This window comes from Notamacropus eugenii, chromosome 3 (assembly GCF_028372415.1).
Source record: "Notamacropus eugenii isolate mMacEug1 chromosome 3, mMacEug1.pri_v2, whole genome shotgun sequence".
NCBI lineage: Eukaryota > Metazoa > Chordata > Mammalia > Diprotodontia > Macropodidae > Notamacropus > Notamacropus eugenii.
The window spans coordinates 22,520,378-22,808,735 of record NC_092874.1 but is presented as its reverse complement, the minus strand read 5'-3'; the positions used below and the strand labels follow the sequence as shown (position 1 = coordinate 22,808,735).

At 44.5% G+C, this 288,358-nt stretch overlaps 3 protein-coding genes, 1 long non-coding RNA gene and 1 other non-coding gene across 15 annotated transcripts; 2 read left to right on the top strand and 3 right to left on the bottom strand.

Annotated features, from left to right (window-relative positions):
* Nucleotides 1-21,776: 21,776 nt before the first annotated feature.
* On the top strand, nt 21,777-82,270 carry CNOT10 (CCR4-NOT transcription complex subunit 10). 4 transcript variants are annotated; one of them, XM_072651099.1, is made up of 20 exons: nt 21,853-22,142; nt 28,331-28,431; nt 38,774-38,868; nt 39,384-39,545; nt 39,657-39,807; nt 42,157-42,302; nt 43,977-44,063; nt 44,601-44,684; nt 47,027-47,144; nt 49,712-49,861; nt 51,388-51,590; nt 53,655-53,776; nt 54,477-54,653; nt 59,576-59,653; nt 72,833-72,946; nt 76,617-76,747; nt 77,395-77,430; nt 77,639-77,766; nt 80,538-80,613; nt 82,066-82,270. In XM_072651099.1, the coding sequence occupies exons 1-20, from the start codon at nt 21,916-21,918 to the stop codon at nt 82,218-82,220; spliced, it is 2,541 nt and encodes an 846-aa protein (XP_072507200.1). In that variant the 5' UTR covers nt 21,853-21,915; the 3' UTR covers nt 82,221-82,270. The 4 variants fall into 4 exon arrangements, with proteins under 4 accessions (XP_072507201.1, XP_072507200.1, XP_072507199.1 ...); XM_072651098.1 differs by having other exon boundaries at nt 21,854-22,142; nt 59,573-59,653; XM_072651100.1 differs by lacking the exon at nt 28,331-28,431 and having other exon boundaries at nt 21,777-22,142; nt 59,573-59,653.
* Nucleotides 82,271-94,910: 12,640 nt separating this feature from the next.
* TRIM71 (tripartite motif containing 71) lies at nt 94,911-178,749 on the bottom strand. The gene is made up of 4 exons (XM_072651097.1): nt 178,560-178,749; nt 107,595-107,762; nt 100,176-100,310; nt 94,911-96,947 (listed from the first exon to the last, which is right to left on the bottom strand). Exons 2-4 carry the CDS (start codon nt 107,706-107,708, stop codon nt 95,496-95,498), a joined length of 1,701 nt encoding a protein of 566 aa, XP_072507198.1. The 5' UTR covers nt 107,709-107,762; nt 178,560-178,749; the 3' UTR covers nt 94,911-95,495.
* Nucleotides 178,750-181,988: 3,239 nt separating this feature from the next.
* On the top strand, nt 181,989-238,195 carry LOC140532536 (uncharacterized). Of its 5 annotated transcripts, XR_011976566.1 has the most exons (6): nt 182,394-183,476; nt 186,733-186,814; nt 189,548-189,770; nt 223,619-223,736; nt 229,684-229,769; nt 237,869-238,195. It is a non-coding gene; the product is annotated as an uncharacterized lncRNA (long non-coding RNA). The 5 variants fall into 5 exon arrangements; XR_011976565.1 differs by lacking the exons at nt 182,394-183,476; nt 229,684-229,769 and adding an exon at nt 181,989-182,100; XR_011976563.1 differs by lacking the exon at nt 229,684-229,769.
* LOC140497937 (U6atac minor spliceosomal RNA) lies at nt 223,321-223,444 on the bottom strand. The gene has a single exon (XR_011964938.1). It is a non-coding gene; the product is annotated as a U6atac minor spliceosomal RNA (small nuclear RNA).
* A 4,512-nt stretch (nt 238,196-242,707) lies between the features above and the next one.
* TCAIM (T cell activation inhibitor, mitochondrial) lies at nt 242,708-275,812 on the bottom strand. 4 transcript variants are annotated; one of them, XM_072651094.1, is made up of 11 exons: nt 275,668-275,812; nt 269,824-269,896; nt 267,794-267,929; nt 265,283-265,436; nt 263,062-263,314; nt 252,365-252,487; nt 248,116-248,213; nt 247,728-247,819; nt 245,883-246,115; nt 245,477-245,608; nt 242,708-244,618 (listed from the first exon to the last, which is right to left on the bottom strand). In XM_072651094.1, the coding sequence occupies exons 2-11, from the start codon at nt 269,850-269,852 to the stop codon at nt 244,393-244,395; spliced, it is 1,476 nt and encodes a 491-aa protein (XP_072507195.1). In that variant the 5' UTR covers nt 269,853-269,896; nt 275,668-275,812; the 3' UTR covers nt 242,708-244,392. The 4 variants fall into 4 exon arrangements, with proteins under 4 accessions (XP_072507195.1, XP_072507194.1, XP_072507197.1 ...); XM_072651093.1 differs by lacking the exon at nt 275,668-275,812 and adding an exon at nt 274,915-275,308; XM_072651096.1 differs by lacking the exon at nt 275,668-275,812 and adding an exon at nt 274,915-275,308 and having other exon boundaries at nt 245,477-245,602.
* Nucleotides 275,813-288,358: the final 12,546 nt, after the last annotated feature.

Here is a 288,358-nt window from a genome sequence, read left to right as displayed (position 1 = left end):
AAAAAAAAGACAAGATAGATAAATCATTAGTTAATTTAAAAAAGAAAGAAGAAAACCAAATTATCAACATTGAAAATGAAAAAAACATAAATGGCAGCCAATGATGAAGAAATAAAATAAATCATTAGTAACTATTTTACCCAATTGTGTGCCAGTAAAACTAACAATCTAAATGAAATGGATGAATATTTATGAAAATATAAAATGCCAGATCAACAGAACAAGAAATGGAGGGCTTAAATAACACAGTCTTAGAAAAATAAAAGCAACAGTTAAAAATGGAGCTGATAATTAGGCAGAGGTTGGAGGTGGAAGGCAGGGCAAGGAAGAGCAGGAATAGGGTCAAGCCTATAATGAGGGACAAGGGATGGATTCTCTTGGCTTTACTTCTGTGTGACCTGAGGTCACTTAGACTCTCTGGGTCTCTGAGGTCATCTCTAAGATCTCTTCTAATTATAAATCTCATAATTGTCTCATCTTCTACTTCTACCATTCAGGAAGTATGTGAAACTGAGGCTGCACCCTTAGACCATCTTGATTCTCTTAGAGATCACTAACAGTGCCAAAGTCAGATCTCTGTTTTGTTTTCAGTGCAGTGTTAACAACTGAGACATGTCCTGATCTGGTCATATCACTTTCAAGCTTACAAGCAATCTGACCATTATTTCTCATAACTTCTCACACAGCTTCTACCAACCCTCAGCCCCGAGCTGCTATCTGAACTGGAAATGATACAGATGTCATGAGTGACTCTGATGATATGTAATTGTATTAATAGCAAAGAGCATCTGTCACATGGGAAAGGAGTCATTTTTAAAGTGCAGGAGATGATTTTCAAAGTTGCAATTCAAGAAGCATTAAAAAGAGCTTACTGTGTGCCAGGCTCCAGGAGATAGAAGACAAAATGAATCAGTCTCTGCCCCCCCAGAATAATACATTCTATTGGGATGTAACTATTTGTTAATAATGAAAACTGACATTTATTTAATAGTTCACATGCATTATTTGTTGGGAGGCTCACAATTCACAATTGATTTGAGCTAAGTTACATTTATAATCACTCTTTAAGCCTCACACAACACTTTCCTTGTAAGAGTACTTTGGGGAAGGGAGTAAAAATAAAACGTCTCTCCTACAATATTTGATCCCTTAGAATATAATAATTGCTTAATAAGGCTGATTGTCTTGCTTGAGTTTCCAGTTCCATCACTGAGAACAAAATTAACCATGACAATTGGGTTTCTCCATGGAAACCATAGAGCTAAGATGTTCTATGTTCCAAAAAAGATGAAACTCATGGTCTCCTGTTGTTTGTTGCCTGGCAACAGTACTCACTGTTGCAACTCTCTGGGAAACTAAATTGAGACTCAGAATCAGTGCAACTTTGTACATGGGAATACAAGAATAAGAGTGGTTTTCCCAGTGGTTACAAGTTAGTAGAACAGCTCCATGCTTGACCATGTCACATGGAAACACCCTGGTGGGTAGCCCAAAGGGGAGAGTGACATTGAGCCGTACAAAGATGAAACAAAATCAGAGATTTCTCTCGCTTACAGTACCAGTGAGGATTCTATAGAGTGAAGTTTCTGAAACAGTTTTATCTGCCGGGGTGGGGAGGGAGGGGTCACCCTGGTTTTATATGGCTCATTTATTCAATGAACTATTTTTGGAGTGAATTTTTCTATTTTAACCACCATTCCAGTTGATTCCTAGGAAATATTATCAATTTTGTCAATGCTTGATCTAGGCAATCAGGGACATGAGGATATGGGATCTGATACCTGGAAGGGACCTAAGATTCATGGCAATCAGTCACCTTGCTTTACAGATGAAAAGAGTGAGACTGTCATGGATCCTTTATCAGAATATGCATTGCTGAACTTCTCTTGGGATTTCTATTTATTTGGAATAAAGTCACAGATAGCCACCTGTTTGCATGTTCTTAACTATACTGAGAATCAAAGTGCACTTCCCCTTAAGAAAAAACAATACATTGTTCATCCATTCAGGAAAGCAATTTGGAACTATTCCCAAAATGTTATTAAACTGTGCATGCCCTTTGGCATGCAGTGAAACCATTGCTAGGCTGATGGCCCAAAGAGGTCGAAGAAAATTGGAAAGGTCTCACACGTACAAAAAATACTTAGAGCAACTTTTTTTATTTTCATTCTAAACTAGACACTAGGGGCTGTCTGTCTGTTGGGGAATGGCTAAACAAATTACAGCACATGAATGTAATGGACTGTTACTGTGCCATAAGAAATAATGAAATGGACCATTTCAGAGAAAACTGGGCAGATCTCTATGAACTGATGCAGAGTGAAGTGAGCAGAACTAGAGGAAAAAATTTACACAATGACAACAGCATTATGGAGAAAAATCTTTCACAGTCTTTAGAATTCTGACCAATTGGATGATAAACCACAAGTCCTCAGGACTGAAAATGAAAAATACCACCCACTCCTGCCAAAGACATAGATGATGGTCCTACCATGCAGAATGAGATACATTTTTGGACATGGTCAATGTGGGAAATTGCTTTGCTGGACTATAATTTGTTATGGTTTTATTTTTTTCATTTGAATGAATGCTCATATAAATAAGTAAAACTACAAATCATGGTTCATTTATTCATTCAATGGGAACAAGAGGCAGTGGGGCGAAAGTGGAGAGGAAGAGGGCCTCAGAGTCAGGAAAACCTGAGTTCAAGTCAGTGGGGTGCTGGTAAATATTGAACAGCTGACTCTCCAGGGGAAAAATGTACACAGGACATACTTAAAAGCATTATTGGCATTTTCTGCATCACTTTCTTAAGCCTGGATAATCAACAAAACAACCAAGCCCTGATTTTCCCCATTTCCCCATTTCCTAGGTAAAAATGCTCACACTGGAACTTTAATAATCAGCCCTTACAAATAAGTAGGACCTGGTTCCAGCACACCACATGTTCAAATCCAGCGTCTGACTTACATTGGCTGTGTGATCCTGAACAAGTTACAACCTCTCAGTGCTCCCAGGCAAATCTCTCATTTTTAGAGCATCTGTGTTGCTAGAAGGATTTCCCAGACCAGGAGTTTTGGACACCAATTAAGTCACAAATCTGGTCCTCCCCTTCTTCCAAAAAAGAAAAAAGAAAAGAAAACCCAGGTGTTGTTTTATTAATGGATTTTTCTTTAAAAAAAAAAACAAATGTAAAACATATCCATCACTTCCTGATAACTGACCCTGCCCTAATAGAAGCTCTCCTTTGTAAGAAATAATTCTAGTCATGTGCTTTTTATCTTTCCCATAGTACCTTCCATTATGTTTTATATTTAGGTATACATACATTTTATGTATAAATATATTTTAATGTAATATATTCTATATTTTATATAGAAATATAATAATTATACCCTTATGTGTAAATACATTGTTATATAAGTATATTATAAAATATATTTGTGTGATGCATAAATACATAAACATACATGTATACTGTGACATAGAAATAAAGGCATGTAAAATATACATATAAGACACGATGCCACATTGGCTTCCCTTCTCTCTCAATGGAATATAAACCCCTTGAGGGTAGGGACTGCTTTATTTTTACCTTGGTAGTCACTGCTCCTAAGCATCTATAAATGCTTATTACATCAAGCTGAATGAACTGAATCTCTACTGATTCCTGTCTCCTTCAAATGTCCCTAGTCGGAAGCATTCTCTCCACACAATTTTCTTGAAGCACTCTGGGTATCTCTTTTGTCCCTATCCATTCTACCATGTATTGTATTCATGTATATGTCCTATCTCCACGTTTCCTGCACGTTTAAATGTTGATCTTCATTCCAGTTAAGGTATTAAGACTTGGCATCTGTCTGGTATATTTGCAGTTTTCTAGGGAATGGTCAAAGCCAGACATTTCTCAAATAATGGAATTAGAATGCTGTAATGAGCATTGTTTGCCATAGACATCTGCAGCCAAGGGACCACCTGGTACTCCACTCTCCAATCATACATGTCAATGAGCCCTTAAGTAGCTGCAAGATCTCCCTTTGGTTTCCCCTATCCCATTCTGGGGGGCTTCTGGACCATTTCTATACCCTGTTCCTGCCTATCCTACCTCCTTTCTGAACTGCCAGAGCAGTAGAGGAGGCAAGAATGGGAGGGTGAAGAAAGACCGAAGCTTTGGTTTGTTTCCTCAAAGCTGTTGGCTACATATTACTACTCACTGGGAAGGAGGAATTACCATTAATCCCTCCATTAGTCAATCCTCCCCCACCAGACTGAGTCAAGGTCACAAACAATGGATATAATTACACTGAAGCAACTGTGTGTTGTTAAAGTCTAGACACATTTAAAAATAAAGAGGTGGGGAATGGGGAATCCCCTGCCAGCTTTTTCCTCCCTGTGTGACTATGCCAAGCCTGGATGGCTCTTTGGTTATCAGCAGCTGCTCACTGTCAAAGTTTCTGGGCCTTCTTTCTTTTCCTTCTAGTAGAAGAGTCAGGGCTGGTCTACCATTTCTAAAAAGCAGAGAGACAGGACCCATCCCTGCAAGCTGAGCCTACACAGCAAATTATGCCCAAACTTCCAGGCTTACTGACAAGATGGCATGGTGACTTGGATAACTTCTGCAGCCTTAGGTAAAATCAAAGGGGTCCCTGTAGGTGAAAAGTCAGCAAAGTTGTCTTGAGCAACATGAGCCTCAATTTTTTAAAGTTCCCTTATGATTAAAAAAAAATTATTTTAAGAATTTGTAGAAATTTCAAGTGTTTTCTCCTTTGCCAAAGATGGTCCAGTGCCCTGCAAAGGAATTTCATAAAGCCTTGGATTGGGTGTTCTCAGCTTCTGATTCACTGTGACCAGTTCAGATAATGTCAAGAGAAATGTGACTGTATTTTGTGTCTCTACACCTACAAGACTGTGTAGACAAGCTGGGGCAAATTAAAAGGTAGTTTCTTATTTGAAATTGCATTCAACCAGACCCAAGCCAAATGAACATAAGTAGATATTGAAGCTTTGGCAATATTTTCTTTTTCTTCATTTTTTCCTTTTTCTTCATTCTTGTTTTATTGAGACCTTTTGTTCTTATGTCACAATCATCCCCAGATATTCCACACACACCTTGTATACCCTGGGAGCCTCCCTCATAACAAAGAAAAATATTTAAGCAAAACCAACTGATACAGCAGCCACACCCGACAATGTACACAACTTAGATTCAATGCTGGATAGCACCTTCAAGGCCCTCTAGCCCAATTCTTAATTTTTCTGCACACAAGAAAACTCTGGTCTAGGAAGGATAGATAACAAGTTTCTGGTTCCATAGAGACTAAGTGACAAGATTTGAACACAGATTTCCTGATCCAAGAGCCATGTATTTTTCCACTGTACTATACTGGCTCACCTGTACTTACATACAGTCTCCCACTTTCTCAAGGAAAGGAGGGAGATGGATTTCTTCACATTTTCTTGGGATCTTGAATGGAAGTGTGAGAAATTAATATTTTTCTCTTCTATTTAATAACTAATTATTATTAATTATTATTATTAGGACCAAGGTTTTTCCCTTTTTCTACCTTCTCATCCAGAAACCAACTAATGTGGGAAACGTATCATAGAGATTTACCTAGGCCAAGATTTAATTAGATAGTAAAAGAAATTCTAGGGTTGGGCTAATGTGTGTATTCTTGCTCTCTGTTTGCTCAGACAAGTCCTGGGAAAATGTTGATTCTGCCTATTATCAAGATAAATGATGTGGATGTTGATGACTCTTTGACCAAGATTTGAGTGACATAAGGAATGTACCCCAAGATAGCCCACCTTCCATTTGATTAGCCAATCAGAATTGATTGTCATCCTTCAGGAATACCTCCTCTTTGAAAGGCATACAAACTGTGTCCCATTAGGGGTCTTTGTTCTAAGACAGACAGCCAAATGACTATCCTTTTATTAACTACCTGCTGGCCTGATTAATAAAATGATTAAATTACCCAGAAACCATGTCTCTTGGACCCACAAAAGTCAATGTAAGCTTCATGGTAGCATAGTCCAGAGGAGGCAATACTCCCGAGTATACTGAAATGGGATTAAGATATAATTGGGGCACATTTAACAAAACAAACATAACACAACTGAACATAGACAATGTTGATATGTAGTTTTCTAGGTCAATATGCACTCAGCAGGGATCCTTATATCTGGATTTAGTGGCTTCCATTGCTAATTGAGTTTGATATCCCTGTCTTAGCCCATCTAAGCTTTGAGGCCATCCCAATTGCCACTCTCACAGAGTTCCAGGTCATAGAGCAAGACTATTTCTCTTTCAGGGTTCTGGGAGAGATAGGAATGATTTTCTGCTTTTCTCTCCTTATTTTGTATGACTCTCCTTCAAATGCTCTACTAGCTAGCCAAACTGATCTACTCCATGTTTTTGGAACAGCCATCTTCCTCTTCCCAGCATTCTCCTTTCCCCAAATCACAGATGGCCTATCACAAGTCCTATCTTCCTTCAAGGCTGAACTCAAAAGTCATCTTTAATTATCAGGTGGTCACTGTCCCTGATGCCCATGACTTTCCATGCCCCCTCCTCCTCTTACCTCCCAGCCTAGAATGGTGCCTGGCATATGGGGAGAGAACAAGGAACTCCAAAGGTGCAGAGAACTGTGGGATGAGGAAGTTCCCCCTTCACCTAGACAGGTCAGCCCTTTTTCTGCAATTCCAGTCTTAGAGAGCGGCCTAGGGTAATGAGAGGTGGAGTGACTTGGCCAGGGTCAAACAGTGACCATGTGTCAAAGGCAGGAGCTGAGCTCTGTTCATCCGGCCTACAAGACTCATCTCTACGTCCCATCTTCCCAGGTCCCAGCTCAAGTTTCACCTTCTGCGAGAAGCCTTTCCCAACCTCCCTTACTGGTACTGCTATCCTTCTGTTGATAATTTCTAATTTATGCTGTAGATATCTTGTGTGTACATGGTGAATTGCGTGTTGTCTCCCCCATCAGACTGTGGGCTCCTGGACAGCTGCCTTGTTTCTTTTGCCTCTCCTTCTATCAGGCCTTAAAAGTGCTTAGCACCCAGTAGGCACTTAATGAATGCTAGGTGACTGACTGTATCCACTTCTACACCCTGCCTCTCCTGCCCATAGAAAAGCTTCCTACTTGCTTCTTCTGGAGCTGATGCTTCGTTCTTTGCCTTCTGATACCTATGTGGGAGTGATTTTTTTTTATTCTCCACAGAACAGTGTTTACAGTAATAAAGGGCTACCATAAGAAGGCCTGCTCAAGTCTCTTGCTGGCACCAGAGTAAGAAGGCATCCCAAATCCTGGCCTGTCTTCAACCAAACATATGGATGACAATCTTACCATGCCAAACATGACCCGAGGAGGAAACCAAATCACTAGTACCATGCCAGGGCTGATGCTACTGTCACAGGTAATATGCAATCTGTCATATTCTCAGCAGTGTCCATAAACTAGACATGTTTGACTCCTAGCGGAGGTTATTTCTCAGGGTTTTACATAAGGATGCTCAATAAATGTTTGTTGTTGTGACTATTGTTAGTTCGACTAGATAATCATTTATAAAACACTTAGCTATGTGCTGGGCATGGGATGGACAGGCTCTGGGCAGGGAGAGAGAAAGGACTGATCAGCAGGGCCGCTCACTGAAGGGGGTGTAGAGCACTCCTTTGGGGCCATCTGCCCCAAATCATGGGGAGGTTTAATCCAGGGAATAAGAAAGTGTGTCACAGATGGGGGCTCAAGGAAGCTCCAGGAAGGAAGGGCAAATTTTGGTCAAGAAATGACCAAAGTTAAAAGAGGAAAGTAAAAGTGAATCAAATCTCCCAGGGTATTCTCTGGTAATGGTATCTAGTGAACAGAGATGGAGTCTACCAGCTTCCTGATATTATGGATGAGGAAACCCCTAGGCCCACACAGGTGAGAAGTCAAGACTTGCCTGAGGTCACACAGAGCTCAGGTCTGACTCCCATGGCAGGCTCTATTTCTATACTGCCTTCAGGCTTACAAAGAATTTTCTCACCACATACCTGGTGAAGCAGGTGAAGCAGGTACTATAGGCCTTTTTGTTTACATTGTACAGGCATACATGCTCCCAGAGGGAGTACTGCTGTGGCATCCCCCTGGGGTTCTAGAGCACCCTGAGGAGTAGGGAGGAGTGTTCCTTCTCTATTGCCATCAACCTGAGCCCCTGTTGGCCATGTTTCCCTTACTGCTGGGCACCCCAGTTCCACTTAACCCCTGAACATCAATGACCTTTTACCAAGAGATGTTTACTTTGGAGACAAAGTAATTGCAAAGTGCAAATATCCCCCTCAATACCCCAGGGATGGAATTGTCCCCTAACCCACTTTGGGGGCTGGGCCCAAACTCTGGACAGTGGTTCTGACAGAGTCATTTATCCCCCATCAAGTTTAGGTCCAAATGTGGCGTCTGCTGCGGGTAAGTTCTTGTTTCTGCCATGGTTGGATTGAGTTATATAGGGCACCCCTTGTTCTCTGGGTCATTGATGCTGGGCTGTATGCAAAGCCTGGCATAGAGTCTAATTCCTGGATTCCTGTGCCTTTCCCTTTTGACTTCAAGATGAATCTCTTCCCCCTAACGCAGAAAAGAATAAACCCAAAGGACGAAGATGGCACGAGGCCCCTTTCACAGGGTCACCTGGTCTCAGAGGGGAAAGGTCCCCAAGGCCTTTCTCCTTACACCCCACCAGCTACTTCACCAGGTACTGCAGTCAAGGAGGTGGGCCACCAACTGAAAGACCTCTAATCTGGCGGGTTAGAGAACCAGAGCCAGTGACAGAATGTCTCTCCCAAACACATCATTATACTTCATCATGACTCTCCTGGAAGCAGGCTCTGTAGCTTCCCCTACCTGGAGAATTTCCAATCAGTCAAGCACACTGATGCAGTCTGTCCCTGGTATGCATGTGAGGAAACAGGCTCACACAGGTAAACTGATTCTCCACCTTCAACCATTGAGCACATAAGCGTCAGAGGCAGGATTCCTAACAACTTCATTTTTTAAAAAAATTTACGAAGATCTTTTGTTTTTACATAACCTTGATTTCTAAATATTTCTTTCACCCCTCCCCTGAATCCAATAAGCCATCCCCTGTAACAAGGAAGGAGAGAAGAAAGGAGGTAGGGAGAGAAAAATAGACAGACAGAGGGGAGAAAGAGAGATACACAGACAAAGAGACAGAGAGGGAGAGAAACAAGGAAGAGAGAGTAAAAGGGCACAATTCAGCAAAACCATCCCATGGAGGAGTCTGACAGCAGACTGCATCAAACATCTTAATTGAAGCATTTAATGTTACCCAGTGAAAGATTCAGGGCCAGCAGGAAACACCAAAACTTCCACTTGAGTCTGACCTTTTATGAGGTGTCTCCCAACGGACTGGACTGAGCTGGATCTGGGAATCTCTGCCCCTGGAGCATCCATGCCTAAACCTCCCCACTCTGCCTCAGCCCAGGAGAGGTGAGGGCAGAGACCAGAGCAGGACACACCACAGTCGGGAGCTTCCTATTTTACTAAAAGTTCTTTCTAATGAGAGGCTAAGTTTTACAGTTCTATAGTTTTCCTCTGTAGAATTCCTGTACTAACTCAGAGCCCCTGGGGCCAAGTTACGTCCTACTTATAGCTCTGCCCATAAGCTTTCTTAATTTATAGATCTTTGTCATATAAGACAGGGGTGTCAAATTCAAATAGAAACAGATTCCTGTGGGTGTATATTGACTTTAAAAACCAAATATTAACATTAACTATACTGCACTGTACTTTTACTTACTTTGTTAAAGATTCCTAATTACATTTTAGTCTGGTTCTGCTGCACTTGGGTGAGGGGAGGGCTATGGAGGGAAGACCATGCGAGTCAGAGTCCAGAAAGTGTGAACGCTGCAGTATAAGGCACTGGGAATCAAGAAACACTTAGGTCTCTATCTTTGTTGAGATGAACTATTATACAAGGTGACTATTCCTTTAATTACCTTATATGAATACTGTTATCTTAGTAATGCTGGGAGGCATCAGGGTGGTGAGCAGTGGATGGAAAACTGGCTTCCCTCCTGAGCAAGAGACCTTGGACACCTCACCCCTCATCGACGGAAGTGACTCTGTAAGATTCTAAGTTACAGAGTAGGTGCAAATCTGCATTGGCAAAAAAAAAGTGAATGAAATTACAGATCCAGTCCTCCTTCCCCTACACTCCAAATATTGCTAGAATAATTATGAAATAACTTAGAGAATATTGGGAATTAATTGAGTAAAAAATAGAAAATGATGTTTAAAAAAATCCTCAACAACTCACGAATAGCAACCAACAAATATGTACTAAGCACCTACTGTGTGCAAAAAACTAAGTTGGACTGAAGGCTATACAAAGATTACTGAGCTACCAGGGGCAGCTAGGTGGTAGTGGATAGAGCACCAGGGTGGAAGTCAGGAGGACCTGAGTTCAAATCTCACCTCAGACACTTAACACTCACTAGCTGTGTGACCTTGGGCAAGTCACTTAACCCCAATTGCCTCATCCTGATGAATATCTGGTCACTGGATTCAGCTGACTCTGGAGGAGAAGTGAGGCTGGTGACCTGCACAGCCCTCCCTCACTCAAAACAAAGTCAAGCGCAAGTCATGTCATTATTTCTCTGATGTCATGGTCTTCTTTGGCAATGAAGGACAGGACAAACACACACACACACACACACACACACACACACACACACACACACACACACACACACACACACACACACACTGAGCTACCAGTCCTGCTTTCAGGGAGCTCATCATTGATGGTCAACTCTCAGCTCAGAAGAACTTGACTGAACCCAAACCATGAGGTTTCCAAATGTTAATTCAGAAGAAACCATGTGGGACTTGCCCTTAGGTATTTTGAATTTCCTGACTCTGGGAAGGCTCGGTGAGGCAGGGGACAAAGTCCCTCCAATGTGATAAAGGGACACCTCAGAGACCTATGAGTATCAACTAGTCACCGACAAACTAAGACCTGGAGACCTCAAGAGTGGTCAGATAGCAACTCCTTCTACATAACTGAGGCAGGGTGCTGGAGATGTGGAAAGAGCCCAGCCTGAGCATCCTCGAATATACTGAACTCAGAAGGAGCCCAGCTCTGTATGGGAATTACCAAGCAGTAATACCAGTGGAGACATCTAAAAAGATGCAAATACCATGAAAAGTAGCAAGCAGAAAAGAAAAACAATTCAAAATGATTACACTTTCTTTTTAGACCATCACTCTAACCTGGGTCCTTGGAGTGACTACTTTGTATTGTATCATATTGAATTAATTTGATTTTAATATGTTTAATAATATCTTATATCTTATGCCTCAATCTCCTTATCTGTAAAATGAACTAGAGATGGAAATGGCAAGCCGTTCCAGTATCTTTGCCAAGAAAACCCCCAACAGGGTCCCAGAGTTGGATGTGACTAAAAAATGACTGATTATGTTTTTTTATATCACCTGCATTTCTTAATGCATATTTTTCCTGGAGAACTATCCGTTACAACAAAAATTAAAAAGAGAATAATGTACTTCAGCAAAACTAACATATCAAAAAAGCCTGTCTTTATATCTATATATAAGATATCTTTATACCTAGAGACCCCACTTTTGCAAACAAGGTAGAGAAAATTCCTTCTTGCATCTCTTCTTTAGGGCCAGACTGAAGCATTATAATTTGCAATGTTTTTTAAAATACACCATATATTGTAAAAACAAGCATGTTCTCATAGAACCGCCTTGCCCTCCTATCCCCTTGGGGCATGCTCAGTTAGCATTCTAGGCAAACCCGTGCAAAATTGGGGTGTGCTTGCTCTCAGGCATGTGTGATAGAGGGGTTTCCCCTCACTTCAGAGTACTACAGTACATCCTGTATAGTTTCAACCTAAAACATGGAGGATTGGTGAACTTCCTTTTGTAAGGAGAGTAGAAGAGGTTGAGCCAGAACCTCAGTACCCATACAAAAGGTTCAAAGAGATTATTTCTTCTCATTTTAACTTGTAGCTTTCAGATGAGGAAGGATGCCGTGGACTGTGGATGCCAGGAGAAGTGGCAGCAAGCTGGGCAGTATTCTTCCACCCCGGCTACCACAAATCCCTGAGTGCATGGTGACCCTAGCCCTGTTCTGTTTTTTCTTTCCTTAAGTGAGTGAGCATTCTGAGAAGGGAGTACCCAGGTGACCAGTGGGACTGAGAGATTAGTCAAACCCAGCCGTAATCTCAAAGCCAGTAGCGGCATTGGCTGAATTTGGTGAAAGTCAACTTGCTTGACCCAAGCCAGCAGTGAACTGATCCACCAGTGGAGACATCATGCTCCTGAAGGAGCCAGTCCATCAAAGAAAAAGATCCCCTCACTTATCACAAATGCCAATATTCCCTAAAGTGAATATGTTGAGGACTCCTCAAGGGAGAAAAGGACTCACAAGTCCAGGAGTTGTGAGTCACTCCTTGGTCTCATGTCATCTTTATGATTCCTCATTAGCATAGTCTTTTATATTTGAGCCTACTCTCCCCAGGGACCTTGTGGATGTAAAAGGAGAGAGTGTGCCCTCTGGTTTGGGGGAAATCATTTTATAACTACTGTTATTGCCATATATTCTCAGGAATTTGGTGAAAATTACCTTTGTAGAGGGTATAGCCCCTACTGGCGGATATTAGTGAGCACACGGCATAGGGGCTCATGAGCTACAGTATTCGCAATCCCAGCTCCCTAGGCTTAGTGAACATGGATGCCTCAGGAAAGAAATATTCAAATATCCTTTGGGGGGAACCCATAATGCCAGCTCCAATGGGAGGTGAAGAGGCAGTCCAGAAGGGGTTCTACACTTACATTAACTTATACGTTTTGGTCCTTAGGATGTTTACCAATATCACATTCAACAAACAGGTAATTATTAAGTTTGTAGTGTGTGCAAGGCACTGGGCTAGGTTCTAGGCACACAAAGACAACATAATAAAACAGTCTCTGCCCCCAGGGAGTTTCCATTCCTAGATACATGCACAGATAAGTAAATGTAAAAGATAACCTAAGGAGAAAGAGACTCTGACAACCAGGAGAATCAGGAAAAGCTTCATTAGGAGTGCCTTGAGCTGAACTTTGAAAGAAGCTCAGAATCCCAAGAGGTCTCTGAGGTGAGGATGGAGCTTCATTCCAGGGATGGAGCCCATGCAAAGACAGACAGACAGAACATGGAATCTGTGTTCAGGAGCAGCAAATAGACCAATTAGACCAGAACAAAGAGTGTTGGAGAATAGAGCAACAGGAAGTAATCCTGGAATGGGAGAGTGGAGATAGATTTTGAAGGGCTGTCAATGTCAAGTGGACAAGTCTGTATTTTATCCTAAGGCAATGGGGAGCTCCCGGGGTTTTCTGAGTAGTGATTTGGGAGGGCCGTTCTGGCAGCCATGTGGAAGATGGTTGGAGTGGAGAGACTGGAATAAGACCAGAGAGGAAGCTATGGTCATCGCTGATAAGGGCTCCAAGTCATACTGGAGCCCTATGACTGCAGAGAAGGGAGAGAGTCAAGGGAAGCTTCGATGAAAGAACTGGCCAATCTTGGAAACCGATTTTGATGTGGGGGAGAAGTGTGAGAAATGAAGAAATGAGGGAGATTCTACATTTGCAAACCTGAGGGACAGAAAGGATGATGGTACCTTGGAAATGGAGAAATGTGGAGGGGAGGGAGGTTTAGGAAGCTAGATCATGAATACTCTTTTGGACATGTTGTGTTTGAGGTAACCACAGGGTACTCGGAAGGACAGTCTCTGAATCAGACTGGTGACATTTTGTATTCTCTCAGAGCCTCCCAGAGGGACTAATTACAGAGCTGCTCTTCCTTTTCCTCCCGTTGTTGTAACCAAGGGAAAAGGGATTGCTGGGCTGCTCCTCCAGCTGGCAATATGTGGGGAGACAGCACCAGGCCCCATGCCCAATCTGAGGCTAAATCTTGTCACTTCCACTTCCTTCTACCCCCTCTCCCCCTTCAACTCTCACGTCTTTCTCTTCTCCTAACCTAGTTCAGACCCTTCTCATCTCTTGCCGGAATGTCTGCAACTGTCTCCTCACTGGTCTTACTGATTTTAGCTCCTTTCCCCAATTCATCCTTTATACCAAACTCAAATAGTAACAGATCAGAAAACCACAAGTTATCTGCACTGTATTATACCTTTCTTAATTTTGTTAAACATTTCCAATTACATTTTAATCTGGCAGGGGCCCTGATTGTACTCAGGAGTGTTGTGGGCCATCTGCCTCCAGTATTAAATAGCTATGCTCTGTGTAGCTTCCAATATAATCTTTCTAAAGTCCAGAGCAGACCACATCCTTCCTCTGCCCAGCAACCTCAGTGGTTCTCCACTGCCTTCAGGATAAAAACTTGTCACCTTAGCATTTAAAGCCCCTCTAGTGCTAGTTCCTGCCTACTTTTCCACAATTATTCCACTAAATTACTTTCGTCTCCACATTCTCCATTTCAGCCAAACCCTGCTCCTTTGCTGTTTCTTGAACTAACTTAGAATTTCATCTTCCATCCCATGCCTTCCCTATACCCCAAATCAGGGGCATATAGAGAAAGGGTTTAACAAGTGGGTCACACAAAACAAAGGTCCACACAACATACTTTTAAGTTTAAACATCACTTTTTTTCTCTAGCACTTTCTTAAGTCTAGACCACCAACAAAAAGATAAATGAAGCCCTAATCTATATTGCGCACAGTTCCCAGCTGCACATGCGTACACAGAGCGTTCACAACTGGCTTCAGTGAACACCCTCCTCAGGCCTGGACTTCTTTTATTGCTCAGCTAAGGTGACTCCTCCTACAGGAAGCCCTTCCTAATACCTAGTGAGTGCCTTCTCCACCCTCAAAAATATATTGTCTGTCCGTGTTGTATCCCCCAGTAAAATGCAGCTTCTTCAGGGCAGACAGGGCCTCTTTACATTTTGTCTTTGGTTCTCTGTGCCCAGTCTGTGGTAGAGCATTCCGAGCTCGTATTGGTCTGATCAGCCACAGTCACTCTACAATGGTGACATCATTTTGGTCCTCTTTGAAGATGAAGGGCAACAACCACCAACCAACCAACTGCCCAGCACAGTTCCTCCTACCTGTAGGTACTTAATAAAGGCTGGTGATATGCTGAATGGGACTGCTGGCTATTAACACTGCTTAGCCTCACATATTCAGGGTGGGAATGGTCAGTAAAGGACTACAGTTATTCCTTTCACATCGCTGGAATTGGGGTGCAGCACCCCAGTGACATCGTTTTTGGCCCTTCATTTGTACCAGGGGAGAAGTCTGAATTTTTTTCTTTTTCTTTTATGGGAGGTTTACACACCTTATGGGGGTCTGAGGAGCAGGGGATAACTAACCAGATGATTCCTAAGGTCTCTGCCAGTTCTAAAAAACCTATGGGTCTATACTTGGATTAGTTAGGGATACAGCACCACCTAGAGACTGATGGCAATAGTTACACGCTCCTGATAAATAAGGACCAAGGAACAGCTTTGAAGGACAGCGGGCTGGGTCTTTGTGTCAGGAAACGCCTGATGAGCAGAACAGCCTCAGGGACCACAGACCTGGCCCTCCCCCCCCCCCCATATAGGTTCATTCAAGAAACAACCTCTTTATGACGTATTGAAGACAGATACTGACTATAGATGAGACATAAATCATGAAATTCTTCAGGGTAAGACAAAAATCCTGTATTGTTTGCAAATAGGACAGCCTTCATGTCACAATACGCACACAGACAAAATGATGGCTGTGGGGTCAGAGGGTCTGGGTTGGAATCCCAGTTCTCCCAGTGTGATGCTGAACAAATTACCTGACCTCTCTGGGCCTGTTTCCTCATCTATAAAATGAATCCAAATCTTTTTGGACTTGGTGATCTTCTCCTCTTCCACCTGTCAACATACGATCTTTGGATGATCTTACCTCTCATTCACATCCTCCCCAGTGTCTCACACAGCCCTGGGCTGGCCCAAGGTGGTGTCTCAGGTGGTGGGTATAGAGAGGAATCAAAAGGGGAAAGAAAAGTTATCCCTAATCCTCATATCGTTGCTGCCAGCCTCAGGATTGACTTTATCCTTGTAGCCCCTAACCTATCTCCTCCATCAACCTCTATCCTGCTCTCCATCCTGAAGCCCTCACTGAAGCAGAAGAAACGTTCTTCTGTCGTCTGTATAGATAGTTCAGATTCAATCATGTGTCCCCTGAAACTTCCTTCCACACAAGCTACACTTTGGGTCAGCATCTGCCATGCTGGTAAATGTTTAACAATGAGGTTCTCTGGGGGGAAAAGTATGAACACATCCTTTTAAGTTTAATCCTCATTATTAATAGCTTCTTAAGTCTAGACGATTAACAAAACAATAAAATTGATGGGAGTCTGACACAGAGGCCTTTAAAGGTCTATACTGGATGATTAGGCCAACAAAGAGGTCTCAGTTTTAATTTGTTTTTATGGAATTGGCTGATAAAAATACCCAAGGCCATAAAGCTTGTTTTCTGAGTGACAAGGGGCAAGGGTTATATCTAAACTAAAAAGAAACACAAGCCTAGTACCTCCTCTACAAGGGCACAAAGGATATGGTGAAATTTTATCCTTTGTCCAAGTATATACATTTCTGTCTTTATAACCATCCACAATCAAGTCTACTTTAAAACATTAGTGTAGAGGAACCTAGCCCAATTAACTCTCTTTTTCATTTCCAGCACTATTTATTAATCCCCTTCTATGTGCCAGGCATGGTATGTGCTGGGGATGGAAAGACATATATGAAGCAGACTTGCCCTCAAAGAATTTATGTTGTCCTGGGAAAGACAATCTGCCCACAGATAAGTAAATACAAGTGAAAACAAAAGAAAATGATTTAATTTCAAGATGGGGACATTAGCACCGGGGGGAACGGGATGCAAGATCATCCACGGCAACTGAGAAATGAGGATTGAAGGGGCATATTTTAATGGGAAGGTTAAAATAATTATTTCTCATCAAACACCAACAGCAGCCAAACTCTCCTTGGGAAGCTAGGCTACTAATATTTGAATTATGATACAAAGCTTAGAGGTTAAAGTGGTTTAAATACTGTACTATTTTAAAATTACAGGATACAAAATTACTGTTTTCTATGCAGCATTTTCTAATTAGACATATTTTTAGGGAGCTAATATCATCAAACCTAGTTTTAACTTAGTTCTATTTGTGCCCTCTGCTGGTAGAAAGTGCTAATAAACAGGGACATGGAGGGCCTCTCGGAAGATTCACGTAAGAACTTTTTTGGTGGTGAGAGCTCTGTGTGCTCACCTGTCTTCACATGTCAACATTACAGGTGCATGTAGAAGAACAGATATTAGGAAGAAAGGGCAGTGGTTTCTGAATCGAAGGAGCAACTGGGTGGCTTACTAACTATGTGAACCTGGGCAGGTTCTTCTCCCGGGCCTCACTTTCCTCACCTGTACCTAATCTGCTCAGCTGAAGCCATGGGGGCAGGAACCTTCATTCCTCACTGGTCCTGGGGAAGCCTGACTTCCTGGGGGTAGGGGTGGGGAAGCAGGCTCCCCATTCTCACATTTCTTGGCTCATAAGTCCCAACCATGGCTACTGCATGGAAAGGTGTCAATCAAATGAATCGTTTCAGCTCCAAGGTCTAAGAGGTTCCCAATGTGCAAACATGAAGGGATAAGGCAGGTGATTTATTCCTACTCACAAAAAAAGGAAGGTTGAATTTAAAGGAACCAAAGTATGCAGTAGCAAAAAGATTTGAGTAGAATTCACTAATTTAACTTATTTCTAGAAGCATAGTCAGCTTAATATTCAAATACGTTGGCATTGAACAGAGCTTTTTTTTTCTTTTGCCGGAATCTAGTTAGCTACATTACATTTTGTCTGGCATTTATTCCAACCAAACAACCAAGCTCGATTTTCTTTCCCAGTGGGCTCTCTCAGCCCTGCTCTCCACTTCTACTCTGGGGATGGTGCAGCCCTACAAGGAAGACCTTCTGCCCTTTGGAGACTCAGAATGTTCTTGCTTGGCCACCTGGGTACATAAGAAACACATAAGAGGAAGGAAAAGGCAGCCAGGAATCCTGACTAGGGATAAACTAGACTAGTTGAGTTGAAGTGGTGCCCCTCCATACCCATCATTACCCTCACTGGAATCACACACTGTTTATTGAAGGGCAGAGAGAGACTGTCTCTCTTTTTTTAACAGGGCTCCAGTCTGGCAGCCAAGTCGACAGCTGGAAGTCAGCGCCCCTCCCCCAACACTCACGCTGCAGGTGGGGAGGGGTCACATTACATGTGAACCTGGTAAACCTAAGATGACCTGGAACGTTCTGAATTCGAATTCAGTTCTGAATTTGAGGCTTTTATTCCCGTTTCTTTTCTCATGTGGAAACAACCCCAGCAGGGGGCTCCAGCAAGCTACTAAAAAGAAGGCTGCTCAGCATATAAAATGACAGGTGGTACCTGCTATGTAGTCAATGCAGAGGGAAGAATCCTAAGTTTCATAGAATTAAAGCTTTTTAATGCCGAGGGCTGTTTCATTGTGGTTTTTGTATTCCAAGAAAATAGCACAGTGTCCAGCACATAGCAGGAGCTTAATAAATGCTCCTGATCATAAGTTCAGTCATTTTAGTCATGTCCAACTCTTCATGGCCCCTTTGCGGGTTTTCTTAGCAAAGATCCTGGAGTGGTTTGCCATTTCTTTCTCCAGCTTATTTTACAGATGAGAAAACTGAGGCAAACAGGGTTAAGTGACTTGCCCAAGGTCACACAGCTAGGAAGTATCTGAGGCTGGATTTGAACTCAAAATTTGAACTTGGGCCTCGCTGTTATAGTTCCAACAATATAGCACTTTACATTTGTCTACCACATCATAGTAATAATGATCACTGAGGATGCAAAAAAAATTACCCCAAACATTGCAAGGGGAACCTGATAGGAGACCTTTGGAGATCTTTTTTTCTCCGAGACAAAGAGGAGCAGAGTGGAGAAGTAGAGGGCGCCCCAACTTCAGAGTCAAGAAGCCTGGAGGTCGTCACTCCTTTGGGAAGCACACTGACTCCGTGACCCTGGCCAGGCAAGCCCCTTAATTTAACAGTGTCTCGGGTCACTCTGAAGCGGGAGGGTGCTGACCTACATTGAGAAGGGATCTTTCTTCATTACCAAGCCCCCATGTGAGTCAAATCACAAATCTGGTAAGAAAACATCTCCAAGAGGGCAAAGGGTTATCAGGAGGGTAATAATGGTTAAGCATGTCCCAAAGGCTTCAGTTTTCAAAGTGCTGTGGATGTGACTTGAGTATTATTGTTGTCCTTGCTTTAATGATGGGGAAACTGAGATTTGGAGGGACGGAGTGAAGGGCCTACAGTTCTACAGTTAGAACAATGGGTAATATCAGTAGCTTGGCTTATGATGCTGCTTCCATGGGAAAATCCACCTGTGACGTACCATGGAGCTACAAAAATGGAAATTTAAAAACCAACAGAGCACTTACATTCACATGAAGTGGGGGAGTTACCTCAAGAAACTTTACATTTATTTCAGTGTCTTGACATGGCAGAGCTCGGTTGGGGATTGCAAATTCTCAGGCTTTTTCAGTTTGGAGCACAGATTGCCAAAGACAAGCTAGAGCTGATGCCACCAGGGGAAGACTGTCAGTTTCAATCTCAAGTGATTCAACGCCGGCCTCCTCGGCTTCCATGATTCTGGGAGCTTTTATCACAATTCTCACACCACTAATACATGCTATGGAAGGAGCCTGAACATCTTTGTGCTAATGTAATGAGGAAAGAGTCATAATACTAAGTAATGTTTGGATATGGCTTTAAAGTCTGCCAAACACTTCACATCTATTATCTCACCTTCTGCTCTGTGTGGCCTCATGGAAACCAAGAGCATTTGGATTCTGGTTTCTCAGATATGTGACTCTAGACAAGTCACTTCCTTTCTCATCCTCACTTTCCTCTCTTGTAAAGTGGAAGTAATAATACTTGTCACAGGATTGTTGTGAGGATCAGATGAAATCCTGCATGAAAAAATGCTACCGAAAAAGAACTTGTAATGATTAAAGTCTGCAGACCACATTTACGAGTGTACTTACAGATTTAGAGGCAGAAGGGACTATGAGGTCAGCAGGTCCAACTTGTCTCATTTGTCAAGCCCCAGAGATGAAGTGAGGTGTTCAAAATCAAAGCAAGTGACAGATGGGATTCGAACTCAGGACTGCTGAGCCAATGGTTTCTCCACAGTACCAGGCTTATCCACCTTGCAAAGTCTAATACTATATAAAAGACAAATACAGAACCTCAGTTTGCGAGTAACCTAGTTTATGTATGCTTTGCTGGACAAGGAAAAGTTTTTCGCAAAATTTGTCTTGCAGGACGAACAAAAGTTTGCAGTACGGACATCATGTTTGGACTTGAACAGCTCACAAAGGGATGGCGCTCAGCTAATGTGGTTTTGGTTTTTTTTTCCTTTAATCACTTTTTAAAAATACAATTTCAACTCAAAGCAGCTATCTTTATTCCACCGCAGCCCCCCAAAAAACAAGAAGTATCGTAAGATAGAGTCCTAGTCGGAAGCCGATCTAAAGAAAAATCAGTGAAAATTAAACGAAGGCAGTCATGGTAGCCTTACTTTCGGTGAGAGCACCTTAAGAGAGAACACTCCTCTCCTTCCAAGCAGCAGCCCTCCCTCTTCTTCCTCCCTCTCCTCCCTCTCCCAGCAGCCACCACTTCACAAAGGTAGAGGGAAGGTTCATTTACTTTATTGGCAGCGATACTGCGTGCTCATCATGGCTATCGTATTTCAAGCGCATCGGGGACAAAAAACGTACTTAAAATTGTAAATAATTCTGTGTCTAAGCATACTTCTGGGGCCATGGTACCCATCGTCCCACTTTACGGTACTTCGTACAGGAAACGGCGCTTCGCAATAGGGACAGACGGCGTGATGAACGACTGGTCAGCCGAGGGTCCGCCGCCACTGACCTGGCATCACCCCGAGAAGCCGCCGCGGGGCCCCGGCCCCCCTGGGGTCCCAGCTCTAAGGCTCGCTGCTTCTCCTCCTGCGGGCTGATCCTGCCCCCCCAGCTCAGCCCCGGACTTTGGGGTGCGCGTACGCCGGGATGCGAAGCTCTCAGAACAAACACTGATGGTCCCCGCCCCTCCTCAGGCCCTTCTCCAGAAGGATCCCCGGAGGGTCTGCACGTAGGAAGGAGTTTGGGGCGCCCAGGCCCCCCAGGGGTCTCCCGGAGGCGCTGCTTTAGCCCTCGCTCCGTGACCCAGCCAGATGGAAAGGTGGCTGGTAACGTGGACACGGCGAGGCTTCCCCGCCGAGAGGGCGCTCCCGGGGACTCTCCCGGACAGACCCGCGGCCCCCCACCCCACCGGGGTCTGACGTCCCAGGGGACCCCACTGCAGAGACTGGAAGCTCGCCCCAGTCATCCCCATCCACAGTCCGTGGAAGACACGAAAGAGCGCTTCTTAAGTGCCCGCGGGCGCGGGGGACGAGACACAGAGAGTAGGAAAGGCCTCGGCCCTCCGGGAGCGCCCTCTCCGGGCGGGGTAGGCCCCGGGAAGCCGCCAGCGAAGGCGGTCAGTCACCGTCATCAGAACGTTAAGTCCAGCCAAGCTCATCCCGCAGGGGCAGCGCCCAGAGCCACCCCCTCCTCTGTCCGAGGCGGGGCCTGGGGGACGTGGTCACGTGGTCGGGGGAGCCCGCCGTCTCTGACGTAAGCACCACGAGGCGTGGTCTCGCCCGCCGTTCCCACGCTCGCCCCGCCCCTCCCGCGACCTCTCCTCTCGCCCCGCCCCCATCTCCGCCGCGCGCGAAGCACCCGGAAGTCGCGTGTCAGGAAAGGGGGAGGGGCGGCTGCCGGCGGTGGATGGCGGGAGGTCTTCGCACAGGCGCCAACAGAAAAGCAATCATCCCGCTGCGGGAGCGGCCTAGGGCTTGTGGCCGCTGGTCCGCGCTCCCGCCAGGGCCGCGGCGAGGCCCGCGAAGGCTGGCACCGCAGCGAGTCGGCGGTCGCCCCCGCCGGAGTCCCGGCTGCGCCGCTGGCCGGGAGGCGCGTGAAGCGGGCGGGGAAGATGGCAGCGGACAAGGCCGCAGGTGAGGAGGGTTCGGCCCAGCGCTCTGGGGCGCGCGCGGCGGAGGAATATGAGTGTTCTAGCTTCGGTGCGGCGGTGACTGCGCATGCGCGAGGGAAGGACGGGATCCATGCGCGGCGAGGAAGTCGCATGCGCAGCAGTCCCGTCCTCGGGCGCGTCGCGCCCGCCGAGTCCACAGTTCCCCGCTTCTCTTCCCCGCCTGACCGGGGTTCAGCCGCCCCTCGGTGACCCCGCCGAAGGCACCGCCTCCTCTGGGCCTCAGTTCTCTCCTCCGGAGGCCCCTTGCCACTGTGACCTTGGGGGACGGAGGCCTGTGTGGCCTCCTGTCCTGGTCAATGTTGGGGAGGTGGGCGGGTCTCAGACTCCGTTTCCTCTTATGTGAAATGAGGAGGGGGCTCTCAGAAGTCCCAGCGATGCCTTCCCTGCTCGTGGCTTTGGAGCTCGATCCATCCTTCTGAAGGCTGCCTTGGCTAAGCCCCCACTGTGCGCCCGGCCGCCCCACTGGGTGCCGGCCCCCCCCCTTTTGCGCCCGGTCCCCCCACACTGTGTGCCCGGCTCCCTCCACTGGGTGCCCGGCCCCCCCCACTGTGCGCCTGGCCCCCCCACTGTGAGCCCGGCCCCCCCCCTTTTGCGCCCGGTCCCCCCACACTGTGTGCCCGGCTCCCTCCACTGGGTGCCCGGCCCCCCCCACTGGGTGCCGGCCCCCCCACTGTGCGCCCGGCCCCCCCGCACTGTGCGCCCGGCCCCCCCCACTGTGAGCCCGGCCCCCCCCCCTTTTGCGCCCGGTCCCCCCACACTGTGTGCCCAGCGCCGGGGCCCTGCTCTGGGCTAGCCCCATCCCACAGTGCTGTCGACGCTCACCCTACAGCCGTGATCAGAAGGACCTCGGTGGTCCATTGTCAGGAGTAAAGAATGAGATATACCTAGTGAGCGCCCCGCCTGTGCCAAGGCTTCGGAGCCCTGCTCTCCACTCCATCCCTAATTCAGTTCCTCCTGCCTGCCCCTTTTGGAACTGTCACCATCCAGCACCCTTGGCAAGGAAGGCCCTTTCACAGCACTTTGGGGCAGTATTCTGTATTCAAATTGGCCGTGTTGGTTCTTCTGCCCACAAGCATTTAGATGCCTGTTCCGGGCCCTGGGGCTGAGACAGCCTCTTGTTGCCAGGAGCATGCCTTCCTGTGCCTGAGATGACGGAGATGCAGGGTGCAAGCGGATGGTGGTGCCCCAGCTTTTTGCGGATTAGGAGAGGCTTGCGTCCCAAGTCTGGGGGCAGGTGACCTAGAACAGTGTTGTGGGTGAGGATGGATTGCAGGGGGGAAGAGGGAGTAAACATTCAGTGAGGCTGGAAAGATAGGTTGGGATCAGGTTGGGGACTTGGTCTTTGCCCCCACTGGAGTCTGATGGGCGATTGACACGCTCAGAACCGCATTTAAGGAAACTCACTGGGGCATAGGGGTCTCCAGTGACCTGAACTGAGCTGCAGCAATCTAGATTAAGGGGTCCGAACTCGTAGTCTGTGGCTTTTTTTTAAAGCAACTTTTTTGAAGCAGTATACAAATATATAAAAATTCAAATGCTTCTTTTATTATTGTATTTTATTTTTGGTATTTAAAAAAAATTTCTTTTCTGAGATGGGTCCATAGGTTTCACCAGATAGCCAAAGGGGTCCATGACCCAAAAAAGATGACTGGAGTTGAGGTCCTGAACTAAGGTGTTGGCTTCGAAGAGAGAGAATGGCCTACAAATAATGTGGCATTCATGGAAGTGACTGATGGGATACATGAGGTGAGGGGAGGAAGGCATTGAGGCTAATGCTGAATTTGGAAGACTGTTAAAATCAATCCGTCAAGAAGGCTGGTGTAGGGGTATCTGGAAGAGGGAGGGATGCATTGGGGGAGAGGGAGAGACATTGAATGATACCTGGGATGTCCAGTTTGAAATGTCCAGTTGGTAATATTGAATTGAACCTCATTAGGAACGGGGACTGATTTTTAGATCTGAGTTATTTGAGTAGATATGATAACTGAACCCATGTCAGTTGATAAGAAGCCTAGGACAGAACCTTGGGGCACATTCCCAGGTTGTGTGGTGTGAATGGAGAGCCAGCCAAGGAGACTGAGGAGCAGCCAGTGTCCATCCAGGAGGAGCTAATGATTGACAGTATCAGAGGTAGGTTAAGAAGCAGGATTGAAGAAAGATGCACATATTTGGTTATTAAGAGATCCTTGGTAACTAGAGAGAGAGTAGTTTGAGTACAGGCTGTAGAGGGTGAGAGAAGTGGAGATACCCAAAATGGAGCTGGGAAGAGGAACAGATATGTAGGACATTGTAGGTTCTAGTGAACGCATCTGTTTTTAAACAGATGCGTTCACTAGAACCTACAAATCCATCTGTTTTTAAACTTTGGAAGACTTGGGCATATTTGAAGTCAGTTGAAAGGAATCAGTAAAATAGGAAGAGGTTGAAGATTTGAGAAAGATGGAGGTTGTAACCTGCTGGAGGTGACAGGAGGAGAGGGCCAAGAGCATGTGCACATACAGAGCTTTCTCCTGACTCCAGGGAATCCTTGCGTGTGAGTGCTGGACACACGATGAAAAGCATTGCATTGTACTACCAAGCATGCTTTATTAACAGCCATTGAAACAGTGTTGCTGTTCAAGTGATAGAAAAGCATGTGTCTTTGTGGTGATAATGGGTAACCTTGAGTTGTTTCAAAAGTGTCTTGGTAGGAAAAATTTCTTTCTGTGAAAGTATGATCCATTTGAAGCAGGGCCTTAAAATTCTTTTTTTTTCTCTGAAATTCTTTTTTTCTTGAGCATTTTGGTTACTTAGCTATATTTTGACAAATGATTTTAACTTGTTTGGAACACTAGAGTCCAGTGGGTCTTATCCACCAATCAGATTTGAATTGTTAACTTCTGTGTTTGAGTATACCACTCTGTGTTTTCTGTTAACTGGCTTTTTCATTTGATTATACTAATGAAGATTTGGTTCCACTTTCTTTAGCGAGAGAGAATTTTGGGGGTCAACTTGACCAGCTTAAAGAATTTTGAAGATGTAATGAATTCCTTTTTCTTTTTCACGTAACTTAGGCGTAAAAGGAATTGTTTTGTCAAAGATGAAATCCATTAGCGCAAAGACTATCAAGCCTTGGGAGACCCAGAGGTCTCTATGTCTAAAGGATAAACCCTTTTTATTGGATCAAAATGGAAAGGGTGTCCAAGATATGAATAAACAGTCATTTACTATTTCAGTTGGCAGTGGTGATTTCTTTTGGAGAAATAAAGATGAATTGTGGAATTGGATGCAGACTCACTCTGGTAAGACTTTGTTAGTCTTTTAAAAACTTTTAAAAAATAATGCTATTTGGTCTTAGAGTTGAAGAAACCGAGGCAAACACTGGTTTGTGGTCATGTGAATGTTATTTCCTGAATCCATTTCTTCCAAGTGTATGTGGAAGTGGGTCTGTCTGAGCACACAGGAAAAGAGGCTACTCCTGCCAACATGGTCAGCTCTTGAGCTCATTTTACACTGAAATCTGGTTCTAAATTTTTGTGTAGTTTGGTTTCCACATAGTTACTAACCCTGCTGCTTTTCCAACTAGGAAAATGACATGTTATATTAATGAAAGGGAAATTAATAACAGTGAGGAAATTTCCAGGAGGTGAGAGGTGGGCATGGACATATGATCCCTAGAGGATTCTGATATCAACAGCCACATGAAATACCAGTGGACTCTGTTATCTTCCCCGAAAGACTTTGATCACCCACTTGGGTTTGATTTTTTTGTCCTCTTTGATTGAATAAGAGTCTTTTAAGAGGAGGTGGAGAGTTAAATTCTTCTATCCTTCCTCAGTAAATTTATTGGGACTTTTCCAGTGGAGTCCTTAGAGGTAACTGTGAGAACTGGACAGCATGAATCTCATTTAATCATGTCATCTGATTATGAGTTGATATTTATTGGAATTAACTGAGTTAACACTAATATGATCCCTGAATTCACCAAATATCTGTTGTCTCCTCTGTGCAGAGCCCCATGCTAGCTGTTGGAGGAGACAGGAAGTGGAGCTAAGGTATCTTTACCCTCCCTAGGGCAGTCCATCAGTAGGCATTTGTTAAGCATCTGCTCATATGCCAGGCACGGGTATGTAACATGTGCATGATAATTGGCATCAAGAGGCATCAAGTGCTTTCAATAGATTATTTCCTTTGATCTTCACACAAGCCTGTGAGGCTGGTGTTACTGCTATGCCTCATTTTGCAGATATAATTTTATTTTTTAGAAAAAATTTAAGAAAATCTCAATTGTATGGCAGTGATTGTCAAACATTAAAAAATAATAAAAAAAAATTTAAATTCAGTTTTGTTTTATTTTCAGTTCCACATTCTCTTCTCATCTTCATCTCCTCCACCCATGAAGAAAGCAAGAAAACAAAATCCATTGCAAATGTATATAGTCAAGCAAAACAGATTCTGGCCTTAAGCCATGTACAGAAAAAGGGTGCCTCAGTCTGCCCTCTGAGTCCGTCTCTGTTGAACTGGGCAGCATGTTTCATCTTGAGCCTGAGAAACTTGAAAAGACAAGAATGTGCATAAAACTGCATGTCGGATTGTTAAAGCTTCATTCTTAATAAATATGATGGCAAACAAATAATCAGAAACAGTGTGTGATGAAATGCTTTCTCTCTTAGAACATACCTCATATCCTTTTTTACCATGATGTAGTGGTGACCCTGGGTCCCCAGTGTTGCTAAGCGAGCACAAGTCTCTGCTGCTCTTTCTAAGTTGGAGGCTTCAAGGACTGGCCTGGGGTAGCTCAGAAGGCGTCTCTGAGGACTTCCCAGCTTTGCTAGATTTTAAGAGGCTCATCACCGAATATTGACTCGTAGGGGATTTTTTTCTTTTGTGGCCAAAATAACTTGTGAATATCTATATGCTAAGGTGTGGAAAAAGTTTTCAGTGATGAAATATAGTGTGTCTTTTGAAGTATGAAGTACATATGTTGACTACTTAGGGAGTGGAGGTTTTGATTGGGGTACATGGAGATGGCCAAGGAATCTGGAGTTAGGGTGCAGGTGTGTGTGTGACCACTGGGCAGTGGGGCATGGATGGAGGGGAAGATTCTTCACCATTTCTCTCCCAATCTTTGTCATATTAATAATGTAATAGTGAAGTTTCCTTCAATTGAAGGGACATTTAAGGGAGCTGAAGAAGCCAGGAGGCATGATACTTGCATATAAGCTGTTTTACTCAGTGTTGGACCACTTAAAGGCTAAAAGATAACAGATATTTTCCTGGGTTTTAAAAACTATTAAACTTTTCCCCATGAAGTTCCTAGGCTTTTGCAGAATCTTAAGTTGAAAGGGATCTTAGAGGCTTCCTATTCCAAATCCATTCCCTCCCCGCCAGCATTTGCTTGAAGACCTCTATCCAGCACCAGGAAAGACCCCACCTCCTGAGGCAGCCTCTTCTGCTTCTGGCTACCTGGGATTTAATCAAGCCTAAATCTGCCTCTCTGCCAATTCTGTTCGTTGTTACTGGGTGTTAGAGTCACACTGAATAAGTCTTATTCCTCTGTGACAGCCCTTAAAATGCACGGAGGCAGCTCTCAGGTTCCTCTTAAGTCTTCTCTTGTCCAGGCTCAATGTCACCAGGTCCTTAACTTGATCTCCCCAGGGATCGTCTTTCTTTGCTCAACTGTCTTTGGATGCTCTTCAGCATATCGGTGCGCTTCGTGCAATGTGGCACTTGCAACTGAGCTCAGTACTCCAGATAGGATTGGATAGAGCGTTGTACCTCAAACCTTTCAAGTCCCTCGTCCTTGACTTAGGGCTCTCTTAATGCAGCCTATAATCCTATTGGCTCCATATCATAATGGTGATTCATATTGAACTTGTAGTCCAGTAAAATTTCCAGGTCTTTTTCAGATGAACTTGTTTCTTGACATGCCTCCCCCATCTTTGGCTCTTGAAGTTGATATTTTTTAATGTAAATGTAAGACTTTATGTTTATCCCTATTAGATTTTGTCTTATTAAATTCCAATCGGTGTTTTAGCTTGTCAAGAATTATTGGGTCCTGACTATCGTCTCTGTTGGCTGTTCTTCACAACTTTGTGTCATCTGCAAATTTGATAAGCATGCCATCTATGCATTTATCCAAGTTATTAATAAAAATGTTAAATTGCACAGGGCGAAAGACAGATCCTGGGGCACTCCACTAAAGACCTCCTTCCAACATCTAGCCATTAATGACTCATTGTGTCCAGCCGCTCAGCCAGTTCCAAATCCACGTAAGTGTATTATCGTCTAACCCACATGTCTCCATCTTGTCCAGAAGAATAACATAAGAGACTTTGTCAAATTCATTGCTAAAATCTAGATAAGATATATCAATAGATCTACTAGTCAAGCAACCCTTTTCCCCAAAAAAGGCAATAAGGTTTAGTCTGACGTGACCTGTTCTTGATAAAGCTAAGTTGGGTCTTTGTGCTCACCGTTTTCTTTTCTGGTTGTTTATTAACTGTGTCTCTAAGAATACGTACTGGAATTTTGCTAAACATCAAAGTTGAGCTCATTTAATTTGCAGGTTCTGTTCCCTTTAAAAGAAATCTATACAGCATTTGTTCTTCTCCAGCCTTGTAATGCTTCTGTTCTCTATGATCTTTTATTTTCTGAGTTTTTTTTTTCTTCTGGTAAATGTATAGATTTATTGTATTTTCTGTAAAATCAGACTGGAGTTGACATAAATCTTCCCACGTTTCTCTAAATTTCTTACAGTTGCCTTTTCTTACATTGCAGTGATGTTCCCATTACATTCTCTCCTGCCTTCATTACAAACCTTTATCATCAAGCAAAATGAATTCCTGAATTGGCCACATCCAAAAAAAGACTCAGTTTATACTATGAGTCCTGTTTCTTCTCTATGGAGAAATGGGCTTCATTATGAGTTCTTTGGAATTGTAGTCAGTCACTGTATTGATCAGAAGTCCTATGTCTTTCAAAGTTTTTTTTCTTTGTAATGTAGTTGTCTTTCCTCCTTAGTTAGCATCATGCAAGTCTTCCCAGGTTTTTTTTGAAACTATCTGCTTCATTATTTCTTAGAGCACAATCGTATTGCATTATATTTATAGGCCATAATTTGTTCAGCCCTTCTCCAGTTGGTGCACACCCTCACAGTTTGCAGTTCTTACCACCACAAAAAGAACTGCTGATAATATTTTGGCACCTCCTTGGAGTCCATTTTGTTTAGAACTAATCTGTTCTTCAATCTGTTCTCCCTCTCATCGCCCCCCCCCCCCTTTTCCTCTTTTCTTCCTGTTTGCCCATTAAATAGAACCTTTCTGAACCCAGTGCTGTGTATTGTTTTCTCCTTTGACCAATTCAGATGAGAATGAGATTGAATTATCAACCACTTTTCCCACCCCTTCTCCCTTGTTTGTATAGACTTCTCTACTTTCTTATACCCATAATATGAAATAATTTTCTTCTTTTCTCCTCTCCGCCCATTGTATTCTTCTTTTCCTCCCTTTCCATTCAAGATCACCAAAATATGACAGAATACCTTCCAGAACTCTGTCCAGTTAGACTCCCTCTGTGACCACAGCGATAATAAAGTTCTTAGGAGTCACATGTATCATCTCCCTATATTAGAATGCAAAGAGTTTATCCTTGTCTTTATGTTGCTTTTGATTCCTGTGTTTGTACTTTAAAGTTATGTTATGCAGCTCTGGTCTTTTCATGAGGAATGGTTAGAAATCTTCTTTTTCATTAAAAATCCATTTTTCCTACCATAGGATTATCTCAGTATTGCTGGGGAAGTTAATATTGGTGGTAAGCCTATATCCTTTGCCTTCTAGAATATTGTATTCCAAATTCTTCGTTCTTTTGTAGTGGTGACTGCTAAATAGTGTGTGGTTCTGTAACTCCTGGTACCTGAATTCTTTCTTTCTGGGTGCTTTCAGTGTTCTTCTTCCATATGCAAGCTCAGAATTTAGCTGTAATGTTTCTGGGAGTTTTCATTTTGGGCTTTCTTCCTTGAGGAGACTGGTAGATTCTTTCTAGGCGGTTTTCTTTTATGATTTCTTAAATGTGATGTGTAGACTGTTTTGGTCATGGATTTTAGGTAATCCAACGGTTCTTAAGTGATCTCTCCTTGATGTGTTTTCCAGGGTGGTTTTTGCTATGAGAAAGCTTATGTTTTCTTTTTTTTTTTTTTTAAATTTTCTAATCTTTTGGTTTTATTTTAATATTTCTTCTTGTGTCATGGAGTCATTATCTTCTGTATGGTCCATTCTGAGTTTTAGGGAGTTTGTTGCTTAGCTAAGTTTTTCTTCTTCTAATGCTAAGCTGTTAGTTCCCTTTCCACTTCTTTCTTCCATAGCTTTTATTTCTTTTCCAATTTTTTCCTCTAGAACTATCATTTCATTTATAAAAACATTTTAAAGCTTTTTTTAAAAAATCTCTGCCTTTATCTCTTGTGGAAATTCTAGTTAAACTTGTGCCCGAGTTTGTTTTCCTTTGATGATTTGCTTGAAGTTGCTTTAGAGTCATTTTCTACTTGTGAGTTTATTTCTTGAGCGTCCCTGCCCCCATCATAATTCTTTATGGTGGGATGCAGCATGCCTCCTGACTTTGGACTCAGTGCTGGGCTGGATCCTTTCGCTGCTTTTTTCTTAGCGTCATGGGCGTTGTGTTGTTCCAGGGTCTCAGGTCTGCACCTGATGAAGACGTGGAAGTTCTTCATGATCCGGAGCGGACTCTGATTTCTGCCCTCTTCATCATAATTCTCAGGGTCCTGGTCTGAGTTTAAGTCTGAGCAGCCGGCCCCTGGGCTCGCCCTGCTTGGAGTTTGAGTAAACTGCTGCCGGACTCAGCCCCTGTCAGCCAGCTGGAGGGCTACTGCTTAAAGGGAAAGAACTGCAGGCTCCTCTTTGGGCTGAGGTCCCACCCTGATTGTTTCTCTGGGATCTGGAACCAAGACCTGGCCCTTCTTCCTGCTAGGTGATTGCTCACCCTGAGAATGCCGTCCCTCAGACATCGATCTGTGACCTGGAACGGGGTGGGGAGCAGTCAAGGCACTGGTCGGCATCTCTTCCTGCGCCTGGTCCGTGCTTGGATTGGGCTTTCTCTTTGCCCCAGTGTGCAGCCCTGCCCCAGCTCTGTCCCCCCTGTGCTAAGCTGTGCTGGAAGGACTCCTCATTGTGACTTTTTCTTGAATTTCCCCCATAGGCCTTGGTCTGGTGCATCTTCTAGATCTGTTGGAAGGAGTCATAGGGTAGATCTTGCCTCTACTTTTTCCTCTAGTGCTGCCATCTTGTCTCTACCCCATGTCCACGATCCTTCAGAAGTCAGTGAGAGCAGCTGTGTCTTCAGTTCTTTAAGTTCCTTTAGTTCTTTTATCCTGACTAGGATCAATGATCTACTCCAAAGTAACATGCAAGCCAAAAATAATGAAAACTGCTCTTCAGCAGTATTTTCTGGGGGAATTATTCTCTTAATCTTTATTAAATAAGCATTAAAAAAGAGTAGATTAGCAAAGCAAGCAGTGGGTTAAAAGGGAGCAACTTGACTTGATCTTTGCTGCTGACTAAGTGAGTTTCCAGAAACATGGTTTAACTCCTGTCCTGTATCTTTTAACTCAGACTGTCTGTAAGGGACATGATCAATCCTTTCATTTGACCCACTCATTTTACAGATGAGCAAACTGAGGCCCAGGGCAGTCCAAAGTGTCGTGCCCCTCATCGTATGGCCAGGAGTTTTCCAGGCCCTTGTTCACAGCCCCATCCTGCTTCTCTTCTGCAAAGTAGGGATGAGGCTGGAACCAAATGCTGATTTGCTAACTGAGTGGGAAAATCACTGAATCTGGAGGCTGATAATAGAAGATCATGCCTCCCTCAGAGAGTTTACTGGCCGTGGGATGGCCAGCTATTGGCTGGGCATTTCTCCACAGATGTTGTAAGTTCCTCTCAAACCTGGGACATCGCCCTCTTCCCAGCCCCCTGTCTGCTCTTCACTCAACCTCACATCAGCCAGTCAGTTGATACCTGAGTCTATTCCGTCTTTGTCATATCTGTCTGGGGTGGCCATTCCCACCTGTCCCATAGATTGGGCCTCCATCTGCCAGTCTGCCTCTCTTCTCCCTGACCAGCCCCTCATAGGGCTTCCAAAGTCATTGTTCCCTTGACATTAGTGCTTCACTGATGCATCCAGATGCATCCTGGCATTCCAAACCCTTGGCAGTCTGGCTTCTGGCACCATTTCCAGACTTCTTTTGTGAACCCTGTGTTCCAGTCAGACTAGTCTACTAGCTTGTCCCCAGACTGCATATTCTATCTGCTGCCTCTCTCCCTTTCTCCATCATCCTTCTGTCTTGGAATCCTGAACTTTTTTCAAGGAGCATGGTGGGGGATGGGCATCTTCCATAGAAAGCCTTTCCTGATATTCTCCCTCTTCCCCCATGTTAGTGATCTCTCCCTCTCTGTCCTGTATGTCTACTTAGAAAACCACAAATTAGCATTGTCATTGTTACATTCTATATTTATTTATTTTGTCAAATATTTCCCTGTTACATTTAAATCTGGGCTGGGATAAGTGTGACACCTCTGCCCTCGGAAACTCTGAGCTACTTGAAGAAGGGGACTGGTTTCATCTTTGGTTTTGTATCCCTAGAATCTAGCACTGGGGGCTTTGTTCATAGCAGGTGCTTAAAAGATATTTATTGACCTGAATTGAGATATGTGTAAAAGTCACCCAATTCATAAATGTGATGATCTTTACATAAATCACAGTGAGTGAAGTCATTCATTGCCTTTGACTTGAAATTAGTTTCTCAACTTTCTTTTAAAACAACGTTGCCAGCCTCACATAGTGGTACATATCTGCTATCCCAGCTACTAGGGAAACTGAGGCCAGTGGGACTCTGAATTGGGTGCCCCTCTCCCAGCAGTGTTGATTGGGTGTATAGTAAGGTCAGTATCCATATGACGAGGAGCCTCCAGGGATCAGAGTGGGGACCCCAGGGTGCCTAAGGTGGTGTAGACCCACCTAGATTAGAAATAGAGCATGTTGAGGTTCCCAGGTTGGGTGAAAAGTGAAGAAGCCAGGAGGCCAGATGAAGAAGTAAGCATTCCAGGCTTGGTCACGTCCTCTGGGATGTTCCCTAGGGACCCCAAACTGAGGAAGAGCTAATAACTCATAGCTTTCACTTAAGCCTCCTCCTAACCCTTTCCTATTTCTGATGGAATACCACCTTCTTCTGTTTGCCTAGATCTATGTCCTTGGAGTCATTCTTTTTTCTTTTTTTTCTTTTTTATAGTTCAATATTCACTTTTATAAGATTTTGAGTTCTAAATTTCCCTCTTCCCTCCCCTTTTCCTTTTCTAAGACGGCATGCAATCTGATATAGGCTATACATGTACAGTCATATTAAACATATTTCCATATAAATCATGTTGTGAAAGAAGAAGCAGAACCAAAGGAAAAACCCATGAGAAAGAAAAGAAGGAGAGAAAATAGTCTGCTTCGATGCGCAGTCAGACTCCATAGTTCTTTCTCTGGGTGTGAATAGCATTTTCTGTCTTGAGTCTTTTGAAGTTGTCTTGGATCATTGCATTCCTGAGAAGAGCTAAGTCTGTCAAAGTTGATCATCGCACACTGTGACTATTACTGTGTACAATGTTCTCCTGGTTCTGCTCAATTTGCTTAGCATCAGTTGATATAAATCTTTCCAGGTTTTTCTGAAGTCCGCCTGCTCATCATTTCTTATAGCACAGTAGTCTTCCATTACATTCATATACCACAACTTGTTCAGCCATTTCCAAATTGATAGGCATCCCCTCAATTTCCAGTTCTTTGCCACCACAAAAAGAGCTGCTATAAATATTTTGGTCCACATGGGTCCTTTTCCCTTGTTTATGATCTCTGTGGGATACAGACGTAGAAGTGGAACTGCTAGGTCAAAGGGTGTGCACAGTTTTATAGCCCTTTGGGCATAGTCCTTGGAGTCATTCTTGTCCCCTCACCGGCATGTCGGATCATTTGCTGAGTCCTGTTGATTCCCCGTGTGGAGCCCTTCTCCATCATCTTTCCTCCACCTTCATGGGTCCTTGTCTCCTTTCATCTGGACCATTGCTTAGTCTCCTAATTAGTCTCCTGCCTCCAGCCTCTCCCTTTTCCAAACAGCTGCCAAACTGATATTCTGAAGGTACTGCTTTCTTTAACTGCCTATTGCTAGGATGAAAATATGATCTCCGTGGTTTGGCACTGAGTGTCCTTTCAGCCTGGATCCAGTTTCTCTTTGCAAGCTGGTTGAGCATTCCTCATCTTCACACCCGGCCTGTCTCAGCTGCATTGGCTTCTATGCTGTTTTCCTGACAATTCTTTCCACCTCCTGCCTTGTTCCTTTCTGGAATGCTCTGCCTCTTGGAATTCCCTCTTCAAGGCTCAGTTCAAATGCCACCTGGCCCCCCGCAGTAGTTAGTGTTTCCTCCTGAAATTACTTTGTATTTACTTCTCTGTGTGTGTATTGTCTTCCATCCCAACCCCCTGCAGAATGTAAGGTTCTTGGAGAACTTTGTTTTTGTCTCTATGCCTCAGTGCTTCTCACTGCTTAGCACACAGTAGGTGTTTCATAAAGGCTTATTGAATTCAACTTGCAAAGTGTTATAACAGCATTTGGAAATTTATTAGTACAGGTATTACTTAGAGAAAGCCATTTTTAACCATTATGCTAATGGTTTCTCACATGCCTCATTAAGTTGCTTTTTCTTTCTAAACTGTAACAAAGAAGTTTTGGTTAAGATGTTGTTGTTCAAGTCAGCATAAATCAAATGGAGAATTTTGAGGAATTAAAGAAAATCTTAATTTGCAGAGGTAGGCAATTAATTTAAGGCAAACCGTTTTTCAAGGGGTCAGTATCATCTTTTAAAATTGATTAATCAGTTAATTTTGGTCAACAGCCTGTTTAGACCTGAGTGGTGCTCTAGTTACTGTTCTCTGTGGGAACTGACAAGACTTAGGCCATAGACCAGAAGAAGGGCCATGTTGTGAAATTGGCCAGTGACTAATAAAGTGCTTTATATAATCTTAAACTTGACTGTCTCTCCCCATGATGGGTAAAGGGAAGGCCCTTTGTACTCCTGAAGGGGGCAGGGGGTGGGACACTTGAATTAAGGAACTGGTTCTCCTTTCTGGGGAAAAGTTGTCATTCCTTACGTCTGCCAAATAAGCAGAGTTTCTCATCCACCCACAAGAGAGGTGGGAATCAGTTTTGGTCAGGTTGGGGTTGGAGGACTTGAAACTGATGGAGTTACAAGGAGAGGAATAACAGCAGTCATTGTCAGTGACCTTTCACCTAAAGCTAAGGCCAACATTCTTGTGACCTTGTAACCCCCTCCTCTCCCCCTCCCCATTATTGGAGTTAATGGGCTGGGAAACCCAGAGCTTAATGGTGTGGTCATTTTATAATAGAAGCCAGAAACTTGACCCATGCTATTATCCCTATGTTTGGAACACTGATTCTTATAGCTTAATGCATTGTTACTATGACATTAGCACATGTGGAAAAGACTAGGAAAATGTTTTGAACAGGAGTTGGGGTTTTTTATTGTTTTTTTTTAACTTATTTATAAGAAGCATTTTTTAAAAGCCTTATTTAGAAGGAGGTTTGAGCAGTAATAGTTGAAAGACAGTGGCTTTTGGGTGGCTTTGAATCTCTTGTTAGCAGCTGTAGACTCCAATTCACCAAATACTTGTTAAGCACCTGCCTTGTTGAAGATTCTGTTAGATGTCTGGAATGTCAGGAGGGTGGTGGATGGAGTGGAGGGACGGGGAAGACTGTGAACTGTACCAGCAGCTCAGGTACCCAGATGTGAATCAAGATTCTCTTTCCTCTGTCCCCTTTTCATTTTCAGTGGGGTGGGTGAGCCACAGGATAAGCAGATTCTAGGCTCCCAGCCTCAGGTTGTCTTTATCCTTTACTCCTCAAGTAAATGAAACCACTTGTTCCAGAGTGATCAGGGATCTCTTAATTGCCAAATTTGATGAGCTTTTCTCCATCTTTATCTTTTTTGACCTCATGGAAGCATTTGACTCTATATTGACCATCCTTTCTTGAATTCTGGATTACTAAAAATTATTTATAACTGACCAGAATACCCATATCTGCACATTTTAAAACTTGGAAAAAGAATTTCCTAATTTGTTTATGAATTACATTGGGTTTTGAACCAGTCTGTAAAAATATAAAAATGAAATATTTTCCAGTAAGTTTACAAAGATAAGTGGATTGATATTATGGAAGCTACATGTTTACTAGCTAAATTTCACCAAAACCCTCTGTAATCGATGGCAAAGATTGGAAAAGAAAGTGTCAGTGTTTGTAAATTTGACCAACACTGTTCTTCCATTCGAATCCATGTGTCTGGGAGGTGTCTTTTTTTTTTTTTTAAAGCACAGACAACTGTTAAAACCAAGTATTAAATTAAACTTGGACCTTCTAAATGTCAAACCAACATCTTGAAATATAGCATAACATACTCAATTATGTTGTTTTAATGACATTTTAGAGGAAAATGTATTTTGTAACATTAATAAATGAAATTTAAAAAATATTAATTTATTTCATCCTTTAATCCTATTGTTTCCTATTATATATATTCATAATTATTAGTACTGTAGCATGAAAAGATACAAAAATCAATATCAAGATTGTATGCTCAAAGATTTTGTTATTGATAGGAATCCAGATTTTAAAAATTTGAACATTCTGGTCCATGTATAAAAGAAATGGGAGGCTGCCCTCTAGTGGCTGCATTGAGAATGCACAGGAGGAACCCCTTGAGAAAGTGTAGGAACAGTAGGATGTGGATGCTTGGGGTAAAACAGAGGGAAGAAGTAAAGATGGATTCAGGTTTAAGGCTTGGAAGATGATGAAGATGATGTCTCACCTGGACAAGTTTTGGAGGGAAAACAATGAGTCTAGTTTTAGGTGCCAGCAAAGATATCCAGGTGATTGACTCTAGTAGGGAGCTCCAAGTACCAGACGGGAGCTCTAGAGAGAAGTTGGGGGTGCACATCAATATTTGTAGATGGATCATTTGTATTAATTAGGGGCAGCAATTAGTGCAGTGGATAGAGCACTGGGTCTGGAGTCAAGAGGACTCATCTTTCTGAGTTCAAATGTGGCCTCAGACACTAGCTGTGTGATCCTGGACAAGTCCCTTCGCCCTGTTTGCCTCAGTTTCCTCATCTGTAAATTGAGCTGGAGAAGGAAATGGCAAACCACTCCAGGAGCTTTGCCAAGAAAAGTCTTGACATGTTCTGACATGAGTGAACAACAGTATGCATTAATTATAAACATTTACTCTTTAACCTCAGAGATTAGACTTTTTAATATTTGTTTCTTTGCTCCCTCCTTCCTAAAACAAAACTTCTGTGTTTTGTGAAAAGAGCTAGAGAATAATCTATTTGTAAATGTCAACAGTCATGCCTTATAGGCACTAAGACTTGATTTATGGACAAAAGGGGTTTGAAGTTTATAAAAAAACTAGAAGCTTGTTGTCTCCAAAGAGTGATTTAGATTCTTATCACTCATCTAACATCAAGGCTCCAAATTCCATCGGGTTGAAAATAGGGGGAAAGGTTCCCTTAGGCCAAACAATCATTCCACCTAAATATAGGTTAGCCCAGATCTGTAAAAACCAAATGTGAACTGGGGAGTGTGCTCCGTGACTGAGTGACTGAAAAAAACAAGGCTGGAGTTCTTTGTAACAGTTTTAAAAAACGTTTTGGCATCATGTACTTTCTTGAGGAGAGCTCACGAACTTTATTCAGAGATTTTCTTTTTTGATCCTAACCTCAGGAAAAAAAGATCTTAACTTAGAAAGGAAAAAACATTGTAGTGAGATGTGTTCTTCATTCAACTCTTACTGAAAGTGGCACCATTGCTTTTCATTATGTAATCCCTAAGCAATGGAAGCTTAAGTAACTTTTTCATGGTTTCTCCTTGGGGTAAAAAGAGGAAGTTGAACTACAAGTGGTCTTCCAGGTAGGGAGGGCCCTTCTAATTCTAACATTCCCTGATTTTTTTTTCCATTTAACTTTTCTGTGCCTCTTTTTCCTCATTTCTAAAGTAAGGAGGTTCTGCCCCTAAAACTGTATAATTTGACGTAACTCAGAGTTTAGGAGCTAGCGTGGCTTTCTGTTGGTAGAGCAACAACCACAGATTGGTGATCCTTGAGGGCAGGGCCTGCTTATTATGTGTCTGATCTCTAGACTGTCTGGAGCACTTAAAGCAAGTGTTCAGAAAATGCTTGTTGGTTTGTTGATTGTAGACTTAACAGATATTTTTTATGGAGCACAATATCATTAGTACCTTTATCATGAAAAAGTTTTAGCTTCTAAAAATAAGGGATGGTGAAATTTCATTGTGTTTGACCACCGACTTCAGAAAAGGGAAGTGGTTTCGAATTTCGTTTTTATAAGTGATTTAACAGTTGTAAAGAGCATGCTGTTTGTAAAATGTAATTATGACTGTAATTAGGAAGGGAAATAAACTGAGAAGAAAAGCTTTTAATAAGAAAAATACTGAAGTGCTTTTGATTTCTAAAGAAATTTAAAATTTTATATTTATAGATCAAGGAACAGAGAAACATGAAGGAACAGTTTCTACTTCTGGGATCACTGATCAAGAGAAGGAATTATCAAGCAATGCTTTTCAAGCATTCATGGTAACAAAATGTTTCATGTTAATCTCTTAAATTTTCAAGAAACTACTTTCATATTGGAAATTTTTTGTTGCTTCTAAGAATGTTGTCTTTGAGAAGCACGAGTCTTCAAGCTCTTACGAAATTTGAACTCTTTTCAAGACCATTGAAGGGATTTGGAAGAGCATCTTTTTTGTTGTATTGCTTGCACAGAACTAAAAGAACTATTCTCTGATGTTTGTTTCCATAGGCTTTTGAACTTTTTGTTTAAATTCAGAATTGGGATTTCTTTGAATTCATTGCCTGTCATGGACCCACTGAGGATGTTGTGTACCATGCCAAAGCATTTCCCATATTAGAAGGATCAGGGGTTTTACCCTAAACTCTTGGGAGTTTAGACTCATCTGTTTTCTTGGAGCAGAAACCACAGATGTGGCTTAGTAGTATGACTTTAGATAGTGAGAGCTGGTGACCAACATCTCTCTTCATTCATCTGAGGGATTTTGTTCTGTTGATGAGTCACTGTGTGTCCTTTGCAGGCTGGGAATTATGACATGTGCCTCCAGCACCTTGCCTGCCTGCAGGACATCAACAAAGATGACTACAAGATCGTTCTGAACACGGCGGTGGCCGAGTTCTGTAAAAACGAGCAGACGACCACCGATCACTTGAGAGCAACGCTGAACCAGCTGAAGAATCAGGTACGCCTTTGCTGCTCAGTGGCCGTGCTGTTCACCTGGGGCGGTTCCGTTGGTGCCGGCTGCCCCTTGTTGTTTGTTGTAAATCAGAAGGTGAGACGGCCTGTTTTTCAGGTCCATTCAGCTGTCGAAGAGATGGATGGCTTAGATGATGTCGAAAATAGCATGCTCTACTACAACCAGGCTGTCATTCTCTACCACCTGCGCCAGCACGCGGAGGCTATATCGGCTGGAGAGAAACTCTACCAGTTCATAGAGCCTTTTGGTACGTCACTGAATGAAGCAAGTCATTTGTCACCCGTTTTCTCTGACTTATATCTAGTTCTTGAATAATTTTTACTAGGGTCTCTGATTGTCCCGCCTGTGTCTCCTGTGCAAGCTGCTTTCCTTTTTCTGACCTCTCAGCATTGATGTGCTCTTGACTCGCTTGTCTTCTTGCTGCATGCCCCGTATTTCTGGCCTTGACCTCTGCTGAGCCCCAGGTCCCCATTTCTTCCTGGGTGTCCCCAGCCTCTCAGACTCAGCGTGCCTAAAATGAGGCTGAACTCTATCTCCAAACCTTCTCATCTTTGTGACTGTCTTTTCTGTTCATGCTGCCTGATCCTCCTGTTTGAAATCTAGTTGTCTGTTACTTAGCTCTCTCACTTCCAGCATCTGTCAGTTCTGTTACTGCAGTGTTTCCTTTCTTTCCCTTCCTTTCCCGCTGCCCTCTTACAGGCCTATAGGACCACATGGCTGCACCCCTGCTGCAGGCTTTTCACTGATCTTGTAGCAGATATTCTGAGCTCTTCTTACTCTAGTCTGTCCTTCATCCTGCTGCCGTTGAATCTGTCTGTGGGTTGGGCCACGGCATTCCTCTGCAGAAAACCCTTTTGTGGCTGATTGCTTAACACCTACTGTGTGCCAGGCAGTGCACTGAGCACTGGGGAAACAAAGAAGGGCAAAAGGCAGCCCCTGTCCTCAAGGGCCTCACAGTCTAACGAAGAAGACAGCAGGAGAGCACGTGTACAAAACTCCTTCCAGTGTTCTACCTCGAGGGCGAACACATATATACAGAGCCCCTTCCAGTGTTCTCCCACATAGGCGAGCACATATATACAGAGCCCCTTCCAGTGTTCTCCCACATAGGTGAGCACATATATACAGAGCCCCTTCTCCCATGCCCTTCACACATGTGCTCTGAACTCCAGCCTGACTGGACCACTTGTCTTGCCTTATAGCTTCCACATTCTCTGCCTTTGCTTATGGCAACTTTTAATTAGAAGTAGATGCCTTTTGACTTGGATTCCTGCCCTTCCAGACCATGCAGGTACATGCCTCCATGAAGCCCTACCACACGGGAAGCAAGCTTTCACTCCTCTTCTCCCTCTCCAGACTTCTTTCTGTCCCTCATTTACTCACCGTGTTCCATTTTATATTGTATTTGGGTAAAGCATTTGGGTATATGTTCTCTTATCTCCTGCTGGTTTGCAAGAGGACAAATGTCACAACAGTTTTTACATCCCTAGCTCCTAGCACAGTGCTTTCAAAACAGCAGACTTTGAGTAGATGGCAGCTCAGTTGAAGTAAGCTGAGAATCATTGTGGTTACAGACTGTTTCCTGATGGTTAGAAAGAGTTTAAAAAAGAAGAGCTGCGAAGGCACCGCCTTCTCTCAGCACAGTTCGATGGGAAGCTCCAAAAGTTAGCTGTATTTTTCTTCCACCTTCTGAGTACAATTCTCAGAATTCTTGGAAATGGTTTGGTGGGCCATGACTGGGGAGGCTTTGACATGCAGTCTCAGCTTGTTCCTTCCTATGAGGCTTCAGGACATTGAGGGGGGAGATTCTGGGCCCTTTTGGGGCATAGAGTCCTTGTTGGGAATCTTGGACAAGGTAGGCAGGGATAAGGGAAGGAGCCTAGAATTATCTTATCTCCTAACTCCAGAGCTGCTTGCTGCATGTAAAAGCAAAGAGGTGAATGTGAGGGAATGCTGCTGTTTTCCATCTTGAAAACTAAAACAGTAGGGAATTCTGGTTTCATTTCTGTTAAGAAAATTGGTTATAATTTCATGTGAAATTGATGGTGTTGGTAATTCCATACAAAGAGTAGACTTTAAAAGTGCTGCTTTTCTGAATCCAAACGTAAAACCCACTTCTCTCGTGTCCTTATACGGTGTTCTTCCTACTTTCTGTGTGTCTTGAGCCTGGACCCTTTTATTTGCTCTCAAAATCATCTTTTTAAGTACATAAAATAAAAGCAAAGGGAAACAATTATATTGAAATTAAAGTCTAACTTTTTTTTCCCCTCCAAGTTCATAGACCTCTGAAATCTTTCCCCTAACACCTTGAGGATTAGGTTATGCCTAGGTGAAGTAACCCTGAACTCAACTTATTTCTGTTGTACAGTCCTTGCCAGGATAGGCTTGTTCTTGGACAGACACTGGCTGAGACCCTTGGAGGCTCAGTGATGTGGCCGAATTAATATCTTCAGGATCCAGTTGATGGATGTAGAGCATGGTGGCACGTTCCAGTAAAGACCTGAGGAGTTTGTATTCTGAGACTTTATTGTATTTGTCCTCGTTTGCTAGAAGTGTGCATCTCTCTTCATGTCTTTTTTTCCCTTGTGTTATATAGAAGAGAAGTTTGCGCAGGCCGTGTGCTTCTTGCTTGTGGATCTCTATATTCTAACTTACCAAGCTGAGAAAGCTCTGCACCTCCTTGCTGTTCTAGAAAAAATGATCTCCCAGGGCAATAATAACAAAAACGGGAAAAATAACGAGGTGAGTGATCTGAGGCAAACAGGGCTGATTTGGAATAAAACCGAGCACAGCTGAGGACATCTCACCCATCAGCGGTTCCTCTCAGGGTAGTACTTAGACCTATTCCTTCCCCCACTTGTAGTGGAAATTGAGTCAGTATGTCAGTAACATTTAGTAAGGCCCTACTGTGTGTCAGCCGCTGCTAAGCATTGGAAAAAAGATGAGAGTCCTGTCTCTGAAGAAGCTAATAGCCTAATAATGGGGGAGAGAGATAACAAGCAAAGAAAAGACAGCAGGATGGTGCCAGAGTGCATAGAGCACAAGAAGACCTGAGTTCCAAATGAACCTCAGACTCTTACGAGCTGTGTGACCCTGGGCAAATCACTTAAATGTTGTTTACCTTAGTCTCCTCATCTGTAAAAATAGGGATAACAGGAGCACCCTACCGTCCAGGATTGTTGTGAAGATCAGATGAGATAATAATTCCAAAGCACTTAGCATACAGTAGATGCTATATGAATATTATCTGTCGTCATCATCGTTAAATATGTACAAATAAGCTGTATCCTGGATAAATAGGACACGGTCAGCAAAGAGGAGAGGTAGAATTAAGAGATGGAGAAAAACTTCATGTAGAAGGATTTGAGCTGGGCTTTGAAGGAATCCAGGAGAAGAGGAGGGAGAGCCTTCCAGAAATGGGGAACAGCTGGTGACAAGGCCTGGAGTCTAGAGATGAGTGTGGTTTTTGAGGGACAGCCTGAGGTCCCGTGTCCCTGGATGGAAGAGTATGTGTTGGAGAGTAAGGTGTGAGAAGACTGTGGAAAGGGAAAAGGAGCTACGTTATGAAGGGCGCTCAAGGCTGGAGAGCATTTGGGGGAGTTTATGGAGTGGGAGGCCAAGAGGCTGACATGGTCAGACCTGACCTTTAGGGAAAGTCCCTCTGGTGGCTGAATGGAGGATGGATTAGAGTGGGGAAAGACTTTGTTATGGCAGGTCAATACAGTAATCCAGAGTGAGAGGAGGAGGGAGGGAGGGTCTGGCCCAGGGTGGCAGCAATGTTGGGGCGAGGGGGGGAGGAGGGCGTGTATTCGAGAGATGTTACAGAGGTAAAATTGACAGGCCTTGGCACCAGCATGGATGATGGGGTTGAGTGACAGTGATAATTGGGCTATGAGCCTGAGGGATGGGGGGGGGAGGGCGCAGAGAGAGGGTGTGGTTGATGCCCTCTACAGTAATTGGCAAGTTAACAAAGGAGAGGGCTGGGGAGGGATAGGGATGGGGAGAAGATCATGAGTTGTGTTTGGATGTGTTGAGCTGACGGTGATCCTAAGAACTGAGCCTGAAACATGGACCAGGGTGGTGGTCATACCTGGTGGGCTCGGCTCTGTTAAGGTTGCTTATCTTGTCCCTGGCTTCCCTCTCCTTTATTGGAAGATTGTGTACTAGCAGTAGGCAGGAATGAAGTGCCTATTTGTTTGTAAATAAACGTCTCACTTGAGTTCTTGACATCACCCTTTGGTACCAAAGAGGAGGTAGAAAAGTGACTTTATTTGAAGGACTTTGTGGTCAGTGAAGCAGCTTTGATTTCCTGGGACCCTCCTTATTTGTCAGCATTTATTATTATTTTTTAAAATTAAAAATTCAATTAGAACCTAATTAAATTCTGGTTTATTTTGTTCTTCAATTTTTATGCAGTCAGGAAACTCTACCAGCAAAGAGGGATCAAATCATAAAGCTGAAAGTGGAGCCGTAATAGAAGCTGCCAAGTCCAAGATTCACCAGGTGAGCTGATGTGAGAGATGGCCTCTGCATAACATGGAGTCAGCCTGGCTACTGAGACTGAGAAAGGAAGAGCATTCATCATTGGAAACAGGAAACAATCTAGAAGCATTTGTCTTTCCGCTTGCGGAGCATTACTTAATTTTGTGGTCATGGTCCTAACTCTGTTTCACTTCATGTCACTAACAAAGAGGTCTTTTTCATGGTTGTGTCCCCAAGCTGGGCAGTGGAGGGAAGTGCAGGTGGGAGTGAGCATAGGGGGTGCAGAAAAGCCTCCCACAATTATGGCAGAGAGCTGATGATGACTTTGAGTTGGAGTCCCAGCACAGCCTTCTTCATTCCTGCTTTGTTAGTATGTATGCTAACTTTGGTCTTAAGATAGGAAATATTTGAGATTATCTTCAAGTGACTTTAAACACTACCTTTGCAAGTATGATGTAGTAGCATTTTTACTCTTTACCTCATAAAGTTAAACCCTGTTTTGTGATGTTTACATTCACTGTAGTTCTTATGTGAAAACTTTTTCCTCCAACTGTACAGTATAAAGTGAGAGCCTATATCCAAATGAAGTCTCTGAAAGCTTGCAAAAGGGAAATCAAATCTGTCATGAATACAGCTGGAAACGTAAGTGTCTCCCCTGACTTTCTCTTCCTTTTTCTTTTTTTGTCTTTTCTCTCATAAGGGCATTCAGTGTATATTTGCCCTTATTTTCTCCAAGAATGCTTATTCCTTCTTTAGGAAGCTTTAAACACGTGATTGTAATGTGACCTGTTCCCATCCTCAAAAGCCAGGCCAGGGGAGGGCTAACCCTAACCCGAAATGTGCTGACCGGGAGAAATGGTCTGCTTAGCTCTTTTTTGATAGAGGTTTGAGTTTTTGTGTTTCATAGAGACCAAAAATTGAATCTCAATCACTTCTTTAAAGTACCTTTTAAAAATAGTTTATTGCACATTTAGGCTTTTTTTTTTTTCTACCCAGCAGTGTAGGGAGCTCCTTAGGAAACCCAGTCCAGAGCAGCGCCCAGTGTGCAAAGTGAGGCCAAGTGACTCACCCAAGGCCCTATAAGCAACGTGGGAGGACTTAAAACTTGAACCCAGACCTTGTGTACTCTCCAGCTGCCCTACTGGGCTGCCTCTCAGTGCCTCAGCAAGCACTTATCTTACCAAAAATCCATATCACAGACTAGTGGAGAATAAGCACATTAGTGGAAAATCAGTACAAGTCCCTTTTGTAGTAGAATCTCCTCCCCAGGCATAGCTGGGAGCTCATCTAACGGAAATGTCATTGTGCCTTGGATAGGCCAAGATTGATGTTGGTCTTTCATTCAGATTCAAAGCACTATTGCTTAAGCACCTGCTACAAGGGACCGTAATCAAGACAGCCCTGAAATGTGGCCCAATATCTAACTGGATGACTGTTGGTGGCATCCAGGAAAATGGGAAGCAGTCTGAGGCTTTGGGGTGGCTTTTAAAAACACTTGAAAGCAGAAGAGAGAAAGATGTGGGATCCTGTCCAGGTAGGGCTGGAAGCAAAAATAAGGCAGATTGAGTCGGTGGAGGAATGGTGAAGTTGAGACATACACTAGAGAGTCTGTGTGAAGTCACCCTGAGAGTATGGATCGAGGGAGGGTGGAAGTAGCTGCAGGGAGAGATCAGGTTTTGTCCAGACCTGGAGGTAGATCTGGAGCTTGGCCAGAAAAGGTTGGCTTCCTTGGTGGTCTAGAAGCTGTTAAATGAATGAGCATTTGAGGCAGAAGAGGGAACCAGAATGTGGAATGGCTACCTCCAGGTAGATGAAGATGTCTGAGCCCTAGTAACCTGTACAGCTGGGCTGGGGATTCCCTTCTTGGGTCATTTGATGGCCAGGGTTTGCTCTTACTTACAGACTGTAAGTAAGTTGGGCCCCAGCGGACAACGAGGAGGAATTAGAAGGGAGTAAAAGCCTGACTTCTTTGGGGCTGGGGCAGCAGCCAGTCCTTACCCCACATGGAAATGATGAGGCTGATTCCCTTTGTTATATCTCTCTAAAGAGAATGCACAGTTCTTGAGTTAGTTCAGGACAATTATGATTTGCCCTTCCTTTAGAGAGCCTGTCATTTTATTTAAAAAATATCTTTCTTTTACACACACACACACACACACACACACACACACACTCACTCACTCACTCACTCACTCACTCACTCACACACATACACTCTCACACACATAACACACACACACTCTGAAGTGAATCTGTGATCTCATCCGTGTGGCTCTTTCCTTCACTGGCACATGGTAACATTCATACCTTCTCCAGTGCTGTGACAGTAAACTCCCATAGTCAGGCACACCCAAAACACACATTTGGGTGTCATCTTTCCCCCTCAGATCTTCTGTTATTCAGAGTTCTCCTTTGCACTCAACACATCAACACATTCTGCTCAATTGTACTTCCTTGTATTGTGCCCCTCCCTCCATCCAGCTCAGTTACAGACTGAGTACAGGGCCTGGCTGTGAGTGTCTTTCCACAGCTTTGCACACTGTGGATGCTTAGTAAATGTGGAATAAATGAGCAGCAGTAACTTTGTCTCCACTGACTTGGAAAAGTATTTAGTTCATGTGTGTTTAGAAGTATATAAAAGATGGTCAGTCTCTGTAGTAATGATTGAAATAGCCATTATTCTCAAATCATTGATAAAAAGTGATAAAAAGATCCCCTTAATAATACATTGTAAAAACATTTACTCTTAAAATATATTTTTGATAGTTTGCTCTGTTCTTATTCATTGTTTTTTTGACATCTATTAATTCCTATAGGAACAAGAGACTTCAGAACAAACTAGATATTAAAATAACAAGCAACAGACAGTAGCTTCTCTTTACTGTGCCATAACTGTATTAATTCATTGCTAACATGTTAGTATAGTAATGCAACTCTGAACTCATGTCATACCTCTTTAAGTTATAACTTATGTTTTTTTACAGTCTGCTCCTTCTTTGTTTCTTAAAAGCAATTTTGAATATTTAAGGGGCAATTATCGAAAAGCAGTGAAATTGTTAAATAGTGCAAACATTGCTGAACATCCAGGATTCATGAAAACAGGTAAAAGAAAATCATGAAATTTGAATAGTTATGTTCTCTATCTCTTCCTCCCCTTACTATGTTCTTTGTTCGCAGACACCTGTTGAGAATGATTTCTAAGTGGATAATTCTAATGATGCCTCATAGAGGTGAATAACTTTTGAAATCTCTCCTTTGCCTTATCCAAAACTCTTGGGATTTCAGTTTATTGCATACTGATTCCTTGTCATTCAGTCATTCAGGGGTGTTCAACTCTTCACGATCCTGTGGACCAGATTGCCCATGGGATTTTCTTGGCAGAGATACTGGAATGTTTTGCCTTTTCCTTCTCTGGTGGATTAAGGCAGACAGAGGTTAAGTGACTTACCCAGGCATCTTAATAAGTGTCTGAGGCCAGATTTGAACTCAGATCTTCCTGACTCCAGGCCCAGGGTTCTATCCACTGAGCCACCCAGCTGCTTCCTCACTGATTCCTAGTAGTTGCCAAACTTGAAAAATGTTTTGTCTTTGAAAAGCCTGCCGCCTTAAATAGTGAATAATTTGAGGGTATATTTGGAATACAGAGCTGAGGGGTGAGGACAGAACTAAGCCAGATAAAAGTTCTGAAATCTAGGTCACCTGTCACATTCGAACTAGTCCAGTTGTGAATTTCTGTTCTGGGGATGTGAACCCCATTAACTTGGTCTGCTGGTGGGAGGCAAAGGGCAGTAGAGGAGAGGGGAGGAGTCACACAGAAAAAGCTTTCCGAGAAAATCTAATGAGGATTTCTTTCCTTTCATTTTTTATCCTCTTCCCTCTTGAAAATAATGTATCGATTCCATATAAAATGTATCTGGCACATTGTAATCTCAAAAAACGGTAAGAATGACTCTCTGAGTCCTTGTGTGACGAGACTTTGGTGTGTATTTTACATGGGAGTAATTAACTAACACACAGTTGTTCTTACAAACTTCCAAAACTATTGTCTTGGAAATGGGATTTTTTTAAAAAATTATTTTGAGTTTTAAAAAATAGGTTGGTGGTATTGAGTAAATGAATTATAAATATTTTCCTCCAAAAAAGGTTGAATTTCATAGATGTCACTTCTAGTCAGCTAGTAGCCATTTTTCAAAATAGTTTATTCTTGATTTTTCAGTGCTATTAGAAAAATAAGATGAATAATTCAAAACCACAAAAAAAAAATTCATTTTAGAATGCAGTCAGCATCATATTTGGGCATAAATACAAATAAATTGTCACATCTACAGATGTGTACATTTTTTTCAATACCTGCTCTGCCCCCGGCCATCTCAAAACCTGGCCAGGCGGCAGTGTGCATATGACACGTGCTGAAGGAAGAGGCTGCTCTGGGGGTGCTCACTTAGTACAGGTCACAGATGATTGGCTCGTTGGCCTCTAGCGTCTTTTAGCTTCTCAGCTAAGACATTGGTCGACATTATTACTATTTCTGTTTACTCTCACAGGCCTTTCCATTGAGAAAGACTTCTGTTCTCTCTCTCCAGAAAGGGATGGAGCATAAAAATAGTTCAGTGGGAGAAGCGAGAAATCCCTCTCCCCGCCCCCTTCTCCTCCACCACCAGGCTCATCCTTAGCATCAATCTGAAAAATAGTGTTGTTTCCTCCTCAGAGGACCTACTCCTGGGGAGCTTCTGAGTTTGTGAGTGGGGTTGGAATTGGAATAAAAAAAATTTACTATAAAATATATCTTAATTTGTGGAGCACTAATAGGAAATATATTCCTGGCCAAACATGTGTATGCATGTGCACACATGCATACATGTACTTGTGTCATCATCTTAAATGTCTATGCCCTTGGACCACTTCCTTAGCAAAAATTGTCATAGAATGATTTTACATACAGCCACAGGTTTTGTGTAGCAGAATTTTACAGGCAGACCTCCTCTAACATGCCTTAGCCCACAGAGTTCACAGTGATGTCACTAATACATCGTAATGCCCAAGCCCTCCCATGACATCATGAATCCTGCAGGGATGTGACTCTAGGCACCCATGTGACCATCCGAGGGCCTGATTGCCATCCTTTGGAGGGTTGTTTTGTCAGAATCTGTTGATGAGGATAGAAGGGTTCTCCCTGAATCTTGCCCATATCGGGGTGTTTCCTTCAGCTTCTACAATAACAGCTTGAGGATGAGCTGCCCCTCGACCTTTTGCCATGCCTTGTCATGTTATTGAAAGGGCCTTGCCCTGGAAGGCTGGGCCAGACAAGCACAAGGGGTGTAGGGGTTTGGAGGAGGGGCCTGGTGATGGTCCCTGGCTCTATCAGCTGAGGCCCAGTCAAGTACACAGTGCCTCCCATCAGGGGCTCGGTCTTTTCATAGGGAGCATCTCCTGCGTCCCCCAGAACACAGATCCTTGAAGTGGCTGCGCTTTGCCCATGGTCTGGCTGCACCCCAGAAGATAGCCTGCTCCCCACGAAAAGGGTTGCCAAGTTTCTGCTTTTCTTTGCCCACACTCTCTCTGTGAGTGCTCTATCACATAGGAGAGATGGGAGCCTGGGCAACTGATGGGGGCGCCTCCATTAGAAGGTGTTCTGGCCTCATTCCCTTTGTTGTGTTTGTTTTTCTCAGGTGAATGCTTAAGGTGCATGTTCTGGAACAATCTGGGCTGTATCCATTTTGCCATGGGCAAACACAATTTGGGAATTTTCTATTTTAAGAAGGCTCTCCAAGAAAATGACAACGTCTGTGCCCAGCTTGGAGCAGGCAGCACAGACCCAGGTAAGTCTTCTTTTAGCTGACTGTGTAGGGAGTGGGTGGGCACACTGGTAGGAGGATTTGCCAAAAAGGATCTTATCAGCATTGAGGGCCAAGGGTCAGCAGGCATCACACAGCTCACCAGGGGTATTGCTCAATTTGGTTAAATTTCAGAATAGTAAATGAAAAAAAATTGAAGTACTTTTTTAATGCACAGAAGAATTTCTGGGCAATCAGGACAGCTTTGAAGTTAGATGTTGAGTTTATTATATTCTTGAAAGGAAAAACCATATCTATGTAATAGCTGTTTCTTGTTTGCGCCTTTTTCTTTTCTACTCTCTATTTGGAAGTGCTCGTTTTATTTGGTGTTGTAAATTCAGAACAAATTTTTAAAATGAAAAAAATAAGAGAGAAAAGTATAAGCATTTCTATAGGGCCTACAAATTTTATCTCATTTGATCCTCACAACACCTCTGGGAGGCAGGTGCTGTTATTATCCCTGTTCTATAGATGAGGAGACAGATAGAGGTTAAGTCCCTTGTCCACAATCACACTAGTAAGTGTCAGCTAGTAAGTGTCCAAGGACAAATAGGACTGATACTCTATCCACTAGGCCACCTGGCTGCCTCAGATGAGGTAAATGAATGTGAAAATACATTTCCCTGGTTCATTTCCATTTCATTCAATAAACATTTACAAATTTTGACATTTAAAATTACTGTTACAATAAATATAAATCATTTTTACAAATAAAAAAATATTAATTTATATAAAGAAAAATAAAGAAAACTCACTGACAAGTTTATAAAAATCAGCCTTTGTGCCCCCTTTTCATCAAGTGAGAAGAGAAAGAGATAAAGAGAGAGAGAATGTATGTGTGTCTGTGTGTCTGTTTGTCTGTAAGTGTAAGCATAGGCATGTGCCAGACATAGGTACCATCCATGCATGATCCTCCTGGCTCCCGAGGTGTCCTGAGTCAGCAGCCTGGGACTCTGGATCTCAAGCTTCTCCGAGGGAGGAGGTGCTGAGGTTTCAGAAGCAGATGTAGAGCTAGAGAGCAGCACAGAGACATCTGAGCCAACCCCTCCATCTCGCTATGAGGGAGCGAGATGGGATCAGGCCCCAGTCATTCCTTCAGGCTGCTTTGAGTCTGGTCTGTCAGGCAAACAGAGCTTCCTGGGGATAGCCTGAGGCTAGAGGGGTGAGCTACATGGAGCTGTACGGGGTCTGTTCCCTACACTGACGCCTCCTAGCGTCTAGGTAGGAGTGGTTTCAGGAATAGAAGGTGGCAGTCCTGCCAGAGGGGAACCAGGGATGTGTCTTGACAGAGGCACCTGCCAGAACAATTAGGGTCAATGTGTGTTGGGGGGGAGGGGACAGCCACACCAGGAAAAGGAGGAAGGCAGGGTGGGCATGATGTGGAGATATCCACTCAGGATTGATTGGGGTGGACAGGTGGCTTAATTTGACAATTCTCTGTTAGTGTGTGGAGTGAGTGCGAAATATGGATTAAGCTGAAAACTTCACAATGATCCTTTTCTTATTGCCAGGGAAGAAATTCTCAGGGAGGCCCATGTGTACCCTGCTGACAAATAAGCGCTATGAGCTCCTGTACAATTGTGGCATTCAGTTGCTGCACATTGGCCGGCCTCTGGCAGCCTTCGAGTGCTTGATCGAAGCTGTCCAGGTTTATCATTCCAACGCCCGCCTTTGGCTGAGGCTGGCCGAATGCTGCATTGCTGCCAACAAGGGGGTGAGTAATGGCCCACTTCTAGGGACAGCTTTGTCCTTTGTCTTCCTCATTTCACTCATTCTATTAGGTAGCTTTTCTGTTGCTCATTTGTTAAAATTTTGTTTATTGTCTTAAAGTACACCTTATCCATTTTTTAAAAGAGTAATTGACCAAAGCGTCTACAAAGTTAGTGGGGTTAGCACAAGGCTGAAGAATGTTCCCAGCAGGGGCCTGTGTAGGTTGATGGGACACAGGGAAGTGTAGGCTTAGAGCAGGCCCCTTTTTATACTTTTTAAATATCATGGGAACCCCCTCCATCCCCCCAGCAACTTTGGTTGGGATAGTTTCTATCTAGGGCCATTTACTGTGTTAAAAATTAAAATGTCTTAGTGATAATGAAAACAACTTTGACCTTATGGGCTCCGGAAGGCCACATTGAGAGGCACTGCTTTGGGGAAATAAGCAGATGGGTAGTTTCCTCAGGCTTGGGAGTTGTTTTCCCTGTGCTTCTGAATAAGTGGGGTTAGATACATGATAGGGCTACATTTATTTCCACCAGGAAAAAATATAGGTTGGTTAGACCCCCTTCCTTCTTTTTCTCATTGCCAAAGCTGCCACTCTCAGGTCATGGCTACCATCCTGGGGTCCATGAAGGACTGTCCCAGAATGCACTTAAGTCATTGTCTCTGGCTGCACTGGCCCTGCTTCTTTTTTTTGTTTTTAAATAAAGGTTACAAGTTGGGGAATGAGTAGCTGCAGTAGTCATAGCTATAGGTGGAATATCTTGTGAGGAGCCTTGACAGCTTGAGGGTTTGTTGATCTGATCAACTCCAAGAGATGGCTTGAGTAATCTTTTAAATATCAGGTTTTAAATTCTGTAGGATGAGAAGGGGGAAAATGATTAAACACACCTGGGAATTCCCTGTTCTGTATCCTTTAGAATATCTGTTAAATTTTTGATTAATGGGGAGAGTCCTGTTCTGATGCCTCATTAGGGCAGAAAGGTGAGTCTTGGGTTCTAGAAAACTGTGCTCAAAGAGGAAACAATCAGATTTAGATCTGTAACTCTGCTCTTCTTAAACCCCCTCCTCCTACAGATTCGGAAACTAAGGCTCAGGTATTTAGCGCCTCGTTTAGGGTCCCACAGACCAGATCTTCTCTGTCAGAATTGTTTCACTGTGATGCTTCTCATTGGGACCAGCAAACATTATTTCTATAGTAAAAGAAAACATGGTACAGAGGAAGGGGCCTTGGATTTGGGAGTCAGTGAATTTGTGGTCACATTCTGCCACTTGTATAATCTGTGTGACCCTGGGAAAGTCACTTACCTTTTCTGGATATCAATGTAAATAAGGAGGTTAGATTAGTTCATATAACTAAATTGCTTTTTATTAGTTCATGCTTTAAAAAATTCTAATTATGGAAAATAGGGACTTCTAGAACAGATGAATGAGGGCAGCAGCTTGTTCTTTACAGAGAAGCTTGACCTCAGGAGGGTTGAGCTGTGCCCAGCCATGTGTGGTCCTGCTGCCCCAAGAGACAGAGCTAGAGTCAGGAACCTTCTTTTGGCACCCACCCTGGCCCCGCAGTAGGAGGCCAGGGCCTCCCAGTGTGGAGGCTCCCTCTCTGTGGGCATAGATAGTGCGTATCTGGGCAGTTCTCATTGGACAGTGCTCCACAAAACCGCCAGCCTAGGCCTTTGTCTTATACTCATGAGGCTGTAGTTGTTCATGGGCTGCCTCCTTCCATGTCACTCATTTGTCACTGCTTTTTTCTTCAGCCATGACACATTTCCATGAAGTAAAATGCTTCCTTCTGTGAATTGACAGTCTCCCCCTACCTGTTCCATGTCCTCAGTGCTACCACCAAATCTGAGAGGTTTGGGCTCGCTCCCCCACTGCTCTTTCAGTGCATATGTGTCTGCTCTTTTCCCTAGCACCAGCTGTCTCTCCTGATCGCTCCCCACCTTCTCCCAGAGACCTTCAGAAATTAAAACAAGTGTGAAGTATGGCAGTTTGTCTTTACAGTTAAGCCCTTTACTATGACCGTGAGGCTTCTTGAAAACTTCCTTTGTATATTTTATAGACCTCAGAGCAAGAGACTAAAGGTCTTCCAAGCAAAAAGGGCATTGTGCAGTCCATTGTGGGTCAAGGCTATCACCGAAAGATAGTGCTGGCATCCCAGTCCATACAGAATGCCGTGTATAAGTAAGTACTTGATACAGAGGCCAGCCCATCTTATTTGTACCTTTCTTTATTTTTGCACATGGCAGTTTTGTTCTTGTGTTGTCTTTGAAGCTAATGACTTCATTCATAGATGAGACTGTTTTGTAACCAGCATTATCATTACTTTCCAAAGTACGGACAAGTTTACTTTGGGCTAACTTGGACTTCCTTCCGTAGCCTGTTCTGGAGGATCCCTGGTCTACCCCTGTCAGCTCCAGACCTCCTCTCTGCAAGAAGGGCGTCTCCTAGGTGCCCGTCACTCAGGCTCCTTTCCCCTGAAGTAGAATTTATTTCAGTTGATAATTTGTAGTTTAAAGGGGCCCTTCAGAGACTGCTTACTGGTACATGCAGGTGTCCAAACTGGCTTGGAAATCCTTAGCTGCCAGCATGATGGTTCAGTTTATAGTCCAAGGACCAAGTTCTGTATAAATAGTCCAGCTGGATTTTTCCCTGTTTCTCAGGTGACAGCCAGCATCTAACGGCCTCAAGTAGTCTTTCGCAGGTTCTTATGGAAATAGCTGCCTGTTGGATTTTCATGTCCTGATCAAAAATAACCCATGATTTCATATCTGCTACTTGTAAAACAAGGCATTTTAAAACTATACTTAGCATCCATCTTCATAAACATTGTGTCTAAATTTTTTTATTTTTCATTTGATCCATTTAATTCTGTTCCTTTAAGTGATGGACAGTCCTCCGCCATTCCTGTAGCCAGTATGGAGTTTGCAGCCATTTGTCTCAGGAATGCCTTGCTGCTGTTACCGGAAGACCAGCAGGACCCAAAGCAAGAGAATGGGTCTAAGACCAGCCACCAGTTGGGTGGGAGTGCAGAAAATCCTGAAAGTCAGGAGACTTGCAGGTAATCCAACCCAGATCTATAATTTCATTGATAAAGGGAACTCCCAAATGAGGAAATTCCCTCTACCAGTGCAGAACGTTGGTGCCATATCTGTAACTTACAGTCTTAGAGAGTTGCCTAGATCACTGAGAAGTTAAGTGATTTGTTCAGTCAGTTTGTATCAGAATTCGAATCCAGGTCTCCTTGTCTCAAAGGCCAGTTCTTTTTTTTTTTTTTTAAGGCTGCTCAAAGTTTATTACTTTCTGTTGAATACAAAGTAAACAAGTTACTGAGGCTGCTGAAAAGCTGAAAAAAGTGGGGGAGGCGCAGCAAGGAGGGTGCTACTGCTCATGCAGAAGGCGCAGGGCTGGACTTGCTGACATGCTGCTTCCTCATGACCTCCTGAGCCAGGTCACAGGTGATTGTCCCATGAGCATCCTGCAAAGTTCTTGAGTGCTCTGGGGATTCCAATACAGTTGTCATGAATGGAGTACTCGACTTCCTGAAGAAGAAACTTGCTCATCAGTGGCCTGGGTCTGATTTGGGAAGATCAGGATGGTGGGGGATCACTTCCCCAGAGTACTCAGCACTTCCACAGGAGCTCTTGCTGAAAGTGGAACCCAGACGCCTTCAGTAATGGTCATGGATTGCTACAAGTGAACAGATGGGTGGGATTGCTGCCATGCTGCTTGTTCTTCTTGTGATGATGTAAACCTTAGTGGCAGCCCTTGAGTAACCCCCATCAGGCAGTGGGCTGTGGCAGATGATCACGGGTGACCTGGCCCAGGGGAAGGGGGTGATAGGCCACAGAGCCCATTTGTAAAGGAGATTAAGGGAGGATACTCCATGGCAACGAAAATTCAGGAGTTCTTTGGGTTTGACTTAAAAGGCCAATTCTTTATGCACTGCATCCTGACCGCCTCTGTCAAGATATAATAAGCATTTAGCAAAATTAAACTTTCATAAAATTGTGTTGTAAATCAAAAGAGCAGAATATGTTTATGATGAAATTTACTCAGGGTTCTATCACATTTCTTCATTGAGTCACTATTGTTTTATTAATTATTGAATCTCTCCTAGTATTTATATTATAAAGACTGGTAATTTAATGTAAATACATTCTTTAAAAATTTAGAATATAAAACCAAAACTATTCATTTAAAAAATCAAGTGTCTTCTATTTGTTTGGTATTGCGCAAGGAGCAGTGACCAATATAAATAAGTACATGGTCTTTGCTCTCAGGAAACCCACACTCTAGTTGAAAGAGGCAAGATATGCATAAGATAAATAGCAGAGTCTGTGAAATGAGGGGGTTGGAATGAGGGACCTGGGTTCCAGGCCTCTTTTAGGCCCTACTCTTAATTATAATAGTAGCTAGCATTACTGTAGCTCTATAAGGTTTGCAAATTATTTTACAGTATCAACAGTACAATGACTGACTCAACAGGATTCAGAGTTCCAAGGAGGGGAATGGTCGTAGTAGTGATTGGGGAAGGCATTCCAGAAGATGTAGCATATGAAGGATGATGAGTATTCAGGAAGACAGAAGAGTGGGGAGGATGTTTGAGCTGAGGGAAATAGCATACGTAAAGGCCAATGGGTGGGAATAAATTAGTCTGTGGTTTGTGTAGGGGAAGAGTGGGAGGGAATGTTGACAAGACAAATCACGGAGAGCTTGGGATGCCAGGTGTGAGTCTAGACAGCACAAGAGAGTGATTGATGTGAGAAAAACAGTATTTCAGGCAGAATGTGATCTGCTGGTAGTTGCAGGATAGATTGGTTTGGAGAGAGTTGGAGGTTGGTGGACTGGCTATGGGGCTGCCCTGGTAGTGGAGAAGTAAAGTGAACTCCTGGACTAGTGGTAACAGTGTTAGTGAGGGGAAGAGAGATCTTCATGGTAGAATTCAAAGGAAAGGGAAGGGTCCATGTGCCTCTGGTGCTCTGAGCCCAGGTGATTGGGAGGCTGGTGTTTCTGAAATAGAAGGAAGGTGACTGGCTTCAGCATTGGCTGGTGGCAGACTGGCAGCTTAAAGTGATGACATGGTAACCAATTTAAAATGAAGGATGAGGCAGGTGAGAAATTGGGGGATGATAGGGAACGAATGAACGGGTGCCAGAGACATTGGGAAGGATCAGCAATGCTTGGTAACTAGCCTTGGGGGTGAAGGAGGGGGGCCAGCTCAGTGATGATGAAAATCGGGGCCTCAGTGTCTGCAGACAGCATTGCAGTACAAGAATGGATTTGGGTTATTCAGAGGGAGGCGCTTGACACTTTGCTAATCTTGTGGTTTCAGTGAGCATGATGTAAATTTGGTTTCTTGGTTTGTTTTCCCTCATTTATAACCATTGGCATCCAGTAAGAGTGAGTCCTTCATTTCAATGGAGGAGGCTGATTTAAAGCTGAGCCTCATTTACATCAGGAGAGAAGGCTGTGCTGTCAGGGATGAAGTGACCTTTCAGCTCTTGGTTAGAAGATGAAATAGCAGATTAAAAACCAGAAAAAATAGTTTAAATGTTGGAATAAAGAAGGTGGTGGTGGTGGTGGTTGTAAATGTGTTCATTGTATTGGAGCAACATCTAGATGTGAGTTCTTACTGGGCAGCCACAAAGACCTGTCTCCGGCTGCTGAGTCAGGTGGAGTCATTCACCGAAAGAAAACCTTGGGGGAAGAGCCTGGGCACCCTGGAGTCATATGCTTCTATGTTTGGAAAAGGGTCATCAGACCAAGAGATGAGAAAGAAGCCACCCAGGAGCTGAGAGATCTGGGAAGAAAGCAGCACAGAACTGATGCTGAGAGACAGGACAGACTTGGCTCATGTGGACACCCTGAGTTATTGCTAGATACTGTCAAGGGAGGATTTAGATGGTGGGACTTTTTGCCATTGAGAATGAGCACAGAGCATACCTCCCCCACCCCCACTACAGCAAAAAAAGAAAAAAATAATTCTCTAACTAATTCTAAGTCGAATCAAAGAGTCTGAGAATTTGAGAGCTGCAGGAGAATCCTCTTCCTTTAACAAATGAGGAAATCTGGTCCCAGAGAAATGAAATCCCTTGCCTAAAGCCACCCAGCTGGTTCATGGCAGTTGCAGATGGTACCTGTCCAGTTCTAGTGGTTCTTTAACAGTTCTTTATGCCCACATTCTCCCTGGTGTAAACTTCTGTGGTGTCCAGACCTCTGGAGGCACTGGGTGGCAGTGGCTGGTATTGAGGGGAAAGCGACCCCAAACCTCACACCATGAGCCCACAGAGATGAGGTAGACAAAGTCCCAGCAATGCAGAGGTACAGAAGGATGAAGGCTAGTCAGTAAAGATGGGCAGGGAGAGAAGAGGCACGGTCCCTGTCTACCCTTCGCCCCCTACGTTCACATTCACATTTTTGAGATGTTTGGCTCGCGAGGAATGTTTAGAACCTTAGGGGAAAGAAAAGGGACAGAAGAAGGAGAATGGTGGTTTTCAGAAATGAAGGCATGCTGTGGAGTTTGGAGTATTGAGATGAGGCATATTTTTCTAGATTTCATGTAAGAAAATATTTAAACTCTGAAAATCTTTCTCATTTTGCCTGTTTCTTACTTTTCCTCTCACCACATTTAAACTCCATGATGTCTGAAGTGCTGTATTCCTTTTGTGGCTTACAAAGGACTTGGTATACATTTGGTGTTCAGCCATGTTCAACTGTGTCTGAATATTTGGGACCCCGTTCAATTTGTGGTTTTCTTGGGAGAGACACTCGAGGGGTTTGTCATTTCCTTCTCCAGTTCATTTTACTGATGAGAATCTGAGGCAAACAGGGTGAAGGGACTTGCTCAGGGTCACACAGCTAGTGTATGAGGTCAGATTTGAACTCAGGAAGATGAGACTTCCTGACTCCAAGCCTGGCACTCTCCTCACTGTAAACCCTAACTGCCCCTTGATATACATTATCTCCTTTGAACTTCCAAACAATCTGAGAGTTAAGTATCACTGGTTTTATTTTCTCTCACCTATAAAATGGAAAGCTCTGGCCCAGAGACCTCAGGTTCACATTTTCTAAAGATCTGGTTTGTAGGGTGGTGGGTTTCTGTACAAATTGGGAGAGAATGCTGTGATCCTGCAGGAGTAACTGTTAACTGGGAATGAGGTTTGCTTGTAACAGGAAAGCAACTGTGATCTCTCTCTCTCTCTCTCTCTGGTCTGTTCTTCTAGACTAGAGGGAGGCATCATTGTAGCTTCATTTCAGTGAGACAATTGATCCTAAGTGGGAGGAGTCTGGAGAGAACTGAGTTTGAATTCTACTTCTGACACAAGTTATGTGACCAAGGGCAAGCCACATAACCATTCATGGCAAGTTCTGAGACTCAGATGAGATCATGACTGTTGAGTGCTTAAGAAATTTTAAGAATTGTTTAAATTCCAGTATTTGGTTAAGAGATCTGTGGTCTTGAGAAGCACTTAACACAGTATCTGGTAGGACTATGTAAGGCTTCCTCCTTCCTTCCTTCCTTTCTTCCATCTTTCCTTCCCCCCTTTCTTTCCTTCCTCCCTTCCTTCTTTCCTTCTATCTTTCCTTCCTTCCATCTTTCTTCCCTTCTTTCCTTCCATCTTTCCTTCCTTCCTTCTTACCTTCTTCCCTGCCTTCCTTCTTTCCCTCCTTTCTCTCTCTTGCCTTTCTTCCCTCCTTTCTACTGTGTAATATATCTACCATGTAATATATCCATTTACTTACATTAAAAAATAAGGATCATTTATTGGGCAATTTTCTCATAAGTAAGAATTGATGTATGAAATAGCTGTCCGTAGTAATAATAGCAAATTAATAAACATTTATCATTTAGCATCACATGGCATTACATGGTAGGGGAATTATTAGTAGTAAGTATATAATGAGGGGTGGTGTGGAAAAAAAAATTAAGGGGCTTATTAGTTAATCTATATAAGTAATAGGCTGTTTTTATTTCAGCAGTAAAAGTCATGATGGCGACAAATTCATTCCAGCTCCACCATCTTCTCCTCTCAGAAAACAAGAATTAGAAAATTTAAGGTAAGTGCCAAAATAAAATTGTTTTTTAGTTTAGAGCAGAAATAAATGACTCAGTCTTTTCATAAGCTTGCTCAATGTTAAAAGATCTATAAGATGTAAAAAAAATTGACAAATTCCATTCAAAAATTATTAGTGCGAAATATAGTTAGTCTTATACAACACAACTGTTATGGAAGTCATTTGCAAAACTACACAGATTTGGCCTATATTGAATTGCTTGCCTTCCAAAGGGAAGGGGTGGGGAGGGAGGGAGGAAGAGCAGTTGGAACTCAAAGTGTTAGGAACAACTGTCGAGTACTGTTCTTGCCACTATAAGAAATATAGGTAAAGGGGTATAGAAAGTTATCTGGCCCTACAGGACAAAAGAGAAGATGGAGACAAGGGCAGAGAGGGATAATAGAAGAGAGAGCAGATTGGTGATAGTTGCAATTAGAATGCTTGGGTCTGGGGGGGGGGAGGGGACAAAGGGGGAGAAAATTTGGACCCTAAAATTTTGTTAAAATGAATGTTAAAAGTTAAATAAATAAATTAATTAAATAAAAAAAATTATTAGTGCAATTTATCCTTATGTAGTATTAATTTTTGAAGGGGGAAAAGGCAGTTCAGCAAAAACCATCTGAGAAAAATGGTTATTTATTACCAGTGATTTGGAAGTATCCAGAGTTCCCCCTTTTTCTGAAGTCTCCATTTCAAAGTCTCTGAAGGTTGAATTAACTTTCTTATTATTCCTGGTCAGACACTACCCAGCCTTACAAGGATTTAATCTCAGGTGGGGAAGCCCTTTGTGCTCTACTCAATTTTGGATGGGGATACATTTCTTTGATTGATCGCCCGAGGCTGAGGGTAATTTAAAGTAAATGACATAATCAGTTATATTTCCACAAACTGGTCTTCAGAATAGGTCCTCTCATTGTAATGTTCTTTCTCTCATTAATTGTTAACCAATCAGGGTTGATTTCCACCCACAGGAACACCCACTTTTTCAAGGATATATAAACTGTGAGGCCACGCTGTGATTGGTCTTTGGCACTTGAGAGTGTCATTGACAGTTTTATTAATAATGCGCAATTACCCAGAAATGATGTCTGTTGAACTTTTCAGATGTCCTCCATCCAACACATTGACTGTCAGCAGGTCCCCCACTCCTGCTTTTCTTGGAGATCATTAGACAGTGTTGAGTTCCATTGTATTTTCTTTCGATTCATGTTGTTGTGGTCACTGTTAATTGTTTTCCAAGTTTTGCTGCTTTTGCTCTGCATCAATTCATGTGAGTTCTTCTTATACTTCTCTGAGTTTTTATGTTTCATATCCTGTGACACAGTGGTAATCCATTTTACATTCACATACCATGACTATTTCTTGAGAAAATAGATTTTCTGTAGCGAGGCAGGTAGGTAACACAGTAGATATAATACCTGGCCTGGAGTCAGGATTTGGCCTCAGAGCATAATCAAGTCACTTAACCTCTTTTTATCTCAGTTTCTTTAACTGTAAAACGGGAATTATGATAGCACCTACCTTGTAGGATCGTTGTGAAGATTAAATGAGGTAAAAGTGCTTAGCACCCAACCTGGCACTGATAGGCTCTATATAAATGCTTATGTTCTTCCCTCTCCCCCTTCCACTCCCCACATACTTACTGAACAATATGACAACTTGCGATTGTATTGAAAGAAAGGAAATTCTCAAGTAGGAAGTAGCTCACATAGTAACCTATATAGAAGACCCATGTGCCAAATTTCATTGAAGTCCCTAAAATTAAAAGAAGATAAGAATTTATCCAACATGAAAGTTGACACAACCTATTTGTTGAGAATGTATCATGAGCTTTCTCTCTTACAGTCAGATATTATTTTTCATCACTGTCATTGGATGCAGTTTGGAGTAACGCTGCTTTGAAATTTACTTTCTTTTCCCCTGTAATGCCTTTGGAGATAACTGTGGTGGAGCAAATGTTCTCTTGTAATTAAAGTGTTTTTGTGTATTCAGTGTGGTGGGGTAGGGGCAGGAAAGGAAGGAGAGAAGTGTTGGCTAATGATCCCAGCAATGAGCTCTAGGCTCTCTTTAGCCCAATAACAAGAGCAGTGCTTGGGAGCACATGTTTCTTCTGCCCAGTAAAACAACACAAAGCCTGGTTATTTTACACCCTCTCTTTTGTTTTATTTATTTCTGTCAAAGCATACAGTCATTTCCCACTTCAGCTGTTAGTAATATTCTCTGAATCCTGGGTAATTACCTTCTGTGTCCTCTTGTCTTAAGGGAAGAGTTCCGCTTTGTGATTCTTTCGTTACAAGTAGGAAAGTTAAATCTGAACATCTTTCAAACCCCTGATTCTGTTAGAAGGGAGATGTTGACTTTGACTTTGCTTTTGAGTTTGACAACTGTACTTTCAGCATTAATTAAGCATGTTCTGGAATTAGGCTATCCTTGGATTCTGCATAGGGTATTACTTTAAGATAGCCCCCAAAATGCAGTCTGGAGAGGCTGAGCATCACTGAAAGTTAGAAGAAAAATAGTCTGCAGTATTCTGATATGAAATGCCTCCATCAGTGTGATAGAATCCCAAACTCTGTATGAAATTGCATTTGTTACTGTGTCAGGAGCTCCATGCAGCCCAAGGATCTGGGTTCAGAGCTGAGGGGCAAACATTGCGCTGGGCTTGTTGGTAGCCTCTACGCAGAAACTAAAGGGACATTAATTTATTTAATTTCTTTAGAGAGTGGAATTGTTTTCAAATCCAGGAACGTCAGTGAAAACTAAAGAAAGAAGGGAAATTCTGAAGGAGCATCAGGAAAACATTTGGGGGAAATGCCAACAGGCTTTAATTCACCCAAGAAAGACCTGCTTTGCTTGCCTACTGTTTACTCATGGTTTGAAATGTTATTGGTGAAGTCACTTGTTTTCATTGTGTTTGCCAGGGGAATTTTGTAATAAAAATGTTGTAATTTTCAGTAAATGGATTTATGAATAAATTGATTTGAGGGAATGAGAAAGTCAGGGCTTTTTTTGTTTGTTTGTTTGCTTGCTTTAGTAATTCCATTTTTTTTCCCATTATGAACCTGAACAGATGAACCTGAAAATTAGTGTGATTCTTTATCTCCTGAGCATGACTTTTAAGCCAAGTGCGGCAGGGAGGAGTGTTTCCTCTCTTGAATGCTTCTTCCTTTCGCGATTAGTCGGCTCTTTTTTCTGTACATCCTGAGAATGGGAATGATGAATTCTGGGATGAGAGAATGCTTCCTTTTGTCATGGAAAAAGAAGCACCTTTGGAAACGGTAGTTTACAGTTTACATGAGGGGATTCCAGGATCACTGCAATGAACTGTTAAAAATTGTTAGCTAGTATATATATATTAAGCTTTATCATGTGCAGCAGAGGGGACAAAGGGAGTGGAACAAGATGGGAGTGGGCCTTGGGGTCGATTTCCAAGAGGAGCTGCAGAGGGGGCAGTTGTGGCGGCATTGTGGAGACAAATGGGCTGCCGGGGGCTTGTGTTATCTTTCGGAACTAGAAAAGGTTGGGTGGCGGCTTGAGAGGGTGGGGCGGTGTCTGAGCTCAGACCGATGAGAGCGGTTAGTCTGTCCAGGGGAGCATTTGCATGGGCTCCATTTTGACTTGAGACTTTCTTGAAGCCTCCTCCCTTGAATTCTGCGGAAAGGGAGATGCATGTAATGAGTGTGTAGCTGAGTTTCTCTGGGCTGTTATGTTCGACCCCTTGACCTCTGTATGCCCAAAGCAGCCATCGCATAGGCCCTTTCCTATTTCTAGCATAACTAATATGCAATAACTTATCATGACTGTTCTAATGGCCATTTCTTATTACATCCTCTTGCATGTGTTCTTTTTGTGTATTTGTACATAAAATAAACATAGGACTAAGTATGTATCAACATGGGTGCGTGTATATATACAGGCATCAGATGTATATATTCAGTATACATACGCAGTCTAATTGAAGGTGTGTTTCTACAGGCAAAACGAAGCCTTTAGTATGTTATTATATTTCATATTAAAACAGGGAACCATTCTGAAAAGTTCTCTTGACTAATAAAGACAGATAGAACAAAAAATTAGAAGACTGTCTCAGATAAATTATGTAGTTGAATTGTGGGCCTGCTCTTATTTGGGCTAAAATGAAGGGCCAAGCAGGTGACTGCCAGTTCTGCCCCCCAGATCACAGCACTGTTGTAAGTATTTCTTCAACACCAGAAGTTGAGAGTCAGGCATTTTATTCTGAACACTGGAGTAAAAAAATAGTTGAGCCTTGATTTAAATGAGTGCTACAAGTAGACAAATAAGAATTGTTCAGAATTTTGAATATTCTTAAAATGTGTCTAAGGTTTTAAAGCCAGTCTTTTTTTAATTTCGTAAGTGAAAAATAATTAGAACTGGACCTTAGCTACCATTAATTGGTAAGAAACTGACTGTTTCCTTTGCCTGTCAGTTATGACACGGGGAAGAAAAGACCAACAGGAGAAAAATGGTGTTGTGTCTTAACAGAAAACCCTGCTGTTCTTTATTTTAGCCCTTAGATTTACGGTTTACATGGCAAAGACTTCAGTAAGTTGCGTGTTTAAAATTGTGTGTACTCCCACAAACTTAGGACTGGGCTCAGTCCCAGCATTTTTCGATCTATATCTTTAATAGCTTGTTAAAGCAAGTAATTTAGCAACGCAGTGAATGACTTTGGGTAGATAACTAATTTTGTTACTGTTTGCATTAAGCTTAAGTGATTTCATTGCAACAGTATTTCCATGAGGTCCTTCCTTATTTAGCCTCCTGAGTTTACCTGCATGATAAAGGAAATCCCACGGTGAAACCTAAAATCAAACCAACCCGTATTTGAGTGTGGATACTAGAATACTTTAAAGCTGGGGGTGGTGAAGAAATTCACAAGCTCACTTAGAGTCTCTAGTAACTCACTTTGTTTTCCAGTATTCCAATTTCTTTTAGCCAGCAGAGAACATGACTGACTCTACCGGAAGTCTTCCATGTTTTGTATCTGATACAGTTATCTTTTTGTTTGCTCTGAAGTTGAAACTTTAGTGGAACTCTCATTTCCCAAAACTGCCATTAAGGTTCCTGTTAGGTGTGGGGATTAAAATTTCTGAAAGGGTGAACCCTAAATTAAAGCTGGAAACGTTGCAGGAAAAGAGAATTTTTATTCATTTGTCATTTGCTACAAAAATATAGGTAGAAAAAACGTAAAAGGAAACCTCCGGTGACCTTAGCCCATTAAGTTGTCTGTTCTCTGGGCATCTTCTGTTGAACACAGGGCATTTCATTAGTTCTTTCAGGCCACAAAAGTACGTAGAGCAGATTCTTCTCCATTGAATTTAACAAATGCTCTTGTGGCTTGCTGTTAATTTTTTAAAATGATGATTTAAAGATAAATGAGCTGTCCTCTAAATAGGTTTAAAAATTATTTTTTAAAATATATTGAAAAAATTGATATTCTTGTGACTTGTGACTTGCTATTGCTGATTTAAAGTCCATGCCACTTTAGTCTGATGGATAGTTTGGTCAAGATGATGTCTGCATATTCAGCAGTAGAACTGTTCCAGCTGTAACTTTTCAGTAAAACTGACTAGCCCTGTCTCTGTACGTAGAGATACAAGTCTTTGGATCTGGCTCCCACTGGGATGAACCTTTATTGGTCCAGTTGACTATCAAGTCATGATGGAACAATTTACATTAGTGTGAGGAAAAGTCCATGCTGCCTCTGAACACAAGACCTGCCCAGATGAGACAAATGTTTTACAGATTGTAAACTCCGTGGGAGCAGGGACCCCCATGGTGACCTCCATGGTACTGTCTGTCTTGTTTCTCCTTGAGATTAGAAACCTTGGCAGAGGATAAGGCAGAGGATGACCCTAACTTACTTCATGTAATTGGAGGAGGGGAATTTAATTTAAAATTTCCTGAGGAATAAACATTTAATGGAAAGTAACAAGATGAATTTGAGAACCACTTTGACCCTTGTTTATCATCTCTGACTGTTTGTACTATTTTATCTGCTGGCAAAATGGTAGTTTGCCATGTAGTAGATGGAATGCTTATTATTTTATAGCTGGACTTGATGTAATCTGACATGTTTCTAAGAGAGGGGGAAATACCTGTCAACCCTTGTAGTTGTATAAACTGAGATGTTGAATTGGGAGTTAGGAACACCGGGGTTCTGATCCAGCCTCAGACATTCACTAGTTGTGCCCTCCTGGACAGATCACTGAACTGCCCTCTAGGCAAATGGAAGCTACCATGGGGGTGATACTACGAAACAAAACGGAGAGGCTCAGAGAGGATCATATGTGTAAGGTGGTTGGCGAACCTTAAAACTTACAGGAATTGGAGCTGTCCTCCTGGGAGCTGGTGAGTCAGCTGGAGTGGAGCTGTGAGGCCTGAGTGCTGAAGGAAGGCTGTGTCTGCTGACAGACTGAGGCATCAGTTGGCCTCTCTGACAGAGGTGTTTTTTGTTCTCCTCTCCTTTAACAGATTGGAAATAGCTGGGTTTGCCGTATTCTAGCCTCTTCTAACCTTGATTAAGTTCATCTAAATGCCTGGTTCAGTTGACTACAGGATATGTGGGGTAGCAAACCTTATATTGCAGTCTTATCCAGCAGGTTGCTTGGTGTGATTTGTGTTTTGAAGGAAGGTTTTTCTCCTTCTCTCTAGTCCAAGTTGCAAGGACACAGAGCTCCATAGGACTAGGGCTCAGAGCCTGTGGAGTTTGGTCAGATCCTCATTGCGGGGGTGGGGCAGGGGGAGGTAGCTTGTCTTTTCCCTTGTGGTCCAATTCTTCCAGTCTAATGAACTGTCAGATCTTTTGAGTGTTTGGTAAAGCAGATTGGACAGTGACTCGAAGATGGAGTTTGGGGGTGGGGGTGGATAGGAAGAACAGCGTTCTGAGCAGCAGCCATCAGAAACAGTGTTTTCTATACAGGAGTCCTAGGAAATCAGGTCTCATATGTTTGTAGTGAAAAAGATAATTACCAGATTGAACACAAACTTGGGTGAGGGGCTGTAAGTAAGATGGAGGTGAAGTCGGGGACAAAGGAGGAGGCAGCCGTAATGAATTGGGAAAGAGGAATACCACATGTTGGTTGGAGAATGCATATGGGGGAGAGATCACTGTGTAGGTGTGAATTTGAATTTTAACCAGAATCTTGACTATTTGTTACTATGTTAACATTTCAAACTGGAAAGAAAACTAATTTAACTGATTTTTTTCTGTCGGAACTTTTATCTTTGGCAATTAGATGTGACATCTTGGCATTGTAAGGCCAGGGTAGAAAACTGAGAACAGAGGTTCTTTGCCTCCTTGTTCATAATGAATGTATGGGCTTCCTGGGAAAGAGGAATAAAGGAATCCCAGGCCCTGCTACAAATTACATGACTGACTTCTGGACTCAAAGTGGGCTTGACAGTTGCCAGAAGTTTGAAGCTCGAGGAGCCCACCAGCTGTCAGAAAAGTCCAGGGCAGGCGTCCCACGGCATGCTTGACATGAGACTTGTCCAACAGCAGGAAGCCGTGTAGCAAGCATCTTAGAAAGGTTTGAGCTTTGAGGATGCAACCTCAGAAGAACTGTTTTTATGAAATGGGAAAATCTCACCAAGTACAGTGAGCGACCGATAATCTGTGTTATTAAGAGTGCTTCGTACTTTGGGGATACAAAGATAAATTAGGCTTGTTCCCTGGCCTCATGAAGAGAGCTCACATTCTGCCACAATCCTCTAGGACAGCTGTTGATGCTCACCCAGGGAGCGTCTCAGAAGAGCCCTGCCAGGCTCTCTGGGTCAGTTTCACTGGGAGCAGCTTTAGAGAAATAGTGTCCCTGGCTTTGGAGCCCAAGCCCAGGAGTGGGTGGGGTTTCCTCTTTCCCACTGTGGCTTTGGCAGCTGAGTCTTTGCCCTTCAGGGACAGGAAGCTGTTCCTGATACCTCAAAACAGCATCTTTTGTGCTGTCTGCCCCAAATTTCCTCCAATTCCATGGCCTGTAAGGGACCAAAATTCAACTCCCTTCTACCCTGGGGAGAGAAATTACAGTGTTTACACACTGATGAATTCATCACAGGATGTGACTGAAATAGCATTTGCTGTATCACATTATTGTTCTCAGTTTCTAGATTCTTTTGAATCCAGAAGTCTGAATTAGTCATTTCTACTTTTTCAGAATCTAATTGATAACATTTTCATTCAAGATATTAGTATCTTTTCACCTGATAAAAAGATTAGACATGCTATAGGGAATCCTGAAAAGATTGCAAAATGAGAGGTAACCAAGGAAACAGCTCCTTCTTTACTGCCCTAAATAAATGAGAAAAATGCTGCCAAGTGGAGCAAACACCACAATGACAGGAAGACAAATATTTAAAGAATCCAGAACAAGATGATTCTTCTAGGAAAAAAGAAATGACTGCCAAATGCCTCCCAGATCATTGCTCCTGGTACTCCTTCCCTGGCATCACTGCCCTTTTCTGTGGTTTGCAGCCACTCGGTAGCATTGGTGGCCCTGGTTTGCCTTGTGAAATTTTCAGTTTGAGGTGCTGACTTTTGGAGTTGGTCCCACTGGATGTGTTCCAGTGTCAAGGCTTGGAAGGAAGGAATGGCCCCTGGGGAGGAGTATGAAATCCAAGGGGAAAGATTGTGGAGTGAAGAGCCCAGAAATTCAGGAATGGCTGCAGGTATTTCACAATTAGAAGTAGAAATAAGCAGTTTATAGAAGTGCAAGAATGATGGAAAAGAGACCGGGATGCAAAATCTTCTTAAAGTTTCTCAACAGTTTTTCTCCAACTTCACCCTCCATTGCCACTTCCTAAAGGGTCCCCCAGCTCAGCCTTGGGACCAAAGAGAGTTAGCTACAGAGAAAAGCATAGAACCTAAGAGAATGAGAATGGGAAAGGAGGAAAACAGGTCTGTCATTCTCCCTGTAGCAGCATTTGGAGTTTTCTTGACAAAGATGCTGGAGTGATTTGCCATTTTCTTCTCCAGCTTATTTTACAGATGTGGAAACTGAGGCAAACAGTTACATGACTTGCCCAGGGTCACACAGCTAAGTAAGTGTCTGAGGCTGGATTTGCACTCATGAAGATGAGTCATCTTGATTCAAAGCCCAGTGTTCTATCCAGTGATCCACCTCACTGCTCCATCCAAGATAGAAGTACAGAAATTAAAACTCTTAAGGAAGATATAAAATTTAACAGGAGTAAAGAATTTAGAACGAAAAATAGAGACATGCTCCAAACAGAATGGAAATGCAGAAGTGAAAGGAAAATTAGAAGGTTAGATTAAAAAATATAGGAGAACTCTAAAAAATAAGAATGTAGATTATAGTCTATCAGAAAATAATGAAAAATGAAACTTGAGTACCATGCTTCAAGAAGTTCTTACGAGGAAGTTGCCAAGAATGTACAAAAACAGATGGCAAAAAAGAGAGTAAGAGAATCTCTGAAATACCAGAAAAACCCTCAAGTTTAATTTGTCCAGAAATATTGTAGTCAGATGTCATAATAACATCATAAAACAAAAGATTTTGTAGACATCCTGGAAAACACCTTTTACCAGGACAATAGGAATAACACAAAATTACTCTTTTTATAAGAAATCAAAGGAAAAATTGGAAAATAATATTCTGAAAAGGAAAGAAAAAAAACTGGCACTCAAAAATAATATATCTTGCAAAACTGAACCTAAGTAACAAAGAAAATAACTTGATGCTCAGCAAAAGGGAGGAATTTGGAATATTCCTTCTAAAGAACCAACAGGCTGACCAGCAGAGTCAGATATAAGCAAAACACGTGGCAGACTACTAAGATGAAGGGGAAAAAGATATTAGGTATGTGGATTGTGTATATTTAGTGAAAGAAAACACAAACTTAAGAATTGTAACAGTAAATATAAATAGATTACATTTCCCAACAAAAAGAAAGAAAATGAAGGAATAATTAATTTGAAAAAACCAAAAACTAAAACCCAAGAAGGTTACTACATAAATGAAACATACCTAAAAACAGAAATGGAAATGGAGTCAGTTTGACAAAATCAGTTTTTGTCCTGATTGCAGATAAGGCAACAAAAAAATCAGTAATGCTAGTAGAGATAAACAGGGAAAACTACATTATGTCTTAATGTCTGATGTGCCATCCTGTAAGCACAGGAAAAAAATTATTCTAAGGTGGGTTTTTTTTTTAAAACATACTCTGGATAAATTACATAAAGATATTGGTAATAACACCATAATAATAAAAAATAATATTTTTAGAAATCAATTAAAAATCATTAGAAAAATAAACAAGAAGGAAAGTATAGAGCTAGACAGTTTTGGAAACATTAAATTTTACTGACCTTTGGTGACTTCTACATGAGAATATCAAGGATATATTTCTTGCATCCCATGGTAGTTTTATGTGTGCAAACATAAAGGAATCATAAATATAAAATGACAGAAATAAGAAACATCCTTTATAGACCATAGCACAATAAAAACTGTAATACAGGAAATAAAAGCAAAAAAACCCAGACCTAAATAGAGTCTAAGTAATGGCACTCTGAATAATGAGTGGGTGGAAGAATAAATCAGAAACAATAAATAATTGTATAATAATGAGAAAGCACACTTTTGACGCTTTGGGGATGCAGTTAATGCAGTCCTCAGAAGAAAAATTGTGTCTAAAAAATTATGTTAACCAACTAAAAGAATCAGTGAACTAATAAGCAGAGGATGGGAAACCTGCAAATTAACAACCCTAAATAAGGACAGAAGAAATCCATAAATTTAGAGGAGAAATAGATAAACTTGTAGATTAAAAAAATGTTTAATCCATCAGCTGTTATCCAACCAGATCAAGAGAAAGAGAAAAATCAAATCATCAAGGTAAAAAATGGACAAAGTGAATTCACAATAAACAGACTAGAAATGAATTATTAGTCACTACTGTATAAAACCATGTGTCAGAAAAAACAGAATTCAAAGAAAGTAGATAAATATCTACAAAAATATAAAATACTGAAATTAACAAAACATTTCTTAACCTGATGTCAGAAAAAGAAGCCAGTAAAGGAAAATGCAAAAGGGTAAAAAGTAATCCTGGGCCAGAAGAATTTACAGGTGAATCCTAGTAGACATTTAAAGTGAAGTCAGGACCTGCACAATTTTAAAAAAAAAATGTTTTCAAAAAGATGGTATTATTCCAGTCTTATGACATAAATGTGTGAAGGTAACATTAAGAAATTGGAGACTAGGACAAGACACATTTCACCACTAGGGCTAGAGGGAGAATTCTTAACCAAATAAGGAATAGGAGACAACATACAATAACAAAAAAGACAATTTGGGTTACATAAAATTCAGAAACTTTTGCACAAATAAAGTCATTGAAATTGGAGTAAAAAGAGAACATTATGAAAAAAAACAGTTGAGTCAAATATCATTGAAAAAATCTAATATCCCAGCTATGTAGGGAGTTGACATGTATATAACACCAGACTCTAATCCCTGACAAAGTCAAGGAATAGGAACAGTTTTAAAGAGAAGAATTGCACACTACATATGACCATTTGAAAACTTGGTCTAAATCACTAGTAAGAGAAAGGCAGATTAAATTAACTGAGGTTTTACTTTGCTCTGAAAATGATCAAAGATGACGTAAAATGAGATCACTCAGTGTGGGAGGAGCTGTGGGAAGGTAGGCACACGGAGAGCAGTATGGGGGAGCAGAGAATTGTCCGGCTGTTCTGGACATCAGTAACAACAAGCACTTTTTAAGCAGCGTGTACTAGCCACTAGCTAAACGCTGGAGTAGAATATGGAGAGAAACCAAAAGAGAGTTAGCCCCTGACCACCTTACAAAGTTTGCATTTTAATAGAAAACACATCAGGGGAAGCTGAAAGGGCAAAGGTTTCAGGAGGAACTGACCACTCAGAGGAAGGGACTGCTGGGATGGGTTGATTTTTCAGGACAGGAAAGCTTTTGTGTCATGATGGAAAATAAACTTGGGAGAGTTGGAATCAGGGTCCAGTTTTGCTCCTAAATTATGAAACTTTTAATGCCTTTTTCACCCAGACATCCCACTATTAGGTAGATATCCCAAGGAGGTCAAAGACAAAAACAACGGCCTAAGATAGAAAAATATTTCCAGCAGCCCTCTTTGTGGTACCAAAGCATTCGAAACGGCAATGTACCACTCAGTTCCTCTTCACCTAGCTTCACAACTTTAGTCGTCCTCAACTTTTTACTCTCCCTTACTCATTACCAATGAATTACCAAGTCTTATTGATTATCTTTCCACATTGCTTATAGCCATCTCCCCTCCATTCATCCTCTCTATGGCCATCACCCTATTTCAGGAACTCACCATTCCCCCCCTGGATTATTACAATAGTTTAATCAGTTTCCTTGCCTCATTTTTCCCTTCTCTGATACATCCACCACACATCTGCCAGAATGATATTCCTGAGGCATGTCTGACCATGCTATTTGCCTGCTTAGTAAACCCAGTGGCTTCTGATTGCCTCTAGGATAAATGACATAGTCCCCTGTCTAACATTCAAAACCCTTCTCAGTCAGACGGCCACTTCCCTTTCTGAGGTTATGACATGCTACTCCCTTTGTACTTGGTGTCCCAATCAAATGGGCCTCCTTGCTAATCCATCTCTTGTGTTTATACAGCCTTGTCGTCATCTACCACCCTCCACGCCAGGCCTCAGATAATTCCCCTACCACAGCATGATAGTGCTTAGATGAGTTCAGACAGGGATTGGTTTTCAGCAGGCTATGCCATGGGTTTAGTTCTTAGCAAGACTGTACACCTGCACAGAAAGGAATGAGCTCTCCTTCCAAGATAATAAACTGACCGCATCAGTGGAAGCATCTTCCTCATTCCTTAGCAGGCCATGAAATAGAAAGCTTTTTTAAAACAATTTTTAATTAGGCAGCTCTTCTGTATTACATTAGGTTGAAGCCAAATAAACCTTTGTGATTTGTGAAAAATAATGTGATTTGTAAAACACATAAAGCCAAAATGTGCTTTAGAAATCAACTGTAGCCATGAGTATTCTCCCAGTAAGCCTTGGAGTTTCTTCTGTTTGTCTTATTCCCTAGAATAAGTGATCGGGGGTATATTTTGTCAATTTTTCACATTTCACAATTCTAACTAGTATCTCCCTCATTTTCTTGTTCCAGGTGCTCCATCCTCGCCTGTAGCTCTTATGTTGCTCTGGCCTTGGGTGATAACCTCATGGCTCTGAATCATGCAGACAAATTACTTCAGCAGCCTAAGTTGTCAGGATCTCTTAAGTAAGTTTGGCTTTGTTACACATGATAAAAGTTGTTTTCTTCTTCATACCCTTTCTTCAGCCAACAAAACTGAACTTGAGGAGATGTCTCTTACTAATAGACCCTTCCCCCGTGTAGTGGCCCATCCCTGTGCTGAGACTACAGAGATGGAGTCCTAGTCCTGCGTCTAGAGTCACTCAGGCTGTCTTGGTGAGGGACGTCCTTCGTCTGTGAGCTAGCAAGGCCATATAGTTACAGATCTAATGAGGAGTATCAGGTGTTGACCACTGAAAATCTGTCATTCTTGTGAATATGTATCTCTCAGCATAGGAGCACTTATGAACTAGTCCACGTTGTGCACAGCAGGATGGCTCGTCATGGTGGTTGTTCCTTCTAGAAATCAGAGATAGAGCTCAGGATGGAGCTGGAGAGGTTGGGCTCTTGGGGACAGTGAACAGGTGCAGGGGCCTGGTCCTGGGACCTCTTTGGAATCTTTAGCATCTTGCACTAGGCCGCTGCTCTCATGATTGGTGGCGGTCATAGACTGCTTTGCCCACTACAGGTAGACCATGCTTTACTTTAAACCTCCAGCTGGCTGCCCCATGTATTCCTGTTCCCTGACCCCTGCCCTCCCCCTGGCTCTTGGAATCATCAAATGAGGGACTATCATTGGATTGCTCTGTGCCTCAAGTCATCATTCCTAGGAGACCTTAGGTCATCTCTCTTCTTTTCTGCCACTCATCTTTATGAGGTTTGTCGCTCCAGAGTATAAACTCCTTAAGGGCAGGTACATTGTTCTCCCCAGCACAACGCACGGTACACCATGTGCTCTTAATAAGTGCTTTTTTCATTTTTCATTGTTATCCATTTATTCAGGGGCCTGGGTTCTAGTCTGAGCTGTCACTTACTTGGCTTTTATAACCATGAACATGTCACTGCACCTTGCTTAGCCTCTGTTTCCTCATCTGTAAAATGGAGATGATGATAATGTCTCTTCTTTCTATCTCAAATAGTTAATATGATGAGGATGAAATGAACTGATGCCTTGGCAAAGCCTGTCCCCCAACCCTGGAATGGTTTCTTTTCTCCCTTAAACCTCGTAGACTACTAAGTGACCTTCAAAACTCAGTTCAGGTACCTTTCTCTACCTAGAATCTTTCCTGATTCTCCCCAGAGTTACTTTCTGTATTCTTCTACACGTATATATTATCTCCTTAAACAGAATCTGACCTCCTTGAAGACTGCAGCCCTTCCACATTGTGGGGCACAGCACCCCCACAATCTGGAAAGTGTGCATAAAATTTTTTGTCCCCCGTTTGTACCAGAGAAGTCATTACACAATATCATACATGTATTTGGGCCTTTCTTAGTTTCTAAACTTTTTCTGTGTTGTCTACATGTATGTCATCTGCAGCTTTTACAAAACTCCTAAAAAATTCCCATTTAATTTCTTTTGCCAACCCACAATATATTGAAACTGTGATAGGAAAAGTTGCAGTGTGGACAGGATAACTGCATTCTCAGAAGCTAGTACAGTTCCTGGCCAGATGCTGGTTAGGGTCTTCCTGCTTGCTGATTGATGTATGTGAGGGATGCAGTGACCCTGTGGGTGCATCATAATGGTCAGCGCGAGGCTGAACCCTGAAAAGGAATGTCAGGTTCTGAGCCAGAGTGGCGGTGTATTTGGACTGTGCCTGAACTGGAGAGAATTCTGACTGTGCTGGCGTGGAGAGATTCTGCTGAAAGTTGCTTAATAAATCAGAGTGTAAGCATTAACTCTCTGTGCAATTGAACTGACGTCAGTTGGGGGGCTGTTATGCATTATTGATACTGAGCTTGAAAAGACCTTACAGATCATGCAGAGAGAGCACTGAGGCCCAGGCCAGACGCTTCAGGAGTAGAGCTAAGGCACACTTGGTCCTCTGACTTCTTTGTAACACACCACAGGGCTAGTATGGATCAGAAACAATTGCTGAGCTAGTCCAAATGGGAGTTTGGACTCTTCCTTTATAAAATTGGTAGCTCACATTTGTGGGGCAGCTAGGTGGTGCAGTGGATAGAGCACCAGTGAAAGAGTCAGGAAGACTTGAGTTCAAATCTCACCTCAGACACTTAACACTCACTAGCTGTGTGACCTTGGGCAAGTCACTTAACCCCAACTGCCTCATCCTGGGTCATCTCCAGTCATCCGATTGAGTATCTGGTCACTGGATTCAGATGGCTCTGGAGGAGAAGTGAGGTTGGTGACCTGCACAGCCCTCCCCCACTCAAAAGAAAATCAAGTGCAAGTCATGTCATTATTTCTCTGATGGTGTGGTCTTCTTTGGCAACGAAGGACGAACACACAGCTCACACTCCTGTTTGAGCAAGAGGCTGTCCCAAACAAGCTGTGTTTTGTGAAGATTAGTTAGGTGGCCATGTGCAGGCTGAAAGGCAGGCCACTGAGGAAGCTGCTGTTGCAGTACAGGTGTGAAGTGAGCGCAGATGGCTAGAGCGAGGCTGTTGACACTGGCAAGAGAAAGAAAGGGAGGTGGGGGGACAAAAAAATCTCTGGAAGAAGAAATAAGATCTCTACGCTGATCTAAGACAGGTTTATAATTAATATTGTTTTGTTTTTGTATTGCCTAGATTTCCTCTCCTCTTCTCAGAGAACTGTCTCTTATAACAAAGGATTTTTTTTAAGGGAAAACCAATGAGTGCATCTGCAAAGTCTGACGTTGTGTGCAGGGCTCCACAGTCTTGTCCTCCCCGCCCCCACTTCTGCCATAAAGTAAAGGGAACAGCCAGGATAGAGCATCTATAGGCTATTGCTGACATTGGTTAGAGTCACAGTTGGGGTATGAAGGAGAGAGCCCTGGCTGAGGCCTCAGAAGACCAGCCCTGCCACTAAGCAGCAGTGTGTCTTTGGACAAGGCACAAACTGTACCTGTTATATAGTAAGATACTGATAGTCCCTTTCCAGCCCTCACAGTCTTAGGTTCTTGAGTGCGCTACAAATGCATCCCAGTAAGCAGTGGGGAGACTGGCTGGGCTGCCCTCAGAATTTTATTAGCAAGTCTTTGCCTTTCTACTGAGCATCCTGTCTTATTCTGGCCTGGCTTTGGAGTGAGAAAGACTTGGGTTCAAGCCCTGCCAATTTATTGTATAACTCTGAGAAAGTCATTTAGCCTCTTTGTGACTCTAGCAACTCTCTTAAGTTTTTAAGTTACAGACAGATGGGCAGTTGTAACTGGTGGAGATAAATCTAACATGGGCTGTTCTCCCACACTGATGAAGTCACATATCTAGAACCTTTCCCTCCAAAAAAATTAGAGTATAAGAAAGATCATAGGATTGAGAGCTGGACCCAATTGTAGGCGTAATCTGGTCCACTGATTGTACTCGCCCGACAAGGGAGGAAACGCTGAAGCCCTCAGGAATTTCAGGATCCTGTCAGATCAGGGGCCTCTTCAAGTATGGTTATACTCCACCAGACTGAAAACAGCAACATATGTCACTTTAATATGATTTACTAACATTTAAGTGATGCTAGGTGACTGTGTCCACTATGTTTAAACTCTTATATTCCACCTCATTTGTTGAACTAAGATTGTAATAGGAAACCTTTAAATACAGGCCTGTCTCCTAAAGATTTTGTGGTGGAATGCTTGACCATTTGGGATTGATTTCCTTATTTTGTTTCCTACTTCAGGTTTTTGGGCCATTTATACGCAGCAGAAGCCCTCATCTCTCTTGACAGAATCTCTGATGCCATTACGCATTTGAACCCTGAAAATGTCACTGATGTGTCTTTGGGGGTCTCTTCAAATGAGCAGGACCAAGGTTAATGAAGACATATTTGATTAGACATGGGCCACATTGCTACTGCCTTTTTATTGTAATTCATGATGTATGGAAATTTTAAGACTACAGCCATTGTGAAAGCAAGTTTTACATAGCATCTTCCCTTTTAATGATGTTTCTTTTGTAGTAATTGGCTAATCCAGGCATTAGTCACTTGGTCTAATTTTGCCTTTTTAAAAGGTTGTCTGTCAGAGTGGGTTATTTTAGTCCTGACTCACTGTTTTTTCCCTCAATTTAATTCACTTAGACTGCTAGTCCCGGTGAGGTGAGTGAAGGTGATCTGACTATTAAGAACAATACAATTTAATTAAATTACAGGTTTGCTAAGTGCAGTCAGGGTGTTCTGAGGACGTGGTCTAATTCCTAGCTAGGAAAAGTCAGTTGATATTTGAGTAGATGGAATAGGGGCCCATGTGCTGGACTTTTTCCCCTCCATTTAAGCTGATCTCATGGGTTTGATGCTGCCATGCTCTGATGCTTTTAGATAAGAGAAATCATTCATTGCAAATTAAAACTCAAAGTCATAACGAGATGTTTAATGTTAGTGTTCTTGTTTCATGGAAGAGTCAGGTTTTCAGAAATGATTCCCTTCTGGCCTCAGACTGGTTTTTGTGTCTTTGCTGTAGGATCTGACAGAGGGGAAAACGAAGCGATGGAGCCCTGTAAGTAAGACGCATGTGTGGGTTCTTAGTAAGTGTCAAGTGTAGATGAGAGCGCTGGGTGCAAGGGAGCCTCAAGTGTAGATGAGAGCGCTGGGTGCGAGGGAGCCTAGGGGATCCTGGTCTCCTTCCCAGACACTGGAGGCCTCAAGCTGTCAAGTTGACTTTCAGTGGACTTGTGTTTTTAATAACATTAATATTCCTTTTTAAGCTGGCAAGCAAACACCTCAGTGCTACCCAAGCTCTGTCACTTCTGCCCGAACAATGATGCTGTTTAATCTCGGCAGTGCCTATTGTTTGCGCAGCGAATATGACAAGGCTCGCAAGTGTCTCCACCAGGTAAGCCCGTGATGTGCTTCACCACCATTTTCTCCAGGAACCCCAAATTGAGGCTCCATCCAAGTTGTTTCCCAGTTGAAGAGCCCATCTTCTCAGAATAACTGGAGGAACACAAAGGAACCAGAGCATCACTGAGGTTGTGTTTCCTGTTCAACTCAACACTTCTTCCTCCTGGTCCCAAAACTCCTGAGAAAGAGTGTTCTCCTGTCACCCTCTACAAGGACAGTGAAAATAAGACCATGACCTTGGGGGCAGGAGACCTGGGTGGGACGGTGACCTTCTCTGACTTGGACTCAGCGCTCATCTGTAATCCTCAGTTTCCAAGACGCACCTACACCTGAAAACATTGTGTACACCTGATCAGGAATACCAGGGGCTGCTTGTTGTTCTTGGCATTTTATGTTTAGAACCTGGAGAATAACAGGATATTTAGTGCCTGAATACCTAGACACACATGCTTAAGCAGAGTCACGTGTGTGATGGTGGGGCAGGCCTGATGACCCATTGATTGTATCCTCAGAACACCCTCCCTGACATCTAAAGTCAGACGGCTTGAGGACAGAGTCCAGAATGGGGCAGCGAGAGATGGCTGAGCCTCAGAGGCCTTGGGGGCAGGGTTGTTGGCGTCTTGAGTCAGGCATGGGGCAGGGCGCTGCCTTCGTTAATTGGGAAGATGGAGTAATGAATAATGAAATAATTGGACAACTGAAGGAGGATCTTGAAGAAATATTTTATTACCAATTTAATTTCTTGGAAACAAAATTATTAGGCAAATAAGGCTTAATAAGTCTAAGGCATTTGCTGTGGTTTAATTTTTCCATTTGGTGAAGTGGCCTTAATCGTGTAATTAATGAGACTCTGACTCTGTAGTCAAAGAGCCTGCATTCAAATCCTAGCTCTGACACTCACTTTCCATGTGACCTTGGACAAGTTGCGTCCCCTGGGCCTGCTTCCTCAGGGTCTGCGGACTGGCTGTGATTGGCTGTGATGTCCTCTGATGTCCCCTCCAGGGGAGGTCCCGTGGTCCTTTGCTTCTCAAGGGATGCTCTAAGAGACGGAGAATGTTGTAGGGTTAAGTTCTGGCTTGTCCAATGCCTCTTTAGCCAGAGCACCCTCAAAGAGGCAAGATGGCTAGTCAGGCATCTCACCAGCTCTCCCTTTCTGTGGCTGCAGAAAGCAGTCTCAAATTTTAACCTTATTTTCAGAGTTTACTGACATATTACAACTAACTCTTCAGTGTTCAGCAGGAGCTTGGAGCTTAGGGTAATCTCCTGGAAACGAAACTGAGTCTAGGACTGAGCTGAGATGTGGGGTCTTATTCTTAGATCTGCTACTAGGGCACTCTGACCTTGCGCCTCACCTTCTTCTGCCAGATGAGGTCACTGGATAATACTCCAGAATGTGAAATTCTGATTATGTTCTGGTGTGGATGAGGTGTGACAGTAATGTAATGAGAGTTATTCCATTCCATGTACTTGACCAGAAATGTCAAAGAACCAGATTAAAATCTAATTGGGAGATGTTCAACAAGGTAAAACTATGATGTAACGTAGAGAATGTGAATTTGTGGTTTTCTAAATTAACATGTTGGTCCTCAGGAATTGATTGCTCTTTGAGTTTGATAGCACTGTCCTAGGTAACATGCATATTTCCTCTCCTTCCCCACAAGGAAACAAGAATGATTCACAATTAATTCCCAGTCTGTTGTCCCGAGCATGGAGGCCCTGCAGTAGTAGAAACCCTCCTACAAGTAGATCACGAGAGAAATATCAGATTCCCTCCAAAAGCAGAAGAGGGACAAAGCCAGGGCAGGAGTAGCTGCAGGGAGAGTGAAAGGAGGGAAGACTAGTCTGGGAGGGCTGAGGAGAAGAGGTGTGAGAGAGAATGGCTGGCAGCAACAGAAGTGAAGGTGCTGGGGAGACATCTGGGCGCATGTGCCTTGGAGGAAATTGGAGCTTTGGAAAATGGGCAGAAATGTGATGGAATCATTGATGGTCTGGGATAGTGGATGGCCTTGTCCCTGGGCCAGACAAGGCACAGGTTGGGGAGAAACCATGAGAAGGCAGCAGGAGGGGCTCTGAAATGCTGGGCAGTGTTTTGGGTACTGTTTTATTCTGAACGTGAGTATGTGCGTGTGTGTGTAGCACCTGGCCCTAAGTTCAGAAATAACCTCAGATGCTTCCTAGCTGTGTGGCAGGCTGTTTTCCTTGGTTTCTTCACCCATAAAAAGCACTGACGAAAGAAATGGCAAACCACTACAGTGTCTTTGCCAAGAAACCCTAAGGGGACAGAACTGAAACAGCTGAGCAACTGGGCACCAGTACAGTTCTGTGCCCTTCAGCAGTCTCAGAATGTCTTTAAATGCAGAATATGAAAGACAAAGGATTACAAAGGAAAACCATCAGGTGCCTCTATGGGAAGTGGGAGGCTGATGCCTAGGGAAGCAGTCCCAGGATTTTCACACACAAGGCCCTTGACATAGAAATGATTTTCAGTCCCTTGTCTCTAGATTCTAGCAGCAAGTATGTTGAAGACTTACGAGAAAGCACAAAACCCACGGAAGTGAAGTCCTTTGTGGCTCTGTGGAATGAAGGGAAGAGCGATATGTTAGGGGAGAAGGTCAGGTGTGCGCCATGCAGCCTGACCCAGGACTCTTGGCCCAGACTCTAGCAAAGCACTGCTCCTTTGTTCTTGACAGGCTCTTGGGTTCTTGTTTCAGTTCACTATTTCTATGGGTTTGCTAACTTCTTTTTGTTTTATTTTGAGAAAAGGCGGCTTCCATGATCCATCCTAAGGAAATACCACCCGAAGCCATCCTGCTGGCTGTCTACCTCGAACTACAGAATGGTAAGGAATCAGAACTGGTGAAAGCAAATAGGTGTCCAGGTCCTTCACATCTCTGAAAATAGAAGAGCTCACGCCAAGTGTGAGTTCTCTTTTCCACTCCCCCTTTTCAGTTATACAAAAACCCACAAGGGAGAGGGACCAAGGTTTCCAAAACGAGACTTGTCTCCTCAAGATCAGTGCTCTGTCACTTCTTGGAAATTCGAGGGCCGTATGGTATCACCCTGCCTCTGACACGTCGTGGCTCATTTGGGCAAGCCCTTTTTCATCTCAGGCTTGCAGAGGAAATAGGCTCACCCAGGGTTTCCTGGACTCATGAAATCACAAATTGAATCCATTTGGCTGACCTCTTAAAAACATCAGTAAATTCCCACACTGTCTGTGAGTGAGAACTCCTTTTTGTGCAGTCTGGGCACAAGAGCAAGGAGCCTTCTGTTTGTAAAGGATAACTGACCTCCTCTTTCTGCAGACAGATTGTCATTTTCAAATGCAAATGATTGGGCAAAAAAAGTCAGATCATAGGGATTTTGAGATAAGATGACCAGAAGATCAGTTGGACAATGTCCTGCCAGGCTTTGAATGACGTGGTGCCTGATGAAGGAAGCTTTCTATGCAGCTTTCAATCTGGGCTTGACCCCAGGCCTATAGATGGAATCCAGTCCTGGTCCTGAGAGAACAGAGGCCCATGTGCCTGCTCCTCCCTTCTAGTGTTGCTTTGGGGATAATTTGCATCTGGTGCAGGCAGAGGTTGGGGAAAAGGGGGAGGGGAAGGCTTGGTTTTGTTTTTAAATAAAACTTAACTTGGGAAGGAGTAGCAGTGGAACGTGGGTTTGGTAGAAAAGAATTCCAATGGCCTAAGAGAATTGGGGGGCCCAGAAGACACAGGAGAGATTTCAGGCACCCCAAGCTTCACCTACCAGTGTGTTCTCCTAGGACACTCATTCATCCATCAGATTTTAAAAGCAAAAGACCCAGGTAGCTTGAGTGACAGAATGCTAAAGTGAGAGTCAGCAAGGAACCAGATTCTGACTCGGACACTAAGTAGATCCACAGCCTCATCTCTAAAAGGATTTAGACCAGGATTCAGATTTCTGTGCATCAGGGCCTCTGGCCAGGGCACCTGGGCAGCAGCAGCAGGGATAGTCAGACAGTTTCCTCTTTATTCTCCTAAGGGGCAAGCGATGATTTAGAAATAGAGTCCAGCCCCCTTTTTTGCACACAAAATCCCAAGGAGATTAAGAGGCTGGTCTAGAAATACAGGGAGCAGAGTTGGAGCTGGGCCCCTGCCTCCCTGGTCAGTGTGGTGAGCTGGAAGTGGGCTGACCAAGGTACTCAAGGAAGGGAGTTAGAGAAACGTTCAGGGAATGGAGGCTGCGGCCTGCAAAGGCCAGCCCACAGCTGGACTGCCTGTGCCCACCCCAGTGAGTTTTTCTTATCACAACTTTTTCCACTCAGGTAATACACAGCTGGCCTTACAGATCATCAAAAGGAACCAGCTGCTCCCTTCAGTGAAGACGCTGTCTGAAATCCGGAAGAAGCCAGTGTTCCCACCTGCTCAGCCCATCCAACCCATCCAGATGCCAGCTTTCCCTCCAGGGCAGAGAAAGTGATCCAAGGCCGAGTGTGTTTTGTAATGGCCAATAAAGGACATTGTGCCGCTGCTCTTGGTGGATCTTTGGGGGGGGGGGGGGGGGGTGGCGGCGATCACCAAGCTAAACCCCTGCCTTGCTCCACATTTCCATGCTTGAATGTCCATTTCCAGTCGATAAAAATGACCTTAAGTCATTTCACAAATGCTGGTTCACAAAGTCACACTTTAGAGCCTTCCCTTTAGCTCCCTTCCCCAGGCCAGGAAACATTTCTCAAGTGCCTGCTGTGCCCCACGCACTGTTCTGAGCCAAGGGGGCCTGAAGAGAAGGTAGGGAAGAGATAACTGGCTTTTAGAATGGGAACAAAGCAGCAGCTGTTTGAAGACTGGGAACCCAAGGGGAGTGCCAGAGGAACGACCTGCCTTGTGCTGGCATGGGGGTATGGCAGTGTGTTTAAAGCATAGCTTGTTCCATAGGGAGAAGGAAAACCCCCAGCACTGACTTGACCTGTGACTTATGTGTGTCCTTGACCAAGTTCTGGGTGTAGTTTAGCAAAACTAGCCAGATGAGAAATCGAGCCCCACGTTTGCTCTGAATCCTCCCAGGCCTGGCGCCATGTGGGGAAAAGAATGCAAACCGTCCCTCCCTGCTGGGCTGGTCCTTAGTGTGTCAGCCAAGCCTGAGGAAGCCCCTCTGCTTGGAGAGCAACAAAGGCTGCCACTTGCAGGGACCAGCTGGGCATGTTTGGTAGAGTTTTTGGAGCACCCACCCCAGGCCAGATCAGCCCCAAAGAAAGAGGCCAAGAAGCTCCTCCAGGAGAGATTATGTGGCTGAGGGGCTGGCCCTGAAATCCACTGGCAGTTGCTAATTAGCGATTTTCAAGTGAGCCATCATGACTCAAGTGCTACCCAAGCCAAAGAAGATTATAAGTAACAAAATGGGTAAGTGATGCTCCCTTGGTGCCTTTAGGGAAAAGAAATCCCTGAATATGATGGATAGGAAAGTAATGACAAGTAAGTTGCCAAGCTAGCTAAATGACAGCTTTTTTCCTAAAGGAGATTCCTTGCAGGTAGACTCATCTGTAAAGAGGGCAAGCTTGGAGTTTTTCTCTTCTTCTAACTCTTGAAGCTGCTAAATTTAGAAAAGTAATCTTAAGATGATAGTACCATTAGCCAGATTCCTAAATAAACTAAGGTTACATAAAACAAGTTAAGATTAATGGGCATTGGCTTTTGGGTGTCATTAAGGTTGTTGGATTTTATTTTTGGAGTAGGCAGAGAGGGTTGCCATAGGTATGCCTACCCAGTCCATTATATGAGTCTTTTATTCCCTAATAGCGATCTGTTTAGGGCAACCTTGTGGACTCCCATCCTTGGGTTGATTTTAATCTATTTTATTTGAATTCAGGAAAAACATCAGTTTACCTGAGGAATTGTCTCAGGTTGTCTCAGGAACTTTGTGACGTTGGGCAAGACATCTGATCTCTGTGGGCTTGGGATCCTCATCTATAAAGTGAAGAGACCCAGCTGGACAATCTGAGATCCTTCCCACTTTTGATTCTGTACAGAGAAAAGATGAAGTCTCTGGTTTCTATGAATGAAAAGGTTAGGGATGTTCACCAAGACAAAGTTCAAGATGACCCATTATATAATGGGCACTGGTGCCAGTGGCCCCAAAACCTACTGAGAGGATGAGTCACAGACATCTCGACTTGAGCCCAAGCTGGCTCTGCCCTTACAGGGAGAAGGTGGAACTTGGCAGACCTGCTGAGGTCCCCTGAGCTTAGATTGAGAGGCCTTCTCAAACTGGACAGTGTCATTCCTGTCCTTCCAATGAAGCTTAGACACTGCTGCTCTGGGGAGGGAGCAAGCAAGCCATCCTAAAGATTCCCTGAAGCCAGATTCCTCCCCACCCCCATCAGAACAGACGCTGGAATGCACCATGTGTGGGTCTTCGCTGTGTCAGCTACATAGGGAGGGATTCTTAACTGGGATGGGTTGATAGATTTGAAGGGATCCATGAACTTGGATATCAGTGTAATTGCTTTCCTTTGTAGTACTACATATATAGTTGAAAAACTTTGTTCTGAGAAACACCCACGGGTTTCGGCAGGTTGAGAATCCCTGCCCCTGATGGTTTCTCAAATCTCCCAGATGACAGGTCCTGGCAGAGCACTGGAAATCCTCAGTGTGACCATGGGCATCCTGATATGCTGAGTTCTCAGAGTTGGGAGTGGACTCGGTGATACCAGAGGGCTCTTCTAGAACATTTTAAGGGCAGCTTGGTGGAATGAGCTGGAGAAGGAACTGGCAAATGTCTTTGCCAAGAAAACCCCATGGACAGTATTGGCAGGCTGTGGTCCATGGCTTGTGAAGCATGACTGGACAACAATCCCAACCTTCGTTTTAGGGAGGTAACGGAAACCCAGATAAGTGGCCCCATGTGACTTCCAGAGCAGAGGAGGATTTTGGCCACTCCAGGCCCTTAAACTCCTCAAAAAAATCCGTTTATTGTATTTATTGTATTTACGGATGTATGATGATTGTGGTTATTTAGTGCTTCCCTCCTGCGTGCCAGGCACCGTGCTAGTCAGAGTACAAAAGACAGTCACGATGACAGTAACAGCTCCGATTTCTTCTCACTCAGCCTTCTCTGAGCCTGAGCTCCCAGGCAGCCACTGAGGCCTTCTTGTCCTCTCTCTCCCCGCAGTGCCCAGCTCAGAGAAGGGGCCTTGTTAAATGTTGATCGATTGATACCGATGGCCAGTAGCAAAAGACTTGTGCATCTCTTTGTCTCAGGTAACTCTTCCCAACCACCCCGTGATGCTGGGACCAGAAGGGAAGTGAATTATTTGTGGCACTCCACCTGCCTTTTAAAATCCAAGGGCCTAATACGTGCTATGCCCTAAGGGTACAGAGAAAAAAATAAGAAAACCAGAACATGTGTTTGTGATGGGGATGAATATGTACAGATGCAGCATGTCCCAAAAGTCTTGGTGCAGTTTTGATTGCTCCCACTGTTTTGTGTTTAGAACACCTAGCTGGAGCTGAGGAGCCAACTCATTCTGAGGCCTATATAGCCTCTTCTGTTCTGAATCTGGCCTGTCCCACCCAAAGAAACCAGGTCTGACCCAGAAGCAAAAAGCGTTTAAGGTCTGGCTTTAGAAGGGGGACAACGGGAAAGATGCAGCTGCTTAAATTGGCAGAGCCAGTCGGGGTTTGGGTGCAAGTGGACAAAGATGAAATTAATTCAATCCTGGAATCCTGGGGGAAGCATCCATTGTAGTGACCGTCTGGAAAACCTGCTTTTCTGTAAAGTTTCAGAATGCACAGGCCGTTAGGGAAATGGCTCCATTTCCTATGCATCTCGGGAGGCCCCAGAAAGCCTTCTCCCCACCTCTCTGGGAGCTCCTGTAGATAGTGAGTGTCTGTGTGGTCCTCGGCTATGAATAGCGGGCAGCCCTGGCTTCCCCTCTCATTCCTCCCCTCCCCCAAGGAATGCAGGGTTTTCACATGCACCAAATGCTAATGCCTTGTTTCAGCATTTCCCACCTCCTGATGGGTTTAGCTGGAAGGCAGCAACATCACTCAAAGCCTTTGAAAACCACTGCTGGGGCTTCTCAGCTCCCCACATATTGTCACAGCTGCATTGATTTGCATGGGAGCTGAACAGCAAGGACTTTTCTCTCAAACTCCTCCGCTCCCCAGGAGAGAGGCCCTGGACGTCCAGAGTCTAATCTATTCCGATTTTTCAGGAATACTGTTTAGGACTTCATTAATGTGCTTGGGAGATAGTCCAATGAAAATTAAATTCAGTGTCTTTCAGTGCATGATCTTAGATTCTGATGCTGTGCTAGAAGGGACTCTGTAGTCAGCTTGGTCCAACCCATTTCTGAACAGCTGCAGAAACTGAATTTGGAAGGAGAAAAGATCTTAAAGGCTTATACTTGGGTCGTAAGTACAGGATGATAATGCATAGCAGTTTGCCTGAAAAAGATCCAGGAGTCTTAGCAGGCATGTAGTATGAGGTAGAAGCTAAAACAGTTTGATGCAAGCTTGGGCTACATTTAGGAGTTTTTGAAGGGTGAAGAGGTCAAAATTAACTGCTCTGCCCAGGTCAGACCATCCCGGCACGTTGGGTTCAGTTTGGGCGACCACATCTTTAGAAAGACACCAAACTGGAGGAAGGAAGAAAGGAGATAAACCAGGATGGCAGAGGTCCAGACATGAACAATCAGCTTCTTCAGCGGTAAAACAGAAGACTGGGTGATCTCCAACGTTCCTTCTGGCAGCCTGGAGAAGCCTTGTTCAGGGATCTGAAAGGCTGGCCTATGGAGAAAGCATTAGACCTATTCGGCTTGGCCTCAGGAGACTGGAAATGAGAGGGAATGCCAGGCTTCCTCAAAGTGAACTGGACTGCTGCCTTAAAAAGGGACAGTGAGTTCCCTCTTACTGGAGGTCTTCAAGCAGAGAATGACAAGCATGTGATACTGGGGATTCCTCTTCCTTTGGCGTAAGAGGGAGGATGAGACCCTTCCAATCCGCCAGTTCTTCTCGCCAGGAAACGGAGGCCCAGCCAGAAGTGATTTGCACAAGTTAACTCTTAGTGGCCTGGCGGAGCAGGATTGGAAGCCTGGGCTTCTGAATGGCCCTTGCTTTTGAGTTTGCCCCAAAGGGAAAGTAACTTGCCCTGCAGGCCTCGGAGGAGCCACAGGGCACTGGTAACAACTGGACCTAAAAGTCTAAACAGGCAGGCCAGGAATTTCAGTCTGAAGCATGCATGAAGCATTCACCTACCTGAAAGTCTGTTCGGCAGAAAAGCTTTTTGAGGGCAGGGATGGATTTCGTGCCAGCATCTAGCATGGTCTCCTGAACACTGTAGGGCATTCAACATTGAGAGGTTAAGTTCCCATCATTCCTGGGTGGCATGGGAGCCCAGGTTCCTAGGCACACACCTGGCAGCCTTCCTCTTCTGATCTCTGCCAATTCCTCCCCCCCGCCCCAGTCAGAACCCCAGCTACTCAACAACAGTCTATCATAATCCATCTGGTGCCGTGCACCTAGTAGGTGCCCAGACAAATGCTGTTTTGGAAGGGCCAGAGAGAGGACACCAGAGAGAATGCAAACTAATCTTGACCCTTCTGTCCCATGTAATAAAAGAATGGAAGTCTGCTCAGAGACAAGAGCCCTGGGTTCAAAATTAAACAGTGTAATGGTGTAATAGATAGTGCTGGCCTTAGAGGCAGGATGACCTGGGTTTGAATCCTGCCTCAGAGACAGCTCCTTGTATTGTCCTTCATTCAAATATTATTTAAATAATATTCTCAGCCTGACTTCATGGGGCCCGCAACTCCTGCGCCCTTCAGCCCAGGTCTCTAAACCCTCTAACGGGAGAGGGGCTGGATTACATGGCCTCCACAGTCAGTTCTAAACCTGAGGGCAGCTTTGGAAGCTGGAAGCTCCCATCTGATCCCATCTTCCCTCCTGGCCTTCCACCAATCTGGAAATGTCGCCCAAAGGTCATGTTCTCTTGTTTGAGGGTACTCATTGGAGATGCTCTCCTCACAGTAGCCACTGAGGTGCAGACGAGCACTGCTCTGTTCCACCAGACCCTAGGACTTGGGCCCTGAGGGTGGATGGCCTTGGTGGCATGTGGAGGTCAGGATGACCCCCATCCCACTGACTCCCAGTGGCTTCATGGAGTGGTACCTTCACTAAAGGAGGGGCAGGCCCACTACTAGAAGCTGCCCCCCACCCCCAAGTTCACTGTTCGAAGAATCAGCTGGAAGGAGTGACTTCCAGAGGCCTTCAGGCCAACCTTCCACCCTCATACAGATGAGGAAATGAGTACCTGGAGAGGGGCAGTGACCTGCCAAATGTCAGAGGCAAAATTGAAACCCAGGGCTAGCATTTTCCTGCAACTCCATGCCAAAGCATCTTTATTTTTTTCTGTCAAGGCACAGAATGCCAGTGAAGCAAAACCAAACATCTGTCACCTCTGACAAAGCGCTCAGCCTTAAGAGGTCCAAACGGCTAAGCTGAAGGATACGTGTTGACTGAGGGAGTTTTCTCCATGGGAGCACCCTATGCCAATAACACGTTCCCGTCCTCCACCCACCTACCCCCAATTATAACAAAGTGACAGTTTAGTTATTGTGGTCATTTATGGCAAGTAGGTAACAGAACAGCAAAGGAGACACAAAATGTACACGTGGAAATGTTTACATAGGAAATCTGCATTTTAGGACTATTTAGGATACTGCCAACTAAAGTGTGTTAAGTACAAATTGAACAGGTTACCCATCAGCACTTACTTGCCCAACAAACCTGATGAGATTGGGCCAACTGATGCCAAGGGAGCTGAGGGGTTCCCTAATCCCCTCTTGAGGCCACCATCTTTGCTATCACATTTGGAGGGCTACTTGGCAAGGTCCATCCTGTCACTACAGGGCAGCAGTACGACATTTGAGGAGAAATAACTTTAAACTGCCAAATAACGAATCGGTCACTGGTCTCTGCACTAAATAACTGTCCTGAATTTGCCAAAGGACTCGGTGTGTTAAGAGCTGGAAAGGGCCTTGGACATCACCCAGTCTGGCCTCCTCATGTAATAAATGAGGCCCAAGGGGGCAGAAGACTTAGCAGTGATAGTTAAGGGATGGACACAGGGATGTGATCCCGATTTAAGGCTAGGGCATTTTCCCACCTACGTATGATGTAAGCAGAGGACTAGTAGATGGAGCTGGAAGGAAGACCAGAAGCCACAAATAAAGAAATTACCAAAAGTCATAGAAATGGGAGGCTTTGCAGCAGAAAAGGCTTTCGGGTTATATGGAAAGCATTTGGGCTCCAAACTTCAACTAATTCAGCCTTTCGACAAGGGCTTCCCCCCAGGAATAAATCACACTGACACAGCTTCGATGAAAAAAAAAACCCTCACATTTATTTGATTAAACAAAATAAAATAAACTGCATAGGAACAATTTTAATGTCCAAAGAGACACCAACTTTGTTTTAAGGCTGCTGGTAGCTGACACTGCATCTCCTTGCTACCTTCTCCAGCCTTCTCTGTGGACCACAGTGATACATTCAGAAGCCTCTGTCTACACAGGAGTTTTTGAACACCTCTGTCCATTGCCTGTCATGCCTGGCTACTTACAGGACCTGGGATTCGATGGTCAGAACTGTTTTGGAAAGCGAAAGGGCATGCCTTCCTCTTCTCCCCTCTAGGGGAGGTGGACTGAGTCTGCCAAATTAAGATGAATTAATGCCTGCTAAGTACTGAGAAGTTAAGTTTCCCTATGGAATTCCAGTCCTGCAACAGGGGAATAGTCAAAGAGAAAGTTGCCCAGCTGTTAAGGAATAAGGAAATTCTACTCTGAGCAGTGGTCTTTCCAGATCATGTCTGACCTCAGTAAATCAAAAAGCAAGGTTGAGGTCTGTCCTAAGGACACCAGGATTCCTTTCCCATCCACCTCTTGATTTTGTATTTAACACCCCACCCCCTCCAAAAAAAAGACCCAATTCTATCAGTCCCATGTTGTATACTTGGAGTAAAGTGTCTCTGCCAAGGCAAGACACAACAGCCAACAGACAGAGTAAGCCAGGTGCTCAGAAACCATGCTAACAGGCCCCTCCCACCCACCCTACTAAACCTTATAAACTAGTTTTTAATGATCCCCACCCATCCCACCCCACCACTTAACCTGTACTGATTTAAGGGGAAAAAAAAATAAAAAAAGGAAAACACCCACCCTCCACCAGAAGATAACACATAGAACCCCAGGCCCAGGATGCAGATATCCTTCAGGGGACAAAAAAAGCTAAGCAGACTAAAGAAGCAAGCTACACACAGAAAGAGGCAAAGGCCTGGCAGGCAGCGACTCCGTTCACTTGATAGACAGGTAACATTCAGTCTGGATGCTCCGTGAAAGGAGAGCCTTCACAACCAATCCTACCTGAGTTTGTAACGTTCATACAATCATTGACAGGGTCTAAGACCATGCAGGTACTCACAAAGCTTTTAGAACCAACATTGGTTAAACAATGGCGGTGGGAAACGTCCCACCTATCTGGCTTAATGTTAACCCGTAAGATCATTTTATTTCTTTATTTTAAATAGAGGCATGTCTTCTCACCATGACACAAACCCAATGCACTGAACTGGGGGGGGGGGGGGGGGGAGGGGGGTGTTCTAGATACTACCATCCCTCCCCCATCCCCAACTTTGAAGCTACCAAGAAAAACAGGAAGTGGGGGGTGTGGGAGATCAACCCTACTTTCTGGTAATGTGCTTCTCAACTTTTATTATTTAAAAAAAAAAACCAAAACCAACAACCAAAAAAACTCCCCCTCAGATTACCTTTGGTAGCAAAACAAACAAACAAAAAAACACATTCACACTCAAAGAGTTCTCCCCAAATGTGAAGAGAAGTGGGTTACCATAGGTCATGGCGGAAGACATCCCACTGGGTCAAGAAAGCAACACATACAATCACAAAGTCGAAACAATTCTCATTCCCTTCAAACATTTGGTATAGATAGCTCTGCCGTCCAAAGCATTTATAGCAATACAATCTTCTCTAACTGGATGTATTTGTAAACATCCAAACATAAAATAAAATATTTTTCTCTTGAAGAGAGAAGACCTAAAGGTCTTGAGGATGTAAGGTTGCAAATTCAAATTCCAAATAGATTTCAAATGACTAATAGTTTTTGCTTTTAATACTGAAAAAAAGTGGATTTTTAAAACACGTTTGCGTAACTCTTCATTAAAATAAAGAGTCCAATTTGTTAAGAACTATTTGGATCTGGGGAGTAAGTATTTTTTTTTTAAAGAACATTTGGTTTAAATTCAGAGTTTCTCTAACAAGGGCAACTGAACAGTCCTCCTGAAAGCCAACAAAATCCCCTGCAGGTCGATGGATGGATGTGTTCGACTCTGTAGGCATGGGAGAACTGGGTTTTTTCCTCAAATGGATTCATTTAATACTATTTCTTCAGAGACCTGTTGAGTGCTCAAGTGAGGTAGATGCTGTCTCTCTAAAAATGAGGTAGAAACAAGGCAAACAACAAAAAAACCCAACAACTTTTCAGATAAGATTAAAAAAATAAAATCGGTGTAATCGTTTGTGCATCCTGCATCATCGAGCAGGGAGCCAAGGACTCGGAGGGAGGGACTCAGGATCAGAGGCATGTTTGTCTAACGCAAGTACCAGTGTCTGATTTTTATACAGCTCCAGACTGTTGGAAACAAACTCCAAAGAGAGGTGTTTAAATAAATACCCTAGTTCCTTTTTTTTGGCACCACGTAGATTTTTTTTTTAAAGAAAACACTACAAAAACAGAAAAAAAAAAAAACCCCCACAAAACTTTGGCACAACTTTCGCTCATTTACCAAACACAGAAACTTCACAATCTTTGAAAGAAGAAAACAGACAAAACAAACACAATTCTGCTAGACCAAGCCTAAAGACTTCTCTCTTCAAATAAATTAAGCTTTGGCTTAACTAACTAAAAAAACTGATCTCAAGTTATCCCACTGGAAGCCAAACACGAAGTGCCCTAATTCTCTTTGCAACTCAGAAGTTTTTGGCCCAATGTTAGATTTTAGGTCGTCTTTATGGTCGTCTCTTCTGGGATTTCCCCCAAGTAAGTTATACTTCCAACTGGTACCCACTGAAGGGTTTTGTTCTACTTCACCTAGGGTACTTACTGCATTATACAGCGTCAGGGCTACCGCTTATGTGTTCTGTCTCACAGGCTTGGCAGCAGGATTGCCTAATGGTCACTTTAGCTGCAGGAAAGCAGTTTGTTTTAGCTGACCACACTTTTGAAAGGTCATCAGCCCCCCACCCAAAGTGGTTTTATCCACTGATTATATAAATTCCTTCAGGAGAGTGGCAGTGCACAAATCCATCTGCCTCACTCAAGTCAAGCTACAGTTGGATGGAAACTTAACTCATCTTTCTTTGGTACCTCCCAGATCTCTCACCCTCAGCACCCACTGTACTAAACCAAAGCAGAGACCTGGAAGGTTTCTCAGTCATGTCTTCATAGGAAGCAAAGTGTTCGCTTTTCTCATGTTCTCATACAGCTGATTTGCCCAAGCTCTACCTTTCCTGGATACCTAATAATGGAAAGTAAGCATGCAAAGAGAATTGGATGCTTTTTGAATAGCCACAGCCCTGGGGGTAGCAGATGCTGGCTTTTCACTGAAGACTCACCTAGTTGGAAGCTAGACTAGCATTCTTCAGGAGTGCTTAGCACTCTAGCAGGAGGACAGGAAAGGCGGTGGGGATCCACAGATGGTAATGTTTGACAAACAATGGCTTTCCCAATGTGACCCGCATTACTCTGAATGACAGCCAGGCACATTAGTGCCGTCGATCTGCTGAATTAAAAGGAGCGACACTACCAAGGAAGACAGCCAACTAATCCACTTCTGATTTCAGTCACTTAAACTCAGAGCTTGTTCCACATACAGGTCAGTGAAGGTTATCTATGATCACACATGACAAGATGGCTAGCCAAACTTCAGAGCCAAAACTACCAAGTTCTTGATACATCAGTTACTGCGATCAACAAAAGGTAACGCGTCACCCAGGTCTCAAAGTATCCCCCCCAAAATGTCTGGGGGAAACAGAACAGGAGATGATAGTATAGGCACAACAGAAAGATGTGCTGCAGTAACAAGCAAAGGGAACATTACCATTCCTGGGCAGAACACCTCAACCAACCAGAGAGGTCAGGGGTAAGAAGAAAAAAGATTCCCAGAACTGAAATGTTCAAAGCTTTTAAACCGCTTGTCTTTGGTATTTTAAGGGATGCTAGGACAGTATTTTCTCACTGATAAAATAAGACCTTCCCTAACTGTTGTCTAACCACAAAAAAAAATCCAATGAGAATTTAGAATTTAGGGACAAAAGTGGGAACAGCTAAAGAATATGGAAAAGGTTTCATAATTAGAGGCATTGCACTGGGGTAACCATTCACATGTAACTTTTCTCACCCCTTTCCCTCCTTCCCGACGGCTGGTATTCAGGTACAATGCCTTGCCTACACACTAAGGGATCTGCCAGGCTCAGCTTCCACAGAAGACAGCAGTCTGGCTTCTACTTTCAATACTTCATCTCCTGTAAGAGGCAGCGATGACACATGCGATTTTTTGGTAGATACACAGAATTTTGTGGATATAGTGTCCTCCCTTCCTTGGATGTACAAAAGGTCTTTAAGTTTAGAGAACGGAAAACCTCAAGAACATAAAAAGGGAGAGAAAGAGGGGAAAAAAACAAGGCAAGGAAAAAGACAGCAAACAGAAGACAGACCTGGAGCCATCATCCAATTCCAATGGCCCAATCAAAGACAAAGCTGCCCAAAAAAAGGTGTCTGGACAAGGGGATTTAGTGACCCACTTTGTGCTATCTTCTCCTACATATCAAAAAAGAAATAGTTCTCTCCCAAGTCAATAGATTAACTGGGCTATGACCTTTTAGAAATAATGGCTCATTCCTTCTTCCAGGATGAAAACAGAAGTTGATCCATTAAAAGCTACTGACCACTGAAAAATAGGGAGCTCCCAAACCTCACTCACCAAAAGACAAAGTGAGAAGTCACTGGCATCTCAGAATAATCAAGATAAAAGGCCAGGCTCTGCCCCTGCACACTGGGCACAACTCTGGCTAGATAAGGAGCCACTGGAAAAGGTCACGAGAAGAAACTTGTGCCCTGCTAGAAACAGCATGCCCTCCCAAGCAGCCCTAGGTCTGGACACCGGGCTCTACGGTAGACGCTCCATTTGGCTTTGGTTCTTTGGGACTGGACTGCCTGAAGCAGAGTAAGGAGCAGGGGGCCTCCTCCCTCACTTTCACCTGCCACCATCGACATCCAAAGGGGGGATATTTCAGAGGGGAAAAGATCTTTACATTCAAAAGCACTCCAAGGATTTCATGCTGACTACATCAAGTCTCCTGTGCAGCACCAGTTTTCAGCAAACGATGCAGTTAAAGTGACTTCTCAAAAGATCCAAGACATTTTTTTTTGGTTGGGGGAGGGAAGGGAACCAGGGGAAATGTTAACAAATCTGACAGTGAAAGGTTTTGTTCCCTGAACTTCCAAAGCTGTAAAAAATTGTGCTTTAAAATAAAAACTTTCTTCTTCCACCTACGACCATCTCTCCTAGGGAAAACCAAACTCCTAGCGACAGTACACAAAACAACAACATGCGGCTATATTCCAGACCCTTGACAACAATTCCGCATGTTTCTCTGCTTCTACTGATGTGTGTGTACGTGTGCACACACACACCCACATACACACACACATGCGCACACGCACGCACACACACACATACACACTCTCTCTCTCTCCAAACATTTTTTAAAAGTTTGAAATCCAAGAATTAGATGACTTCCATGGCTCCTAACCATTTTTTTTCTAACATTACACCCCCCACAAAACCATCCCCACAAAACACTGAATATTTTAATAAAAGTCATCAAAAAACTTAAGATGTGCACCATCTCCTTGGCTTTTACCATGTGGGGCAGGGATACTGCATATACTCCTCTAAAATAGAACCCCAAACTAGGAAAGGCCTGCCCTTCTGAGCTGGCACACCCCACCCACATTTTCCAGAAATTAGAAAAGGATGCTGAACAGGGAGTCAAACGTACTGAGGTGTGAAAGGGCGAGAGGAAAACGTTCTCTGTTGCAGCATTTTTAAAAGTTTTTAAAAGGCTTATTACCAAAACACACTTAACACAGGCAGAAACCCACAAACCACAGTCTAGAATCTGGAACACAGATGCTCTAACTCTCTAACTCTACTTTTTTTAATCTCATTTTTCTGTATCATTTTTTTTTAACTTAGAGAGCCTCATTCGGCTTCCTCTCTAGAAAACTTTGATCACACTCGACCAATCCAGTGACAGCATGATAACCAATCCAGTCGTCGGCTTGTGCATTCAAGAACCCGTTTTGGGGATGGAGGTAAATACAGAATCTGCACTGGGCTGAGAAGGGAGGGGGCGGGGAAAGGAACAAGGGAGGAGGGGACCCGAAGAACATGAGGTAGATAGAATCGATAACTTCCCAGGCTCAATCCCTGCAGAAGGACAAGTACATTCATCTGTAAAAAAATAAAGATGAGGTAGGTCTTCAGTAACGTTGTACTTTTTTTCGTTCTCGTAATAAAGAAAAAAAATTTCCCTGAGAGTTTCTTCTTTGAAATTCAAAATGGAAAAAAAAACACCCCCCCAAAAAATAACCAGAAAAACAGCAAAGCCAACACTTTCCATTAAAAGATGAGGATTCGATTGTTTCCGAAATCAACCACTACGATCATACCATCTGGAGTGACGGCTATGCCAGAGGGCCGGTCCATTTGGCCAAAACCACTTCCCTGAGCACCAAACTTGCATATGAAACTGCCATTGGATTCAAATATCTGCACACGATGATTCCTTGAATCAGCAACTATGATGCGTCCTTCCTGGTCCACAGCGACGCCCTGAGGGCGAAGAAACTGCCCGTTGCCTGTGCCCTCTGACCCCAGGAAGCGTGCAGACTGGCAGTCTGGGTGGATGACTAGCAGGCGGTGGTTGTTGAAGTCCGTCACCACCAGATGGCCTTCATGGTTGAAGGTCACACCGCGGGGGGAATCAAAGTGCTTCCAGAGGGCCCCTTCAAAGCCGTACTTGTTCAGGAAGGTCCCATCAGGCATGAACAGCTGGACTCGGTGGTTCCGCGTATCAGAGACGAGAATTTTGCCTTCTGAATTCACCGCCACATCCCAAGGGTAGTTGAACTGTCCGTTCTTTGTGCCCTTTTCCCCAAATTTGAGGAGGAACTGGCCTTCAAATGTGAAAATCTGGATGCGATGATTGTCCTTGTCGGCCACCACAATCTTCCGAGAGGAGTCACACGCCACGCCAGCAGGGCGGTCGAACTGGCCAGGCCTGGAGCCCAACGTACCGAACTTGTGATGGAAGGTGCCACAGGGTTTAAACACCTGGATTCGGTTGTTGCTGCGGTCAGCCACGATGATGTAGCCTTCCTTGTCCACGCTGACCCCCCAAGGGCGGCACAGCTTCCCATCGTTGTCCCCTTCACTGCCAAAGGCCAGACCGGGCAGCCCGATACCCACATAGCTACGACCGGACTTGACCAGCACCTTGAAGGGGCTATTCTTGATGTGTTGGTTGCAGATCATAACGGAGACTAGGTGCTCACCCTCCAGCTGTGGCCGGTAGCTGACCAGGTACGTGCCATTCTGCTGATCACTGACGTCGGCACCAAACAGGTTCCCGTCAGGCCCCATCACCACTGCGGTCATCAGGTCCCCCCCTGAAAGGCGTGGTTCCCCATCATGGTCATACCCGATCACCGTAAATGAGGCCACCTTGCCTTGGAGGGCGCGCTTCAGGCCTTCCCCAGTGGCCTTGGTCAAGGGGGCAAAAGCCCCACTACTGACAAAGCCCAAGGATTTAATGGCCAAGTACAGGGCCTGGTCAGGCGGGGTGAACATCACTCTGTCATCTTCCTGGGGCTTTAGGAGGCTACGGACGTTCTTCAGCTCCTGGACCTGAGCCAACATGCGGTCTCGGGCCAACAGGATGTCCATGGCACGCCCCTCCTCCAGGACCTGCTGCACAGCACTGATGGTGTTATCGAGCTTGTTAAGGTTCTGACGAAGCTTTTCCACCTGCAGGTACAGAGACTTGGCCTTGACCTGTCGGATCTTCTCCACCTACAAGCAGAAAAGGAAGAGGCCTTGTTGAAAACTATGTGAAAAGTGATGAGTGACAGTCAACTTTTCTATCTTTGGGGGCACAAAAAGCTCCCACCAGGCCTGAGAAGGAAACTGAGTCACTGGAACCTCTTAGAATCAACAGACTCTCAGGAATCCAATTTTGTTTACTGAAGGACTTTTAGGGTTTTGTATCAGCCCTTTTAAGGAAATACATCACCCAGAAAAATTGTTCCCTCCTTGTAACAAAAAAAAAGAAAAAAAGAAAAAGCCAAACCAAAATAACCAGTACTCACTGGTATCATCTGACTATGTATTTAACCATCTGCTGAGAGAGAGAAGTTACAGAGACTTTAATGATCTTTTTACAGTGTCCTTAGCTGTTGCTGAGGGGGATTTCCCTAGTGGTTCAGAGTCTGGCTTCTTTTTGGGGGTCTTTTCATTGTAATTGCTACCTGGCAAAATATTTTGGGGGAGCTTAGCAGGAATGGTCAATGGATACTGGAGATACTCAAGCTGAGGCCTGAGATCCAGAATTCTTGGAGCAACGTTTCCATGGAAATCCCTCTTCCCCCTAACAGAGGTCCCCCTAGCCTCAGCACTCCCACCAACCCACCCAACCCAGGCCAGATGTGAATTACAGTGTCTGCAAGTGGGCTGGAAGTCTCTCCATTGAAGCAGCACTACCGCTCTCTAATAGGGATTTACCAATTTCCAGCGACACCACACGTGTCCTTGACCACTGAGAAGATACGATAAATAAAATCCTTATAGTAAAAAAAAATCCACTAAAATAGTTTCAATTTAAATTGATTTAATTTCAAACAGTTCAATTATCCTGTCTCACTCAGTCTATGAAGTACCACCATGTGGAGGAGAGAGGCGGCCTTGGAATCTGAAGAATATGAGTTCAAGTCTTGCCCCTCACTTGTCCAGGGTCTCTCCACCTCTCTGTGATCTAGACAACTCCCAAAGGCTCTGAATGTCGCAAAGATGCTGACCAGCCTCAGCAGAGGAACTGGCTCATCAAGGACTCACTGAATCTCATGAAACTACCGGTCCAGGACCCGTCCCTTTCTCAAAGTTCCCATGAGGACTCTTCAACTCACAGCTGCTTCCTGTATTCCTAGTCAAGCCAAATGGATGAGCCTCCTTTCCCCAAAATACAGCCAGGCTTTCTCCTAGGCCTAGAACGCCCCACTAAGTCTCTACTTATTGAGATCTGGGCCTTCCTTCCAGGCTTAATGGCCAACGTGCAGGCTCATCCAGAACTGCAGGAGCGTTGGCTGGTCCTTCCTGAGATGAACCAGTGACAGTGGCCTCATCGGCATACATACTCCGCAACAAAGCTGACCAGGCACAGAATTCATTTAAGGAGCCCCAGAGAGACAGAAGGTAAATTGTTAAAGCACCAGTGAGCCCTCAGGATACAGACCACCATTACTGGGTCCATCACTAATAAAAATCATGGCTCTTAGCATCTGTGAGGAAAAGAGAAACAGAGAGGTGCTGCATGGAAAAGAGAGGAAGGCTTGGATGGCCCGAAGCAGGGTAGTTAATATTAACGAGGGAATGGGGAAGGTTTCCCAGAAGAAGGTTTGTGATCGAGAAGAGCAGTAGCAGTCGTGTGAGTCAAAGGACAACACTCAGTCATGGGAAATCCGAATAGCTCAGAAAATATAGAGGACAAATGTGAAAGTCTGTGGTGACAGACTTGGAGATGGACACCTGGAGAGAGAAAAGAGAGTCTGGGGAAGACAGGCATGCAGAAAGGAAGCCACTGATGGACCCCAAAGGCTGCAGGACAGGATCTGCCAGAATCTAGGGAGCCAAATACACTGAGAATATATAAGATGAGAGCCATTCGCAGAAATCAGCTGGTTTGAACAATTAAGGATTCATTAAATGCACGATGCTGACATGAACAGCAGCTGGAAAGAAAACTGAAGTGAAAACACAAAGGAATTTTCTAGGAAATAAAATCCATCATTTACAAGAAACACAAGACCGGTATTTTTCCTTCTGAAAGGTTACTCGGTAACGCTTATGACTAGACAAAGAAATTCGTCATTTTCTCCTGACGGATGGAAGACAGTAGCACCTCCAACCCAGAGCTAGATCAGGGGAAGAAAGCTGTTTTGCCTCACTGAAGGTGAGCAGCCCCCTCCCCAACCTCCAGGGGATGACAAAGACCCTTTCATGCAGAAATCCAGAAGAGCAAGTCTGCTGCATAGTCTGATACGCTGGAGACAGCCTTCTCAAATTGCACCAAGTAGCTAGCTCCTCTCCCGCTTTTAATTAACATTTGGGGATGTTCTGTAGGATCTGAACAATGAAGCATTGGAGTGTCTAAAGGGTCTGAAGACTCGAGGACTCACAGTTTGTTTTCCAAGAGTAACTTACTAAATAAATGCCCATCCCTTTCTGTCTCTGGCTAACTTTTCATGGGAAGGGTTTTTCATAAAAATAGGCCTATGTCACACTCTCTACCGTCCCACCGAAAAGCACTGGCTTTGTTTGGGAAACATCCTGCCCAAGCTCCGTATTCTTAGGAAGATGAAGAGTTTGGCTACATGACCCAATGGTGGCCTGGTCCATGCTGATGAATGCCACCGTCTTGCTGTTTGGGAATGCACTTGTAGCCGAAATATTCCTTCTGGATACGCTGGATTCCTAAGTGAAGAATGAGCCTGGGCGAGAAGGAGGGATGTGATGGGGGCGCTAGGGAGTGGCATGAGTCATTTTCTCCATCTGGTTTTACAATTGCCCTCTAGGCTTGGCATCTCATTCTCTACAACTGGAGGAAAGGACTTAAGAACAAAAAGGAAACTGGTCCTTTGGATGGGCCAGGAAATGGAACCATCCAGCAATTCCCCCAAAGGCCTCTTTCCTATCAGTTTGCTGGCCTTAGAAAGTCATCTCCCTTGTGTTCTGCCCCTCCTGCCTTCTCTACGCAGGCGTCATTCATTCATGGGTGTCTACCAGCTCTGAAAAGCGCCCTTGTTGCTGGACCATACAATGAGCTAGTGTGTCCTGGCAACACCCGGGGCCGGGCCCTTTCTCTCCCAAAACACTTCCATGAAATACTCCAATGTTCCGAATTTAGAACAAAAACCCGTGAAAGTCTAAAATTAGCACTACTGGAAAGTCTGGTGTTGGCGCACATGGGGTTTTGTCTCACGGCAGCTGGACAAAGAGCAGCCAGATCTGGTGGAGCATCTGTCTCACCTTCCACAGCAGCTCACACTCTCTCTCCTCCAGGGCCTTCTTGTGCCTTGAGGTGACCGCCTTGACTTCAGACTGGACCACTTTTGCTTTCATTTCGACTTGTTCCGCCACAGCCTGTGCCTGTTCGATGCTCAGCTGGAAACAACAAAAAACAAAAAAACAGCACCTTGGATGTTTGTCCATAGCAGCTACGGTGATCGCGAAGTGGAGCCTTGCACATGAGGCCACTATCACGCAGCCCTGCTCCTGAGCAGAGGGTTGGCACGGCAAGAGACTGGCACCTGTCTGACATGTAACCAAAGGAGTGTTTGGCAGCCCTGGCTTCCTCCGTATGAGAAATTACACCTGAACGGTGTATGTCAGGTCTATTAAAAGATACTCTGACATGGGAAAACCAATGTAGCTGAGTCACAGGCGAAAACCTGAAATGCAGTATCAAATGTAGCGTGGACCGTCAAGCAGCTGTGACTCCGACCCGGCCAACACTTGGGCCCTATTCCTGGACAGAATAAAAGTTGCTTCCAGGAGAGCAGCACTGGAGGTTAACAGCTGTTTCTCCTACACCCAACACCCCCTCCCCCAACCAAGACTCCCCATCTGCCCTCACCCCAAACTGCTGCCCACAGATGTTGGTTTGCTAGAATCAGAATACAGGTGTTAGGAACAAATCCCCTAAAAGCCTTCTTAAAGGAAAAAATGGGAACCTATATCAAGTACACAAAGGGAATCTTGTCCTGCTGAGGCAAGAAATCAGATTTCCTAAGATTTCCTCAGCCCTCAAAAATCAGCTAGAGATTATCCATGAAGAATTCAACTGAAACCCTAGTGATTTTAAGTACTTGTTATATTAATGCCTCTTTAAAAACCCACCAAGATTTGTATAAGAGACAGGGTAGTAAAGGGAGATACACTAGCCTGAGAATGAGGAAGAGTGGAGCTCAAGATCCGGCCAGGAATGGCTGTCCTTGCAGATTAATTGCCAATCTGCATGCCAAGATGGAGTTTCCACACTGGGACCCTTCCCACCTCACTGCCCCTAATGCCACAAAGAGACTCCCATAAGAAGATGAGAAGCAAGGCAGCAAGCTGTGTGACCTTGGACAAGTTCTTAGTATCCTCATCTGTAAAATGAGGGTTGGCCTAATGATTTCAAAAGACCTGTGCAGTCTGAATAGCGCAAGAACCTCTACTTGGATCAGGGACTCTGGGCCTTGACTCTTTGGAATGGCTTTCCCTTAATGTGTAAGAGGCAGCCCAGAAGACTGTGAAGGGACTGACAGAAAACCAGCACCTACCAAACCAATCACAGCCCCCTCCTCTGGATGGGCACTCTCGAATGGGTCACGATCAAAGTGCCTATCTGAGATCATGGCCACAGCCCTTCTACCTGGTGTCCCTTGCTCCAATCCTGCCCTCTGTTACTCCCATAACCTCCAAAATCCAATAGGAAACCCTGTTGGGCACTGAAACGGCTTCCTAGGTTTGCGTTTTCTTACACCTCCATGTAGTCTATGCTGCAGCTGGACAGGTCTTCTGAAGGCTGGTTTTCACAAGGAACACTCCCATGACTCACTCCTAGGCAGTCGCTGGTTCTGCCGTGGCCCTGGAATACTCTCCTTCTTACCTTAGCATCCCTGATTGCCTTCAAGGCTCAGTTCAAACATCTTCTGCAGGTGACTTGCTGTAGGCTGTCTACTTGGTAATGAGTCCCCCCCTCCTCCCCCACCCCTATTAAGATTGACTTTGACCACAAGTAGGCACATTATGTTCACTTAATTATGTTCAACTTATCTCCCTCTGTTTTTGCTTCTTCTTTCACTCAGAAAGCATGGAGTTCCTGGTACACAGTAAGCACTTAAATGCATGTTTTTGATTGGCTGATTTTAAAAGGTAACTGTATATGGTAAACTAACTCCTTAATTCCAAATTCCTGGTCCTGAACATTCATTTTACCCCTTTAACTGATACTGACAATTCTGAGAAGAACACAACCCTCCAGTGGGAGCTCACTCCCTCCTCTCCCTCATCTGTCCCAGACCAGGGGAAGATGATGTCAACATATAATGGCTCACACACCTCAGAGAGAATGCCAAGGGACAGGAGGTGGACACGTCAAGTCCTGCTCTGATCCCCATGGGATAGTAAACAAGCCAGGGAAAGCCTACCAGTGTGGGTCAGGTCCCTGAGGCGGGCTTGGCAGAGAGGGTGCAGGCAAACTCAGGACATGTGATGTTGGGGGAAATCCCAATCAGTAAGATTCCAGAAGAGGCAGATTACGCAGGTCTATATCACTGGGTGGGGGGAATGTCTTTTTTTATTCAAGATGTTGGGATCTTTGTAATTCTGCAAAAGGTCAGAGCTTTTTGGACATTAGTGGTATGGTTAGAACACAGAAGCAATTAAGACGATAAGAGTGAAGTCAAGTCAAGGAGAGCTTCTATCTTATTTTAAAATATTTCCTGTGCATTAGGAAAAACTGCTTTTCATTCCTGGTTATCACCTCGGTTTTAGAGTCTCTTTCCAATTTCCTGATTTACCCAATCCCCCCTGGAGGGAGGAGGGGGCACTTTGGTTCAATTAAATATTTATAGTAAAAATGGCAACTGATTTCCCACATGCTGCTGAGTCAGTCCCACACTGCCTGGGCCTCACACATTAGGAAGTCTCAATGGATAAGCAGACTCAGTCAATTTGCATGGGTTCCATCAAAAAACACAAATTTTCGATCACACTGTCAGTTTCAACCCATCTTTGAGGGTTCTTTCCATTAAACAGATGCCTTGGCATCCTCATCACCCAAATGGGGCTAACAGCGGGTACCTCCCTGTCCCAGCGTGGTGAGGATCAAATGATCCCCTTTGGAAAGCACTCTAGCAACACCAGCTATTATGACCATTAGCCCGTTCACACAGACAGCCGTGGGCTCTACAACCAGAAAAAGAGTGAGCCCGGGAGTCCGGAATCATCAAATATTCACAAGTGCCCACATGCAGATCAGCGAGCTTTCACCCAGGATAGCTTATCACTGCCTCACACGCAGGCGTCAGCAGCATCTGCAACTGGGGGCCCCAAGGAGACCCTGACTGAAGGCAGCCCACGGACCTGAGAGCTGAAATTCTAAAATGTGGGCTACGTGGTCTCTTCTCCCTTCTGACCTGGGGGACAGTGATAAGGCAGCCACAGCAGGTAACCATGGGGCAAAGCGGCTACTTTTAAAGCAGCAGAGAAACTCTAAGACCATAAAGCTAGAAATGGCAAAGAGTAAAGCAGGCAGCCAGAAAGAGATTCCAAATGCCACCAAACCCACTCACCATTTAATAGGCAAAGAAACTAAGCTAAATGCTGGAGACACAATGGAAGGCAGAAACCCAGCTCGTGCATGGCGACTGGCAGCCCAGTTAATCAGCTCTTTAATAAAGGTGCGAGGCAAGAGCCCAGGATACCCCCCCCGCAACTCCCCAGGTACCACACGGAGCTCCCGGACAGACATTGCTGAACACGTGATGGGCTTTCTCCTATGAGATCTCATCTCAGAATACCCCTGGGCCAATACTACAGAGGGTTCGCTAGCAGGTTCCCCAGTGCTCTCTCTCTCACAAGGCACTTCCACGCCTCCCTAGAGTCCAATACATTTCAGTGGGGGCGGTGGGGGTCCCCATTTTTACTTAGTGTCTTCTTGTTGATTTTAAAGGTCTCTACAGTGAAAACAAAGCAGAAAGAACTGCAATGGTTCGAGGACTGGGACCTCGGCCAAGCGGCCCTCTCAGCCTCAGGGTCTGGATGCTAACCCTTCCAACACAGTCAAAGGAGGAGACACATAAGCTAGAAAGTGGCGCTAAGGTCAGCTATTAGCATCCCAACTGTCCCAGGTGTGTTTAACCCTGAAGCAGGGCAGCCAATCAGAGTCCAGAAGCATTTATGAAGATCTTATTACGTGCCCAGCACCATGCTAAAAACTGGGGGGGTGAAGAAGGACAAAAGCACTCCGAGCCTGTCCTCAGGGGGTGGCCGCTCACATAAGGGAGACAGGCCCAGGCATAGGTACATACAAGACAGAGGAGACAGAAGGCAGAGGCTCCTCAGCACCCTGGAGCAATGTCCCAGTCACCCTGCCTTAGTTATACCTTTGCTTCTCCACACATAAGAATTATAAATAGCAACAACCAAAATTAACATTTATGTAACACTTATTGTGTGCCCGGCACTGTACTAAGTGCTCATTTAATGCTCATCACAACCCTGGGAGGGAGCTTATTTCTACAGCTCAGAAAACTGAGGAAAACGGGGGTCAGGCACGCTGCCTTGGGTGACACTGTTAGTAAGTGTCTGCATTTGAACTCAGGTTTTCCTGACTCCAGGCTGGCACCCCCTCCGTACATGATCTATCCCACGGAGCCAAAACCTGTAGTCCCAACTCCTGTGCCCTGGGCTCCTTGGTACTTTCTTTGGCTCTTTTGGATTGGTCCCTGCATCCCCAGCCTCTAGGCCAGCGCCAAGCACACAGCAGGTACCTAATAAATGCTCATCAACTATTGAACACAGTAGGCAAGCAATATATGTGTGTGTATGTGTATATATACCTACACATATACGTATATATATACATATACTTATATGTACACACACACACACTTTCTCTCTCTCTCTCTCTCTCTTTCTCTGTCTCTCCCTCTCTCTCTCTCTCTCTCACACTTTCTCTTTCCAATTCCTGCAAGGTAAAGTCAAAGGCCAGGGAGTTGCTCCAAGGCCTCTCTCCCATAGCAATTACTCCATTTGTTCCCTATTTCATGGGGCTAAAAAGAAGTCCCTTTGGTGACGTGTCAGGCCAAGGACAGTCTAGAGGGACGAAGCCCTTCCTAGGCACACAGCAAACCACTTTGGACCAAACTGAATTCTTCCCACAGGGAAGGTACTGGTTAGGCCAAAAAGGATTTTAATTTCCTCCCAGGCTGGGAGTAAGGGTGGGTCCGTAGGGTCAGGCTGGTCCCCTGGGTCCAGGGTCAGGTCATAAAGGGGGCTGTGTTCACTCTCCTCTCAGTTCAGATCCTAGATGAAAAGCCTCTTAAACAGGTCAGGGCCTGATTCTTATGAGCCAGAACTCAGGCAGCCAACCCCGGCCCCACAGCCTGGACAACAGCCCTTCCCCATTACCCTCCGAGGTTGGGGGAAGAGGATCAGAACCTCTTCAGAAATCAGTAAGATTTCGGGCCAGGTGTCCCTTGGAAGGGAGAAGGAGGTTGGGTCTCTAGCACAAAAAAGACCATGCAGTGACCCACCTTGAAACCTAGCAAAGCCCTTTACAAAGAGGACCTCATCTGAGCCTCACAACACAGTGGACAAGGTAGCTACTGTTGTACCCATTTTACAGATGAGGAAACCAAGACAGAGAGCACACGTGACTCACACGCAGCTAACAAGAGTCAGAAGTGGCCCCTGAACTCCAGTCTTTCTGCCTCCACAGCTGGTCCTTGACCAGTTACACCACACAGCCTCTCGGATGGTATCTATCTAACTCATGAAAATAATCTTCCAATTGGAAGTTCGATCATCCTCAAATCTCCAGGGAATCTCTCTCACTTCATTTTTTTTTAAAGCATTCCTTCCCATCTAATGCTCCTGGCAAAACTTCGTCCAGGGAGTAGCTGGTTCTGCTCAAGGACAGAGAGGATAGTGCTGCCCAGAAGGAAATTCTGGAGTGTGGGAAGTAAGCCAAGTAAAAACCCCTGCCAGAAATTTCTAAATAAAAGTTGGGGCCAGGCCTCCAGGCTCTGGATGGCCATGCTGCCCACCACCCCTTGTGAGCTCTAAGTCCAGGACCCCCACCCCCTTCAGCCCTTCCCTGAGCTAGGCTGGGGCCGAACCTGGAGCCCAGGCATCCTCCCCTACGTGCTCCAGTAAGACCCAGTCCTCACCTACATGGCTGCAGCAGTTTAAGCCAGAGTCTCCAGAGGGCTCATTCTAGCTTTCAGGACAAATGAAAACATGACCAGCAGAAGTGAATGTGGATTGGAGAAAATGACCCAAACCAAGGCAAGGTTAAAAAAGGAGGAGGGGAGAGGTGTAGGGCTGGAGGACAGCTTTTCATGGAATGACACATTTCATGAAAATGTGATGGTGTAGCCGGAAGGAGGAAGGACATCCAAATGGCCCCCCTTCCGAGGGTGCCCACCACCTCAGTTCTTCCCCAGGATTTACTTTGCAAGCTAGTGCACGTTTCCGAAACTACCCCATCTTATCGATCAGAAGTAGCGGAAGACACAGCTTCATGCCGGGAGCTCCGCCAGATCGGCCCTTGCAGCCAATATCCCCCACAGTACGTGGGGGGGCCCAGGGCCTAAGAGGAGGGAAAGGATTAGCCCATTTTACAGAAACTATAGTAACTGCTTTATTCAAGTCATTCCAATTAAAAGCCAGTCCACACTTGGCAGCCAACTGTGAGATCTGTATAGAAATGAACTGTGGAAAACTGAGCATTCCCAGCCCATCCTGCTTAATGGGAAATAAGGGCCTTAAATCAGTGGGACAGAAATCAATCATCTGTAAACAACCCTGATTACTTGTTAATAGACGGTGAGATCTCAAACCCCCAAATCCCCTCTGGCCCATCAGCTCCTCCCACATTGCACTGAACAAGGACAAGGAGGACGGGAAGAAAGCCAAGGATCGGGGTGGTGTGCCAGAGACCCATTCCCCAAAACTCAGGGCAGATCATGACCAAATGGCTCAAGTTTTAAAAGCCTTGGCACACAGTCGATGTTTAATAATGAATGCCTGTCGCCTAAGGGTGAGGTACCTGTAAAGTGACAGCCACTGTCCGCTGAAATCACCCTGCCCCTTTACATTGGCATGTTCTGGCCCAGAACTAGGGGGGAGGAGGGAGGAGGGCCTGAGTTCAATTCTCATCTCCAAGACTTACTAGCTGTGAGACCCTAGGCAAGTCACATGGCTTGTGTTCCAAGCATTTCCTTACTAAGCACCTAACTACATGCCAGGTATAGCCAATAAAATCACAGATTCCGAACATCACAACACCACAGAAAGCTCATCACCAACAAAGAGAAGCTCTCACCTCTTTTAAAGTACATTTAAAAACAGTCAGCTGAACAATGGTGTGACATCTGGGTCAGAAGCTCAAGTCTACAGAGCCTGGCTGTGCTCCTCTAAAATGGGGGCAGCCATCAGGAAAGCAGGCACTAAAACATGGAGCTTTCCCCACACGGGGGCAAGATCAGTTGGGGTGACTTTGAGCGTGGACCCGGAGGTGCCTGGGAGAAAGCTGAGGATAAATGAGGCCCAGGGAGCCTGAGTGAGGTCATACTGTGGATTATGTACCCACAACGAGATTTGAACCCAGGCATCCATTTAAAAGCTCGAGCTGCACGATGACCTTGACCCAAAAGTTATCATGGATGAACTTACCTGAATGGCCTGACGACCTTGCTGGGCATCAGCCAGCAGCTGAATGGTGAGGGTTCGAGAGTCTTGGAGGGCATCCTGGAGGTAGATAAAGCTGTGGCCAACATGGCGCCCCATGGTGCACTCTCGGCAGATGGGGACTGAGCAGGTATCACAGTAGAAATGCAGCACCTGCAAGACATAATGGGGAAGAGGCCATGAGAGAGGCCTCCAGGAACATGACAGGTGTGGCAATGGCTCCTTTGTCCTGGAGAGAGAATTCCAAGACCTCTAGAGTGAGAGAGGAAGAAAGATGCCCTGGTCTGAAATGAAGAGGGGGAGACCTGGGGATGGTCACTAACTTCTATGAACTAAAGTCTCTGTCAGTAAAACAGAGAAAACAATACATGCTTACCTACACTACCTCATTCTTGAGGCTTCTTGCTATAACAGCGCTCGAGGTCCTGGGGGCTCTCCAGAAATGCTGGGATATTACCACACCAGAGACTTTCAATGAATCATAAAAGAGCCTTTACTCTGGGACAGGATATGGATGGTTTCAGTCAAGGACAGGCCAGGAGGCTGGGGTAAAAGCCACCATCAATCACCCTTCACACAGATGCATGTTACCATGCCCATCTGGTGAGGGGAGACCAAAGTCCAAGGCTGCCACCGAACAAAGGGCCAGCCAAGGGAACTAGCTTTTAGGTGTCTCACCTGAAAGTCGGCCAAAGCTGAAATGCTCCTCAGAACAGAATGCTTATAGGTCACTTATTTTAATTCCACACCTGCCCCCCCGAAAGAGAGATCCAACTGGCCTGAGATTAGAGATGAACGTGCTAATGAGGAGGCCCCTTTTGGACAAAGTCTAACATTTGACAGCAAATTCCGTTCTGTATTAAGTCAGGTTAGAACTGCCTCAGGTCCATGTAAATCCAACGACTGATGGTGCTGGCCCGAAGCTCCCTCCCCGCCCACACTGGAGCTACAGACCAGATATCCTGGCAATCCTCTCCCAAACCAAACTACTGTTCTCATGTGCCTAGACGGAACATGAATTCCACGGAGAACTGGAGGCAGGAAAATGCAGCCATACCATTAGTACTGGTCAATCTCCTATGCGGAGAAGCTTCCATCCCAACCCTTTTATTCAATTACAAAAGCTACTCGTTTTATCCAGCTCCGCAAAAGGCCCGGAGCGTTGAACAGCAGAAACAAGTCATTGTGGTGGTTCAGTCATTTCAGTGGTGTCTGACTCCTCGTGACGCTATCTGGAGGTTTTCTTGGTTAATGCAGTAGCTTGCCACTTCCTTTTCCAGTTCATTTTACAGATGAGGAAATTGAGGCAAACAAGGTAAACTGAGTTGCCCAGGGTCACACGGCTAACTGACACTAGGCCCAGTGCTCTATCCACTGAGCCACCTAGATGCTCCAACAAAATTAAAAAGTCGTAACAATGATAAATAATAGATGCTAGCTTTGGTATATTTTCCTAGTTCCAATGCTTTCCATGCATCCGTCCCACAGACTCTGAGGGGACCCCCTCCCAAGGCTTCAGGTCCTTCTTCTAAGCTCATCTGTAAAATGGAGATAACAATCCCATCTACCTACCTCACAGGATTGCCATGAAGACCAAACAGTACACGCAAGCCCACACTCTGCAAACCTTTAACGCCAATAACTAAGGTCTGTTATTATCATCATCATACAAGCACACCTATTCCACTTATACACATGGAGAAACTGAGGCAATGATGGATACATGACTTATCCAAGGTCACACATTTTGCAAACAGCAGGGCCGTGGGTGGAACTTGGAATGCTGAGCTCCAAATCCTGGGGTCTTTCCAGGACATCACAAGATAATCTGTGAAGTGTCTGCTTGGCTTGGACGTGAGAGGAAGTTTTCCCTTTTAGAACTGTTTTCTGCTATTAAGGGTATGCTGCCACCAGGTGGTAAGGACCTCATTCCATGGCAGGACCTTAGAGGTCCCCAGAGTTAAAGGTGGAAGGCATCTTAGGGAGACTCTGGTTCAGGGGTCCTGAACCTTCTAGGGGTCACCAATTCCCCTGGCCTCTCCTCCTAATGACAGTTTTAAAGTGCATAAAATTTAACACATAGCTTCACAAAGAAAATCAATTCTATCAAAGACAGTTGTTAAAATACATAAAAACCACGCTCACTGATGGTAGGCTGGGAAGCGCCACTCTGGCCCCCCCCCCCCCCCACGCAGACCGAGGTCCCCAAAGGAGTGAGCAGATCATTTTACAGACTTATGTCTTTAAAAGCAAAACAGCAAGCCCGGGGCCATCTGGAACTTGGAACAGCGCTCATAACCTTGCTGAAAACACACTCAGGCTCCTCTGCCTCATCCAGCACCCACCTGGCAAATCCGAATCCTCAGGCCCCCCTCAAAGCGCCTTCACTCCCCTTGCCATCCACCCACAGGAAGGAAGATCACACACCCACAGGAGGGCGGCCCTATCCGAAGATTAGCTCGGTTCTCCTCAGCCAGAAGACAATACCTGAGCAGGCTTCTCCTATTTCCTCTCCCTCAAACACAGAACAGCCTCCTTGGAAGCTGCTGGTGGAGGGGCAGTTTAGGATACAACTCTGCTGCTCTCACCCCTTGGGACCTGGCCCTGCTCACCAGGTCTCTGTATCAGATACGGGCCAAAGAAAATCAGATAGATGACAGCTAGAGTATCTGTTGTGGTCCTCCCAGCAACCAGGGGAAGCAGCAATTATTCTTATCCCCATTTTACAGAGGAGGAAACTGAGGCAGGGAGGAGCGGTGACTTATTACTCAGGATCACACCACTAAGTCAGTGTCTGCAGAAGAATTCAAACTCAAGCCTTTGAGACTCCAGTGCTCTATCCACACTGGCACTGGGCAGGTTGAGGCCCGCTTCCTCCTTTTACAAAGAAGAAAACTGAGGCCTCCCAAGGAAATGCCTGGCCCAGGGTCACAAAGTAGGTAATGAACAGAGCATGGATGGAGGTGGGGTCTCTCTGACCCCAATGCCCCGGCTCTGCTCTCTATTGGAGCACGAGCACAATCATGGCAAATCGTCTTGGAAAGAAACAGAATTTCCTTCCCGGTAAACACCTTCTGATGAGCACTGAAAGCCGGTCCCCATCGGGCTCCAAGATCTTGGCCAATTTCACTTTCTCACCCCTCACGTGTTCCAGCCAAATCAATCGAAGGCTCCTTCTCCCAGTCCTAAGAATTCCAGCTCCCTTCAAGGCTCCTTTCAGCCATTTCTTTCTTCTCACTTCTGGGTGCTAATTCCCCCTCCCCCAAATAATTTCCTTCTCTGTATAAACATCGTTTCCCCTAATGGAAAGGAAGCACTCCCTGGGCACACAGTAGGTCCTTCATAAACAGTAAGGAATGACTTGTCCCAGGACAGCTACCAAGTGGCACCAATATCCAGCAGACACAGACAGGACGTACCCACGATGCAAGCCTCCCATGCGCACTCTCCCAGCTGAGGAAAACTCCTGGGGAACACTACCATAATCCTACAACAACCACAAAAAATTGGGGAGCGGCCAAAATACAATTCAGCCCAGACCTGGAGCCGATGAGACTGCCCGTTCCCCTCCCACCTCTGACATCTCCTGCCAGCATGACTCAGGGTAAGTCACCTCTACTGGAAAATCAGAGCTTCTCAAAGTCCCTTCTCATTCTAAATCTAAATCTAAGAAAATGGTAATTTTTCAAAAATTCCAAGGAGAACTGAAATCACAGCGTTGACCATGCACAGGAACCAGCCAAAATTAAGCATCTTCCACTTTGGCAAGTAGAGTGAGCAAGCACTGAAGTGGGGAGCCCAAAGATACCGACTGGGATCCAAGCTCTGGGTGCTCAGTTAAGTCACTCTGTGGCCCAGGCTCCTCGTTTTCCAAACAGGAGAGTTGGGACAAGACATCCCCAAGGTCTCCTCTGTGTGACCCTTCAATTCCCACCACGACTCCTGCAACAGATCCCCGTTCTGGGACATCTGGCTAATTACTCCTTGTAATGCGGTTATAGTCTGTGAGGAGGAAGGAGTGAAGATTCTTGAATTCCAGGCTGTCCCCACCACCCCGATCACTCAGCACTCTACCACCTCTGAGAGAAAGAGGTTGGGAAAATACAATGGCACGTGCCACATCAACCAGTCAAGGATACAGGGAAAGGTCTCATGCCCACAGAATATTCAAGGCAGCAGATACAGAACTGATGCCCAACAACTAGGGGATGTCTGAACAACTGGGAGTATAGGAAGTGGGATTTTATGATGCTATTGCAAATAAAAGTTATGGAGTCAGAAAAATATGGAGGGATCTGTTTGAACTGATCCAGAATTAAATAAGCAGAATGGGATGACCACAATAGTAACATTCAATTCAATGTAATTCAATAAACGTATTAAGCACCTACTATGTGCCAGACAACATGAGAGAAAAAGCCGTCAGAACTCAGAACTCAGCAACCCAATTAGGACCTCAAAAGAATGAAGAAGCAACCATCTCCTCCACTGCAGACAGATGAGGAAAACCGAGGCACAAATGAGGTGGGCCATTAGCAGACCTGGCCAATGGGCTCGCTCATTTTTCTGGTCTACACATATTTATTAGAAGGGAAGCCTCATACTTGGAGGGAGAGAAGGTAGGCCAGTGGATACTGCCAACCCCAGCCCTGTTTCCCCCTCCCTCAAAAAAGATGAAAACATCAATAAAAGTTTTTCTAAATTTGCAAAAGAAAAAAAGAACAGAAGGGAAAAGAAATACAATAATGTTTGGGGTGGGGGGAGAGTTTGTAGGTTCTTCATTTATAGTTCAGAATGGGCGAAACTCCCCAAACGCTTTCATTTTCGATTTCCAGGGTCAAGGAATTTACTATAAATATATTTCCTATGACAGTCTATAACTTAGCCCATCACACCAGCCCTTATCCCCCAATGTCCTCCCTCCCATTTTTTCCAAAGATGACCACAGAACAATCTAGGCCAAGGTTAGCCCTCGGTACTGTCCATCTTTGATCTGCCACAGAGCATTGGGAAGAAAGTCCAACAAAACCTGCTTCCTCACTGGGCCTGGGCGAGGAGGAGGCAGCGGCCCATGTCTCTTGGCCGCTGCCATTTCACAACTCAAGCAACAAGAAATAGTGACGGGCAAGCCGTCAACCTGATGACTTCAGGAAAAACATCTGACAACAGCAGGAATTCCTGGGTCTGGCTCAGCTTCCCCCTCTTTTTTAGGGGGAAGAGTCCTGGTTACTTTCAAAGGGAGGTAGGGGCTGGGCAGATGTTTAGGACCTTCCCTTGGGATCCAGCAACAATCAGCCAGTAGCTGATGAATGGACCCTGGGGTTAAACTCTGACCTGAGTGAATGACGATCCCCGCATGGTCACTGGCCACTACTCCTGGCCTCCCTGCCTGGCTTAAGCTCCCACCCACCTTTCTTCTTTTCCCCAAATTTCCCCAAACCAAGTCACAGACAAAGGCTATGGAATGCAGAGGGCATCTCTGGGGTCTCTTTGTACTGGGAGAGTGGGCCCATTTTTTGCATGGGGAGGTCGTTTTGAAGGGATGTAAATAAATGAACAGAAATAAGGGCTCCAATCCCTAAGATGTCAAATCTTACGGACAGTTTGCAAAAGTAGAACTACAAGCCATTAGCCGCGTGAATAACTGTTCCAAATCACTAATGAGAAAAATGCAAACTGCGACAATTCTGTCTGTAGCCTCAAACATCCCAAAGTGATGCTGGAAGGCTGGCAGGAAGACAGGCACACTAATACCGTATCGGTGCAGCTGGGCATTGGGTCCAACCACGTGCCTGGAAAACGATGTGCAACTGTGTTAGAAAACGGACTACCTTTGATCCAGAAATCCTATTTCTGGGCACACAACACAAGGAGGCCAAAGACAGGCAGGAAAGTCCCACATATGCTCAAATATTTATAGTCCAGCTCTCTGTGGTGACAGAAACCTGGAACCCATCAGTTCAGGGAATGGCCGACCAAAGTGCAGTATGGGAACGTAACACAGTATTACTGCTCAGTAACAAATGAACAGGGTTAGAAATTCCTAGAAATGTGGGAAGATGTACACAAAATGATGCAAGCCAAGACAGGACAGAACAATATTCATGCTGACTCTCAGACTGTGTATCTAACTGCAATAATCCACCTCCTCTCAGGGAAACTGAGGACAACAGACATGTCCCTCGGCTAAGCACAGGTGGCACTGGGGACCAGAGAAGGGGAGTGCCATCAGACCATGGCGTTTCTGTGACCAGGATAGAGGGGTTTATGGGGAAAGGATTGGGGTACAAAAAGGCCCCCAGGGAAAAAAGGAAATCAAACTTTTTAAAACCTTCAAAAAGCAGGTTCTGCCCTGGATGTTGACTACCTTGGTTCCCAGCCTGGCTCACCTTCCCTCCCCTATCATCTTCTCGCCCTCTGCAGGGGAAGTGTGACCCCAAACCAACTCCACTGTCCTGGACACACCTAACTTACTCATAAATTCTAGCAGGATGGCTGATTGAGAAAATGGACACACCGTGTCATCCACGTGCACGTGGGGTTCACATTTATGAAAACATCTTCTGAAGTGGCAGTAAATCAGTGGGTATGTCTGTTATTAACTTCAGTTTGAGAACCGATGGTTGCCTTAACTGATCTCATCAGAGGCAGAAGATCATTGAAGAGTTATTTTTAGACAATTAATCTTGTAAAAAAATCTGTCAAAAGGCACAATGTCTTTTTGCCAGGAAACACACATACACACACCCTCTCTCTCTAGTACACCAATAAAATGCTGAGGAAGTTGGTAGGTACAAACAGCAATGTTCATGGAGAAAAGGACATTTATATATATGTAAAAAGAACATTATATCTATAAATATATATGTATGTATATGCGTGTGTGTGTGTGTGTATGAAATCAGCTCTTTTTATGGTGGCTAAGAATCAGAAATGGAGGGCATGCCCATCCCTAACCGATGGCTGAATAAGATGTGGTATGACAGCTAATATCACCTCTAGGACTGTATCCCAAAGACATCAAAGAAATGGGAAAGGGTCCCACATGCACAAAAATATTTATAGCAACTTTTTGTGGTGGCCAAGAACTGGAAATTAAGGGGATGCCCATCCACTGGGGAATGACTGAACAAGTTGTGGTATATGAATGTAATGGAATACTACTGTACTACAAGAAGAAATGATGAACAGGAGAACTTCAGAGAGGCCTGGAAAGACTTATATGAAACTGATGCCAAGTGAAAGGAGCAGAACCAGGAGAACTTTGTGCACAGCAACAACCACAGTGTGTGAGGAATTTTTCTGGTAGACTTAGTACTCCATTGCAATGCAAGGACTTAAAAAATTCCCAACGGACTCCTGAGGCAAAACACCTTCCACATCCAGAGAAAGAATTATGGAAGTGGATTGCAGATAGAAGCAGACCATTTTCTTTTGTATTATGTTTTGTTTTATGGTTTCTCCCATTCATTTTAATTCTTCTATGCAACATGACTAAGGTGAAAATATATTTAATAGGATTTCCTATGTGTAGAACCTATATAAGATTGTACACCATCTCAGGGGGTGAGTAAGAAGGAAGAGGGGGAGGGAGGAGGAAAAAATCTAAGATATGTGGAAGTGATTGTAGAACACTGAAAACAAATAAAATAATTTAATAAAAAAAAAATAAGATGTGGTTCGAGTGTGGTAGAATACTACTGGAAATGACGAGCATGTTAATTTCAGAAAATCCTAGACTTACACGAACTGATACAAAGTGAAATTGGCAGAACCAGGAGAACATTGTACACAGTAACAGTAACATTGTATGGTCAACTGTGAATAACGTAGCTATTCTCAGCACTATAATGATGACTCTCTAAAAGACTCATGCTGAAAAATACTATCCATATCCAGAGAAAAAACTGATATTGTCTGAATACAGACCAAAGCATACTTCTTCTTTCCAAGTTTTCTTCTACTATTGACTATTCTGGAAATGTCAGTCTCAGAAAGAAGAAAGGGGAAGGAAGGAGGGAGAGAATCTAGAACTCAAAACTTTAAAAAAAATGAATTAAGTTTTTATATGTAATTGGAGAAAAAATTATGTATTATTTAAAAAGAAAAAAATGTCCATGAATACATACAGACTAATTACTTAGCTCCTTCAACAAAAAGAACTAAAGAATTTGGTCATGAGAAATATGGGAAAATTGATCTTCCTCAGGTTTCAGTTCATTCCCCTAAAAGAATTCCAAATAAAGGTGCCACCCATTGCAGAAAAAAAAAACAGAAATGTGGAGTCCAGAGCTGAAAGGCTTCTCAATTTTCTACCTAATCCTCATTTTACAGATGAGGAAACTGAGGCCCAGTGATGTGCCCAATGTCACACAGATAGTACAAGTCAGGATATGCACTGCGATCCTTTGACTCCAAAATCTAGCCTGTGCTAAAGAAGCCAGATCCGATCATTCACTCGCTTTAAAATATTTCCTTACATGTTCTCCTGAGGACAGAAATGCTGTGAGGCACTCTTCCAATTCATTTAATTAATATGTGGGGTCTTGGGAATTAACAGTAATTCAGTGGTGCATGGCCTTTGTGGGCCTCCTTTAAAATCTAAAATTCACAGCATTTCTCCCCATGACGGAAGCTTCCCAAGGCCAGTCTGAAGCATGTTAAGACAATGCTATTCGTGTATTGTCGGTTAGACCATGAGCTCCTTGAGGGCAGGGACTCTGACAGTCTTCCTCTGTATCTCCAGCAGAGCTTCAGAAACCAATGCCTGGAAACGCTTGGTGCCATTAAGAAATGACTGTTGACTTGTTCACGTGGGAACTAGAAAGTGAAAGCAAAGCTAAAAATTCTGCATCAGTGTCTTTACCACCTCCACTATGGCCACCACCACACGACCACTGCCCACCACGTCGCCCACCACACGACCACTGCCACTACCCTTTGTGCCTGGTGGTCAAGCCTCTGGGTTCCCAATTCTACTTGATGTAGGACTCAGTTTTAACCTCTATAAAAATAAAGGGCAGGCAAGGAGGGAAATCTGTTTTCCCAGCCTGCAGCACAGTGGAGGATGTGTTGGCCTTTATTATCTGTGCAGGACCTGTGAGCCTCAGTTGTCTCATCTGCAAAATGGAAGTAATGATACCTATAGAATCTACTTCCCAGAGTTGTCATGAGGCTCAAGTGGGATAGTGGATGAGAAATAGCCCAGTGGCTCCTCTAGCTCTGAGGATCTAATCTAACCTCCTCCAGAAGCACTGAGGTCCCTCACAATCTCACTCTCAAAGCTGACTTTTCAGCCTTACTCCAGGGGACTCTTCCTTGCCGAACTCCACAGGCCAGTTAATCTCTGAGGAATTCCTCACCCAGGAATCTCCATTCTCCAGGCCTTTGCTCAGGCTGTGCCTCCCCCCACCCCTGCAACTGCAATGTTCTCCCTTCTTCCTTCTATCACTTAGAAAACTTAGCTTCTTTCAGAGAGAGTTCACATAACACCTCCCACAAGAGGGCTTTCCTGACATCTGCCCCCCCCCCCAAAAGTTACCTCAGTTTTGGAGTACAGGGAGAAGGTGAGCTCCCTGGGGGCAAGGCTATTTTCAGGGCTTTCCCTCTGCAGTCCTCCCAGTTAAACCCGAGTACCTGGTTCCCTATGTCTGACTAACCCCTACAGGATTGAGTACTGGAATGAAAGTAAAGCAATAGAGGGTCTGAAAGGGGAAGCACGAGCACCCAGGCTTTTCTAAATATCTGCTCTAAATAAATATCTGTAAAACATGTGCCACAGTGCCCGGCACACTGGAGACACTTAATAAAAGCTTGTTTCTTTTCCCTATAAAATATACAATAAATAGCCTGGCCCTCCGGGACTCTGCTTTGTCCACAGGGCCTGAGGTGCCATCCTAGGCCCTTAGTAGGTGAACGCTGATCCTAACGCACATCTGCAGCCCAGTGGAGCACACAGCCAGCCCTGGGCCCTCAGAGGTCCAGCCAAAGTCCTGTCAACTAGTACTTAGGAGGCGCTTACTGTGTCAAGTACTGGGGATGCCAAGGGAGCAGTGGGACAGTCAAACACACCGCCGCCCGCACCCCCCCGCCTACATATACACACCCTGCTCCCCAAACCAGATGAAAATAGAATCAGGAAATATTTAATAAGACACATAAAAATACAGCATGACATTTTAAAATGAAGTCAATATGCAGTCCACAGGGATCCTTCTATCTCGATGGGTGCCCCCCCCTTGAAGTTGACATCAGTGCCCCTGAGTGGGTACAGACAAGACCAACAAAAAGGCAGCCTTGGGAAGATAACCAGACGAACTACTGAGTCAGAGACAAGGGAGATGAGTAATGGGAGGGAGGGAAGGATGGAGAGAGAGAGAGAGAGAGAGACAGAGAGAGAGAGGGACAGAGAGAGACACAGAGAGACACAGAGAGAGAGAGAGACAAAGACAGAGACAGAGAGAGATAGACAGAGAGAGACATAGAGACAGAGACACAGAGACAGAAACACCAAGTTTATACGAGGCAAAGGTTATTTTTATTGCTAAGACACCCCAGACTCTTTTGCTCTTCCTTTCGACAGCACCCAAGGGAACCCCCAAGGCTGTAACATAGATGCAGAGGAGGTGCCCACCTTCAAGGCCCTTACAGCAGAGCTGGCGAGGCAAGACTCATGCCAATGTAGAAGATGGAAATAATAATCCCAAGGCCAGAGAGAGGGCAACCAAAGTGAAGCCAGATGTTTGCTGCTGAGAAAGGGCACCCCACAGGTCCAACAGAAGTTAGGAGCTGGCAAAGAGGCAGAGGGGAATATTAGGGGGTGCCCCAGAGGTTGGAGGCAGTGAGGCTGGCCCAGGCCAGGCAAATGGATCTTCCTGCGGGACCTGCTTATCTAATTATCCTAACTGAAGGTCTGGGGATTTCTTCCAGATGTAGATGATTGGGGGGGGTAGACTTATACTAAAGACCAGAACAGGAAAGGTGTTTGGAGGACAAAAGCTGATCGACAAAAGCCAAATCAAGGGGGAAAAAAGGAGTTAGCACAGGCTCTTAACCTCGAGTCCTGAACCCCCTTTCAGAATTTTTCTTAAATGCACAAAATAAATATGGAGAATTACAAAGGAAAACAGATATACTGAGATATATTAACAATGATCAAAATTTAAAAACAACAACAGATTTCTGGAGCCCCAGATTAAGAATCCTGGACTAGATCCCTACCCAGAAGTCTGCAGCCCAAATAACACTGTCCTCTTTGAACAATAACTTGCCTCATTCTCACATCCAGCCCTTTAGGGATCACAAAGAGCCAGTTTCTAGCTAGAGCTGCATCTGAGCCTCACAGTGGAGCTATGGAAGCTGCCACAGGTGTGACTAGCCCCATTTTATATGGGTTAACATGACTTGCCCATAACCACATAGAGAGTGTCAGATGTGGTGGACTTTCCTTTCCCCCTTCCCAACATGTGCTTGAAACCCAAACCTATGAACACTTTCAGGCAACAGCCAATCTCCCTATTTCCTACCACATCGAATGAAATGAAAGGTGTAAAAGACACTTACCATAGTGCACATAGTAGGTGCTACATAAATGTTTGCCCCCCACCCCACCCACAATATCCAACTTTAGTCAGGGTAATCCTTGAACACAGACAAAAGTTGATCCATCCAAATCCTACTGATTCTTCAAGGCTCTTCAAGGCCTTCCTCCTCCACCCAAACCTTTGGCCACCTCTATGGCCTCGCCCCTTCCTCTCTTCATGTATTTTTCAACAATTATTTCCTGTATCTTTGTCTTTCTCCCCCCATCAAGACACCTTTGCCCCACCCTCATTAATCCTACTCCAGCTGCTCTGGAGGTTAGATGCCCCAGTGGCTCCTCCCTCCACCCTGTGACTTTCCACACCAGAACACCAGGCCCTGGCAGCCATTCCCAGATACCGGTGGTCTTCCACTAACCCAATGTAAGCTTCTGGAAGGCAAGGCCCTTGGGGGGCTGAGCCCAGTGCTTAGCACATGGAAAGAAGGAATAAAGGTTTACTCTCCTCTAGAATTAGAACTAGACCCCACCTCCCCAGCCTCTCTACTGGATCATCATGCTGCTTTGGGAGAGCCAGAAAACACAGATTCTCAGCCTGAAAGGAACCCCAACGTCAATAATTTGTACACGGATGAGAGTCCCTAGAATAAGAGGTGAGTCAGCCTCCCATGGAGGGGGAGGGCAGAGCAGCCCCCCACCCCCCAAGGGAAGAGCCAACAGGTTCACATGCAGCTAAAGACTTCCCCAACTCTCTTTGGGGAAGATGGGAATGCTGGGGCATCACCCAGAGTTTGGAAACAAGCCTTTGATAAGGCCCAAGCCAGACAATGGAGAGAGCATCACCTGGCTGGCTAATCCCTGCCTGGTCAGACATGGACTCCAAAAAGTGGGCTCCAGTACAAGATTGGGAGGCATGGCTAAAGGATTCAACTGCAGACAACAGGGGAGGTTCTAGTGGCCCACAAGCTCAATGAGATGGTACCTAAGACAGCAATTCGAAGGATTTGAAGGGGCACTTGAACCCAGGTTCAAACCAAAGGGCTCCAAATGCAACGTTCCTTCCATCACACCACACTACCTACGGTCGTAAATGACCTGAAAATAACATCAATTTTCCCAGCAAGAATCAATTAAATCCAGTTCCAACCAGAAAGAAGGGTGTAAGGCTTGGAGTCTAACACCAAGACTCCAATTCCAATCCCAGACGCTTATGAGTTCTATTACCTTGGACAAGTCAACCTCTCTGCCTCAGTTTCCTCAACTGTAAAATGGGGATTATAACAGCACCTTCCAGGTGGTCAAGAGGATCATTTGAGAAATTTGTAAAGCGCTTATCATGGTGCCTTATACACAGCAGGCGCTATATAAATGTTTGCTATTACTGTAGAAAAAATAGACAAAAAAAGGAGATTGTAAGTCAGTCCTAATGTGGCTTTGATAAACTTGCTCGCATGGAGCCAGGTTAGCCCTGGACTCTGGCAGCTGGTAGCCAGCAGAGAGTGGCCCCAATCTGTACCACCCTAGTTCTCTCCCTGCCACTGGTCACGTAACCAAAGCATCTCTGAATGCACAAGGGGGAGGGGGATGCATTAAGGGTTGGTGTGTCAAGCCAACCAAAGACCGACCCCTCAGAACCTAAGCTTCTATCAGTAAGGGGGTCACTTGATGCTTAGGACAGCAGCTAACCAATGGGATGGTTTCAATTCCTCAATAATAAATTCAATTCAAGTGAATGTGCTTTTATTAAGTGCCCAGGATATACAAGGCATGGTTAGGTACTGTGCCAATCCTGGGGTCAGATTAACAAAAAACAAACAGGGCTGGACCTTAGGGACCTTCCTTTCTCCTAGAAGGAAGCAAATTCCATAGCACAGCCTAAATTAACACAATGACAAGGCCCAGTGCTGATGGAGGAAAGGAGTGGATGGCTTGGAGGTGTCTTTCTGAGGAGGCAGTCCCAGCGTGGTCTTGGGAGAAGACAGATCACCTGTACCTCTTAATTAAAATGCACAAGGATTAAAAACTCTCCCTCGGTTTCCCTGATGCCTTCCCATCAGGCTGGAGTTTCTCTTGCCCTGTTCTCCAAGCAGCAACCTAGCCCACAGCATCTAAGAGGATCTCAACTGGACAACTCTTTTAGAAAATGAAAACTGGGGCCCTGGTGACAGCCCAGCAGGGAGCCAAAGGTCACTCCAAGCAGTGAGGGATCACTGGTTTCCCAGCTGCTCTGAAGGGCCAGACCTGACCTCTACAGTCCTAATAAGCGCTCCATGCATTTTCTAGGGGGCAAATAAGGAAAAATTTGTCCTAGGACTCAGATCGCCATCCCTGTAAAGATCTAGATTTCAACAGATATAAAAAGGAGGTCCCCTCCCGGACGCACAGACTGCCCTTTGTCTCCGGCCAAGACTCCGGGAGTGAGATATGAATCCAATCTCTTCTGTCTGTGTTTTCCTGCTCCTTGTGGGGGGCTCTCCTCCAAAGAGCTGCCCTGCAACTTTGTAGGTGGGCTGGGTAACTTAGAACTCCTCTTCTTAAAACAGTGGGAAACATTGTGCATCTGAAAGCACTAAGTAGCCAGTGTGGTTTTCAGTTGCCTGTGTGAACCAGGCGGGCCTGCTGAGGGTGAATGGACGGGCAGGTGGATGCAGCAAAGGGCCCCAAAAACCAGCTGTGGAATCCAAGGGTCCCCCACCTCCCACCTGGGATAGGGACATGGATGTTCCCTGCTAACCCCCCCATTCTTATTTTTTAAGTACTTAAATTATCGAAAATGTACTATTTTAAAGTTCTAAATTATTAAGAGCATTTAAAATGGAAATTAAAGTTTATTAAATTGCTATAAAACTATTTTGTATTTTTCTACTAATTTTCTACTAAAAAACACTAAAATCACCAGACAAGATTTTTCTTTAATACTTACAAAGGAAGCTGTTAATAAACTTTGCTTTTGTCTCCAAAACACACAGGGAAGGCTTATTAAATGCTAGTGAATATCACATACGGACTCCAAATTTGGATCTGGTTTATTAAATATTCATGCCCTCTGGAGGGAAACGTAAAGATATAACTGGCCAGCTTGGTACCAGCTCTGGGTTTGGAGTCAAAAGAAGGCAGCCAGCAAGTCTGGACAGAATGCTGCTCGTGGACTTCAGAAGAGCTAGGCTCAAAACCCACCTATGAGCACTGGTTCACTATGTATCCTCAGTCTCCTCATCTGTAAAATAGGAGGGTCGGACCACATGCTTTCTAAGGGCATGTTCTTAGTCTGAGACCTTGGAGTCTACACCTGGGTTTGCTGGCTGTGGAGGTAAGGTCACTTTTTTGTACAGTCATTTCCAGTCATGTCTGACTCTTAGTGACCCACTTGGGGTATTCTTGGCAAGGATACAGGAATGGCTTGCCATTTCCTTCTCCAGCTCATTTTACAGGTGAGGAAACCAAGGCAAACAGGGTGAAGTGACTTACCCAAGGTCATACAACTAATAAGTATCCCAGATGAGTCTTCCTGACTCTAAGCCACCTCACTGCCCTTAAGCTTGGGCAAAATCCCTTAGTGCCTTTGGGTCTCAGTTTCTCTAGCTGTGGAATGAAGGGTTTTGGAGCTGATGGCCAGAGAGGGCCCTTCTTGCTCTAAATCTAGGATCTAGCAAGTAGATTGGTGAACAGAATGACCAGAGGCAGGAAGGGAAGGATCACTCAAGAGAAAAGAGTCACTGTGCTGCCCTCCTGGCACATCTAATGGCAGGAGCCCCCCCAGCACCGCCGCAACGGCTTCACATTTTAACCCATCCTCCTCTATGACCACCAAGTATTAGTGTTAAAACTAATTGAATGGTGTTTTCCATTAGTCAAGTCAGGCCACTTAAACACTTAAAACAGCACTGAGTGGAATCCCAGGGCCTAAAAATGTATGTTATTGCCATCATCTGCCTCTCCTCCCCACTAAAAATGGGGGGGCGGCTTTATTCTACGAGAGGGATTGATCATCAAAACTCACCAGATATTACTAATGTAAATCAAGCTGGCAGAAAAAGCAAACAAAATATTTACCTTTTTCAATCCCCTTCCTTGGGCCAGATTAGCTCCTAATCCCAGGCAATTCCAGGGGAAGGGTTTCTCCAGCTCCCTCCAGGCCCTCCCTTTAAGGGGAGGGTTATTTTAGATCCCTTTCTCACCAAAGCTAAAGATCCGGCCTGCACAAGGCCAGCCCTCCTCCTTCCTGGGCCAGAATAGAGAAAAACACAAGCCATGGAGCCCAAAAGGCTGCAAAAAATAGTGGCAACCCTGGAGGGTAAGAGAGGGAGGGAGGGCATTGGTGTTTTCAGGCTTCTGCTCCTTGGCCAGGTGGGACAGCAGCTTCTAGACAGGGTGAGGCACATAGTGAAACCTACAAGTCTAGGTTGGGGCCCTCGTGGGGGAGGGGGAGCAAGAAGGACCACCTCCGCCACTCAGTCCCTAGCCTATGATCCCGGCCAAGTCTCAACCTCTCTGGACTTGAGGTTCCTCATCTATACAATGAAGCTAACTGCCTCTACCCCACCGGATGATGCTGAGAATCAGTGGCTGATAGGGGCCCCTTCCGATGGCAGCTCATTAGTAACCCAACTGGTTTAGGGAGGCCGATGAGACCCAACTAGGTTTCCCCTCCTCTCTACCCACAGAGCACATGAGATAGTAAGCAACGGAGCCAGGCAGCATTCTCTGATCTTCTCAACTCCAAGTCACCTTGGTGTCCAATCCACCACCTATGTAAAGGTGCTGTACACAGGTGCAATGCAAAACCCCATCTAAAGAAAGGTGTACTCTCGATGAATCCCTCTAGTAAAGAGGGGCTGGGGTTTCAGAGAGTCTCTGGGAGACAGCAGACTGGGGAATGTAGAAGGGACTAGGAGACAAAATACAGGAAACGGACCCCCCAGGGGGAACAGAAGACCAAACTGCCCAATCCAGATAAAACCAGGCTGGGGGGGAAGGTTAGGGGTGAGCAGACCTTTGAAATGTTAATTAGCTGGAGTCTCCCTTCACTTCTTAAAAACAAGCACCCCGCCCTCAGCAGGAAAATGAAGCAGACACCCCCAGAGGGCTGCCAGCATGGCTTCGGCTCCATGGGACCAGGTAAGAAATCTGGTCTCACTGCCTCCGACCCAAATCAGTGTGCAAAGACTTGGGGACTCAAGCAAAGTCCCAAGGGTGCGGGAGTGCCCAGCCCAAGGCCTTCCAGTCCAGAATTAACCTGACAGTACCATGTCTATCCTGGGTGAGGCCCCGTATAGGTATTTGGGGTCACAAAGTTAAAATGTGCTCAGTGCCTGATGAGCCAGCTGCAGGGCCTAGAGGGGTTGGCATCTGAGCCAGCCTTGAGGGGAAAGGGATTCATTCTGGCAGTTGGAGGGAGGGACTGGAGTCCACTGGTCAGTGAGTGAAGAAACACTTATAAAGCTCCTACTATGTACCAAGCACTGCGCTAAGCCCTGAAAATACCAAGAAAGACAAACACAACCTGTGTCTGCCAGGGAACTGATGGGGGAAACACAAGAACCACAAAGATACAGCTGGGAAAAACTGGGGGAATGGGGGCCTAAGGAGAGAGCATTCCAGGCCACAGTCTTTTAGAAGCCATGGTCAGTAGATTTGGGGGGGGGGGGGGCCAACATGAGGGAGCTTTGAATGCCAAACATCCTAGAGGAGCTAGGGAGTCATCGACATTTACTGAATGGTGGGAGGTAGAAGGAAGGGTCTTCCCTGCTTCCATCAGACTGATGCCCAGGCCTGAGGGGAGGTAGGCTGGCACCAGGACCTGTAAAATCAGAGCACCAAGGTGGTGAAGCTGAGGGTACCCCCAGCAGTAACAGGGAGGGATGCAGAGTGAGGTCAGCTTGGGACATCTAAGAGGTGGTTGGGGGTTAGGGCTGGTTAAGTAGATGAGCAGCGATGAGAGCTGATAGGGGCAGTCAGAGAGGTAGGAGAAGAACCAGGAGCAGGGGGTCCCAGAAACCTAAAGAGGAGGAGGAGGAGGAGGGGATCAACAGTGTCAAAGGCTGGTCTAGGGACCGAGGAGGATGAGGACTGGTCTGGCAATTAAGAGGTCGATCCCTGGGAACAGGTGTGCTTAAATGACACTACAGAGAGCACTGAATGCCAGGCTATAGGATGGCAGGGAGCCTTGTCCAGAGTACTTGCCTTCCAGATGAGGAAAAAGAAATCAAAGAAGCAGCCGTGATGTCTCCAAGGCTACAGAGGTAACCTCGGGATGCAGGTCTTTACACAGTAAATGAAACAGAGTATATTAAGAATCTAGGTGGTAATAATAACTCACATTTATACCATACTCAGGAAAGCACTTTACATCCATTATCTCGTTTGAACTTTACTCGTGAGGAAGGTGCTGATGTGATTCACTTTTTACAGAGGGGGGCACTGAAACCTAAATAAAATGAACTGCCCAGGGTCCCCGCTGAGCATCTGTAGTAGGAGTTGAACTCGGATCTCCTCCTGACTACACAGCAGCTAAGCCCTGGGGTACATGAAGAATGAAAGATCCAGCTGGCCTGAAGTACTCAGGGGTCTCAGAGAGCTGAGAAGTCTGAGCTGACCTCTAAGGGTGGGCTAACTGAGGCTAGGTGGAGAGGAAAGCCCTCCAGGGAAAGCCCAGAGAGAGGAATGGGACTTGAGTCTCTGTCTTGGTGTCACAGGCCCCTCTGGCAGACTCATGAAGCCCATGGACCCCTTTCCAGAATAAGGTTTTTAGACTGATATTAACAGCAGAGACTACTTTGGGGTGTAAGATCACAGAACTAGGGTTATAGGAGATCAGAGACTGTCTTGTTTTACAGGTATGGAAACTGAGGCAAGAGGAGGTTATATCACTTGCCAAAGGCCACACAGGGTAATTAAAGATAAGCTGGGTTGTGGTGGATGGTCCAGATTTCGTGGTTTAATTTGAAGCAATGGGGAAGAAGGCTGAAAGCGCTTCACCATGACCCTGAGTGAAAGGTTCCCTGGTGTGCTCACATCTGGGGGTCCAAGAGATATTTAGAGGCAGGTTAAATTGGGGGAGGGAAGGGCCTGGTCTTCTTCAGCCTAGAAAAGGAGAGGGGCCCCAGCTGTCAGAGCACACCTGGCCAGGCATGAGGGGCTAATGGGAATTGGAGGCAGGAAGGCCAGGCCCCCAGGAGGCAGGATGGGTAGAAGGGATGAAGCTGGCAGATGGAGCTTGAGTTTTTGAGACCAGAGAGAATCACTGCTGATCCCAGGTCCTAAGGGAGGGTTGGACTGCTCGCACCAAACTCATCCAGAATGACTTGGCTATCATCTGGGCCAACCACAGGCTGGGTTCTAAATTCTGGATTACCACAACAACCACACCTAGGCTTCACATGTTATCACAACACAGAGACTAAGGTGTTGTTCTCTCCATTTTAACTCAGGAAACTGAGGAAGGAGGCTGGGTGACTTTCGCAGAATCACACAGCTAGTAAGGATTTGAATTCAGGTGGTACCACCCGGACAAGCAGAGAGCAGGTGGCTCTTGACAGGTTTAGATCAAGACATGGAGAGAAGAGAATGTCGTCAGAGGGGAGCATGGATGCAGATGGAGTCCTGGAGAGAGAACTGAAGGACCCAACATCCTCCCTTTACAGATGAGGAAACTGAGGCCCACTGGAGTTAGGTCACATGGGAGCTAAGTGGTCCCAACTGCACAGGAGGACTCTTTCCCAGCTGGCAGGCCACATGCAGTGCCACCTCTTTAGGACAGGTTGAAGGTCATCAACATCTGCCTTGTTTGTACCTTAAAAGTCCAGTGACAAGACAATTCCATCCTTTTTTCTTTCAGCTTTGTCTCTTCTACTTGGGAAAGAAAATCCTCTAACCCAAAGCAGATTCAATTTTATTTCCAATTTTCCCCCTTAAAAAAACTGCTCAGTAATGAATGCTCATTAATTATCACCTATTGTTATTAATTAATTTTAATTAAAAATTTAATTTTGTTATCTATCATTATATTAAATATAATGTAAATTATATAACTTATATTTACATATTGTCTACAATATATGCAGTTATATAATTACATATTAAATAAACATGGCATATTAAAGCTCTAATATAATTAAAATATTAATTAGAAATTAATAATGATTAATAATGCCTTAAAGCAATGAGCTGCAAAAACACAAAGACAAGGATACAAATGTTGGGTGGCGCTAGGGATTCTGGGAAAAGCTGATCATGCCAAACAATGTGGAATGACATTAGAAAAGTGACTGAACTATTGATATCCTTTCTCCCTGAGCTCCTGCTACTGGGGAAATGTTCACTGAGGTTAAAAGGCAGCAAAGATGGCAGCCGGAAACCTTCCAAGCCACCCTTCGGTGTCAGAGGGCAACCCCTCTGCTTGGTGGCCATGTCCTCCCCGGCCTCTCCAGGTTGCCATCGACTGGTACCCAGACCCTGCTTGTTTCTATTTACGACCTCCATCTTAGTTCGGCGCCTGGCAAAGGCAGGCACTTGATAAATGTTCTACCCATCTGTCTATTAGGGGCTGTGCCTTGCTTAGAATCATCCCTATGATTGAGTGGACTGTTCCATGGGTGAAATGTGGTCGAGGTTTTCTTCTAAGAAGGATTCAGAGAGATATGAGATCTTACAGGTGGTGCAGTAGAGGGAGTGCCTGTCAGGAAGACTCATCTCAAGTTCAAATCCAGCCTCAGACACTTCCAAGCTGTGTAACCCTGAGCTGGTCACTTCACCCTGTTTGCCTCAGTTTCCTCATCTGTAAAATGAGCTGGAGAAAGAAATGGAAAACTACTCCAAAACCTTTCTCAAGAAAACCCCCAATGGTGTCACAAAGAATCCAATACAGCGACGACTGTCCGTAACGGACAGTGCTGAGCCTGAAGCCAGTTCAAATCCAGCCTCAAACTTAACGAGCTGTGTGACTCTTGGCAAGTCACTGAACCTCAGTTTCCTCATCTATAAAAAGGAGAGAATACCATGCTTGCTGTGAGGACAATAAGTTAATTGTAAGGGGCTTAGCACAGCATTTGATGCATAGTTAGAGCCACAGACATGTTGTCTATCCCTCACCACAACCAATCATTCTGGTCTCCCATGAAGGACCTGACTACCGCCTAGGTAGCCTTCCCTCAGGACTCACGTACTGTGAGGACCTTCCATCAGCCACCATCCTCCCTTCCACCAGCCACCATCCTCCCTTCCACCAGCCACCATCCTCCCTTCCATCAGCCACCATCCTCCCTTCCACCTCCTTTATTTCCAGGCACATAAGCCCTTAATGATGCTCTGTTTACCTCATTTTTCAGTCCTTGACAGTAAGCCTAAAACCAGGCTAAGCCCTTTGGATTGCTTACAAACCTGATTCTCTGAGAGGATCGTCTTTTGGAGATGAGCTTCCCAAAGTCCTTCCTTCACTACTCCCAGGGAATTAAGTAACAGAGCATTAGTGTCTCTATTTTCAGATGAAGAAAATGGGGCCCAGAGACTTTAAGTGAAGCCCATGAACACAGAGTTAGTAACAGAGGCAGAATTTGGTGTCTATGAGCAGCAGCCAAGATGGTGGCCTGGGTGGCATGATCTGACATCCTCAAAGGTTTATGGTCCCATTTATCAAGCTCCTGCTTCCCTCTCATCCCCCCACAATGGTCAATAATATTGAGGGCAGTGTGAACGCACTTGGCACTGAAAAATCTTCTGAAAAGTTTTTTTTTCTTTAAGCACTGCAACGTTGTTAGGACCAAAATGGTACAGGGTTTAAATGTTTGCAAAGCCCCAGAATCACAGGGACTACTGCTTACAATCCATACTTGCCCGAGCATCCCTTCTACCATTCCTGACAAGCAGTCATCCAGCCTTGGTCTCATAGCTTGACTAGAGCTATGAAGCCCATTAGGAAGTCTCCACTCCCTCCTCCTGCTCTGTCCTCAGTCTCTCCAACTTTCTTCATAGGACACAAGAAGGCATAGGGAGCCCCTCAATCTAATTTCCTCATTTTACAGATGACAAAACTGAGGCCCAGAGAGGTTATGTGCCAGCCCTGTGCTAAGCACTGGGGGCCCAAAGAAAGGTAAAAGACAATCCCCCTGCCCCCAGGGAGCCTAACAGGTTCATAAGTGAATCTTCCAACTTTCCAGGGTACGCTATAACTGTACCCAAAGGCACGAAAAGCAAGGTGGATAAAAATGTAACCAGGGCAGAGCCCACATCTGATAGGATTCCAAAGAGCATTTGAGGGGACGTATCCCACAAATGCCTATAGTTGTGAAAAAGCAACATGGCAAAATCCCTGTAAGAAGTTACTGTAAACGTCCAGTGGGGATTTATGGACATATATGCAGATAAACACCATACTGTAAAGTACTCAGCTATGGTGCAAACAACTTTTCAGAACAAGTCATGGAGTGGGTGTGGGGGCACCTCTGATAACAGAGCACTCTTGCGCGTCCATAAGCTCGTGGGCTCGCAGGGAAGACATCACACAGACAAGGCAGCAAAGCCATGCATATACCACGGAATCCTAATTCATCTAACTCTGCCAAGGTGCTGTAGCTGTTGCTGGAGAGTGTTTAGAGAGCAGCCTGGCGGAGGGAGGATGCTGGGCTGCCCAAGTGGGCCTCAGCAGCTCAGTCGATCCAGGCCTTTCTGAGGAGGCCTGGCATGCAGGCCTGGTGAACGGGCTTCTTTGAGATCTGTGAGGCATCATTCAGGCTTGTCCCCAGGAGCGATCCAGGGCTGACCTCCCCGATGACTCCTTGATCCTGTTTGGCAACCTGACTGCTCACTGATGACAAACACCTCTGCCCCTCAAAGGAAGGGCCAGGAGGGAGGGGGGAGCACGGAGCTTTCTGAACTGTGCATGTTCTACACAAACAACTGGGATCAATGGTTTAAACTATACTGGGAGAAGAATGGAGTGACTGGAGCTGGAGCTCCAGGCTAGTTACCATCTCTGTTCAAATTAACTCTTTAAGAAAAGGAAAATGAAAAAGGCAAATGAACCTGGAGAAGGTTATTGGTATCCATTATACAGAGGATGCATCTCACCCCCATCCCTCCCTTGCTTGGAGACAGGGGGGTGCTGCCCTGAATCCCCAAGGAAAATATAATGCTAATAACATAGTGAACTGGAAGTCCCCAGTTGTATTCTAGAGCCCCTGCCCCTCCAGCAGGGGTGGCTGGGCCCTGCCACCAAAAAACCCTATTACCATGCAGAATAGTGGGAAGGCTGCTGGCTCTGTAAGGAGAAAACCTGGGCAGTCAGAGTCACCTGCCCTCCCTAGCCTTGTCAGCTCATCTTTTAAATGAGGAGGTCTGCCCTGCCTGGAAGTAGAGGGCAGGAGGCATGTGGGTACTAAATGCCACATCTAAACTCAGACGTGGCAGCTCTTCATCAGTTCGGATTAACTTGTTTTCTTTTTTCTTTTTTTTTTTTTGGGTTATAAAAAAGTCTCATTTGGTAAGCAGAGGGGGGCAGGCTACATTCTGAAATACTATGATGTGAAAACAATAAGGTATTAATTAACCTTTTTTTTTTTTCAAACAATGAGAGTTGGACAAAATGACCTTCCATGCCCCCTCCAGCTTTCTGTCTGTGATCCTGTACCATCATCCTAATGGGCAGAAACCCATCTGGGGAGTCCCAAAGCCCTGCAGGAAATGAGTTGGAGGAAGTAGGTTTTAAGAGATCTCTGGAATGCTGGTGTCAAAGGACAGCAGGCCTCGAGCTCTGCCCTATTCTCCCCATTACACATGGCCATTTCCCCATCCTCTTCCTCCTGAAACGGACACACACACCCCCCACAATGCACCTCTCCACCCCCCCCAAAACAACGAACCAACTGGAATTGGTCCCAAATCTGAGACATGGTGCCTCTGATGAGCCCTGCCCTTGGTGACCCAAAATCGGCTACTTTCTCTCCAGAAAAACAGGGGCCCCTCAGAGTCCCAAAAGGACATCCCACATCCTTCTCTAAAGGAGAATCACAACAGGAAGCAGTACTTTCTGTGTTCTGAGACTGGAGGCATGAAAGTAATTTCTTCTAAAAGATAAGTCAAGAGTTAATTTATTTAATAATGACTGTACAAACACCTGACTTTCAAGCCTGGATTTCTGGGGGCTTTTTAAAGTAGAAATACAGAACAGTGGCTCTGGGGGGCCAGGAGGATGTAAGTTCAAATCCAGCCTTGGACACTCACTAGCTGTGCGGCCCAGAGATTCTCCTCCCAAGCCCCCCCAAAAGTAGAAATAGAATACAGCACAGATACAAGAGATATCTGGTTTCAAATCCCTCCCAGCACCAGTTACATGGCCACAGCAAGACATTTAATTTCTCTGCCTCAGTTCTGTTGTCCATAAAATGGGGATAATAATACAGCACCAATCTCATATGGTTGTTGATCAAATGAAAATATATGTAAACCTTACTACATGCTATTTATGTGTAGATATGTATATACACTATAATATGGGAACTATATATAATTCTATGTAAATGTTACCACGGCCACTTAACTCTCTGAGTGTCTTCATCACTATTGAGACAGGACAGAAAGGAACCTAGCCTTCATCTAATGTGGCCCCTTATTTAGCAGACTCCCCAGTGGGTGAACTGGTTAAAACATATGAACAAACAGTTCTCAAAAGAAGGATAAGTTATTCACCATATAAAGCAGCTCCGATCACTAATGCCTGCCCACAAAAAAACCCAAAACAATTCTGAGATTATACTTCATACCCAGCAAACTAACAACCAGTCGGGCATGACTGGTGGAGCTGTGAACTGGTCCAACCATGTTTCTAAGCATGTTTTTTAAAAAAAGGCAACTAAAACATCCACCTTCCCTGATCCACAGCTCTCACTTCCAGGCACAAACCAAGGAGATCATGAACAAAAACAATGGCTCCCTGTCCGCCCAAACATAAAGCAGCACTTTTTGTGGCAACAATACTTGAAACAAAGCAGATGCCGATCAATCATTTGGAAAATGGCCAAACCAACGTGAGGCACGTAAACAGAATGAAGTGCTATGAAAAATGAGAAACACAGCGAATACAGAGAAGCATGGGAAGAGTTACATGAGCTGAAGCAAGCAGAACCAGGAAACCAGCATTTACCAAGACTACAAAAAGTAAACAGAATGGAAACAAAACCAAAAAATGAAAATAAACCCTCTTTAATTCATGGTCAATCTTGGCCCTGGGTAAATGAACCTCACCCTCTTCTATGGAGGCAATGGGGATGGAGCACTGCAAAACACTGTTGGACTTGGCAGGTAAGTGGGTGAGTTTTGCTGAAACTACCTTTCTTTCCCCTCCTTTTAAATTCTTTGTTCTAAAAGATTCTCTGGGAGGGGGAGGGGAGAGGGACAATCTGGGAAATGAAGATGTAGAAATAAAGAAGGAAAGAAGGAAGGAAGAGCTCAGAGGACAGTGACTGGATGCTTTGCATCAAGTCCTCTACAAAGCACCTAAAGCCAAAGGGAATGTGGTACAGCGGGGAGGCCTGAGTGATCAGAAGAGACCAGGGTTGGAATCCCAGGTCTTCAAGTTACTTCCATGGTCGACTCAGAGCCTCAGTTTCCTCATCTGTGAAATAAGGGTCAAAATTATACTAGATGACCTTGATGGTCTCTTCCAGTCCTAGAGCCTAAAGTGAATTCTACCCTGAGGCTACTGAGGGACAAGGGAGGGGGAGGGGGAGGAGAAACATTCTGGATATTTCTCACCATAATGACTAACAAGCTCATCCAGTGTTGGCTTTTGAACCAGAAAGTCCTGTTCCCGTCTTGCCTCTGACAATTCCCGATAAGTCAATGAACCTCACTGGGCTCTCCCCTTTGAGACTAAGGTACAGAGAAGGTGCCAGCCTACATCACCGCTCTCCCTACCCCTCCTAAAGAGTAAGTAAGCACACCACCCGTTGGGAGAGCCTTCAGAGTGAAGCGTGCATTCCTAATCACAGCTGGAATCTCCAGTGCTCTACAGGTTTTCAAGGGCTCAACTGACTTCATCTGGGCCTCATCACAACCCTGTGTCAAAGCCAGTATACATTAAAGGTATAATCATCCACATCTGGGGTAGCCAGGTGGCACAGCGAATGGAGTGCCCTACAGTCAGGAGGACCTGAGTTCAAAACCAGCCTCAGAAATTTAGTAGCTGTGTGACCCTAGGTAAGTCATTTAAGCCTGTTTGCTTCAGTTTCCTCATTTGTAAAATGAGCTGGAGAAGGAAATGGCAAACGCTCCAGTGTCTCTGCCAAGAAAACCCCAAATGGGGTCACGGAGAATTGGACACAACTGAAAACAACTCAACAACATCCCAATTTTACAGATGTGGAGACTGAGGCTTTAAACCATTTGCCTTAATGAATGAGGAAGGCAGGATTTGATTCTGAGACTATCTCCCCGGACACCAAGTCCACCACCCACTGGGACTCAAAGAGGTATCTGCTTTCAGATAGATAAATTCAATTACTTCCAACAACTGTCCTATGTGACAGAAGATGGGGGCACATATTTTTTAAGCCTGTTTTAAGAGAGAGGGGCACAAGGATGCTAATGGACTCCACCCCAAAGCAGGGGGTGTAGCAAAGACACAGGAGGTCCCGGGGGGGGGGGGGGGGGGCGCTCAACTTCCAATCTTACAACCAGCAACTTCTCTGGGACTCAGTTTCCTCATCTGAAAAATGAGGTGAACTGGCCCAGAGCCTTCTGAAGGCTTTTTCAGTTCTAAATCCCATGAAATCCAGCCACATTTGTTTCCTGTCAAGTTTTATTTGTCAGGGGATTTTCCCTATTGGAACTCAACCTTCAAAATCAAGAGAACCCAAGAGAAAACAAGCTTTCGGAATTCCTCTCCTCTGCAAAGCCTTCCTGAGCCAAGCCGTGCTCCTGCCTCCTGTCTCCGATGGGAAGCTGTGCCCACTCCTGGCTGTGCCCACCTTCATTTCAGCCACTCCCCATCCACTGCCCCAACAGCTGAGTCATTTTAGGACAGAACAAAACCTTCTCGTTTTGTGTTTTGAGCAGGGTGGGATCTTCAACCTGAAAACTGCCATGTGGCTCTTCCCAGGGTCACTCCCTCCTCACTCCAGACTCTCCCCATGGCTCCTTACTGCCCCCAAGAGTGAATCCAAGCTTCTCTGGGCCTTCCACCAAGAAGGCAAAGGTAGTCGGCCACCCCCAGCTAAATCCCAGGCACAGCCTCTAGGTCCCCCAGCTCAGGTTGTTGCTGGGGGGTAGGGAGGATGTTTTCTCTCTGTGTCCAGCTTGAGTAACCCAAAGACAAGACAGCTCAGCCTCCAGTCCTACGCTAAGTTCTCCCTTCTTCCATTTTTTTTTTTCTAAATCCCCATTCCTGGCACACGGTAGGCATTTAATAAATGCTTTTTGCAGTTTCTACCTTAACTGTTAGTTTTGAAATCTGGATGGTAAACTTTCCCCTGCAGTTTTATCTTGCCAGCAAAATTTTACAAAAGCAAGAACTCAAGTATGTTATTTCTCTGCATTGTTCCTTGCAAAGTACAGCTCTTTCTTGGACAACTTGGGTCCAAGCCCTGCTCTGTCTCTCCAGAGGTCGCTGGCCTCCTTCCTGGGATACCCCCTATTCCAGCTTCACCTCTAACCTTGGAAATCCCAAGCTCCTCTCCTCAAGGCTCAGCTTGGTGACCACATCCCTCAGTTTCTAGAACTTTCCCTCCCTCTCCAGCTTCCCCTCTCTTTCCCTCCCTCTCCAGCTTCCCCTCTCTTTCCCTCCTTCTCTTACACAGATCACAGACCTTAGACTTAGACCTAAAAGGATCTCCAGAGACGAGTCCAACCCTCTCATTTTACAGAAGAGGAAACTGAGGCACAGAAAAAGTCCAGTGACTGATCAGGGTCACAGAGCTAGTTAGTACCAGGGGTGGGACTTGAAACCAGGTCCCTCCAGACTCCAGGAAGGCCATCATGGCTTCCCCCGCCCATGCCCCCCACTACATCTCTGAATAGCTTTACGACACTAAAAAGGGAGGGAAGGCGATATCACTGAGGAAGAATATGGCCAAGCCCCACCCCCCATCCCCCTGCAAGTAGAAGAAGGGAGATTTCTACGTTCCTTCCATTTGCCTTGGGATGGTCCAGTTAATTTCTTCCTGGTTTTTTGTTCAATCATTTCCAGGTCTTTACATGTCTCTCCGTTAACTTCCTAAAACAGATGTTGAAAGAATGAGCGAACCCCAGCTTTCTGTGCTGGCCCACACAGACCATCCTGCATTTATTTCTTTTTTGCTTTCCAGCCAACTCTCAACACTCTTTACTAAGGCAAGAAGAAAGGCCCAGATGATAGACAGCAAAAACTATTCAAGCAACTTTGCATTTGACTTGGCTGAGGCCATTTTGGAGAGGACAGTCACCCCATTCCAGCACCTCCTGCTCACATAGCTGTCCACTGGCTGAATGGACAGTGTAGACCCAATCAAAGACGAGAAGGTAAACCCAGCAGGGACACTGGGGGCCACCCAGTCCAACACCACCCACGTAGTTACACAAACTGTGAGCCTCGGCGCCATAACCTGAACTCAGGTCTTCCAACTTTAAAAAGTCATTGTTCTCAAAATAACTAAACTCTATTAAAAAAAATTCCCCCAGTCTTCATTCACATGACCTGGAACAGCAAATAGAAACTTCTTGCCACACTTCCCCCGTAACGCTGGGGCAGGGGACAGGCCATTATCTGTTCCCACAGTCCTAAAAACAGGAAGCAAAGGGCAAGCTTTTGTTTGGTTTGTTTTTTAAGGAGGTAACTTTAAAAAATAAAAACAAGCCCCAAACCAGGCAAGCTGCAACCTTCGATTAATAAAAAATCTCCCAGAATGCTCCTCTAGGGAGGGGGTGGGGCATCCTGATCAATGCAACATGTGAGGAGAGCGGCAGAAGGTCAAAAGGAAATGATTAATCCCCCCCAGCCCAGGGCAGGATGGGCCGGGGCCCCTCTGCGACAATCAGGCCAGGGGCCCCTCCTGGGAGAGCCCAGTGGACCCTCTCTTCCCACTGGGGTTCAATCTGCTTTAAAGGGAGTCCGCACCAAACACAAAACTTAGGCTTCCGTGGCCTTCCTGCTTTCCTTTCTTTTTAAGCCTTTTTTAATTGAGAACTGCTCGCTGATCACTTCCAGGTGCAGCTTTGGCCACACCAAGAGGTGAAGCTGTCACAGAGAGGGTCCTACACCACACTGGAAAAGCACAAGGAGGCAGCCAGGATCCCCTGAAATGAACGCCTCTCCCCAGTAGAAGGTAAGCTTATTGAGGCAGGAGATGGTTCTCCTTTGCTGCTTTTACAAAGCAGGTACTAAATAAATTTAAAAACAACATTTGTTAAGCTCCTACTTTGTGCACTGTACAAAATGACCGCAGGCAGCTTGAATTCAACGCAACGGCTCGCTAGAAAAGCAAACCTCTCCCCGTCTCTGGGCCTCAGTTTTCTCATCTGTAAAATGAGAAGGTTGGGATAAAGGCTCTGAAGAAGAGATAACGAAACAGCAGAAGAGTTGGGGCTTGTTTTTCTTTGTGTGGGGGGAGGGGAGGGAAGTGGGGGTAGAAAAAGATGGCAACGAATCAAAGACAGAAGGTAGCAGCGCAACCTTAGGACATTTGTGAGCACACATCACTCTCCCCTTCCTAGCATTCACATGCTGACTGCCGAATCTGCCAGTCCAGAGCTGGTTACCTCTTCTAAGAAAGCTGCCTGTTCTGGGACCAACATTCCAGGCTCTTACTGGAAAGGGAAAGACATTAGCAGGCTTTTGGAAAAAATCAAAAATGAACCGACTGAGACATGAAAGATGGGGGGGGGAACAGAGACAGAGAGACACAGAGATAGAGAGAGAGAGATGGAGAGGGAGAGAAAGAGAGAGGGAGAGGGAGAGAGGGAGAAAGAGAGACAGAGACAAAAAGAGAGAGATGAAGAGAGACAGAGACAGAGACAGAGACAGAGAGAGAGCACTTCTTTAAGAAGGCTGGACACACTAGTAACAAGAGGAAAAACGACAAGGTCTGGGAAGAAGAGATGTGTCTAAGCTCACCAGGCCCTATGGACATCATTTAATCCTTTTTGCTTCCTTTTTCTCCCAAGGTTTCTAATTTTTTCTCTCTCTCTCTCTCTCTTTCACACACACACGTCCAGCTCACAAGAACACACTGACTTGAGTCCATCTGTCCAAGAAGAAAGCTCTATCCAACCCAGAAGAGTCCCACTTGCTGCCCCCCAAGATGGCGGCAGAGGAGCTGGCTGTCCTTACTTGGGGGCAGCCTACCCCATACTCTGGGTCTGTCATTATCCAAACAAATACAATGACGTAAGCCAACTGTTTTCTTCTTTCTGAGTCTGAAAGCAGCAACGCTCCTTTTCGTCTAAAGGGGAAAAAAAGGCACTAGATCTCACGGTCGACGCCCAAGTCCTTATTCCCAAAGTGAAGCTTCCTAACACGTTTTCATCAATCCATGCTTTCCACTGGTCTCTTCCGAAATCAAACTGGAAGTCTGCCCCATTCCATCCCATCCAACCCTCCCAGGTCCTTCCCTTCCATGTCCCATTTCCAGCTCTTTCCTCTCTTTCCTCCCTCTGCCGTTCAGTCATCTCCATCTCTCCTGGGAGGCACATTCTCACCCCCCAGTGTACCATTCTCTACTCATGGCAACCCACATCACTGACCTCTCAGATTATAAAGTGATTTCAAAACATATCCCATTTTCCAAAAGGCCAAAGGCCCTGAGCCCTTCTAATCTGCCTCTTACCTGCGGAAGCCCAGCCCTCTCTCCTTTCCTCTCTCCCTCCCTCCCTCTCCACCTGCCTCAGCCTGATAAAGAGGCCTTTAGGTAACTGGATCCCAGAATTCTCCAGTCCAGCTTGTGAAACTGAGAGGAACTTTTATCTCTCTGGTCTCGCCCTCAAGGAATCCCCCCAAAAGAACCTTCTTGTAACTACAGAAAGGGAAGAAGGTTTCAGATGAGAACAAGAAAGCCCACCCACAGTTTCAGGGCCTCTAGCAAACTTCAGAGGTAAACCAATGAATGGGGATGCATTCCTTCCCCATCCTGCATTCAAGCCACAGGTTGGGCAGGGAAAGCTGGTACTTGCATTCTGGTTGCTTTGGGTTGACCCCTAACAGCCCCCAGCACTGTGCCCCCTCAATTTGGCCTCTGTCTTGCTCTTGGCCAAGGGGACCTCAACCCCATGATGGCTGGAGAGGATGCCAGCCCCTACAGCCCCATTCTCTTTACACCAAAACTATGGCATTTCCAAGGTGTTACCTGGGGAATTCTGATGAGGAACTAAGACTTGAAATGTAATGCTTTGGGAAAGCCCATTTCCAAAACAACTGTATGAGAAATTTTCAAGTATGATCCGACAGTGCCAACCTCATCACGCTATTCTTAGACGAACGAAAACTTAAAGATGACACATGGGGGCCAACACTTTCCCCCAAGTAGGGAAGAACACACAATCCAACCAGTGATGTCACCGACACCATCCTGCCCTCCTTTCTGCATAGGGGTGAGGGGCACACACCCTGTCTGGAGAACAGCTTTGTTCAAAGCCATGATTGGCAGGGAGGGGCAGCTTGTGGAGCTATGAAGCGGACATAAAAACAGAGAATGCCACTTTTTTAAAATGTAAAAAAAGAGACTTGATTTTAAAGTGGCTTGCTTTTCAGTTACCAGTAAGAAAAGGCCACATAAGGCAACCAGGGAAATTTTCAGAGGAATAGAAGGAAGGACACATGAAAGGCCCTCAAACATGGAGGAAAGGGAAGCAGTTCTAATCTGTCCTTATTCTCCAGAGGACACCATCCCCTTGGCTCCAGGTTACAGTGCCTGGAAATCATGACCTTGGGATGGCGAAAGCTGTAGCTGCCAACAGTGGCAGGTGGCACCATCCTCCTCCGCCCCCCACCTTTGATCAGGGCTAACAATGGGGCCAAAGGGATAAAGTGGGGGTGGTCTGGAGGCCCTTGGGCTTGGGTCACTGATCAGCCTGGGACTAGTGGCCTCTCTCACCTTTGTTTCTTCCTTCAGCTGAGAAAGATGCTCTACCTGCAGCCCAGGATCAGGAATCAGGAGAAAGGAAGTGGGCAGGCAGATGATGGAACCTCCTGGGAGATTTCCAGTTCAGTCTTAGTGAGGCCAAGGCTGCATGGGCCATCACATTTCTCAACCACAAAAATCAGAAGTCACTAAGCCTTATCCTGCCCTCCCCGAAGAAGAGAAGGTTTCTGCCAAGAAAGGGACACCAAGCCCCTTTGGCCCTCTCCCTTCCCCCAGCGCTTCACATCTTTCTTAGACAGGATCTCTCTCCTCTTCCCAAGACCCAGCTCCCTGAGGGCCCTTTCCCTGCTCTGAAGAGAACCTAGGCAGGCAAACTAGCCCAAGGGATTAGCGGCCAATTCGGATTATTTCGGCCTATCCCTCTAGAGAACACATGCTTAAGGGAATCTCATTTAGGAGTTCACCCCTACTGAAAGAAACGAAACTGCAAAGGTAATTTTGAGCCCACCACTGCTAAATTGGAAGCATTGTGATAAAAACCCACAGGCTGTGGGCCAAATTTATTACTCAGGCCTGAGAGATGCCAAACGGCTGATGATGACGGTAGGTGTCTTTCCTCTGGCTATCGAGAGAAGAATTTCCACTATAGCTCCCCCCTCTCATAGATGCAGACAGATAAACGGATGGACAGAGAGAGGAAGGGACAAATAAATAGCTAGGTAGACAGATGATTGATGGGTAGGGATGGAAGGGCGGTAGATAAAGCCACATGTTTGTAGACATAAGTGTGGTGGACCAGCCCTGACTGGCTTCAGGAAACAGCAAAGTAAGTAAGTCACACTGAGCACACAAAGTGACCATCCCAGGGACGCGAACCCTCCAATGACTTTGTGACAGTCCTTGGCATTTCTTGGTGTTGAAAATCTGGACTTGAGTCACCAGGTCCCAGGCAGGCAGATAAATGACCATGACAGTATCGGAGACTGTCACTGCTCTCTCCTCTTCCCTTGGCTCCCAAGCCCTACATACAAAGCAAGATGGAAACTGCCCAACAGGATCCACCCACTTGCCTTCTCAGTCTAAGGGCCTAGGAATGGGCAAAGAGAGGCCCTCATTCTGGCAATGACTGGGTGAGCAGCTACTATAGACACTGCCAACATCTACATGTTGTAAACTGAGGCTCAAGGGGGTTGAAGGGACTGCTTCTGGGCCATCTCTCCCATCCTATGGCTCCAGACTGTGCAGGGCAGGGACACAAAGGAGGCTATTTGAAGAAACAGAAGAGACCCAACATACAGTCCGGTGCTTGACGAACACTGGCTAACTTATCAACAGTCTATACCAGGATTCGATGCCACAAACACATGTAAGGAACTGATGTATCCTACATACTGAAGATGTACAATCTCTCCCCTTAAGAAGCTGACATTATACTGGGGGGAGGGTAGATATAATAGTATGTATCCAAGAAATGTATCCAAAGCATGGCAAAGACTGAGGCAGGTGGGGACAGAGTTGAAGACCTGAATTCAAGTCCCACTGTGATACATTTGGGCTATGGGATACCTGCAAGACACTCAACCTCTTGGGGCCCCGGGGAAATGATGGGGGGAGGGGCCGCAGAAGTGCTTAATTTGCATGGGTCAAGGGCAGTCCCTGACACCTACAAAATAAGAGATCCTGGGAAGAAGGGGTGGGGAGACAGTCATGCCGATAAGGGGGCAGGCCCAAGGAGTACCAGGCAGCAATGTGGCACTGCAGCAGACATGGCAACCAGAAGATGAATTTCTACACAAGCCTCAGTTTCCTCCCCTGTAAATGGAGGACTCCCTGGCCTCTAAGGTTCCTAAATCTGTGCTCTTAGGACCCCAACCAACAAGCATTTACCAAGCCCCTACTATAGTAGCCATTCAAAAACAAAAAGGACCCCAGCTCTGCCCTCAGGGGAGAGTAAGCCTATGTATGAGATGACCTCGTTCAGAAGGAAGCTGAGGCTTCTGGGAGGTGGGAGGGAAGGATGAGGAAAGTATTCTAGAAAGGCCCAAGAACAGGAAGCTGGCCAGCTTGATGGGAACAGACAGGCAGTATATAAAGAGGAGATCATTTGTGCAGATGAGTCAGTGAGCCCAAACACTCCAATGGCCTGGGGTGGCTGGGAGCAAGCAGCGGACGCTGACATCATGTCCAAGGCAAGCTCCACTGGAAGCAGTTCAGGCCGCAGCAGCAACAAGGGTGTTCTCTCCCAAACCACTGTGCAGCAGAAACAAAGACAGGGAGAAACGCAATGAAGCGATGGGCTGGCCGAATCCTTCCCCCGTGTCTCCAATCATGGACCATCAGGCCTTGTGGACGCCAAGTATACGGCCCTCCCCCATTCTACAGTTCTGCCTCCACTGACAAGCTGTGAAGATCTAAAAAGTGGGACATTTCATACACGCACACAGACACAGACACAGACGCACACAGACACAGACACACACACACACACACACACACACACACACACACACACACACACACACACACCCTCTCTCTCTTCCAATATAACAAACCAATTTAAAACTAAAGCATAACTACTTATGATGTAAAAAGTGGTTCTCTGTAAGTCAGGTATAGACCACCTACAGACTGCAGCATCCTGCTCTATCCACTGGACAGGTGCTTGAAGTCGCACTTCGATCAGCATTTCTACTGACTCAGCAGACTGAGGTCTGAAAAACATACAGGTTTCCCTTTATGCACACAACCAAGTCCAGAGGGAGTGGTATAGACTCAGTCTAAGGATCCCGGGTCCCGGCTCCCAGCAGCCTGGCTGCCAGGCAGCCAGCCCTGAAGACTCATTGCCCAAGAGAGACAGGTACCTGGCAAGGGGCCACATGGCCCCAGTTCAACTCCGTTTGGATAGATGGGATGCCAACTGGCACAAAGACAGAATCTGAAGACCTGGCAAGGAATGTGGCCTCACCCTCAACAGCTGTGTAGGCACAGGGAATGTGCCTCCGACTCCAGTCTCTCTCAGTCCCAGGGCAGCTAACCTAGTTCCAACTTCCTTTGTCTAAGGTGGTGACAAAAAAAAGAAAGAAAAGGTCTGAACACACACTTGTTTTTACATGTTTTGGTGGGTCACCCAGTCTCTTAACAATCAATGGAATCATTCTTACGTCAACTTTTATGGCCCCATTCAAATCAGATGTTCATGGGAGATTTTCCAATCTGGTACCACCAACCCCTGGAATCCCTCTGAAAATAGGGCATGGGAGGACAAGCTGCCTCCTTTGGAAGCCTAACTTTGCCACCTCCTTCTGATCACTCTCCTGGGTGATACAAGCTTAAGAGAATTTGAGAGTTGAGCTTGATAAGGAAATTTTTGAGAGGGGTGAACCAACATGACTAAATGGAAAGGTCACCTCCCCTGCTTCAACTCCAGTAAACTTTAGGTTCAATAACGAGATAGTAATATCAATTTGTGGCTGGAAATTGGGAGAGGCAGCTATGGGATATTCAGTTAAAAGAGCATTGGCCAAAGAGTCAGAGAACAGGAGTTCAAATCCCACCATGGCCACTACTGGCCTGACAGAGAGCACACCTCAGTCTTCTCATCTGTAAAATGAAAAGGAGTAGACTAGATATAGGGCCGCTAGGGGGTGCAGTGGATACAGCACAGATAACCTGAGTTCAAATCCGACCTCAGACACTTCCTAGCTGCGTGACCCTCTTCACCCTGTTTGCCTCAGTTTCCTCATCTGGAGAATGAGCTAGAGAAGGAAACAGAAAACCCCTCCAGCATTTCTGCCAAGAAAATCCCAAATTGGGCCACAAAGAGTCGAATATGACCGAACAAAAACTAGATGCACCCAGGAATCCCTTCTTCATCCTAAATCTGTGACCCTTAGTTTGAGAGGAGGAGGTAGGAGGGGGAAATCAGAGAGGAAACTTTCCTGACAGATGCTGATTCATTGGAAATGCTATGTAGCTGAGTGAGAATCCTGACCACTACCCCATTTAGTGCCTGGGGGCAATCTTTGCCTCTCTACTCCTCAGTCTGATCAATAAAGCAGGAATTAGACTAGAGTGACTGAGTCATTTAACCACCTAAACCTTCATTTACTCTGCTGTAAAATGGGAATAATATTACCCCCTACCTATTAGTTATGGTAAAGCTCAAATGAGAATATGGTTAGATAAAACACTGTAAACCCTAAGAGGCACAGTAGAGTCACAGGATGAAATGGAGCTGCCCTGCCAGCCCCCTCATCGTAGAAAATGGTTCAAGGGACTTGCCCAAGGTCACACAACTAGCAGGGAGTAAAGAAGGCCTGCAGGTCTCTGCTACAAAACCTGGTATGTCTGGGATTTTAATGGACATTCCCAGGGAGGAAGAAAGAGAAGGGAAAGAAAGGAGAGGGTGGGAGGGGAAGGAGAGGAGGGAAGAAGGTTTAATGTTCTGCCAAAACACTAAACTATCTCTTGAGATGTGCCCGAAGAAGCGGTTAATGTCCCCTTCTTTCCCTCCGGGTTTTTATGGGCATCTGTGAGCCTGTCCTTACCTTAGCCACTAATGATCATAAATGACCCTCTTAGAGGGCAGTGGCCAGGGCTTCCCTTCACACACTAACACATGCAATTAGGTGCTTAATAAATGCTTTTTGATGACAAGGGAGCCCATGGCCTTCTGTAATGGGGGGGGGGGAGGTCCCCTGGGTTTAAAGAGTTAGTTGCTTACAAAAAGGGAGGGAGGGAAGGAATAAACAAACATTTATGAAGCCCCTACTATGTGCTATGGATGATCCTGAGCAGTTTACAGATATGATCTCACTTTGATCCTCGAAACAATCCTAAGAGGTAGGTGCCCCATTTTAGTTAAGATAGGCAGAGATGAAGTGAGCTGCCCAAAGTCATACAGCCAAGTGTGGCAGGCTGGATTTGAACTTGGGTCTTCGTGATTCTAGACCCAGTGCCCTCTCCACTTCACTATGGCCACTGGGCCCCAAATTCTCATCATGTAGTGGATAGCCCTGGTCTTGGCATCAGGAAGACCTGGAATTTGACACCATGTTACCCTGGGCAAGGGAGGATCATCTCTCCGAGCCACAATTTCCTCATCTGTAAAACAGGAATATACACAGCACATGCCTGCTAGGGTTGTCGTGAGATCAAATAAGGTTTTGTTTGTAAAGGGTCTAAAAATGTTAGCTCTTCATCACCCTAAGGGCAAAGGATTTTTCTAAGGGGCAGAAGTTTGGCTCCTTCCCAGACCCAGAATCCATCAGCCTTTATCAAAAGGTCAGAGGGGAGTTGGGGGAACTCCCACCCAATGCTGGGCCTTTAGGGAAGCCCCTTCCCAGGAATGCTCCTTGTCCTTGGCTGGCTGGGCTGGAAGTAGCCCAGAGAGCAGTCCCTTTTCAATTCCAGAGCATGCTTCCTGGCCCAACCCTTCAACAAGGGAAGAAAGGGTTAAGTTCAAAGAGACCAAGGAAAAGCTGGAGAAAGAGGGAGGGACTGGGCCCCCAAGCTGGGTGCGGCTCACCTCCCTTGGCTGGGGTCAGGGACGGCAACCACAGCCCAGGGTCAGTCAGCTAGCACCCCCCTTAAAAGGAACCCCAGTGCAGTCACCCTCTTGCAAAAGTCTCCCAATATAACCCTTGCTCAGATCTGCTCCTCTCAGGGTCTGCCTGGAGGGGGCCAAGGAGAGAAAAGTTGGGGAGGAAGGCTAGGGCTGATGGCAGAGAATCTAAACTCAAATGAAAGAGATGTGAACAAGCATCAGTGTTGTTCAGTTGTGTGCAACGGCATCTGGAGACACTGGAGTGGTTTGCTGTTTCCCTCTCCAGCTCATTTTACAGATGAGGAAACTGAGGCAAATGGGTGAAATGACTTTTCCAAGGTCACACAGCTAAGACCCGTCTGAGGCCAGATTTGAGTTCGGGAAGATGTGTATCTCCCAAATTCCAAACCTGGGCAATCTACGCACTATGGCGTGACCTAGCTGCAAGCTAAGCAAGCATTTATTAAGCACCGATTAGGTGCCAAGACGCAAGAGTCTCTGCTCTCAGTACTGGCCACACTTACTAGCTCTCTATCCCTGGGCAAATCACTATTCCGGATGTGTTTTCCCCTGTCTAATGATCATAGAATCACATGCTTGGAATCAATCAATAAGCATGAATTAAGTGCCTACTACGTGCCTGGCACTGTACCTAAATAGACAGAAATGAAACAGCCCTTGTTCTAACAGGGAAAAAAACAACATAAATCCATCCCTTTTATTTTACAGATGAAGAAACTGAGGCCTGGAGGTTCCACGGTCCACTTATGGTCTCAAAGGTAAAGAATGAGAGACAGGATTTGAGCCCAAACCCTTTGACTCCAAATGCTTCCTCCAGTTCAAAATCCATGATCCTTTGGGACAAAAGAGATTCTGGTCTCTTGGCTCCCACTGGGCTTCCAAAGGCCACCTGAAAAGCCAAACCAGACTCTCCAAGCCCCAGGGCAGGCCACGCCTGCCCTGACTCCTTTCCCTGATGGCTCCCATTTCTCCCTCCCACAGAGGCAGCTCAATGAGGCTTGTCCCTGGCAGTTATCAACTCCACTTCAAATCAGTAAGGCAGCATGAGAATCAACCAAAAAGAAGAGGAAGGAGAAAAAAAAACCCATACCCCGATTCTCAACCAACAGGACAATTTCCTGATGCACCAATAATCCTCTCGGCCTTGAGGCCTGGGTTTCTAGAATGCTGAATCATTACCTCCCTCTTCTTTGCAAGCAACTGACTCTTAATCCCAAGGATACCTGCCCCCCCCCCCATTCCTGCTTCAGGGTTCAGAATCTCTAGAAAATCGACACCCCCCACCCCACCCCCATTACACAGGGCCATGAGCTTCCCTCGTCATCAAAAAGCATTTATTAAGCACCTAATTGCGTGTGTTAGTGTGTGAAGGGAATTTTCTAGCCCTGGCCCCTGCCCTCTAAGAGGGTCATTTATGATCATTAGGGGCTAAGGTAAGGACAGGCTCACAGATGCCCATAAAAACCCGGAGGGAAGGAAGTAGAGATTAGCCGCTTCCTCGGGCACATCTCAAGAGATGGTTTAATGTGCTGGTAGACACCGGCGAATTCCAGGCTCTCTGGGGCCCTGAGCAGGTCTAAGGCAGGCTCCCAAAGGGAACTTAGGACCTGCACATTTTAGACTCAACTGGTATTTTTTACAACTCAGTGCTGCCCAGACCCTTAAATTTTCATGATGTTTCCCTGAGAGAGGTCAGGGGCAAGAAGGAGCAAACCCCATATAAAGATAGGAGAACTCCAGCCCAGTAAGTCAAGTCAAACACACGAAATGGATTCTGGGACCAAATCCACCCAAGTCAACAATTAACCCCGGAATTCTTCTGCATGCTTGCACCCAGTTTTGTTCATGGGTCTGGATGAGTTGAGTTCAACAGATCAGGAAACTGCCAAGTTTCCCTAATTTTCCCAATCCTTCATTTCCCTGTTTCATATAATATACACCAACACCTCTCCAAACTCCAAGATAGGAGAACTCTCTAGTATTTTACCCGACGTAGACTAGAAATCATCTCTAGTCTAAGCCTAACTTTAGGGGTGCGTAGAGTAGGAATGAGTCTTATTTCACCCCCTTCTTTGGGGCTTTTATTAGTAAAGCGAAAATCCCTCCTGAAACCCAGGCCAGAGCAACAATGGTCCCTGTTGGACGAGGAGGGCGAAAAGAAAACCCAGGTCCCCAGAGATCCCCTGACATCTGCCCGGGGCCCCAAGGGGGCTTGGCCACCCATTTGAATGCTCACCGTGAGGCTTTTAAAATTAAAAGAAGACCCTACAGACATTCTCTTCCCAGTGGCGGCGAAAGCCTCAGGAAGCACTGCTTTGGTCAACAAATTACAGGCAGGGGCAATTTCCCAGCCCCCACTCTGGGCCAGCCTAGATCTAAGACAGAAAAGGGCCAGGCCACTCTCCTCCAGTTCACGGAGCCCCAAGCAATTCACCCCTCCTGGGGCAGGGAGAGGGATTCCTGTTAATTACAGTGGCCACTAGGCTCTGACCAAGCCTGCTCTCCCTCCCACCCCCAAAGCTAACAAAGGCCTCTCTAGGTTAGTTTTGAGACCTCATGGTGCTTGAATGGAGGGGAAGGGCGGGGGAGGGGAGGGGAGGCGACTGTCCATCAGAAAGGGATTTTGCCCCCTTTCTGGTCAGGGATGAGTCCAATAGGCCCTCCCATCCTGCTCGGTAAGATAATCCTTCTCTCTTCTCTTCCATTTGAACCTATTAGGTATCCACAATGAAAAGGCGGGCGGCTGGGACATTTAACTGTGTCTATTGTGAGCAGCTGGACCCCGTACATTGAACTGTCCTTGAAAACATTTGGTGACTACCGCCCTTCCCTCAGATTTCCCTCATAGTGCGGGAGGGCAAATCAAAAAGTGGTGGTTTCTGTTGGGGGGGAGGGAAGGGGAGAAGGTCACATGCTTCAGGTGTTGAATTACATCCTTCATTTCCTTGTAAATAAGGATTTGCCCTCTTTATGGGAAAAAAACCCCACTTCAGACTTCAAATCATCTTTAAGGAAAATAAGGCCAACGATTTCTACAAATGTAGAGAGCTCTTGTGACAGAACAAATTGAGCACCGCTATGAAAATACTTGCTTTCTACAACTGCGGAGGCCGCGGGGTCTCCAGGCCCAGGAGTCTGTGGCTCTCCTGGCACCCCAGCCCGGCTTGCTGTCACCCCAGCCCCGCTTGCTGTCGGTGGCTCAGGAAGGGCCTTTCCGGCCCACGTGAAATTCACACTGTTTATAACAGCTCGAAATTAACACGGCGCTGATTCTGAGAGCAGCCTGGCTAGGAGTGGACTGTAAATGCCGGCTGGCCGGGCTGGGGCTGGGGGTGGGCTAAGGCTTTTATTATTTATTTTGACTTGTGTTTTTAATTACGAGGCACTGGGAGGAGAGGCGGTACGGGAGGGCTCTGAATTGTTTGGTGCTCCCCTTTTCAAATTAAAGGCTTTAAATTGGTCTTAGTTTTAAGGGTTTTTTCTCCAGTGTCCACACTGCCACTCTATACCATCCCATTTAGCCACCTCATTTGAAATCTTTTCTATTAATTCGGGGGTGGGAGTAGGGGTGGGGAGAAGAGGCGGCATAGCGGGCAGGCTCCCTCGCCTCCCCCCACCCCCCAACACCCAGGGGCCGGTTACAGTATACAGTTAGATGAGATTTCAATACTCCTCTTGGCCAGTGGGTCAGGCCTACAATAGGTTTAAAGGTCACCGCCTCGGCCGGAGCAGAAACAGATAAACATTCCAGAGAGATGCTTCATTCATGACCACAGGGGTGTTTAACAAGGCACTCCAGGAATGAATTCCGGCGAGGGAGCGAGGGAGCCGGGGAGCCCAGGGCCAACCGGAGCCAGCCGGCAGCAGCAGGCTCGGCGGCCGCTGCCCCTGAATGAGCTGAGCGGGCCATGCAAAATGGGGTTAGAAAAAAGCTGCCCACAAAGAGAGAGGGGGCTTTGAAGTGTAGCAGAAAGAATGCTCTTAATACAGAAAAGGAGACTTTGGAAAGAGCACTGGGGGGGGGGGGAGAGGGAGGAGAGAATGGGGGGGGTGTCTGTGGGTTTTAAAAGCAGACCGTCCCCAAGATTTTCACTTCCTTACTTTTCCGCTGCCACTTCACTTAGCACAAAAGTAATGAAACAGCTAAGCCGCCCACTGGTTCTACTTCAGACCCTCCCGGGGAATGAGTTCATTTAACCCATGAAATTCAGATTGGAGAATTTATTTTTTTTAATCATTAAACCATCAAATCTGGAGATGCTGTGCAAGTTTTTGAAATATTCACTAAGAAACGCTGAGTAGGAAACTCCTACACTGGAGACAAAACCACAGCCAGCCTCGTTCTTAATAATTAACCTTCTCTTGTGGCTTGTCTTTTTATTCCTGGACGTGCTATATAAAACGGGAATGGTTATTACATAAATTTAGTTTATTACATGCTCTCCCCCCACCTCCCCACTGGCTTCTCCAGTATAATGAAGGCAGCAAGCCTTTTATTGTTCACTAAAAGCTTGGTGGTAGTGGTTTGGTTTTAAGAGAATTAATAAATTATTAAAAGGAGGCCCAGCGGCGGCTGCTTCTGGACCATCCCAGCAGGCCCAAGGATGGTCCAGGTGGCTCCAGGGACCAGCATTCTGAGAAACAGGAGGGAAGCTTGTCAAGGCTGAATATGGCGCATACAGGGTCCCTGTGATCATAAACTCCACCTCCCCACATTTCTATCACTCTTTGCTTTTACAAACACCAAGAGAAGCTAGTACTGTATTAACTTCATTTTACAGATGGGGAAATTGAGGCTGGGGAGGTTAAGAGGTTAAGGGACCTTCAGGGTAATCAGCTAGTTACGCATCTGGGGTGAGATTCCAACCCAGGTCTCCTGACTCCACCCCCAGGCTCTGTCCTCCACACCCCGCTGCCTCTGATTTATTTCCATTAGATAGGATCAGGAAGCATTTCATATTTGCACGGAAGCTGCCACAAGTCTGCATGATTGATTCAGCATTTCACTGATGGGGGTGGGGGTGGGGAGGCCAGGATAGAGACTTCCTGTACTGACTTCACAATGGAGGCAGAGTGCATGTTAAAAAAAAAAACTAGGGCAGAAGGAAGGTCCAGGTGTGGGTCCCAAAGCAGCCTGACAGGTCAAGGTGCTTCCCATGGGGAAAACCCTCACCATCATTTTAGTAGCTAGGCCTTCCAGGGTCTAACAACCGCGTTCTTCTCCTAGGGCTTGTGTGCCCTCCTCAAAACTCACTAAGTTACACTCATTCTTTCCAAAGGGGAAACTGAGCTTCTGAGATTAAGGGATTTGCATATAAGCAGCTAGATAAGCCTCGGAGTGGGGTTCCAACCCACTAGATACTATCCACTAAGCCAACACCAGCCATATCTCTCCTGTAGATATTACTCATTGTTATTGACCTCTGATCATCTAATGGGATTTGGGCTTTGACATTGTGAGGCTTCCCCTGGTCCCCAAGAGCCTAGATGCTGGCTTCCCAGCCTCCACACTTGAGAGAAACTCTTCAGAAGACTAGATTGCAATGTTTTGCATCTTTAGAGCATTCTTGAGGTCTGTAAAGATGTCTGAAAATTCTGTCAACACCGATTACAGCACATTTAATGTGCTCATAATGAAATAGTGTGACCAACTGCTCCTAGTGGGGGGATGCAATTATCTTCTTTCCTGGATCTGTCCCCATTGTTGTGATGGTACAAATAAAGGCTCCCTCCAAATCAGGGGGTGTATTTCTTGAAGTTTAATACTGTATTTGGGGTCCTGAAGTATTTGCTTTAATTCTAAATAAAAATTTCTATTTACACGTGTACACACACACACACACACACACACACACACACACACACACGGAGGTGGACAGGAGGAAGGGCCTAGATCCTGAATCTATTAAGTGAGCTAAAACCAGGTCTATCAATCATTTACCCAACAGTATCACCAAAGGAATGGGAACCAACATAAGAGAGAGAGGGAGAGAGATCATTTGGAGTGTTCACATTAGGCTCAAGAAAGAAAAATAAAAACACAAGTTCCTAAGCTTAATATCATATACTTCCATCATGCCTGGTTTCATAAAACGTCTAAAATATTCACACCATAGTGCATTTTCTCAAAAGCATTCTAAAACACAAAACGGGTAAAAATAATTTCAACTTCCTTGTCTCTCTCTGCTCTATTTCAGACTCCCTTTCTTTCAGCATCGTTTGGTCAGGTCACTTCTTTGCCCAGCATTTCATTTCAGGTCATCCCCAAACTGGACAACCCGACTTTCCCAGAATCCTCTCATATCTTCTCCCTTCCACGCATCATCTCGATTCAATATATCATTACTGAGTATCCTATTTTTGTGAATGAGCACAGACAAGCCTGGCCTTCGAGAAGACTGCGTTACATTGGAATGTAAGCTAGATGCTCCAGATTAACAACCAAACTCACCCGGTCATTCCTAACTTCCTACCTTTGCAGTCTCCTCCCCCAATGGCAAATTATTTCTTAAAAGCCCTCCCTGAGCAACCCCACTGCCACCATCATTATCACCTTTATCACCAACGCAAGAAGCAGGTTTATGAAGCACCCACCAAGTGCTGCGGCATCCAAATAAAGACAAAACCATAAATGGTCCCTTCAAGAAGTGTAATGGGGGAGACCATCACGCAAACAAATATCAGCATCCAAAAATCTTTATGGTCTAAGTGGGAGGTAATCTCAGACAAAAACACTACCTCCCCCCCCCCCCCCCCCAATCTCTCCCATTCGGGCTTGTGTACTTTTTTATATTCTAGATATTTGTGTCACATTCCCTAAATGAGCCAGACTCCATGGAGAAAAGCATTATTGCCTCTGGGGTAAAATAATCTAGATTCACATCCCACCTCTGAGGGGATGATCTGTGTCTCCTAGAGCAAGTCACAAGCTCCTTGGGTCTCAGTTTCCTTATCTACAAAAAGAGAAAGATGGTTGCTGAGCTACCTTGCCAGCTGTAGATCTATAAATTCTAGGAACATTCATTATCTAAACTTCACTCCCAGAGCACAGTATTAATTGTAGAACTCAAGCACATGGCAGTTTTCAAGACCACTTCCTCGTAAGAACCAAGCAAGGTGGGCAATGGAAGGATACTCTTTTCCCCACCACATAAAAAAAGAGGCTCAGAAGCTGAGTGGTTTGCTGGGGGGAGAAGGGGGTTACACAGAGAAAGGTCCTTCTAGTCTTCTCTCTAACCAATCTACCACTCTTTACTCCTCCTTGTATTGGGGAAACAGACTAAAACTTTAACTAGTGACTATCCAACAAACGTTGGCATGAGGCCAATTCAACTTTAACCCAAAGGCTAGATAGGTAGTACTCACCTACCAGAGCCTCTGCCTCTGCCTCTCTCTCTCTTTCCCCCCCCCCCCATCCCCCTCTCTCTTTTTCTCTCCCTTCCCCTCCCTTCTCCCTCAGCCTCTCCCTCTGGCTGGGCAGCAAAGGCCCCACATAAATGTATAGTTTACACCCAAATAGAAAGTTTTATTTGAAGGGAGGTAGTTAGTACAAGTCACACACAGGCTCTGGACAGCAACTCTCAGTAGGCAGAAGGGGAGAAAGTGCAGCAATGCTCCTAGAGCAGTCCTCAGGTTCACAGTTTATGTTATAAAATTCCCCAGAACCTCTAAAAATAAGCAATCCACTTCCCCAAGTGGCACCAGCTCGGCTCATTGTTTAAAGATGCCCCATGGTAGCCATAATCCCCAAGTAATTTCTTGCTTTATCCCTTGGAGAAGGAGCTTCTGGGGACTATTCACTCCCAAGCCACTTGAAGGGCTCTCTGCCAGCCACCCAGCCCTCTGTAGGAAAACAAACAGTGCAGATTTTCTCCAACACTGTAAGGAAGCCCAGTGACCCCATGAAAAGGACTCAACACTTGTGGGAAATTTAGGAGGATTCTGTCAACTTCAGGACTGCTGCCTGCCCTGCTCTCAGTGTTCCTCACAATGTCAGACACTACCTGTCACATGCTTTTTAAAAGCAAAGACCCATCCCAAATGCCCAGTGGTGGGCTCTATGGAGAGGCCTCCCACAGGGATTCTGAACGGTCAAAATGGGATGTCTCCAAAGTCTCAGGTCAGTTTTAAGCTAATAGCTTCAAGCTTTACTACCTCACAAATGAACTAAAACTTTTGGGACATCCTGCACAACAGATAAATATAAAATTCACCCACAACAGCTACTCTTAATTTAAATGAGCACATCTGCAGGGACTCTTGCTCCTTTATGAGTGCCTGTCAAACAATTAAAGGGAGTTTTACCATTATAGATCACCACTGGACGGATGGCCACAGACCTTTGAAGCCCCCATGTCATTGTGAACAGATAGGAAATGGGGTATAATAAATGGAGGCAAACAACAAGCCAGGCAGACCTGAGATAGGTGAGTTAGAACACACATTCATCCTTCCCTCAGTCCCTCCAATGCCCCAGGCCCTGAAGACCAGAACAGTGGCCCCAAACAGGGGTCCACAGCCACTTTTACCAAATGAATTAAAACAGGATTAGTATTAACTAAGTGGATTCTAGATTCATTAAGCTCTTAAATTGGAATGCAAGCTCAGATCCTGTTCCCTGCTTAGTCCCAATCTGCTAATGCCTAAGAACTTAAAAATAAAATCATTTTTTTAGCCAGAAAAACTAAAATTCAAAAGCTTTCAATCCAGAAAGTTCATACTAAAAGTTCCGCTAAGCTTTCAGATGTGGGTCAATCTATGTAAATGATTGAAATCTTGTTCATAAATGCTCCTTTAAAAATGAAAACTTTTAATATAGAATTAAGCATTTTTACTTCAGCAAGATGGGGGGAGAAGTCACTTCTCAAAGTACACTTCTCCCCCTCCCCCCACACACCTTAACTAGGTATTTGGTTTTCTAGGACTAGTTTGTTCTAATTAAAGAAAGCTCATTTTTACTATTTGGCCAATTTTTCATGGTTCTACTTAAAGTATTTCCATTTTGTTCAGCTCAGCCCCACAAAATATCTCACTGTTCAGATTTCCAATGATTAAAGGGTAGCAGAGCCTAGCATGAAATTCTGGGCACAGCCTAAGTGTGGCCACCCATTCTCATACGCCAAAGTCTGCTCAAATTAGAAATGCAATTGAGATAAAGCTGCCTAGATTTTGGCCCGCCCCTAACACCTCATTGTTATTTCAATCACTCAATGGGAAAAATAATCTGTAACACTGTATAATTATAATGACCAAGCTCTGACCTAGAAAAAAAGGGATGTGAATACACACCTCATTCCCCTTCTTTACAGAGTGAGGAATTCGGCAGGGCAGATACAATGAGAGGGAGTCAACACACTGGTCGGTTGGTACGCTGGTTTTTTCACTCCTTTGTTACCAGAGATGTGTGAATCCATGGGGGAAAGAAGGTGAGATACTCAAAAATGAAGGTGATATACCCCCCCAAAAGGCATCAATTAAAAATAAACAAAAATCACACTGGGCATGCCTCCCTGAAAAGATCCCCAAGGCCACCTGAGGACAGGGATTTTTCTTTTCCTTTCTCTGGATCTCCAGCACTTAGCAGGCTAAATGCCAGCTGACTTAAATGGAAAATACAATAAATCTCATATGCAGATCTCTGAAAAGGGTCTAGGGAAAGCATGGGCATGGGAAACACAGGGAATCAATGTTCTCTCAAATGGGGCAGATGTTCATGGCTTTTAAAAAAATCCTACTCTGTTAATCTCGTTTTTATATCACATATATTTTTCAATCTACCCTATCAAGCAGGCAAGCCTGGGCAATAAAGATTTTAAAAGAGGGAGGGAGGCAGTTCTGCAAAGCTAATCCTACCAAGTGGGTCCGAAAGTGTTCGTAGGCAGTATCTACAACCCACGGCCCTTGCCACCCCCACCGGCCACCACACTTAATAGTTATAATGAACGTCAATTTCCCTTTTCCTGATCTTTTTCCTTCCACTGACAGTTATGTGGTTCATTACTTCAGTGGTCACTTTTCATCAATTCCCATATTTGCCAATTTCACAGAGAAGGAAAGGAAGGCCTAGGGAAGGCCCTGTCTCTAGTAAGGCTACTTCTGGGATCCCTCTCTCCAGTCCCTGCCTTGGGCCTCTTTCCCCATCCACGATAACCAGAAGTCATCTAACCACCCTTCATTCCAAGGCAGATCAATGATGTTCACCAGATCCAGATCTCAACTATCAAGATTCACTCGTATTTGTTGCACAACCAAGTCAAGATGCCAAGAAGAACATGATGAAATTCAGAACTGTTGTGACATGTTCGGCAAACACACAGCATTAACCGCTGCCCCCAACTACTAAGAGAGCAGGACAAATCCCAACACAACCTGAGGTTCTTCTCAACAAGGCTAAACACCTTTACAGGAAACACAAACAGAAAAAAACAAAGCCTCAGTCCACTGAGTCAGGATGCACACCCTTTATGGGAACAGGCTGGTCCTACAGTGGCGCCGGCAGCATGGTATCGAGAGGGGTCCAAGCCTGAGGATCCCCTCGGATTCCTTCCTGCCCTCCCTCCTTTCCCTCCCCTCCCCTCCCCACCAGGATTACTGGTCAGCCCAGAGCTGCTCAGGAAGGGAAGCAGCCGTCCCACCCTCCCCTGAGCTTTCTGCAAAAGAGTTCTTTGTTGAAGGAATCTTGGGGGAATTAAGTCCCCAAAGAACCACCAGGCACTCTGATTCTGCCAAAACTGAAAACCACCAGCCCCAAAATTCCAAATGGAGTCTTACTACCTACAACCTCACTGGGGTCAACAGTAAAAGAATGAAACAAAGGGCCAGAGGTTGGGGTGACATAGCTTTTTCTTCCATCCTCCCTCACTCAAGGAAGTCTCTGCCAATAATCATGTACTTTATACTTAGGATCATGGCTGGAGAGCTGGCCTAGCCCTCAGAGGCAATCAAGGCCGACCCTCTCATTTTACAGATGAGGAAACTGAGGCCTAGGGATATGAAAAGACACAGATGGTAAATGGCAAATATTCCAACCAACGCAAGGGCTTCTTGTGTACTCCAAAGGGCAAAAGAAGGGAGGCTTCTGTTGCCCTGACCAGAGGAGACCTCCCAGGATATAGACTGCCCTTCTATAGCCTGAAGCTGAGGTAGCTTCCCTCTCCTCTTTTTTTACATCCATTGGCTGGCTGCCCTCCAAGGGCCCAGTGGCTGCAATGACAATCATGTAGGAGGGCTCTGAATGCTGCACCCACAGCTCAGCCCCCACCCTGGGATCCCAGTGATTCCACCTAACCCTGGCCACAGGCCAGCCCCTCCCCAGGCCACTGTCCGGTTCCAGTTTTCTCTTAGAGATAAGTTTCATAGAAAACTAAAAATAAGTCCAACACTTGCTAACGCAAATAGCCCTGCCCCACAGGTACCATGGCCATCCAGCCATATCCAGTCTACCCTTCAAATATCACAGAAGAAGCCCTTCCCCACACCTGCTTGGCCTCTATCTGAGGAGGGGACAATGAGCAACTGACCAAGTGTGATTCTCTGCCAACAGCCCAGGGAGTGGGGTCCTCCATTGGAGGGGCCAGCCTTAATGGTCCTCCACTGCACCTTCTCCCTCCCAATGCCAACTCCAGTTAGAAGCAAAGTCGGACAGCAACGTTAAGAAGAGCTAGGCCTTAATCTACCATATTCCATTTGCTCTCAAGAGAGGCAAGTAGCCCTAGTTTACAGATGAGGAAACAGAGGCTCATAGGTGGTGACTTGTCCAAGGTCAAACAGCTTATTACCCATCCAAGACTGAATTCAAACCCAGGTATTCCTAAGCCCAGGCCTGGCACTCTAGCCACTACATCACACCATCTCCAGAAGTTAAGCCCAGTAGGGTGGGGTTACAAGTTTTAAAGACCCTTACAGGCCAATATTTCAGAACAAATTATCAACAGGAAATCAGTATGGATGTTTCCATCTTATTTCCATCAGAAATAAGGTCATTTCTTAAGGAGACGATCTGAAACCATTATTACAAGTAATTACAGTATTACAAGCCTGTTGCTCTCCTCGGTGTACTGTTTACATGTCTCATTGACCAGTTTCCCTTTTTTTCTCATCACCAACACCACTCTGCCCTCTGACTCTCCCTCAAATAAAAACCCTCTTTCATACCAAGTATAATCATATTCAATTTTTTATGTATTTAAAAATAAAACCAAGCTTTTCACAAATTTTCCAGCCTCATGTACATCCCTGTCCTTCTAGATGCTTTCTCTCTCAACACTGGGCTTGCCTGGTCCTCTCTCCCTCATCTCCTGCTTCCTTCCAGTCCCAGCTAAAATCTCAACTTCTCAGGAAATTTTTCTCAAGCCCCCTTCATGCTAATATAACTTCCCTCTGTGGATTATTTCCAATTTCTCCTGCATGTAGTAGGCACTTAATGTTTATTGCCAGACTGATTCAACTGTATGTAGAGAAACAGTATTGATTTTATTTGGTCTTTTATTAATTTTAAAAAACATATGCACAAGAAAAAAAAGTATAATCAAGGCAAACAAATTTGTGCTGTACCAACCAGGTGAAATCAAAAGGCAGGTTCTCATTCTACAAGGAAGACCCCGTTGCACTCCACCAAGAGGTGCGAAGTGTGACTCCCAGAGTCATGCCAGGCCATCTAAGAACTTTGCCCTTGCAAAGCTGTTTTCATTCTTGACCCCCTGACCACCTCAGACAAATCCTCCTGGTTCTGCACTCTCCACTCTGGATCAGTCTGTCCAAGTCTTCCAAGGGGTCTCCTAAATCCATCCTTCTCATCATGTCTCACTGTGCATTTCATTTTATGACATTCCCTCCCCACAATTCTCAGCTAACCCCCAACTGAAGGGTACCACCCAAGTGATTTCCAGTTCCTAAAGTGATGCACTCAATACTTCTGTACAGCTAGGCTTTTCTCCTCTGTCTTTGAGGTATATATCTGCTACCCTATTTCAAGGTCAGAGTATACACAATTTACTGAGTCATTTTACATAAGAGAAACTGAATCCCCAAATAGTCATTTTGCCCAAAGCCTTCCTGGTAGTAAGCAGAGAGAGAGGACTGAATCCTAAATCCAGGGAGGGCCCTTCCCACCACTCTAAGGACACCTCATCCATCCACCCACCCCCAGATGAACAGTCAAACAATGAAGAGGTAACAGTGTGGGAGTGGGGGATGGACAGTGGTGGTGAAAAGTGATACAGGCAAGAACCTCACACAGAAGAGCATTCAAAGGAAGGTCTGAAGGGGAAGGGGGGAAACAGCCAAGGATGACCTGGGCTAACAGACGAAGGGTCAAGATTCCACAAAGCTGGAGAATTTCTGGAGAGCTCGCTTTTTTATTGATACTACCAAGAACAGAGAACATACTTAATCATCAAAGGCAAAAAATTCTGCTTCACTGCTCTTTGTATTATAGAGATGGAAATGCTGTTTGTTGATGTGAAAGCCACAAGAAAAGTCATTATTTTAAATACTAAAATTTTGAAAATATCCAATTAATGAGCCAAGTTAAATCTGGCTTAAATCTTCTTTATCAAACAGTAACTAGAAAAGCATCAGCAACGAGTGCTAGACTCAGACAATTCCTAGCTGTGTGGCCTTGGACAAGTCACTTCACCCTATTTGCCTCAGTTTCCTCATCTATAAAATGAGTTGGAGAAGGAAATGGCAAAACATTCCAGTATCTCTGCCCCTAAATGGGGTCACAGAAGAGTCAGATGCAACTGAAAAAAAAAACAAACAAAACAGCTCCCCTCCAGCCCCCTCTCTCTTTCTTCCAATGGGGCAGTGAGAAATGAGATGCCAGAAGTCCCTGGGATCTCGCTTTCCCACCCCCACCTCCCATCTCTCCCACCATTTGTTCTTGTATCTCAGGCCAGAATCTTAACACATCTTTTACTTACCGTAAATCTAATCTGTTAAACCAAAGAGGTCCCTCACTTGTTCCATCCCAAAAATATCACCTTCCTTTAGGAATGCATATATCCCTACTATGTACCTCATCATACTGGGCTCCAACCTTTGGTCTCATTTTCTACTGCTGGTCTATGTGGTAAGCCTAGAGTTAGTAATTCAGCACACACTCAATGAGTACCAAAAGCAATCCTCCTCCCCCATTTATTACACACCTACTTTATACTGGGGATTCAGATTAAAAAACTATGCCCCCAACCTCAGGAAACTCATGGGATACAACATCAATCCCTGAGAATTTCAGTGGTATCTCCTCTATACCAGGCACTGGGGCTTCAAAGACAAAAATGAAACATCTTTGCCTTTAAGGACACAGAGACGTGGTGGTGCCCAGCAGGCACACAAAAGTGACCTGGGAAAACCTGAAGAAAATGCTCTCTTAGCCTTTGTGGATAGGGGAAGGTAGATGACAACAGTCAGGAAAACCTTCTTGGAACAAGTGGCACCTGTCAACCAATAAGCTGTGAGCTCTGTGCTAAGAGCTGGAGATACAAAAACATACACACACACACACACACACACACACACACACACCACACCTCCAGAAACTTATAATCTAATGGGGAAAACAACATGTGAACAGATATGATATATAAAACGACAAACATAAAACAAGATATACAAGATAAACCCAAGATCATGAAAGGAGGCGGCAGGTCATGCTAGGCAGGAGCTGGCGGGCCAGTCTGACTGAATGCGGGGCACGTAAAGGGGAGCAGGATTCACACAGGGCTGAGAAAACGAAAAGGAAACAGATCATGAGGGGCCTTCCATGTCAGGTTTGATTCTGTCGATGACAGAGAGCCAGTGGACTAAGGAAGCAGACACGAAGGAGAAAGACGAAGAAAGGAAAGGGAGAGAGGAAATAAAGCAAACCTTGATTAAGCCCCTACTGTGCGCCCAGCATTGTGCTAAGTGCTTTTTGCAAATATTATCTTATTTGAATCTCACAATGACCTTGGGAGGTAGATGTTATTATTATCCTCATTTCCCAGTGGAAGAAAATAAGGCAAACAGTAGGGAAGTGACTTGCCCAGGGTCACACAACAAGGAAGTGTCTGTAGCCAAATTTGACCTCAGGTCTTCCTAACTCTAAGACCAGTGTTCTATCCACTGTGGCACCAGAAACCGCTGCTGTGAAGGGAGACTCCAGAAATTGACAGACTGGGTACCAAAAATCAGCCACGAAATAGGCATACATCAGCCAGAGGCACTATGCCCACTAACAGGATGGGGCTATGGGGGGCACCAACAGGAAGCCAATGTTTTCCTTGAAATGTGAGCGGGATTCTCCAGGATATGTCAAGTGGGTAAGATAGACCACTTTAGGCATGGACTAAACACACAGGAAGAGTGCAGAAGGTCAGTCAATTATTCCAAAGTTAACCAATCTGTTAACTTCCATTAAGTACCTATCCTATGCTTGTGATTTGTTTTTTAAAGGTCTCTTTTTGAAAAATGACAAGTCAGCTTCTCTCTGGCTAACCATTCCATTCCAAATGACTGGGGAAGGATCAGTGGAAGAGGGTTGGTTCAATTGCTGGCCAACTCAAGCATCCAGATTCCTCATCTGTAAAATGGGGATAATAAGTACCTACCCACAGAGCTCCATGAGGCTCAAATGAGAAAATGTCCGAATCCCTCCACAGGACCTGGTTCTGGGATCTGAATGACACAGGAAAGTCCAGTTGAGGAAATGCCCTTTAGAGAGCAGCCTAGAGCAAGGTTGATGTTCAGACCTTCAAGAGGCCAGAGACTGACTTCAAAACCCACAATTAACATTATCTGTCTTCTATCATTTTCTTATTTGTATTTATCAACTCTATTTTAATCCATTTAGGGTCATGAGGGGTTGGGGGGAGGGGCTATCTCCAAGGCCAGATCTCTGTCCACCATACTTTCAGTTCTCAAAAAGTGGTCCAGGAAACCCTGGGGATCCCTAAAGTCAAAAACTAGTTTCACAATACTGAAATGTTTTCATTTCTACTGTGGTAACTATTGATACATAAAAAAATAATAAAATAAGAGTTCTTGGGGTAAAGAATCCTCCTTAATTTTTAAGAGTGTAAAGGAGTCCTGAAGCCCCCTCTGCTATACACCATGCTCCCTCTCATGGCGCTCATAGCATTCAATTTAACAAACAGCCATCTCGGGCTTTCTTCCAAGCTAAGAATACTGCTAAGCCAAGTATCGCTGGCCACCAAAGGGACTGTGAGCATCTCAGTAAGTCAACCTGAAATGGGGCTGTAATGCACGTGTTACTGTGATGCTCGGGTACCACGTTCTAAGCCATCCACAGACAAAATCCTGAGCTGCCCGGTTGGCAGGTAGCAGGTCCACTCACATAGCTCGTGGAAATACAAACCACCAAGACTCTTTCTGGGGATAACCCGGGAGCAGACAAGTGGAAGGAGGGAAGAAATTCTATCATCTAAGAAAATAACTCCATTACTGGGAATAGACCTCAAAAGTATGGGGGGGGGGGGACCTGAGAAATGCTTGTTGATTTTTTTATGTGCAATTTCAGACACCTAGAAAGCATCCAAATGGTGTGAACGGCTGTATCTGAAGGTACAGCAGGGGAACAGAATACTACCATGCCATTAGAAATGTTAACCAAGGATAAGAAAGTCAGGAGAGCCCTGCCATGATACTTTGAAGCAATGTTACCTAATAATAGCTAGTATTTATATAACCCTTTAAGGTGAAGGATGGGGGGGGGGGGGGGCGTGGGTGTGGGTGCATGGGTGCATGGGTGTGTGGGTGCAAATCTGAGCCTTAAAACAATCCTGGGAGCCGTCACTATTATCCTCCATTTTACAGATGGGGAAACCAAGGCTGGGAAGTTAAGTGAATAAAGCTAATGAGTAACAGGCTCATGACATCACAGCAGCGAGAAGTCCCGAGAGGACATCCAGTCCAACCTTTCATTTTACAGATGAGGAAAACGAGGCCCAGGGAAGCTTGTACTGATTACAGATTCTGCATGTCGGAGTAGGATTTGAACTCATATCCTCTGATTCTAGGGGCAGCTGGGTAGCTAAGTGGTTAGAATACTGGGCCTGGGGTCACAAAGACTCATCTTGGCTTCAGATACTTCCCAGTTATGTGACCCTGGGCAAGTCACTTCACCCTGTTTGCCTCAGTTTCCTCATCTGCAAAATGAGCTAGAGAAGGAAATGGCCAACTGCTCCAGTGTCTCTGCCAAGAAAACCTGATGAATGGGGTCATAAAGAAACCACTGAACAACCTCCTCTGATGCCAGTTCCAGCACTCTTTCCCATGTTTCTCACTCTCTGCCCACTTCATGTCTCTCAGTTTCCTCTGATAAAATGGGGGTACTACTTGTAGCAGCTCCCCACAGGTCTGCCAGGAGGCTCCAGTGAGACCTAATACAGGTAAAGCATTTTGTGTATGGGACATTCCCAAAATCTTAGTGTGTCTTAAACTTGAATACCTTCAGAAGTTATAAAGTCTACACACTTTGAAAAATCCAAATAGAAAGGTTTTAAAATTGTGATGATAGGGACTTAACAGAAATAGAAGAGATTAAGAAAAGGTGGTTTCTTATTAAAATTGAACCTTACCACCATCTTCTGCTATACACGGATCTATCTAGTCAGCTGAGTCTGTAAAGCTTAGCACATTTCCTGGTGCATAGTAGGCACTTCAAGAAAGCTTGTTCCCTTGTCCCTTCCCCCATCACAACTTTTATCTGGCTGCTCAGTGAGAAGGCTGAGTCTATGAACTAAGCTTGCTCATCCAAAGAATGAAGGGTTTTGATGCATCCGTGAACAATGTTAATGATATGACCCCAGTAAAAAAAAAAAAGGTGAATGGGGAAGCTGAGTGACCAAGATGTCCAAGCAGGAAGATGAGCATCCTCTACCATCTGGCCAGTCTGAGAGTCATCCAGGAAGTGCCACAGGCAGAATGCACAAAGGTGGCAGGTCCAATCTTGCTAAAATGAAAAACTGATCATTCAAAACTCACTCAACTAAATAAGTGTAAAAGTAAATTTGAAACATCTTCCAAATAATTTTTTATAACTTTGTGGCACTTATACTTCTGAATTTGTTAAAGCTGAAAGTACTAAGACGTGGAAGATTCTCTTTATGATGTAATAACCGCAGTAACAACTGAAACACAACGGACATTTCACTGGATTATGAGCCTCAGCATTACTCCCGTTCCACAGGTGAGAAAACTGAGGCTGTCAACAAGTCAATTTTGTCCACAGCCCAGGTCTCTCCTCACTCTACCCTGCACCAGAAACCTCTGCACTGAGTGATGCATAAAGGTTACACACACAGACATGGATGATCAAAGACAAAGACAGGGTACAGAGGACAGAAACAGGTCAGCCATTACAGATCATCTCTGCTCGGAAATGCAATTTTTCAGTCTAAAGAGCAAAGTACTTTATGTCACTATTTTTTTAAAATAAGGACTGCTGGCCTTTTTTTTTCCATTACACGCATTCCCACACTGCTCTCTCTGCGGGACAGGTCTCTTGTAACAATGTAAACCCCAACAGCAAAGGAAACTCCTCCCCACCCACCTCTATTTTTTTTTTTTAAATTAACAGAAATCTATTTCTCTCCCTCCCACCCAACCCCACTAGGAGAGAAAAAGAAACAAATTTATTTGACAAATATGAACAATCAAGCAAAACAAATCCCCTCAATGGCTATAAAAAATATGTCTAGCTCGTCTGGCCCCTAGCCCAGCCCTCCTCCCCCTAAGGGGTCTCCTGCTCACGTATCACTGTGGCCATGCCTCTGTGATCACGCACAGCCGCCGCCTGGACCACAGCGCAGAAAGCATTCCAAGTTGTCTGCTTTTACAGTGCAGGGCATAAATCCTCCTCCTGGTCCAACTCATTTCCTGCCATCCATTTACTGTCCGTTTTTATAGCACAGGTGTAACAGCATTGACTGTCCTGGTTCTGCCCACTTCCCTCTGTATCAGTTCATACAAGTCTTTCCATGTCTTCTTGGCAATAATTGATTTCCTCATTTCTGGCACCATAAGTGGGATTCCCGGTAACTTATGCAACCACTGCTCCACTGACAAGCACCCCTTTTTAAGTTTCCAGTTTTTTGCCATCGTAAAAAGAGCTGCTATGTTTTTCTACACATAGAACTTGCCCTTCTTTCTTAGATCTCTATACTTCAGTGGGGAACGGGCCAATCAGGGGTATAATACATACTGATAGATAGCTGGGTCAAAGGGCACACTGGGTTATTTCCAATTGTCAGAAGTCTATTCATAATCCTGCATTGAGTCTGTATACAGAAGTATGAGGAATTGTGACCTGAATACATTTATCATGGACCACCTGAATGCAATACCACCTTCCCATCTGTAAACCAATGCAGCTAAGTCACGACATTAAAGCAAATCTAAATACTGAAGCCAAAATAAGACCCACTCCATCCTACCACAAACTACTTTCCTCAAAGGATGGTTATTTTGTAAATATGCACATTTTAGTTTCATTGGTGTTGCAGAAAGAACATGGAACCTGGGGGGTCAACCAAGTCTTAATCCTGCCTCTAACACATGGTCAACTGTGTGGTGACAAGCAACTAAAACCACTTCTCTGTGCCTTGGCTTTCCTCATCTGCAAAATGGGGACATATAATGCCTGAATAACCTACAATACAGAGATGAGAAAAACCAGGTGACAACTCTCAAGGGGAGAAAAAGGTGACTAGTTTTCTTTTCATAATCCAAAGTCCAAACAAAGCTTAACTGACACCAGATTGTTGGGCCCTGCTCCAGCGGGAGCCTACGATGGGGGTGATCACAAAACTCCCACCTTTCCCCCATTAAAAAAAAAAATCTTGCAACAAATATGCAGAGTCAAGCAAAACAGATTCCCCCATCAACAGCCCTGTTCAAAATGGCCATGTACATCTCACTCTGCACCAAGTCCACCACTTTCTTTGTAGGGGAGGGGGGGCAGGCCTCATCATAGACTCTCTATATCAGGGGTGGGTAACCTTCAGCCTCAAAGTCCCATGTGGTTCTCTAGGTTCTCAACAATCCTTTGACTGGATTGAGTCCAAGGGCCTCACTTGAGGACCCAGAGGACCACATATGGTCTCTAGGCTCCAGGTTCCCCACCCTTGCTCTAGATGAATCTCATCAAGTCCTTCAAAGCTGCTGTCATTGGGGAAGTGGAGCCGAGATGGCAGCTTAACAGCAGGGACTTCTAAAGCGCTCCCATCAAGCCCAGTCAAGTATCTGTAAAAAATGGCTATAAACAAATTTTGAAGCTGTAGAACCCACAGAATGACCGAGTGAAGCAAATCTTCAGCCCAAGACAGCCTGGAAGATCGCTGTGATCACTCCACAGTGGGTGCAGAGTGCAGTTCAGCGTGGACTGCACCAGCACAGACAGGACCTGACCAGGCCTTGGGGAGACTGAATCTCTCTCACCTGTGGCAGTTTCCAGACCTCAGGACCCCAAAAGACTGAGGATAAATTGGAAGGTCATTGGGAAAAGCCTGTGGGACCAGTGTGGGGGAGTGGAGTGGTCTGGCCCCACCCCCAGGAAGGCTATGGGGGGATGGTATGTAGGAACCTTTGGCAGCCACAGCAGCAGCAGGGGCAGCTGCAGCCACTGTTTCTGGAGCTCTAGGCCCACAGATTGTGGGAGTACCAAGCAGCTGACAGTATACCCACCCCCACTGGAACTACCTTGACAAAGAGCTCAAAAGTCAAGTAAATGGCTGGGGAAATGAATAAGAAATGGAAAAAGAATCAGACTAAAGACTCGTACTTTGGTGACAAGGAAGACAAAGCATGCAAACAGGAGCCAACAAAGTCAAAGCTCCTCATCCAAAGCCTCCAAGAAAAATACAAATTGGTCTCAGGCCCTGGAAGAGCTCAAAAAGGATTCTGAAAATCAAATAAGAGAAGCAGAGCAAAAACTGGAAAGAGAAATGAGAGCGATGCAAGAAAATCATGAAAAACCTGCTAAAAGAGACCCAAAAAAATGCTGAGGAAAATAACACTTAAAAAACAGACTAACACAAATGGCAAAAGAGATCCAAAAAGCCAACGAGAATGCCCTAAAAAGCAGAATTGGCCAGATAGAAAAGGACACCCAAAAGCTCACTGAAGAAAATAATTCCTTAAAGATTAGAATGGAGCAGATGGAAGCTAATGACTTTATGAAAAATCAAGAAGTTATAAAAACAAAACCAAAGGAATGAAAAAATAGCAGACAATGTGAAATATCTCATTGGAAAAAACAATTGACCTGGAAAATAGATTCAGGAGAGATAATTTTAAAATTATGGGACTACTTGAAAGCCATGATCAAAAAAAGAGCCTAGGCATCATCTTAAATGAAATTATCAAGGAAAACTGCTGTGATAGTCTAGAACCAAAAGGTAAAATAAATACTGAAAGAATCCACCAATCACCTCCTGAAAGAGATCCCAAAAGAAAAAAACTCTTAGGAATATTGTAGCCAAATTCCAGAGTTCCCAGGTCAAGGAGAAAATACTGCAAGCATCCAGAAAGAAACAATTCAAGTACTGTGGAAATACAATCAGGATAACACAAGATCTAGCAGCTTCTACATTAAGGGAGTCAAGGGCTTAGAATAGGATATTCCAGAAGTCAAAGGAGCTAGAATTAAAACCAAGAATCACCTACCCAGAAAAACTAAGTATAATAATACTTCAGGGGAAAAAATGGTCATTCAATGAAATAGAGGACTTTCAAGAATTCTTACTGAAAAGACCAGAGCTGAATAGAAAATTTGACTTTCAAAGAATCAAGAGAAGCATGAAAAGGTAAACAAGAAAGAGAAATCATAAGGGACTTAACTAAAGTTGAACTGTTTACATTCCTCCATGGAAAGATAGTATTTGTAACTCTTGAGACTTTTCTCAGTATTTGGGTAGTTGGAGGGATTACACACACACACACACACACACACACACACACACACACACACATATAGACAGAGAGCATAGGATGAGTTGAAGAGGAAGGAATGATATCTAAAAAATAAAATTAAGGGGTGAGAGAGGAATATATTGGGAGGAGAAAGGGAGAAATGGAATAGGGAAAATTATCTCTCATAAAAGAGGCAAGAAAAGCTTTTTTAATGGAGGGAAAAGGTAGGGGGAAGTTGAGAGGAAAAAATGAAGCTTACTCTCATCACATTTGGTTTAAGGAGGGAATAACATGCACACTCAGTTTGCTATGAAAATCTATCTACAGCAAAGTAGGAGAGCAGGGGTAAGTGGGGTGTGGGGATGATAGAAGGGAGAAATGGGAGGAGGGGATAATTAGAAGTAAACACTTTTGGGGAGGGACAAGGTCAAGAGAGAGAATAGAATGAATGGGGGGGCAGAATAGGATGGAGGGAAATATGGTCTTTCACAACATGACTATTATGGAAGTCTTTTGCAAAACTACACATATATAGCTTATATTGAATTGCTTGCCTTTTCAGTGGGGATGGGTGGGGAGGGAAGAAGGGAGAGACGTTGGAACTCTAAATTTTAAAAACAAATATTAAAAACTGTTCTTACATGCAACTAAGAAATAAGAAATACAGGTAATGGGGTATACAAGAAAACAGGTGATGGGGATAAGGGAAGAGAGAAGTGTGATAGAAGGGAGGGCAGATAGGGGAAGGGCTAGTCAGAATGCACCTTGTCTTGTGGCGGGGGGGGGGGGGGGGGGGGGGGGAGATGGGGAGAAACTTTGGAACTCAAAATCTTGTGGAAATGAAAGCTGAAAACTAAAAATAAATGTTTTTAAAAAGCTGCTGTCATTGATAAATTGTCCTGGTTCTGTTCACCTCCCTTTGCATCAGGGGATGAAGTCTCCCCAAGTTTCCATCCCTTTCACAACTTCTTGGGGCACAATAAGCACTCTCATATTTACAAACCATAATCTGTTCCACCAGTCTCCAAGTGGGGCTTGGCCAAAATGAACAAAAGCCACTCCCTTACTATGTTGGTTCCTGTGTCCCTTCTCAGAGCTCTCTGGGGCACAGGCCAGAGAGTGGTCTAACACATAGTTCTGTGGCTTTGGGGGCACATCCCCAAATCAGAGCAAGCTATCTTCCACCCAGAAATAAACCCAGTCCTGATGGATTAGCTATAACTGGCTACAATGGCAAATGGTTTCCTTCACCTTTCTGGCAGGATTTCTTTCCTGAGGGCAGTTGACTTACTCCAACAATCAACTGGAACACTTAAGGAGCCCCAACACAGAGACCCCTTTCTATTTTCAGGCAGGTTTCTCTCTTACCTGCCTGGCAGGAAGAGCTCTGTTCCTCCCCCTCTCCCCCACTGACCCCTCCAACCCCCTCCCCCAACACGCACACTTTGGTCACTGCTATTTGAAATCGCTATATAAAGTCCTCCTCCTCCTCCTTAATCAGCAATGGCAAAAGTTCATTTCAAATAAAGTTTAAGGGACAGGGAGGAGGGGGGAAAAGAGGGAGGAGAACAGAGAGAGAAATGGCCCTGGCCTAAATCCCAAAGTCTACAGCCTGGGACGTTGAGGCCTGAGTCCTTCTCTAGCGCAGTGTGGCACCTGGAGAAATCCAGGGCCCTGGATTTCAAATCTGATTGCTATTTATTACTTAGATGATGTTGGCTAAGTCCCTCGGCCTCAGTTTCCTCCACTGTAAAAAAAAAAAAAAATAGAAGCTTAGCCTGGATGGTCCCTTCCTAGCTCTTGCTCTTGGATCCAATGAGGATCACAGCGACACTGGGATGCCCATCTCTGAAATGCGAGCAGAGTCAAGGCTGGCTAAGAGCATGTCTTTCTTCTCTCCTCGGCCACACACAAAGGCCTGCCTTCTAAATTCCAAGGCCCGTCCCTGGCTCTATCTTTCCAAGGAAGGCTCACATTTCTCCAGGGCTTTTAAGGTTTACAAAGCGCTTTCCTCACCAGCACCCCATGTGGGAGGTAGATTCCTATCATTGTCCCCATTTCCCAGATAAAGAGGCACCAAAGTTTAAGTGACTTTTCCAGGGCCACACAGCTAGCTAAGAGTCTAAGCCCGATCTGCACCCGTTTTGTGACTCCACATCCATCCAGCGCCTTCCTAACACCCTGTTTCCACAGACAGAGTGACCAAGATCCAAGGACTTCTGATTTAGAAAGCAACTCTGACTCAAAGGCCTGAAACCCAGCAAGCCCCAGCATTCCAGAAATGACTTAAGAAATTCAAATTCTGCCCACCAAGGGCCACAGATTCGATTTCTTCTGGGCACTTTTGCAGGTGCTACACCTTGGCCTAATCAACTCTGATCTGGTACCCATCTCCCATTCCCCCCATTTGAGTATGAGCTCCCAGAGGGCAAGACCCATCCTTGTAAGACTACTGTGCCTAGTACATGGTAAACACTTCATAAATGCTTGCTGCCTTTCTTTCAATCACTGGTCTGGATCAGATTATCTGCATTTTAGAAAGGAGAAAACTGAGGCCAGGAAAGGTATACCAGCCCAAGGTTACAGAGAGAGTAAACAGTGGATCCAGACATGAGCAGAGGCTAGAAGAGAGCCTTCAGGGAGTGCCTACAAGGGACCAACCTCTGCACCCCCACCCTAGATTTCAGAACAATCCTTTAGATTCCCCACATGACCATAATTTGTCCCTGAGCCCCATGGGATGGAAACCAACCATTGTCTTAGATGCTTCTGTCCCCTCAACAGATGCATATATGCTTAGGAAAATAGAACTTCCAAGCTAAAGGGACTTTAGGGACCAGCTGTTCAACACTGCTCATGTTACAGATGGAGAAAATGAAGACCAGAGGGCCAGAAGTGAGAGCCTCTGCCCTAAGGTGAGACAGCTGCCAGGCCCAGAACAGGATCTGGCCACATCTTAGATCTCCTGATTCCTGGCCTAGCCCAAGGATCTTTGCACTACTCAGAGGTACTTTCCCCATGGCAGATCACAGATCCCATCCCAAGCACCTGAGGCCCCAAAATACCAGGTAAGCTAGCTGCGGTGGAGAGAGAACAGGACCATTTATGTGAGTTACTAGAAGACAACTTTTTTCCACCCAGATTCCAGGTAATGATTCAAAAATTAAGACTGATCTAACACACAGATGGAAAAAAACCTAGTTTTAGCTAGAATGACTGAAGGCAAAAATCTTCATCAAATTAGGAAAACCAGGTAGTAGTATGATGTTTGATGGACAGAGAATATGTTTGGTAGAAAGAAGGGTTCTGGGAGTCAGGTAAGTGTTGTCTACCTGGACCTCTGTCTCCTCATCTATAAAACAGGCCTAATAATGCCCCATAATGACCCAAGACAAAACAAGATCTGTCCAGTACATGAAAGCCCTGGGAAGGACAGAAAGGCAATTTCAACCCAATACACAGATCTCACTTAGCCAGGTACAGGGCACCTGTAAGATCCTATATATTTTAAGGAAAAGGCTCCCCAGCAGAATATTAGTTATTGAGAGTACAATGTAATATATGAGGAGAAAGAGATGTTCAGCTCTCAGCTCTGGATGGCTGGATCAAGATCTGACTGACGCTGACCAGCTAAGAGGCTTGGCTCCTTAAATAAACATTCCTCTAGAAAGATTTTTCACAATGGATCTGAATTCAAATTCAGCCTTGGACACTTACTGGCTCTGTAATCCTGGGCAAGTCACTTCATTTGTCTGCCTCAGTTTCCTCATCTGCAAAATGAGGATAATAGCACCTACCTCGAGGTTACTGTAAGGATCAAATGAGGGAACATTTCTAAAGCTCTTTGCCCCCTTAATACGCTATAAAGGCTAGCTATTATAATCCTGATGGTTGCCTTCTGGGCGAAGGAATCCCGGCTCATAACCCCCACCCCTTTTACCTGAAGAAGTGACATTTCCCTCTTCTCCAAAATGATCCTCAGAACTTGTTATTCAAAAGAAAACCATTATATCATTTTTTAAAAATATTCAAATCTTCGGAGAATATTTTGGCCTCTGCCATTTATCTATCTCCCCCCCATTCCAGCCTCTTCCTTGATGCCTTTCACACAGCAGACACTCAATAAACGTTGAATGAATATAACCTTTCTTTGTAAGTCAGATGAGTAATCAACATTGAAAAAGACAATTTTTTAATCTAGAAAATGCAAAATCCCAGAGTTTCTTTATGAAGAGAAAAGCTCACACGCCAATCTTTGAGCCTAACGTGGGGGATCCAGAAAGAGAAGCATTAAGACCAGTAAGTTTAGAGATACAGCGGCCATCTTCTCCAAACCAAAAATTGGGACAAATGACCTGACAATCGATACTTCTCCCTCCCCCTTTCCTTCAATGTACACTTTGTCTTTGAATCAGGATCGTGCCAGGAAGTCCCAGGCAAAGGGCCCGCGTAGCAGCAGACACAAGATCCTCTCCGTTATATATTTTATTAATTATGTTGGTTAGCAATAAATTCTATCACGCCATTAACAGATCGCAGCTACTGGTGGTGAACGCTCGGAGCGCAAGCCTCATCTGAAGAGAGCCCCAGAACACGGAGTCTGTGGAAGAAGGAAGAAACTGACAATAGCCTCCAGACCAGACCAATGCTCTCCTGGCTCCACTGAAATCCAAAACAAGGTCAAAGATATTGGGAGCTACAGAGAAAAGAGAAAGAGGATGGGAAACTTTCTGAGCAGCATCACTCTCGGGAGGTGGAGTGCTCCTGTCCCGCTGGTCCAAATCAGGTCCCAATCCCCAATTTCCAGATCCACAACAGTCATTACAGATTCTGAATCGAGACAAGCTGGACCAGGGTTCAACAAGAAACGTCTTTCCAAGTCAAACGCTAGTGTTACAGACTCTCCCCAAACTCCCAGTTTTATTTTATTAGCCAGTTTATCCAAACAAACCAGTTTGTCCATCAAGATGGTCAGTCAGCAAGTGCTGGTTTCCATTGATCCACAGTGTCAATCCAGTGCCCGAGGGGGTATACAGACAGAGCTACAAAAGGAGAGGAACTATGGAATTCTGAGCATTCTCTTTGAGGTAGCCTAATTAAAGGAAACCTTTGACAAGAGATTTCAGAAACACTGAGGATACCTGGGGAAGGAGTGTGCACTGGTGACTCAGTTCCCTTTTTTATCGTCTAGACTTTTTTGAAAGAGACCTGTGACTTCATTCTTTGTAGGCGTGGTTAAGTCCAGATGAGGAAACTTCCTTAAGCCTGTTAGACCATCGCCTACTATCCACTTGACACTCAAAGGGTTGTCCAAGGCACCACACTGAGAGGACAAGGGACCCAACCAGGGTTGAACAGGTTCCTTTCGGTGGCTGGGTTTCTGATGGCTCTCACAATCCACCATCCCATGCAATCGATCTTTCAGGGTTCACTTAGATCATCGCCTTGAGAAGTGGCAGGGGCTTGGAAGGGCACTCCAGTTGAGCCTTTGCTGTGGCATCACATTCCAAATGGCCCTTCATCCCCAAGACAGGACCCAAGAGTTAAAAAATCTTGCATGACAGTGAACAGTACAGGAAAGAGTGGTAAGAATAAGGAAGCCACACCTGCCCAGGTCTTTGGGGAAGGAAGCATATTCTCTGAAAATTCAGGAAAACTGAACCCTTCCCCAATGCCCACAGAACTACTGCTGACCAGGTCCCACCTTAGGAACCCAGCCACTCTGCTTGGGACAGAGGAGGAGAGACCCACAGCTTTCTAAGCATCATTTTTATAGCTAACATGGCATATCAAATTCCAATGATTTTTTTTTAAGTAAAGGAAATAAGTACCAATCTTAACAGATTACTAAACTTCAAAGGATCTTGTTACTTGATAAGCAGACTAAAAATCTGCCTTTTAATTTAAAAGCCTTTTTCTTTTACTCCTAATTAATTTTATTACTTTTTTTAAAAAAACTAACTTCAAGGTAATGGCTCGCTGTCATTTCCAAGGGCACAATACCTTTTTCCATCAAGTTTCTATCCTATTTGACAATCCAAATTACAGAACGCTGAGCTGTATTTTGAGGAAGAACAGTTGATTACTTTCCAAAGTGTCTCTAACTCAAGGTGCTCCACACATGAGGGGAAGAGTCAAATAAATTGTGTTTGGGAATGTAATAAAACATTTCTGCCCATCAAGAAAACATCCAATTCTAAATAACTGCAGAGAAGCCTGGGAAGATGTATGTGAACAGATGCAAAGTGAAGGACAACGAAGAAGACAAGCCTATAAAATAAGGACGATGGCCACCACGGGAAGGGAGGAGATACTGTGTAACTCAACTAGGCTTAGACCCAGGGAACAAACCCTGGCAACGCCCTCTTCTCGGAGACTAGGGCTATGGAATATTGCACATATGGCTAAAGAAGGTGGCTATGTTTGTTAACTTTGCTGAACCATTAAAAACAAATCTTTGTTATGAGAAAAGGGTGGAAGTAAGCAGTGCAATGTGAAAACACGTCTTAAAGATCAACTGACAAAACACAAGGTTGCTGTGCATCTAATTCAGCAACACAGAAATGGTAACAGAACATACCAAGAAGCAGAAAAAAATGGAAAGGATGTGGGGAGTCATCAGTCGCAAAATGGCAGAAAAAACTGGGTCCAAGAAGGGAAAACTTATTGTATTGTAGGAAACAAAAAGTCTGACACATTCAGAGGAACTGCTATGAAGTAATGTCCAAAGAAGGCAGTTGAATGGAAGTAGCACCCAGGATGACTCTAGGAAAATGAAATTAAAATCTCTATAATTGTTTGTAATTGGCCCTGAGGAGATGGATAGGGGCACATGGAGGAAGAATGTCACAGACCCTAACTGGTCAGATGGTTTTACCCAATGGTTTGTCTTTGTTACAGAAGAGGGCTCCTTTGCAGGAGGAATAATTATCTAGAAATGAATGTTAGAAATTAAATTAAACAAATAAAACTTACTTTAAAAAAAATCCAAGAGGACTGCAGAAGACACATCTGTGGGGTAATAACCATTTTTCCCTTAAAGTAATCTCATGGTAATTTCTGTAAAAATACCTCAACACCAAAAACCACTATAATGTTGGACCATACACATACAAGCATCTCTCACAATGAAAATTTCATTTTCAAAGTAATTAATTTTGAACCCCATAAACCTCCCTGTTTTCAGGAGGGTTTATGAAAGAAGGGGGGTCGGTGAACTTATTTTGTACATTTTGGAGAACTATTTCACCATAACTGGTTTCCTTCATAATCTTATCCACGTTTAGATGCATTTAAAAAATGGCTCTGAGGAGGCTTCAACAGATTGCCACTAGGGTCTATTTTTCAAGATCTCTCAGCTTTGATAACCCGGTCCCTAAATTAGGCAGGCCTCCATTCCAGGCCTAGATTACAGACTATTTTAATGGATTTTACTCCTGCTCTGGATCAAAAAATTTAGATAGCCACAAAAGACTAGAAGACTTAAAGCTGATCCCTGCCCCCACCCCATCTGGCTTACTACCACGCTCATATGTACTAACCCATGGGAAACAGTGGCCATCCTCTACAGCCACTAGGCTGTGGGAGGCCTGCCTCAGTCATCTTACCAGGGCCCAATAAATTTACCCACCAAACTTCGTCTAAGAAGGGGACCTTCTTGGCTGAGAAGTGACTGTTTAGCACAAGTCAACATCTTAACAGCAAAACTAGGCCAGTCCCCTTGAACGAACTTTCCTCCCTCCCCAATATCCAGCCAGGGTTGTTTAGTTTTGAACCCTGTAAATGATACTTACAAACCTTCCACGGAGGGGGAGGGGGAGAGGGAGGGGGAAGAGCGAGAGAGACAGGGAGAGATGAATTTTAAAAATGGCAACTTCTTTAATCATCTCCTTGGGAGAATAGAGGTCTGGCAACTCCTGGTCTAAGCAACCAGGAGTGCCTTCAAATGTGAATACACACATTCCCACTGCCCACTGGATGTAAGTGTACCTGTCCAGAAAGAGCCCACAGGGCCAGTCACTCAGGGTCACAAGAACTGCTTGGTAACAGTGAGGCAGGCCCACCTAGGCTCACTCCACTTCAGCTGCAGGTGCCTGATAGGAACAAAATGGCATACGAAGATGGCCCCAAAAAGGCACTCCAAGTGCCACCTGTACACTTGACTATTACTGATACGTGCCCACATCAGGCCACAGGTCATCCTCGGAGCACAGAGCAGCAAGAACCATCTCATCCCCAAGGCCTGAACTTCCAGAGAAATAAAAAGCCTCCCCAAACCATGTTTTTAAATGTGTCAAAGTACAAAAGATTACAAAGAAAACCAATTACGCTGAAATAGTTATCAAAACATCAGGGAAAAAGCCAGGCCTGGTTCATGGCCCCCAGGTTAAGAACCCCTGGCCTGGATACATGGTCTCTCCATCCCCTTCTCATCTACATTTGGGTCAGAGAAAGATCACCACTAACTGGCCTTGCTGGCAGAGGATTTGGCTTTCAATCCCAGCTTGTATGACCTCCAACAAGCCAACTCTATTTCTTGGGGCCTCAATTCCCTCGTTTCAGAGCCTAGGAGATGATTCCTAAGTGTCTGTCAAATTGACTCTGGAAGATGATGGGGATGGCCCCTGGTGCTCACGTTCTCTCGCGCTCTCTCTCTCTTAGGTCCTGGATGGCTTTAAAATATAAGGTCCTGGATGGCTATGTGATAGCACACAGAATACCAGAGGTGCCGTTTGGAGTCCCAGAGCCTGGGTTCAAATCCTGCCCTAAAGTCATTTAACCTCTTTATGTGTCAAATAGGGGAAGGTAGCTGGGCTAGATGCCCTCAGAGCTCTATCCACTTCCGAAGGAGGTTCCAGAGGTTTCCAAAGGTAAGACATTTCTACTACTTAAGCCCAAAGGTTGTGCGGTAGGGGGAAGGGCAAAAATCCCTCCTGGAAACCAAACTGCAGGCAACGCCAAGTGGTGACCATTTTGCAGGCCGGCATTTGTGGGTTTCCCAGGGAACTATCTGCTTGGAGTTTGCATTTCTGGAAAGGTATTTATTCTTAAAGAGCAAGCCCAGCCCAACTGGGCCTTTTCCAGAAACATTTCCCCTGGCTGCGTGTGCCTAAGGTGGAGCAAGATTGTAATTCTTTGCAGTTCAGTGGAGGAGAAACGTCACTGTCTCTCCCCAGTCTGGTGCCAAACCTGGCTACAAAGTTTCTCCTGACCAAGATAGCAATTCTTAAAAACAATGGGCTCCCCCAGGCCCCGCAGCAGCTCCCAGCCTCTCTGCAAACCGAGAGCTGGCTACAGTGTCTTCCCCTCCCCAGCCCAGGGCCCAGGGTCTGCTGCCCACAAAATAATCACCAATACACATTCCAGATTGGGGGGAGGAGGGGGACTGGGAAACAAGGCAGGAAAGCCTCGGCCCCCCCAGCCCCCAATGCTGATCCACCTCGATGATCATTCATTAACCTTCCTCATTTCTTCCCCAGCTGTAAAAGACTTTTATTTGCCCAGGCCCCAGGCTGGCCAGTAGGGTAACCGACAGTCAGCTGCCATGAAAAGAGCAGGGGGGAGACAAGGCTTGGTACCCCGAGTTCCTAAAATTGTACGTTAGAATGATACAAAAACTGAGCATTTATCAGGAGAGGCATCACTGCTCTGCTGACACTAAACCTGACTGAGGCATGGCCAGCCAAATGGCTGGGAGAGGGCCAGTGGAGAAAGCCCTGGGTCCCCTTCTCCCAGACCATGGGAAAAACTTTGTTTCAAACCACTTCCTTCTTTCCCTCAGCCCCAAGTAAAAGCCTATGTGCTCTCCCAACTGACCAAGGAAATTCAATGTATTTCTTTCAGGTGCTCGGATAAGTCTTCCTGCAACACCCAGGCTGCTACATTATCCAAATTTGACTCTTCTTTCTGATTAAAAAAAAAAATAGCTCGGACAATAGACTGGCCCTGAGGTTTCATTGCTAGAGAAAACCCAGGATAAGTCACCCACCTCTACCCGATGCAGGTATTCTGGCTACACAAAGTCTCTGACTCAAGGGGCCCAGGACACTGGCAAGTGACTTGTCTCAGGGCACACAGCCAGAGATAAAGTTGGGTGTTTTATTCACTATAGCAGAATGCCTCATATTTTTCTTAAATTAAGACAAAATTATCTGGGAAGTTTTAAGAGTCAGGTTTTCCAAAATTCAGCAAGTTCTCATTCATTTTGTAAATCCTTCCCGGAAGATCCAAAAATGCCCAGGAGTGACCCCTGGGGAAAGGGTTCTTTTTGAATGGGGACAAGGTTCAGAAACCTTCAGTGAGACACATTTCTACTAAGCTAATTTAAGTTTTCTCCTTTTAGTGGCAAAGCATTTGAGAAAGCCTGAATAAACCCACCAAAATCAGATACACACCCTTGAATTCTGTCAGCCAGCCACCATAAAATAAACAGAAAGCCCTGAAGTATCTAATGAATTATTTTGAGACCTCGGAAGACTGCAGCAAAAGGTCATCTTTCTAAACAAGAAGGTATTAGCAAAGAGAAATTGAAATGATCACTATCTCTGGAAGGAAGAAACTGACTGACCTCTTTCCACATGGGGACACCTTCAAGCTCAATCTTGCTCCTACCACTACATACCTTTTTAAAAATGAAAAACAAATTAGTCTTCTATATACAGTGTTCTTTAGTCTGCTAACCCTAAAAATCTTACTCCATAAATAAAAATTAAATTCCCGAAGCAATTTTTTTCATGCATTCATTAGAAAGAGAAAGATTTCTTAAAAAAAAAAAGTGGTGGCATAGAGGGAGCGACAAAGCAAAATCCAAACCATATAAAACGTTGCTGTTTGTAACTCCAAATCCTCCGGGTTTTGAGAACCAATTATTGCCCAAACTATTTTAAACGTGGATGGGTTACCATCATTCTTTAACCTACAGTTCATTTGCTATCCTTAACTGGCAAAATAAATCAACTACTCCCTACCCAGAGCAATTCAACAAAATAAAATAAAAACCCCCAGGGAAAAAAACACCCACTACCTTACTAAGAGGTTGTCCAGGTGAAGGGTCAACAAATGCCAGTTCCCAAAAGAGACCCACATAGGCACAAGGTGCCATGAATTTTTTTATATATACGCACCCCTAAATTGCAAGTTGTAAGATTCTAACAATAATTACTATTTCCAACTTGTCAATTCTCTCAAGCTCCAACAGCAATCCTTCCTTTCTCAGGACTGATTGGCATAATTTAGTGAAATCTTCATCCTTTTCTCCAAACACTGAAAAAATAAGCCACTCAGTGGGAAAACCATGTGGAGTGTAACATTTTATCCACTCTTCCATTTCTAGTGGGGAGGAACACTCACTTGTTTAATTCTTAAGGGGAAAGGGAAAGGCAGAACAAGCCGACTGGAATTTCAACTCTTTGTCCACAGAATTAAACAGAGGGATAAATCCCAAGTTCCCCATCCCTCCCCCCACCAAAAAGAACTAGTAAATTTAGCCACCCCAAAACCCAAGCCCCAGTTTTGTCTTTTCCAAACAGCGGACTGGCTAGCACAACTCCCAATGTCCCACTCAAAATAAAATCCACTTTAATTTATCCGAGCAGATCACTATAAGTAAACGTTTAACTAAATTAATCTCTCACACACACCCCGCAGAACTTTATGCACGTTTTAATTCTGACATATTAACAAATTTCCTCTCTGGTTGACCTCAACAAACTGCATTTCAGCAACCCTCCAAAGCGAACAGGCCCCAGGTTATTCCACGAGGAAAACCAATGTATGGGGGTGAGGGTCGGGGTGGGGGCAGGTAAGAAAACTGTCTCAGAAACAAATTCATCTTCACCCCCTCCTCCGCAGTAATGGCCAGCCCCTCAACTCCGGAGCTGCGGGCAACTCACCCTCCCGCGCCTCCGAGGGTGCCCCGGGTCCCAAGGAACAACGGCCAACAACACAAAAAATACTTGCGGCGAGGAGATGGGGGCAAGAGGGGGAGGGGCGGCGCTGGGCACCCCGGTTCTCCAGAAGCCCCAAATCGAGGCAAACGTGGACAGCTCCACGTGTGCACGGGGAAACCGTGCCCAAGGCCGTTCGCAGCCCGATTAAGGCCCCGCGTGGGTGGGTGCTGCGGGCGATTGTACAAGGTGGGGAACCTCGGGGCTTGCTCAAACTTGGCGAGTTTGGGACTTTTTGTGGGGAGAGGGCAACTGCATTAATAGTAAAGTTAAAAAAGCATAGGCCCCTCACCTCCTTCTACGCCTAGTCCCCCTCAAGACAAAATTTTTAAAGCCAATGGGGCAGCATGGTGGGGGATTCCTTCCCTCCTTCCTTCCGTCTCAGAAACACTCCAGGCCTCGGCTCCCTCTCCGGCCCCATTTTTCCAGAGCACGGATGCATGCACAAGCACACACACATCCCATCCCCAACTATCAGACATTAGCTAACACACCACAGAGACTCCCTGTTCTTCCAGGCGAGGGGACAGGTCTGAAAAGGAGAGCTGACTTGCCCAAGGTCATCCCACTAAGCCAGCCGTGACTAGGCTCGTTCCACAACCCAACAAGGCTGTTCCCGCGGTCCTCGGTCCAAACATACAAAGGGAACCCCAACCACGGCGAGGGTCTCCTCGGGCTCCCCACCACCCTGCTCTCGGCTGGGGCTCCTCGGACTCCCCACCCCGCTCTCGGCTGGGGGGCTCCTCAGACTCCCCAACCCGCTCTCGGCTGGGGCTCCTCGGGCTCCCCACCGCCCCGCTCGCAGCGGGGGGCTCCTGGGGCTCCTCGCGCTCCCCGCCGGGGGCTCCTCGGGGTGGGCTCTCGGCGGGCCTCAGTTTCCCCGGGGGCAGCCCCGCCCGCTCACCTCGTCGTCGTGCTGCTGGCAGTAAGTGACGCGCTCGGGGAACACCGAGAGGATGGAGAAGGGCGAGGCGGGGAAGGTCTGGCTGAGCGCGAGCTGCGCCGCCGCCGCCGCCGTGCTGGTGGCCGCCGCCGCGGCCGGGCTGCCGAAGCGCTCGATGTAGTGGTCCTTGGTGAGGCGCACCCGCTGGTGCGCGCGGACGCAGTTGTCGCACAGGTGCTCCTGGCAGTCGAGGCAGCGCGAGCTGGCCGGGTTGCCCTCGTCGCACGAGCTGCAGCGCGCCTCGCTCTGGCTGTGCGGCCGCCGGAGCATCAGCGAGGCCGAGGACGGGGACGACGACAGGGAGGGGGCGGCCGGGGCGCGCGGCGCGTGCGGGGGCTCCCGCGGCTGCTGGGACGAGGAGGAGGCGGAGGAAGGCTGCGGCTGCTGCGCGGAGGAGGAGGACGAGGGCGCGGGCGCGGACGAGGAGGGCGGCGGCGGCGGCTGCAGCGGGGAGCCGGCGGGCGGCGGCGGCGGCGGGGGCGCACGGGGGTGGTGGTGGTGATGGGCAGGGTGGTGATGGCGGGTGCCGCCGCCGCCGTTGCCTCCGCCGCCGCCGCCCACCACCACCACCCCGCGGCCGTTGTTCTTGGGCGGCGGCGGCGGGGGCTCCTCGGCCGCCACCACCACGTCCAGCAGGTTGCTCAGGAGGAAGTTGGAGGGGGGCAGCGCGTCCATGCCCGGCGAGCCGAAGCGCTCCACTCTCTGGCCGCAGATGGGGCAGCGCGAGTGCAGGGGCTCCCCGGGCGGCCCGCCCGCCGCCGCCGGGTGTCTCTGCGCCTCCACACACTGGCGGCAGGAGGCGTGGACGCGGGGCAGGACGTGCAGCCTCCGCGAGGACGGGGAGGAGGAGGAGGAGGAGGAGGACGCCGAGGCCGGGCCGCCTCCGCCCCCGGCCCCGCCCCCGCCCCCGCCCGAGCCGGAGGTCTGCGAGGACGGCGGCGACGTGGACGAGGTGGAGACGGGAGCCCGCGAACCGCACATCGTGCGCTGGGGCCGGAGCTGCAGATCCGGGTCGGGATACGAAGCCATTTGCAACCAGAACGAGAGGAGGAGGAGGAGGAGGAGGAGGAAGCGCGGGGGGATGGGGGGCGGGGGCTGGAGCACCAACTCACCCAGAAAAATGCTTCCATTAGCCGTTCGATTGGAGAACCAAGTCCTTCCTCCGGGCACCGGGGAGATGTCCGGGCTTTCCAAGTTTTTTTCTCCCCCCCTCCCCTACCTATAGTTAACCTTAACGCTGTTTACATTAAATAATAATATCGATTTCCCGGAGCAATCGATAACCGACACAGATTCTCCTCCTTTCCCCTGGGTCAGCAGCTGACAACGTGCTTAGTGTCTTTTCTGGAACACGAGTGCCTAGACGAGCCTGAGCAAGGCTGGGGGTAGGGATCGGAACCAAGAAAAGGGGGGCAAGGGAACCCCCGCTCTCAAACCTCAGGCCAGCTGGGGGCTGGCTAATAGTTTACACCCTAACGAGAAAATATAACTGGAGGGAGGGGGAGTTGTGTGTGATTTTACTCTACAGGGAGGTAAAACCCAATCGCCACACCCCCCGACCCCCCCACCCCTAGAATCCAATGTGGTTTTTGTTTGGGGGTCAGGGATGCCTAGCTGGCTAACTGGTTTTCACCAAGGCCTCGTCTCTCTCCCTTAGGAGACTAAAGCAGCCTCAAAAATGGTGCAAGAGCATAGCCGAGCCTCGGTGCCCCCTGGAGTGGCCAGCCGCTGTCCTCCCCCACCACCACATGTCTGGGGCACTGGAGGGTGGCTCGGTAGAGGGGGCCCCGCGGTAGCTCCTGGGTGCCTCCCCGTTCTCGCGCGGCCGTGCTGAGTTATGTCCGCCCGGGTTCGAGCCCCGGGGCAGTGGGTGCAACTGCGCGGAGCACCCCGCGCGCTCCCCCTCCGAGCTTGGACGATCGAGACGGGCGGTGGCATTGGTAGTGACCCCGGGGGTGACGCTCGAGCACCTCGCCTCCCTCTGCCAGTGGCTTTGGATCGCAGGACCGGCTGGCGGGCATGGGCTCGTGCGTGCTACCCGCGCGGCGGCGGCTTGTGCAGCGCGGGGCTGCTGGTCCCCCGCCGGCCGCCCTGAATTATTCATCCCCAGGAAGATATTATATGTACCCTTTCTCTGGTTCGAGCGGTCGTGCAATGCTATCCGACCTTCACGCAGCGCCCCCCCCACCCCCAGCTACCGCTACCCCCATCCCCCTCTCTCCTCCTTTCAATCTATCTTCTCCGCTCTCTCGGACTCCAACCTTTGCCGCGAGAGGGGATCACATTTCCTTTGTCATCTTTGCATTTCGTATTTTCTTCGCCCCCCCCCCCCGCCCCAGTTAAATGCCCATTCCTGAAAAGAGCCCAGGGCCTGGCGTGAATTAGGAGCAGCCGGCCGTGCCCGCGTGGGCCTGGCTTCCCACACGCGAGAGCCAAGCTAGTCCAGAAGGGCCGGGCGAGCGCTGCAGTGCCCCGGCTCGGGGGTGCGCCGAGCCCCGGAGGATCTGGCCCAACTCCGCCACTTAGAGGCTGTGTGTGATGAAGGTCTGTGTGTGTCTGTGTGTCTGTGTGTGTGTCTGTGTGTCTGTGTCTGTGTGTGTGTGTCTGCGCGCGCCCGCTTCCCCGCTCCCCTTCTTTCTCCGGCTGCTTTCCCATCTCCACCTCCTCTTCCTCCTCCCAGGACACCGGGCATTGAAACCGATTGGAATTTGGAATCCTTTTAATCTCCAAAGGAGCGAAAGAACTCACTTCCGCCGGAGCGGGGAATTGGAGGGGGGGGGGCATCCTTAGGGAGGGTCGAGAGGAGGGGGAGGGTGGGGGGTCTAAAAGGCAAACAGGAAACATTAGCCTTCTTACTACTGCTGGCCGGCTTTTGTATGCTCACTCTCTCCCTCCCACGGTTCCACACCAAGGGACGAGTCCTAGGCGAGCTAAAATATTATTTTTAATGCCACCAGCCAAGGCTGGGGCGGGGCTCACCGGGAGTTTTCCCGTTTCAGCTAAAGGAAGAGTCCGTTTGGCAAGTCTAACTCGCACGTTCCTTGGCTACTCCCGAGATCCAAAGCCAACCATCCTTTGGTTTGATCCCATGTTGGGATGGAAGTGTGGGCAGACAGGCTGACTTTCTGTTGGCTTTAAGATCACGCGGGTATCTTGTACACAAACATGTATGAGCTATCTTCCCTCAGGGAAGACTTGGAGAAGCAGTCTTTTAATATCTGGGATTTTAATCATAGGAAGAGATGGGGATGCTGGGAATGTTCAGAATTCAGCAGTTCTTGGAACCTTCAATGAGCAACTGTCAACGGTTTGGGGGGGAGGGCAAGAAGATTCACTGACTCTTAGGATTAGGCAACAGAAATGAAGGCCATGGAAGTGGGAGAAGTTAAGGCAAAGCTGAGACTCCCAGCATCTTCACGGGGTTTGGGGTTTTTTTTTGCCTTTACTCATGTTTAGTGAAATCATGCCTTTAAAAAAAAAAAACCAGTCTCTGTTTCCAAAACTCCACAGAACTCACAGGTTGTTGTTTCAGGGCCAGTTACCATATGGCTTATCTTACTTATTCCAGAAAGAAGTGTCCTCCTCTTCTTTTCTGAGCTTGGGAGTCTGGAACCTTTGGGAGAGGTGTTTAAAAGCCACCATATTTTCATCCCAGAGATCTGCCTGGAAGCCAACCTTAAATTAAACCAACTATATCCATGTGCTAATGGCCCACAGGAAGTAGAGCGGCTCAGCTCCTGTCCACTAAGGATAGCACCACCAGTGTCCCCAGAAACAGAAGAGTTCCCAAGCCAAGAATACTTGTAGGCCAAAGATGTCCCACAAGCTCTCCAGCTCGTCCTTCATGGCCATGAAAACTCCACATAGCTACGATGGTGCCCTAGAAAATGGAAATGCTCAATACTTTGGGATAACTCAAGGTGAAAAGACTGGAACCTTTAGGAGGAAGTGCAAATATTTTTCCATTCATTTCAAGTATTAGGCTAATAATTCCAGTGCTTTTCTTCTCTTACTTATTTCCTGCTTATCCCCTCTATAGCTTGCTTTGTAGACATTCATTTACATATGGTTTCCTGGCTTTAACTGTGATCTACTTGAGGTCAGGGCTTGTCTTTTGCCTTTTTTGCATCCCTAGGGTTAGCACCGTGCCTGATGCACAGTAGGCACTTCATAAATGCTTATTGATAGAAATGAGGTAATGTATAAAGGACTTCGCAAACTGCAGGCTACCATATACATAAAGTGGTGACCTCCAGGTGGGTGCTGGGAATTCAAAGACAAAAGCAATCTCATCTCAAAAAGCTTATTTCTGTGTGGGAGTAAACAGCATGCACACGCCTACATGATCGATAAATACAAAGTGATTGGGGACAGAGAGGCTTCTTAAGGATTTTGGACTGAATGAAGCTAACCCAGAGCTCCTCCTTTACATAATTTGGAAACAACAAATGTTCTATTAAAAATTATTGAGGGCAAGTGATCTCCACCTGTCCCCCACCTTGGCCACGTCTCTTTCTGCAAATAACTCCAAAAGAACACACTCCTTCCTATGGGAGCACCTTCGTCTGCTACAGGGAACATTTAGTGCTAAGAGGACCCAACTCCAGAGTCATTGGGTGGGGACAGGTTTTGCCCCTCCTTAAAACCAATGAGAAAACAGAGAGGAAAGAAAATTGTCCACCAGAACAGTGTTTGGGAGGACCTGCTGTCTGATTGTGTGTTGTCTGTCGTTATCCTCAATACCAAGATTTAATAATGGAGGGAATCATGTGATAAGCAAAAGAAAATTAAAGGATTCAAAAGACAAATTTTAAAGTAGATGTCCAAAGGTAAAAGCATTTTAGTTTGGTGAATTTTTTTTAATAAGTCACGAAAGAGAAAGAAAAGAAACAAGGGAGGAAGGTGTTGTGTGAATTTATGTTTTCTCAGGAACTTGAGTTTAGAAGTTTCTCTTAGCCACAGGCTTCGTTGGGAAGAGATGAGATTAAAAAAAAAAAAAAGCCTTGTTCTTGTGCCCTAGAGATCCAAATTCCCATCCTGGCTTAACCACTACATGGCTATAATTCTGGGTTTGTCACTTAACTTCAAGGAAATAATAACTTTTAAACTTCATGAGGTCATAAGAAAGTGAAAGGGCCAAGGCATGATTCTGGTGACCACCACAGTCACATCTGAATGAAAGTTCCTGGAGAGCCTTGCTTCAGATAGGCAGGAAACCAAGGACGCTGTAATACAAGTTACCTCTAGGACTGGTGGTGAAGAAGGGAAAACGAGATACAAATAGGGCTGATCTCAAGTGAAACATGACCTAGGCATGGCTTAAGTTTTCATTATTACATTTCAGTTTATTGGTTGATTCAGAACCCACAACTATTCATTTTTAAATTATTTCAAAATCCATTGAAAAGTAGGAGTCTTTCCATGTAGATATCAGAGTACAAAAAAAAGAATTAGGAACACATATGATGAAACAAGCTAAAACAAATTCCCCCCTGGAGGTTAGAAATGATTGTTCATGTGCTTGTAAACTTCTTGGATTTGCTTTCCCCCTCCTTTGTCGCTCTGAAAAATTAAACTTTTCCAAACCATTACAGCCACTCCATCAAACACAACTTTAAAAAGTAAACCTGAATAACAAAGCTCTTGATACACAGTTACACAGTTAAGAAAAAAAAAACTCCACATTGGCCATGTCCAAAAATGTATGTCTCTTTCTGCTTCCTAAATTCATTACCTCTGCCAAGAGATGCGTGGCATTTTTCATCTTTCTTTTGGACTCGTAATTTATCATTGAAATAATTCGAGTTCTGATGTCATTCAAAGTTGGTTTTCTCCATAATTTATCGTTGTATAAATTGTTCTCCTAGGGCTCAATCTTCATAAGCTTCTAAAGGTCTCCTCAGTCTAGCCTGATATGGACTATCTCATCATTTCTTATGGCACAATAATTCCATGACATTCAGATGTCACAATTTGTTTAGCCATTCCCCAATAAGAGACTCCCTTAGTTTCCAGTTTCTAACTATCATGAAAATGAACTGCTACTAATATTTTTGTATATAACTACTGGCATTTATTTAGTGATTTGTGAGCTTACAAAGCACCTTATTATCAACTTTTTGCCTCCCCACAAACTTGGAAGGTAAGTACCGTTATGATCCCCATTTTACAGATGAGGAAACTGAAACAGAAGTTAAATAACTTGCCCAGGGTCACACAGCTAACAAGAGTGTAATCTAAGGCAAAATTTGAGCTCAGGATCTACATGTAGATCCTTTTCCTCTTTCTTTGATCTCTTTGGTGTATAGACCTGGTAGTAGTATTAGTAGATTAAGAGGCTTGCGTACATTTTAATAACTTCCTGGATGTAGTCCCAAATTGCTGGACCAATTCAAAGCTCCCACCTATGGTGCCTTAATGTGCCTGTTTTCCCACAGCCCCTCCAACATTTGTCATTTTCCTCTTCTGTCACTCTGGTAAGTGTGAGGTAGAACCTCAAAGAAGCTTAAATTTGCATGTTTTCCAATTACTGGTGATTTAGAGCATTTTTTTTCACTTTGGCTATTGATAGTTTTGGTTTCTTCCTCTAAGAACTGCCTATTCATATCTTTTGACCATCTATCTATTCTGGAAAGTCTTAGTGCTATAAATGTGAATCAATTCCTTCCTTATCTTGAATCTGAAACTTTTATTAAAGGAACATTGCACAGATTTTATTTTTTCATTTCCCCTCTAAGCTGCATTGGGTCTTGCTTGTGTAAAACCCTTTAAATCTTATAAAATCAAAATTTTTACCTTGTGTTTAGTCGTGAACTCTTTCATTATCAGAGATCCCAAAAGTAATTTCTTCCTTGCTCCTCTAATTTGTCCCTGTTATATTCAACTGCAAATATAACCAGAAACTTTTCATTATTAACAAAATCAACAAAAAAAGACATTTGATCTATCTTTTCCCAAGCAATCCACTGTGACTTAGCATAAAAACCGCTCTTTATAGCCAAAATAATGTCATCCTCAGCTTCTTGGGCTTCATTCTTAATTAGCATCAAAAAATTTTTTGGACATTCGCAACCAGTAAAATGTAAACTTACCTTTGAGAAGGGGGAGGGGCGAGTGCATGAAGTTACAAGGTCACTGTTACACTGTTATAAACTTGAGCAAATGTCCTTTTTCCAGCTCATTCCAGCTAATGAGTATCCTCTGTGGGAGGTCAGGGGCGAAGAAAGAATCTTTCAGGTGTATCTTGTGGCCACAGCAGGTGAGGAGAATATTTCTACTGTATTGCTAGTCCTTATAAATCATCTTTTCTTTTAGTAAATGCTCATTTTAAGGACAAATCTTTTTATGATGAATGGTTCTAGGTGTATATAAGTAGGTAATTAACATTTTCTATCATCTTTAAAGCAATTTTTTTTCCCTAAAGGAGGCTCAATTTCTCAGGTTACAGGGTTATAGCACAACTCCATTACTGAAAGTTTGCATCTACTTTTCTATCCAATCCTTTCATTAAATATTCCTTTTTATTTTGATTCTAAAATTCACCTTTCACCACTGGTCCTCAGGGTGTGTTCACATAACTTTTGAGCCCATAAATCACCTGAGTTTTCTTTTTCAACATAAAACAAACATTACATCATAATTACTATTTTGAACCAATTAGAGAATGCCAGTTCAAGGCCTGCTGGTTATTGAATCATCTCTGTCTGAACAGGGTTGATTGGGACTTCCCAAGACAGAGATACTTGGGGGAAATACCTGGCCTGGCCCCCCATTAGCCTTAGAATTCAGAGCGGAAAGATTTCACTAACCAGGACTGGATCAATCCACTGTTTGGGGTCTCAGCTCTTCTGCAAAATGAAGAAATCAGAAAAGATGGGATCTAAGACACCTTCCAGCTTAAATCTTTGGTTTCAAGGTTCAGTCCTTTCACAATAGGCAGCTAACTTGGGACAGAATAAAAATCAGATGACCTAGGACTCCATAACCAAAGGAAGGATATATAGATATAAAAGTACCTCTCTCCAGACTTTAATGGGGGATGAGCATTTATTAAGCATCTACTTTGTACCAGGCACTATGCCAAATGCTGGGGCTAATAAGAGGCAAAAGACAGCCCCTGTGTTCAGGTTCTCATAATCTAATAAGAGAGACAAAAGCAAACATATCCATACACACGTACAAGACAAATAGGAAATCATTAAGAGAGAGAAATCAACAGCATTAAGCGGAATTGGAAAAGGCTTCGTGTAGAAGTAAGCAGAATCAGGAGAAGGCTTTACAAGATCAGTCATGACTTTAGAACACTATGGTGAAACATTCAGTGGCAAACACAGCCAGCCATGAGGCATTCATTTTTAGACCTGGCCAATGTATTTTATTTGACTGTATCTATTTGTTACAAGGGAGGATTCAATGGAAGCCAAGGGATTTGAAAACATCGTATGTAAAAACTAAAAAGTAACCATCAAACTTTTTTTTTTTAATAAAAAGAAACAAGTGGTTCCACTGAGTCTATTAAAAACAGGCAAGATTGTCATGGTAAGTCTTTTCTTTACATTCCCAGTGAGTGGGACAGACTTAGTGAAGACTCCTCAGATTGTAATTTTTTCTCCCAGGGGTGAGGTAAGGCCTAAAGGCTCAAGGTTACAATATTTTTAGAACAGAATAGTTCCATATAAGGATATAAAACTGTGTAGTGTATTAGGGTCTCAATGATTGGACAAAACTTACATAATTCCTCGATGTCTTCATTTCAAAAGGGATTGGTTAGATTTCGTGTCTAGAATGTAAGACCATATTCTCAGCTGATGAGGATAATGGTCAGTGGGGGGAGGAGGGACTTGCGTTAGGGTCTATATAAATCACTGTCCTGTTCTTTGTCTTCGGCTTTCCTACTCCTACAGGTGAGCCCCGCTTCTCGAGAATCGAATAAATCACTTTTCTGTCATCACTTTGAGAGGCCTCTGAGTAATTGATTTATGTAGGGACCTGAGCCATCCCACACACCAGGCTGCTGCCTTCAAGGCATCCTCCAGTGCCTCTTATCACAACCATATTCTCCTAATTACTAGAATTATCTTCCTGGACCAACCAATATTGTTGCTCACGCCCTCCAAATCCCAAATGGCTCCCTACCACCACCTCTCCTTTACAGTTAAACTTTGCCAACTGTTTAGTTATTGATCCCATTACCCTTACCCCTAACTTGTTCAGTGGTTTCAGTTGTATCTGACTCTTTGTGACCCCCTTTGGGGTACTTGTGGCAAAGATACTGGAGGTGTTTGCCCTTTCCTTCTCCAGCTCATTTTACACATCAGGAAACTGAGGTAAGCAGGGTTAAGTGAATTATCCAGGGTCACACAGCTAGTAAGGTTAGATTTGAACTCAGGAAGATGAGTCTTCCTGACTCCAGGCTAGACACTCTATCTAATGCAAACTATCCATTGACCTAGCAGTCCCTAACTCAGCTATGGTCAATGGGATTTTAACAGCCAATGACCTTGGTCATCTCCATACTCAAGATATTGTTGTTCAGTTGAGTATCGTAGATGAGGAAGGGAATCCTCAGAGGGACTGGATCACTCTGGCATAGAGTATACAACCAGCTGGTATTTGACTGGCTTGAATGAGATTTTATCCCAGAAGCCAGTAGTTTGTGGCTGTGTGTTGTGATGGCTAGATTTGTCTTTGGGTTTTGTTTTTTTTTTATTTTGCTCACTCTCCCCTGGGATGAGACAGAATTGGTTCTGAAAGGGGCAAAGAGAAGGAAGTCCTTACCTAGTTGGCTTCAGAGTCTTGAAAGGCACTGCTATCATTAAGAGCCCCCAGTCCTCGGTAGACAGCTGTCAGAACCACCCTAACCTGCTCCCATTCCCACAGTGTGACTTGTTGAAAGCTACTGCAATCAAAGATGAATAGGTTTCCGGACAATAGAGAGCTGATTAATATCCCACCCTGTTCAGACCTCATCTGGGCTATTGTGTTGTTTTAGGAAAAAACCATGGATGATCACTAGCAAGCAGGCCCTGAGCTCAATTCAGGAGGATATCCACCAGAGAACAATGAATATGGTGAAAGACCAGAAGGGCTGCCATTCGAGGATCCAAGATGGGTTCAAAGAAAATGGAATATTCAACCTGGAGAAGAGAGGGAACATGGCAGTTACCTTTGAACATTTGATGGGATGTCATCATCACTTGGAAAAGGAGTTAAAGGTGATTTGCTTGTCTCCTGAGGGCTGAACTAGGGGCAATGGGTAAATCAGATTTTGGCTGAATATGAAGAAAAATTTCCAAAATATTCACGCTACCTAGACGTGTAATGGGCTGCTTTGGGTGACAGTAACCCCTCCCCCCTCACCAAAGGTCATCAATCAAGGGCCAGATAACTACTTGAGAGCTATGAGGCAGAGGATCTTGATGTTATTAGGAGTTGGACAAGATGGCCTCCGTAGTTCATCCATGTCTCAGATTTCATGCTTCTAGGACTGCCACTATCCACTAAACCTAGAATGGCCTCTTAGCCTTGCAAGACTATTTCTCTCATGTCCTTCAGATTTTTCAACCATTTCTGCCTCTAGGAAGCCTTCCATCTTAAACCACAGTTTTTTGTTCTTTTGGCCTGGCGGCTAGAAGCTGAGTTTGATTCCCTCCCCTGGCACATACTTCCCCCCTCCCCCACTCCCAACCTCAATTTCCTCATCTAAAGAGGGGAATAGTAACAGCCCCTACCTCCCTGCATTATGAGGATCAAATGAAGTAATAAATGTGAAGCGTTTTGCAAATATTCGTTATACCCAATATATTCACATATGTTGATGTATGGCCTTGTAAAGAGATTTTTCATTAGTTGTACGGCAGTGTATTCTCTCCTATCATTCAGATTTTAGGTCATGGACTATTGTCTTTCAGTTTTCTTTTATTCCCAAGCGCATAAGTGTCTCGCACATAGTAGTCTGGCTCTCATATAAATATAAATGCATATACAAATATAAACGTATTTGGAGTTACAATCAAGTCAACAAGCATTTTTTAAGTTATTAAATGCCTACTATGTGCCAGGCACTGTAGGAAGCTCTGGAGACACAAAGAAAGGCAAAGATATGAATCCCTGCCTTCATGGATTTCCCAGTCTAATGTTCCCAGACAACATGGAAACAGCTATGTTCATGTAAGACACATACAGGGAAAATGGGAAGCAATCCCAGAAGGAAGGCGCTGACATTCAGGAAGGTTACATAAAGGTTTCTTACAGAGGGTGGGGTTTTTGCCAGGGCAGCTGGGAGGCCCAGGTGAGGAGGGAGAGAATTTCAGGCATGGGGGACAGCCAGTAAATACACATGAAGTTTGGAAACAGCATCTTTGAGGAGGTCGGCGTCACTGGATTGCAGGCTTCATGAAGGGTTGGGTGAGGGGGACTAGAAGGATAGACAAATGGAGGATTTGATCATTGGTACCAGAAGTGACAGGGAACCACTGGAGTTTACTGAATATGAGAGTGACATGGTCAGACCTGTGTTTTAGGAAGGCCACTGACAGCTGAGTGCAGGATGGATTGGAGAGAGGACAGGCCAGAAGCAAGAGCCAACCAGCAATAGTGCAGGCATGAGGTAATGGTGGCCTGACCTGGGACAGGACAGGGAAAGTGGAAAAAACATGGGATTTAGAGTCAGAGGACCTGGATTTGAACTCCAGCTTTTCTCATTTCTGCTTGGATAACTGGGCCAAATAATGTGACCTTTCTCTGCCTCCGTTTCTTCATTTGTAAGATGAAGGGATTGGACACAGTGACCTCTAAGGTCTTTTCCAATTCTAAATCTATGATCCTGCCCTGTTTCTCCAGTGGGATCTTCACCACAGCCCTGGGAGGTAGGAGAATATTTATGATTCTCCCCATTTTATCGATGAGGAAACTCAAGCCCAAAGGGAGTGACTTGCCCAAGGTCACTGAGGTAGAAGGGTAGAATGTGAACCCTAACACAAGCCTTCTGACTGTTCTCACCACATAGTAAATGTTATCAAGAGCCATTCACACTTAGGCCACTTTAATCGTTTTGCATTTTTTTAAAATCTCCTAACAGGTTTACAAATCCACATATAGACTTGTCTCTTCCATACAGAGTCACCAAGTTCCCCTTGATTACAGACCCATGGGAGAGTCTATCCAGGGCCTTGTAAAACCCTAAATAAACTAGCTATTCCAATTCCACTTGGATAACTATCTTGTTAAAACTCTTAGGAAAACTTAACTAGTCTTTCACTCATTACTTTTACAAAAGCCAGACTCTTCTTAGCCCATTATCCTCATCTCTTCAAAGGGCTTTATTTGGTGTTTAATGATTTTTCACAAATACTTTCATGCTATTAAAATCCAATTAATTGAATTTTAATTCAGCAAGTTTACCTTTTAAAACACGATATTGTCTATGCAACTATTGGGTTAGGGATTCCCCTAAACATTTTTCATTAGAACTCAGGAAAACACAGAAACAAAATGTCATCTATTCTTTGTCTGGGTTGGACTATATCCCTTCCAATTCTCACATTCTGTGATTCTGATTCACCATTTATCAAGTGCCTACTACATGCTGGGTATGCAAACATAAACAAGAAACAGTACCTGTTCCTAGAAGTTCGTATTCTATGAAGGTGAAATTACTGGTGGACAGATGAGGAAGGCTCTAAGGATTGGAGAAGGCCTTGGGTAGGCAGTGTTTACTTGTACTGAACTTTGCATGAAGTTAGGGATTCTAATTTCTAGACTAATCCCATCATCTTTTGGGGAGAATCTTTAGAAAGCCTCTCCCTTTCCTTATCAAGGAACAAAAATTTATCTGAGAGGACCCATAAAATTTTTTTTATGTTAGTCAATCAATTAATGGATTTACTGTCCCAAATCTGCCTTTTCCTGTACCTCTAGCAAAGAACTTTAAAGGAGCCACACTATAGATAGAGGGGAGGAGAGGGAGAGAGATATGACACAGATAAAAAGATAGATAGTTTAGATAGGTAAAAGATATTGAAGGATAGATAGATATAAAAGGATAGGTAGAGAGATTTTTGTTGTTATATCCAACTCTTCATGACTCCATTTGGGGTTCTCTTGGCAGAGATATTGGAGTGGTTTGCCATTTCCTTCTCTTGCTCATTTTGCAGATAAGGAAACTAAGGCAAACAAGTTTGAGTGACTTGCCAAGAGTCACACAGCTAGCAAATGTCTGAGGCTGGATTTGAACTCCGGTTTTTCTAACTCAAGCGCCCTATCCATGGGGCCATCTAGTTGCCCCAAGGCAGAGAAATAGTTACAAACATACAAAAAATAGTCATTCAGTCAATAAGTATGTATTAAGTGCCAGACACTGTACTAAATGCTAAGGATTCAAAAGAAGCAAAAGACAGTAACTGTCCTCAAGGAGTTCATAACCTAACCAGGGAGACAACAAATAAATACGTAAACACAAGGTATTTACAGGAAATAAGAAAAAGAGCGCTCTAGAATTAAGAGGGTTGGGAAAGTCTTCCTATAGGAGAGACAGAGAGACAGAGAAAGGGGGAGAGAGAGGTTACCACCAAAATGACATCACTATATCAGGGTCAAGGTGCAGCGTGTCCCACTGTGGCTAATCAGGCCAATACGAGCTCAGCCTAGAAGCCTCTATGCCAGCCAGGTACATATGGGATGGAGTAGATGGAAGATAGATCCATAGAGAAGAGTAGGTAGAAAGAAAACTATAGACAGAAGGGAGAGATGTGGAGAGCTGGCTAGATAGCTAGGGTTATTTATTAAGTGCTTACTAAGTGCTAGGTACAGGGGTAGGTGATAGGCATGCAGACTAAAGAGGAGGTAGGGAGGTCCAGAGAGTGGTGCCCACAGGCTGCCCATCAGTTTGCCCTCCCTCTCTCTTTGATGCCCTTTCCACCTTCTTTTCTTTTCTTTTTTTTTATTTTTTTATTTTTTTATTTTTTAATGTTTAACAATCACTCCCATACAATTGCGATTTTATCCCCCCCATCTTTTTTTTTATTTTTTTATTTTTTTATTTTTTAATGTTTAACAATCACTCCCATACAATTGCGATTTTATCCCCCCCACCTACCCCCCGCTACCCCCTTCCCTCCCCACGACTGCATACAATTCTGTATAAATTCTACATATACTTTCCTATTGAGTATATTTTCACTATAGTCATGCTATGTAGTCAGACTAAGATGAATGAAAGAAATCGTATAACAAATCAGAACATGATACACAAACGCATACACATACACAGACATGATCTGCTACATTATGTGAGTGACTTCCATATTTCTCTCTCTGAGTGTGGAAGGCATTTTGCCTTGAGAACCACCTTTGGGATTTTTTTTTTCTTTTTTTTGTAAGAAGTTCTTGTGTTATTACAAAATTCTAAGTCTACCAGAAAAAACTCTCACACACTGTGGTCATTGCTGTGCACAAAGTTCTCCTGGTTCTGCTCCTTTCATTCAGCATCAGGTCATATAAGTCCTTCCAGGCCTCTCTGAAGTCTTCTTGTTCATCATTTCTTATGGCACAATAGTACTCCATTACATTCATATACCACAATTTATTCAGCCATTCCCCAATTGATGGACATCCCCTTGACTTCCAGTTTTTGGCAACTACATAGAGTGCTGCTATAAATATTTTTGTACATGTGGGACCCTTTCCCATTTTTATGATCTCTTGGGGATACAGTCCTAGTAGCGATATTGCTGGGTCAAAGGGTATGCACATTTTTGTAGCCCTTTGGGCATAGTTCCAAATTGCTCTCCAGAATGGTTGGATGCGCTCGCAGCTCCACCAACAATGAATTAGTGTTCCAACTCTCCCACATCCTCTCCAGCATTTATCATTTTCTTGTTCTGTCATGTTTGCCAATCTTATAGGTGTGATGTCCACCTTCTTTTCTTGTCCTCTATCTCTGAGATGACATCTTTCACACCCCTACTCTGGGAAGTGTTTGAGCCTGTGAACACTTGCCTTGCACGTCTTCATCACATCCACCAAGGGTTACACTAATGTTGCTTCTTGGGCATGTATTCATATTTTCAGAAATAACCCTCTCAGCTTCCAGTCACTTCCTGTTGTCCCATTCTACCACTGCCACGCAGGACCAGGAATAAGAGAACTTGACTGTGTGACCCTGGGCAAATCACTTCACCATGTTTGTCTCAGTTTCCTCCTCTATAAAATGAGCTGGAGAAGGAAATAGCAAACTACTCCAGTATCTTTGCCAAGAAAACCCCAAACGCGGTCATGAAGAGTCTGATAAGATGGAACAACAAAAATGAAGGAATTTATGAATCATTGAAACTCCCTTTCTGTTAAAAAAAAATTCTATGAATTTTAGAGAATTTAGAGCTGGAATTCAATTTGATTCAAGAAATATTTCTTAAAGCCTGTTTGGTGTCCAGGACCACCAAGACAAGAAGGAAACATCCCTTGCCTTCTAGTTGGGGCAGGCAGGATTGAAGAGGGGTGAAATCAAATTTATGATTTCATTAGTGGAGAGAATTCCCAAGAAGGTTATTTCTGCCCTTCCAGGTCAGCACTCCATCAGGAACAAAGTCCTTGAAGCCTGGACTATTTCCTCTGAGGGGCATCATTTATCTGGTCCCATCCCTTCAATTTTACACCTAAAGAAACTGAGTTTCAGAGAGGGGGAGGTCATGTAGCAAGTGAGTCATAGAAGCATGGAATCGGAGACTTAGGCCCAGAAGAGATCTCAGAGGGCATGCCCTCCCCCTCCGTTTTACTTTTGAGCAAACAGAGGCCCAGAAGTTTAAGTGACTTTCCCAAGGTCGCAGAGGCAGCAAACATCAAAGGTGAAATGGAAAACTGTGTAAAATGGAGCCCTGGGAGGGCTGATCCTGAGATGGGAAAACAGAACTGGACTGAGGACCCCAAAACTGTCCCCAGTGAGACCTGGGGGCTTCTCTGCATGCCAGTGGTAGAAGCTGACATCTTCATTCAGTTTCAAGGGTCTGCAGAGCCCTGATTTCACAGTACCCACACACCAAGCCCAGGAAGTGGGTTCTGCAGGTATTATCTCATTTGACAGATGTCTAGGGCCTCAAAGCCAGAGTCATAACTGGGAATTGCATATCTAGGACTAACTGATTTTGGTCCAGGGCAGGGGGTGGAAGGAGACAGAGACCTCCCCTGCCCACCCACACATATTAGTACACACTGCTGTTGCTTCTGATCTCTGGGTCAGAGTGGGTCTGGGGAGTTTGCAGGTATTCTCTGGTCAGTGGCAGGGGAGGGGTGAGAGAAACAGGAAATCTATCTTACTGTGACAGATCCATGGGGGAGAGAAGAGTTGGCAGCCTGGGCTAGGTTACTGAGGAAAGGGAAACACCCTATGGAGAAGAAGGGGGCAGGACTCTCATAACCCATGTTAGCACCCTGTGGCAAAGGGCCCTGGTTAAATCTCTGCCTACGGAGAGGGAGTATTAGAAAGCAAGAAAAGGACATGACTCTTGCCCAAGCATGTCTGTTGGCATTTCTGACTCTATGTGGAATCATGAGTCACTGGGGACCAAGAAAGGTGAAAATGTTCCTCCCCTTACCAGCTACTATCAGAGATCCAAGTTGGAGGTTTGAGGGACCACGGGAACAGCCGTGGGCCAAACCGTGCTGGAGTGAGTGAATCAATGCCAACATGCTAGCCCCATACCATGGACCACGTCCATATCCCATCCCATCTCCGCCCAGGCTGGATTCTCACCATCCACTCTGAGGATGTAACTGCCTTGGCCACCTTCACCCCCACCCCAGTTTGATACGATATACTCATTCAAGTCTAAAAAACCAAAACAAAACATTTTAAATAGGATCACAGAACCTTTTGCCCCAGGGGGCTGATAAAGGTGACTGTAGTCCTGCCCACTTCTTCCTTCAATAGCCTAGCCCAGGCTGCCAACTCTCCTCTCCCCCATGGATCTGTCACAGTAACATGCCTCTCCTGAGACCCCCTTTTCCCCACCTGCTTGATCTGCTGATCAACAGATCTCCACTGCAAGATCAGAAAGGGTTCTCTACTAGAGACCTCCCCTCAAGTTTACCCACTTGTTCAAACTGCCCCTGAATCTCTGACTGTGCCATCTTCTCATCCATATCGCTCCATCTTATTCCCAAGCACATCATGACAGAGTGTGATGCCTTTCCATCTCCCCTCTTGGATGGACCTCATTATCTACATGTTGTTTTCCCTATTAGATTGTAAGCTCCCTGAGAGCAAGGATAGTTTTTGTATCTCTAGAGAAAGCAAAGTACTTGGCAGGTGGTGAGTAGTTAATAAATGCTTGTTGACTGACTGGTGAAATCCAAATGTACATACACACATGTGTATACATGTATGTATATATGTGTGTGTACATACGCACATACACACAATGTCTACCTCATTTCTCCTCTCCAATCTAATCATTGAACTGCTTTGTCTAAAAAGGAAATGTGGTTAATCTGGCATGTCCTGTCCTGTTCTGGATGAAGCCTTGCTAGGGTTCTGTGATCACTACTTCCCTTTTCTAATTATCACATGCCATACCTTAATAACTTAGAATTTTGCCAAGAATAGAAGTCGAAGTCAAAGTCAGCCATCCAGAATTCACAGAGTGGGGATTTTCTTCCCTTTTCAGAAAGTTGAGGCATCTCTGTCCTGGGCTGCCTCTCCTATTCTCCATCAATTATTGAAAATCACCCCAGTGGCAATCAGACCTGACAATTCTTTAAATACCTTAGGATATAGTTACCCTGGATTTGGTGACACACTTCTCATTTTCTGCATTTCCTCCAACATGGTCTCACTCCCCAATCATTCTACCCCAGCAGAAACCAGGACTCTTTGTCTCTCTCCTTCTTCCCAGACCCCATCCTTCATGGGTGAGCTTTTTGCCTTATTAAGCTGATTGTATCCTTTCAGCCTCCCTTTCTGTGTTGTCCTCCCCCATTGGAAGTAAGCTTTTTGAGGGCAGAGACTTTCTGGTTTACTTTCATTTGTATTCCCAGGGCAGAGTTAATACTTTTCTCTATCCCTTTCCTGGGGATTTCTCTCCAGATAACCATCATCATTCCATTCCCTCCAATCTGAACATACATTTTCTTTGGAAGACAAAATAGAAGCAGAAGAGATGAGTAATTCAGCCTCCTTGCTCAGGTCCATTATAATCCAATTCTCTTAGTTCTCCTTTGATCTTTTATTTTGAATATAGCTAAAAACAACAATCTGAAACCGTGTTTGCTGTGCTTAGCTTTCCCTGCCAGCCTCAGCCCGTTCTAGGCTTTGGAGCCATGGACACAATTATTACAGGGACCTGTGATTCATCCTCAGTTATTTGTTTATGTTTCTAACTTCTTTTCAAAATTGGAGATTGTCTAGTATGTGGTAGACCAGAAAAACCACTGGTTTCCTGGGCTGAGTCTTGCCTGCCTGTTGCTGTTTCTGCTCTGGAGATGCCCTCTCCTCCTACCTGATACCCTCCTCTGCCCCATCTGGGGAGCCCTCCACACCCTGCCCCCAATGTCTTTGACCTAAAACATTGCAAGCTTCCTAATTGGTAACTCCTTCCTCTGACATCAGAAATAAGGAACCAGTAAATATTTGGATACTCTTTCCAATTAAACCCTGACCCTCTTGCATACGGCTTGGCATGTAGTAAGACTTTAATAAATGCTTTTCTCATTCATTCATTCATCCATCCATCCATCCATCCATCCCTGAGGCAATCCATTTTTTGACAGTTTTTTAACAGTAGAGTCTTTTGGAAATTTTTCTTACTTACATTGGTCCATCCATTTCAGAAGAGAGAGGCATTATGTCAAGTTGGAAAGTAAATTAGGCTGGCAATTAGGAGATTTTGGCCTTTCCACTAAATAGTTGTGTGATCTTGGGTAAACCACTTAAGTTCTATAAACTTGTATTCCCTTATCTATAAAATTAAGAGGTTAAATTAGACCAGGAATTCTTAATATTTTTTCAGTCAATCAATTAACATTAAATACCTACTATGGCCAAGCACTGTTCTAAGCTTTTTTGCATCTGTGGTCAGTCTGGTGAAAAAGACCCTTCTGTGGTCAGTCTGGTGAGAAAGCCTACAGACCCCTTCTCAGAATAATGTTCTTAAATTCATAAAAGAAAATACAAAAGATTACAAAGGAGACCAATTATATGGAAATAAAGGTGTAATTGCTTCCCCATCCAAGGTATGAACTCACTGAAATCTATGATCTCAGGGTAAGATCCACTGTAGATGGCACCTCTGGTAGAGGATGACCATTTTCCTCTTCCTAGTTGTTTTTCTTTATTGGTTCATATGTTTTCACCCACAGTCAGTTGTGGGATCAGAGGATTGTAGCTCTAAGCTTGGAAGGAGACTTCAAAGCAATCCAGTCTAAACCCCATCATTTGTAGATGAGGAGACTGAGGACCAGAGAGTTGGAGAGACCCAAGGTCATTCAAGTCAAAAGTGATAGCATCAGGATTTGAACCCAAGACCTTTCCCACCAAGTTCAGTTTTCATTTGACTATACCATATTACCTCTAGCCTTAAATCAGAACTTACACTTAAGAAGATGGGGTAGAAGTACCTATATTTGTGGGCATCCACTTTTGATTGCTTCTCAGGAACACTACAGAAGGAATCTAGTGCACTGGGATTCATAACTCTCTTGTAGGTAGCTAGGTGGTGCAGTGGTTAGACTCTAACCATTAGAGCATGGTATTTGGAATCAGGAAGATCCAACTTTGAATCCTGCCTCAGACACTTAGTAACTGTGTGATGCTGGGTAAGTCACTAACTTCCCTCTGCCTCAGTTTTCTTATCTGTAAAATCGGGATAATTATAGCACCTACTTCTCAGGGTTGTTGTAAGGATGAAAAGAGATAATATATGTAAAGTGCCTAGCAATGTGCCAAATGGTAAGTATTATAGAAATGCTGGTCATTATTGTGTCATGGGCCTTTTTGGCAGTCTGGTGACTGCCATGGAATAGGATTACAAATGAAACAAAATATACTAAAATACAATTATCAAAATATATTTTGAAAATGTCACAGACTCCAGGCTCAGAACTCTTGAACCAGAAACAGTCTAGTATATTCAAGAGTTCTGGACTTGGGAATTAGGAAGACCAGGGCGGAAATCCTTTCTTAAACATTTACTAAATGCATGCTTTTGGACGAGTCCCTTAATGTCCGTGGCCTCAGTTTGGTTGGACTTTCCAGCTCAAATCTATGATCCTATGAGGCTACAAAGGTGGCCCCCAAGGGTCCAGCCAACTCTGAGATTGTGTGATTCCAGACTCCCTCTGTACCTTAAGTTTGAGAGCTTGGCTTTTCAGGATGAGAAAAGCCAATGCATCAGCAATGACTAACTCTTGCTGGAGTTTCCCAGGTGGGCAGCATGGGTACAGCAAGAGTTAGGGAGCATCAGCCTCCTTATTGGAGAGCAGGAGGATCTTCCCACCTACTCCCAGGCCCTCTCCCCAGCATCCCAGGATTGCTCCTGCTCCATCCATGGTAACCTGGTTCCTTTAGGCAGTCAGTAGATGGGGCTTTTTGTTCCCATGTTCATTCCAGCAGCTCTTGCTGGGCTTTTACAAGGCACTGGGTCAGCAGAAAGTGTCCAGTTACAGTTGCCTATGGCTGGAACTGCGTATATGTTCCTTACCAAGGGAGATCAGAGAACAGTCTTTTGGAATTTCCTGTTCCATGACTGAGCTCTTCAACTGTTCAAGACCAGCTATGTGACCTTGGGTGAATCACTTGCCCTGTCTGGGCCTCAAGTGCCTGGTCTTGAGATTGGACTCAGCAATATCTAGGTCCCTTCTACTTCCCCATTTACAAGCTCGTGAACACGACACCTTGGAGACCTTTGAGGACAGGATTCTGGATTCTTAGCCAACACGACAACAGTAGTAAAAGCCAACACTGATTATCTCATTCATAAGAAGTTAAGAGAATTACCAAGGGTCACACAGCTAGTAGACATCTCATTCATCCTGACCCTAGTCTAATATCAGGCTCTGGGTTCGAATTCTGACTATGCCATTTATTAGCTACGTGTCCTTTGTTAAGTAGGCTCACCTTTACGGGTCTCAGACTCTCCATATGTAAAATGAAGGGGTCTCTAGGGCCCTTCCAGCTCTCACTCTGTGACTCTGCAGAGGCGATAGATTCAACGTGCTGAATGAGAACCCCATTTTTGGAAATGGCCAATGTAGGAATTGGTTTTGCTTTGGTATATTTTTTAACAAGTTTGTTTTCTTTCTGGCTTTTTTATGGGGGAGGGGCAGGGAGAAGAAAAGGGAGAAACAACAAATACTTGTTACCTGGAAAATTGATTACTATATGATGATTTTTAATATATTTTCCCTAATTACATGTTAGAATAATTTCTTAAACTTTTTTTTTTTGAGTTCCAAATTCTGTCCCTCCTTCTCTCCCCACCTTCCCCCTCCCTGAGATGGTAAACAGTCTAATATAGGTTATACATGTGCGATCACGTAAAACATTTCCGTATTAGTCATTTTGTACAGGAAGAATTGAAGAAAAAGAAAGAAAGAAAGAAAAGAGAGGGAGGGAGGAAAGAAGGAAGGAAGGAAGGAAGGAAGGAAGGAAGGAAAGAAAAAAGAAAGAAAGAAAGAAGGAAAGGAGGAAAGAAGGAAAAAAAGAAAGAGAAAGAAAGAAAGAAAGGAAGGAAGAGAGAAAGAAAGAAAGAAAAAGAAAGAAAGAAAGAAAGGAAGGAAGGAAGGAAGGAAGGAAGGAAGGAAGGAAGGAAGGAAGGAAAGAAAAAAGAAAGAAGGAAAGAAAGGAAGAGAGAAAGGTAACATGTTTCAATCTGTATTCAAACAGTATCAGTTCTCTCTCTGGAGGCGGATAGCCTGCTTCATCATTAGTCCTTTGAGATTTCCTTGGATCATTGTATGAATGGCATAGCCATGCCATTCACAAGTGTTCAAACAATGTTGCTATTACTGTGTACAACATTTTTCTGGTTCTGTTCACTTCACTATGCATCAGTTCATGTAAGTCTTACCAGGTTTTTCTAAAATCATCTTGCTTGTCATTTCTTATAGCACAATAATGTTGCATTACAATCATATACTACAGCTTGTTCAGCCACTCTCCCCCCCCCCCCCAATTGATGGGTATCCTTTTGATTTCCAATTCTTAGCCACCACAAAAAGAGCTGCTATAAATATGACATGCACATTTAAAGGCTATGCATAGTTTTATAGTCTTTGGGCAAAGTTCCAAATTGCTTTCCAGAATGGTTGGATCAGTTCACAACTCTACCAACAGTGCATTAATGATTACTATATATTTCAGTCTATGAGCCTATATGCCCCAGTCACTTTATACCTTAATAGGTCTCCATTTCCTTATCTGTAAAATGAGCTGGGTGAGAAGCTCTAACTCTTAGGTATAGGCTCTTTCCACCATCACAGAAGCTGCTTCTATTCCCATCTCCCTTACTAACTGTCCAGCTACTGGTAGTTCAAATAATTTCCCTTTCCCTTTCTTTACCTCCTGTGTATAATGAGTATAAAGGCAGTAGTCCCTTCCTCTAGTACCTTATGGCACCACTTTGAAGATTCATTAAATAGGGTCTTACAGTGCTGGCATTCCCTCTGATGTGTCATTGAAAATGCAAAGACCTAGAAGAACAAATGGCCCAGTGCTGTGTTCATCTCAGAAGGACATGAGAGCATGCAGTGTGGGATGGAATGTAGTAGGCTTTATCCTGGTGGGCTGGAAACAGGAACCAAGTCTTCCTGAGGATAAGTCTGCTTATCCCCACAACTTATAGCCAAGATGGGATGTTGGAATGCTCCCTGGTCCTCACTGTTACTTCCAAGCTCATCCTTTACTACCCATAACCTCTTTTCCTTTGAGGTCCACTCAATCTGTATCTCCTACCCAGGGCAGCTAGGTGGTGCAGTGGATAGAGCACCAGTGCAGGGGTCAGGAGGACCTGAGTTCAAATCCCACCTCAGACACTTGACACTCACTAGCTGTGTGACCTTGGGCAAGTCACTTAACCCTAATTGTCTCATCCTGGGTCATCTCTAGTCATCCTGATGAATATCTGGTCACTGGATTCAGATGGCTCTGGAGGAGAAATGAGACTGGTGACCTGCACAGCCTTCCCTCACTCAGAACAAAGTCAAGTGCAAGTCATGTCATGATTTCTCTGATGGCATAGTCTTCTTCAGCAAGGGAGGATGAACACACAGTTCAATCTCCCACCCAATCAAAATTCTGGTAGTTATGGTTTGATAACGTCCAGGGGCCTCCTCTTCCTTTCTCAATGAGTTTAGTCCTCGGGGACTTTAACAAACATACTGATACTTCCTCAAAACCTCAAATTTCTCAGTTCTCAACTTGCTCATTTCCCATGCCCTAGTTCTCTGTTCCCCCTTGGTCTTACCACCACCCACAAATGCACCCCTTCCACGTTCATGAACTCTGAAATTCCTTCATCAAATCACAGTCTGTTGTCATTCTACCTTTCTTTCTTCCTTGCAATGCCAAATCCTGCTTTTTTTGTCCTTATTGTAACCTCAAATCTCTTAGCCCCATAGTTCTTTCCCAGGCCAAAGCCCCTATGTTGACTACCTTCTCCCCACCCCATCTTGTCTCCTTGATGAACTAATTCAGTTCTATGCAGTCCTCTCCTCTCAGTTTCCTTCTCCCCTTATCATATGTCTGATCTTGCCCTGTCAAGCCTTAGCCTTGGAACTCAGCCCACCATCTATTGACTTTGTACTGACTCACATGATGTTGAATGAAGCTGGAAAAAATCATGAAACTGCCTACCGGATCCACTATAATTTTACATTTTATAATCTCAAATGGGCCATCACCAAGAGAAGGCAATCCCTAATTAACTCCCTTTTCCACTCATCCTGGCAGCTCTTCCAAATCTTTTCATCCCTCCCATGGACCCTCTACCCTCTCAGCTTAGAATTCTGCCTTCCATTTCGTTGAGAGCTCCAATGTTGGTCCTCCTCCACATTCACATCACCCAGATGCTTCCTGCCTCTGTTTCCTCCTTTCCCCCCATGTCACATGGAGAGATGTCCCTTTTTTTTTACCAAGGCCCACTCCATTCCACCTTCCCTATCAATCTCCCCTCCATCAATCTTCAATCTCTGTTTCTGTACTGCCAACAAACACAGCCACTTCTTCCCCATCCTCATAAAACCCTCACTTGACCCTTCCACTCCCACCATCTATAGTCCCCTATCTCTCCTCCCTTTTGTGGCTCCTGGAGAAGGCCTCCTGTAGTACATGCTTCCTCTTCATCTCCTCTCACTCTCTTACCACACTGTATTCTGACTTCCAGGCTCATCATTCAACCAAAACTGTTCTCCACAAAGTCATTGAAGATCATGTCATTGACAAATCTCGCGGCCTTTTCTCAGTTCTCCTCTTTCTTGACCTCTCTGTGGCCTCTGATGGTGTTAGTCACACTCTTTTTTCTCGGGTTCCATGACAGTGTGGTCTCCTGGTACTCTTTCTGCCTACCTGATAGATCCTTCTCAGTCTCCCAGGCTGGATCTTTGTCTAAGTGGCTGCTGATAATAGTGAGTGGGCCTTCTTCTGTCCCTCTAACCAATTTCACTTGGTGATCTCATCACCCCCAGTTTGTATCTGATTCAATGAACATCTCTATGCTGACAGTTATCAGCTGATCCAGCTCTGACCTCCCTGCTGACCTACAGAATCCCCTCTTCAATGGCCTACTGAACATCTTAAACTGGCTGCTTGTCGTTTGTCCTTTTTTCTCAAAGAGGACCATGGTTTCAGGGAGGTTTGACATGCAAATGACTTGGATTTAAGTGAGGGAGGACTGTGAAAAGTTATCAGCCTCACTTTCTCTTCCAGAGCCATCTGGAGCCAGTGGCCAGATATTCATCTGGGCAAATGCAGATGGCCCAGGATGCAATGAACATCCTAACCTATATGCCCCTTAGATATCTTAAATTCAGCATGTCCAAAACTGAATTCATTATCTGCTCCCTCCCCATTTCCAACCCTCCCAACATGGTTCTAAGCGCATAATAGGTGCTCAATAAATACTTATTGATTGATTAATCCCTTGAAAGCTAGGAAGTGTCTGAGATACTTGCTGAGTTTGATGACTGTTTTATGATTGAGTATATAATAGACGGAATTCTTGTTCAGTTTGGATGAGATGGGTCTTTGAGGTCCCTTCAACTCAGATTCTACAATTCTGCATTCAGTAGGGACTGGGATAATTACTACTCACTTTCATTTATCTAAGGCTTTGAAGTTACAAAGAGCTTTCCTCACATCAATCCTGTGAGCTAGGTAGTGTCAAGATTATTATCCCCATCTGGGGTTTTATATTTCTTTCCTTCTCAGTGCGTAAGGGTGGAAGGTGTGTATGTGTGTGTGTGGTGGTGAGGGGATCTTGAAATAAAAATATAATAAATCTGAATATAAAACATTATTATCCCCATCTTGTGATGAGAAAACTGAGTCTTTTTTTTAAATGGAGGAGGGAGAAGGCAGGGCAATTGAAATTAAGTGACTTGCCTGAGGTCACACAGCTAGTAAGTATGTCAGGCATTTGAGGTGGATTTGAATTCAGGTCCTCTTGACTTGAAGGCTAGTGTTCTACTCACTATGCCACCTAACTGCCCCAAAACCAAGTTTTAGAGAGGTGTGATGCATATATATTCAGTCATTTTTCAGTAGAGTCTCACTTTTTGTGAGCCTGTTTGAGGTTTTCTTGGCAAAGATGCTGGAGTGGTTGCTGTTTTCTTCTCCAGCTGATTTCACAGATGAGGAAACTGAGGCAAATGGGGTTAAGTGACTTGGCTAGGGTCACACAGCTAGTGAGTGTCTGAGACTAGACTTGAACTCAGGTCCTTCTGCTACACGTAGCTGCCCTTCAAACACTCTGAAGATGATGATCATAGCCCCTAACCTTTTTCTTCTCTGGGTTAAACCCCCCCAACATCTGCCAATTCACCCTTTTGATGCCCTGGTCGCCCTCTTTCTGGGCGCTTCCCAGCAGGTCCATGTTTTTCCTAAAACGTGGTAGTCAGAACTGAAGAAAGTGTTCCAAATGAGATCTAGTCAGGACAGAATGTGGTGGGATTCTCATTTCTCTGGTTTTCCCTGTTGGTCAAACGTTGACCCTCTCTTCTTCTCCCAGGAAGCCAGAATCTCACCATGGTAGCTGTCCACCTCCAGCTTAACCTTTCATCTTGCCTAATTCCAACTTGAAGGTGAAAAGGTAAAGTACAAGGTGGGACCACAGGGCAAAGATGCCATTTTCTGAACCAACAAGCCAAGACTTCTCCATGTGAAGGAACACCATCCATCAACACAGTCACCTGGGGGCACCACACATCTCTTCCAACCTCTCTTCCATCACTGAACACTCCCAGCTCTCCTGCTCACCTGCCAAGACTCCCAAACACAGAAATTCCACTGATTGGGATTCAGAGTAGAGCACAGTGTGAAGATGCTGGACTTGGATGTAGGAGACCTGCGTTCAAATCCTGATCTGGACTTTACTAGCCCTATGACCTTTCTGAGACATCTTACAAGCATTCTTCTACCTCAGAGAGTTGTTGTAAGGAAAGTACTTTGAGCATGTCAAGACACTATAGAAATTTTAGGCAGACTTATTAACTCTTGGGCAGCTGGGTGGTGCCATAGAGCACACAGCACTGGGCCTAGAGTCAGGAAGACCTGAGTTCAAATCCAGCCTCAGACATTTACTAGCTGTGAGATTCTGGGCAAATCACTTCACCCATTTTGCCTTGGTTTCCTCCTCCATAAAATGAGCTGGAGAAGGTAATGGCAAACACCTCCAATATCTCTGCCAAGAAATTCCCAAAAAGGTCATGAAGAATTGGACCCTACTAAATAACAACAGCCACTCTTATTCTAAATAAGATCTGGATTCAATTCTGGTTCTGTCCATTCCTAGGTGTATGACCTTGGATGAGAAGAGTTAGAAACATGGTAATGAGATTAGATAAGATCAGTTTATACTGGGAGGAGTGTCCTATTCCAGGGAGTTGAAACCAAGCAGTTTGGGCCAGTTAATTCATACCTCTAAGACTATTTCCTTATCTGCAAAGCACACTGAAGAAGAGTGATCCTACTCACTTAAAAGGATCATCAGATAGAAACCATAAGAATATGCCTTTGTCCCACACCTTAAGATTTACAAAGCTTACACCCTTCCCTGAAGTGAGAATAAATGCTTATATCCCCATTTTACAGACGATAAAACTGAGGTTCTGAGAGTTAAAGTGATTTGTTGTTGAGTTGTTTCAGTCTTGCCTCACTCTTTCTTGACCTCATTTGGGCAGAGATCCTATTATGGTTGGCCTTTCCTTCTCCAGCTCATTTTGCAAATGAGGAAACTGAGGCAAACAGGCTGAAGTGACTTGCCCAGGGTCACACATCTAGTAAGTGTCTGAGACTGGATTTGAACTCAGATTCTCTTAACTTCAGGCCCAGAACTCTAAACACTGTGCCACATACGCCAATGGTAAAGACATGCTCCACTATGGAACAGAGCTTCTAAAACTTTCTGGTACCTCATGGAGAATGCCCTTGATGCATATATAAAAGATTATTTTTAATAATTTGACATTGTTGGTATAACAGGTATATATCTTAGGAGTTGTTCTCTACATTTTCCTGATATTGATGAGGTTCAAGATTTTTTCTCTCCCTGTTCAGAACTTCCCCTTCAGATATTTTGGTGAAGGTTTGTCTGTACCCTCACAACAGGGTGACCTCCAGGATGGACGTCTTCTGGGACCACTGGGTTCAATCTGGCTGCTTTTCCCATCTTTGTCCTCTCTGGGGCCCTTGCCTCCTTCTCCTCAAAAATATCTGAGACCATGATGCTGGAATCCAAGTGTGGTGGCCCTACTGTCCTTGGGGGTGAAGACAGTTTCATGTAAAAATCTTTGCAAATCTTTTCCACTTTTCTTTTTTTAGCTGCCTTCCTTCCATTTTTTTAATCCTTATATACCCTTAGGATAATATTTTTTCTTAATTAGGCCACACATAAATTTTCTTTAAATTGGTTTTACTTTCTACTGCTTTTGTTTTAAGAGGCAGCATTGCACATCATTATCTACCATCTTTCTTCATAAGATTTTAAACTTGAGTTCATATTCTCAACTGCTGTTGTCCTTGGCTGTCCTATCATTTCATTTGACAACTAACGGTTTATTGACTAAGATATTCTTCCTTCCTTCCTTCCTTCCTTCCTTCCTTCCTTCTTTCCTTCCCTCCTTCCTTCCCTCCTTCCCTCCTTCCTTCCTTCCCTCCTTCCTTCCCTCCTTCCTTTCTTCCTTCCCTCCTTCCTTCCTTCCTTCCTTCCTTCCTTCCTTCCTTCCTTCCTTCCTTCCTTCCTTCCTTCCTTCCTTCCTTCCTTCCACCAAAGCAACTGAGCTCTTCCTCTATAATTCAGTCTTAGAAAGTTGCTTGGGCCACTAGAGGTTGTGGTATTTTCTAGGTCACAAAGCCAGTGCATGTGTGTTTCAGAGACAGAACCTAAGGCCAGATTCTATGACCTACCATGTAATGTTGAAATTTCTTTTGAATGCACCGTAGGAAGCAAGATGGTTCAATAGATAAAGCCTGTAGTCAGGAAGATCTGAGCTCAAATGTGATCTAAGATACTTATTAGCTATAAGATCCTGGGCAAATCACAATCTCTGTCTCCCTCAGTTTCCTCATCTGTAAAATGGGGATAATAATAGCACCTACTTCCCAGGTTATTATGCAGATCAAGTGAGATAATATTTGTAAGAATCTTTACGAATATTGATTCATTATATAAATTTATCATATAAATGTATTATATAAAATTATATAAATTGATTCATCATATGAAATAAATAAATTCTATAAATTCATTGTATAAATTATTACTATTATTATAATCAGTTAAATTTCTGCATGAAGTCACTGTACCATAGTCTGCGTCTGGACTGTCTTTTCCTCCCATGATCCATTTCTCACCTTTTATAATTCGTTGAAATAGATCGGGATGGAGCTCTTTAGTTGGACCCATAGCTTTTTCTCATTTTTGTTCTTTCTTCTAGCTCTGTCCTCACTGTGAGCTTTGCCCTGACAAGTTGGTGTTTAGTTCTGACTATACAGAGAGAGAGCTGATCTAGGAACGACTCCCACATCAGAAGCAAGTCATTTCCTCTCTGTTAAAATACAATCCATTCCACTCATAATGATGCTATTTGAAGTTTTCCATGTCTAATGCAGACCAATCCTTTACTTGAAGACATTGTTAATGATCTCACTCTTCATTCCCTGTCCATTATTCTCCTTGACACATTCCCCATTCCAGCCAAATTGGTCTTACCATTTACCACCTTTCATCCCCCACCTCCATTCTTTTGCCCAGTCTATCTCCCAAGTCTGCCATGCTCTCCCTCTTCAACTCCACCTCTTAGATAGAACTCTTTGCTTCTTTTTAAGGTCAGTTCAAGTGCTTTCTCCTACACTTGTCTCTTTCCCGATACCTTTTAGAAGCTGGTGTCCTTTCCTTGGAAATTACTTTGTATATTTAATTTTCTATGTATGTAAAAAAAGAAAGAATGTAAACTTTCTGAAGGCAGGAATTATTTTCTGTCTTTAGGTCCCCAGCTGCTAGCAGCGTCCAGCATGGAGAAAGTGCTTAATAAATAAATTTTTAAAATGTAATTTATAATTATATCTATATTATATATTAAATGTTATATTAAACATAATGTAATATTACATGTTATATTATTATAAATTGATTGAAGTTGTCAGTATCTTCAAGGGAACCATATCATATGAACGAGCTGTTTTAGTGACTCTGCTTTGTAAAGCATTTAAAAATTCATAGAACTATGTGACCCTGGGCAAGTCACTTAAGCCCGAATGCTTTCCAAATAAAAAAACCATAGAGCCTTGGGTTCAAATCCTACCTTAGTCACTTACTAGCAGTATGACCTTGAGCTAGCTACTTGAGTCCTTGAGTCTCAGTTTACATACCTGCAAAACAAACCCATTAACAAGCACTTACCTCATGCCTACTATGTGCCAGGTGCTGTGCTCAGTCAGTGCTGCAGATACTAGTTCAAAACTGAGACAGTTCCTCCCCTTAAGAAGCTTAGGTCCCCCTAAGAGGAACCAACTGTTCTTTGAGAAGTATGGATTGTTTACAGGTTTTGAAATACGCGGTGATTATTCAGTGAAGGAGCTAACAACAGGAAATACAAGAAGGATTTCCACAACAAGGTTTCTGGGGAGATCAAATGAGAAAAATATGCATGTATAGGATTTGTAAACTTTTCAGGAACAGCTAAATAAATGTGAATGATTATGATCGAAGTCTTAGAAGAAGTTGCCGGACCCGAGCGATTAAATCATTTTCCCATAGTTACACAGTAAGCAAGTGTACGTACAAACTAGGGCTTGAACCCAGGTCTTCTTGACTTTCTATTTGTCATTCAGTTCAACTCCTCACTGACCCCATTTGGGATTTCCTTGGCAGAGATTCTGGAGTGGTTTGCCATTTTCTTCTCCCGCTCATTTTACAGATGAGGAAACTGAGGCAAACAGGGTGAAGGGACTTGCCCAAGGTCACATAATTAGTAAGATTTAACTCAGGTCTTCCCGACTCCAGACTCAGTGTTCTAACCATTGTACCACCTTTAAAAATAGACAAACTGTTCCTGAAAAAGGTCTAAAAGATGGAAGTATGAGATTTGGGCTTCAGGACTCTCCAAAAGTCTTTTCAGAAGTTATCAACCAACAGCAAAGATGGCCAGCATTGGAGGGCGGATTTTCAGTTGGATTTCTTTTCTGGGTGGACTCACTCCCCCTCTGTTTTTCTCAAAGGTTTGTGTCTATCTTGATTTCCCATTGCTCTTAGATCAGGACTTGAAGCTGAAACTACAAGAAATGCTGGTGGTTTCTTCATTGGAATTTTCAAGACAACGCAATTCCCTTGTCTTTATAAGCAGGATACTTTTCTAAGACCTGTTTTGTGGCAGAATGAATGGGGCAAGGGTCTAGCAATCTTAGGGGTTAAGAAATCCTTTAGCGTTCCTACTAAGCGCCAGAAAAGTGACAAGCTCACAGAACAGAAACTGAATTACAGGATTTTCTGGGCTGGGCTGGGTTGGGCCTCATTAATCCGAGCCAAGGTCCCCATCCATCTGCCTGGCTTTGGCCCACATTCAGAGTCATCCTTGACTCCTCCCTGTCCCTCAGCCCCCTGGCTGATCAGTGGCCAGCTTTGGGCTTTCTATGTCTAATTTGTCTCCCCCATCCCTCCCCTCTCTACACTTACTCCAGCCTTCTGGCCCAGGCCCCCATCCCCTCTCCCAGCAGTCGTCTTACTTCATCTCCTGGCATCCAATCTCTCCTCTCCCTCATCCATCCTCCAAAAGGCTGCCAAGATGATATTCTTAAAGCCCAGTCTTCCATCCCTGCTCAAGAGGCTCCAGGGACTCCCTATGGCCCCTGAGATCAAGCACAACCCCTTCTAGTTGGGATTTAAAGCCCTTCACAGTCGTCTCCAGTCCACTTCCCCAGGCTTGTTTCCCATTCTCCACAGTCCAGTCAAACCATCTTCCTTGTTATTCTTTTTTTTAAAGGCAATTGGGGTTAAGTGACTTGCCCAGGGTCACATAACTAGTAAGTGACTGAGGCTGGATTTGAACTCAGGTCTTCCTGACTCCAGGGCCAGGCTGTATCCACTTTGCTGCCTGGCTATCCTTTTGTAATTCTTTATATCTGGCATTCCATCTCCCATCTCCAGGCCCCAAATGGATTCTGTCCTGGCCTCTGCCTCTTATCCTCCCCAGCTCCCTTCACAGCCCTCCCTCCCAGATTACCCCCAATTTATCTTGTCTGTATATCTTATTTGTACAGTTTGCAACTCCCCCACCATCTCCCCCATTAGACTGGGAGCTCCTTGAGGACAGAGACTGTTTTATTTGTATCCAGAGGATTTAGGACCGTGCCTGGACTAATAATTAATAATGTTAATGGTACTAATTGGCATCATTATAATAATATCTAACATTTGTATAACTCCTACTGTGTGCCAAGCCCTGTGCTAAGCACTTTACAAACATTATCTCATTTGATCCTCATAACAACCCTGGGAACAATATGATCCCATTTTATAGATGAGGAAACTGAGGGAGGCTAAAGTGAAGTGACTTGCCCAGGGTCACACAGCTATTATGTGTTGCAGGCTGAATTGGAACTCAGGTTAGGCCCATTGATCTCTCCACTGAACTGCCCTGTACTCCCATAGTAGGCACCTTATAAATGCTTTTTGACTTAACAGTTCAGTTCAGTTGTTCCTCCTATACTTGGCCTCTCCTGACATCCCCAGCTGTTAAAGCCTCTCCCTTACCTTACTTACATGAGTACAGCGTTTAGCACAGTGCTTGGCACCTAGTGAGTGTTTAATAAATGTAAATTAACTAGTATTGACATGTCTTTTCCCTGATAGAATGTAAACTCCTCCAGGACTGGGAACTTTTTTGTATACTGGTTCCTAGCCTAGTTCTGACACATAGTAGGTGCTTAATAAATGCTCAGTACTTGATTGAAATCAGGAAGCAGAAAGAAACTTAAGGAATTGCAATGGAAAGAATAAGATTCTTCGAGGCACCCTTTCTTTAGGAGTAGCTGTATCACAATTCCCACATACATACTATCTTGGATACAGAGCCGCTACCTGAACAATGGAAGGGCTGTTCTTCCTAGGGGAGCAATCCCATGGTTTTAACTCTTACCTGACAAGAGCCATTGGACTGGGACTGTTTTTGCCTTTCTCTGTATCTGGAGTGTTTCGCACAATGCCTGGCACATAGTAGGTGCTTAATAAATCCTTATTCACTGACTGACTGGAAAGCCTGGGGATCTGAAGGCGGAGAATTCTCTAAATATGATTCTTTTAATGAGCTTAATCGGAAGCTCTCACCACCAGCCTCACTGGGAGGAGGCTAATCCTGGGTTGATTTCAAAGACTTGTTTGCAGCTGCTTCTAATAGATCCTAAGGCAGGGAATCATTTTGTCAGAATGGGGAAAAACACCTAGCCACTTGGTAACTGAAGTCATAGTGAGGTCCCACAGAGATTTGAACTCGGATCACTGGATTTGAAGTCCGACATCCTAACCACTACACCATGGCACCTGCTGGCTTAGGGGGTCATGAAAGACTAGCAGTCTAGTGTGAGGGCTTGTTCAGCTCTTTTCAGAGCTGCTTGTCCTCCCTTGGCATCCACTTAATTCATGCAACCATCACCTGTGGCTCCCAGAAGTTGTAGCATGCTTGGCAGCCACATCCCAGTAACTCATCTCAGCATGTGGGTTAAACCAGGCTGAGGGTAACTGATGGGCCACACACCTGTTGGTGAGTTAGGGGGCTGTCCACCCCAAGCATGTGAAGATTTCCACTGATGGAGTGGGCAGATGAGAACCATTTGTTCCAAGGGTCATGAAGGTGGCTGAAGCAGGCCCTGTGGAGCGCTGAGAGCTTGGTCAGACATGGAAGATGCCAAGGTCATCCACTGCATCCCATGCCATGGTCAGTTATCCTGACTTGTCTTGTCCTTGGACTTCGATGACTCTGGAACAGACTTTGTGTAACTCTGCCTCACTTAAATCCAGTTTACAGGCAAGACGTGACATCATGGGTCCTCTTTGAAAATGAAGGACAGTCAACCCAACACAACTGAAGTCATAACTAGCAGTTTTGAGATGCAGAGCGAACTTCACAAAAGCAAGGCCAAGTTAAGTAGAGTAGAGCTCTCTTTTCAATCAACTTTTGAATACAATTGAAGCAGAATGGGAGGGAAAGCAAAAGGGCCCTGAGCCAGTAAATGTGCCATCTGGAAGTTTCCTATTTTAACTAATTATTTTTGGTTAATCAGGTCCCAAACTTAACTGTTGCTATTTTGCTAAAGGAGTATAAGTGCTGCTAGAACCTCCTAAACTTTGGTGCTTTGGACAAAGCCCCGTTGCTTCACCTTAGTTATGGCTCTGACTCTATCCTTGAGTTAGAAGGAACCCAGTACTTTGTTATTGTCTGAAAAATCCAAGAACTTCTAGTGCCTCCAATGAATTCTGCAGTGATTTTATAGCTCTAGTAAAAAACAGTTTGTTTCCCCCCCACCTTTCTTAGCATATTCCTGAAAAGTCCTGAAGGCAAGAAATGAGGAAAGCTTTGTCATTTTTCCCTAGGCAGCTTAAGATGATGAAGAGGGCTTATCTGTCTGGGTGAGTGAGTGAGTGAGTGAGTGAGTGAGTGAGTGAGTGAGTGAGTGTGTGTGTGTGTGTGTGTGTGTGTGTGTGTGTAGGCGCATGGAGAATGACTCCTCCTCCAGCGTCCCCTGTCAATTTAACTCCTTGTCCTTGAGGAGCAGGCAGGGGAACACTCCCATCCTGGCCAGCCTGCTTGGAGGCAGACAAGGCAAGGAGGGAGAAGCAGCTGTGGCTTTCCCCTGGACTCCCCTTTCTGCCTTGATTCCTTATTGGCTGAAAAACATCTCTGCCTGAAATCTGACAAAATCAGCTTGGCTTGATTGAGCTTTGGACCCCGGATGGCTTGCCCTCCTCTCTCTGAAAGGGTCAAACACATACACACTCCTCCATAACCCAGGAATGGGCATGGTTTGTGGCTTTCTTGGCACCACTGCCTGAAACTGGTCACTTCACAGGCAATTCCAAGAACTATAGACAGGAACACAATGTGAGTGGTTAATGTCCACACTAGCCTTCACGGGCACTCCTTTCATTCAGCTGATGGGTTCCAACTTTATTGATAATTCACCCTACAAGGGTCTCCATCTCATTAGCTTTTTATTAACCCATCCTGTGGAGGCTGAGGTTTCTGTACAGAAGAAGAAAAGAAATAACCTATTCCCTGACACTTTCCCTTACAACAGACCCAAGAGGTAGGTATCATGCAAACCTCATGATTTTTGATTTTGAGGCTGAGGGTCAGAGAGGTTAAGGTTAAGTCACAGAGCCTGTAAGGGGGGGTGTGTGTGTGGAAGGGAACAACCATTTGTTAAACACCTACTCTGTGCCAAGGCTTTTTGCTTTTTTGTTCAGTCATGCCCCACTCTTAGTGACCCCATTTGGGGTTTTCTTGGCAAAGATACTGGAATGGTTCACCATTTGCCAAGCACTTTACAGATCCCTTACTTAATTCTCACAACAACCTTGTGGATTTTACAGTTGAAGAAATTGAGGCAAGCAAAGGTGAAATGACTTGCCCAGGGTCACATGATTATTATCTGAGGCTGGTTTGAACTCAGGTCCAGACACCTAGTTGTCTGATTGGGCAGATCTGAGATTCTCTGCCAGTCTAGGTCTTCTGACTCTAAGAGGTAGTAGTACCCTAGAGATCATCTAGTCTAACCCCCTTATTTACAGAGGAGGAAACTGAGGCACAGAGTGATGAAGGGGCTTGTCCAAGGTCACTGAAGTAGTAAAAGGCAGATCCCCTAACCCTAGATTCAGCACACTGCCTCCTTTTTCTCCTCCCTAAGGCTCGCTCTTCATGATGGTCTATTGCTTCTGTCTGCCCTTAAATTAATTTCATTGGGACACTGAGATTGCCATCTTTGAGATTTCACTTCTGAAAGTGGGCAAGGGATAAGGAGGTATCACTGCTTCCCATCCAATGGACATTGGGCCGTGCTTTCACCCAACTTCATGAGCCTGTCCAATTAAAAACAGATGAGTGAGAACGAAGAGCCAGTGAGGCCATCTCCAAAGTGGAGTGCTTCTGACGAAGGTAGGATGGGTCATGGTTGGTGCTGTGGACCTTGCTGGAAGACCGGCTGAGGAGTGAGACCTACAAACTCCTCAGAATCATGCTTTTCAAATCCATAAAATAAAATACGTAGTATTGCAAAGGAAATGAATTCTATTGAAGTATAGTTGTCAAAATGGATTTTAAAATCACCAAATTTAGACTCTAGGTTAGGAACTCCTTAAACAGCTGGTAGAAAGAGTACTGGCTTTGGGTTTGGAAGTCACGCTGCTGTTTCTTGGCCATGTGGCCAATGGGCCTCAGTTTCTAGATCTGTAAAATAAGTAAGTTGGATTAGAATCATTCTAAAAATACTTCCATTGAATGAATCAATGATGATTCCCAATGAGAATTTTCTCCCAAGTAAAGTTGAAATAGAACCCATGAAAGCTTGAGCCAATCAGCACTGGGCCAACGGAGAGAGCTCTAAATCTTAGATGAGGGGCGCCCCTCACTGGCTACCTAGGCATTGTATTACAGGAGAAGAGGAGAAAGGAGGAGGAGGAGGAGGAAGCCAGGGAGGAGACTAAGAACTAGAACCTCTCACCTTAAAACACCTCCCGAGGAAAGCTCACAGCCATCACAGCTTGGTGACACCATTCCCACACATGGGACAATAAGCTCTCAGATCTTAGAAAGTTCAGAGCACATTTATTCCAGCCCCTTCACTTTACATATGAGAAGACTGAGGCCAGGGACTTCAACATGGGATCCTAGATGTAGAGCTGGAAGAGACCTGAAAGGTCAGCTAGTTCAACTGCCTCATTTTACAGATAAGGAAACTGAGGCACACGGAGGTCAAGGTCACATAGGGCTCAGAGACAGTATTAGAACCCAAGTTCTAGACTTAGAACTTGGAGCCCTTTGAAGTGAGGGTCAGACTGCTTTCCTCTGACGTGGGACAGGCCAGAAAGAAAAGTACTTCATAAGCTTTCTTTTCTAAACTCAACATGCCTTCTCTGACCTCCCTCCTTCCTTAATCACCTCCTTGAATCCCCCTCTTTGCCAAGGCTCCCCTTGGGTGCCACTTCCTCTAAGAAGTAGGACATCTTCCATGACCCTCCTGGTTGCTAATGTTCTCCCCCACCTAAATGACCTTTCATTGGCTCACCTCAGTACCTGTATAATGATTGCCCTACCCACCCCCAACCCCCCACACAGTGGAAAGCAGGTTAGACCTGGGACTCTGAAGACCTCCCTGGACAATTTCAAATCCAGACTTTACTCCTCCCTACCTGTGTGAGGTGGGGGAAGCTGAGTGGTTCAGTGGATAGAGCACAAGGAGTAAGGAAGATCTGTGTTCAAATCTGGCCTCAGACACTTACTAGCTGTGAGACCCTGGGCAAGTCATTTAACCCCTATTTGCCTCAGTTCCCATCTGTAAAATGCAGACACACTGGAGAAGGAAATGGCCAGCCACTCCAGTATCTCTGTCAAGAAAAACCCACAGAAAATGTCTATGACACGATCCAGGTTGAATAATAACAACAACCTGTGTGAGTCTTGCTGGCAATTCACTTACTTCTATGGGCCTCAGTTTCCTCATCTGTAAAGTGAGGGGATTAGACTAGATGACCTCCACTTCCCCTTCCTGATTCTCCCAGTTAAACGAGAGGACCTTGAGGAGAGGGGATATTTTTGTTAATGTCTGTGTGTCCTCAGGACCCAACAGTCTGGCACACCCCTGCACACTTAATCAAGGTTTCTTGGAATGAATTACTTGAGGGCATTGAGCCAACCTCAGATGAAAGGGATCCTGTGCCAAAAGGGACTCAGAGGTCCAATGAACACACCTCCCCATTCTGATGAGTCAAATCACTTCTGCAAGCATTAATCAAGGGTCCTTGCTAAGTGATAGGCACACCAAGACAAAATCAGAAAACAGTCTTGGGTCTTAAAATGTTTTCCTAGGGAATCAAGGAGGTTTCTTTTGATGTAGAAGTTTTTTTTTGTTTTTTTTCCTTAATGTTTGATTGTATTTTAATTGTTTTTTAAAATTAATTTATTTGATTTCAGTTTTCTACAATCATTTTCATATATCTTAGATTTTCTCCCCCTCCCTCCTCCTTTTATCTCCCCCCTCCCTCCCTGAGATGGCGTACAACTTTATATAGGTTCTACACATACATTCTTATTAATACATTTTCACCTTGGTCAAGTTATATAGAAGAATTAAAATAAACGGGAGAAACCATGAAAACAAAATAAAACAAAACATAACACAAGAGAAAATGGTCTGCTTCATTGTGCGATCCAATTCCATAGTTATTTCTCTGGATGTGAAAGGCATTTTGCCTTGAGTCCTTTGGGAATGTTTTAGGTTCTTGCATTGCTGTGAAGGGCTAAGTTTATCAGAAACAGTCCTCGCACACTGTTACTGTTGCTGTGCACAAAGTTCTCCTGGTTCTGCTCCCCTCACTCAGCATCAATTCATATAAGTCTTTCCAGGCCTCTCTGAAGTCTTCCTGTTCATCATTTCTTATAGCACAATAGTATTCCACTGCATTCATATACCACAGCTTGTTCCGCCATTCCTCAATTGATGGGCATTTCCTCCATTTCCAGTTCTTGGCCACCACAAAAAGAGCTGCTATAAATATCTTTGTATACATGGGAGAGGTGGTTTTTTTTTTTTAATACCTCCCTGAACAGTTTCTCTTTTTAGTCTCTTCATAAGTCAGAGGTTTACAAAAGTGATACAGTGGGTGGAGTGCAGGGTTTAGAGACCTGAGTTCAAATCCTCCTCAGGCATTTGCTAATTTTAACGTGCTGAGCAAATCACTTACCTTCTGTCTGCCTCAGTTCCCTCCTGTGTAAAACAGGAGTGCTAATAGTAGCCCCTAATTCTCATGGTTGTTATGATGGTCAAATGACTTTCATATTTTTAAACCTTAATGTGCCATATAAAAACTAGCTATTATTATTAATTCTTAGACACTCCCCTCTAGGAATGGAGGAATGAGAGTCCCCTCCTCTTCCTCACTTCTCTTGAACCTCCTCATTTGGGCTCCTTCTAGAGAAGGAGGGCTGGACTAACTTCAGAGGGAATACAAAGAATTACTGTTCATTTTCCAAGTAGGTTCAGCTTTACAAAGTGCTTTCCACAGAGCGAAGTCAAGAAATGTAATCCCTGTTTTTGCAGGTGAAGAAACTGAAGCTATGAAGGGTTAAATGTACTCTTGTGAACATACAGCTGAGGAACCGGGTCTCCCACCTAGATCCCTTCTCTCCACTAAAACATGTAGCCTCTCATTTTGAAGATGTCTGGAATAGCTTTACAACCTTGATTACAATGTTTCTTTTGTGGTGATGGATAGAAGATATTATATGTCAGGTTTTGTCCATGGCCTTCCATGAATAAGTGGAAACAATTATCTATTAGGTCCTGGTGCCTCCTCTTTCTTTTTCCCCAGGGTAATAGCGCCACCTGGTGCTCAGCAAACCCAGGAACCACTAACTCACTGACTTCCACTGGCTTTGGGAAGGGTGGCATTCCACAGTCTGAGAGTCAAGGGGAGTCCTAGGATCCTGGATTTAGAGCTGGAGGTCATCCAGTGCAATCTCCTTAATTTTTCGGATGAGGAAACTGAGGCCCATTGAGGTTAAGTGACTTTTCCAAGGTCACAGACCTGAGATTAGAATCCTGGTCATGTTTGAAACCAGAGCGTGGGATCATGGGATTTTAGAATCAGAAGTTTCTTTAGTCTTTTAGTCCAGACTTTCATTCAGCTCCTTGATAAGTGATCATCATATCCCTGCTTTGAACACCTCAAATCAGGGCATGGGGAAGGTGGTGGAGAGTGAGTGTTGGTCTTGGGTTAGAAAACTGACCAGCTATGTAACCCTGGACAACCTATCTAACCTCTCTGGGACTCAGTATTTTCATCCATAAAATGGAGACGTAATTCTTCACCATCTACCTCCCAGGGGTTGTTATAGGGAATGTGCTTTGTAAACTTCAAAGGCCTGTGAAAATGTGTTATGTTATCAATATAATACGATCCACATAATTATTTAAAAGATGGCTTTGTCTCGAAAGAGTGTGCTTGATGTGGTGGGGAGAGGGCTTGCCTTGGCATCAGGAGAGGCCCGGCTTTAAAGTCTCACTAACCCAGAAGGTGGACACCCCTCCACACTCCCTCCCCCATGGGAAGAAATAGACTAGTCTCACAGGATTGGCAGGTATGGATGAGTTGCAACCTGCGTCATTGGAGGGATTGCCATTAGGAGCAATTACAGGAAAGTTACTCCACTGTTCCCTGGCGATTTTGAGAACCCCAGGATCTTTTCCTCCTCCTCTGGATAATGTAGCACTCAAGGAGTTTAGTGAAGGTTTTATCTTATTCATTTAACCGTATGTTGTGACTGATTCTTAGATTCTCCAACCATGTAGATGAAGACTATATTGGGTTTCCTAGGTGCCTATTAACATTTATTGTGCTAACATTTCAAAGCATTATCCTTCTATGAATTGGTTAAATCTGTTCATTTTTTGGAGGGGGGGAGACCCTCTGCAGCGGAGGAAAGCCTGAGGGCATGGAGGGAGGGGAGAATGACTTGGCAGGCAGAAGGTGTCCTCTGTAGCACCTTCTGGGTGACTTCTCCATTGTGCATTGACTGTGCAGCGGTCATAATCACTACTTTCCCTCAGAGAGACCATGTTGTCTCCTTAAAGTAGGTGGATAGGGGAAATCCGGAAGGGCTTCACAGAGGTGGTGGCTTCTGAATTGGGCCTTGAAGGAAGAGGAGTCTGAAACATCTATGGCAAAGGAGACCACTTTTTTAAAGCCAGAGTAACCCTTGTCCCTGGTGCTTCCAAGCTCTCTAATTTCTTGACCCACACTCCTTCTCCATTCCATTCTATTTCCTACCTCAAGCTGATGGGGACTGCTGGGTAAGAGAGGAGCACAAGATTTCCCTGTTCACCCATGGTAAAGGCTCATTCATTTGGGTGCTCCAGGGCTAGGAATTGTGACAAACTGGACAGATATTGGACTCCAGGTAAAATTAGAGAAGTGATGGCTGAGCAGATTAATAGGGACTACTAACAGTGCAGTAGAAGGAAAGGGGGATTTCAAATCAGAGGACCTAGATTCAGATCATCACCCTGTCATCACTTTTTAATCTTGAGACAATCCTGTAACTTTTCCAGAATTGCATTTCTTCATCTCTATAGAGAGAATATAGAAGGACTAGATATCTCCAAGATTCCTTCCTGCTAGAAGCAAATATTTGTAAGCAAACAATTGATAAGCAAAATACCGGTTATTTGCCATAACTAATTTGTAGGTTCCCTGGCTCCCACCCCACCTTTAGGGTCTGGTGGCATCCCAGTCAACTCATAAGAGCTTGAGGAAGGTTTGCTCTCTGATGTATGTGATAGACGGACCCTTTCATTCTCTCCCTCCCCAAACTTCACTAAAAATGTTTATAGCAAAATTAATTAGGGAAATTGGTCTTTAGTTTTCTTTCTCTGTTCTTACCTAGTTTAGGTATCAAAACCATGTTTGTGTCATAAAAGGAATTTGGTGAGACTTCTTTACCAATTTTTTTTCAAATAGTTTATGTAGTATTGAAATTAATCATTCTTTAAATATTTAGTAGAATTCACTTGTAAATTTATCTGGTCCTGGAGTTTTTTCCTTAGGAAGTCACTTATAGCTTATTCATATTTTTTCTAAAATAGAGTTATTTAAGTATTCTATTTTCTTTTCTGTTGATCTGGACAAATTATAAAATATTATAAATGATTAATGATATAAAATATAATAAATATTTTTATAAGTATTGATCCATTTTATTTGGATTCTCAATTTTGTTGGCATATAGTTGGGCAAAATAGCTCTTAATAATTGCTTTAATTTTATCTTCATTAGCCATAAATTCACCTTTCATTTTCGATACTGGTAATTTGGTTTTCTTCTTTCTTTTTTTTAATCAAATGAACCAATTGTTTATTTTGTTGTTTTTTTTAAACCCAGCTTCTAGTTTAATTTATTAGTTTAATAGGTTTTTTATTCTTTCAGTTTTATAAATCTCTCCTTTGGTTTTCAAGATTTCTATTTTGGTATTTAATTGGAGATTTTTAGTTTGTGTGTGTATGTTTTTTAGTTGCATGTGCAATTCATTGATTTGTTCTTTCTCTCTTTTAGTGGTGGAAATGTGTTGAGATATAAAATTTCCATTAGTACCGCTTTGACTGCATCCCACAAATTTTGATATGTTGTCACATTGTTGTCATTATTTTTAACAAAATTATTGGTTATTCCTGTAATTTGTTCTTTGACTTACTCATTCTTAAGGATTTGGTTTTTTAGTTTCCAATTAATTTTTAATCTGTGCTTCTAAAGCTCTTCATTGAATGTAATTCATATTGCATTATGGTCCCAAAAAGGTGCATTTAATATTGCTATTTTTCTGCATTCGTTTGTGATGTTTTTGCTTCCTAAAACTTGTTCGGTTTTTGTGAAAGTGCCATGTACAGTTGAGCAAAAGGCATACTTTTTTTTTATTCCCATTCAATATCCTCCAGAGATCTATCATATCTAACTTTTATAGCATTCTGTTAATCTTCTAAGCTTCTTTTTTATTTATCTTATGGTTAGATTTCTCTCAGTCCGAGAGGGGTAAATTGAGGGCTCCCACTAGTTGGTTTTATTGTCTCTTTTCTCCTGTCATTCATTTAACTTTCCCTTCAAGAATTTGAATACCATGCCATTTGGTGCACACATGTTTAGTGTTGATAGTGCTTCATTTTCTACAATACCTTTTAGCAAAATATAGTTTCCCTGATGACCTTTTTTAATTAGAACTATTTTTGCTTTTGCTTCGTCTGAGACCTTGATTACTACTCCTGCCTTTTTTTTAAAACTTCAGTTGTAGCTTAATAGATGCTGTTTCAGTCCCTTATTTTAACTGTGTGTGTCTTTCTGTTTCAAGTATGTCTTTTGTAGACAACATATTGTTAGAGTCTAGAAAGACATGGTTAGATGCCACAGAACAGATGGTGTGGGTAAAATTGTCAGTGCCACCACAAACCAGAGTCAGAACCTAAACTTCAAATCCAGACCCAACACCATAAATTCAGGAACCAATGAAGGTTATTGCACTTACCAGAGAAGGATTCCCACTTACACAGGCAGACTCCCCCAAGGAACAAAAGGACACTTATATAGGCTTTGATTTAGGCAGGAGGTATATTGGGTATGGGGTACCTTAGGATTGGACAAGGTCTGTTTCTGGGAGCTTGTAGGATACAAATAGAGCGGGTAGCATTCTTTGATTGGACAGGGCTCTTGGGGCTAGTGAACAGGAAGGCTCCTTCTTCAAATTGTCTATTTCTTATCACCCTGCCTAATAGATCATATGGTGGTCAGAAGAAGCAATACAAGGACATTGTCAAGGTCTCTCTTGAGAACTTTGGAATTGATTGTGTGACATGGGAGAAACTGGCACGGGACTGTTCGTTATAGCATGCCCTCATCAGAGAAGGTGCTGTGCTCTGTGAGCAAAGCAGAATTGAAACAGCTCAAAGGAAATGCAGAAGGCGGAAATCTGCAGTATCCACCCCAAATGTTCACTTGGACTATCTGTGCCCAATCTGTGGTAGAGCATTCTGAGCTCATATTGGTCTGATCAGCCATAGTCAGACACAATGAAACTTGACTTTATCATATATATGTCATTTTGGTCCTTCTGGAGAACGAAGGACAACCACCACCCTGATAGAGGGGATTGTCCTTGCTGTTTCAGTAAGGAAGGTGGTGGTGGTGGTGGTGTGTGTGTGTATGTGTGTGTGTGTATATGCGTGTGTGTGATTGGGGGAGGATGCAAGGTAGGGACTGGGATTGGACATGCAATCTAGACAAGCCAGACAGAGGAACTTTGGACAAAGTGGCATTACTTTAGCTTTCTACCCAGGATGGCAATATCCTAACTGTATGTGTGTTGTGAAGGTCCACTAGGACCTCTTCCATCTTCATCGAGGGGAATGCTAACCTTCTCTCCTTCCAAACAACACCCCATACAAGCCAGAGATTATCCTCTGGCTGCTCTGAGCTGGAATCCTGAGGACATAATAAAGAGACACTCCCCTTCTCTCCTGCCTCTTCTAACTGGTTGAGGATGACTTTGAGGTCTAGAGGGTGAGTGGATGGCACAACCTCATGCCTCTGTCTTCTTTCCTTTCAAATAGGGCCTTGTGAAATCTCCAAAGTCAGCTGGAATGTCCCTCTCTTTGGGCACCAGAGCAGTGGGGGCTCAGCTACAAAAGCACTTGTGATAGACACAGAGTGGCCAAGAGGAGAGAGAAGGTAAGAAGGGAAGAGGCCATTTGGCACAACCAGGCTGTTTTCAACAGAGGCGAAATGTAAAATAATGCACAAGTAGCCCCTGTATCATCCCAGCAGGACTGCAAGACTAGTCTCTCAAGCGATCACAATGAATCTGATTCTGTACTGTTAAATTCCCCTTTCAGTGTGAGAATAATGCTGCCTGTTCCGAAAGGGATTCATGTTGGTAGCAGAATTGTTCTTCAGGAATGTGAGGGTGTGGTGGAGTGGAAGCGTTGGATGCCAGTTCCCCTACTGAGGAGATAGATAATCCCAGAGAAATAACCTAAGGACAATTGAGGAAGGTCTCTGGTAGCCTCTGCCTCCTGGCCTCTAGCTAGCCACTGCCAGATATTCAGTAAAGTGCCCCAGCCAGGGTAGCATTTCCCAGATACTCTCTACAATAACCTTTTAAAATCATTAACCCTTTACTGCAGGCAACTAGGATCTCTAGAAGGTTTGTCTCATTTCTGAGATCAGTACCCAGCAGAAAGACAAAGGCTGGAGTGGGGAATGGGGTACAAGAAACAGGAGAAGTTTGCCATCTAAGGAAACAGTCACCAAGCATTTATTAAGCATCATTATGCATGGTGGTTTTTACAAAGTCAGGACCTTTGTTAATAACTAACCCTTCTGTAGGCAAGAACAAGTTTGCTGCAAATTGGGATCATCAATACGTAAGACTGAGCTAAACTGTATTTTGAGAGTCTGTGACTTCATTCATTTACCTCCCCATCCCTGGCAGTGATAGTGATGACTGGAAGAGAACGGTTGTTGGTCAGCCTTGTCCGACTCTGGGACCCCATGGATCATCATGTAGAAGGCCTTCTATCCTCCCCTATCTCTGGAAAGTTCATGTTTGTTGTTTCCATGCCTCTCTCTATCCATCTCATCCTCTGCTGTCCCCTTTTCCTTTTGCCTTCCATCTTTCCCAACATCAGGGTCTTTTCCAGTGAGTTCCATCTTCTCATGATGCAGTCAAAGTATTTAACTTTTGGCTTCAGTATTTGACCTTCTAGTGAATAGTCTGAATTAATTTCTCTAAGTATTGGATCTCCTTGTTTCTTCATGACCTCATTGAGGTTTTCTTGGCAGAGATACTGGTGTGATTTGCTTCTTCCTTCTCCGGCTCATTTTATAACTGAGGAAACTGAAGCAAATAAGGTTAATTGACTTGCCCGGGGTCACTCAGCCAGTAAATGTCTGAGTCTGGATTTGAACTCATGAAGATGAGTTTTTTTGACTCCAAGCCCAGCCTTCTATCCACCATGACACCTAAAGAGGAAAACTTAAAACTTTCAGCTCCAGAATTTCCTTCCTTTCCTCCCTCACTCTTCTGAATGTTGAATGTCTCACCGATGAGTTTACTGAGAGCTGGTGATTTGTCCAAGGTCATATAGTCAATGGGCAGCCAGGTGGTGGTGCCGCCATATTTTACAGAGCTGGGGTCACAGTGGAGGTATTGGCCTGGAGGTAGAAAGACTCATCTTCCTGAGTTCAAATCCAGCCTCAGACACTTACCAGCTGTGCGACCCTGAGCAAGTCACTTCACCCTGTTTGACTCAGTTTTCTCAGCTATAAAATGAGCTGGAGAAAGAAATAGCAAACCACTCCAGTATCTGTGCCAAGAAAACCCCAAATGGGGTCAGGAAGAGTCAGACATGACTGAAACAACTGAACAACAAGCAGAGACCTCTGGCTCCCAATTCATCTTGTAATCTTTCGGTTGAAAGTCAAGTAAGTGCTTTGGAAATATCTTAATCCTGCTATTAAGACCCTTTTCAGACTACTTGCGGAAATTGGGGGGGGAGTGTCATGTGCTGAGTGAGGCTTCCTGATCCACGGTGACATTGAGCCAAGAGTCAACCACAAGAAGGAGACTGGAGGCGGGGGACAAAGGGGAGAGCTCCCCGCAGGAACATGAGTAGGATTTTGAAACATGATGGATCTATATGTGGTTACAGTGTTAGCAAAAGACTGATTCCAAAAAGCCTTTCCTCTGCATAGAATGGAAAGCTTGGAAGATGAGGCTTAGGCAGGGAAACAGGGCATAGCTCCACTGTGTTTGCCTTGTAATCCTAGAATTTCTTAGGTAAACACAGAGCTCTCAGCCTAATCTGTTCAAAACAAGCCGCCCTCGAAATTTGAGGAAAGAACATTTTCCATGATGTTTTTCTAGCTAAGGTGCTTAGAACCGGGGACTCTGTGCTAACATCGCCCGCACGGTCTCTCTGGCTGTGGGCCAGGTCAGAGGATGCTATTTATCTCAGATCTAAGGTTTCTGAGAAAACACCTTTGGTGACGGCCTGAGAGGACCCAGAGTCCTCCTCTTTTGCTTTTGAAACTTTGCCAAAATGGGCCTAATTTCTTTCTTTTTGAGGCCCTGGTAGAATAAAAACAACAACCTTAGAGCTAGTCCGGACATCAGAGGCCACCGAGGCCAACCCTCTGATTTCTTATTTTACATATAAGGAAGCTGAGGTCCAGACAAGTAAAGTCACTTACCCAACATCTGTCAGTAAGGGGCGTATTCAGGATTAGCATCTTGGTTCTTGGACTCCAAATTCACTGCTTGGACTTTCTACTGTAACATTTTATCCTTGTTTCTAGAATTTTTTACTGTTTAAACATCACTGTTTTCTTTTTTTTCAGAATATTTTCCTTTTTTCTTTTTTTAATTTATTTGTTTTCAGTTTTCTACAATTACTTACATAAGTCTTAGATTTTCTCCCCTTCCCTCCCTCTTCCGTCCCTGAGACAACATGCAATTTTCTATGGGTTCTACACATACATTCCTATTAAATACATTTTCACCTTAGTCATGTTGCATGGAAGAATTGAAATGAATGGGAAAAACCATGAGAAAAACCCAAACAAAACAAAACATAACACAAGAGAAAATGGTCTGCTTCATTCTGCGATCCAATTCTATAGTTCTTTCTCTGGATGTGGATGACATTTTGCCTCAAGAGTCCTTTGGGAATGTTTTAGGTCCTTGCATTGCTATGAAGGGCTAAGTTTATCAGAAACAGTCCTCACACACTGTGGTTGTTGCTGTGTACAAAGTTCTCCTGGTTCTGCTCATTTCACTCAGCACCAGTTCATATAAGTCCCTCCAGGCCTCTCTGAAGTCTTCCTGTTCATCATTTCTTGTAACACAATAACATTCCATTACATCCATATACCACAACTTGTTCAGCCATTCCCCAATGGATGGGCATCCCCTTGATTTCCAGTTCTTGATCACCACAAAGAGAGCTGTTATAAATATTTTTATATACAAATCACTGTTATTCTCTACTGCCTTTCCCCACCTCATAAAAACTCTTCAATCAAGGAAGAACTGACATGCTGACTATGTATGAAAAAGCATGCCATACTCTGAACTTATTGTCCACCACCTTTTTACCAAGAGGCATGGTGCAACATGGTCTTCTGAAGTTACACTCTACCTGCCAATCCAGATTGGATCTCCCCTCTGTGAGAGAAGAGCCTTAAATGCTTACCTTGTGCCCACTCTGCCCAGCCCACCCCCGATCTCCACCCCTCTGGGTTTCAAACTTATCTTTCTCCCAGCCAAGGCCCTTTAGTGTCCTGAAGTTACATACTTTAAAACATCTTCTTTCCCTTGGCCATCCGCCATTTAAATCTCTTTTCCTCTTTCTGGTCCTTACACCCTCCCCAAGAAATGTTGGAGGGCTGGCTCACAGGAAAGGATGTTGTTCATACTAAAGGTCACATCCCAGAAGAGGTGTTAAGATTGTTTTTAACAAACATTTATAAACAAAGCATGTTGATTCCCTGTGGGTCTCTAGGTGGTACAGTAGCTCTGGGTCTGGAGTCAGGGAGACCCGAGTTCAAATCCTGCCTCAAACACTTACTAGTTGTATGGCCCTAAGCAAGTTACTTGACCTCTCCCTGCGAGACTGAGGCCTCAGGTTCCTCATTTGTAAAATGGAGCTGTTGATAGCACTTATATCCTAGGGTTGTCATGAGGCTCAAATGAGATGTTTGTAAAGCATTTCACAAATCTAAAGGACTGTATTAATATTATTGTTGTTATTACGGTGATGAAATCAGTTGTAGTCTCTACCCTCAGGTAGCTAACAGTGAACTAACCAGGGGAGCAAAGGCCCAAGAGTCGCCATCTATGCTCTAGCACAATTGCCTGTGAAGGAGAGGTCTAAAGTACTAGAAGAGATTCCAAGAGGGAAAAGGCAAGTGTATACAGGCGTTTATTAATTACTTACTGCATACATGTTATTGCACTAGGTTCTGGGGTTCCCTACACTCAAGGGGTTTTCTTTTAGGAAGGGGGTGATAAATATGAGGTAAATCCAAAGTGACTTTGGGGTACAAGACACTAGCAAGTGGGAGTTCATTTGAAAAGCCTGGATTTGGAGTTGAGGAGGCTAGATGGCTCAGTGGGTGGAGCACTGTGCCTGGAGTCAAGAAGACCCAAGCTCAAATCCAGCCTCAGGCACTTACTAGTTGTGTGACCCTAGGCAAGTCACTTAAACCTGTTTGCCTCGGTTTCCTCATCTGTAAAATGAGCTGGAAAAGGAAATGGCAAACCCCTCCAGAATCTTTGCCAAGAAAACCCCAAATAGGATCACAAAGAGTTGGACAAGACTGAACAACTTTAGGATTAGCCCTGAAGAGATATGAAGACTCCAAAAGGCCGAAGGAGGTGAGGAGTCCCTGGGGCAAGGAAACTGCTTTTTCCTGATTTTGTTAATACTCCCTCACACACGTGATTCTACACCATTGGCAATAGCAGGGGTATAAATGTCTGCAGCAGGATTTGAACCCAGGTTTTAATGATCCTAAATCCAATGCCCTAACCACTACACCACACTTGTTCTCATAGAAGTGCCTAGCCACTGGGGTATGGAGCCCGCAGAAATCTGCTCACTCACCAGGACTCCCGAATTCTGTGGTGGTGCTGCCCTGGCTTTTCAGGACTCAATTCAGGCAGCTCAGGTTTCCCTTAGGGGTGCTCCTTTGGGCAAGGTGACCGTGCCCAATGGGTTCCTGACCACCGAGAAACCAGCAGGGGAGACTCTGTGCAGGGTGCAGCCCAGTGCTTCCTCTTGACCTCCTTGGAGCTCCTCTGAAGCAGCTGCGGGTGCTGTGAGGGCCTGGGGAGTTTATGGCGGGAAATCATTTGTGAGGAGATGCTGTTTCTCCGTACTTGCAAGAGTCTTCCCCTGCCTGGTTGGTTGGTGGTTGCTGTCCTTCATCTTTGAAAGGACCAAAATGACATCACCTTTGTAAAGTGAAATTTCAGTGTGTCTGACTGTGGCTGAGCAGACCAATACGAGGTCAGAATGTTCTACCACAGGTCGGGCACAGATAGGCCCTGTGAATATTTGGGGTGATTATCCCAAATTTGCACATCCTGCGTTTACTTTGTGCTGTCTCAATTCCGCTTTGCTCAGATACCACAGCACCTTTTCTCACGTGGGCACGCCATACTGAGCGGTCCTGTGCCAATGTCTCCCATGTTGCACAGTCAAATCCAAAGTTCTTGAGAGAGACCTGGACAGTGTCCTTGCATCGTTTCTTCTGGCCACCATGTGATCACCTGCCCCATGTGAGTTCTCCATGAAATAGTCTTTTTGGCAAGTGTACATTTGGCATTCGAACAACGTGGCCAGCCCATCAGAGTTACACTCTCTGAAGCATAGTTTGAATGCTTGGCAGTTCAGTTCGAGCAAGGACTTCAGTGTCTGGTACCTTATCCTGCCAGGTGATCCTCAGAATCTTCCTAAGACAGTTCAAATGGAAGCGATTCAGTTTCCCGCCATGGTGCTGGTAGACTGTCCATGTTTCACGGGCATACAACAATGAGGTCAGCACAATGGCTCTGTAGACCTTCACTTTGGTAGTCAGTCTAATACCTCTTCTCTCCCAAACTTTTCTTCAGAGTCTCCCAAATACTGAGCTAGCTCTGGCAATGTGTGCATCAACCTTATTGTCAATGTGTATATGCCTGAAAAGTACACTACCAAGGTAAGTGAACTTATCCACAGCATTCAAAACTTCTCCATTTGTTGTAACAGATGGTTCCACATACGGATGGTGTGGTGGTGGCTGATGGGGCACCTGTGTTTTCTTGGTGTTAATTATTAGGCCAAAATGAGCACAGGCAGCAGAGAATTGATCCATACTTTGTTGCATCTCAGCTTCAGAGGCTGCATTGAGTACACAATCATCTGCAAACAGGAAATCATGCACCAACACTCCCTTCACTTTGGTCTTGGCTGGTAGCCTTTTCAAATTGAAGAATTTACCATCAGTACAGTAGTTGACCTTGATGCTGTGTTCATCCTCATTGAAAGCATTTGTCAATATGACTGAAAACATCATGCTAAAAAGCATGGGAGCAAGCACACAGCCCTGTTTAAGTCCATTGGTGGCTGGGAAGGCAGGAGACCTTTGTCCATTATCCAGAACCCGGGCAAACATGCCATCATGAAATTGATGTACAATATTGATGAACTTCTCTGGGCAACCAAATTTTGACATAATTTTCCATAAACCCTCATAACTAACAGTGTCAAAGGCCTTAGTCAGATCCACAAACATTGTGTACAGAGCTCTGTTCTGCTCCTGGCATTTCTCCTGGAGTTGTCGGGCAGTAAACACCATATTGACTGTTCCTCAGCCCTTTCTGAAGCCACACTGGCTCTCAGCTATATGACCATCTTCCAGGTGAAGGATCAGCCTATTAAGAAGGACTCTAGCAAGAATTTTGCCAGCAATGACTAAGAGAGAGATCCCCCTGTGATTGTCACAGGACAATCTATTCCTTTTACCCTTATAGGGATGGACAGAGAAGGCATCCTTGAACTCCTGGGGGATAACCTCCTCTTGCTATATAACCTGGAAAATTTTAGTCAGCTTTTGTGTGAGCAATGGTCCCCCTCTCTTGTAAATCTCAGCTGGAATAGAATCAGCACCAGGTGCTTTGCCACATGAAAGCAGCCTAATGGCCCTCAAAACCTCTTCTTCAGTTGAAAGTTCAGCTAAGGAGAGATTGACTTCAACCTGAGGTGAACAGTCAATGACCTCAGCATTGACTGATGATGGTCTGTTGAGAACACTATCAAAGTGTTCAACCCATCTCTCTAGGATCATGTCCTTATTACTAATCAATGTGGCTCCATCAGCACTGAGTAGTTGTGATGCACCATAGGTTTTTGGTCCATAAATAACTTTCAGGGAATCATGAAAGAGCTTTGGATTGTTACTATCAGCATGAAACTGAATTTGATCTGCCTTCTTACTGAGTCAGGAATTCTGCATCTCTCTAAGCTTTGCTTGTACTTTGCTTTTGATGGAATTAAATGCTGCCTTCTTAGAGGTGGATGAACTATCCTGCTGGTAAATCCTGTGGAGTTCTCATTTTTCATTTAGCAGCTTCTGAATTTCCCCATCATTTTCATCAAACCAGTATTGATGCTTGCTAGTGTTGTGACCCAGATGAGCAAATGCAGTGCTGTACACCAAATCTCTGAAAGCTGCCCCACTGTTGCCAACTGTGTGTTGGCTCAACTTCCCCTCCAAGTCAGCAGCAAACTGTTCATGCTCAGAGAACAGCTCTAATTTGTTGAGATTAATTCTTCTGGTGGTCATTTTGCTTTGGGGGTGGTGCTTTTGATGAATGTGAATATTTAGCTTGGAAAGGCTAAGTCTGTGATCAGTCCAGCACTCTGCACCACACATTGCCTTTGTCACTCTCACATCTTGTCTGTCTCTTCTCCTTACAATCACACAATCTATTAGATGCCAGTGTTTGCTGCAAGGGTGTATCCATGATGTTTTATTGTGTTTAGGTAAATGGAAGACAGTGTTGGTGATGAGAAGGTCATGTGATACACAAGTCTTCAGCAGTAAATGACCATTGCTGTTGCTGTTTCCAACTCCATTCCTCCCTAGGACTCCCTGCCAAGTCTAGCATTAAAGTCACTCAGAATTATAAGCTTGTCCTCTTTTGGCACATTGATGATAAGGGTCTCTAGGTCTTCATAAAATTTATCTTTGACTTCCCCAGGGTTTGGCATGGTGGGAGCATAGGCACTGATTATGGTGGCATGACGTTTTCCTGAGACTGGCAATAGCATTGTCGTGAGTCTGTCATTCACTCCTTTTGGCAGGCATCCCAGCTTTCTGATTAGATTAGTGTTGGTTGCAATACCCACACCAGCTTCACAGCGCTCCCCTTCACTGCGCCCACTGCAGAAAAAAGTGTATCCAGCTCCAACTTCAGCAAGCTGGCCTTCATTTGCCAACCTTGTTTCACTCAGGGCTGCTATTTGGATATGATACCTGTTGAGTTCTCTTGCAACAAGAGCAGTTCTTCTTTCAGGTCTACTGGATTTTGTGTTGTCTGTTAGTGTGTGCACGTTCCATGTGCCAATGGTGAGTGGAACCATCTTCGTAGATGTTTTCGTACATTTTTTTGTGTTTCAACCACATAGTGGAATTCCTCCTCTGCTGCAGGAATCAGGCCAAGGTTGAGGAAGCAGGCAATGTTTAGGGCACCTTTTCTAGCCCCCTTCCTCACACCAGGAGGTGAGCAGTATGATCCTTAAAAGGCTGCTCAGACACCCAGGGGGCTGCTAAGTCCCACTGCTGTCCAGTGAGAAACAACCCTATGGCCCAGGTCGCCTGTGTGCAGGGTTGTGACTACAGCTCCCAGTGTATCCACACCTGCTGCTTCATCACTTGCCTATCACCATAGGACTTTGAGGCATAATAGTGAAATAGTATGGGTGATGTCTTTTGATTTGTGTGTAAATTGGATTTAAGTGAGGCAAAGTTGTACAAAGTCATCAGCCTCATTCTCTCCTCCAGACTCATCATAGTCCAGTGGCAGGACAGAGTCAAGATGACTGGTGATGGCTCAGGATGCAGTGGATGACCTTGGGGTCTTTGGTGTCTAACCAAGCTCTAAGCGCTCCACATCTCCTGCTTCATCTGCCTTCATGGCTGTTGGAACAAATTGTTCTCATCTACCCATTCCACCAGATGAAGTCTTCACATACTTGGGGTAGACACCCCCCTAACTCACCAATGGGTTTGAGAACCCTTGGTTACTCCCAACCTGGTTTGGCCCATCTGCTGAAACAGTTTACCAGGATGTGGCCACTGCACATGCTACAGCTTCTTGGAGCCACAGGTGAGAACAAGTGGACACTAAAGGTGGAAAGAGCCCTGAAAAGGACTTCATCACACCATCACACCAAAGGTACTGGTACTGGTCCTCCCTGAACACACCCTACACCTCACTTACCTGGGGAGTAAGTAAAGGGTGGAAGATGAGTTGGGAAAGTTGCAGGTGGGGCCACAAGATCCCTTGCAATTCTAAAATCTTGGTGATTTTAGAGTCCCTTCCACCTTCAGATCAATTATCTGAAGAAGAGCTAGGCTGTGGTGGCTGATTATAACACCACCATGTTGTTTTGAGGGTATGGGACAAGGTTGAGAGGCTAGGGATCATCTCTGAGCTGCACTCTAAGGTAAGAGGCAAAGGTGTAAGCCAGACTCTCAGTAGTGCTAACTTTCTTAATATGGCAAAGTACAACCAGCTTACCAGCTCCCAAGTGACCGTAAAGATATGTGGACAAATGAGGTCCCAACTCACAATCCCTTCTCTTCTTGGAAAAGACAAGATACTCTTTCTGGGACCCAGATATGAATTGAATCAAGAGTCTCTCACAAGAGACACACAGCAAATTGGTGTCCCGGGGTGTATTTTCTCAGGGCTTGAGTCAACTGAAGTAACTTTATAATCCTATCGCCCAGTGAACCCAGTTGGCCACAGAATCCAGAGCTGAGGGTGTTTGGGCTATGAGTCAGTCTCTAGGGGTGTGAGCAAAGTACCTGATAAACTGTAGAAAAGTGAATTGTTCCTGTGATCACCTACCCAAGCCTGCACCTTCCACAGTAGCTTGTGCAGCTGCTCTGGTCACCCTGTAGCATTTTCTGACCCGACCACTCCTTTTGACCCTGAATGGCCCTTATTGTTAGATACTGAATTGTCCATATATTGCATAGGATCTTTAGTCTAGACCTATACTCCGGAGCCAGAGTGTAGATATAGTCCTCTCATTTTACAGATGAGGAAACTGAGGTACAGAGACAAGTTATCTCCCGAAGATCATACAAGTAAGAAGTGACAAAGCTAGATTTTCATTCCGGTCCCCTGCCTCAAAATCTAGGGCACTTTACACTGTCACCCTGGGATTTGTCTCCTATCTCTTCTGTATCTTCCATGGTGCCCAACATGGAGCTTGGCACGGAGGAGAAGCTCAAGAAACACAGTGAATTTATTGGTTCTTGAGGGAAAGGCCAATGATGTGACATTTTAAGTTTAACGGGAACCCAAGTAAAAGTCGGCCTGTAGTTCTTGGGGTTTTGTGACTTTTCACTTTCCATTGACCTTTGTCTGGTATTTACTTACCCTCATGCCTTAGAGGAGCATTTCCCACCCCTAACTTCCAATGAATTCCTTGTTTGGGAAGCATTTTTTTGGTCAATACATGTGTCTTTTGTGGTGTTTTTTGCTGTTTTTTTTAAAAGTTCACTTTCAGTCACCTCTCTGGCACACAGAGTGGAACTGAGGCGTGTTGTGCACACAGGACAGTTATCGAGGGCTCACACTGTCCTCATCTGGTGGCAGGCACAGTGGGAGCAAACCAGCCCAGGCTCCCATCTCAGCCCGACCGTCAGACCTGTCTGATCTGGAGCAATCACAGATTTGACTCGATGACCTCGTAGTCTCCAAATCGGGAATTCTGCAGAGGAACAAAATGTAATAACAGCAGCAGCGTTTATTTTTCCAAGATCCTCATCACCCTGGGAGCTGGGTGCTGTTATTAGCTCTATTTTACAGATGAGGAAACTGAGCCTGAGAGAGGATAAGTGACTTGTCCAAGGTCACAAAGCTGCTGGGAAGGGTCAGAGGCAGGCTTTGAACCTGAGTCTTACTGGCTTCCAGCTGTAAGCGCTCTCCCCCGGGCCACATAATTCTTATTTTTTTTTTCAAAATGATGGTAACCCTGAGAAGGAATTCCCTCAGTCTGAGCTCCTTGAAGGAGGGGACTTTGTCTTTTATTTTGTATTTTCATCCTCAGCACCTTCCACAGCACCTTATGAATGGGGCAGTGGTGGGGAAAACTTTATATATATATACATATAACTTTACAAAGATCTTTTCCTCATTAGAACCTGGTAAGGCCTGTAGCAAAAGAATTATCCCTTTCCCCATCTTACAGATAAGGAAACTGAGGCTCCTAGAGGTTTCTCAGCTCCCAGTCCAGTGTTCTGGAGAGGTGTATACATTAATTAACTTTACACACCATCTGCAGAGAACTTCTTTGACACCCCCAACCCCTCATCAATTATCCAGACATGTCAAAAGGCATTTGCTTCATGTCAAATACTCGATTTTGTTGAAGTCCTGGGAACATGGGACTGTGTTTGTATGAATAACTGGATAAAAGATAGACTTCATGCCACACTCATTGGGCATTTGTCAGGAAAATGGGAGAGCAGTGTCATCCCTTAACTGGCAGATGAATCGAATGTGTAAGATATGTCAAGGAAACAGAAAGGAAATAATTTTTTTCTATTTCAGTCTTCAGTCTCATATTTCTTTATGCTTCACGCTTTCAGCTATTACATATTTCTGTCTGTTTCTTTCTGTTTTGATCTCCCTCTTTCTGTCTCTGTCTTCCTCTATCTCTGCCTGTCTGTTTCTTTCTGTCTCTGTCTGTCTTTCTCTCTCTCTTTCTGTTTCTATATCTCTGCCTTGCTTCTCTTCCTTTCACTACTTCTTCCTCTTTAAATTTTCTCATCAATTTCCTCCCTACTGTCAGGTTCTAGGGAATCCCCTTAAATAGAAATTCACTAACATCATATTGGTGATAAAGACTAATTTTTAAAAGGGGCATTCGCTGCTGACACTATTTCATAAATCCCCCACATTTATTTCACAAGATTTCCCTCATGACTGCTTGGAATTTTTTATTATAAACTCATTATCTATCCATAAAAATAATTCAAACACAATAAGTATAATCTTTCAAACGATCTCTGAAAATCAGCTTGTTTCTGCTTTTTAAGACCATCAGGGGTCGCCCTATCACTCCATCCAATTGATGGAGGGACTGTCCTAACATCTCCTAAAAGGAGTGAAGAACCACCATGAACATTTCTTTAGGCTGGCAGGTCCAAGTCCGAAGGCGGAAAATGCAGCCTTTACGAGGGGGCATTTGGCTGACTCCTGGTTTCATCCTTTGTTTATTCTTCAGTCAGGTCACTCAAGGTTCCATGTCCCTTACAATGTGGAGATATACACCTACTCATGGTCTGAGGAGAACAAAAGCCCCCTATCCAATTGTCTCTGTAAATTCATCAAGCATTTCTGATCAACTAACTCTCACCCCCAATTAATCATGATATTTAGAATTTATATGGCACTTTTGGAAATAGGGAGTGAGGTGGCACAGTAGACAGAGTTCTGGGTCTGGAGTCAGAAAGAATCATAGTTCTCAGTTCAAATCTGGTCTCAGACACTTACTTGTTGGGTGGCCTTGGGTAAGTCCCTTAACTCTCTTTGCCTCAGTTCTCTCATATGTAAAATGAGCTAGAGAAGGAAATGACAAACCACTCCAGTATCTCTGTCAAGAAAACCCTAAATTGGGTTACAAAGAGTCAGACATGACTGAAAGTGACCGAACTCACACTTTATGGTTTGCAAAGGGTTTCAAAAATGTGATCTTATCCCATCCTCACTAACTCTGGGAAGTCAGCGCTATTATGATCCCCATTTCATAGATGAGGAATCTGAGGCAGAAGTTAAGTGACTTGCCCAGATTTACACAGTTGGTAAATATCAGAGGCTGGATCTGGACTCATCTTCCTGATTCTAAATCCAGTCCAGCATACTAGCCGCTGTGCCATCCATCTGCTCTTAAAAGGCATCAGTCATTGGATAATCTACTGAATTGGTGTGGTGAAAAAACATCATCTATAAAAGAAGATTCTGAAATGACCGTGAGGATGACAACTGAACAAAGAGTCTGAAGTCACAGAGAACTGTATCCCTCCAGGGGAACTCTGCCCAAGGCCAAGCTTCCCTCTGGTGAGGCTTCTCAGCCACTTTTGCCCTCACTCTGCAATTCAACCAGATAGACATTTATCAGTACCTCTAGTGTGGTCACTGTGGGGTTGGATGCTGACAGAGAAAAGGAATATAAGCTCTGATCCTTACCCTAAAGGAAGCATCAATTTGTCTGGAGAGACTATTTAAAGACACAGAAAAAGGAGGGAAATCTAATGTGAGCCCCAACCAATGCTTGAATGAGGGGTATAGATAATGGATTGTACACATCAGAGAAGAAAGATGAGAAAGGGGGTTGGGGTAGTCTAGGACCACTATGTAGGAGGTGGGAACTTAAGCATGGGAAAGATTAAGATAGATGGATGGAAAGAAGGTCGTTCCAAGCAGTAGCACTGCAAAAACTCAGACCCAGAATGATCATGGTGTGTATGGGGGTTGGGGGAAGCAGGGTAGAGTGATAGATGAGGACAGGAAAGTTTCCACACCTGAAAGCTTCTGCAGTGATCATCTACCTCCCCCACCCCATGCACTTTACAGAGGAGGAAGCTTACGTCTGGAGAAGTCAAACCATTTATCCTTTTGGAATTTCTCTTTTGCAAGAGTTTTACAATGTACTTAATTATTAGTACGGTAGTTAAAAAAAGGAACTATTCACATATTGGGGTGCATGAGCTTTTTTCCCCTTTACTCCTAATAAAATAAATATGATTGAAAAAGTTTAGAGACCACTGCTTTAGAAAACAGAGAATTTTGTGAGCTGGGGGAGTGACATGATTAAAGGGTTCAAGGGAGATTTATCTGGTGGAGGTATTTATGTTACAGGACAGATTTCATTTTATTTTTTATTATTACCTTCATCTTCAGACTGCTGTGGGTTATTTACAAATGTGAAGCCTTGTTTATGTAGACTGCACTTTGAACACGTTGGTAGAATGGATAATAATTGTTCATCATTTAATGACACCTTCCTTTCTTCCAGTCATGTTTCTAGGAGACAATACAAAGTATGCTGCATCACTCCAAGAGAGAATCGTGCCAACGGCGTCCCCATTCCTGCTAAGTGAACCGTAATTGCTTTGAGGACTGTTAGTGAGTCCCCATGGTCTGTAATGAATAACTGAAAACAATATATGGCAAGACATTCGTTCAGCAGCGCCAGAGCTAGCTCCCAAGGACCATTCAATTAATTTTTAATCCAAGAGATCTGGCTAAAGCTTCAGGACACTAATGTTGCCTTCCAATGTGCTGGCATAAAACATGATCATCTTGGTGCCTCCTAGCCTGGATGATAAAACATTTACCTCCAGTTTGTTGTCCTTTTTTCAAACAAAGTAGGCTCTGCCTATAAAGCAATTCTCTTAGAAGGACAGGAAGAAGTCATTCGAGCTCATTGGCATGGGGGTGGGCTTATTTAGTACCTGCTGTGTGCCAGGCACTAAGCTAAGCACTTTACAGATATAATCTCATTGATCCTTACAGCGACTCTCGGAGGTAGGTGGTGGTGTTACCCCCATTTTACAGTTGAGGAAACTGAGGCAAAGGGAGGTAGCTTGCACAGAGTCACACAACCAGTACTTGTATATCAATGGCAAAGCTTGATAGTGGAATCATCCTGGCTCTGAGGCTAGCTCTCTAACCCTCAGGACATGGTGCTTCTCAGAAATCACTTAAAATAATTTATTTTATAATTAGACTTTCTGCTTTGTATAAATCCATAAAGGACAGCACAGATGAAGTTAGAATTACCAGAATTAGGTCCAGATTAGTTACTTGACAGCAAAAACCCTAAAAAGCCAGATCAAAGCGCTGAGGGTAGATGGCAGAAGTACTGGCATCATTTACTGAAGTGTGTGGTCAGGATAAGAAAAAAGGAGTAAAGAATAGGCATTTATTAAGCTCCTACTAGGTACCAGGCACTGTGTGAAATGTTTTACAATGATCTCATTTTGGGGTGATAATGAATGACCCTCAATACAGAATCAGGGAAGTGTGAGACATTTCCAACATGGTACAGTCCCCTTGAGGCCTGTATGTTTGAATATTATAAAACCTGAAGATCATCAAACTTTAATACTTTCCCATCATGATGGGGTGATGATGGGCTTATGAAGCTGGACCAGTTTGGTACAGATGATGGCAGGTTCTTCCATGTTGGAAAGATTAGAATATGGAATTGGAGACAAGACTCTCTGCTTGTGGAGTGCTGGCTTAGCAGTAGGTTGGCCCCTACTGTTGGCCCTGATGGATTCTTTGGCCAGGGCAAACTTGATCCATGGTGAAAATCATTACATAGTGTTTACATAAATGAAAAAAAATTCATTTGAAATCTATTTTCTTTCTCTTCCTCATTCCTTTCACACATGCATCCTCCCCCTAATTGGGGGAAAAATCCCCGCATGACAAATATACAAAGTAAAGCAAGACAAATTCCCTCACTGGCCATATTTTAAAAAAAAATCCACACTCTGAGTCAATGGCCTCAGAAGGCAGGTCGTATGTTTCATTATAAGATTTAGAAATGTGTTTGGTAAATTGTGTTCAATTGTGTTCCCATATCTTTCAAAATTACTTGTCTTTACAATGTTGCTCTATTATGAATTGTTCTTCCGGTTCTGCTCATCTCACTTTGCATCAGTTCTTACAAATCTTCTCAGGTTTCTCTGAAAACTATTTCCTGTATCATTTCTTATAGCACAATAATGTCTCATCACTTTTTCTATAACTGGCTCAGCTATTTTCCCACTGATAGGTGCCTCCTCAGTTTCCAATTCTCTGCCACCACAAAAAGAGCTGTAGCAAATATTTTTGTTCTTTTGGATTTTTTTTTCCTTTTTTTAAATTTCATCTCTTAGGAGTACAGACCCATTGGTGGTATCGCTGGGTCAAAGGGCATGTACACTTTAATAGCTCTTTGGTTATAATTCAAATATCTTTCCAGAATGACTGGACCAGTTCATAGCTCTGAGAGTGACTGCGTCAATATACCTGTTTTCTCACAGACACTCCAGCATGTCATTTTTTCTTTTTCTTTCTTCCTTCCTTTTCCTTCCTTCCTTCCTTTCTTTTCCTTCCTTCCTTCCTTCCTTCCTTCCTTCCTTCCTTCCTTCCTTCCTTCCTTCCTTCCTTCCTTCCTTCCTCCCTCCCTCCCTTCCTCCCTTCCTCCCTCCCTCCCTCCCTCCCTCCCTCCCTTCCTCCCTCCCTCCCTCCCTCCCTTCCTCCCTCCCTCCCTCCCTCCCTTCCTAGCTTTGCTAATCTGATCAGTATGAGGCAGAGTCTTAAAGATATTTTAATTTACATTTATCTAATTATTTAGAACATTTTTAATATGGATTTCTTTGTCTGAAAAATGCTTTATCAATTATATAACTGATCAATTGGAGAATGGCTCTAATAAATGTGAATCCATTCTGTATATATTTTAGAAATAAGATCTTTATCAGAGAAATTTGCTGCAAAGATCTTCCCTGTTTACCTGGTTCCCTTCTAATTTTAACTGCATTGTTTTTGTTTGTGGACTTTTAAATTTCATCTACCTCCCATCACTTCTTTTCAGTTCACACTCACATAACGTAATTTGTTTAGTTATTCTCCAATGGATAGGGACTCCAGATGTATAATTTATAACGTAACTATTACCACCGTAGCAAGCCAAGCTCTGGACTTAGACTCAAGAAATATTTTTGGTCTACTTATGTTCCTTTGCTTTTTGAGGTAGAATATATGAGGGCATGGATTATTTAGTTTTTATCTTTGTACTCAAGCATGGGGCAAACACAGAGGAAATTACTTACACATTACCAAACCCTTAGCAAATGCTTGATAACTTGGGTTGAAATTAACTGAATTCCTAAATGGGGAGGAGGTAAGGGCAGGACCAGATAATGTGCTTTCTGGGTTTTGTGAGGTATCTACACTAGTCTTCCTGTGCTTATAAACATGATACTCAAGAGAAAGGGTGGAAGACCTGGAGTCAGGAGACCTAGGTGTGGATCAGTTGCAGAAATTCACCACTTGTAGGAGTCCTTTAACCTCTCTATGTTAAAAAAAAAAAATTGCTGTCTTCACCTTTGAGTCTCAGTTTCTTCATTTGTAAAAATGGGGATAATCCACACCTCAAAGGTTTGTGAGAATAGTGCTTGGTGAAGACAAAGCAAGGGATGGGAGGAAAGGCAGAGAGAAGTCAACCACCTTCCCAGGAGTCAAGTGGGGAATTTCAAGGTTCTCAATTTCATCTCGTATGCAGGATGCCTTTGGGCATCTTGTATAACCTTATTCCTGGAGTCACATCTGTGATGAGTATGACGCGGTTTTACAGTTTTATGGTTTTACATGGAAACAGCTCTAAACTTATGTTAGACACTTCCACTCACTACTTGGAAGAGGATAAACAAATAAGAGACATTTCAATCCTGCAAGAGGCTCCAGGACAGGGAAAGGAGAGCAGAGTTTTTGATTTTGAGCAGAAGGCCGAGCCTAGGCGTTTCTGAAGGGCTTTTCTCCTAGACAACATGGCACGCGTAACAACTTGGTCATGTAGATGGCCACAGGATAAAATCTGGCCCTGAGATTTCATTCCCTCTCCCCAGGGCAAGTCAGCATTTTCTCTGCAGAGTTGGCCCGATTTTCCCCGAAAGGTTAAGGGATTTGTCCAGAGACACCCAGGCAAACGTGTCCAAGGTGGGGCTTGAGCCTTCCTGGTTCCAAGGTCAGCCCTCTCTCCACTACACCAGAGATGCCTTTGTGCGAGGGCTCGTTTAAATGAATACCTGTCCTGCTACTACTCCTCCTTTGTCAAAAGTGAAACCATTGAGCTTTTTAGAGTTTTTACAATCCTTGGGCTCAAGACTGTTTCTGTCTTTTAAACACGAAATCTCATGAAATTTTACAAATGAGATAACCTGGATAAAATCACATTGTGTGGAAACAGACTGCTTGAAAACAGGCCAGTAACCACAGGAGTATGTGTCTCAGTACATACCTGAGTGTGGGTGTGTCATTTTGTCAACATACTTGTTTCTGGCGTTTGTTTTGAGGAGGCGCTAACCTGATGGGACTCCACAAATATCATCAGGGCCTCATTCTTTGAGCATCAGGATCCTTCCCTGCCCCCACATCTCCTCCTAATATGCACTATCTGACCTCATGCAGACCAACAGGCTGAGAAGGAACAAAGGCTGCTGGGAGCCAGAGAGAGAAGTCTTGGGGCTAGAGAAGGCAGGGCATGGATGGCAGGGCTGAGCCTAGAGCTCCTGCCGCTGGGCTCATGCTCTGTTCTGGTTACCATGAGGCTGTTTCTCTTTCTCTCCCTTGCAATCAGGGAAGGTTTTCCAAGAAATTTGAGGGAGAATCAAACTCCCAGGTGTTGTGGATGATTTTTAAAAAACAGAAATGGAACAAATCGACTGTGATCTACTTTACTGGATGTGCTAGAATCTCATCCTTGCTAGCTTGTGGCCCGTTACTGCTCAGCGTTAACATGTGACAGTGCCGAACTAAAATGGAATCCATCTCAGGGAGATGAAGCTGGGGGCGGGGGGAGGGCTTCCCTCACACCCGCCCTGGCAGGGTCTATAGAGGGGACAACTGAGGCTCAGAAAGCCCAAGGTCACCCAGCCAGTAATCCCAGCTCCCAGGTTCTTTCCACTATGCCACGCTGACTCACTGACACTGTGTCCTTCAAGGATGTTCACCCACCCCAGTGGGTGGGACTTGGTGCTGACTCGCCACTTGTTGGCTGGGCAAATAACTTATTGGTAAGGCGTGTGTCTTTCCAGTGAATAGACAACAGTTTGTTAATAACAAAATGGTGATGAAGACATTTATATGGTTAATACAGGTTATATTTATTGTGTGACAATGATTAGTTCTTAGAGGCAAAATCTGGTTCAAAACACACTACTGGAAATTACATTTTAGTTAATCTTACAAAGGGGATAATGTAATTCTATTTCTTCCATTTAAAAATTACGATAAGATGGCAGTTTTTGGGTTATCTGCAGGTTTGGTCAAATGTTCTGAGGCAGCAGACAATCATTCTAAAAGACAGATTTTTTGAAGCATATTTACGCAGAGGTAAAAAAGACAACGTTTGTGTCTACAAACACCAACCACACAAATCAACACTTTCTTTGAATCCAGAATTACTTTCAAATTTTTGTTTGAATTGTTCAGATTCTGACTTCTGAATCGAGGTTTCAGATCAGCTTAAATTTGGCCCAATCCCTTCCACTGTCCTCAGTCTAACAGCATACACTGAAAACGGATTTTCAGGGAGGCCCTGGCAGCATCCAGGGAATCTGCCCTACTGTTAGGGAGTGTCTTAGGATGGCAATCAGCCACAGAGAATAGGCCTGGTTCTCAATATTCTGAGGATAGACCCTGGGTAGGGAGAAGCCCTCCTAGAGAACGCTCAGCTGTGTGAAGAGCAGTCACTGGTTATGCTGCAGGCTACTGAGGAGGGGGACACAGCATTGGTGACTGGAGAAGCCCCAAAGGCGGGGGGGCAGCAAGAACCCTGAGGTGGCTGCCACAGCATCTGGAGAGGGACAGGGGAACCTGGGCGGGAAGGCCTGGCAGGAGCCTGTGGGGGCCTGGATTCAAGTGACCCTTTGTCCTTGACCCTTTGCTGGGGTTTTGGGCCTCGAGCTACCTCTAGAGCTGTGGCCAGAGTCTTCCTGAGAACAATTTCCCACACAGGAAAACAGGCCCCTTGACTCATGTACGATTCTAAAGAATGCTACAATCGGTCACTTACTTCTCAATTTTGGAAGCAAATTCTCCAGCAACAAGAGTGGATAAAACTGTCACAAATACACTGGCCCCAAATAGCTTATGAAGAATCAAGGGGATATCATATATGATATGTACACCATTTTTCATAATTTCTGAATCAAAATGGATAATTAATTTTTGCTTCTGAGAAATCACCCTCTTTGGATAATACGAGCTGTCTACCATTGACAAAACATGTAGGTATGAGGTTTAACGAGAAAGAAAGTCAAGAAACGTGACTTCAACTCAATAAACAATGATTAAGTGCCTACTATGTACAGGGCACTGCCAAGTGCTTACAGGAAGGAGTTGCATTTCTCCATTCCTCATTGTGTATCTGTTCCTTTCTTGGGCCTTTCCCCCTTTGTCAAATGCCCCTTTCTGACAGCCGTGCATATAAAAATAGATAATTTTTCTTTTGTAGAATTCTCACCTCATTTAAAAGAGTCTTCTGCCCACTACTAAAAATATATATATATAGCCTCTTTCATTCCAATACCTCTAAGTTAGACTTGTATATAATTTTGGAAACCATGGAAGGTAAGGGATGAGAATTGGAAATACACAAACAAAAGCTTTCCCGCTTGTAACCAGAAGTTCTACTTTCAACGCGCAGCAATTAGGAGTCCCGCTCTGGCAAGAGGTATAACAATACTGTGGTATAAAAATGTATATTTAAATAAGTTAGGCCTAAAATTTATTTTTCTTGGTGACCTCTTACAAGGCAGTTCCTTAGCTCTTCCAATTCCAGGGAATACAAAGGTCGCCATCTTGCAGAACAGAATAAAAATGTGAAATGCAGACGTGCATCCCTTGCAGGTAGGGCAGGGACTGTTCAAGAAGCCTCCTACAGCAGTCGATCATTTGGGCGCTTGAAACACTGGGCTCCTTGTACAGCTTCTTCAGAGAAAATTTCTTAATTGAAGCATGGATCAATTCATTTTCAATTACCTTTAACCTGTGATATTAAAGTCATCAGGAGTTATGAACGTAATGAAAGTACAACAGAAAATGTATGACAGTAAGGTAGGAAGGCTCACTGGATCATCCATTTGGGGCAAGGGACTTGCTGAAGGCCACACAGTTTGGAATCAAACCCAGGTCCTGCCACCTAACAGTCTACTCAGAACATGGGAAGGAAGCCCCATAGGTCAGGTGATTAGTAATTACTCCAATGACTTGAGGATTTAAAAAACAATGGTGTTACCCATTTGCTTAATTCCACTCAAATAAACGTTGTTATTAAGCACCTGCCATATACAGGGTGCTAAGCTTGGCACTGGAAGACAGAGGAGTTCAGAGTGGCAGCTCTGGAAGGTTAGCTGGTATCTTCCTTTCCCATCTACAACATCCCTGAACAAGTGTTAGGTATGCAGCCTCAGGGAAGGGCCCTGCCTCACAGGCAGTTTGGAACATATCTAAAGGTTAGAAAGTATGTCCTTGGGCCTCAGTTATCCTCCTGCTAGGTGCCCCTATGGCTCCCAATCCTGCCTCAGCTTCCTCAGCTCAGAATGGATATAAACACCACCACGCGGTCTTCTTACAGGGCCAAGGAAGGCACAGAGAAGACACTGTCACAGCCTCCAAGGGCCAAAGGATTGCTGGCCCAAAGCCCCTCTAATGCTGAGGTGGAGTAGAGGAGGAGGGGCCGGCCAGACTGTGTCCAGAGTCCCAGCCCCTCCACAGAGCCTGTCAATGACCTCGGGAGTTCCGTTCTAGGCTTCAATCACTGCATGAAGGCCTTGGGCTCTACCAGTAAATTGCAAACATTCAAAAGCAGGGCTGAACTCTTTTACAGGAGAAGACAAATACTTACTCATCTTTTCTTCTCATGTTTTCTCTTGCTTGGGCTGCTTTGGTGAAAATGAACCACTGGAGGGACACAGGGTCACACAGTGATGGGATGCTGAAGTACCCGAGGTCATGCAGGCTGGGAGAGTATCTATTGCTGGAGGGAAATGGAAATGAAACACAGCACCACCGAGCCTCAGAAAACTCAATACCAAGCTTACAAGCCTCCTCCCCAAGCTCTGTCCACCCAGCCAGGCCGTCAAAGCAGTTGGACTGCGCTACCAGCGTCCGTGCCACCATCTGACCCATGACACGATCCTTCAGTCTCTCACTACTGATCCTTCAGCCCCAGCATTCACGACACAACTCGCTCTTCCTTACTAAGAGCACATGACTGACGTAAAAACCCAGCAGAGAGAGCAAAGGCTCACCTGTCCAGGATCATCTGCAGGCCCCGGAGACTTCGAGGGTGGAGAGGGAGCCTGGTCTTCAGGAGCCGGGTATAGAAGCTGTCCAGGAGCGAATAGTACTCTTCGATGGTCAGTGCTGGCTGCAGCTCCTCCACGTAAACCACCTGGATGCCACCCAGCAAGTAGCTGATCTGGTCTTGTAGAAGCACCAGCTTCCTCTGGAGGGCGAAGTAACTGGGCAACGTTTCAAAGAGCTGTGGCCAAAGAGGGGAGAAGTGAGTTGACCCTGCTCAGTGCAGCTGAGAGTATGGATTGCAAGACGTGCCACCCAGAATGGAATCACCTGCTTAAAGAATGGTCCAGAAGGCAGGAAGCTGGTCTGAGCAACTAGGAATCATGAGGATCTCTGAATGAGCAAACATACCAGAGAGAAATGTCCCCCAGATACAGTGCCAAGCCTGGCTAATTGAGCCTTAGGATGCAGGACACACACAGTGAAATGTTCAGGAGATTAATTTAACTTAGGATGATTGAAAAACGGGGACAAAGGTCATTGGAAAGAGAATCTGGCCTCAAGTTCTCATCTTTTCAACTGATCTACTTTAATAAGAGTGATGGAGAAAAAACTGTCATGGTAATAGCATTAGCAATTGCGGAAAGAAACCAGAATCTATAAGCACCTTGTTGCTGTCCAGTTGTGTCTGACTTTGTGACCCCATTTAGGGTTTCCTTGCAAAGATACCGGAGTGGTTTGTCATTTCTTTCTCCAGCCCATTTTACAGATGAGGAAACTGAGGCAAAGAGAGTGAAGTGACTTGTCCAGGGTCTCACAGCTGGTAAGTGTCTGAGGCCACATTTGAACACAGGAAGAGGAGTCTTCCTGTTATGAAGCCTAGAGTTCTGTGCACCATGGTACTACCGAGCTTCCCCCATAACTACTTACCTAGCCTCAAATAATTTTTTTTGGGGAAAAAAAATCATTCTGTTCTTTTCTAATCTAATCTGATTCAGGCCATTCATGCATGTCAATGTTGACATTCTCATAAGGGATGATCTACTTCTAGTCATCCTGTTCAATTTTATCCTGGTCTTGTATCTGGAAGATGCTGAACCTAATCAGAAAGGCTGGTGGTTGATGCATGGCAATAGGGGTCAATGTTTTTAAGAGCAGTGGTCCCATCTGAAGTCCTTGCCTTTCTCCACTTTATTGTGTGTGCATCTTGTTTGCATATGGCCTTCCTCATTAAGCAGGGAGACCTTCCAGGGTGTGGACGTTTTTCTCTTTTCTTTGTGCCCCAAACGCTTAGAACAGTGCCTACCGAAGAGGTGCCTGGATAAACTGACTTTTAACTTGAATTATAGCGCCCTGTGGCTGGTGTTATTTTTACCAAAAGCCTGACCCTGCCCTGAAAGTATTTTTCAAAACATTTAATGCTATGAAGGGATTGGACGGCGAATTCTGATCCAGTGCCACGCTGCCTCCTTCTCTTTTAACCTCTTTCCATTCATTACTTGAAGAAAGGGCAAAATGATGAAAAATCATGTTGTGGAAAAGAGAACTGAAGAAGCAGAATCTGATAAACACCGAATGAAGGCTTTTCAGGTTGTGTTTACAAAATTCTAACATTTTAAAATAAAAAATGGGAAAAATAAACCTACTTCTCCGAGAGCCCAGATCTGGATATTTTGATACAGTAAAGTTCTATCTATGACAAACAATGATAGGACGATGGTGCTACACAGGGAGCCCCTGGGGCTACAATACTGATCGAAACCTTTTACACTTATGAAGATAGTATTTTAGACAAAAATTATAGAGATGCTTTTGAAAACACTGAAATATTCTTGCATTTAGGTTTTTCTTACTTTTGTCCAGTGGTGATGAACATCCATGGTTCCGAGCATGACATGGCCCAAAGCACTCATGCCTGACCGGTCTGTGAACACTATTGTACAACCTGATAATAAAAACAGAAATCCTTTGTCACACACAGAGAAGTCTGCACAGTGATGAGGTTCCTTAAGTCCATTACCTCGTCTGTAGTGAACTCTGGCATACAGAGGAGTACGTTACTTAGCAAAGGCTCTCATTCTGAGATTCCCCAGTGGAAACAGTCATACCTATGCCAGCTTTTAGACGCACGTGCACTGCCTCATAAGTGTAAAATGCACTGGAAGCAAAAAGACTTTTGGATAACACTCAGAAAAGAAAGATCTTGACTCCCTCCCAGAGGCAGAGATCTCAAAGACGCACCTTTAATGTTCCGAAGGGCTTCCAGGTTTTGCTGAGCTAAGCGGCCTAGGCTATGCAGCTGGCTACAGCGGTGAGCTACTCCCCAGCTTCTCTGCCACCTGCACAAAAGAGCACAGAGACAATGTCATAACACATCCCAGCGAATTGTGAGAGAAGGTGACAGCTGACCAAAGTTGCAAAGAGCAGTCTTTTAGAGGTACGTATGCAACCAGACCTGAACTGACTATCAAGAGCCTTGAGAAAACAACCAAAGAGAAAATGGTGGAATTGGGTCTGGTCTCCTGAATTGAGAGGGTAGCTGGGTTGAAGAATCTATAAATTTGAAAAATGAATACACAAACTGAATTTTTCAAGCTTGTAGTAGAGGTTTATAAAGCAAAAGAGAAAAGTATTAAAAATATGACCTGCTTTGTCAAGATTGAAAGGAAGTGAGAGAGCCTCAGAGCTGAGAATGCCTGGGTTCTAGTCCAGCCCCTCATCCAGACTGGCTATATGACTCTGGGTGAGTCACCTGACCTCTCAGGGACCCAGGCAGCTCTTTCAGATGAGAGGTTGCAAAGCAGGTACTGACCTGCATTGGTGGTTTTCTCATCTGAAATGTCTGGTCTCTCCTCTCAATTATAAAATTATCATTTTCCTTTTTCTAAATAAATTCCTTTCATTTTCCTAAAAATCCCCAGCAAACTTCTCATGCCACATTCTAAAAATCGTACCTTATAGAAATGAGTTTTTGACGTAGAAATCAATTTTCATGTATGTTACATGCTATATTAATGTAAATAAAGGCTGAGCTTTTCCCCAAATCTGGTCTGTATAAAATAAAATCTGTTTGTGGTCTACAACTGTGATTTTTTTCCCTGTGTATTTCTCTCAGAGAGATACTATTTATGATTTTAAAGGTATACGGTCTCATATTCCATGATTTTCCATATCGGCACCAATATAATGATTTGGCTTTTAAAAATATTTGAAATGGTTTTCAAAATTCAGAGAAAAATTCAATCTGATGTTCATGTACTTTTGACGTGAATTAAATGCCCACTTACAATGCTCTTAGTTCTCTCTTTTTAACCATAATCAAGACTGATTTGTTACTTTCTCCCTCTCATTCAATGAGGAAAACCCCTCAGAAAGCATGTTGGGTGCCATCAGTTTTCTGCGTTAATGTCGGTAATTTAATACCGTAAAGATGCAGCTTCAAGAGTCAGGAAGCCTTGGCTCCAAGCAATGGCGGTGCGACTCTAGACAAGCCACTCTGCTTCCCTGCTCCCATGATAAACTGTCAAATCATCTATGAATTTGTCATTTGTGTGGATGAAGGGAATGCCCTCACTGGGAGTTCCTTGTACCACAGAAACCCCAGGTGTGGCCCAGATCAATTTAATGTCATATTTACAAATGAGAAAGTTGCTAACTGCCACTCTCCCCAGGCTAATGTTGATTTTGGGTTGGTTGGATTTAAACTGGAATCTTCCTGATTCCCGGCCTAGCTCCCTAGCCTCCATGCCCTCTGGGTGGATGGTTCACTGGTAAATTGCCTTCACAGAGCTGGGGTGCAGCTAACTATAAGTAACTAAATTATTTTAGTTATAACTAGTAACTAAAGGCCATGATGAGCTCACTAATACACGAGGCTCACACGGCCTCCCTTCCTTCCTCCTGGGGAAGCGCAGACACCACCCACAAGCCTAATTCCACTAGTGGTTGGTGTGGGAGTTCTCACCGGCTCCCTTTGATGTCTTTAGCATGGGGAACTAAATGCCAGGGAGAAAACTTCCTTTACCCATGCTGGCCTTAGAGAGTTGCCTGGGGGCCCTATGCAGTCACCCAGCCAGGACTGTCAAAGGGTGAACTTGAAACCAGACTTCTTGGTTCTGAGAGGAGGCAGGATCTCTTCCAGTCTATAACCTCAAAAAGTTGGGCTATTTATGGTCTTGTCTTGGGGGAGTTAAGTCCACTCTGTTAATGAAGAGCATGTATTGTTGTTCACCAGACAGCTAAAGGGCGCCATGGTACATCAAATATCAAAATCCAGAATTTAGGTGGCTGAGAAAACTATCAACAACCTCAGATACGAAGATGATGCCACGGTGATAGCAGAAAATGAAGAAGAATCCAGAAGTCTCTTGATGAGGGGGAAAGAGGAGAGCGTAAAAACTGGCTTGAAGCTTAACATCAAAAACCTAAGATCTTGTCAACTGGTCCCATGACTTCTAGCATATGGAGGGAGAAGGAATGGAAGCAGCGTCAGATTTTGTATCACTGGACTCAAAGCTCACTGCACAGGGTGACCAGCCATGAAATTAAAAGACACTGGCTCCCTGGAAGGAAAGCAATGGCCAATCTGGACAGCGTACTAAAAAGCAGAGGCATCACCTTGCTGACAAAGGTCCACAGAGTCAAAGCTATGGCTTTTCCAGGAACAATATCTGGCTGTGTGGGTTGGACTCTAAGGAAAGCTGAGCGCCACAGAATCCATGTTTTCAAATTGTGGTGCAGGAGAAGACTTCTGAGAGACTCTTGGACAGCAAGGAGATCAAATACGTTAATACTCAAAGAAATTAATTCAGCCTATTCACTGGAGGGGCAAACACTGAAGCTGAAGCTTAAATACTTTGGCCACATGAGAAGATGGGACTCACTGGAAAAGACCTTGATATTGGGAAAGACTGAAGGCAAAAGGAGAAGGGGACAGCAGAGGAGGAGATGGATGGATGATGTCATGGATAGACTGATAGTGGAGAACAGGCGGGCCTGATGTGCCAAGGCCCATGTTGTCACAAAGAGCTGGTAACAACTGAACAACAAAGGTGCTTCAACACATCCTTGTTTCCTTCTTCTCTTTCTCCATTCCTTCCTTCCTCTCTCCCACCCTCCCCTTCCCTCTTTCCTTTTTGCCTAGTGTTACAACCAGATCAAGGTCTGGGCTCCCTGAATGGCTGTGGGACAGAGTTGAATATTCATGCAACTTCCCAGGGAACCTCTTGATTCCAGATACGGCTGAAATGGAGAAGTACTGGGAGAGTAGTAAAGGAGGTCCCAGACCAAACTGGGCAATTCCTGGACCATGTCAAGTCCTTAGCCCAAGTGGGCATGTAAGCCAAACAGAAAGTCGTAATGTTGAGCAGTAAACTGGGACCTTGCCTTTCAAGGACCAGGTAAGTTCTGTGGACTGTACATGTTGGTAACAAGGGGCTGACTTATTGATAACCCAAGTAGGACAGAACAGCAAAGCTGGAGGACTGGAAGGGCTCTTTGGAAGGAAGAGCAGAGTATTTTCCTCCAACCCTGGGGCGGAACATAAGACTAGAAAGCTTGTCCAGTATGGTATAGTGGGGACTCTTTTTATGTAAGGATTGTATTAGAAAGCCACACTCAGATTCTGTGATTTTATGATTTAAAAGTCCCTAGAGAAGTGGAACAGTAGCAGAAAGGGAAAGAGCTATCCTGGCTATCTATGGCCTCTGCACTGAATGACCTAACGCGTGCCCTGTGCATTGCTAGCCTGAGTGCTTACATGGGAACTGAGGACCTTTTTCCTTTGGTTGTGGAGTCAAATAGTGATGCTTTTGAGTGAACTATGTATGTAGGCATGAGCTAAAGAGCTATATTATATGAGCAGCCTGCAAGGCAGAATTCACTTGTAAGCCTAGAACCCTTGGTTTTAGGTAGCAGGTCACAAGTTTTTATAAAAGACAATATGGAGAAGTTGAAAGAAATTTGGGTTCAAATTCTACTGGAGACCAAATTGTAAGACCTTAGGCAAGTCTTATTACCTCTTTAACTCCCTCCTCTCCTTCCCAGTACATAAAATGAGGATAAAAATGTCCATGGTCCTTACTGCACAGGACTGCAGAGTGTGCTGAATGTAGTAACTTACCTTTTAAATAGCGATTGTGTGGCCCAATGGTTAAAGTCTAGACTTGGAGTCAGAGGAGCTGAGTTTGAATTCTGCCTATGCCCTTTAGCACCTGGGTGGCCCTGGCACTGCTATTTCTGCATCTATGAAAGGAGGCTACGTGAAATTGTCCTTAAGGGCAATTAAGGACAATTTCTAGCTCTATGATCCCAAAGGGCACTCCAAAGAGCACTATGAAAACACTTAAGTGCTATCTATGTATACAATGCCCAGTTATTATGCATGAAATAAAATGGGAGAGAACACTGACGACAAATAGAAAAAAGTTAGAGATGCTCCTCTTAGCTGAAGGGAAGGAGGCCGAGCTCAGTGGGACCTCTGCATCCTTACCTGATATCTGAGAGCAGGAGCTGGCGAGACAATTCGTTTTTTAAACGGTCCAGTTCCTCTCTCAGTGGCAAACTATTGGTCAGCTTTTTAATGGCACTTTTTTCATTACTATCTAACCAGGACCTAGAAAGAGAAAGAGAGATGTAACCACTGGAATTGTCCATTTATTTCCATAGAACAGAAAGTTAAACCCCTATTTTTCTTAAATATTTCATTTTTAAAGGTATTTTTAAAATATATAGAGAACTGGGTCAAATTTATAAAAATACAACTCATTCCCAAATTGTTAAATCATCAAAGGATATGAACAGACAGTTTTCAGATGAAGAAATTAAAGCTATTTATAGTCATATGAAAAAATGCTCTAAATCACTACTGATTAGAGAAATGCAAATTAAAACACCACCACACCTATCAGATTGACTAACATGACAAGAGAGGAAAGTGATAAATGTTGGAGAAGATAGGGGAAAATTGGAACACTAATGCACTGTTGGTAAAGTTGTGAACTGATTCAACCATTCTGGAGAGCAATTTGGAACTAAGCCCTAAGAGCTATAAAACTCTGCAGACCTTTTTATCCACAATACCATGACTAGGTCTGTACCCCAAAGAAATCACAAAAAATGGGAAAAGGACCCACATGGACAAAAATATTTATAATAGCTCTTTTTGTGGTGGCAAAGAGAACTGGAAATTGAGAAGAGCCCATCAGTTGGGGAATGGCTGAACAAGTTGTGATATATGAATATAAAGGAACACTATTGTTCCCATAAGACATGATGAATGGGCAGATTTCAGAAAAACCTAGAAAGACTTACATGAACTGATGCTGAGTGAAGTGAGCAGAACCAGGAGAACACTGTACACAGTAACAGCCACAGTGCGTGAGGACTGATCTTGATAAACTTAGCTCTTCTCAGCAGTAAGATCTAAGACAATTCCAAAAGACTCATGAGGAGAAATGCTATCCATATCCAGGGACAGAATTATGAAGTCTGAATGTGGATTGAAGTAGACTACTTTTTTTCCTTGTCGTGGTTTTTCCCTTTTGTTCTGATTCTTCTGTTACAACATGACTAATGTAGAAATATGTTTAATATGATTGTGTATATATAGATATATCCCACATCAGATTGGCATGCCATCTTGGGGAGTGAGGAAAGGAGAGAGGGGGAAAAACTTAGAACTCAAAATTTATAAAAATGAATGCTGAAAACAAAAAATTAATAAATTTTAGAAAATATTCTTCATTTTTCTCCATTTACATGTTAAAACAATTTTAAATTTCTAAAAAGTTTTAAGTTCTAAATTCTATCCCTTATCCCCCTCCCCATGGTAAATGATCTGATATGTCATGTGTGCAATTACGTAAGTCAGTCATTTTGTACATGGAGACCAGAACAAGCACAAAAGAATGAAAGGAAGGTCTGCACTCAGGCAACAGCAGCTCTCTCTGCAGGCTGGGTCCTTGGCGGCCGCCCTGGGTCGCTACAGTGCATTCACAGGTCTCCATCAGACAGTGCTGCTGTTACTGTGCACGACGTTCTCCTGGTTCTGCTCACTTCACTTCGCATCAGTTTATGTGAGTTTTCCCAGGTTTTTCTGAGATCATCCTGCTTGTCATTTCTTATAGATATTCAATCACAAGCTTGTCCAGTCATTCCCCAAGAGATGGGCACCTCCTCAATTCTTAGTCACCACAAAAAGAGCTGCTATAAATGTTTTTGTACAAATAGGTCCTTTTCCCTTTTTTAAATCTCTCTGGGATACAGACCTAGTCATGGGATTGCTGGATCAAATGGTATGCACAATTTTATAGCCCTTTGGGCATAGTTCCAAATTGCTCTCCAGAATAGTTGGATTAGTTCACAACTCCACCAACGGTACATTAATGTCCCACATCACCACCAACATTTATCATTTTCCCTTGTTGTCATATGAATCAATCTCATAGGTATGAGGGGGTACCTCAGAATTGTAAAACTCATTGTTAGAAGATATATGTGACTGGAGAGTTGAAAGCAGTCTCACTCAAATCAAACCTTGGTGAATACATTCAAATTTCTATTAAGACCACCTTTATCCTTTTATATTATTACTTGAGTTTTCTGGATGTTCCAAATTTCCTACGTAGTTTTTCCTTCGGTAAAAGAAGTAGTCCACTCCTCAAATACTCCCATGGATTTGCATTTTCCTCCCCATGAGGGTATTGCCTGTCAATGCAGATTACTGCAGCTCAATCACTTAGGGTAAAAGAATCACTTCTATTTAAAAAACAGCTGTCACTGCTTAAGAAACTTGGAGAGAAAAAACTTTTGCTAAGAAAATGTTCTTAAAAAAATGTCCATGCTATGACCCCAATGGGTTACGTGACTTTTAGAGAGAAGTGAACTTTCACTCAGGTCTTCCAGTCGCTGATTTCTCTTGGTCTGGCTGCCTCACTTTGCCCCTCATGGACAGGAAGTGCATTGTTTACTTCTTTTCAATTCCAACTTTTTTGTGCTGGGCGCAAAGTACACAAAACCAACACTTTAGAAGCATGTAAGGTTGAAAGGCTGGATGATGCAGACAGTTAGAGGAATGCCTTTCTTAATTTGTCTTGAGCTGTCACAGATGCACAGCAAAGGTTTCAGCTGCATCATCCTTCCTGTCTGTGGTCACTCTCCAGCCCAAGTCCCTCCAAAGCTCCATCATGTCGCTGTACCTTGCACTCAGGATGCCAGGGAGTCCTTAGACCATGACAGTCCATGATTCCCAGATCAGAACAGCCCAAGGATTCCCAATCCCTACCCCAAAATTACTGGCAGAAGGCCTTAGATAAAGGGAAAAAAGCTCAAGAAGTCATCACTTAAACATTTTCTTTTAGCCATGCTGATCACAATTATTAGTGGCCATCAAACATCAAATGTCATAACTTTTAACAAATAACTTATGGATAGGCTGAACGTATTTTAATTCAATATGTGATCAATTTTCCAATCAAAAATCTAAAACAAAATTGGAAACCAGCCATGGGTCATTCCCAAGCAGCTGTCAGAAATTGATGCCAAGGATCTCAGAAATCACGAAGCCACCATTTAGTTTTATGCAAATGATACCACACATCCAATAAACAAAATCACAAATAGCTCCTTATAAATTGAGAAACAATCTTTGGGGGGGTGGGGTGAGGCAAGGTTGTGAAAGAAAGAATGTGAACACAGAGACAAAAGATTCAACGACAATAACAAACCACTCAAAAGTCAGATGAGTTTTTTTTAAATGGGCAAATAATCTTAGAATTAAGCATATAAAATGCCTGAGTTCTTACCTACGTTTTTCTAAGCACTGGCATTCATAAAATTCTTGTCCTCATTTTCGGTGGAGATAAACCTTAACTTCCTGCCCTGGCGAGAATGACAGCTCGTTTGGAACACTGGGCTATCTACACATACATACATTTATCTATTTGCATAAGTAGATGCACATTTTTATGCCTTTTTATTAAAGGGCATTTTTCCTGTGTTGCATTTTCATGATTATAAACCCAAATGGCAACATGCTTTTTGCTGCTCCCACTAATCAGGTCGTTAAGATTCCAGACTCTTAGCAAACAGGGGAAAACAGATGTCCAAAAGGAGTAGGGAGGGTGTGGGGGAGTCAGAAGAAATGCCTTTTAATAAGCAATTTTTTGAAGAGGAAAGATGAAATTTAATAGTTTCAGTGATTTTAAGCTTATGTATGGTGCTTTAGGGCAGCTAGGTGGCGCCAGAGCACCAGTTCTGGAGTCAGGAAGCCTTATCTTCCTGAGTTCAAATCTGACCTCTGCCACTTACCAGCGGTGTCATCCTCCTAAGTCTCTTCATACTGTCTGCCTCCATTTACTCATCTGTAAAAGCAGCTAAAGAAAATGACAAACCACTTCAGCATCTTTGCCAAGAAAACCCCAAACGGAGTCATGAAGAGTTGGCCAGGCCTAAAAATGATTCCACAATTCCAGGGATAAAGATGGAGGGAGCTGGGCTACTCTGGCAACTCCAGGCCCTGGGTTGGCATCATCAGTGGCGCATGCTGCCTCCCATCCTTCCCTCAGGGTATCTTACTTAGCTGGGCTGGCTTGCTGACCCCAAGGGAACAAAAAGGAACTGAGTAGTATTAAAAGTCTACTCCTTTGGAGCCTTAGTCTAGCTCTGTGCCCAAGTGATGCTAGGAGGTCAGGGGCTCTTCATTATCCTAACATGGCATGTTCAAGATGCCACCTAGGGCCAGTCCCCTTCTCAGAGAGGATCTTCCTCCTGTGTTGCAGCTAACGGTGGTTGCACAGGAGGGGGTAGTCTTCTTAAAGCCTTTTTGATCAAAATTGTGAAACTGGGTAAATATATTTTTACTGGTTCTCATCAAATAGACTCCATATTTCAATCTGTGGTTCCCAAATAAAACCCTATATTATTACAGAGAGACTGCATGGCCGTCCTTGGAATCAAGACGAGCTCAGTGGGTCCCACCTCCCACACACACCAAGGAAGCTCTCTGGTCGGCTGGCCTGGCCTCTCTAAGATGACTCTGGATTAGCTGTTGATTTGCACCGGAGGAGTTCTTTTCACTGATGTTCTGGACCATCCCACCCCTCTTCCCCTCCCAGAATCACACATATGGATCTTCATGAGAATTGTAGCTCTGATCACAAACCCTCAGTCTTCATTGGTACCAGAGGCTGCTCGCCACGTGTCTTCTCTCTCCCCAGCCTTATGTGTTAAAGCTCTGTGAGCATTAGCTTCAGAAGGCCCCTCAGATGACTTCAGAGCAGTACCTGGGATCTATTCTTTGTCTCCTCAATGATCCTCTGCCTAGGCAGCCCAGGGGAATGCACAAGAGACCCTCTGGACGTCCCCTCCTCCCTTTTCTTCTCAGGCCTGAGCCAATTTAGCTCACAACATACAGTAACTTGTTAGTTCTAGAACAGCCTTTTGCCAGGTTTCCCCAGCAATGACATCAAATATTCTTTCAGGAGCAAGAAGAAAGCCTGCTAAGGACAAATTCAAATGCACTTTGAATGCTATTATGTGCAAAGTACAATGGCAATCTCAACACAGGCATTAACTTTTATCACATACTATGTTATGATAATTAATAAATAGGAAACTTTTTTTTTTTTTGGCCTGGATACAGCAATTTACTTTCCGGACATTAGCTAAATAAACGGCACCCTCCTCTTCCTATCACTGCTGGTACTCTAAAAATAAAAATGTCAGTCACGGCCCAGTGCCTGTTGGGAGAGTGAACTGACTCCTCCCCTTCATTTATCTGACAGTGGGAGACTGGGGAAGGTTGAGAGCTGAGATGCTGAAAGTCTGGAAAGATGAAGAGTGGTAAGACACGACGGAGCTTAAGATCTTCATCATGTTCACTTCTTAGTTAATAAAACTCCCCCAAACCATCAGCAGGAATCCAGTTTACTCTCCAATACTGAGAAGAGAGGTGGTTAGAATCCAAGTCACATGGACCGGAAACAATAGAATCCCGAAAACCCGAATCCTGGACCATTCAGAAGGTAACAGGGCCTCAGGATCACTGAGGCAACTCATTTCTCACCTTTACCCTGCTAAGGTCACACGTGTCTTTTAGTCATGTTGGACAACTTGTGATCCCATTTGGGGTTTTCTTAGCAAAGATACTGGCGTATTTGTCATTTCCTTCTTCAGCTCATTTTACAGATGAGGAAACTGAGACAAAAAGGGTTCAGTGACTTATTCAGGGTCACACAAATAGTAAGTGTCTGGTCTGGGGCCAAACCCTTTTGGAAGAAGTTGTTACTGCAGCAATGGTCCAACATTTTCCCTTCAGCATCGTTATTAAATTAGCTGAGTATGTGACCAAACTATAAATGGAAAATGGAACTTGCCTGTCACTGCACATCAACAAAGAGAAGGGACTATAAGCTTCTGGAATTCACACCCCAATTCTGGGATATAGGTGGACCTTCCTCCTTGGGTGTCACGGTGCTTTGTTTCCAAGTATTCCATTGGTATAGTCTGGACCCATTATGGGGTTCCAATGCATATGGTACCTGACTATTGCATGGTACTGGATTACCAGCTAAGGATCTATATATCAATAACATCCAATATACACCAATTTCTCAGCTTTCTTGGGGGAAAAGGGGAAGAGAAATCCCACACCTTCGGGGAAAGAAGCCCACTAACATTGTGGACTTCATACAGAGAGAAAAGAGTTGGCAAAGACATTCAACACTCACAGGCATCTCTCCTCCTCTTTTTTCCTTCCCATTTTTCTCTTCCTGTTAGGAGGGTGAGGGCTGGACAGAGTTACTGGACTGGAACTGAGATGCTGGACTTGACAGGCTGGGCTTTATAGCCTTCCAAGCTCATCTTGATCTCTTAATTAGGCGTCAGCAATGAGGTACGAGTCTGTTACAGCAGCACACATCCCCAACATCCAGACACCACGCAAAACTCCAAGGCAGGTGACCAACTATTCTCTGGTCCCCACTCACCTCTTCTCTCTTCTCCTCTGATCTGGCCTACCCTCAGATACCCTGACCCAAGGCCATTTACCTCACTCAGACACAAGCTTCCCCCAAACAGCCTCCACTTTTCTCCTATCTCAATCAAAATTCTCTGATTAAAGCATTACATGTTACTAAGTGACCAAAAGAATGAACACCCTCAATGGCACCTGCATTTCAAAAAGGGTCTAGTCGGCTTAAACGGATCTCTGATTTGTAAACTTCCTAAGGAGACGTACATTTTACTGTCTTTCCTTCCAGCCTTAGCTCATTCTTGTCTCCTCCTGTACTCTGGAGTAGCCTCTGACCCTATTCTGAGCCTGCCCTTTCTCCTCTTCCTCCAATTTCTCATAGTGCCCTTTCCCCAGCCCCCCCCCCCCCAGTTATTTGTGTCTATGCCTTTTCTAATCCATTGGAGAGATTTAGCTCTTAAGGTACTCCCAGCTTCTAATCTCTCTACCTTACACAAAGTAGGCACTTTAATAAAAAATGCTGAATTCCAAAGAATACAGAGGCCCTTCTGATACTGCCACTAGACCCCCTCCCCCCACATCTGCCAGAGAGAACACAAGTGGCACATCAGCATCACAGCCTCATCTATGATTCACACCAAACCAAAGGGTAAAGAGCACACACTTCTGCAAGCCTTTTATGGTCATATACTTGGAGTGAAAAATGAGAAACTTTTCATCTCAATAAACCTCAAACTCTGCACTTTGAACTAGTAGGTCTTTCTGGTCTTGCATTAGGTGGAGGGCCACCAAGCTCCAACGGTCCTTAGTACCTGGAGGATGAAACAGACTCCTTGGGCATTTCAAGTCCTTCCCAAGCTGGCTCCCGCCTTTCCTTCCCTTCAGACACACCACGGTCCAGCTGGATTGGCCTTCCTCCCACCTCCACCTGTCTCTTCCATGCCTGGGATGTGCTTCCTTCTCATCTCATCTCTTTCAAGGCTGAGCAGCTGCCTACCTAATGAGGTCTTTCTGGAGTCTCCCTTCCTCTCCTCTGCCTCAAAATTACCTCGAGTTACCCTGCCACTCCACTGGGACGTGCACACCTGCCACATCCTTTCCTCTTGACGGCAGGGACTGTTTCTCTTCTGCCCCCAGCTCAGGTGGTGATGCCTGTGGAGCCCGATGCCCATCAAAAGCAAATGATTATCGGACTGTTACACCCAAAGCCAAGGGATGAAACGTCTAATCCTCTTTAACAATCCCAGTGTCTGCTCAGAGACGCTCGCCTGGAGATTGGCTCACGTTTAATAACCAGCAAACTGGCCTATGCTTCTGCCAAACATTCGGGTGTCAAGCTTGTGATCGATTTAATTAGTGGAGGGCTATTTTCTTCATGGCTTGGACCTGGAGCTAGACACTGTCGGACAGGCAACTCTCCAGAGGAAATTCCTTTAACAGTGCAAGTCCTCATGCGGAGTGAGGTGACTTGACTAGGGTCACAAATCCAAGACACGGAGGGGAGGGGGAGTACCATCTTTAATTTCCAAATGACATGTGTTGAAGCTATAATGATCACTGCCAAGTATTACCTCTTGTTTAAAACAGGAAGTGAACTTTTGTAGAAATGAAGAGTTAGGGTAGACAAGCGGATATAGGCAAAACCTTTTTATGTCAGGTTTACAGCGCACCCTATAAGTCTCAGAGCAGCCTGAACCCTTAACATCACCCTAGCACTTTTGGGACACCTTGCATTTCTTGCTGCAAGAACATTTTTCAGCAAATAACGAAATTTATGAAGATACCTTCAAAGGGAAGACTTTTAATATTCTCTGCCAGTCATGTCAGGTGCTGCCACTTTCTGCAGAACTCAACCTTGGGAAGATTGTCAGCCCTAGAAAGACTGTTACTATACCACAAATATGCCACAGAGGCTCATCAGACTTCCTTCTGCTTAGTGAGCCATTCTATGTACAAATTCTACTATGAGGTAAGAAATTTTGGGGAAAAACAAACTTCATCAGTGCAAATTACAGGCACTCAGCTTAGTCAATGATATTCCGGATTACACAATTCTGATGTTTCCTCCTTAGCCTGCTGATTCTTAGCCTTTGTGCTTGAGGTTACTGAGTTCTCACATGCTGGTCTCCAGTTCAAACCTCTAAACTTGGGTCAAAATGGTCGATCCTTTGAAGTTCTTCAACAGCTTTCTTCTTGGGCATCTCACCTTGGATCAGTTTCCATCAGAAATCCCATTCTGGTTTTCAGACTGACTCACTCTGACATAGGTGCCTTTGAGCTCTCACCATCAGAACTCCTATTCTCATGGATGCCCATGGGAGGGCTTACACTTACTTCTCTCATGTGTGCTGCCCTTTGCTTGCCCACCTCTGGCCCCTCCTCAGCTCTGGACCTGGTCTCCTGGCCATGCCTTTCTTCTCTCTTCATCTCCGTAGCTTTGCTAACTGCCAATGAACACCTGTCCATCACTAAATTCACATACCATGACCCACATCTTCCTCAATAGGCTTAAAATAACTTTGTCTGAAGCAGAAAGTTGGTGCCCTTACAGTCCACATGATGAGGGTCAGGTATCTTCATGACAGCCATGACTGTGGATTTACACAATTATGAATCTAATCCAAGAGGCAGAATGGCAATGAGTGGAATAGATTCAGTGAAGACTTCTCAGATTGTAAATTCTTCTCCCAGGGGGTAAAGGAGACTGAGAGACTGAGGTTGCCATGCCTTCAGAGGAAAATATTTCCCATATAAGGATACAAATTATGTAGTGTATTAGGGTCTCAACGATTGGATAAAACTTACATAACTTTTTGATGCCTTCATTTCAGAAGGGATTGGCTAGATTTTGCGTCTAGAGTGTAAGATCATATTCTCAGCTAATGAGGATAATGGTCAGTGGGGAGCAAGGGATTTGCATTAGGGTCTACATATATCACTGCTTTTCCTTTGTCTTTGGCTTTTCCTGCTCCAGATCACCTGGTGGAGGAATTGCCCCGCTTCTCGAGAATCGAATAAATAAACTTTCTCTCATCACTTTGAGAGGCCTCTGAGTAATTAATTGAAGTAGGGAATCTTGTCATCCCATGCAGCAAGAAGCCTGGGAAAAATACAACATGGAATTAGGAACATTTGGATCCCAATCCAGCCTCTGAGACTTCCTAGCTAAGTGACCTTGGCCAAACCACTTAACCTCTGCCTGCCTCATTTATAAGACGGAGATATAAATTATAACACTTACTTTCCAGGGTTGCTATGAGAATCAAATGCCAGAGTATCTTTAAAGTGCTTATTATGGTGCCTGCCATATAGTAGGAGCTTAATAAATGCTTACATCTCCTCCCTCCCCTCCCCTTAAGAGTCTCGCCCCCTTCTTGGCTCAGTCTTACTCTTGGTCAGCTGGGATCGGGGAGGAGCAGATCAGAGACAGAATCTGAAAAGCAGCTAATCTGCTGGTGGATTGTCAAGTACTGCCTACAGTATTCCTATTACAAGTTGGAAGCCAAAGAATATTACAGGAAAATCTCTTTATTCCAGATATCAGGAAGAGCAACACATCCCAGGAGAGTATCTGACTGTGTGCCAATGATTACTTCCAAAAATAATTCACTCCAACATTATCAAAGGTAAACCTAAAGCCCGCCAAGGTCAAAACTGGTATTATTTCTTCTTTCGTTAAAGGGGCAGATATATTTCCAAAAGTTGTCAGAATCTTTTCCTAATAACTTTTCAAAGACTCACCTGGAAAAGAATTCTTTGTTAAGTCCCTAACACAACACGAACCTTCCTTTTGTTGCGTCTGATGCCATCAGAGCTCCTGTTTGAAAAGACGACTTTAATTTGACTTATTAAAGCTACCAAATAACAACAAAAAAAGTTGTTACAATAACCTTTCTTGCTACTCTTTTGTCTGTTACCTTCTGGTCCATGCGTCACAGGTCTTACAAACACAAGATTTTCAAAAGACCCAAGTGAAGTCAATTTTCAAAGGTAATTAAGGTTCAAGAAATGTTCACCAAATGGTGATTGCGATTTGGAGGCTAAAGCTATGAAAGACACACACTCACGAGGCTCTGAATCATGATTCATCTCAAAGACAGTGCTGCTCGATGAAGGAATCAGTTTGAGACTATTTTTTGTAGTTTTCTATAAAAAGGCATTTTAATTTGAGCTGTGTGCTATAGCGCCCTCTTAAGGAAGTAAAAGCATCTACATACATGAGAGAAGTTTCCATTCTTTGGACTCCTTCCGCTTCTTCTTCAGGGTCCCTGAATCCAGTAAAGGAGTAGTAAGTCTTATCCCATTTAATAGGTCTGTCGAAGGTCCTCTTGGCCCCTGTGGTTGCCTGGGAGGCCCCATTAGTGCTCAAGCTTGGGATGTGCTGAGTGGACAAGCTACAGGAGCTGAGAATATCTAAGACGGTACTCAGGAGATCTCTGTTGTGCAAAGTAAAAGTGACAGCTCGGAACCCTGAAAAATGGAACCCCACAACAATTACCATTGTATTCAGTTTAAGATCATCTTTGCTTAAAAAAAGGAATCTTTTCACATTAAAAACTCATATCAAAATTCATATACATGTTCATAAAATCTAAGAATGAATGAAAAAATCTCCTTAAATACTTTAAAATTATTTTTAACAGCAAAAACACTTGTGAAAAACCAAAACGAAACATTTCACACTCCGCAAATTATACCTCCCCATGTACTCCCCTTGACCTTTTGTTTCTGGGGTGCAGAACTGAGTGCTGGTAAATCCTTTATAGCTAAAGGGCAGCAGGCTAGGGCGTGGCACCTTAGAAATTAAGGGTTACCAATCCCAAATCAAGGGATCAAATTTGGGGTCAGTCTCTGTAGCCCTAGTCACGGAAAAACTGTCCTGAGTTTGAACACACCAAAGACCTCCTCAAGGACCAGGACTGAGGGTACCATGAGTCCTGGCAGTGTTGAACAACAGAACCAGGCCCTCTCTGGTAGACAGAAATCCAGAGAAACCTTTCTTTCACTCTTGTTTTGAGAGCCAAGGAGACTAAGCTTTCTTTGGGTGGTGGGAGAGTGCTCCCCCCGACCCCACATTTGCTTTCCCAAAGTGCCAGGGCCTCCTATTTCCATGTCTGATTGATCGCCAAGGCCTCAGTCATCGTCTTTTTTGGCCCAGTCACTGATTTAAGCCTAGTGACTGAAGCTACTAAATGGTTAATAAGAAGCTTATTTTCTAGAATGTGTCTACAGAAAAAATGTTGTATTCTTCCAGTAGTCGGTGGTAAAATACGCCATCAGAGAAATGCAAAACATGGTTGGGGCATCACGGGAACACAAGCAAGGCACATGGAATTTTACTGTTCACTCTACTTCAGAGCTACTCCTAACAGTTAGAGCTGCTTTGTTCCACCACACCTGAAGGCTACCTTTGGTATCACCTCTATTCTGAGACTTTCTTCTCTCCCATTACTTAAATTCAATTTTTGTTTTCTCCGGGTCTTAGTGACCCATACTAATTTATAGTGGAAGGTTTTAAAGATTCCTTGAAATATTCATAAGATTCATAATATTCATAAGAAATATTCATAGGTCTTGTCTAGCCAAAAGCAAGAGGTTCCCTTTTGATGACTTTGAAGACTGAGGAGGGGTGAGAGAGGGGAAGTTAGGACAGACAATGGCCTAAGGGGACCCCTGGATATGGGCCCTGGAATGGAAAATGTGAAGGAACTAGAGAAATCAGTCTGCAGCTACTTAGGACACTTCTATGTCATTCCCTTCCCATGCTCCCATGCCAGCCTTCATACACACAGTTGTGTGAATTCTGCCTGAAAGAGAAGTAGGCTTAGGCATATCATTAATATCAAAATTATTAAAAGTTCCAATTAGTCTATGTTACCCTCCATCAATTTACACAGCACTTTTCTTAAAAGAAACCTGCATATAAAACATTTCATGGCATACAAAAATATGTATTCTTTAAAAAAATGTTTAATTTCCTGTGGGGTAACCCTACCCTAACTGGCTGGGCCAGGACTGGAGCAGAGGCACCAATGACAGCCTGGCCACATCAATCACTTTTCTCTTCCTACCTTTGCTATAGGAGGAGTAAAGCACAATTCAGATCCCTCTGTTTACATCCGATGCCCATCTTTAAACATCAAAATGGCTGATAACTGGCATACAAGACATAAAAGGAAAGTTGTCCTGTATTCGAGGAAATATAGAATATTCCTTCATTTACCTCAAAACCCTTCAAGTATGTGGAGCATGTGGTTTACCCAACAGATATGGGCTTGCTCAAAGCCATCTCTCTAGCTAGCAGAGAATCCCAAGGCCCCTGGTTTTGGAGCTCAGTGACCCGCCATGCTTTCCTAGGACTTTTCCCTGCATATTTACCACTACTCTGTACAATGTGGGTGAAGTTTGTCAGAAGCATCATACAAATGGACAAGGCACCTAGTGCGTTCAATGACTCGTGGCCATCCGAGGACGTCTGCTCGGTTTCTCTCACATAAAAAGTAAGCTGGGTAGGTGGTAAAGACTTGAAGCCTGGTTTCTGGAGGTTTTCCAAGTAGGCACTTAATTTCTTAAGAGAATTTTCATTGATTTCCTGGGGGAGAAAAGAAGCAGTCACATACATGGCCGGAAACAACAGGAGAACTGCATTCATGCTATGGGTCAACATCATTTGAGGGCTTAAATAATTTTTAAAAATTTATGATCTATGTCCTAGGTGTTTCCATGTTTTTCTCTGCATTTCAACACGCCCTGGGGGCTGGCATGGCAGAGGTACAGACCCAGAAACACACCAGGGTACATGGTTCTCTCTCATCACAGGTGCTGGTAATGGTCTCACACTGCCTGAGACCTGCTCTCCATGGTGCTGGAGCCTGTGGCCCTTTCTCCATAGATCTCAGCCAGTCAGTGAGGTAAGCCCAAACAGTGTATGGAAAGGATCAAGTCATCCCCAGGTTGGTACTTCTAATAATATGGATTTAAGTTATATATACACCAACAGCAAGCTTAAGATTCTATTTAGTTTTATAGGGACTTGTAGCACTTCTGAGATGCTTTGTTCTCTTAAAGACAAACAAGGAAGTCAGTCTGGGTCTGGCTGGCTGTGCTCCTCTCCTGGCTCTGGGAGAACGAGGGAGAAGATGCCAGTTGGGGAGCCTGCTGGATCTGTCCCCTCACTTGGCTCAGCCAGAGTGAATATAGATTCAAAAAGGAAGACGTGAGATCCTGAGGAAGGTGAAAATCCCTTTGGAGGAGAAGGCCATCAAGGCCTCTAGCCCATTTCAAAAAGCAAGCATGTGTTGGGGCATGAGTTGGGGGAGTCACCCACAAATACAGGCCATAACCTATTGTTACATCTGAGGGATCAATGAGCTATAGGTGACAAATTTGTCAATCAAACCATGCGTGCTGTTTTCAAATAACTATGTCAAAAACTGCACTCAATAAAGCATCATTTATTTTTAACTGAGGACTGTATTTTTCTGCTTTATCTAATGAGAGTTTCTATTTTTAACAGAGTTTTAAAAGAAATTGCTCTTTCACAGTGAGTCAGTCTCAATGATCTTCAGGCAATTGGCAAGCTTGTATTATGCATGTCCCATGTGCCAGGCACATGCTGGGGGTATAGAGACAGAAGCAAAATAGCCCTTAGTCCTGACAGCTCCATTCTGACCGGGGAGACGACACGGACATGCCTCATAATGTGCAGATATACACAAAATGAAGACGGATGTAGTCTGGGGAGGAGTGTGCTGTGGGCAGCATCAGAAAAGAGTGCAGGGGTGAGAAAGGAGAGTCCTCCAGGAGTGGGGATCCCCCAGTACCAAACTACAGAGGGAGAGATGGAGCATCTTGAGTAAGGAACATCCAAAGTTCTGAGAGACCTAGTCACATGCAAGACGTGTACAGAGGTAGGAGGGGCAAGGTGGTCGAGGGCTTTGCATGTTGGACAGAGCATGTTCTGTTTGACTGCAAGGACAGGGGGAGCTCAGGACAAGCTCTGGTGGCCTTGTGGAGGATAGTCTGGGGTGGTAAGGGACTGGAGGCAGGGAGATAAAAAGGTCACTGTCATGGTCCCCAGGAGGTGGTGAGGGTGGGTGCTGGCTGTGTGTGAGTGGAGAAAGGGGGAGCAAGTCCCCAAATAGTCTAAGATGGGGAGGATGGGATCCTGTGACGACATGTGAGGTAAGGAAGTGTGGAGATGAGGACGTTATCAAGGTGAGAACAGGGTGAGTATGAGGCGGATGACACCTCAGCAGAAAGGGTGAACTCAGCAAGGGGGGTGAGTATGGGAAAGGAGAATGGGCTCTCTGGGGCACCATGGAGTTGGAGATGCTTCCAGATACCAGATCTGAAGTGGCTAAGAGGCCATCAGTGATGGGGATGGGGCCCTCATGAGAAACCAGTGGAGACCCAGAAGAATGTTTTAAAGCACTTCCAGACCATCCCTCCTCTGGTCCACACTCACCTAAGGTCATCTCCACACATATGGAAATGAAGGCTTAGAGGAGGGAGGAGGCCTGCCCAGGTAATAGGTGCTGGGATTTGAACCCAGATCTCTCTAACTCCCAACTCAAGCTCTCTTGAACTCTCTCTCACCTTGAGCTATTAAAAAAACATGCACTGACAATATAAAAAAAGAGCCTGCACAGGCATAATCAAGAATGGACTCTACAGAGTGTCCCAAGTCTTAGTGCTGTTTTAGGTCAATGGAAGTTTCTAACTGCACCAAGAGTTTTGAGACATCTGCACTCAGGAACATCAATCTGATATTTTCAAATTCTAAAAATCAATCCACAAAATGTAATTACAAGTAAAACCTGGGAATCAGCTTCCTACCCTTTCAATTAGGTACCAAAAAATGATCCCAACCCAACAGACAAACCCAAACCAACCACCTTTCCATTCAACGAACACCAAGGACACTAAAGGACAAGGACAAATGCTTACCCTCTCTTTGGGATGCTGTCCAAAGAAATCTGGGTGCACTGCAAAGTAGAAAGGTCTTAGAGCATTTATGGCCTCAGCTCCTGAGAGTGCTCTGGAGTGAAGAAGCCAGGAGGGGAGTATTTTCTCTAGACGTAACCTCATAAGTAAATAAAAAAGGTTGGTTATCCACCAAGGCATAAAGAATAAAAGTAAGAGGTACAAAATGATTCAAATACATATGATTAAGACAGAGACTCTATTTCCAGGTAGTATGATCTCCAAGAACAATCCAAGTAAAGAATATTCTCCTGAAATCCATGGCAAGCTTGATGAGATCCTCCAAACTGAGCTAATATTTGCCTTGAAGTCCAGGGGCTTTAGTAAGAAGGCTAGTACGAGGAGGACAGCATAAAACAGAATGAAAAATATGGTTTGGGACTAAGGAATGAGAGACTAAAGCTTGGTAGACTGCTCAGATGCTCAAGCGTGGCTACCCTCCCTTTCTTCAAAAAGAAAACTGAAAGGCCTTGGGCATGGCAAGTCCTGAACAACAGGACTGAGAAAGACTTTATCACAACAGGCACAAAACGGGGGGTCATTTCTGAATCATCTGTCTGTGACCATCATACTGAACGTCAAAATTAGCATCAAATGAGAAGACGGCACAAAAATGAGGAACTACTACATATAGTTACAACAACTCCAGTCTGAGTTATCGGAGTAAACAGAGTACAGAAAAAATGGAAATAAGTGAAGGTACAGACACTGACTTTGATTATCACCACTTCTTAGATGAGCAAAATCGACAAAAAGTAACTGCTACAAGACGTCCAACTGAGCCCAGAAACTGTTTCAACCACAGATGGGTGACCTTGTTGCCAAGTAGGACCAGGAAGCATTTCCTTGATGGCCAGACCCACTTCACTTTGATCTTTGTACCCCGGGTGCAATGCCTACCAAAGCAGTGCTTACTTAGTACACAGAAGGTGTTTAATTAATGCTTGTTGACTAATTCATTCCATTAAAAAAAGCCCACTTCCCAAATGGAGAGCTATGGGTAACACTGACTTCCATTTCAAACCCATCTATTAAAATATGGGGGGCAGCAAGGGCTGCTTTTCTGAATGCTGAGTCCTTGGCACTGACCATTTCACAAGGGCCCCAGTCAGACTCACTCTACTCTGTCACATCCTTGACTCACTCTTGGGACTTCTGTCTCCTTACCAGCATTGGCCTTTCTACTGTAGATGAAACTCTGACCTGAGCTCCTCTCTTCTGACAGACCCCCACCCTAAACGCTCCCATCACTCCCAGGACTTTTCCTCGACAATGGCCTTGTCCTGCTGGAGGAGCCCGTCTCCTGCTTCCCCTCCTGGTTTCTGGTTCTCCTTGACTTGTCATCTCCCTGACTAGAATGTTGGATACTTGAAGGAAGGCCTTGTTGGCCTGTATTTGTAACCTTTGCTGCTGCTGTTCAGTCACGTCTGACTCTTCGTGACCCCATCTGAGGTCTTCTTGGTAAAGGTACTGGGGTGATTGGCTATTTCCTTCTCCAGCTCATTTACAGAAACTGAGGCAAATAGGGCAAAGGGACTTGCCAAGGTCACACAGATAGCAAGTATCTGAGACTGGATTTTAACTTCCTGACTTAAGGCCCAGCGCTCTATCTACTGCACCACTCAGCTACTCCTACTTGTACCCCTACTGCTTAGTAATATAGTGGCATATAGTGCTTAAGGAACATTAATCTGTCATCTGTCTAGAAGATTATTAGCAACGTTTGCTTCACAAAGTACTTTTGTCCCCAGATGTTTTTCATAACCAAGTATTTTATGTATCAGTATGTTTTTTCTCAAGTCCTATAAAGGGCCTTCCAAAGACTTGGCTACTCTTAGACGCCATCTCTTTTTGCCTTCCATCTTTGCTTTCCCATTAGTCTTTCCCCCATGATAAAAAAAAGATAACTTCAGACATTTGAAAAACAACTGTAAGTTAGCTAAAATAATGAACACTTGTTTTAATATTAAGACAAATCTGACAGCCAATCTTACCTCCTTATGGGTCTCATATAGAAAAACATTTCTATATATTGCTGCAAGTCAACTTCCAGGAATCCATTAATCACTAAAAGAATTAAACATAATAGAAAGAGGAGAATTTTAAAAACTGATATTGTACAAATTTTTCCAGTCCTTTACAAAGAAAGGGGAATATTTTCTTGAAATAAAATTGCCTTAGAATGTAATACCATAGTATCGAGGGATGACAATATTAGAGCGCTCTCTATAAAAAACTCCAAAATCACCTCAGAAATTTGACTCATCAATGGGATAACCGTTTTTAAACATTCAAGCACACTGAAACATTCTGCAAAAGTGACTTAATAAAAAAGATACTGTGATTTAAAAAATTCATGTAATGCATTACAGGAGCCCGTTGGTTTATTCAAATTTGTATTCATAATTATCTTAACATTGAAAATTAATGTTACACTGGTAACTTGTTTTATGTGACATTTATGTTCATGCCCATGAAATCCCATTTGAGGGTCTTCACAGTCAGTGACTCAGGAAGAGAGTGAGGCTGAAAACTTTATGCAGCTCTGCCTCACTTAAATCCAATTCATGCCCAAGTCAAGACCTCATCATTGGCATCATTGGTCCTCTTTGAGAATGAGGGATGAACTACATTCACGGTGCCAGGAAACTGACAATCGAGTCAATAGACATTTATTAAGTTCCTACTATGTGTTAAGCCCTGGGGATACAAAGAAAGGCAACAGTCAGTCCCCTTCCTCAGGGAACTCATAGTCTAAAGGGAGAGACAACATGCTATGAAAAAACAAGGTACATACGAGATAAATTGGAGAAAGGTAGGAGCCTTGAAGGAAACCAGGAAGCGAGGAGGCAGAGAGTACCAGGCATGGAGAACAGTCCAGATAATACCCAGGACCAGGAGATGGGATGGTGGCCAGGTGGCCAATATCCCTGGACTGCCGAGTGTGTGGAAGGGAGCAAGATGGAAGCAGATTGGAAAGGCTATGAAACACAAAGAGTTTCCTTTGGTCCTAGAGGTGACTAGGGAGCCAGTGGCATTAATGGAATAGGGAGAAAGGTTAGACCTGGGCTTAAACAAGATCGATTCACACTTGAGTGGATGATGGACTACAGTGGGGAAAGCCTTGAGCCTGGGAGGCTGAGCAGCATAATGCTTAATAAACACTTACCTATTCTGACTCTGAATTCTGTTTTGGGCACACTGAAGTTAAATGTCTATGAGACATCCAGTTCCAAGTGTCTAACAGGCAGCTGGAAATTTGAGAATGGAGGACACCAGAGAGGCTGGGACAGAATAGGCAGATTTGAGAATCACTGGCAGAGAGATGGTAATTAAAACCAGCAGAGATAATGAGGTAACCAAGTGAAACAGTAGAGAGGGAAAAGAGAAGAAGTCCCAGAACAGAACCCTGTGGGACACCTATGGCTAGGGGGCGTGACCTTTATGGAGATTCTACAAGGGAAACTGAGGAGTGGTCGGACAGGGAGGAGAACCAAGTGAAAGCCTTGTCATAACAGCTGAGAAAGAAGACAGCATATGACTAACAGCATTCAAAGCTGCAGAGTCTGGTCAAGAAGAGTGATGACTGAGAAAAAGTTCTTAGACACAACCATCCAGAGTTCATTGGTAATTCCAGAGAGGGCAATTTGGGTTCATTGGAATGTGGACTAGAGAGAGCTTAGAAGAGAGTGAGAGGAAGGGAAGTGAATGCCCTGATGACAGATGGCCTTTTCCAGGAGTTCAGCTATGAAATGGAGGGGGGGTATTGTCAAGGGTCACAGTAAGAACTGTTCTGTAAAGGAAGTAATCACCTCTTCCATGTACTTTCTGTCAAACCTATTTTGTGTTATGTTTACAGGGTGGTCGATCTGAGAGAAAGGCAAAGCAGCCTTGGGGTTGAAGTCTTGTTTCTTCTGCATTGGCAGTATGACCTTACAGATGTCATTTAACATTTCTGTGCCCCCAGAGCTGCAGAGTTGGGGGAAGTTGGCACTGGCGGAGCTCCTGACATCAAAGATCTCCTGGTCTGGACCAAAAAGAGCCGTGAAGGAGAGGGTGCTGCAGTGCCCATGGGATGGCCTGGCACTTCCTTGTGGTGAAATAATGGAACTGCTTAATCTTTCTGAATCTTGGCTGCCTTATTTGTAATATGAGGATGAAAACCAGCCATATCTATCTCACAGGGTGGTTGTGAGCCTTACATGCATGCAGAAGGTTCTTTGCAGACTTTAAGGCACCCACTTCTTATTCTATTAATCAATCAATGAATCAAAAAGCCTTAAGCAACAACGCTGAGCAGGCATTGTGCTAGGCCCTGAGGATGCAGAGGATTAATTCATCCCAACTGCCAGGGCACCTACATTCGCTCAGGAAGGCAGCAGGCAATAGCTACAGAATAAAGACAAAGTCTTTGGGGGGAATCACACAGAAGGTGTGAGGAGAGAGTCTAGAAGCTGAAGGGGATGTACCTTCTAGACCTGGGGCATAGTCAACACAAGAGAGACTGAGATGGTGTCCCATGTGTGAGGAGCAGAGAGGTCAGTTTGGCTACATCACCTGGTGGGGCAGGACAGGGAGTCATGTACAATGAGACTGCAAAGAGGGGTGGGGGGCCAGGGTGTCAAGACAAGTCAAGATGCATTTATTATGCTCTTACTGTGTGCCAGGCACTGAACTCAGTGCTGGGCATACCCTTTAGGAGCTCACGTTTAAATGGGGGAAGATAACACTTAAAAGGCAGCTGAAAAGGATAGGGGAAATTAGTCTGGTGGTATGGGCCCTCCCACAAAATGGAGTGTCTAGTACAGATTCAGCAATGGGAGAGGAGGCTGCAGGGGGGCACAGAGTGAAGGCAGCTGAAGTATAGCAACTCTGGGAGGGTTTTAAGAGCAAAGTATGGGCGTTTATATTTTATCTTAGAGACAAGACTATTAAGAAAAATGAAAACCAACTGTACTTAATACAGAACATCTATTGGCACCAATTTTACTTCAAGTAATCAATGGCATGTAGTTGCACGAGGCCAAAGTGTTTCCCAATTGTACAGCAAATGGCTGGCTATCTTTTTACATTTTCTGAATAGCCTAATGCCAATTCTTTAAGATTCTGCAACAACAATTAACCTCTAATCACCCTTATAACTTCCAAATACCACTTCCAACAGCTAGACAGAGTCAATTTATTCATTCAATAGACAGTCATGGAACAAGAAATCCTGTTAGGAGGTAGAAGTAACAATAAGACATAGTCCAAGCTTGGCCTCAGGGCACTTCCAGTCTAGTACAGAACCTCTCCTTCATTCATCAAACTCTCAGCTCTGTTGTCCCTGGGCATCCTTTTATGTGAAGAGATTATTCATTTGAAAAGAAGAGGGCAAAAGGTTAATGCAAGAACACTTTGGCCACAAGTGGAATTAATTTGTAGTTAGATGAACCAAACCATGAAAATGTTTTCAAAGATCACAAGTGAAGCACTGCTGGCAAATCATTAATAAGGCTAATGGAAGCCCCTTCACCTCCCCAGTCCCTCTTCAAATGCAGGCTGGCATTTAGTGAACTTTGAAGGATGTCCTAACACTCACAGATTGTCATGAAACAAAGGCCCATTTCTATCTTCCCTCTGATGCTATACAGCTATGAATCATGCAGCACAACTGTCTCTGAAGATTTACAATTGTGGGTCACCCAAAGGGCACCAGAGAAGTGGATGGTTGGCACGAGCAGGCAGAAGCACATTAAATACGTTACCTTCAAGGATTGTGCAAGAGAAGAGACCTAATGTCAGTCATGAGAGAGATGAAAGCCCAGAAGAGGTTGACCTGAGGGGGGGAAATGGACCCATGATGGCCTCTGCTGAGGTCCAGGACAAACATCACCCAGCACGGAGAGTGGCTGTATATTTACAGGGGGAGTCTGGACAAAGGTCACCATAGATGGTTCTGAGCTGCAGCCCTGGAGAGAATATGCAAACTGATGAGATCACAACTCCATCCAAATAATACACTCTTGGAATACAATGATCTTGCAGTCCACTAAGACCCTCCAGATCTTTTTCAGACAGAGTTCTAGACTCAACTCTCCCAACTTAGACCTGTGAAATCAACTTTCAGAACCTCTCCTTATGAACTGCTCCCTTCCCTCCTGACTTCACACGGGCTGGTCTGCTCTGCTCATCCGTAAAACAAACAACCAGAACCTAAAACCCTTCACTTCACCACCCGTATCCTTGAGCTACTTATTCTATGTCCATCCTCCCATTTTTGGCCAAATGCCCTGAGAAGGTGGCCTCCGTTCTTCTCCATTTCCCGGCTCAGCTCTTGCTAATCTGGCTCTTCAGCACCAGATCTCTGGGTCACTTCACGGTCCTGGCCCTCCTGAACCTGTTCATGGATCTGACGTGGTTCACACTCTCCTGGGCACTGCTGACCCCGGCGGGCTCTGTTACTGACCATCACCTCTGCGCAGGCCTGCCTCACTGCCGCCCAGTGGACACTTCAAACCCACCGTCGGGGGACCTTCAGGGCGCCCCGCCCCCCTCGTCTTCCTGCCTCTCCATCCTCCTGACACCGGCGGACTCTGACCTCTGGATGCCACTCGCTGGCCGTGCCCTGCCCTGCCCTCCCCCTCCCCCGCCCCGGCTCAGGCCCTCGCACGGACCCCCCTTCACTTGGCGGTGCCTAGTCCAGGGTGGGCTTAGTGTCGCCCTCAGACAAACGCTGTGTGACCACAGAGGCGGGGCTGGCCTTTCATTCTGGTGAGCGCTGGGCGGACGAGAGGCTCGGAGCCACCCCACGCGCGTGGAAGTTCGCGGGGAGTGCAGGGAGCTTCTCGTTAGTTTCGGGACTGGCGCACCGAGATGTAAAGGGAGGACGACCCCGCCCCCCCTCGTCTCCACGGCCTCCCTTCCCCACAGGCCAGGGGGATCCCTGAGCTCTCCCGCCGCCCAGGAAACACCCGGGGCCGCCCCGGGGCAGAGGCCGGCCCGCGCGGTCCGCAGGGCCTGCCCGGCGGCGGGGGAGGGGAGGGGCAGGATCAAGGTCAGGGTGATGACCCCTCCTCACTTAGCCCCGGCGGCGGGGGGCTCACCTGGGCGGGACGCCCGGACCCGCGGCCGGAGCGGCTCACACGGCTACACCTTCCCTCCCCCGAGGCGGCCCGGCGGGGGCCCCGATTCGTACGTGGAAGGCCGCCCACGCGAGGGCACCGACCCGGTCGGTCCATTTCACCTTCGCCCCCACCTCAGCTCCCGAGCCCCCGGAGGAGGAGGCGAGGACGTGAGGGAGGAGCCGCCGGGCCACGCGCCCATTGGCTAATCCGCGCCACGCCTCGCTCCCTGGCCCCGCCCTTTTCTGCAGTGTTACACGGAGGATGACAAGGTGGCAAGGCTAGGCAGCCGAGCATAAAGAGAAGGGAACGGTCCCATCGTGCGCGTCTATTAGCTGAGATGTGGCCGACCTCGTCCCGCCCCATCCAGGGTCTAAGAGGACGGTAGGGGGAGGGGTAAGAGACATCCCCTGCACTTCATTGGATGAGCGGCACCAGGCCCCGCCCCGGACCGCTCCCGGGTCCGCGCGCTCATTGGCTGGGCTGCGTCAGGCCCGAGGAGGACGCGATTGAGGGAGCCGTGCGCCCATTGGCTGAGCCGTGCCAGGCCTTGCTCCGCGGCGCGCGCAGCCTGAGACCAGTTAAAGCTGCTCCCAGTGGCCCTTCCTCCTCAGCCAGTCTTTCCCCACCCACTGGTTCTGGCGGATGCTCGGTGTGCTTCTCCTCCAGCCTTCCCCTGCAGGGGACCCTGGTGCTACCCGCAGCCCTCGGCCTGCCCCTGCCCGATCCCCTTACCAGCCTGTCCCGGGAGAGCTTCGCCCACTCCCGTCGTCTGGTTTAAGGGAGAATGAGCCCGCGGGGAGGGAGGGGATACGGTCCCGCGCGCGCGGGGGTGGGGGACTTGTGCGGCAGGTGGCTGCGCGCGGGGGTGGGGAGGGAGGAGCGTAGCGCCCGCGCGTGCGCACTCGAGCCGGCCCGGCTTCGTCTCCCCCCATTGGTTGGCTGGCGCCGCCCCGGGGGCGCTCGGAGCCGGCCGTTCGGCGCCTGCGCAGTGGCGCCCCCTGGCCTAGGAGCACGTGCTGGGCTCCCGACACTACTGAGCACCGCCTCGCGGGCACCAGGCTTCTTCTACTCCCAGACGTTTCCCAGGTCTCTGGTGACTCCAGTCCTTTTCAAGAGGACGCGTAGGGGAAGAAGAGAGAGCTGTGCAGGGTCCCCAGCCTGACTTTCCTCTCCAGAGGCGGGTTTGTCGGGGATGCAGGGGGACACCCTGGCCCTTGTGAGGCTTCACTGAGGCCTCTTTAAGAAGCGCGTCCGGGGCAGACCCTCAAGGCCGCTGGCCAGAAGAGAAGGTTCCTTCTGAAGCAGAGGTCGTCCAGTCTGCGAGCCCCAGGGTGAGATGGGCGATGGGCTTAAACTTTGGTCTTGGAAGAGAGAGAGACAGAGAAAGGAAGACGGAAGGAAGGCAGGAACCCGGCCGGCAAACCCCAAGGTCACCGGACAGCTTCCGGTCATCCACGAGGGAGAGCGCAAGGGTGAGCCGAGTTAGCCAGCCGCCGGGGCATTGGGGCAGCGTGGACCGCTCACAGGTGGCATCTGTCCTGCCTTCTTGAAGAGGACCATGACGTCAGGGAAGTGATGGCTTGGACCTGAGCACCAGAATGGGGACCCAGCCAGTTGGGTAACTGCCCTCCCCGGGCAGTACTGGGCCAAAGGGTCTGTCTTCTTTCTTTCTCTCCTCTCTCTTCTCAGAGACCAAACCTGAAGCCCATTTCACTCTAGAGCTCATCCCTGCCCAGGCTCCCCTTCATGGTTATATTTGGGGCCCCTCCTGGCTTAGGGTGAATGTCAGTAAGAACTTGCTCTTCTGACCAGCAACCCTGAGGGTCTTACCCTCCGAGTCTGATTTTTTTTTTTCAATCCAAGGGACCATCCCTTAATGGACTTCTTAAAGAGGCCTATTCACTGACAGGGTGTTACCTCACTCAAAGTGAAAACTTGAGAAGGCCTAAAAGGGCCAGGGTCTCCCACTGCATCCTGGGCCATCTCCAGTTGTCCTAATGAATGTCTGGCCACTGGACCCAGATGATTCTGGAGGAGAAAGTGAGGCTGGGGACCTTTCACAGCTCTTCCTCTCTCAAATCAGTCAACTGCAAGTCATGTCATCATTTCCCTGATGTTATGGTTCTCTTCAAAAACAAAGGAGGAACACAACAAGATCGAGGACAGCTACTATGAAGCTGTTCTAGCACTTGAAAGTATTAGAAATACTGTTCATAATTTCACAGGAGACAAAAATCCAAGAAAGAAAAACGTTTGGTTTCAAATGTGAATTCAGAGTTTAGACAAGAAACAAGTGAAGTTCGGGGGTCTTAAAAGAAGAGGGCAAGTTTGACCTCATAGTTATTATCCCTGAGACTTTACATAACATCTAAAACTGGAATGTGGTTCTAAAATTGTTTATCTTATTCAGAAGAAAATGGATAGGTCAAAGGGAGTGGAAGGTGAAAGACATTGTATGATAAGATCACATAAAGAAACCCTGGTGATGACATTGAAATGAAGGTCAATGAGAGGGGAAAGAAAAATAATATTGTCATTGGACTATACTATAAACCACCTGGACAGAAGGAGGAAATAAGGAGTTTAGGAAATAGATTATAAACCTGGAAGAGTCATGGTCTGGTAGTTTTGATAGGAGGAAGATCAACTACGGTTTCTGATTTTTCACATAGCTGGTTTTTCTCTAAAAGACTCTAAAAGCCATTGATATAGCTTTCTAATCTCAGGGTAGAATGAGACTGAGGTCAGAGAAAAAAATCCAAAGTGGGACACTGTAACAGGAATCTTCCTTGGGGATGATGGGGGAAAGATGCAGAAGGTACACTTTTCACCCCTCCAATTTAAAACAAGGTAGGGAAAATGAGAATCAAGTAAAGAGGCATCAGACAACAGAATGACTTGAGACAAGTGTCGAAGTACCAGAAGATTCATACTAGAGAAAGATACTATGTGATGAAAGTGGGAAAAGCTTCAGTTGAACCTCAGACCATATTAGACCTAGTAATGTTCATACTGGACTAAAGTCTTATGCAGTCAGTCATCTGACTAAATATTCTATGCTCCTAATACTGTTGAGGCTAGGGAACCATAAGGTTGAGGTTTGGGGTGCTCAGTGATGGGGTACAGACTCTGGGAACCTCCTTGAACTCCCCTTGAATCTTCCCACTTAATCTGGCCTTTTATACTCCAATCTATTACCCTTAACCTAGCTTGGCCCATCCTTGATTACTTCCTATCCAAGTCCTCCATTGTCTGATACCTCCCCATTGCCTCCAGCTGTTTCCCACCCTTGATTATATCACTAGTTACCCTAGTCTCACCAAGATCCTCCTTAGACCCTATTCCCAGACTAGTAGACCACTCCCAGATATTTCCCTTCGTTTTTCTGTGTAGAAATTCAATCTCACATCCATGAAGGTGCTTAGATTCAATCCAGCTCTGACTCTATCTAGCTGGGATTCTGTCTGGCCCACTTGTCAATACAAGCATCACAAATGCTTAGGCTCCATAAGAGCCAACCCAATATGGCTAACCTTTAATAAACTTTGTTGTACTTTGGCTGGAAGAAGGCTTGAGTTGAATTCATTCGGCGGGACCCTGCATGTCTGAATTTTGGGGTCCTGAGAAACCTCATCCTTATGGTTCCCATACCTCAACATATGGTTCCCTCACCTGGAAACACTGCTAATCTCAAGTTCTTCTCCAGTCAAGACTGGAAAGTCTTTTCTTTCCCCCTTTCCTTATCCCCTTCTTGCTCTCCAGGTACCTTGGAAGTGCTTTCTGGGCCTGATCTGTCAGGTCCCAGTAGGTTAGACAGCGAGGAGGCTGTCTGGTATAGGTTTTCAGTCCAGTGGTTATATTGGAGGCCATGGACCTAGACACATTTCCTGAAGCATGGAGGACAGGGACAGAGGTCCTGTTTGGAAGTGTATGCCAGATTCTTTCAGTTCAGTGCTAGGGAAATGGGAAAGCTTCAGGAACCTTTTTGTGTTTTCTTTGCCTTGGTTTATTCTGTTTGTTTTTCGAGGCTTACTCTTAGATCATCCCCTACAGAGGAAAGGACTTCCAGCCCCCACACCAAAAGTTCACCTTTGGTGGTCTTTTACAAAATTGGGAAAATCTTATTTCTCTGAAGAACTCAAAAAGAAAAAGCTGGTGTTCTTTTGCAACACTGTTTGGCCTCAGTATTGCCTAGAGGGCCACGAAGCATGGCCCATTTTGGGGACTTTAAAAATGAATACTCTGGGGGGCAGAGCCAAGATGGTGGAGTAGAAAGACACAAAAATGCAGGCTTTCCCCACACAGCCCATAAAACACCTGTAGAGAGGGACTCTCAACAAATTTTGGAGCAGCAGAAGTGGAGAACAACAGAATAGAGGAGATTTCCAGCCCAGGGTGACCTGAAAGGCCCACTGTTGCACTGGACATGGAGCAGAGCCCAGCCCAGCCTTGGCTGCGCAGAGCGTGGCTTGTGAACAGCCCTTGGAGGTGGGATCTCCAGTCTTGGAATCCCCAGTCCCAGTAGCAGCAGTTCCCAGATCCCTCAACTCACAGATGCCAAAGGTCAGTGACAGGGTTTTTCCAGCTGGCTGGGAAAGGCGAAGGGCCTTCCTATAGCTCTGGCCTCAGACAGCAGCCACAGAGGCCACATTGGGCAGGTGGCAGCAGTTCTCACTGCAGCCCCTACAGCAGCCCATGACCATTATTGGGTCGTAAAAAGCTCTGGGGGCACTGAGGAGCTGATTCTTACCTCGGCCCTGTGTAGAGGCCCTGAGGGTACTGGTCTTTGTCTCGCACTGAATGGCGGCCCTGCCCCCACAGCTTGACTGAATTCCCCCCACCCCCACACCCCCAGTGCTAGCTTAGTGGAACTGGAGGCCAGGTGGCTATGGAGAGGAAACTCTGCTAAGATTCTGGACACAAAAATTCCTCCCTGCACCCAGACCAGTACATGTTTGATTGTGCCAACTTGGAGGAACTGAGATTTTACAGATTCCCAGAGTATACCCTACTCTTGACAGAGGACCCAAAAGTCAAGTAACTGGTTGGGAAAATGCCCAAAAAAGGGGAAGAAAATAAGACCATAGAAGGTTACTTTCTTGGTAAACAGATATCTCCTCCCATCCTTTCAGATGAGGAAGAACAATGCTTACCATCAGGGAAAAACATAAAAGTCAAGGCTTCTGTATCCCAAACATCCAAAATAAATATCCAATAGTCTCAGGCCATGGAAGAGCTCAAAAAGGATTTTGAAAATCAAGTAAGAGAGGTGGAGGAAAAACTGGGAAGAGAAGTGAGAGAGATGCAAGAAAAGCATGAAAAGCAGGTCAACACCTTGCTAAAGGAGACCCCAAAAAATGCTAAAGAAAATAACACCTTTAAAAATAGGCTAACTCAATTGGCAAAAGAGGTTCAAAAAGCCAGAGGAGAAGAATGCTTTCAAAAGCAGAATTAGCCAAATAGAAAAGGAGGTTCAAAAGCTCACTGAAGAAAATAGTTCTTTAAAAATTAGAATGGAACAGATGGAGGCTAATGACTTTATGAGAAACCAAGAAATCACAAAACAAAACCAAAAGAATGAAAAAAGGGAAGATAATGTGAAATATCTCATTGGAAAAACAACTGACCTGGAAAACAGATCCAGGAGAGACAATTTAAAAATTATGGGACTACCTGAAAGCCATGATCAAAAAAAGAGCCTAGACATCATCTTTCATGAAATTATCAAGGAAAACTGCCCTGAGATTCTAGAACCAGGGGGCAAAATAAATATTGAAAGAATCCACTGATCACCTCCTGAAAGGGATCCAAAAAGAGAAACTCCTAGAAACATTGTGGCCAAATTCCAGAGTTCTCAGGTCAAGGAGAAAATATTGCAAGCAGCTAGAAAGAAACAATTTAATTGTGGAAATACAATCAGGATAACACAAGATCTAGCAGCTTCTACATTAAGGGATTGAAGGGCATGGAATATGATATTCCAAAAGTCAAAGGAACTAGGACTAAAACCAAGAATCACCTACCCAGCAAAACTGAGTATAATACTTCAGGGGAAGAAATGGTCTTTAAATGAAATAGAGGACTTTCAAGCATTCTTGATGAAAAGACCAGAGCTGAAAAGAAAATTTGACTTTCAAACACAAGAATGAAGAGAAGCATGAAAAGGTAAACAGCAAAGAGAAGTCATAAGGGACTTTACTAAAGTTGAACTGTTTACATTCCTACAGGGAAAGAAAATATTTGTAACTCTTGAAACTTTTCAGTATCTGGGTAGTTGGTGGGATTACACACACACACACACACACACACACACACACACACAGGATGAGATCATATCTTTAAAAAAATGAAATTAAGCAGTGAGAGAGAAATATATTGGGAGGTGAAAGGGAGAAATGGAATGGGGCAAATTATCTCTCATAAAAGAGGCAAGTAAAAGACTTTTCAGTGGAGGGAAAAAGAAGGGAGGTGAGAGAAAAAACATGAAGCTCACTCTCATCACATTCGACTAAAGGAAGGAATAAAATGCACACTCATTTTGTTATGAAACCCTATCTTACAATACAGGAAAGTGGGGGAGAAGGGGATGAGCAGGGTGGGGGGGGATGATGGAAGGGAGGGCAGTGCGAAGAGGGAGCAATTTGAAATCAACACTCTTGGGAAGGGACAGGATCAAGAGAGAGAATAGAAGCAATGGGGGGCAGGATAGGATGGAGAGAAATATAGTTAGTCTTATACAACACGACTATCATGGAAGTCATTTGCAGAACTACACAGATATGGCCTATGTTGAATTGCTTGCCTTCCCAAAGGGAATGGGTGGGGAGGGAGGGATGAAGAGAAGTTGGAACTCAAAGTTTTAGGAACAACTGTTGAGTATTGTTCTTGCAACTAGGAAATAAGAAATACAGGTAATGGGGTATAGAAAGTTATCTTGCCCTACAGGACAAAAGAGAAGATGGGTATAAGGGAAGGGAGGGATGTTAGAAGAGAGGGCAGATTGGTGATAGGGGCAATTAGAATGCTCAGCGTTTTGGGGTGTGGGGAGGGGAGAAATGGGGAGAAAATTTGGAACCCAAAATTTTGTGGAAATGAATGTTGAAAAGTTAAACAAATAAATTTTAAAAAATGAATACTCTCTTGTAGTTAGACTTATACTGTCACAGAGAAGGATGGGTCTTGCTGAGGTGCCTCCCTCTTCAGCACTTTGCTGGAAATTGGTAAAAATGTATTATAAAAAGCTCTTTGCACCCAAATGTGTATGTATATATATATATATATATATATATATATATAGTTAGCCTCTTAACTTTTAAGTTTTCTTTTTTTTTTTTTTTTAAGGAATAAAGAAGCTGAAAGAAATTGGTAGGTATTTAGTTTGTTTGAAATGTAAAAGAGGGGAAGATATGGGTGGGACTGCAGAGTGTCCATGTACTTGAACCTTGTGCACAAGGGGAAGTTACTCCCTTGCCCCTCTCCCTATCTCACTTCAGAAAATGTTTAGCTTGATTGGGAAACCAACAGACAGTTATGGAAGGTTATTGAATTTTAAAATTGTTTAGTGTGATTTGTAATTATTACTATTAGTTATTAAGCTCCCAAGCTCCATGCTTGGAAGTCACACTTTGTCAGCATTGAATTAAATTACTTAGGCCTTTTGTCTGGGCTAGGTAGACTCTTTAGTTAATCTGATTCAAAACTTTTTTTTGCAGGAACTGGGAAGGTCTTTTCCCCTTAGATAGGGGAGGGGCAGGCCATTCCCTCTCTCACTGAAATCAGTTTCTTGTAATGGAAATTAGCAAGTAAAAGAAAGTAGGCAGTGTGGAATAAAAAGTTGAGTTTTGATTTAATGAGATCTCAAAGGTAAAATATGTACTTTATGTTTAAAGTAAGTCACCAGACAATGTGTTTAAAATGGCAAATTCACTTTAGAATGTCAGTGATTTCTTTTAGAAGCATTACCTTTCTCTAGATTCTGAAAGACGAAGACAAGGTGAGTGAGTACATAGGCAGTCAATTATTTAATCTTCTGAAACTATGGAAGCTTCTGCTTGGGAAGATTGGCCACACCCTGTCAGTGTTAAATTAAATTCCTTAGGTCTCTGCCTGCTCTAAAAACCTAGTTTTAGAATACTGGCATATTTTAAGCTAACCTGAGAACAGGTGTGATTTTAAACTCTTTGTAGAACTTTGTATGCTTTTCCTAGTATGTAGCCTGCAATTCCTACAGGGGCTGGAATGGGATTGGGAGAGCTGTTTGTCTGGTGAGCCTCAAGGGAAGATGGGATTTTGGCTCTTTAAGGATGCGGAGAAAAAAAAAAAGCTATTCAGAGCTGAGAATTGTTGCCACATGTTCCTTCAAGGGACTGTGTGAAGTTATGAATAAGTTTTTTTTTTAAGTATTAAGAGCACTTGATTTAAAAAAAGGGTTAAAATGTTTATCATTAGTGATTATAAATCTTGATTTGATATGATTCAAATCAAAAATCTGTACTGAAGGAATAAAGAGCAGCATCTGGGAGTGTTCTTCCTGTCAGAATTAAGCAGAAAAAGATATTGTTATTTGGCATTTATGACTGTAAAGTGCTAGACACAAGGATAGGCATATGTTAGACTCAATGGTAATCTAAAGTAATTGTCACAATTTTTAAATTTGGATTTTGTTTTATATATATAGGCTGGGGTTTTAAAAGGATGTGATAGAAATAGATAATTTGAAGCTACATAATGGTAGATTTTCCATTTGAAATCTTGGCTAAAAAGATTTAATTCCTGAAGTCTATCATTCTTCCAGAGTGAGTATTAATTAAGGAAGAATAAATAAGCTTGTGAAACCAAGACATAAATCCACCAGTTTGTAAGGTTAGCCATTAACCTCTTTGCTTTGTTTAAAGTGGAATGGGATTCCAGTGCAGACAGTTATGGTTAAAATGTAAAGGAAAGCTGGATAATCTGAGTAATGGGATTGCGAGATTTGGAAAGATAAATAAAAGGTTGGATTGGAAATATGAAAGGCAGATAAGGTTTGGGAACCTTTGTGTCAGTTGCAGATGGTTTTAATAAATTGTGAAGGTGTGAGGAAGTATTTTAAGAAGACACAAGAATCCTGAAACTTGATTTGAAAATTAATAGCTCAATCAAATTCTGAGATGACTCTACCTGGAAGGACACCAAGTCAATATTTATTTGCTATTTAAGACTTTATGAGACTACAATTTACCATTGTTTTAAGCTCTGATTACAGGAATAAGTTGTCTGACTTATCATAAACTCAAATGACACGGACTGCAGGCTGAGAACTGCTGAACATGGATATTTGGGGAGAGTTTTGAAGACCTTGGACAAGGCATGGGTAGGATCTTCCTAACTCCATTTCCCAATTTCGATATGTCCTTTCTGAAAAAGAAAAATTCCCTTACCTTATTACTCCTAAGACCTGCTTTCAGCACCTAGTGATCACATGATTGGCTGTCAGATACTGATTCATTCCTGGAATCCAGAAGAGCAAAGGAAGTTCTTTCCTTCTGTTAAGAAATATGACATTATCCTTCTTTTTCTTTTATAGCAAATTTTTATAATAAAAAAAGTTATATTAAATGATTATCAGGTGATAGTGTGTGCCCTATGTGGTGGTATGGAAATGAATTTCTGTGCAAGGTGATGTGAAAAAGCATTCACATGGGATAATGGGTTGCTTTAAATTTTGAATATGTAATGAGATACGTTGTTGAAAAAGTAATTTATCTAAATGCTTTATTAGGAATTGCATTGTTAAAGAAATGATGAATGGGTTATGAATTCTGTATAAGAGTTTCTGTGTTGTAGAATTCCTATTGAGAAAATGAGACTCCTTGAATGTGTGTGTGTGATTTTCAAGCCTGTTCCATCTAAGGATGTATTAAGTATGTTAAAAAGTTTATTTCTGCTAATAAGAAGGAAGTTTTAACAAAAATTGTTCTTGCAATAAATCAAGCATTTCCAAAAGTATGTTTGTGAAAGGAAACTTGGTAAATATGCAAAGGTCTTGGTTTTAGATCTTTTCTTGTAATTTTGTCAATTAGATTCAAGAGGGTTTTGTGATAGATTGTAAACTGTTTTTAAGAGAGGAAAATATTTGTTGTATGAAGAAATGCTTTGTAAAATCTTTTGTATGATTTTTTTGGAAGCCTACCAAATTTATATTTGCAAGCTAATTTATTATAATAACTTGAGATTTTATGGGGGTTGGAGGATAAAGGAGACCAGGAATTTTATGGCTCCAGGAAGCTCTGTGATAAACTTAAGACAGCCTCATGGCGGTCTTCTCATTCACCTTCAAAATCCAGTCATTATTACTGAAGAACTTCTTAAAACCTAATCTGAACTTAGAGCTGGGAAAAGTCTAGGAAAAAAAAAATGTTAACTCTTTCGTATTGTCGAAGGAAAGGAGGGGTGCCAGCCCCACACCGGGCCCCCAGGGCTGGAAAAGCTTGAAAGCATCACCCAAGTGGTGAAAGCATCACCCAAGTGATGATAGCATCTGAGGCTAGAAAGCAGTGGGGCCTCAGACTTGGGTGAACTCACTTTGTTAAAGTTGTAGTCTCTGTAAAGTGTAAACCTTTCATATATGGAGTTCCTAAGTAAAGAACTTGTTTTGGTGATAAATAATCTCTTATGATTGTCTTTTAGGACAAATTTAAGATTTAAGATATAAGTCCTGATAAAGTTTTTGATTAGTGAAATCTGCCATCTGATGTGAAAGCCACCATGACCATTACTAATTATGTTCTACTCAGAGAAAAAAATGTGACTGTTACAGGCAGAAGTTTGCCTAAGGGGACAATCCTGTTCTCAACCTGGGATGGGATCCTCCTGGCTCAGTTTGCCCATTGTGTTCCTCTGAAAAGGGTTTTATAATGCTAATGTAAGCGGGGTGGGTAGAGTCTGAGCACATTCATGGGTCTGATTCACAGAGGGACTGAGGAAGGTGTTCAGAGGTGACTCTTAAGTGATCTGGGGGTTCCAGGAATGGTCTTGATGGGAGTGGCCAGTAGCCTGGAGAACTGGATTGATAGGGCATAGTAATAAGGAAAAGCTTAAAGGCCTCTAGTCACATCAATGAAAAAAATCCAAGGAGCTTTCAAAATGAGGTTTTTCAGAGCCCTTTAAAAAAATGGGACTAAAACTCTTTTGAGGTAAGAGACAAAGGTCCCAACTTGATAAGGTCCTTGAAGGTTTCAAAGTGATGTAAGAGCAATTGGGTATTGATCAAATTGACTGAATTAATTACTGAGACAAAATCAGAGACATCTTCAGTTTGGGGAAAAGAATTTCAGTGTAGTTTGTTAAAGGCAGGTAACCCCTGGCAATATTTTGCATTGGTGGAAAAGTTTAAATGTTTCCATTTTGATTTGAATTCATTTCACGAACATAAATTGAAGTTACTATTTGAATTTATCATGTGTAACTCATTCTTTTAGACTGAGCATGGTTAGAAAAGGGATAGAGAATCTTGGGAAACAGATGTACACCTATTAGAGCAATAACATGATCTTAAATAATCAGGAACTAGAATAAGTATAGAAAGGCATGCAAGGTACTTAAGACTTGCTTTAAAGATGCTCCTCAGCCAATGTGAAATTATAATCCTATCCGAAATGGATTATTATGGTTTGTGGTCCATCTTTTAAATGCTTTAAAAGTGGCCAGAAGTCACATGGCCAGAAGTTAGAATTGTTTTATGATGGGATATGTACTGTGTTCAAAATGACTCCTTATTGTATTTATGTATGTACTGGAGCCTGTTATTAATTCCTCGGTGAAGTTGCATCCTCCTGATGGGGGAATGAATACTGGATCAACGTAAAAACTGGGTTCTAAGGTGAATTTCTTACACATGGCAATGGCCAAGTTCCAGTTTTGATTTTGTAAGGATGATAAGGGCATAAGGCTTAGGAATGGTAATCTAAAATTGTATCAAGGACATCTGGATTACCACAAGAAGACACAGGGAAGACGATGCTGAGATGCTTTGCTGAAGACGGCTTGAATGAGCATCCAGACCTGAAAACTCCATCAGATGATGTCCCCCCCACCCCGCCGCAACTACTGTATGAGGTGGAACTCCTAAAAGGACAATTCATTAATTTGCTTTTTTCTTCTGAGTCTCTGTATCTGTACTTATAACAAGGGGCCTGCCCCTTTGTAATTTGTCAATGCATTGGTCAACTTTGCTCCCTTCCCACAGTCATAAATGGGAGATAGATGAAGGGAAGAATTCATATGGGAAAGAAAGTGAGGAGATACTGATTATATTTAGGTGTGGAAACAGAAATTTTAATAAAGAAAAAAGGGGGGAATTTGTGGGAAACAAGGAAGAGGCTTTATTTCCACAGAGTTGTGACCTAGCATGGTCAGAAACTTGTGTGCAGGCTTGACAAGCTGTTTGAGGAACAGCCTATCAGAGAGAACATGAAATCATTGTAAGGGGCCACCTAAAAATACAACTGCACTTGTTAAAGATGTATGGTGGGCATGTCAAAAGATTGTGACCCAAAAGAGAACTGACCAATCCGTCCTCTGATGGAAGGATATGTCCTGCTCTGTTATAAAAATGCCCTCACTTCTGTATCTCTCTCTCTCTCCCTTCCTGAAGAAGGGTAGAATTCACCTTGGCCAAGGCATTCAGTTCCTCTGAACTCTACTTCAATAAAATTTCTTTGATACTTTCCAGGGTCAAGTGTGTTTTTAACATGAATTTGAGGAGGAAGGCAATATGGATTTTAAAACTGGATCCAAAAGATCTCAACAAGTTTAAATTATGAGCCAAATCTAATAATGAAGAACTTAGTAGGTTTAAATTTAAAGTCCTGAATTGAAGTTCAAAAAAAATGAGCCATGCAAACATGGGATAGGGAAGCAGTGCCTCACTGGCATTTCATGTGACAAAAACCTGATGATTTTACTCACCTGGAAGGTAGGTAGGCCTTTGAGAGTGTGATGCCACTTCTGAAGAGGCTAATGTAATCTCAGACTAACAAATAGAAGTAAAATGTCCAAAACAAGAGGAGGAACAAGAGCACCATGGCATTCTGCAGTGGTGAGACACCACCCAGCACACTGTGTTGTCCTGGACCATCAAAACTCTCCAATATTGCCAGAGAGGAATGGATGCTGAGGAAATTCGGAATCAAAGTTCAAGGAGAGGATGAAGGAACTTGTAATGTTTTGCTGGAAAAGTACTAGGCAATAAGGATGACACTTCATAATCAAGGAAGGGAAAAGAAAGGACTGTCAGGTAAACTCAGAAGGGAGGAAGATTTTGCCTTAAAATAAGAAAGCTTTCTTAATTTAAACCATCATTGAAGGCAGAATTAAAACAGATCACAGGATCAAAGATTTGAATTGAAAGGAGCTTGAGATCTTCCAGTCAAGCTCAGAGGAC

Bases quoted from the DNA above. Each gene is read 5' to 3' on its own strand.
- CNOT10 (XM_072651098.1), top strand. From the start codon at position 21,916: ATGGCGGGAGGTCTTCGCACAGGCGCCAACAGAAAAGCAATCATCCCG. The intron at 44,685-47,026 runs GTAAGTGTCTCC...GTTTTTTTACAG, and splicing joins TCATGAATACAGCTGGAAAC to TCTGCTCCTTCTTTGTTTCT. The intron at 53,777-54,476 runs GTAAGTACTTGA...TGTTCCTTTAAG, and splicing joins ATACAGAATGCCGTGTATAA to TGATGGACAGTCCTCCGCCA.
- TRIM71 (XM_072651097.1), bottom strand. From the start codon at position 107,708: ATGGGGCGCCATGTTGGCCACAGCTTTATCTACCTCCAGGATGCCCTC. The intron at 100,311-107,594 runs GTAAGTTCATCC...TGTTGTTTCCAG, and splicing joins AAGGTCGTCAGGCCATTCAG to CTGAGCATCGAACAGGCACA. The intron at 96,948-100,175 runs GTGAGACAGATG...TTCTGCTTGTAG, and splicing joins AGTGTGAGCTGCTGTGGAAG to GTGGAGAAGATCCGACAGGT.
- TCAIM (XM_072651094.1), bottom strand. From the start codon at position 269,852: ATGTTTTTCTATATGAGACCCATAAGGAG. The intron at 247,820-248,115 runs GTGCGTCTTTGA...TTTTATTATCAG, and splicing joins AGCCCTTCGGAACATTAAAG to GTTGTACAATAGTGTTCACA. The intron at 246,116-247,727 runs GTAAGAAAAACC...CTTTGGCCACAG, and splicing joins TTCATCACCACTGGACAAAA to CTCTTTGAAACGTTGCCCAG.